This window comes from Gopherus flavomarginatus, chromosome 9 (assembly GCF_025201925.1).
Source record: "Gopherus flavomarginatus isolate rGopFla2 chromosome 9, rGopFla2.mat.asm, whole genome shotgun sequence".
Lineage (NCBI taxonomy): Eukaryota > Metazoa > Chordata > Testudines > Testudinidae > Gopherus > Gopherus flavomarginatus.
The window spans coordinates 40,434,348-40,720,517 of NC_066625.1; the positions used below are offsets into that span (position 1 = coordinate 40,434,348).

General features: G+C 48.4%; 6 protein-coding genes, 1 long non-coding RNA gene and 1 pseudogene across 10 annotated transcripts; 4 read left to right on the forward strand and 4 right to left on the reverse strand.

The window, feature by feature from the left end:
- Positions 1-13,285: 13,285 nt before the first annotated feature.
- On the reverse strand, positions 13,286-92,784 carry LOC127058307 (immunoglobulin superfamily containing leucine-rich repeat protein 2-like). Of its 2 annotated transcripts, none has more exons than XM_050968125.1 (10): positions 92,614-92,784; positions 90,292-90,776; positions 84,741-85,324; positions 83,525-83,586; positions 76,505-76,591; positions 75,044-75,299; positions 72,306-72,355; positions 48,095-48,162; positions 18,400-18,492; positions 13,286-16,548 (listed from the first exon to the last, which is right to left on the reverse strand). In XM_050968125.1, the coding sequence occupies exons 1-10, from the start codon at positions 92,617-92,619 to the stop codon at positions 14,493-14,495; spliced, it is 3,747 nt and encodes a 1,248-aa protein (XP_050824082.1). In that variant the 5' UTR covers positions 92,620-92,784; the 3' UTR covers positions 13,286-14,492. The 2 variants fall into 2 exon arrangements, with proteins under 2 accessions (XP_050824082.1, XP_050824081.1); XM_050968124.1 differs by having other exon boundaries at positions 72,306-72,358; positions 92,614-92,782.
- On the reverse strand, positions 53,718-66,828 carry LOC127058415 (protein PML-like). The gene is made up of 4 exons (XM_050968466.1): positions 66,768-66,828; positions 56,168-56,315; positions 54,038-54,645; positions 53,718-53,897 (listed from the first exon to the last, which is right to left on the reverse strand). Exons 2-3 carry the CDS (start codon positions 56,304-56,306, stop codon positions 54,071-54,073), a joined length of 714 nt encoding a protein of 237 aa, XP_050824423.1. The 5' UTR covers positions 56,307-56,315; positions 66,768-66,828; the 3' UTR covers positions 53,718-53,897; positions 54,038-54,070.
- A 3,098-nt stretch (positions 92,785-95,882) lies between the features above and the next one.
- On the reverse strand, positions 95,883-114,290 carry LOC127058463 (uncharacterized). The gene is made up of 4 exons (XR_007776379.1): positions 114,126-114,290; positions 110,561-110,938; positions 105,827-105,915; positions 95,883-96,494 (listed from the first exon to the last, which is right to left on the reverse strand). It is a non-coding gene; the product is annotated as an uncharacterized LOC127058463 (long non-coding RNA).
- STOML1 (stomatin like 1) lies at positions 101,581-107,540 on the forward strand. Its single transcript, XM_050968494.1, is given in 4 exon segments — positions 101,581-101,728; positions 102,433-102,543; positions 103,629-103,774; positions 107,039-107,540. Coding segments are annotated over 4 exon segments (627 nt in total). The 3' UTR covers positions 107,261-107,540.
- A 3,809-nt stretch (positions 114,291-118,099) lies between the features above and the next one.
- LOC127058324 (protein PML-like) lies at positions 118,100-137,745 on the forward strand. 3 transcript variants are annotated; one of them, XM_050968182.1, is made up of 8 exons: positions 118,100-118,298; positions 119,594-120,072; positions 121,044-121,624; positions 128,986-129,023; positions 132,282-132,528; positions 133,890-133,948; positions 134,815-134,953; positions 135,634-137,745. In XM_050968182.1, the coding sequence occupies exons 1-8, from the start codon at positions 118,254-118,256 to the stop codon at positions 136,401-136,403; spliced, it is 2,358 nt and encodes a 785-aa protein (XP_050824139.1). In that variant the 5' UTR covers positions 118,100-118,253; the 3' UTR covers positions 136,404-137,745. The 3 variants fall into 3 exon arrangements, with proteins under 3 accessions (XP_050824139.1, XP_050824140.1, XP_050824141.1); XM_050968183.1 differs by having other exon boundaries at positions 135,637-137,745; XM_050968184.1 differs by having other exon boundaries at positions 119,801-120,072.
- Positions 137,746-160,246: 22,501 nt separating this feature from the next.
- LOC127058552 (zona pellucida sperm-binding protein 3-like) lies at positions 160,247-165,995 on the forward strand (annotated as a pseudogene).
- A 26,888-nt stretch (positions 165,996-192,883) lies between these two features.
- Positions 192,884-198,046, forward strand: LOC127058414 (zona pellucida sperm-binding protein 3-like). The gene is made up of 9 exons (XM_050968465.1): positions 192,884-193,309; positions 194,746-194,864; positions 194,951-195,054; positions 195,498-195,675; positions 195,776-195,896; positions 195,987-196,078; positions 197,407-197,552; positions 197,691-197,798; positions 197,875-198,046. The coding sequence occupies exons 1-9, from the start codon at positions 192,902-192,904 to the stop codon at positions 197,961-197,963; spliced, it is 1,365 nt and encodes a 454-aa protein (XP_050824422.1). The 5' UTR covers positions 192,884-192,901; the 3' UTR covers positions 197,964-198,046.
- Positions 198,047-214,397: 16,351 nt separating this feature from the next.
- LOXL1 (lysyl oxidase like 1) lies at positions 214,398-254,307 on the reverse strand. The gene is made up of 7 exons (XM_050968223.1): positions 252,776-254,307; positions 225,218-225,326; positions 223,078-223,215; positions 222,179-222,335; positions 219,068-219,163; positions 218,097-218,212; positions 214,398-215,477 (listed from the first exon to the last, which is right to left on the reverse strand). The coding sequence occupies exons 1-7, from the start codon at positions 253,977-253,979 to the stop codon at positions 215,471-215,473; spliced, it is 1,827 nt and encodes a 608-aa protein (XP_050824180.1). The 5' UTR covers positions 253,980-254,307; the 3' UTR covers positions 214,398-215,470.
- Positions 254,308-286,170: the final 31,863 nt, after the last annotated feature.

Consider the following 286,170-nt stretch of genomic DNA (forward strand, 5'->3'; position numbering starts at 1 on the left):
CCCATGGTGCATACCGGGGGTGCTGCGTGCGCCTCTTCCCCTGCTGTTGCCCCTGACTGTAGCCTCACTGAGGGTGAGGGACGGGGCTGCCTCCTTGCCCAGCATGGGGCAGAAGCAGTGACTGGGGGTCTGTGCTGGTGGAGGGTCCCATGGGAAAAGGGAAGGGTCTGAGGGGGAAGGGCAGGCTCAGAGTCAATCTGCCCTGGCAGTCGATATGGGGGGCACTAGGACCCTGCAGTAACTGCTGCTGCAGGGAAAAGGCAGGGACGCTCTGCTCCCTCCTGGGCTGGGGAGGCGCACAGGGCCAGCAAGGGGGGGCTGGGGAACACTCAGGGGAGGACAGGTGAGACCCGGCCCCAAACATTGGTGGAGCTGGTCTCCTGGGCTCTGACTATGGCACCATGTGGGTATGGAACTTGCTGCCCATGTCTCTGTCCCTTTGTGACCTCTGACTCATTGTCCAGCATGACCCATGTTCCTCATCTACTCCTCTCTCTGCTGCATTCTCTTGGGTCTACTTTGTGTTTAACCAGCATCCTCTGTCCTTTTCTAGCACATCAGCCTCTGGTTGCTCTGTCTCTGCTTGACTCCTCTTTCTCTGCCATTACTGGGAAATTGAGGTCAGCCAATCACACCCTTTTTGCTTCCTGCTTCTCCAATTATCTGGCCTCTGGGGCAGTCAGGACTGCAACCAGCTGTTCTTGGAGAAGGCCAGTTATCTGTTCCTTGAGGGAGTGAAAATGAGTTGCTCTCTGGTAATGAACAAACAAATCCCCCTGGTTCTTAGAACTTTTGCTCAGCTCCTAACCCCTCCCCGCCTTCCAGGAGTGCGTGAGCTTGCTGAGGGAGTGGCTGATTGCACAGGCTATCCCTTCATTTCCCAAGGGGCTCTTACGCCAGCTGCTGGGAGCCTTAAATGAGGCATGCAGGGCACAATGCATAGTACAGGGCTGATACAACTCCACTGAAGTCAATATCACTTGGCACTCCTGGGATTCAGGCCTGTTCTGCTGTCTAGCACTACCAGGCAGCTGAGGGCTTGGCTACACTGGCACTTTACAGCGCTGCAACTTTCATGCTCAGGGGTGTGAAAAAACATCCCCCTGAGCGTTGCAAGATACAGCGCTGTAAAGCCTCAGTGTAATCAGTGCCGCAGTGCTGGGAGCGCGGCTCCCAGCGCTGCAAGCTACACCCGTAAGGGATGTGGTTTACGTGCAGCGCTGGGAGAGCTCTCCCAGCGCTGGCACTCTGACCACACTCACACTTCAAAGCGCTGCCGTGGCAGCTCTTTGAAATTTCAAGGGTAGCCAGAGAGCATCTTCCTCCAGAGTCAGCTGCAGCCACTGTACTTCAGGAAACAGAGTGAGATCAGTGCTATAACGTTTTTAAATCAGAACTCTCTTTACTGGATACATAACAAGATGTCTCCTGCATGCTCTGAGCAGGCATTGCAGATCCTGAGCATGCCTCCATCACATGAGAGACCTCCTTACACTGCAAGGCCCCCTGGTGACTAGGCATGACAAATTTTAAAGAGACAGTGTCGCAATACACTACAATGCCATGTATGCTGCACTCACAAGTCTAGCCAGAAGACTGACTGGGTCATGTTCTGACATTTTATCAGAACACCAACCCAGAGCCTGTGCAGCTGATGTGCAAAGGCTGCAGTTCCAGCGTCACACAAGCCTATCTTTACCACCTCTGCCCTGCACAGCATTTCTCTACATTGATATTCTGTGGTGCAGCCCTGTTTTACAGATTGGGAAACTGAGACACAGGTTAACTACAAGATTTAGCCAAGTGTCTTGACACAGTACGTTGGCCATACAGGAATTTTGGTTTATTTATATGATCTGAGTGGTGACTAGGCCTGTGATTTTTCACTCTGCTGATACTAGTATGCATGTTTGTTAGTCTCTAAGGTGCCGCACGTACTCCTGTTCTTTTTTTAGTATGGATGTGTAGTAAGGATGTGTAGAAGCAGATGAGGTGGGCTGAAAAGGCAAGGGAGAGATCCTCTAGAGAGGACAGAGGGTTTGAGCAGAATGGCATTGATGGGCTTACTGGGCCAGATCCTCAGCTGGTGTAAATCAGTGTAGCTCTGTTGAAGTTACAGGAGCTACAGCAATTAAATTTAGCTATTGCTGAGGAACTGGTCCACTAAGGACAGTTTATTGATGTGGCAAGTCCATGAGGTATGTTATATCTTTAATACACAGGTACATCACCTGCATTGGTCAACCTACTTCTTATGCACTCACTGGGGGAACTTCTACTCTGGCATTCATACCTTGGCAACCCAGCTGCCGTCAATGGGTTGGAGAGTACAGATCACTGAAAGCAGAAGATGGGGTATATGTGAGAGGCAGCATTATCAGCTGGTTGGAGCAGGAAACTGGGGTTCAGGACATAGACCCCCCCACTTCAGCAAAACACTTAAGCACATGTTTAAATCCCATAATCAATAGGACCTAACCATATGCTTAAAGTTAAGCACGTGTGTAGGTGCTTTGCTGAACAGGATTGACAGTTGAATCAGGGCTTCAGTTAATAGTTGTGTGCCACTTTCAGATCCTTGCATAGATGGTACTATATAAATGCAAGGTATAATTCTACGCTCTGAAGACAACTCACCAGGTCAAGTCTGTAATCACTTGGTACCCCAATTTCCCCACCTGTGAAGCAGGGCTAATAATACCTACCGCACATAGGCTTGTTCTGGAGTTGAATCAATGAATGATGTTAAAGCTTCTATACTAAAAAACACTATCTAAGACCAAAAGAGCATTGATTGTGTAGGTTTTGCGCTCTCTCTATGTATTCAGGCTTTGACAGTAAAGATTCCAGGACTCTGAGTGAGAACTATTTCTGAGATCTCTTTGACCAAGTGTCCAGGGGTGGCACTGAGCATGCTCTTCATTAACATACAAACCACAAGGTTATTTTTATGAAAGGACAGGGAAAGAATTAAAGCTGGCTGGTCCCTCTGATGTGTGGGATAGTCTATGCTCCAGGGTGCTTAGAAGCCCTATGCCTCCCAATCTCATGGGAATACAATATATGCCCTTCTTCATTGGTACAAGATTCAGGAGAAGTTGCATGCTCTGAATAAAAGTTAATCTACTATGCTACAGGGCTAAAAAGTACATTACAATTGATAGGATTACCCCGGGATGAATTTCACCCTTTCTTATTACTAGCTACAGTTCTGTGATAGGATATCAGGCACTAGGACTGGTAGGGATGGGGGCAGGGGATGGCAAACATTTTCACAATGAATTTGTTTGGCATTGCAATGTTCTGGTCATTTCCATGTAAGACCTTGCAGGGAAATGCAATGATATTTTACTGCCTCTGGGGGCCTTGTTCTGGAAGCCAGACCAAGTGGGGCTCATTACTTGTAATAACTGACAGACTAACTAACTTCCTCTGTGGAACCAGGGCTAGGGTGAGCAGGGTAGAAGCTTTGAGAAAAAGTCAAGCTCATCAGAAAACTTGAGTTAAGGTTTACGAAGGCAAACCTTAGGAAGGGGTTACCTCTTGGTTACTAATCCAGTGTGCATGTGTTCAGCCTCAAGGCCACTTGAATTTGCAGTGACTCAAACAACAAGACATGGAGGCCTCTCTTCCAGCAAGCTCCCTACCCAGGGGAGGAGAGGGGCAGGAGTGACTGCTCTAGAGCTGGATATACCAGCTAAATGCCATGTGCAAGGGATTTTTGTAAGTCACAGGGAGGGCATGGGGACCAGCTCTGCCCATTCTGTACATGGGGAAATGCCCACAAAAGACTCAAAGCAGTGGAGAATCAGGTCCAGCAAGTTACATTCCCTCAATTGCATGAGAGACCCACAAATCTCTCTCTTAGTGCATCTTGGCTGGAAAAGCGTGTTTATAATTTTCTTGGTCAACACCAGAGGGACCTGGGAGAAGGATTCCCTGCACTGTTACATACTCTACCTGTCTCAGTGATTTCCCTACACCCCCCCTGAATTTCCCCAACACCCTCCTACACCAGTTTTGTGAATTAGTTACATGCCAAACCTGGAGGCTGAACTTTGCGACTTTGTCCTCACCCACAACTATTTCACATTTGGGGACAATATATACCTTCAAGTCAGTGGCACTGCTATGGGTACCCACATGGTCCCACAGTATGCCAACATTTTTATGGCTGACTTAGAACAACGCTTCCTTAACTCCCCTAACATCCCTACTCTACTTGCGCTACATTGATGACATCTTCATCATCTGGACCCATGGAAAAGAAGCCCTTGAGGTATTCCTCCATGATTTCAACAATTTCCATCCCACCATCAACCTCAGCCTAGACTAATCCACACAAGTGGTCCATTTCCTTGATACTACAGTACTAATAAACAATGCTCATATAAACACCACCCTATACCGAAAACCCACTGACCACTATACTTACCTACATGCCTCCAGGTTCCATCCAGGACACACCACACAATCCATTGTCTACAGCCAAGCTCTAAGATACAATCGCATTTGCTCCAATCCCTCAGACAGAGACAAACACCTATAGGATCTCTATTAAGTATTCTTAAAACTACAATACCCACCTGCTGAAGTGAAAAAACAGATTGACAGAGCCAGAAGAGTACCCAGAAGTCACCTACTACAAGACAGGCCCAACACAGAAAATAACAGAACGCCACTAGCCATCATCTTCAGCCCCCAACTAAAACCTCTCCAGTGCATCATCAAAGATCTACAAGCTATCCTGAAAGATGATCCCTCACTCTCACAGATCTTGGAAGACAGGCCTGTCCTCACTTACAGGCAGCCCCTCAACCTGAAGCAAATACTCACCAGCAACCACATCCTTGCAACAAACCTATCCTTGCAACAAAGCCCGATGCCAACTCTGTCCACATATCTAGTCAAGTGACACCATAATAGGACCTAATCACATCAGCCACGCCATCAAGGGCTCATTCACTTGCACATCTACCAATGTGATCTATGCCATCATGTGCCAGCAATGCCCCTCTGCCATGTACATTGGCCATACCAGACAGTCTCTATGCAAAAGAATAAATGGACACAAATCTGACATCAGGAATAATAACATTCAAAAACCAGTAGGAGCACACTTCAACCTCTCTGGCTATTCAGTAACAGATTTAAAGGTGGCAATTTTGCACCAGAAAAGCTTCAAAAACAGACTCCAACTAGAAACTGCTGAACTTGAATTAATATGCAATCAATTTAGGCTTAAATAGAGACTGGGAATGGCTGAGCCATTATACACATTGAATCTATTTCCCTATGTTAAGTATCCTCACACCTTCTTGTCAAACTATCTTAAATGGGCTATCTTGATTATCACTACAAAAGTTTTTTTTTCTCCTGCTGACAATAGCGTATCTTAATTAATCAGCCTCTTAGAGCTGGTTGGGCAACTCCCACCTTTTCAACATGAAAGCTTATGCTCAAATACATTTGTTAGTCTCTAAGGTGCCACAAGTACTCCTGTTCTTTTTGAGAATACAGACTAACAGGGCTGCTACTCTGAAACATGCCAATTTAGTGACTGTTTGGGAATTTGAATTGAAATTGAAACAATACACACTTCAAAAGCATATACAGTGTATGATAAAATACATGTATCTGAAAAAGTATAATAGATTTGAAAAATATGAACATAGACTAGCTTCCTTACACAGCTGTTGTTTTTTATGACAATGTCAGTGCATTCACTTTGGTGATGTTGGCCAACCTAATAATTTCAAATGATGATTTGTAAGCAAAGTCAAAATGAGATCTCCCTGACAGCTAGTGATGAGCTGGGGGCTGGGGGGAAAGGCTTCAGGACCAGAGTGTATTTACATTCACATCTAATCTACCTAGGTATCCAGCAAACAGCACTGTGTTGCCCAAGTGATAGATTTTGGCTGGCGTTGGGTTACAAATCACTTGAATGGGGGGCGGGGAAGAGGGGAGAATGAAATGTTGTTGTTCCTATTGTATGAGTAAAGGGCAGTAGAACTGTACTTAGCCTGTGCTGACTGAGGGCCTCAAAAGAGTGGGTGGGAACCTGACCCTCTCCACTGTTTAAAGACAGAGCTGATTAGGCTCCATAGATAGTCTTTTGCTCTGTTAAGTGACCTCTTCAGCTGAAATCACTGATAATCAGGTCTAAGTGCTTCGTCCTACTGTGAGGACAGTGTTTCTGTGGAAGAGACCCCCCAGATTGCACTAGCAGTGAGGTTCCCCCTCTGAGAGCTCAGCTGAAATCACTGAGAGCTGGTGGAACCTCAAGAGACCAACTCACAGAGATCACAGTGGCAGGTGGCAGCAGAAGGTGACTGCACAGGGCCATTGGCAACAGAGTGGTAGAGTGAACGGTGGCCGGAGCAAACACTGAGCAGCTGGAGGAACGAGCAAGGTGCCTTCTTGCCCACCACCTGGAAGGTGTACTCACGTGAAAGCACCTCTGAACTCTGAGTCTTCACTGACCAAGGACAACCCCGGGGAGTGGGGTGCAGTGGAGGGAAAAGTGAGGGGCACGTTAAAGAAACATTTGTTTGTTGGACTATATTTTAGTTACTTTGCTCCAGAATGCTAGATTTGTGACTGAGAATGGAAACTTACATAAATATGTTTCCTAGTAGGCCAATATTTTTTAAAATCCATTATTTGCCAAGGTTGTTATCTCACATTGTTGCTATGTTGAGAGTTCATTATGTTAGGCAGTTTCTGTACTAAACATTTTTATTATTATAATTAATTTTTACATAAGAATGGTCATAGTGGGTCAGACCAATGGTGCATATAGCCCAGTATCCTGTCTTCTGACAGTGGTCAAGGCCAGGTGCTTCAGAGGGAATGAACAGAACAGGTAATCATCAAGTGATCCATCCCCTGTTGCCCATTCCCAGCTTCTGGCAAACAGGCTAGGGACACTCAGAGCATGGTGTTGCATCCCTCCCCATCCTGGCTAATAGCCACTGATGGACCTATTCTCCAGGAATTTATCTAGTTCTTTTTTTAATCCTGTTATAATTTTGGTCTTCACAGCATCCCCTGGCAAAGAATTCCACGGGTTGACTTTATGTTGTGTGAAGAAGTACTTCCTTTAAAAAAAAAAAAAACCTGCTGCCTATTAATTGCATTGGGTGACTGCTAGTTCTTGTGTTATGTGAACAATTAAATAACATTTCCTTATTCACTTTCTTCACACCAGTCAAGATTTTATAGACTTCCATCATATCGTCCCTTAGTCATCTCTTTTCTAAGCTGAAAATTCCCAGTCATTTTAATTTCTCCTCCTGTTTCATACCCCTAATCATTTTAGTTGCCCATCTCTGTACCTTTTCCATTTCCAAAATATCTTATTTGGGATGGGGTGACCAGATCTGCATACAGTATTCAAGGTGTACATGTACCATGGATTTATCTAGAGGCAATATGATATTTTCTGTCTTATTATCTATCCCTTTCTTAAAAAAGCAAAGGTTTCAGAGTAGCAGCCATGTTAGTCTGCATACGCAAAAGAACAGGAGTACTTGTAGCACCTTAGAGACTAACAAATTTATCTGAGCATAAGCTTTCGTGGGCTACATCCAATGAAGTGGGCTGGAGCCCACGAAACTTATGCTCAAATAAATGTGTTAGTCTCTAAGGTGCCACAAGTACTCTGTTCTTTTTAAACAAGCAAACAGAATGTTGCGAATGATTGACTGCTGCTGCTCATTGAGTGGATGTTTTCAGAGAACTATACACAATGACTCCAAGATCACTTCTTTAGTGTTAACAGCTAATTCAGACTCCTTCATTTTGTATGTATAGTTGAGATTGTTTTCCAATGTGCATTACTTTGCATTTATCAACATTGAATTTCATCTGCCATTTTTGTTGCCCAGTCACCCAGTTTTGTGAGATCCCTTTGTAATGCTTCACAGTCTGCCTGGGACTTAACTATCTTGAATAGTTTTGTATCATCTGCAAATTTTGCCACCTCACTGTTTACCCATTTTTCCAGATCATTTATGAGTATATTGAACAGTAATGGTCCCAGTACCGGGATACCACTATTTATCTCTCTCCTTTCTGAAAACTGATAATTTATTCCTACCCTTTGTTTCCCATCTTTTAATGAGTTACTGATCCATAAGAGGACTTCCCTCTTATCCCATGATGGCTTACTTTTCAAAAGTCAATTTAAATTAAATATATATTTTTTTAATTTATATTTTTTTAGAAATCTAGACCTGTTATGTGTTTTGATATAACTTACATTATCCGTATGTTAAATTTGCATTATCGTAACAAAACATTTACTTTATTCATATCGCTTTTATATATCTCATCGGTCCTGACACGCCCCCCATAAATTCAAACACCTCCCTTAATTTCAATTCCTGGGAAAACCACTGACCTGTCTGCCCTTGGCATTGTGAGGGGAGGATAAACTACCGGGCAAAAGTGCAGCGGACTATTGCTTCCTCTCATCAATGAAACTCAACAAGCCATTTTATGGCTACTAATGCTGATATTGATCAGATCAGCACAGCTCAGGACAAACAATTGCAGTGCAGCAGACTAAACATACCACAGCATGTCGATGCATCCAAATGATCATACTTTCCCAATGACTTGGCTCCATCGCTGAATGCTTGCGGGACTGATCCTTCTTCCACACTGGTGTAAATCAGGTCTGAGTCCATGGAGTCAGTATAGTTAAACCAGTGTAAATCCAAGCAGAATTAGGCCTTGGAAGGCTCAAAATAACACTGGAAATTCTTGTTGGTGTCCTTTAGCCAGTACAACGATGTGAGCTCATCTCTCTATGGGACTGTCTCAGAGACAGACCCTCAGCTCCTGTAAATTGGCTGTGCTCCATTGAAGTCAGTAGAGCTATGCTGATTTACATATGCTAGGGATCTAGCCCTGAAAGTTTAGGGGCCTGATCCAAAGCCCACTGGAGCCAATGGAAAGATGCCCATTGATTTCAATGGGTTTTGGATCAGACCCTCCAGTTGTAAGCTGCCCATGCTCATGAAGAAATTAAGGAATTGGATGGTGCAGCTGAACTATTACTCTAATAAATGGATGTCACCATCCCAAATTAGGATGGGATCTAATAATTTAGAGTCTAATTCTGCTGTCACTTACACCTGGTACAATTTGGGAATAACTGCACTGATCTCAGTGGAGAGCCCAGAGAAGAGTCACACCCCCAATGTAGCAGATGGCTCCAAGTAGCCCCTGCAGTTCACAGGTTATCCAGCACAGAAACAATCTCTTCCAATTGTTCTGCAATGGGGAAGATCCTCCCCTGATGTAGCTCAGCTATGAAGTCAGTGGAGCTACTGTGATTTGTTCCAGCTGAGGATTTGGCCCCCAACCTGTAACAATATCTTGTAGCATTCTTTCCCCACAGCAAATTCCTTGCTAAATTCCTTTCAGGAGATTTCCTTCCTCTTTTTCTTGCCTTCTCCTAGCCACTGCAGGTCAGATTCCAGACTACATTTGAAAACAGCCCCCTGTTATCCTTGGCATTGATTTTTGGCATCCTTCAGCAGCAGGTGAATTACCTTTTTGCAAACAGGACAGCTAGGTTCCTGTTTCCTGCATCCATTCAGCTTCTAGCCAAGGCCTTGGATTAGCAAAATGCTTTAGCCTGTGTTTAAATCTAAGCACAGGAAGGGCCCCTGACTTGTGTGGAGCCATTAATGAGCTCAGAGTTAAACCTGTCCTTTGTGGAGCAGGGGTCATGTCATCATTGCAGAGGCTGCATCATGATTTTTTAAAAAATCTTCAATCACACTTTATATTAAATTTCCATTGATGAGGAATTTATCACTGATTCAGAGATGTCATACGCATGTCACAGATAAGAGTATATATGTTGCAGAAGGTTATGAGCACATCAGTGGAAGGTGCTATAGATGGGTATAAGCAACAGGCAGGCCTTTATAACAATTTATAACCATTGACTATTAAAACATCTATTAATAATTTATTAACACTTTATAAACTATTTATAAACAGAGACAGTATAAGTGTGGCTAAATTACCTATGCAATCTGATGATTGCAATAATGATTTTGTAGGATCTAAAACTCCATCTTCTGTCATAGCCTTTCTGACCTCTCCCTACTTTTTCCCTCTCCAAATGCTAATTAATACCCTCCAGAAGGGAAAAGTCCCAGTGTAATCCAGCTCCAATGTTTTTCTCATCATAACTAGATTCCCTGTAGAAACATTAGGGGAAAAATCTATTGCTCCATAATTAATTGGATGCAGAAATGATTGTACTTCCTTATTCTTTGTATGTTTTAAGGCATAAAACTCAATTAAAATGTATTCACAAAAGGGGATTGATCTATACTGGGAATTCTGAATCCCTAATATCTTTTGAAGTAGCCACATCCTAATAGCTGAAAGCAGAGAAAATATTTGGGGCTAATTTCTGGTCTGTTACACTGGTGTAAATCAGGATTAACTCCAGTGATTTTAATGAATTTACAGTAGAGTCATTCTGAAGATCAGAGTCTGGACCATATTATTCTCCATTTTAAAGAGATTTAATCCATCCATTCTTTTGTCTTGACTATGTCTTTTATTTTTATAGTCCAGGTTTGATTTCTTTCAATACAGCAGTCTAGAAAAACTTAATGTTGACAAAGGCTGAAATTTAAAAAAAAAAATTGTACCTGTGCCTGAAGGCTGGCAAATACAAGTTCCTGAAAATGGTTTGTTAACATGCTTTATTCACAGATTTTGGACTTGCTTAGTTATACGAAATATAGACATTATTCTAACATATGAATATAGAATAGTCTCTCTGTCCTCTGTGTGTACAAATATATATACACACAAACACACATGCATTCCGAGATTCACAGGATTCACAGATTGTGAGTGTGTGTGATATTTCTCTCTCCTCCTCTGCTTTTTTTTAAATTCTGCGGTCTGTGGCATACAGGAGGTCAGACTACATGACCACAATTATCCTTTCTCGCTTTAAAATCTGTGGATCCTTTCAGTCTATGAATGCAAGTATGTTTATGGGCAGATATCTATGTGTGTATGTACATGCCTACCCATTAACACACACACAAGCATTAATATATATGTAAGCACACAATCTTTGATATATATACCTATGTGCAAAAGCAAACGCTGGCTAGCTCTAGTCTAGATGATAAAGGCAATTGAAAAAAACCAACAACACTGATCTTAGTGTAATTGTTGGATAAAACCATTCGGGTGGGGAAGGTGATTGCAAACACCTCGGTGGGGATGTTAGGCGTTGCTAGCTCTGAAATCGCCTCGTTTTACATGGAGACTAGTTGCTGTCCTTCGTTCTTACAGGTTGTGCTGCTTTCCTACCCGCCTTCTGGTGAAATCGACATGGGCAGAGGGCTCCTTTTGGTTGCCCCTGGGGTTGGTAGCGCTTCTAAACTGTGGGATTCCGGGATGTCCAACAGTGCCAATGGGGTTAGAGACTCGTGGTTTGGAACAGAGCCTGGCATTCAGGAATACACCCTGCGAGAGGTACGCACTGGGAGGGTGCGTCTGCCTCAGCGGAAACGCCGGGGGAAAGCTCCAGTGCTGTCCCAGGAAGGGCGGGGAGGGTCTAGTTCTGTGTTGGGGCGCGGGTGGCTGTTTTAGGAGTCGGAGTAAGCCCACTACTTCCTGAAGATCAGCGGGCCAGGGGCACAGGAAGCTGAAATCTTTACATCGGGGCTCAAATAAAACAGTCGGACCAACTCTCCCCACCCCTATCCCACACCGCACACAGGAGTGCACGGTTCCTTGGGCTTACATAGAATCTTACATACACACTCAGTATATGCATGTTTGCAAAGTATGTTACAGCGGACCTATGCTTCTATATACGATATATTGTGAACGTGCGTGTCTAAATAATCATAGCTGCACTCGAAGTATGTGCGTTGACCTACATACGTAAAATGTGAGTACACATAATGTGGGTGTGTAGGTCTACAAACACATTCAAATATAAACAGTTATCTTTATTTACAAAGTAATTGTGTGCATGTCTGCGCACGCCCACCTAGAGTACATACTTTTATTTACATACGCAAAATGTGTGTATAAATAATCTGTGTATGTGTTCAGACACCCAAAGTACATTTACCTGTATTCACTGTGTGTGTGTGTCTATATCTACACACACAGAGTATATACATTTATCTACACGAACAAAACACCTATATAAATAATTTGTGTATATATCCACACACAACGTACACACATTTACTTTTATTCACAAAGCTGATGTGTCAGGGTGTAGATGCATGTGTGTCTATATCTGCACACACACGGAGTATATGTATTATGTACACGAGCAAAACACACACACACACACACATATTATATATCTGCCTGTGTATATATCCACGCGGCGAAAGTACGGGCATTCACCTTATTTCATAAAATAGATGCATGGTTATAAATAATTGGGGTGTATATTTATCTACGCGCACACGCACAGAGTATACACATATACCTACATAAACAACGTTCATGTGTGTATTTGCACACACACAGTACATAGATCTTCATACGGATACTTTGGGGGCTGCACATCAGCAGTAAAGGGGCCATAGTTAAATATTACCCTGGCCTGTGTGTTGGAGTCAGTCAGTCTCTCCCCCCCGCCCGCAAGCACCTACCTTATTTGAACATACGCGAAGCTGGTGGTGGCCAGTCTAGTTTTATTTTTGTTCCATCCATGTGACAACTTTCTCAGTGCTTTCCCTGCATCTTAGCGAATTTATTGTTGGGATAGGGGTTAGGGTTATTTCATTCCGAGTTTTTTGTGTCTCAGGTTTTTTTAAAATTACTTCGCGAAACAAAGCAAAACGTTATTGGCGAGCAAAACAACTCTCCAAATGTCCCTGTGCTCGTAAAGGTAAACACAGACAAAAGGTACCTGTGAAATAAAGCAGGCTGTCGCTTTGTAATTCAGAAACCGGGGTAACTAATTCTAGAATTCGCTGAAACGGCCACCTCTAACGACGACCCCAAATTCTTTAAAGAGAAAGAAAATGGTACAAAAACAAACAAAACCACCAGGGGAAAAAAATCCCTTAGGAGAAATTAGAATGATCACAACCACAATTTTAAAAATAACTGCATCTGAAAAATAAAATTCCAGTTTAAGACAAAGGAGAATATTGTAGGGGAAATAATTATACTACAGCTTTTTAAGTTAAACTGAAATATGGATTTGATTTTCCATTAATCTACCCCTATCCCCCCATAAATAATGGGCAAAAAGTCCATTTTAAATCTGTTTTATTGACTCTTCACATACAGAAGCGCTTAGAAAAGGTTATGGTTCCGTTTGTTTTCAAGGTTGCTTTTGGAAGTATTTAACAATCAATTAACAATCTTCCTTCGCCTTGGGGATAGTTGTGCTGATTCATTTTGATTTTTGGTGCTTTTTTAATACAGAGGCAAAAAAACCCACAAATGCACCTGCTGCATATACATTTCAGATTTTTCTCAGTTCCACGACAAAAGTTACCTAGCATTTCCTGTTCCCTTTTAAACATCACAGACTCACATCAAGGGTACATACATTTCTCTATAAGCACGCTACTCTACTCAATAAACATCTAGGAAATCTCAGTGAGTCACATGCCTCCCAGAAGGTCTGGGAAAAAGGGACAACAAAGATCAGAGGTGGTGGTATTTCCACACTCCCTTCTCTACCTCTAAAGAAATGAGAAGCACCCACAAGTTAAGAGAGGACCAAGTCACACACACATCTTAAATTCTACAGCACGGTTCCATTAACACTGTCTAGGTACAGGTGAGCCGCTAGATCAGCTTGTGTATCTTTGATCGGATGGTCAGGACTGGTGTGGGTTTCTGTTACCCACTCACCCATCCTCCCCATACACGGATTTATACATCCCAGCGTGGGAAGGGCACAGCTGTTTGTATTGGCGTGGGAGGGCGATGGGAGCTGTCCAGCACAGAAACTGCCTGAAATTGACATCACTCACGCTTGAAATTGACAACTGGCCTTGATGAAATTAACTCAGGATATCTTCGAATTTTTTTATGTGAAAGAGGTGGAAATAGTCAATTCATTGTATTTTAATTGTAACAAACCAACATAGCTTTTAAAAAGACCACAGCCTCGGTTTAGGATTAATATGTTGGGAACAGATGGTTTTGTTTTGTTTTAAAACTTTGTATTTCAAATAGTGTGTTAAAAACTTTTTAAAGGTCAATTCATTCCACCTATTTTGTTTAAAAAATCGACCCCACCCTGAAGTACTTAGTGAGGCCAGAAAAACGGGTTGGGATTTGAATTCTGTTGGGTTTCCTCCACGCTGGGCTGTTGGCAGAAGTGTCTTTGGAAGGATGCAGCTGATCAACCAGTGAATGGCTCAGGTCCCACCTCGAGTTTGTATCTTACTGTATTATACGATATACTGGTTGGGGCGGTGGCTGGGGGGTGGCCAGGGGTCGGATCAGCGAGCTGGCTGCCTGTAGTTCCCATTGATCTCTTGGGAGATGTTCACAGCCTCGGCCCCCAGGGGCAGCCTGTCGCTGTATTCGGACCCCACCTCAAACTCCTCCGGGTTGGCTTTGGATTGGGACTCGGCGATGGACTCGGCCACCAGGCTCTCGTCTCGCTCCATCTCCATCTCCCTCTCCCCCTCCGCCTCCCGCTCCTCTTCACCATCCTCCGCCTCACTTGGGTTGTAATTCTTTTCCGACTCCAGGTAAGAGGCCCGCGGGTCGAAATCGGCCGCTATGTGCTTCTCCATCTGGTCCGGGTTCTGGGCTTTCATGATAAGTTTGTAGGTTTTGCCCTGATACTTGGCGAGCAGGTGGCAGCAGGTGGCCCCAAGCAGGGGGACGGTGGCCAGGGCCAGCAGGAAGATGCTGACCACCACGATGATGATGAGGGAGGGGATCTCCTTCTTGGTGGTGAAGACCACTTGCACCTGGCAGTCTTCCCCCAGGTAGGTCAGGCAGACTGAGTAGTTGGTGCCTGGGGTCAAGCCCTGGAACCAGTAGGAGTTCACTCCTTCCTCGATCCTGGACCACTGCACCATGGAGTGGCCCTGGCCGCTCTCTGCGCACAGGTAGAGCGCCCGCAGGTGGCCTTTTTCCGGCTGGCCGTAGAAGGGGGTGAGCTGCACCTTGGCCTCCTTCTCCGACACGTCCAGCGCGATGACGCCCAGGTCGAAGGTGTGCTGCTTCAGCTGGCCGCTCTGGTTGAAGGCATGGTTGGAGACGTACTGGGTGTCCGCGCTGGAGCCGCAATTCTTCTCGAAGGGGGGCCGCTTGGCGGGGACCTGCTCGAGGCCTGGCGAGTGGGAGCTGTGCCAGGTGGGGCTGAGGGGTTTGGGCCTCTCATCGGGGCTGAGGACGCTGTTCTTGGAGCCCTTGGGGCCCTGCTTCCTCTCGCCCGGCTGCGCTTTGCCGGCCAGGGGATCTTCCATGGGGTGGGCGGGGTATTTCTGGGCCCCAGCCACAGCCACGTTGACCGAGGTCTGGTTGCTGCCCAGCTCGTTGGTGGCCAGGCAGGTGTAGGTCCCTTCCTCACGCTTGCTCAGGTGGGGGATGACTAGGGTGCCGTTCCCGTAGACCAGGAAGCGCCCTGCGCCCTGCTTGGAGCTGTCAGACGGTAGCTCGTTCCCAGCCCTCTCCACGCTGGGCCCCTTTATCTCCAGGTCTTGGCTGGCGGTCTGCACCTTCCAGCTGACCTCCGGCTGGGGGCTGCCCCTGACGCTGCAGTGCAGCAGGAGCGTGAAGCCGTCATAGAGCTCGGTGTTGTCCAGGTTGGGGTGGTAGGTCAGTTGCACGGCGGGAGGCGCGCACTGCAGATCAGGGATCCTCCCCAGGGGAACGCCTCGGAGGCTGTCCGGGGCTGCACAGCTGATGGAGTCCCTCTCCGGGATGGAGATCTGGGTGTTCTCAGCCCAGCTCTTCAGCCACAGGAGCCTGCAGGTGCAGTTGAAGGGGTTGTTGTAGATCTGCAGGTGAGACAGGGAAGTCAGAGAATCGAAAGTGCCCTCGGCGATGGTGGTGAACTTGTTGTTGTTGATGCGCAGGGATCTCAGGTCTTTCAGGGTGTGGAAGGCCTCCCACGGCAGCTTCACCATGTGGTTGTTGTTCATCTTGAGTAGCTGCAGGGCACTGAGGTTGTACAGATCCCCCCAGGGGAAGTCTATGATCTGGTTGTAGCTGATGTCCAGGTTCTTCAGCTGCACCAGGATGGCGAAGGTGCCCTCCTCGATGGCGCTGATCTCGTTGTGAGCCAGCCATAGCGAGGTGACCTGGGTGACCTCCACGAAGGAGCTCTTCTGCAAGGAGATGATCTTGTTGGCAGACAGGCTGAGGGTGGTCACATTGGAGGGCAGACCCACTGGGACCGCCTGCAGATCTTTGTAAGCGCAGTCTGCCAACTGATGGGCGTATTTGTCCACACAGGAGCAGGGCTCCGGGCAGCCTTGGCTCACCCCCAGGAAAGCTGCGATCCACAGCCAGAGCAACGGGTCCATCTTCCTCCTGCAGCTAGAGAGAGAGACAGGCACGATTACCCCACCCGCTCCTAGCCTCGGAGACACAACTGCGCTCTCTGGCTTGGGAGCAGCCTGGTCCCTCCGCTTTCCCCTTAACCCAGGGAGAACAGGAAGCAGCGCTCTGCTCCCGACGGAAAACCCAAGGTAGCGATAGCTCCATGCTCAGGGGACAGCGCGCTGCACAAGCGGACCCCCGGACATGTGTGATGCGCAAGATAACATCAGCCTAAGCAGTAACACACCCAATCCAGAGCTAAGAGCCAACAAATCATTGTTTCAATTCGTTTTCTTTCTGCCTATTTCTCTGTTCTTTCATCGGACCGCATGCCGTTTGGAAGTTGCATGGAACCACGTTTCCGGCACACCCGAAACTCAGACAGCTCTGTGCAGTTTTTAAATTGCGTTAGAAATATACACGATCCAGCTTTTCCCTTTAAAAGCCCCGGCATCCCTTTCTTAGACTTTCCTGTTGAATTGGTCCTGAAGCTGCGTGGCACTGAACACCATGAGAAAGCTCCCAGGAGAAGAAATACATTCTCCAAAAAGCGCTGTCTTAGACTGATAACAGAACAATTGATAAAGCAACTATTATAAACTTTGACAATAAAAAGCATGCTGCCCACAAAGACATGAATAAGGAAAGATCCTTATCTATCTAAAACCTCCTGTGTAAAACCACGCTCAGATTTATCCTAATAACCTATAGTTTCCCCACTGTTAATTTCCCCTAGTTGGGAAAGGCTGCGGATCAGAAAGCTAGGGAATCATTAGCATTTCTGCCATGTACCCCTGCTGCTTCCCTGCTTCAGATGCGAAGACAAACACCCCAGCTAGAAACAGACAGATCTAACATTTGGGGCTAAACTCGGGCCCCACTGGAGCACATGGCACAACTCCCATTGACTGCAAGGGAAAAAGGATCCTATCTACCATAGCATCAGAAGAGATCATTTTCTTTTTCCTCCAGCAAAGCTGTTTGTACCTGCGGTCCCTTCTTTGAAATATATACTGCTAGTCCATCCTGCCCTGCCTTTACAACCATGCCACGCGTGGCACACAAAAGCTACCACAATCTGCAGAACTGCAGGCAGCTCCCAAAGCCAAAAAGGAAAGGGATCTCCTCCAGCTAACGTCCTACGCGCAGGTGAAGTTTGCCCAGCCTTACCTGCTCAGCTTGGGATCTGGAGTGCAGATCTATGGGGGCAGCTTCCAGGAAAGCACCCAGCTGCAGAAGCCAGACTGAACTCCAGGCATTTAGTTGGGAAGTACAGGGAGCCCCAGAGATGGGTGGACAGCTGTGGATCTGTTGCTCCTGGTGGTGGCTGGCTTTAATTTTGCAATCGCAGAGGCAACACACATTTTTTGAGCTTTGAGCTGCCCAGGCTGCGAGTCCCACTGTCCTGATGGCTGATCCCCTCCTCGGCCCCCTCCCTTTTTAAAATTGCTGCTGGGTTGGAGAGTCAGTGCGCGCTCCCGATGCGGCAGGGAGCGCGCCTAGCCTCTCCCACCTCCTGCATATTCTGAGTGTGTTAAAGCTGTAGGGATTCCCACCAAATCCAATGCAATATTTATCATGTCAATATGTTTCCCCGTCCATGTGCCATCTTTCAACTCTCCGCCCTCCTCCCCCACATTCCATGTTTAGTGAATCTATTTGTTGTGCACTAATTGAATGCAAATAGCTTCTAAGCACTTCAGTGTGGAGAGAAACAAAGGAGGAGGCTGGACTAGATTATCTGAGACGAATTTGCTGTTTTGAATGGCTTAAACTCTTTTAAAAGGAAAATAAACATGCAGATGATTTGATGCAGCCTCAATGAGAACCGATCGTGATCAACCTCACCTCCACGCATGTGTTTGCATAAAGTCTTTTAGCTCCATCTCTCTCGAGCTGCTTCTGCTAGTCCTTTCCGCCCAGAGCTCGTTAGGTTTTGAACTATATTAAACAAAATAAATAATTGATTTTATTTGCAGAATTCCCCCTCCTCCAAGTAATTCTGGAGACAGCTGCAGCACCTGAACGCAAGAAGGAAATGATGCTACCGCTGCTGAGCTGTTTTTTAATTCAATGAGGCAAGAGGGGAAACAATAAAACTATTGTTAAGTTTTAACCATTCAACATGTACACAAATGGATGTTTGAAAAAATTTAACCCCAAAATCATTTAAAATGGGTTGAATCACCATTGTATATATGTAATCAAAGAGTTATAAACTCTCAGATCTATTGTGTTAAGGGAGAAATGACCTGATGAAGGAAAACTCACATGCAGGAAGAAATATGCATTTTGGTGTACAGTACGTCCATATAATGTTACTATATAGTAATAGGTATAGATTCCTTTCACTTGTGGGTATATGTTCTTAACTACATTTGTGTACAAATACATCCATCCATCAAACATGGATGTGTACACGTAAACCCACTATAATATTATATACATTCACTTATGAACATATACAGTACATTCATTACATGTTTGTACATCTATATACATAAACATTATACACACACACACATATATATATTGATACATTTTGCAAACACACACACACACACACTTACGTGCAGGGAATATAAACACATTATATACCGAATATATGTGACATGTGTCTACATATTCAACCCCACACACGTTTGGGTGTGGCGGGACCCTCTGTGAATGAATAAGGGTTTATCCAATTTTGCCGGGTGTCTCTAATAAGATCAATACCTTCTATCATGCTCATACATATTTTAATGGCCAGCATTTAAATGAATGCCAAAAAGGGCGAGGGGGTATCTGAAAAGAACCTCTGAAAAGGGTCCTCTGCTTTGGAAGAAGCTTTTAAAATTAAATATTAACATCCACAGAGCACAGTGCTTTGTTAAACAAACAGCGTCCCCTGAAATTGTTCTAAAACTCATCTTTCTTTCTTTCTTTGCCTCATCTACACAGACATTTGCACTACTTTAGTTAAAGGGGTTTACTTAAACCAGTTTAATTAATCTGGCACAAATACCTGTGTAGACCCTCTTAAATTGGTTATCTTGGTTTAGTTTAAACCTGTTTCTAATTGCAGTAAACTAAACCGAAATGAGCCTAGTTTAAACTGCAATAAGACCCACCATTCCACCTGGTCTTTTGCACTGGTTTAATAAAACCGATTAAAATCAGACCTTTAGTTAAACTGGTGTCACCCTGTGTAGGCAAATCCAAAATTTTGTCTACCCGCTCTGATCCCACTTGGAGGGTCTGCTGTGCTCAGATGCTCAGAATAGTGTCCCAGCTCCTCAGGTTTATCTGCATGCAGCTCCTGGGGGAACAAATCAGCCTGTACAAAGGTGAACAGTATCTGGCGTGATGATGCAAATTGAACCGTATAAAGCCACTGCCTGGGACATCTGTCATTGGCTGGAGTTTGGGGAGAGCAGAGCAGAGAGAGCTGCAGTGACCAGGGTGGGACTGGTGTCAGCTCGACAACAGTAAAATCATCTTTGGCAACATACAGCAAGTATTGGTGCTGGCGCGCTGCTGCCTTTCCGTGCAGATCTCGAAAGTCTGGTGAATCAAAATCCGTTATTATCTCCTGAGCAAGCCTGTAACTTTTGGAAAGAAGGTGAGCTCTTGCCCCGAGGGTTGTGCATGGTCCTGTGCTTCTGGGAAGGTGCTGCATTAAGACGCAGAAGAGCTGGGCTCAATTCTTGGTTCTGCCACTGACTCCGTGTGTGACCTTGGGCAAGTCATTTAATTCCTGTTGATCTCAGTTTTCTCATCTGCACAATGAAGATACTAATTCTGTATTGCCTATTTAGACTATTTAGTCCACTCTGGAGGACTTCAGGGCGAGATGGAGATGATGGATTCAACAGATTGCCCTGCCTGTAACTGGATCTGCCTTTTGCGATCTAATCTGGGGTGAGGCGGTAGAGAAGATGCAATAGACTGGAAAAGCAGGTGAAGAAAATTACTTTGCAGCAAAAAGACCAGTCTAATTATTTAATTGCCTCTGGGCTCCAAAGTCCTATTCTCCCTTAATAACTCAGGGAAATCTACACCTGCTTATGATGGGAGTCTAGCACTAACGTGGCTCCAGCCCGGACATTGGTTCCTTAACAGTGCAGTGCTTTCTTGTAGGAGAACTGCAGGTCGATTGGGATTAGAAAGGCAAAACCAGGGCTGATTTGTAGCTAGTTAGACCTGGATTGTTTTCAGTTCCTCTGGTGCTGATGACATCACTTTTTCTTTAACACTAAACAGCGAAATGCCTCCGTCTCTCAGCTGTTCCGCGGTGCCAGACAGACAGTTCCTAGCCCCCCGAGCTCTGTCAGCATTAAGGGACCTGCTATTTATTTTTGAAAACAGCTTAATAAAGGAAGCTCTCCGGGCTGTGTTACAAGCTTTTACAAACTGTATCTCCTATTGCTGCTGCTTAAAGCAGCCTGTACCGAAGGAACCAGCAGACAGCTCCCTCCCGCCACAACACAAGCAATCGAGGAGTGAATTTCTTTCTCACCCTGACGGGCTGGTGGTTGAGCTGTCTCTCCGAGAGAGACTCCATAGCAGCTTGATGACCTGATTGCCTTTGTTTTGTCTTAGGTGGGATGGAGGGGATGAAAGATTCCGCGTTACGCTGCCTGGTTCTCGGCGATCACAGCCTTGTAACTGTTGTTACTCGTAACAGAGGCTGGGGGCGGTTTTCGGCTAACGAGTGACCTGTTTGAGCAGTAGTGCAACCCATCAATGGTTTGTGCCCAGCAGGGGCGGCTCTAGCTTTTTTGCCACCCCAAGCCCCTGGCAGCAGGGCCAGTTCCAGGCCCCAGCACGCCAAGCGCGTGCTTGGGGCAGCATGCCGTGGGGGGCGCTCCGCCAGTTGCCAGGAGGGCGGCAGGTGGCTCCAGTGGCATGTCTGCGGGAGGTCCACCAAAGCCGCAGGACCGGCGAGCGGCAGAGCTCCCCCCGTGGTGTGCCGCCGTGCTTGGGGCGGCGAAATTGCTAGAGCTGGCCCTGCCTGGCAGGGACTGGCAGGGCGCCTCCCACGGCTTGTGGCCCCAGGCACGCGCTGGTGCCCAGTGGTCAGGGCCCCATTTCACACCGGGAAACAGTGGCGTTCATTAGTGTTAATGATCACATCCCATGATGATAGAGACAGGACATTAAGGAAGCTGGCCCATGGCTCCAACCCACTCCAGCAATTCCACAAGTGTCTGCATTAAAACATGGCCCTGTCCTTCCAACTGCTGGTCTTGGTGCTGGGAGGGGCAAAGGTCCCAATCAAAAGCTCACTGAATCCAATGGTAGGTTTTTCACGAATGTCAGATGCTTGGGCTCCGTCCACAGTGGGTGAGGGAAGGAGGACAAAAGGCTGTGGAGAGGAAGAATGGCCTAGCAGATAAGGCTCTGTCCTGTTACTGAGGAGACCTAGCTTCCATTCCTGGCCCCCTCTCTCCTTCCTGTATCTCCTCCCAGATGTCCTCTACCTGTCATGGTCTTATCTATTTTGACTGCAAGCTCTTTGTGGGCAGGGGCCATCTACTACTGGGTGTTTGTAGAGCACCAAGCACAATGGGTTCCCACTCTTGGCTGGCCCTTAGGTACCACCATAATACCCATATTCTATACAAATAGGTACCTAGATGGATGAGGTGCATGGGGAGGTGGGATAGAAGATGACCAACACACAGATGTGTGGGCCGGTGGGGCAGTTGGGATTTAATATAGCCCCACTGTTAGACCTGCAATAGAGGCCAACCTACAGGGTGGGGAGCGAGCGGATACTGAACACAGTGTTGGTATATAATACTCTAAATGATCTTTATTGATTACAAAACAAACTTTTTTCGTACACATTCACACCCCAAACATACTATACCAGAGCCCAAAGTCTGCTAGAGAAGATTATTGCATTTGGAACATGCCCTTCAATGGAAGGTGCAATGGAACTGGATGCAACACTTGATACCATAGAAAACGTGTTTGAGAAATGTGTACAGCTGTACAAGCCTGATGCTAGTAAAAAGCAAAGGGCAGTAGTATGGCTGTTGTGGCAAGCTGTAAAAAGGAAATTGCATATAAGGGGGAAGTCTGTGCAGAGTTAAACATTACAAGAGCATTTTAAAACTTGCCAGAAAAATTTATAAAGGGAAGTGAGGCAGGCACAGATAATCCAAACTCAGAACAAATGGGAAACAAAATAGGGAATTGGAGAAAAGAATAATGGATTGGGAAAAGATTAAAGCAGGCAAAGATAAATTAGGCTATCAAGTCATAGGAATGAAACTGTTATTTCGAGATTTGACTAAGCATTTCTCACAGCTGGTGCCAGAAAACTATAACAGCAATCTACAAGTTGCGGCTGAGTGTCAAAAAGAGAGAGATTTGGATTTGGATTCTAATGATATCTGATATGGAGAGGACCTGTGAGGGAGTCAAGAGAAAGGGGTAGAAATATGGCTGTTGCCTTTTATGCTTTTTGAATCTTTGGAGAATATATTTTCGGGGATATGGTTGGGTTTTTATTGTTTATTAATCAGATACCAGTAAACAAGACTGCACAAAGAATCATGGCAGACGAGTCCCAATATAGAAGGGAAGAAATAACTGAAGCCCCAACTACTGTGGATCTAACAATCTGGTTGGAAGGAGTGCAAGTAAAGGTAAGTGCACAACATCCAGAGTGTATGCTGTATGCTTTGCCTCTATTACAAGCATGGCAACAACAATGGGGAGACAGGACTATACAAAATAAGAGAGGTATAGGTGAATATATTGTAGATAGTATTGGAGCTGGAGTTTTAAACTCATTTGATATTGAGACTTTACAAGGGAAAATATCAGCTTTGGGTAAGATTTTGGGGGCTATACAGACATGTGACACACAATTTTGGTGCATTATCAGAACAAGGAATAAGAAGTGTGGACCTCCAGTTCAAACAAGCCCAAACTTTGAAAACATCTCTAAATGTAAATCTGTTTGGTGTGTCTGAAATTGACAATAAAATTTTATTAGCAATACTGATATGTACAGATACAAACCTATGGAATACAATGCATACAGAGAATGGTTAATCTGTTACATAATTGACAATGGTCTTTTTAATGGTTCAGAGATCCTCATATATGGAATCAATGAATTACAGGATGGAAGAAATATATGGAATTTAATTGGGATCAAGCCAGTCTGAGGGGAGAATGGAAAGGCAGAATGCTGTTATACAACACAGGGAAGCAAAGAAAAGCAGCAATGGCCTGGGTGTTGCCAAAAATTATTAATGCAGAGTTATGGCAAATAGAAATAAGTGAGACACACTTGATTCAAGAAGAAGAGGATTATAAATTAGTACAATTTACAAAACATTGTGAAGAGTGGGGAAGAAGCAAATAGGCATCCCTACAACTAACTTGTCCCTAGCGGGATGTCATATGAACCATTCAAGTGGACAATGTACCATTCAATATTTAGGCTCTAATGGCACAAGAGTGTTTGATTTAGGCAATGGATGTATTTGTGTGGTAACCACTGAAAAAAATGTATTTTGGGGAAGTATGACAGAAAAAGGCCCAACTGAATCATGTAAATGAAATGTAACAGAGATCATTATTAATGGAATTATTTACTGAGGTCCTTTATTTTTAAAAAAGGAAATTGTTTGGGAACCAAAAGATGTGGATTGGTCCTTTGATTTGGGGATACATTGGGGAAAAATGGGAAAAACTGACTGAGGGAAGTGAAGAAAAATCAGGCAATATGCAAAAGATGTATCTAAGTCTGCTCAGCTGGGAAAAATAAACATTTTGATCCACAATGGTCAAATATTAAAATTGGGGAAAGAAGAATAATTGGTAATTTCTTATTGATATGATGTTTTAAAGGATGGTTTCCCAGTGTCACAGCTCTTCTAAATTTAATGCAACATCCTATTGTGATATTATTTGCATTAATGATTTTGTTAACTTTTATTATGCTATATTTATACTGCCGAATAAGAAAGCAAAAAGAAGTTTTGGAGTAAGTGATGCATAAAATTGAATTGTTTGCAAAATTATAACATGATAGCATAATTAACAGCATAATCATGTATTGAGAGGGGGTAATGTTGGAATATATATATCCCAACACCACCCCATAGCACAGCAATGAAGAACTGAATTCCACTCTAATTATCGATGCCTTCTCCTTTTGTGGCCCAATCCTGCAGTCCTTGCTCAGGCAAAACCCATTTTAGGAGTCCAAGGCAGTCTTGTCTATGCAGGAGTTGCCCAGGCAGATGAGGTTACCAGATCTCCTCTGTGGAACTTCTGACCAAGACCCCACCTGTATTGCTTTGAGATGAAATTCACCCCTGTGTGGAAAGCCAGCACTAGACCCAGGCATCTACTGCTAGCAGTACATATATTACTATGTACATCTTTTTATCAAGTACATTGGGCAAGGGCTTGGAAAGGTGACACCATGCTCTGCTGATTGGATCCTCAGCAATTTTGCATGGGACTTTCTAGAGGATGAGCTCTGACTCAGGTGAAAGTTACTGCAATTCATTGCCCCCTTTTCTATCTTCTACTAAGACTTCTCAGTCCATCTTGTGACCAGAGACAAGGTGCTGAAATACTGATCAGTGTCTTTCAAGACATGTTCCGGTGACTGCGTGCATGGGGAGCGGTATCCTGATGCTAGAAACAGGTAATGGAAAAGACTTCTTGGACTATCCAAGTGCAGATATCAGGGTGATTTTTTTCCTGTTTCTCTAACCGATACTCTTATTTCTTTACTTCAGTTCAATACTGACCTATGGCAAAAGCGCCTCCTGGTGGATGGACTGCGCGATTGCTTCCATGTTTTCCTAGCTACATCTTCAGCTGAGTCTGGTATTTTATGGGAGAGGAAAGAAAATCCTGGATGCAATGAAACTATAAATATGAAAATGTGTGTACAAGCTGTCAACCCATACAGAAGGTCAAAGGGTGAATGTTTGCTGGCAGTGTGGTGTAGTGAACAGAACATTAGCCTGGGAGTCAGGAGGTCTAGCTGCTATTCATGATTCTGCCATGGGGCTCACCTTGGGAATTCACATTACTACCCTCTGCCTCAGTTTCCCCATTTGTAAAATGAGACTCATGAGGCTCTGGTTTGGGCCATTTTATGAGCTCCTGGGATGGAAAGCTCTGGAGAGGTGCCACATGTGATAATTAAAGAGGCTCCACTGACAGCTTGTGGACCCTCCTACTGGAAACATGCCCTACAGTCACCTGCTGCCCCATCTCGGGGAGCACCCTAGAGTTCTCATCACGTGGAAGCTTTAGAAATGCGGTTAGACCAGTGGTTCTCAATGCAGGGCCCACAGGCTGCTTGTGGCCCAATCATCACACAGCTGCAGCCCATGTGACATCCTGAGGGCTATATAATTAATACATATATTGTGTGGATGTGGCCCACAATAGTAAATAGGTTGAAAAACATTGATTTTGATACAAACCAAGGGGAAGGTGGACTGTGGGCCAGATATCCAGCTGGTGTGAATGGTGCAGCTCTAATGAAATAAGCAGGCTAGATCCCCAGCTGATGTAAATCACTGTGTCCCTGCTAGAGTCAATGAGCCAGAGCTGTAGTGGGTATAAATCAGCATAACTGTGAGGTGTGGCAGGGCTACAACCTGAGTCTGCTGAGTCTCCAGATGGGGCCTGCTTCCACACAGCCAGCTAAGGCCTTTAGGAGTAGAAACACTTGACAGATCCATGAGCCACAGGCTGTGCCACCCACTTGGAGGAGAGGAAGGTGATCAGGAACAGTCTACATGGGTTCACCAAGGACAAGTCATGCCTGACCAACCTGATTGCCTTCTATGATGAAATAACTGGCTCTGTGGATGAGGGGAAAGTGGTGGACATGACATATCTTGACTTTAACAAAGCTTTTGATATGGTATCCCACAGTACTCTTGCCAGAAAGTTAAAGAAATATGGATTGTATGAATGAATTATAAGTTGGATAGAAAGTTGGCTAGATCATCGGGCTCAATGGGTAGTGAACAAGGGCTTGATGTCTAGTTGGCAGCTGGTGCCAAGCGGAGTGCTCCAGGGGTCTGTCCTGGGACTGGTTTTGTTCAGCATCTTCATTAATGATCTGGATGATGGGATGGATTGCACCCTCAGCAAGTCTGTGGATGACACTAAGCTGGGGGGAGAGGTAGATAGGGTCCAGAGTGACCTAGACAAATTGGATTGGGCCAAATAAAATCTGATGAGGTTCAACAAGGGTAAGTGCAGTGTCCTCCACTTAGGATGGAAGAATCCTATGCACTGCTACAGGCTGAGGACCAACTGGCTAAGTGGCAGTTCTGCAGAAAAGGACCTGAGGATTACAGTGGATGAGAAGCTAGATATGAGTCAACAGTGTGCCCTTGTTGCCAAGAAGGCTAACAGCTTATTGGGCTGCATTAGTAGGAGCGTTGCCAACAATAATTAGAGGGAAGTGATTATTCCTCTGTATTCTGCACTGGTGAGGCCACTGCTGGAGTATTGAATCCAGTTTTGGCACCCCCACTACAGAAAGGATATGGACAAATTGGAGAGAGTCCAGCAGAGGGCAATGAAAATGATTAGGGGGCTGGGACACATGACTTATGAGGAAAGGCTGAGGGAACTGGGCTTATTTAGTCTGCAGAAGAGAAGAGTGAGGGGGGATTTGATAGCAACCTTCAACTACCTGAAGGGGGGGTTCCAAAGAGGATGGAACTAGGTTGTTCTCAGTGGTGGTAGATGACATAACAAGGAATACTGGTCTCAAGTTGCAGTGGGGGAGATCTAGGTTGGATATTAGGAAACACTATTTCCCTAGGACGGTGATGAAGCACTGGAATGGGCTACCTAGGAAGGTGGTGGAATCTCCATCCTTAGAGGTTTTTAAGGCCTGGCTTGACAAAGCTCTGGCTGGGGTTAGTTGGGGTTGGTCCTGCTTTGAGCAGGGGGTTGGACTAGATGACTTCCTAAGGTCTCTTCCAACCCTAATCTTCTATGATTCTATGAAGCTGAAAACACACACAACTAGCCTTTCAGGTACAACAATGAAGAAGCTAGATAGTGCTAATGGCCCATCAACAAAGACAATGGACCATGGAAGTGCTTAGGGCTGCTTCAGTCGGCCTATGGGCAATGGCTGCCATGACTCATCGGGAGTATGCAAGAGCTTGTGACCAGATCACATGACACTGAACTCCATTTTGGTACCTGTACTTTTCCACAAACTGGGCTGGGAACAAAGGGGTTCCTACTTTATGGAAAAACCTATATAAGGTGGGAGTGACATCATGACTAGGACTCACTCCCCTCCAAGACAACACCTGGAAACATTGGAGGAACAAAGACTGAATTGGGGAAGAGGGTCCCAGGTGGGTTTGATGGCTAGCAAGTGGATGGGGAGTTTAGTGTTCCAAGGGGAATTCCAGTCAACAGCATTGCAGAGATTCCAATCGTGCTACTTACAGACAAGAATCACTAACCACACTAGAATTAGCATGTGAAGAAGTCACTGTCCTGTCCTGTGGCTTTAGTATCAAGGAGATTACAACCTGGCCAATTTGCTCATTGCACAAGTCTCGCTGGAGTCCAGCCCTGCCTCCTTCCCCACCCTAATGCCAATGGGGGCAGCCTACTCCAGATGGACATATGGGGCCCAACCCTGCCCCTACTGATGCAGTGGGTCAAGTCCTACTCCAGAACCAGCAGAATCAATAGTCACTGAAGAGTCTGGACAAAAACATTTCAGATCATGGATCATTCACCAACATTTCATATTGACTGGTCACTGTTGATGATTCCTGCTGTAGGATTTGTCACCTAAGCCACATGCTTTCATTTGCACTTGCTGAGTAGATAACTGAAACTAGGAAAATACCAAGTAAGGAACTGCCCTCTTTCCAGCACTGTTTTTCAAACAACAATTCATTAGAGTGGAAGTTCAGGGCCATCAGGATTCACAAGCACTTTCACAGACATCCAGCTGTTTTTTACATGCTCACAGTCAGCGAACCCAGCTTGGCTGTCAGGAGAGAAGGGGGAGCAGGAGCAGAGCTAGTTCCCTGGAGGGGAGGCAGTGGGAACCTGCTGGGGACCAGGAGCCTCACGGGTGAGGTGGGAGGTGGTGCTCACCTAAGAGTGAACAGAAGAATCCTGAAGCAGGCCCTGCAGCAGGAAGGACGGAATGGGGCTGGGAGCTGGAACTCAGGCTGAGCTGAGGAACTGTTTTGGTGTTTTGTCTATATATGAAGAAGAAAGCTGGGCCTGGAAAGAGACTCTGGGTGCAACTGCACGGAAAACAGATCAGGTTGTGAACATTACCTCAGCATCTGGTTTGCGTGGGTTGGATTGGCACAGGAAAAGTTACTGAGCTTCCTGGTGCCACCAAGAAACTCCTTGGTAGATACCACCTATAGATCCCTCACTGCCTTGGCCTCATGGCTCTCTCACTTTATATACCTCTGGTGGGTCTCAAACCTCTTGATGCAAAAGCAGCAAAGAGTCCTGTGGCACCTTATAAACTAACAGACGCATTGAAGCATGAGCTATCATGGGTGAATACATCTGTTAGTCTCCTGATGCAAAGGCACTCCTCACAGTCAGCCCCAGAATGCTCCCACTTACCCACAATTGTCACAGACCAGGTCATTGCCTTTGACAATTTTCTGGTAGGTGCTCAGCTTGGCCTGCAGATGGGCAAAGAGCAGGTTGTGCTGGTCTGGGATCCCGCTGGCTTCTGGGATGGGAGCGCGGCAGATGAGGCACTGGACAATGGATTTGTTCACTTCTAGACAGTTGGCGCACAAGGTGTGAAGGCAGGACAGGAGTTTGGGATTTCTGGTTTTTTTTTCTGGCATCCCTGGTAGAGCAGGAAATGGAATTCTTCCTCCATCACCTTTGGGAAGGGGAGAGAGAGCATGGAACTTCCCCTCACCTGCGTTTTCCAGCCAACTCTACTAATGAGTTCAGCTCTACATGTAGGGTTGGTGATGCCTGGGAGGGGCAAGAAGGGTCACATGCCCCTCCTCAGATGCCAGGGGGCACATTCAGTAGTGAAAGGGGCAGAACGTGGGGCAGCTGGCAGTTCCTCTGGCATGGCTGTACTGCCCCAGCCCTGCCTCCAGCCCTTCCACACAGCTGAGTCTCCTGGCTGGGGTCTGTACAGTCCTACCAGAGGACAGGGCTGGGGGTGGGGCTATGGGAGGTACTGGTACAGCTGCACCGGAGGAGCTGCTGGTGTGGGGAGCCAGGCAGCTGCTCCGGCATGGCTGTACCAGTACAGCCCTCAGCCCCATCCTCCGGTGGGGTGTACAGACCCCAGACAGGTGACACAAATTGGTATCCTGAAATCACTATCCAGTGCAACAAGAGAATAGACCCCCCCTTTCCCCAGGTAACATGGGATGAGGAGGGCATGGGGCAAGTGCGGGGGCCCTGGGCAGGGAGCAGAGTGGAGTCACGAGGGGCAGTCATGTGGGAAGGTCACGTGCCCCCTCTTTAGCTGGTGCCCCCCTTTAGTCCCTCCCATGAGTCGCCTATCCCACCAGAGTGCCCCCCAAAACAGAGAGAATAAATGGCAGTGACCTACAGTGAGATCTATGAAGTAGGTGCTCTGGGCACCACGCAGAAGTATGATGTTGAACTGGTAGGAAGCTCTGACTGCGCTAACCAAGGACTCAGACAGGAACAGCTCCACAGCTGACAGCAGCTCCTCAGGGCTAGGTTTCCTCCTGCTGCTGCTACTGGTGGTGGTGATGGTAGGAGCTGGTGGTTCTGCCTCATTCACTGTCACCATGCTGTCTACTGGGGACAAAGGTGTAGAGATGGGTTCAGGGGCGCCAAGCTGACTGGGATGAAGCCACTGTCCAGTAAAGCTCTGATGAGCGGTCAGAAAGGAGTCCCCTAGTCCTTCCTGTCCATCCACTCTCTATCGGCCACATGTATAGCATGCAAATTCCCATTGTATCGGGGTATTATATTAACCTGCTACAACATACAAACAGATGAGAGTGGTATTGTGAGTCCTGTTCTAAGAATTAGGATGATCCAGTGGTTAGGGTAATAGTCTGAGATTTAGGAGACCCAGCTTCAATCCCCTGCTATGCCACAAGTTTCCTGTCTGAGCTTGGACAAGTCTCTTAACCTGTCTGTGCCTCTGTATACTAGGGATAAAAGCACTGTCCAACCTCTGATGGGAGCTGTGCAGCTAAATACAATAGATTGTGAGGTGCCCATATACTAGGGCAAGGGTTTGAGAAGTACCTAAATAGACAGTCTTCATTTAATCTCTTCTTCCTGTCCTAGTGACCATTAAAGAGACATTTGGCAACACTCACTGCACAGCAACATCAGAGATACCAGTTAAATCCCTCCTCTCACAATGGAAGGTGCCCGTGCATCTCAGCTGCTGTTCTAAGTTCACTGCTGGCAACAGATGGGCTGCTGCTGGGAAAGGGCAGTCACTCCCTAGGCAGAGGGAGGAGTGTTTGGAGGCCGCAAAGATGCACAGCCTGCAGTCTCTCCCAGGGAGGAGGATTTGGATCTGGTCCACCCTGGGCAAGGAGGAGAACCAGGGTGGTAGATAGCGGTACAAGGAAAGAGCAGTGAGGGCTGGGAGAGGACAGCCCAGAACTGCTGGGTGTAGGGTCTCTGCACAGGAATCCAGAGCAGAGGGCAGGCTGGGTACCCCCACCCACCATTGAGAGAGTGGCCCCTGAGGCAGTGAATGGGAAAACTGCCTGGGGCTGCTGAAGGACAGACTTTGATATACCCCAGAAGTGGGGAATGCTGAGTGACACGGCTGGAGGGCTGACTCACAAAGAGGAAGCTGTAGTTCCTGGGATGGAAAGGAGCTACAGACTGAGAGAGAGATGGTGTGATGGCCTGCACCCACAGGAAGGGATGTCGGTCTCGAGCGCTAATCCCCAGAGTGACCAGGAAGAGGCACCAGACAAGCAGAGAATGGTGCGCCCCATGACACCCTCCCATGGCATGGGGCTAGGGATCCAGCATGGGGATGGAGCTATGGGGCCCCATGTGAGGTTTGCCTTAGTACAGGCATTACCGAGCACATGGGGTGGAGGTTCCAGTGATTGAGTGCAGCAGGACGCTGGGCAAACGCAGACTCCTGACATCCCCTGGGCTGATGGAGGGATTGTCTCAGCTGCTGTGTGAGCTCTCCTTGTGGAGGGGAGGCTTCTGGGCCTGGTGCCCTGGGGCAGATCCCCCTGCAGGACTGCCAACAATCTCATGTGATGTCCCTGCCATGCCTGCTCTCAGCCACGTCTCGCTGCCAGCCGAGCAGCAGGGATCACCCCACTGTGTCTCTGGTCAGTCAGCAGGGCAGCACTGCGGCAGAGGGGCCCGTGACCTCCACTCCTGCCGCTCCCTGTGCTGGATTGGCCCAATGGGGAACAGCCATGGGGAGGGGAGTGGTGGCTGTAGCCAGCTGCTTCAATGCCCCCTTATGCTGACTTTTCAGGGAGAGGGCCTGGGGTGCAGGGAGAGAGGGGGATGCAGAGACTGAGGTGGGGCAGAATGGGGGTCAGGGGTTGGAATGGACAGGGACAGAAGGGGGAGAATAATGGGAAGCAGGGGCTGCTCCAAGATTTCCTACCCCCTCCCCTAGCTGATTTCTCCTCCCCTCCCCCCAGCAAGCCTCTCACCCCCTTGGAGTGCCCCTTGCTGTTCCCAGCCCCATCCTTGCCCCCCACAGTTCTCCAGTCTCTCAATCCCATACTACCCCTACTTGGGGACAGGGGGAGTAGACCTTGATAGGGCACATAGATCCATTCTCATTGCCACACATGGGGCTGCCTGGCAAGGTGTGGAGAGGATAGGTAGGGGGGCACGTCCACGTCTTGCAGACCTCACTGCACCCAGTGGCTGGTACAATCCTTGCTCCATTAGGGACAAGCCTGCTGCACACTGAACATGTTGGCATCCTGGGCACCAGCCTGGCCCCCTACATGCTGCAGGCTGAGACAGGCAGCCTGGAAACGGGAAACTTGGCCTGTTGGAGCCCTGCAGCCAGCTGCTCCCTTCCCTCAATCCTGACTCAGCCTTCCTTGGCAGCAGTGGAAACTTCCAGCAGCTCATGATGGTGGCTGCTCTGACAATCTTTCTAAGCTCAAGCCCTGCTGGCCTGGGAACGTGCGTTGGGAACTCACCTTGGTGCGGTCTGGAAATGAACCGGCTGCAAGTCGTGCAGCTGGCTCACGGTGAAGGGGGTGGAGGGGCTGGTTGGGTCCACGAGGCAAGAAAGAACATGATAAATGAGACGTTTGCCATGCTCTTCCTCTCTCTTCCACCTCCATCTACAGACATCACCACCAAGCAACTGAAGCGCTGATCAAAGGGGAGAGCCTGGCTGAAGGGCCACCAGCCAGCCTGTGGTGAGAAGCATCTAAGTTTGTAAGGGCACTGAAAGTGTTAAGATCATCTTAGAATGCGTTTTGATTTTATTTCATTTGATCAAATCTGACTTGTTACATTTTGACTTATAATCACTTAAAATTTACCATTTATAGTTAGTAAAACTGTTTGTTTATTCTACCTGAAGCAATGTGTTTGGTTTGAAGTGTGTTAGAGACTCTCCTTGGGATAACAATCCTGGTACATATCAATTTCTTTGTTAAACTGATGAACTCATATAAGCTTGCAGTGTCCCACAGGCATAACTGGACACAGCAACATGGAGGTTCCTAGGGTTGTGTCTGGGGCTGGAGATATTGGCTAGTGTCAGTTGGTTGCACAATCCAAGAAGCAGCTTACATGCCAGAGGCTGTGCGTGAACAGCCCAGGAGTGGGGGTTCTCACAGCAGAGCAGGGTAAGGCTGGCTCCCAGAGTCAAGGATTGGAATCACTGGTCCAGATAATACCAGAGGGGAACACCACAAGCCTATTCACAGAAAGCAGAAGCTGTCCCAGTGGCTGGGGATCGCCCTGACCCTATCCCCTTTTCTGCAGGAGTGGGGAGGCACAGGAGTTACTGCAGTGGTTTCTGCACCAGTGGCAGATTCCCCTCTGCAGGGAGAACTGTCTCCTGGCTGAATCTACAGGCTTTGCAGCAGCTCAGTGCTGGGAGACCATCCTCAGAACTGCTCCAACACAGCATAAACATAACCCATAATTTTACAGTATCTTCCTGCCAAGCTGTCTGGTCTCCCACTATTCAGAGTTTGGGATAGGTCACGCGAAAGAGAAATCTGGGCTAAACACCTGCATAACTATGACATGGGAAACGAACACACATTTTCTAATTCTGTTCCAAGAGACATGGTGTTGACTGTTTAGTGCTAAAGGACTGTGCATAGATCCTTCTGGATGCAGAGGGGGAAACGTGATTAGGGGTGTGGTATATGAACAGTTACCTATTAGCGCTAAAGGATCATGATCATGTAACAGTTTCAAGAATGCCTAAGGGATTTAGGCACCCAAACCTCATTGAAAGTCAATGGGACCTTGGTGCTTCTTGAAAATGGCAACTATCAGAATGTACCATATGCAGTGCCTGACCGGGTTTCAAAGGGGCCCAAGGGAGTTAGGTACTCAACTGCCATTGACTTTCAGTAGGTCTCTTTGGAAATTCTGCCTTCTGTCATTAAAACCATGCTGTGCCTTTCTTATTCTCTGTATTGTAATAGCATGCAGGAGTTCCATTCAGAGCTCAGCTCTCCAGCATGCTGGGCACAGCACACACATGGAAAGTGTCTGTGTCTTGGCTCTGACACCTTGGAGACCTGAGCTAAGATTTGCACTATTATTTAAGTGCTTAAATCCCCTTGGGAGTTAGATGCCAAAGTACCTTTGTGGCTCTGGGTTCTATTTCCAGCCCCGCCTGCATGACCTTGTCCTGTTATAATAGTGAGCTAAGTGCAAGTGAACTAGGCTGAAACAAATATATCCTGCAGTGTTACCCATGAGCGTTTGTTACAGGCAGCTGTCCTGTAAGGGGCATCAGGCTCAGCCTTGCCTGTGACCCAGTGGCAATCCCCCAGCTGAGTCTAGACTGGACTCATTTGCTGTTAGTGACCCCAGCTGTGAGAGGGAGAACTCCCAAGTGCAGAGCTCAGTCAGGGAGGAGACCCGGGACAGAGGAGCTGGGATGTGCTGCTCTCTGTGAAGGGCCTGAGGCACAGGGCTGCTGAGAGTGGGTTTGGGCCTCGGTGAAAAAATTTTTCGGGCCCCCCAGCAAGGGCAGATCGGCTAAACAGGGCCGACGAAGCTGGGGAAGCCGGGCCTCGGGCCCCCTTCCAGACTGCTGGGCCCCGGTAATTTGTACCGGCTTCTCCCCCACCCCTTGTCATCCCTGGGAGCAGGCAGGCTAAAGAGAGCCATAAGACTGGAGTTAGTCCCCGTGGTGTCCAGCAAAAGGGGCAGGCCGGAGAGACACCCTGTGGGCTGGTGTTGCAGGGAAGGAAGGAGTTTGGAGGGCTTGGAACCAGAGGCAAGAGGCTGAGAGGTCGGAAGCGGCTCAGGGAAGCAGCAGCAGCGTATCTGAAGGAACAGGCTTAGCTGCTGAGCATTGGATCCCTGGTCTGGACCCCAGAGCAGAGGGTGTGTCTGAGTTTCCTTCCAGTCCAGAGTCAGGGACGTAAAAGCCCCAGCACAAGGACTCTTGAGCCCAGGGTGAGTCTGAGGACTGGGCCCGACGGGCGGGTTGAGGAGTAACCCCAGATGTATGGCAGGACCTCTTGGGATGTTTGAACATTTAATTGTACTTTGTTACCCCAGAAGGCGCCTGGACTAGAAGTCGCTGAGCCAGAGGGCTGGGTTGTGCACAGGAACAAGCCTTCACAGGGCCAATGAGGAGACCAACAGGGGGTGCTAGAGGTAAAGACCCTGGGAGGCACATGGTGGTGAGTGGTACTGCTGACAGTATCTAAGACTAGAGTTGAGAAGGAGGATGGCCTTATAGTCAGGGCACTAGCCTGGAACTTGAGACCGAGGTTCAATACTTCATTCCCTTGCAGATTTGCAGTGTGACCTTGGGCAAGTCACATAGCTTCTCTGTGCTTCAGTTCCCTTCCTGCCCAATGGGGATGACAGCCCTGCCCCACAGGGGTGTGCAGTGATAAATACAGTAAAGATTGTGAGTTGCTCAGATACTGTAGCTAGAGTACTTCTAAGAGCCCCATTACTAGATACAGTCAAAATGTTATACTAGCTGAGAAATTATCATGTGATCATGAAATTAAGTCTGGTAATGTACCAGGGCCATTTGCATGTTTGCTCTTTACTTCGAATGATATTGCCACAGTTCCCATAGCTGTTGCATGGGATGTGCCTGTTACATGGGACAGAGTGCTGCAGCAGGTGGGGTTAATGGGCACTCACTTGGGCGGACTTGCCTCACTCATGTTCAAGTTGACCAAACCTTTTACCTTAAAGCAAGACTCAGAATGCTTCAGGCTTCCTGAGTCCCTCTGATTTCTAACAAGAACACTGATTCCTCAGCCCGGGGCCCAAATCCTGCTTGTCTTCCTCATGGGCATAGTGCCATCGTCTCCAGTGGCCTCACAGAGGGGCAAGCTGGGCCAAATATCAGGTGCAGCAGGCTGGAGCTTGGTAACATTAGGGGGGCAGTGCTAGAAAAGTAGCCTCACTGGGGGACAAGGATCCAGTTGGCATCATCAGGGTCAGGGTTGAGCCCCGTAGCTCCATCTGGGGTAGGCTATCCCCTTTGGCATTCGGGAAGGGAAGGGGGCAGGGCTGGACTCCAGCAAGACTTATGCAGCGAGCAAGTTGGCCAGGTTGTGATCTCCTTGGACAGGTGTAGCCCTGAGGATTAATCTGTTGGTATATATAAAATATCTTTTTGAAAAATTTAAGTATGTAATAGGCATATAGATTTATAGATTTGCAATAGCTGAAATGCAAGATACCTACAGGTCAGACAGCCCGTATGACGCTAAGGCAACCTTTGGGACCCTTACTCAGAAAAGTAGTAATAAGATAAAATACCTACACAGATGTCTGGAGACCTTTAACTGAACCAATAACAGTAAAGGGTGGAAAAAGGGATTTTTGCCCACAAATCTAACAAGTACACCACAGATGTGTACATAACTGTCATTCATACGCACACATGTTAGCCTATGAGGCAGGTGTACCCTAACATTTCCGTGGGGGAAAGATGAAATTTGGGCATAGGAGGAAGGATTTCCGAATAATGCTCTATAAAAGGTGAAACAAATCACCATTAGATAGGCGATACACCCATCTATCTGTTCCTGTCTACTCTTCATCGCCGCCACCCCATCTACTTATCGATGCTACCCATCTACAAAGACTATTAACTATTAATAGGCCGTAGTATTATTTCTTTTCAAAACTGTAAGTAAAAAGGAATCTAATTTCCCTTCTGCTTCATTCTTACCCTCTAAAGCATCAAGCATATGTAGGGTTAAAACCAAAATGCATACAATAGCTTCCTCTATCAGAGGTGTGAAAAACACCCAAAGTGCTACACAGAGTGAGCTTATAACAGTGTATTATCATAAATATATCTCTTAAAGAACTGTGATATTTTGTAACTTTGTAATCTTGAACTGTTTTAACATTTACTTATTGTTTCATTAATTTTAATAAAAAGGTCTTTATGACTATATCTGTCTCAGTGTAAGCTCCTGTCATATACCCCGAAGTTCCTTTTATAAACTCTGTGAAGCCTGATTCAGGATGAACTTTATCTTCTGATCAAATATATTGGCGAGCCAAACCCATACTAATTAATATCCAATAATTATTAATATTACTAATTAAAATTAATTAATCTAATAAAATTAAATTAAGTGGATAAATTACACCAACTCTACTAACCCACCCCAAATCAGGCTACACAGGACAGTGTCGGAGAAAAACTCAGTTCTCGCTTTTTGTTTGGGTGCAGCAAAATCAAATACTTTATTCTAACTTCAGCAATAGAGGGAGGGAGTGCCCTAGGGCACTGGGTCGCCCCAGTCCCGGACAGGTCTCTCAACACGTAAACAATTATAGCAAGCATTTATATCTTTGTTACAAACAATAACAAGCAATAATACAGACAATAATGAGCAACAGCTGCATTTTGTTTATACATAGGCTATTCTGCTATCTTATTTTTTTTACTTCTGGGCGCCAGTCTATGTATTTGATTATCAGTGCAAGGTCGTGATAACTTTTTACATAGTTTTTTCCTACTCGCCTCACACTATCCTCGCTTCTACAAGTCTCACGTTATTAGAGTTACAGCTGGCCTAACTCTTGCTAACAGACTGACATGCATTAAGATTCCCTACAAATCCTTGTTAATTCTTTTCCTACTTCCACACTCCCCGCTTTTGTACTTTTAGTACAACAGATATTTTTAAATTTTTATTTGCATTAAGCCATGGATTTTTGATTTTACATTAGATGTTTTAACCTTGGGGATTTTTATTGGATGTAATGACAATGCATAATTAGCATGGACACGAAAGGTATTACTATTATTATGTTTTTTACAACAACAATAATATAATTTTAACTAACAACAATGCAAGCAATAGTATTTTCATAGCAATAATATGATGAGGTTGTTGTACAGTTTTGGTTACAAAGCATAATATATTATACTTAGTACACAAAATAGACACTTTATAAGCTGTATGAAAGGCATTATTTTTAGCTTGATATATATTTTGAAGCATGTGAATTTGCCCTTGCAATTTAGAGATTTTATGAACCTTTGGTAACAATGAAAGCAAAATTTGAAATTGATTAGGTACTAAGCTGGTTTAATTAAACTAAGGGCTACTTGCAAAATTTTATTTGCAGGTTGATAAACAATATGATTGCTTGCAGTGGTGATGAGATTAAAATGTATATTTTGCAATGTGGTGGTTTTAACATACATACAGCTATTATTAGCTTGAAAAGTAAGTGTTTTGTTAGGATAGTTTTTTGGTTTTTACCCTTTTAGCAAACGTTATTATAAACAGTGACAACTTTTTTTGGCTTTAGTTTATGGATACACTGAAGCTGCAGGAGTTTTAACAGCCAAATGTTTATTGACTTTTTATTTTTATACAAAATATTAGGTGTTATTTTAGGGGCACTGACTATAAATTAGTTAGGTATACCAGGTGGTTTAATTTTTTAGATGTTTTTGTGAATAATTTAGTTTTATAGGCATTTTTTTTATGGACCCGTTAGGATTTGATATGTGGGAGCCCACACCTTTTTAACCGGTTTAAATGCTTGGAAGGAGCACTGTGAATGTTCACACTTTCACTTAGAAAGTGTTTAGATATGTTTTTATGACCACAGATTAGATGGTACTTTTGATGTGTTTGTAAGGGCAGTGGGCCAAGTTTGGTGCTTAAGATTACTTTGAATGGCCATTAGCTGATTATTTAGGAAATTTTGAATTTCCGAACGTGCTAGATTTTATTGCAATGCCTTTTTAGCCTTAGTGATATTTAATACCATTTTTGTTAGTAACTTTTGGGTTATAGAACTAAAGGTGGAAATAACATGTAACTTATTAACTTTAGCCTGTACTTGGGTTAGCTGAGCTTTAGAAATAAGGCTAGTGGCCTTTTTTAGTTGGCCTGATTTTTTATTATGTTTTTGGCTTTTAAAAATATTTTAAATGGCTGCTGTGCTATTGGCCCCATTTCATAGGGATTCGGTTAAGTCTTTTTTTTTTAGAGGAAATAACCCAGGCCCTCTGTTATGCTAATTTAATGGCAGCCCATAGTGTTGTATTAATTACAGTTTATTGATATTTTAATACATTTTTTTTGGTGTAGTACTATATTATATTTGTTGGTTGTATACCTTTAACTAATTTTAGGTACTTTTAAGAGGCATTGACATTAATATCATAGGAGGGGGTGTATTGCAATAAGGTACAAGTTATATTATTTGTTACTGGAATGGTTTTAATACAAGTAAAATTTTTAGTGGCAGAACAAACTTTTTGGGTATTTATTTGATTATTTACTAATTGGGTAACCAAATAACAATAAGGGCTTTTTTTATGTAACACAGTACAAATTTCAGCTATAGCCATTATATTTACTTTACTATGGAACCCATTAATTTTAATTATAAATTTTTGGGGTTTATTTGCAGTAATATTATGGATTTTTATTTTTACTGATTTATTTATTTTTTACTTAATTGTTTACTTATATGGGATATTTTGAACTTTAAAAATATTTTTTTAAACAATTTTTAAATAAATTACTAAAGTGTGAAGGCCTTGGTTATTGGTTTTATTAAATATATGGCATTGTTTGCATTTGGATGTATTACAGGGGTAATAGTGTAATGGAGGAGGTGGCAGAGGCAATGACAACAAAGTGCCTTTGGTACTTGTTATTTAAAAATTTAATTAGAGGGAGCAATACATGCTGAAGTATTTATTTAAAACACAGGGCACAGCCTGTAGAATAAACCCCAAAATTCAATTAATACCAGGTTTTTAAGCAGGGTTTTACAAATTTTTTTTGCCAGTGTATAATTTTTTGTTTTTTTACCAGGATTAGTTTTTAATGTTTTTTTTAGTTAGGAATTTTTGGACTTTGGCAATTTTAGTGGAATGAGTGGTTGTCTTTTTTTTTGAAACAGTTGTGGTTTAGCATTTTACAGGGGAGAGGTTACTAGCACATTACCCTGTAATGGTTTTGATTTTTTAAGAAAAATTTAAAGGCACAGTAGATTTGTTAGTGGACAAGGGAGAGGTTACTAGCACTTTATCTTGTACTTTATTTTTACTGTTTAGAAGGCACCGTGGAGCTAGAAGGAGAAATGGCTAATTATTACTAGGAGAATTTTTTTGAGGTGGAGGGGTTTTTTTGCAGTGAGAATTATGGGTTTAGGCAGTTAGTTTTTGGTTTTTTACAGCGGTGTTGGTAGTTAGCAGGACTTAATAAGGTTTTTTTTAGCATGGAGCCAAAGCAGTTTTTTGTTGGTGGACCTTTACATAATTTAGTTTTTTGGTTTTAACGAGTGGCAGGGCTGCTAGGGTTTTTGGGTAGTGCTTTTTTACCTGTGAGAAAAGAAACCTAACACATTTTATTAGTGCCTGGCAGTGTTTTGCAGATTTTACAGCTGCTTGGGCACATTTAAGCCCCACTCCTTTTCTTGGTTGTTAGCTAAGTTTCAGCTGCGAGCAGTGTTCTTGAATGGAGTTAGTGTTTTATTTTTAGCTTGAGCATACTAGCTATTTTTTTTTAGTTAACTTATTTTGCCTTTTTATTTTTTTGGCTTTTTTTAACCTACAAAGGAAACTTTTACTTTTTACTTATACACCTTTTTTTTAACCATGAACACATAAACATTACCTTTATACAGTACATTAGTTTTATTATTTAACGTATGCCACATATACCCTTTTACTAAAATAACTTTATACAGAGCTTTGGAGCAACAAGCCAGGACAAGCATACCCACTTTGAGGAGTTTACTTAATACAACCTCTAGTCCAATAGCTTCCCACCCACCCCAACACTTTGGCAAGAAATTTGAGGTAGCCAGAAGGATTTTATGTACAATATGGGGAGTGGGTTAACTTTTTATGTTTTTTCTTTTAAAGACTGTTTGTAGGCAAATTTTAACAACAATTTTTTAAATTAACAATTTGGCCAATGAAGCTTTTTTTTTTTTTACTTAAGCAAATGTATTAGACTTCAGTATATTACATTTTTCTGATTTATTTAAACACCTTGTATTTTAAAGTTGAATAAAACAAGTATTTGTATTTAACCCTTTTATTTGATTTTAACTAGACTATTTTATGAAAATATTAAACACAACAATTTTGGCCACAAGACAAACACCACAAGACAGGACACAGAACACAAAACATAATTTTTGTTGTGCCAGTAAATGCATGATACGTTGAATGCTGTTTAGCTGGCATCAGGGTTTTTTTTGATTATTTGAAAGACAAAAAAACCAGAGATTTACCCCTTTTGGGCAGTTAATTATCACCTAAAATATACAAATACCCTGTTGATTTCAGGCAAAACAGAGAAATTACCCCATATTTTCTTGTATTTGTTTTATAGGCAGCCCAGGTTTTAGTGGCTTTTACCTTATTAGTTAGATAATTTGCATTAATACAGATGCTTTTTGGCTTGCTTCTGGATTCAAAGCTATTCACAGCTTAAAGATTTTTACCTTAAAAGGGACATAATTAACTTTACCAGAATTTTGATGGCTTTTTACTACTAACTCCTGCTTTCAAACACTGAAAGAAAAGCACTTTTTATAGTGCCCCTTAGATCCTAATAGGATTTTAATTACATAGCACTGTACACATTTTTTAGCTAATTTAACTAAATTGTTTATAGCCAAATTAAATGATTGCAATTCAATAATTTTTTTGCCTGAATTTATTTACAAACATTTTACAGACACCAAGAATTTTTTTTTTAGCATTTTACAAAGTTTAACTGCTGTTTTCTTTAGCAACTACAGAGTTAACTTTTTACTTTTTTTTAAATCACTTGCTTGTTTTTTAACAGCCACTTTTATTAACTTAACTTATCATTTTAAGTAAGTTCTGCGTATTTGAAATCCTCATGCTTATACTTACTGACTTTTTTTTTTTACTACACTCTTAAAGTTTTTTAATTTGTTTTTTAATTTTTTTGTCTGTTGCCTGCCCAGCTGGGCCCAATCCTGCTTTTCTTGCTGAACCGTTTCTTTCATGGGCACCAACTTGTTTTACTACCAGTTTAGCTAGGAGGGTGGGCTTTTTAAGTGGCTCTTACCCTTTCTGGTTTTTTTTTTTAAACATTTTTACTTATAAGACTTCCCTGAGTTTTTTCTTGTGAGGCTTGTCACCTGAGCAGAAACGCATGGCCCACTGGCGTTTAACTATTTAATTTTTTTTTGTGGCAAACACACTACTGTTATGGCATATGCTGAGAGCAAATGAAGGACCGGTACTTGCTTAGCCAGGGCTTTTTTTTTACCTGGAAGTTTTATTTTAAGGCCTGCAACTTGCCCTGGGTGTAGGTTTGAGTTGCTGCCTGGTTTATGATTTATGCTTTTAATTGCTCAATTTTAGTTATTAAGTACACATTTTTTTTTAACTTTTTCATTGCCCAGTTCTGCTACAACTGGGGTAGATTTACCTGCCACCCTTTCCGGTCAACCAGGGTGGAGAGAGGAATGCTAAACCCCTTTTTAATTTTTAGACTTACTGCGGCTGAGAGTGGGCACTTTTTTAATTATGCAATTTTTAACATATAACATTAACAATACCAAGCAAAGCAAACATAAAAATAACAAGGGTAAAACAAACAGATGGTGTAAACTTTGCAGGGCTCCCCCCTTCTTAATAGCTTATTAAATTGTGATAAATTTTTGTTATCAATTTATTTTTCGTGTCAGGTGATTAGGCTGACACTGCAGGACGTTGGGGGAAGATAAACAAAACACACCATATAACTGAATTTTAAAGCTTTATTAATAAAATAATAAAACAACAATGGAGAGTGTTGGGAACGCTTTCACATTACTTAAGAAAAACATTAGTGCCTCAAGCCCTATGCCATTTTTATACTTACACATGTCCAGACTGGCCACGTTTGTGTATAACGTTTAGAGAAGGGAGAGAGGTGGACGGGAAATTATTTTGTATACAGCTTGTCCAGAATTTTTAACATGCTTTTGCTTTTGGGAAGGCTGTTTTTTTACACTCTGGAATCTCCTGCAGCGTTTTTTTTAGAGATTCCAGTTCAGGTTTACTGCCTGTGGCTTTTTCGGTGTTACCAAGCCACACCGGCTCCGGAGTTACAAAGGCACTCTGTTGGATTTTACTGGACAGTTAAGCATTGCAAATGTAATTTTAGTTTTGTAACTTGTATTGCCTTTGGTTTGCCTTTGTTTATATTGTTTTTTTACAGCCAGCTGGGGCCGAAAGCAGGTTTTTTTTGTACTTAGCATAATTTGCGTTGATTTTTGACCTTGAATGCAGCGCAACTTTTTTTTTATTTCTGGGCCAAGCTGAATTTTAAATTAACCTTTTTTTTTTCTTAATAGACAAATTGCTTACACTGTTAGAGGCTTTTTGGTAATTAAAAGCTTTTTTTAGATGTATGATTTTATTTAGATTGAAGGTACCTTTTAGTGGGCATTGTTTAGATGGATTTTTACGCGTGTAAAGATTTTAATTTTTTAAATACCTGCAGGTTGTTGGTTCATAATGTACGTACATGAAATAAGATGGGGTACCCTTAGGGGGTGAGCTGGAATGCTTAGACTGTCCCCTACCCATTTTTCAATTACACACACATAGGGGGGATGCCCTGTCCGCGCTAGTGGCACATAAACTAACAATTTTTCCCTACAGGGTACTTACACAGGAAAGGCTAACGAGGATGGCCATGACCCTCCTACATTTTACTTCAGCAAAGAGCGTCGGCTAGTCTCAAGGAGAGGGCCCCACTTACTCTGATTGCATCCAGTGAAATGATTAGACTGTCAGTAGCCCACACGGAAAGGAAATGGGGAGGGAAGATGGGTTTACACGCTCCTAGACCCAGTAGCTTCCTCACCAGACGATGCCAGGCCGAGTCAGCCCACCATGGGTCGGATTTCCTAAAGATCCACTAGTTACCGGGCTTGCATTAGAGTAGTTCTGGTCACGAGCTTTTGCTTCACAGGGTACTCTGGGCGTTTTCTGGTAACAGTCACTTACACTAGTGTATACACACACACACCAAGGCCTTATTTTCAAATACCACGATGCATTTGTACCTTATGTCCGGACCCAATATCATGAGGCGGTATAACAACCCCTCTTGAGGCGGTAAAAACCCCTTAGCAGCGATGCATGCCTAATGTATTTACCTATGCATTACCTTGTTGGCCAACCCAGCAGTTTCCCAGTACTGCTATAAACTAACCTTATTGGGGCCTTTTCCCAATACCACTTTGTATCTGATCTTGCTGCACAGTCAATAAGTTCAGATGACGTGAGCCCAACAGAGAGAGAAGGCCCCACAGACAGTCCTCCGATGACACCCCAATAGAGATTTCAAAAGGTCTCATACCTCTCTTGTGGCCTACTTCCACAACAGTGACTTCTTCTTCACATGCTAATTCTGTTCTTAAAAAAAGTAAATTTTATTAAAAGAAAAAGAAAGAAAATACGTCTGGAACTTAGGCATTTGCTATATTTTAAAGGAGCAATTCCAAAAATTAAGCATCCAAACTCAGGGCCACCCGGGGGGGGGCAAGTGGGGCCATTTGCCCCAGGCCTCCATGAGAGTTTTTAGGGACCCCTGCAGCAGGGTCCTTCACTCGTTCCGGGGGCCCCAGAAAACTCTCACTGGGCCCAGGCCCCCGGAGCTTCTTCCACTCCGGGTCTTTGGCAGCAATTCGGTGGCAGGGGCTCCTGACGCTCCAGGACCCACCACCAAAGTGCTCCGAAGACCCGCGGCGGGGTCCTTCTGCTCCAGGACCTGCCGCCGGAGTGCCGGGTCTTTGGTGGTAATTTGACGGCGGGGGGACCCTGCCGCCGAAGACTCCAAGCCCCCTGAATCCTCTGGATGGCCCTGCCCAAACTAACTATCTTGGGGGTTTATCTTAAAGATTACAAGCAAAAAAAAAAAGCATCAGAGGTTAGCACAGAGAAGATCCCAAGCCAAAATAAGAAATAAACCTGATAGCATCTAACTAAACATGCCCTATCCAAATTATTCCTTCTAGTTACGGAAAATACTTTTTCATACCTGGTTCAAACCTTACACAGCATTTCTGCTTATAGCATTGCTGCTCCATTCCTGCAGCCCAGAGAACAACCAACAAAGGGAAAGTTTCTTTCCCCATTTTAAAAAGTTCTAGCCTTCCCATTGGCTCCTTTGGTCAGGTGCCCACTTTTTTTTCTTTACCTGGGGGCCTTTTTAAACCTTTATAGGTAAAGCAAGTAAAGAACAGCTATCAAGAGGGATTTTACAGCTAATTGGCTGGCTGAGTGTCCATCAAAGGGAGCTATGCCCCCTTTATTTATCACAGGCAGTCATGAACGAAGGGGTATTTATTTGTCTCTCACAGTGACATGGTTCTGGATGATTCCTTTCTGCAAGTCAATGACCTTGACATTAAGATGTCGGGGTTATCAAATAGCTATGATATGTGTTGTTAACTCTGTCTTTGTCTGTGCTGAGATTTCAACCCCTACAAAAGATGAGGGAAATAGAAGAGTGAAATTGATAGGGGGAGCAATAATTAATCTCCTACCGGCCTATCTGCGCCTCTTGACAGCTTTGATTTTGGTTCAATATTCATTTTAATCAGCCACAGGAAGGCTAGGCTGGGCCTGCTAATGATTCATCTTGGGCGTTAATGCATTGCAAATGAGACCTGCCATCTTCCCCCTATCATGCCCTTCCCATCCCTGATCTCGGGCCCGATCCTTGAACTCCTGAGAACCTTCAACTGCTCTTGATTCCAGCATGACATGGGGGCTGCTGGATGCATTTGGGCCGTCCCAGCTGTGAGCTGTGTTCTGTATTCCGCTTGGGGGTACTTCTCCAAAATATCCGTGATGGTTCAGATGGGGCTACCCCATCTCCTTCCCTGTTCCCGAGCCACTGGGAACTGAACAGGAGAACTAGGCTGGCTCTCTCGTGACCTCTGTTGCAGCCAACAACCAAGTGTGCCTGTCTCTGTGCAATGGAAGGAAGTAAGGCAGGGTCATTGGCTGTGGCTTGGAGCCAGGAAGGACATCTCACTGCAGCTGGGCAGTGGCTTTCTTGGTTTGCCTTAGTGTTTTATTTCTCTACACATGACTCTGTTTAAAGTTCTTGTTAATACTCATATTCCACCAGTGCTGATGTGCTGCACCTTTCCACCGCCCCTGCTCTCCGTGTACATATCAGTTCTAACCTTCAACACTGCTATTCTAGCCCACTCCACCCTCCCTACACACAGTTCTGCTGCTGCCACTCAATCCTGACCCGCATCTCCCTGCCATTACAGCCCCAGGTGCTCTCGCTGCTGTGCCATTCCACCTCAGTGCTAACCTGAAGACCTGGCTGCTATCCCAGTCCTGGACTCAACCCTGCCCCCAGCTCAGCCAGTGCATCTCATTCTAGAATTGGGTGGGAAATTGCTCTCTTTGAGATTTTAAAAAACAAACGTTCTCATCCCAAATTGGGATAAAAGCTGAAACCTCTCATTTTTCCATGACCCGATGTTCTGACAACAGCTTCAGGGCAGGTCAATCAAAACATTTCATTTTGACCATTTTTGAAATGTTTTGGTTTGATTTCAATCTTTTACATTTTTAGCCTTTTAAAAGAACATCACAATGGCCATACTGGGTCAGACCAATGGGCCCACTAGCCCAATATCCTGTCTTCCAATCATGGCCAATTGCTTGGGGCACAGAGGGAATGAACAGAACAGGTAATGATCAAGTGATCAATCCTCTGTTGCTCATTCCCAGCTTCTGTCAAACAGAGGCTAGGGACACCATCCCTGCCCATCCTGGCTTATAGCTATTGATGGACCTATCCTTTCAGTGTAAATTAACTAATGTTTGGAAAAACCATTTCAGACTGAAACTAGAGTTTTTATTCTGAAACTTTTGTCAAAACCATCCCTTTCCTGCCCACAATTTTATCCCCGAAGTAGTGGTGGAACCCCCCTGCAATTCCCAGCCTACATTTTCCCATCCCCACCCCCCAGCTCTACCAAATGCACCTCCAACCTAGCCTGCAGCCCCCCCACTACTCCTGCCCTATATTGACTCGATGTGATCTCTTTACAGTGCAATATTCTCCCAGGGAGGGGATCCCAGACTGCAATTCTGCAGACCATCCTGCCTAGCTTCATCTCCTTCTGTTAGAGAGCAGTATGGCTTGATAGTGTTCATTGTCATTCATTTTTGACAGGTTTCCACACCCCATTTAGGGCTTATGTTCCGCCTTCCCAACTCATTTCCGTTAGTGCCGAAGTTTGATGCCATTGGCCATTTTGAAATTTTTTTTGGTGTGTGTTTGAATAGGGGAAGTGTTGTGTGTGTTTGTGCTTGGGTACATCTAGAGAAAAAGGTTAAAAGAATAGAGTGAGAGAGTTTAAAGATGAAAAAAGTTTGGGTAAGGTTTAGGAAAGAAAGGTTATTTGGAGGTGATTGAGTAAGGACAGATGATCGTAAAGATTTAGTTTAAGAAAAAAAGTTAAATAATATTGAAAACTAGGTTTAAAGAGAGAAGTTACTAAGGCAAAGCCTGTTTAGTGAGCACATGGTAAAAAAGTAAATAAAAATGCATTTAAACTATTCAGTACCAATGTAGGTTAAGAAAAAAGGTTTTAAAAACATTGAAAACTAGGTTTAAAAAGGGAATTTACTAAGGCAGAGCCTGTTTGGTAAGCACATGGTAAAAAAGTAAATAAAAATGCATTTAAACTATTCAATACCAGTGTAGGTTAAGAAAAAAGAGAGGTTAAAAGAAAGAACAGGGCAAAAAAAGGGAAAAGAGAGCCCCCTTTGCAAAGGGCAAAGATAGAGAGCACACGGTTGAATCAGAAAGAGAGAGAGAGAGAGAATTCTTACCTTTCCAGTCTTTCTGTAGAATGAGGCAACTTCCCAGTTTCAGACCCTCTCAAACTTGTTATCACCACCTTTGGATCAGACCAGAGTTTGTTCTACAACAGCATCATAGAATTCATTTTCCTGAACCAATCCTAGAGGGTCCCAAGATTTTAAACAAGAGCCATCTCCCGCCTCTTTTCCCTTCCCTCCTCTCCCCCCCTTAACTGTGTTATTCTTATCTAGAGAAACAGACCTCCAGCATTTCCCCCACCATATAGCCCTTTTACATAGGGGTTTTTATAAAAGTTAAAAAAAATAAGCTTTTAGTAACACACAATTTTTAAAGTTTTCCCCTAGGTTTTAGACTAACGTGTTATTTTTTAGTAAGCACAATATGAAACAACAGGTTTTTGCAGCAAAGCTCCTGTTAGCAAAGCAGCCTCTGTGAGTCAGTGGATCGCAGAGAAGGAGTTTGCTTCTTTACCTGCTTTTTAACAAATACAAGTGAATGTTACATTAAGTTTTGCAAAGGTATAATTACTTGAAAAGAAAAACCTAAGACACATCCCTTTTGTATGTGTTGTAATAAAAAAAGAGCAGGCAGAAGCACCCCACGTTTAAAACCCCATGTTTTTAGTAACAGTTTATATAGCCCTTATTTTGTAAACCAGTGGATTAGAGAGAAGAAGGCTGCTTCTTTCCCCACTTTTTAACAAACACAGGTGAAAGTTTTGTAAAGGAATACACACCTGAAAAGACAAGTCTATCTAAAGATGCAGTCCTTTATTTATAGGAGTGTTTCAATAAAAAAGAGCAGGCAGGCTTAAAAACACAGAAAGCTTGTTTATAAAAATAATGTATAGTGATAAAAAATTTTTTCCCTAGGTTTTAGACTAGCACTGGTCATTTTTTTGTAAGCCCAATATGAAACAATAGGCTTTTTCAGTAAAGCCATTGTTAGCAAAAACAGCCTCTGTGTGTATGTCTACACTATGGGATTATTCCAATTTTTCAGAAACCGATTTTTGGAAACAGATTGTATAAAGTCGAGTGCACGTGGCCACACTAAGCACATTAATTTGGCGGTATGCGTCCATGTACCAAGGCTAGTGTCTATTTCCAGAGCATTGCACTGTGGGTAGCTATCCCATAGCTATCCCACAGTTCCCGCAGTCTCTCCCGCCCATTGGAATTCTGGGTTGAGATACCAATGCATGATGGGGCAAAAACAGTGTTGCGAGTGATTCTGGGTAAATGTTATCAGACAATCCTCCCTCCGTGAAAGCAACGGCAGACAATCATTTTGTGCCCTTTTCCCTGGATTGCCCAGGCAGACACCATAGCACAACAACCATGGAGCCCATTCAGCCTTTTTTCACTGTCACCGTATGTCTACTGGATGTTGCTAACAGATGCGGTACTGCAGCGTTACACTGCAGCATCCCCTTGCCTTTTGCAAGTTAGCAAAGACAGTTACCAGCTTTACTGTACTATCTGCTGTCTTGCAAGTTGACAATGACGGTTACCAGTCATACTGTACCGTTTGCTGCTGTCATGAGTGCTCCTGGCCAGCCTTGGTGAGATCAGCCGGGAGCGCATGGACAAAAATGGGAATGACTCCCCAAATCATTCTCTTCTTTTAAGTTTTGTCTAATGGAGTCAGTCCTGTGTAGAATATCAGGCAAGCCTACTAAAGAGCCAGAGAGGCAAATGGCCCCTCTGGGTCAGAGCCCCAGACATCCTGCAGAAATGATGAGTTGTATGCCATTCTAGGGGCTGTCCCTGCAACAATGCCACCTGTTGCTTCCCTCCTCCCCCACCCCTCCTGGGCTACCATGGCAGTTATCCCCCCAGTTGTGTGATGAAGTAATAAAGAATGCATGAATAAGAAACAACACTGACTTTATTGCCTCTGCAAGAAGAGATCAAAGTGGCAGGGGGGAAGGGGAGGGCAGCCTCCAGCTGCTATGATATTCCAGGCAGGAGTGAATCTCCAGGAGACAAAAAAGAAGAGAATGATCGGGAGTCATTCTCATTTTTACCCAGGCGCCCCAGGCCGACCTCACCAAGGCCAGCCAGGAGCATTCACGGGACAACAGACAGATATCAGTCACCCTGCACCATCTGCCGTCGGGAAGGGAAGGGAAGGGGATGTTGCTGTGTAGCACTGCAGCACCGTGTCTACCAGCAGCATCCAGTAGACATATGGTGACACTGAAAAAAGGCGAGAAACTATTTTTTTCCCTTTGGTTTCATGGGTGGGGGGAGGGAAGCTGATGGCATATACCCTGAACCACCCGCAACAATGTTTTTGACCCTTCAGGCTTTGGGTGTTCAGCCAAGAATTTAAATGGTTTTCAGAGAGTGTGGGAACTGTGGGATAGCTACAGTCATCAGTCGCCCCTCCCTCCGTAAGCGTCCATTTCATTCTTTGGCTTTCTGGCACGCTTGTCTCAGCCCCTTAAGTTTCACGCAGCACTGTGTCGAGTCCCTGTTGTGGCCTCTGTCCATCACAGCCTTGGAGATTTTTTCAAATGTTTTGGCATTTCGTCTATTGGAACAGAGTTCTGATAGAACAGATTCATCTCCCCATACAGAGATCAGATTCAGTATCTCCCGTATGGTCCATGCTGGAGCTCTTTTTTGATTCTGGGACTGCATGGTCATCTGTGCTGATCAGCGCTCCACGCTGGGCAAATAGGAAATGAAATTCAAAAGTTTGCGGGGCTTTTCCTGTCTACCTGGCCAGTGCATCCAAGTTCAGATTGCTGTCCAGAGCGGTCACAATGGTGCACTGTGGGCTAGCTCCCAGAGGCCAATACCATCAAATTGCGGCCACACTAACCCTAATCCGAAATGGCAATACTGATTTCAGTGCTACTCCCCTCGTCAGGGAGGAGTACAGATATCGCTATTAAGAGCCCTTTATATCAAAATAAAGGGCTTCGTTGTGTGGATGGGTGCAGCATTAATTCGGTTTAACACTGCTAAATTCGAAATAAACTCATAGTGTAGACCAGGCTGTGATAGAGATAAGAAGGCCAGAACATAACAAGAAAGCCCTAGCCTGCTTTTAAAACAAAATGATACCAAAGACTTGTTAAACTAAACATTTTCCTTTTGTTATGTAAAGAAGGCATTGCTTTGTAAGTAATCTTATTACATGGTAAAATAAAAAAGAAATTACCTTAGGGTTAAAGCCACAGCCAGCTAGTTTATAAAAGTAATTTGTTAACAAATAGAGGTTAAAGTTTTGTAAAGGCTTTGATGAACACTTGAAAAGACAAACCTATCTGAAGACACAGCCCTTTTGTATGTGTTGTAATAAAAAAAGCAGACAAAAGCACCCCAGGCCTAAACCCTGACTAAGAAATTTTTTTTTCCCCAAGGTTTTTAGTGAGAACAACTTGAAACAGCCTTTTGAAGGTAGTGAATTAGAAAAGAAGAAAGCCTTGTTTTTCAAAGGGGTTATCTGAAGACACAATTTTTTCATTTAGCCCCTTAGGCATAGGTGTTTTAGTAACATGAGTTTGCAGAAACAGCCCCTAGTTAAAAACACAGAAAGCCTGTTTATAAAAGTAATGTATAGTGATAAAAAAGTTTCCCCTAGGTTTTAGGCTAGCACTGGTCATTTTTTAGTAAGCCCAATATGAAACAACAAGGCCTTTACAAAACTTTAACCTCTATTTGTTAACAAATTACTTTTATAAACTAGCTGGCTGTGGCTTTAACCCTAAGGTAATTTCTTTTTTATTTTACCTTGTAAATAAAACTACTTACAAAGCAATGCTTTCTTTACATAACAAAAGGAAAATATTTAGTTTAATAAACAGAGGTGAAAGTTTTTTAAAGGCCTTGATGAACACTTGAAAAGACAAACCTACCTAAAGACACATCCCTTTAATTACAGGAGTGTTTCAATTAAAAAAGCATAAAGAAGCACCTCTGGCCTAAACCCTGACTAAGAAAAAGTTTTTAAAAGAGGCCTAGGGCTTTCTTGTTATGTTCTGGCCTTCTCCTCTGTGATCCACTGACTCACAGAGGTTGTTTTTGTTAACAATGGCTTTGCTGAAAAAGACTGTTGTTTCATATTGGGCTTACTAAAAAATGACCAGTGCTAGTCTAAAACCTAGCTCTGGGCAGGGCTTACCTCAAGCAGCTCCTGGAAGCAGCAGCATATTCCCTCTGTGGCTCCCAAGTGGAGACACGGCCAGGTGGCTCTGCGCGCTGCCCCGTCTGCAGGCACCGCCCCCACAGCTCCCATTGGCCGCAGTTCTAGTGCTGACTGGAGCCATCAGGATCCCTTTTCAACTGGGTGTTTCCATCAAAAATTGGACACCTGGTCACCCTAGATTCATTCAGGCATCAACAGTAAATGAGTGAGCCTGTCTGCTCTTCCTTAGCTGAACAGGAGAAGAGAGGTGGTGATATCCCTGTAGGACGGAAGGATTAGGGCCAGGTTTGAATTTGAACCAAGAGCAGATGAGATCAAATGTTCATCCTGGAGAAACCAGCGCAGTGCTGGTGCAGTGCCATGGGAGAGACTCTGTGTAGAGATATGGCCAATGTCAGCTATGACCTACCCATGCCTGTGGCACTGAACATAGAACGCAGCAGGTTTAGTCCTCAGAGGCTGAGCATTTGACCGGGTTTGAGCTGGCAGAGGCATGTGTCTGCCAGTGCTTTGCGACACTCCCCTCCAGCTAGGTCATGCTCCTCCTCAGTCGTCTGGAGTTCACATCCAGAGTTGGACATCAGTCTGCAGTGACTTCTCGACTCCAGACCTAGTGAAATGCACAGGGGGATTGTGGGCATAAAATCCCAGCTCTCTAGGGCTGCCACTGGAGCTCAAGGAGTGTTTCCATGTGTATGAAAGCTAGGAGCCTCCTGCTACCAGAATGCAATGTGATAGGCACCCAGACACCATGCTGATGGGCATTATAAGATGGATGGAGAAAAAGGTTTGAACCCGTGTTCATTTACCATTCCATCCAATGGGGGGTCGCAGCAGCAAATGCTCATTAGCCAGGACATTGCAGGACCTACTGGAGGGTCCCCCTCAGAAGGCTGGTGGCCACTGTGAGGCCTAAAGGGGAGGGAAAGAGACCTACAAGGCCACATCACCCATGTGGAGTAAATGTTCCCCAAGGTTCCCAGAAGAATTCTCACATCCTGTGGCTCCTGGCTGTGGGTGAGGCAGGTTCTGCAGGCTTACATTTTTGCAATCAGCTGCTTCCTCATTCCAGGTGCAGCAGATGATGCAAAACACAGGTCCTGAGAATCCTGTATGTAGGGAGGTAGGATAATGGCTGGGACTAATTGTACAAGAGAGACACCAATATGCCAAATTTGGGAATGGGCCTGAGAGCTTAATAAAGGTAATCACAGCTCTCTCTGGCTCATACTGTCCTCCCAGGTAATGCCTCCTCTGTCTATTTGGATGATAAAGGAAGATGCTATCACTCCCTTCGACTAAAGAGAAGAAAGGGGGAGTGGAGTTATATGAATATTTCAACTGAGTGGTAGTCTGTCTAGGGGGAAAATGGCTTTTGCTGATCCTGCCAGATTTCCAAAGGCGTGTGTAGCAAATAGGCCTAGAGTTGTGACATGGGTTAGATTACAACCAAGAACATCTTAAAGACTCTTTTAGTTTTAAAAGTAATTTAATCATACGTGACAGATAGAGCACTGGGACAGTCTGGTGGTGACTGACATGCTAAAAGCACCTAAGGATAGGTAGCTCAGTAACAGCCTCAAGCAGTTTGTTGCACTCTTGCTAGGAAAAGGGAGAGCTGTTTTTAGCTGTTTAGCAGCTTCCTCTCAGGTGCCCATCAGGAATGCAGCGCTCGATTCATAGCACAGATACACTGACAATTGATGGCACCAGTAGAAGCAGATCAACTGTCAGCAGCAGCACTGAAGAATAATATATCTTATCACTCAGAGGTTCAGGCTGATGACGAAGAGACCTGAAATCACTGGCAGCCCTCTCTCCTGCTACGACTCCTGCAGTTCACAGAGGACCATATTGCGCATTGCCAGAGTCTTTGTGGCAGACCTGGTTAGCAATTTCTCCTGCAGCAAAGGCTGGAGGGAAGTGTAAGATTCGAGGTTGCAATGAGAAAGTACAAGCCTCGGATCTGGATCTGTGTGGATCTCCAGAAGTTTACACAGATCCCTTAGGGCCTTCACCGATGCCAGAGCGCTGCTGTCGTTCAGAGGCTTGTGCAGGTACATTCTCACCAGGCTCTTCATTTTATAGAGACCAAACGTGGGAATCTTTTCCTTAATTAAAGGCAGGGTATCCAGATAACCACAGACATTTGTGCAGAAGTCCCATTTCTTGGCAAAAGAATCCAAGGCTTTAAAGAGAACAGTGAGCTCCGATGTCCAGAAGTTATATACAACTAAGATGGGCTTGGGAACAGAGCGGAGGTAGCAGAGAAAGTGCTCTAGCCCTGTCTCAAGGGAGACACCTTGTGAAATCAAACTGAGCACAGACTCTGGGGTTTGTATCACAACCTTAAAGCTGTTTTCTCCATTCGCTGCAGCCAGCTGAGTGATCATCTGTGCTAGAGTAGGAAAATGGCAGAATCAGGAACTTTAGAGACATCATTCAGCATCAGTAATGCAGAGAGAACTGGGATATGAGGAGCTGAGAGAAAGGGGTCAGAGGGCCCAAGTGATCTCTTAGTTCTTGTCAAACTCTGGTATTGTAGGGAGGCCCTGCCTACTAGCTGGAGATCTTTGCCTTCTGTAAGGGCTGGTCTACACTAGGGGGAAAAATCAATCTTAGATATGCAACTTCAGCTACGTGAATAACGTCGCTGAAGTCGAAGTATTTAAGATCGAATTACTCACCATCCTCACGGCGCGGGATCAATGTCCGCGGCTCCCTCTGTTGATTCCGCAACTCCGATCTGGTTGGTGGAGCTACGGAATCGATATAAGCGCGTTCGGGGATCGATATATCGTGTCTAGATGAGACTCAATATATCGATCCCCGAGCAATTGATTGCTACCCGCCGATACAGCGGGTAGTGAAGACGTACCCTAAGTGATGACTGGGTGTAAAGGCAGCGTTGGGGGAGGAGGTTCCCAGCTAGTCCATCCTGCTGTCTCTTTTCCAAGCAGATGAGAATGCTTGTGCTTGGAGCTAAGCGAGGTCCTGCTCAGAGAAGGCTTAGATTCCAATTATTTATTCACCTGATGTAACACACTAGCAAAGTGTGCTTCTTTGTTCCTCTAGTGGCAGGCAAATATAAGAGGATAGCAGCCCTGTTGCTGCCTCCTGCTAATGGAGTTAGTCCTTTAGTGCAAGTGGCAGGGGCCTGGCCTCTGGAGCTGGATGGCTCAGGTTCAGTGAAGACTCAGCTTTGGTCATTACAATAGTCACTGGGTTGCTGTGTAAAACACTTTGTCCCCTTAGTGATTGACACTATAGAAATATCACGGGTCGAAGGATAAACAAAGAGGGAGTGGACCTGGGCCTAGGATTTTCTTGATGCTGGGGGCTGATTTGTGTGAAGCCCTGTATGACTGCACATGTCTAACCTGAACAGGCCTTGGAGATTGCAGGGGCGGCTCTGGACATTTCACCGCCCCAAGCACGGCATCATGCCATGGGGGGGTGCCCTCGGCCACTCGCCGGTCCTGCGGCTCCAGTGGACCTCCTGCAGGCATGTCTGTGGAGGGTCCACCGGTCCCACGGCTCCGGTGGACGTCCCGCAGGCGTGCCTGTGGAGAGTCCGAAGCCGCGGGACCAGCAGACCCTCTGCAGGCACATCTGTGGGAGGTCCACCGGAGTCGTGGGACCAGCAGACCCTCCGCAGGCATGCCGCCAAAGGCACCATGCCTGCCGCCCTCCCAGCGACTGGCAGAGTGCCCCTCGCAGCATGCCGCCCCAAGGACGCTCTTGGTGTGCTGGGGCCAGGAGCCGCCCCTGGGAGTTTGTAGGAACTCCAGAAGGAAGATCTGCTCTGGATTGGTTAATAGCAGAGCAGAAGCAGGAGCTACTATAGAAGCTCCTATCCCCTGCCCATACCACACAGCTTATCTGCTAATAGGGATTCTCAATGAGCAAAGCAGACTCACTGTCTTTGTTGACCTTCATGTCGAAGAACACCAGCGTGCTTCCCCCAAAGCCAGCGCTGGCCACAACCCCAAAGCCTGGTGCGCTGCTTTCCCATTCGAACCGCAGGTATGAGGAGGAGTCCTTGCTGCCCTCTAGCATGCTGGACAGCTGCAACAGAAAACCAGAGAGAATGCCCCATGCTCCACTACTGCCAAGAATCATCTGGGTTCGCCTGCACTAGGAGGGAGCCCTGTGCATGTGCTGAGAGGTGGAAAAGGAGGCTAGGCAAAGGTGGCCGAGCCAGGGAGTAGAGGAGTGGCTGAGTTTAAAGTCTGCGCTCTAATGCCTGTCTAGGTAACCACCTTGACAGTGGTGTGAGCTTGGGACCGTTCCCCCTCCCCAAAGGGAAAGGAGAAGGAGGAGGCAGAAAAGTCTTGTTCCATGGTCTTGTCTGATCTCTTGATGCTCATCTCTAATGCTGTGGGAGCCAGATGAAAAACAAAAAAGCAGATGGGAATGGATGACGCTTCCTTTTCATATTCTTTTTCTCCAGGTTTTCTCTAGCACCACACAATTCTGAAATCTCACCTGACGTGAAATATGTTGACCTACTTTGCAGTTGGTTGAAAAATGGGGGCACAGATTTTGAAATGAAAAAATTCTCCATGATTTATTGTTTTTTCTTGGTTTTCAGCAAAATTAGAAATGTTTTGGGGAGAATTTTGAGACATTTCTGATAATTTCTCCTCTCTGTCTCTCTCACCCCCTTGGTATTTATGAAGCACTCAGACTAAGCACTGTGAGGCTCTGTACTCCTTGGACAAATGAACGGTTGCTTTCTAGGTGACATTCTGCAATTCTCTTTCCATTACAGATGTGCCTGCACTTCTGCCATTCTGCTTGGGAGACTAGTCTGGAGTTTAATAGATCTGCAGCTTAGGAAATTGTTGTGTCTTGTAAACACAATGTGCAAAAACACCGTGTCAAGTCAGGTCCCAAATAATTGTGGTTACTAAATATATCTTAACAGGCAGGGCTACGCTCCACACAGCTGGCTGGTTGGGCTCTGGTGGCTTCTAGAACATGGTGAACACCACTGGAGGGCTCATCAGCTTTTTAAAGGGACTCCCTCCTTTTCCAATAGACTACAGAAATATTGCCTGCTGTCCAGCTTACACTGGAAGGAAGTAAGTCCATAATCAATGGAGTTACTAAAGGTCAAAAGCACTGTTCTGACTTTTCCTTTCTATTCACAGCAGCTGAGAGGCTAGGTCTTGCTGCCACTCCCCTGGAATGAGAAATCAGTTGTTCTGCTTCCACTTTTCCACAGAAGGTATCCTGCATATGAAAGATCCCAGAGTTTGTGCCATGAACTGCCCACAGCAAACTAGCCCTTGCTGCGTCATATCTAGACAGAGGTGTGGGCCAGGGGTCAGACCCAGAGCTCTCGGGTCTGACACTGGTGCCTTGTGTGTGTTGGGATACAACTGCTGTCCCTTGCTGTGTCTCAGTTTTCCCACCTGCAAACGGACAGCGATGGCTTTAAGCACTTTACTGTGCTGCAGAAATTGTGGGTTCAATTCCTGGTTCTGCCATTGGACTGCAAGGTGACATTGGGCAAGCCACTTCCCTCCCATCTGTACAATGGAGACACTGATATTGACCGTTGAGATCTTCTGCTCTCTATATAGTATCATTGACACCACCTTTCTACAGAAGGGGAACTGAGGTCCCAAGGTCACACAGCTGGCCAATGGCAAAGCCACAAACAGAACCCATCTCTCACACGGGGAGAAGGGATAAATACTAGGGAAGGAAAGGCGTTATTTAAGTTTAGGGCCAATGTTGGCATAAAAACAAATGAATATGAAATGGTCATCAGCAATTTTAGGCTTGAAATTAGATCAAGATTTCTAACAATCAGAGGAGTGACGTTCTGGAGCAGCCTCCCAAGGGGCACAGTGGGGGCAAATAATCTAACTGGTTTCAAGCCTGAGCTTGATAAGTTTATGGAGGGTTGGAATAATGAGACTGCCTATAATAGCATGTGGCCCATCAGCAACTGCTAGTAGTAAATATCCCCAATGGCTGCTGATGGGACAGTAGATGGGGAGAGCTCTGAGTGAGTACAGCAAATTTGTTCTCAGGTGTCTGTCTGGTGCGTCTTGCACACATGCTTAGGGTCCAACAGTCTGTCATATTTTGGGTCAGGAAGGACTCCTGCCCCTCCCCCCCAGGTCACATTGGTTGAAGCCATGGAGTTTTTGGCTTTCCTCTGCAGCATGCAGTCACTTGCAAGTTAAACTAGTGCAAATGGCAGATTCTCTGTAACTTGACATCTTTAAATCATGATTTGAGGACTTCAGTAGCTCAGCCAGAGGTTCAGGGTCTATTACAGGAGTGGGTGGGTGAGGTTCTGTGGCCTGCAGTGTGCAGGACGTCAGACTAAATGATCGCAATGGTCCATTCTCGCCTTTGAGTCTATGAGTCTAAGTCCCAGTCCAGTGCTCTAGCCAAAGCTGTAACCAAGGCAGGGCGAATGGGAAGTCACCCAGGCCACAAAGCTGTGGAGGAGGAAAAATGGGGCAGAAACAGAGGTGACATGTAAAGCCCCAGGTGGCAAGGCTTGAGTGCCAGCCCCACACACCAGTGTTAGGGAGAGAGTGCCATCTCCAGCCCCTGACTCTCCTCAGTGGGTCATCCAGCCTGTCTGTGTTGTGGGAGTGGGGTAGCAAAAATCTCGGGGGCATGTGACTGATAGCAGAGAAATTCCATTTGGGGTTGGAGTTGCCAACTTTCTAATCCCACAGATCCAAATACCCTAGCCACGCCCCTGCCCTTCCCCTTCCCAGAGGCCAGCCCCACTCATTACATTTCCCCTCCCTTGGTAGCTCACTCTCTTCCATCCTCACTCACTTCACTGGGCTGGGGCAGGGGGTTGGGAGGCAGGGGGGATGAGGGTTTTGGCTGGTGGTGCGGCTTTGGGGTGGGGCTGGGGCACAAGGGTTCAGGGTGTAGGAGGGAGTTCTGGGCTGGTGCAGAGGGGGTAAGGACTCTGGGGTGGGGCCGTAGATGAGGGGTTTGGGATGCAGGAGGGGGATCCAAGCTGGGGGGGTGGGGTGGAGGGTTCAGGATGTGAGAGGGGTCTCTGGGCTCAGGCAGGGAGTTGGAGTGCGGGGGGGGGTGAGGGCTCCAACTGGGGGTGCAGGCCCTGGGGTAAGGTAGGGGAGGAGGGCTTTGAGGTACAGGAGGGGGCTCTGGGTTGGGGGGTCTCAGGGCTGGGGCACCCGGGGGGCTAAGGCAGGCTTCCTCCCTGTCCTGGCACCGCAGATCATGCTGTGCCCCAGAAGCAGCCAGTAGCAGGTCTGGCTCCTCTGTGCGCTGCTCTCGCCCACAGGCACCACCCCTGCAGCTCCCATTGGCTGCGGTTACTGGCCAATGGGAGTGCGGAGCCAGTGCTTGGGGCACGGATAGGGAGTGTGGAGCCAGAACAGGTAGGGACTAGCCTGCTTTAGCCCTGCAGCGCTGCCAACCAGACTTTTTACTGCTCGGTCAGCAGTGCTGACCAGAGCTGCCTGGGTCCATTTATGACCAGGTGTTCCGGTCAAAAACTGGACACCTGGTCACCTTATTTGGGGGGGCTCCCAGATTCCATTTTATATTCCTGGCTTCCATTTTGAATAAGCAAGAGTGACTGCACCATTAGAAGCTGAAGGTCACAGAACATGAAAAACAGAATTGGTGGGAAAACCAAATTGGTGGGGAAAAGGTGGTGAACAACAATGCTAAAAATAGAAGATGATCATACCACTGTCAGGTAAATAATGATCCCAGTTTAAAAACAGATCTGACAGTTTAGAATGTTGACAGTTGGCATGTGTTCAAGAAGGATCTGACAGGAAGGTATTAACAGAAGTGTATGGAAAGTTCTGACAGAATGGTATAAAGGTCAGTGTGTCAGTTGAGTTGGATTGAGAGCTGGTGGGAGTCGAGAGCTGACGGTTGAGAGAGCTGGCAGAGAGAGGAGGAGAGCAGCAGAGGGAGCCCTGCCCTGCCACTGGAGTGCAGAGACAGAGAGAGAGATAAGAAGCAGAGACCTGAGGAGAAGAGGCAGAGAGAGAGCATGCAGGACAGTGCAGCAAAGTCTGTCAAAGTTCTAGTTCTGGTATAGTAAAGTGTCAGTGTATGTGTGTGTGGATGGGTTTATAAAGATCTATTTGCATGTGGTAATTATAAAAGGAATTTATACATGTAGGACCTTAAAAATGTATTTAAAAACTGGTGTCAGTGACCTGTGAACAACTGATCTCCAAAATCAGGGTGCACCACTTAGTACTGTAAAGCAATATGGTTTGGGGTGCTCTTTAACTTGTGGAAGGGATTTGTGTCTTATAAGATCAATAAGGGATTTGTGCCAGGGATTGGGTTTATAACATCTATAAGAGGTGTTAACATTAAGAAAGGGTGATCTTTAGCTTGTTGTGAGGAATAACATCAATAAAGAGTGCCTTGTTTAAAACACAGCTTGTATCCATGCCCTCTAAGATTTTTCCTTAAGCACCCTGGAGACCCATATCTAATGAGAACAGATGAGTCATCTCAGGATACCCAAATTCTGTTTTTGGGGTAACAATCCTGTGTGCCCCTCACCCCAATCCCTGTCGCTTGTGAGTGGAAAAAAGATGAAAAAAATTGGCAGGGGGCACAAATATGCTTGCTCGCCTCAGGTGCTAAAATGCCCAGTTATATCTCCAGGTCTAGTCCCTAGGCCATAATTGTGCCTATATCCCAGGGCTGCTGGGAAGGTTACTTAGGTACTATATGTGCAGTGCTATGAAGTGGAAATGTGCTCCTCATTACTGCCATGGTGGCTGCTGCTGACTGAATTTGAATTGGAATCTGGGGGGCTTCTGTGAGATTGGAATTCTCCTGCCAAATCGGAGGACTCACAGGAAATTGTGGCTTCTGATGTGTCATTTTTTAACTAGTGGAACAGATTGTTTGCTCAGTGAGGGAGCATGAACTCAGCTCCCTGCCAGACAGGATATGGAGGAGGCCTTGCACAAAAACCCAGCAGCTGGCCCCTCTCCCCACCAGTCACATTTCCTGTCAGTGCCACAGTATCCCCAGTGTCTTCAGGAACAACAAAGCACTCATGGAAACTCTCTTACTGTTAACTGCTGCTACAGCTGAGCCAAGCACATCTGCACATTGTTACTGAGTAGTAACACATGGAGCGAAATTTTGGGGGAAAATTTCCTAAAGTGCCTATGTGACTTAGGAACATAAATTCCATCTACAAAAGTGACTTAAGAACCTAAACCCCACTGATTGTTAATGGGATATAGGCTCCTAAATCCAGGTCCCCCACGATATTTAGGTGCCTGCCATTGAAATCAATGAGAGTTAGATGCCAAAATATTTTTGAGGATTTGGGCCTGAGTGACAAAAAGTCACTTCTGAAAATGGGATTTAGGCAACTTTTGAAAATTCAACCCCTGATTGGGATTAAGATCTGAATCTGAACTTTCCTAAAGTTTGGGGGTGGGGTTTCAGAGATTCCATGGCCAGAAGGGACCATTGTAATCATCTAGTCTGACCTCCTGTATAGCACAGGCCAGAGAACTCCCCCAAAATAATTCCTAACACAGATCTTTTAGAAAAACATCTAATCTTGATTTTAAAATGATCAGTGATGGAGAATCCACCATGACCCTTGGTAAACTATTCCAATGGTTAATTTCTCTCACTGTTAAAAATGTATACCTTATTTCCAGTCTGAATTTGTCTAGCTTCAACTTCCAGCCATTGGATCGTGTTCTAGTTGGGACATTGACTTGGGGGTCCAGTTCCCCTGTTTCCAAACCAACCCGCTGTTGATAATTTTGGGCAGGGGAGTTAAGGGGGAGGGAATCACCAAATGACCAAGACAGAAATTAAGATCGAGTAATCTGTGAACTACACAGTCTGTATGTGAGGCCAGTTGTCTCTAGTTAGAGAATTCACAGCACACCAGGAATCTGTTGCTAGCCCAAACACTAAAGGCAACAATTCTAGGTCTTAGCTTCTCCTCTTACACTGTTACACTGATGTAACCCCACTGATAATGGTGGAATTACTCCTGATTTACACTGGTGTAAATGAGGAGGTTCAGGACAGTCATAAGAGGAAGTTACTTACCTGTAATTGGAGGTTCCTTGAGATGTATGGTCCCTATTTCTATTCCAGTCATGGGTGTGCATGCCTGCCATACACTGGAAGGTTTTCCTAGCAGTGTCCATTGACATGCACATGCATCGTGCGTTGTCTTGTACTCCCAGCTGAGGCTATATTAAGCCATGTGGATTGACGCCAGTCCAGTGACGTTCTTACCACTGAGTAGTGCAGTCCACAACTGAGGAGATGGATAGCACACTTCTTGAAGACCCTCCAGTTACAGGTAAGTAACCTCCTCTTCTTCTTTGAGTGATGGTCCCAATATTTATTCCAAACATGAGTAAGTACTGAGCAGTGATCAGTGTGGAGAGGGATGTGAGAATGCGAGAGGCAGTGCGGTGCGTAGAATGGTGCATCCCACTGACGCATCGTCAGCCCCCTCTTGGGCAATGGCGTAATGGGATGTGAATATGTGCGTGGAGCACCATGTCGCTGCTCAGCATGTGACTTGCCAGAAGATATCCATCAGGCAGGCAGATGTGGTTGCTTGCACTTGCGTAGAGTGCACCGTAACTCTGTCAGGCGGCGGCATGTTGGTTTGAGATGGAAGACAAGGAGGTGAACAGACTGATAGAGGTGGAACTGCAAAACCAACCATGGGAGGAACTTACCATGCAGCTGTCAGTAAATCTTATCCTTGTGAAATTCTGTGTGTGTGGGGGGATGTCAGCAATTATGGTTGCTAGTTCGCTGACCCATCTAGCCGAGGTAATAGCCACTAGGAATATTGCTTTCATGGAGAGATGGGAGAGGAAGCATGTCACCATTGGCTTGAAGCACAGCTTCGTGAGGGCAGACAGAAGAAGGGTAAGCTCCCCTGGGGGCGTGGGCTTAAGTGCTGTGAAGAAACTGTTGAGGAGACCTTTTATGAAATGAATGGTGGTAGGGTGTGTGAACACCGAGCTGCCAACCACAGCAGGGAAAGGCACTAACTGTGGCCAGGTGGGCTCATACAGAGCTGAGGGCAAGACCCAACATTTAGAGTTTGAGGAGATAATTGAGGATGATAGGTATGGGTATGGGTATTGGTCTCAGGTGATAGTGATGGTCATGAGGACGTGAGGTGAAGCATTTACATTTAGCTCAGTAGTAGGTCCTGGGGCATGGTGCTGGATGAAGGGGGTACAGACCAGGACCTTGGAAGGGTCAGTCCACCAGGTGAAGGAAGGCCAGAACCATCTTCGGGACAATGATTTTGGCATCCAGCTGGTCCCTTGTAGGGTCTGTAAATGGAAAGGAGCCACATTTGGAGTCAACACATGCGCAGACATGCATGTGGTGTCACATAGGTGCAGGCTGCCATGTGACAGCAGAGGGAGAGTAAATGGCAGACCGTGGTGCAAGGGTTACAGCGTAAGTCCACAACTATGGCTATCAACATGCCAAAGCATCTGCTGGAAGGAAGGCCCATGTCACAATGGATTTGAGCCGTGCCCCACTGAAATTGATTGTCTGAGTAGGTACAAGCATGGATTTCTCCTCCCAGGTAGGGGTACATTAAGCGGCCAAGGTGGAACATCGGTGCTGCCACTGCCATCACAATGCCAAATGGGAGCATTCCAAACTGTTATTGGTGTCGTCTCACCTGGAAACAGAGAAATTTTGAAGTAGATGGGTGACTGTCAATGTGGAAAGAGGCGTCCTTTGTGTCAAGAGCTGTGAACCAGGCCCTGTGGGAAAGGGAGGAGATAATAGATGCCAGTGTCATCAGGAGCTGAAAATTAGGTATGGGGAGGTGCACTCTGCCCTTCTATGAAAGGAGGAAGTACAGGGAGTAAAACTGCCTGCCTGCGAAGAGAGATCTCATGGGCTCTACTGTGCCCTTTGCAAGAACAGCATCTGCTTCTTGCTGTAGTAGGCATTGCTGGGAAGGATCCCCGGGAAGTAGGGGTAGTGGCAGTGGGGAGGAAACGAAAGAAATTCTATGGAGTATCCTTGGTGGATGATCTCCAATACCCAACGGTCCATCGTGATCTTGCCCCAGTTGTGGGCAAACAGGGCAAGCTGGCCCCCAAAGATGACCTGGGGGCCACAGGTGGCAACGGAGACGGTTCGCAGTTCTCAATTATGATGTCAAAACTGTGTCTTGATTTGTTGGTGGGCCAGGGTGGAGGAGGTGGCCATGACAGATGCTGTGGGTGGCTGTCACTGGGGTTGGTGGCGCCTACGTGTGTGTGTGTGTCGCTGATACTAGGCCAGGTAGGCTGGGGGTGGAGTGATTGGTGCTGCTGTTTGCATTGGAGGGGTAGGGGACAGATCCCCATGGAGTGCAAAGTTGCTCTAGAGTCTTTAAGAGAGTGAAGGGACTAGTCTATTTTGGCAGAGAACAACTTGTTCTCATCAAAGGAGAGGTTTGGACCTCCTGAGGAAAGCCGGAGGACTGCAGCCAGGAGTCTTGTCACATGACGACACCCATGGCAAGGGAGCACGAAGACCTGCCGGTGGCATCGACTGCCAGTTGGAAGCCCACTTTGGCCATCAGGCACCTCTCTTCCACCACGGTGTTAAGCTGTTGGTTCTTGCTAGAGCAGTGTTGTTGTTGAAATCATACTTAGCCAGCAGAATCTGGTAATTTGCAATTTGGCATTGCAATGCTGCCAAGTAGCCCTTTTTCCCAAAAAGGTCTAGGTGCATGGCCGCCCAGTCTGGTGGACTAGACTTGTGTGTGCTGGTGCACCCGTTCCATTCCTGCATGCATAACCAGAGAGCTGGGGGATGGGTGGGAGAAGAGAAAGTATGTCCCCTTAGTACTGGCACGTCATACATTTTGGTGTGGGGGTAAAGGAATCAGGAGTGTGCCACACTGTCCACGTGGGCTGAAGGATAGCATCATTAATGGGCAGTGCCAGCCATGACGGTCCCTGTGGTTGGAGGATGTCCTGCAGTTGATGGTGCTGGTCCTGGACTCCTCTAACGGTATGCCCAGATCCTCAGCTACCTGCTATAACTGGACCAGATATTGCTTTTGGTCATTGGGGGCCATAGAAAGGGAGGAATGAGAATCTCATCAGGCAGGCCACGGTGTGTCAGTAGGAACCTGTTCATTCACTGGCATGGGTAGCTCACAGGCAAGCAATGGAGAAGGCAGGTAGGGCAGCTGCAGTTGCTCCATCAGGAGAAGAGACTCCAAGTGGCTAGAAGTCTGAGGGATGTCTCTGGAAGCCCTGGAGAACCGAGGTGGTGTTCGTGGGGATGGTTAGACCGGTAGGCGCAAAGGCAGTGAGTGGATGGGCGGTACATGAGCTGGAGACCAGTCAGGGCAGGCAAATGCTGGGACAACCAGCAGTATCACCAGATCCTTCTTGTGCTTTAATTCACTCTAGGTATGGGGAAGCTTAGCACTGGTGCAGCAATGTTGGCACACGACTCTTCACCTGACCTGGTTTGGCTAGGAAGGGAACACTGTGCTTGGCAGTGGCCCTCAACGGCGGCCTTGCTCAGATGCTCATGAGAATGCTTTGTACCCTCATGTCTTGGCTTGTCCTTGACTGTCAGTACTGTCAGATGGGAGGCGTGCGAAGTGCTGGGAGGAACACTCACCACTGGTGATGGACCACAGCTGCAGTGACGGTTCTGAATGAGAGCATGCCTGCGGTCTCATGGCTCCTCCATAAGCAACTTTCGGAGGCGAAGTTCCCACACTTCCCAAGTCCATGGCAGAAAGGACTTACAGATCTTGCAATGAGTCATGATATGAGCCTCCCCACGGCAGTAAAGGTAATGCTGGTGCTTGTCATTCACCAAGAACAAGTGGGGGCACAAAGCACAGTTTTTAAACCCTGGAATGTGGGGCATAGTACCCAGGGAAGGGAAAATATACTGCGAGCAGGGTAAACAATCTCTAATTAACTACACTAACTACTATGTGTACTTACCATGCTATACAAGCAAACAACAAACAAGAACTCTATACAACAGTCGAAAGGGCTCTTTTTGTGAAAAACTGAGATGCCAGAGGAGCAGGGGTTTCGACTCCAGTCATGCGGCAGTAAAAGGGAACTGGCGCTGCGTTGACTCATCCAGCATAATATAGCCTCAGCTGGGAGCACAAGATGACATGTGGGTCAATGGACACTGCTAGGAAAACTTTCCAGCTCAGGCGCATGGTGTGCATGTACACCCACATTTGGAATACACATAGGAACCACCACTCGAAGAAGACTCTAAACTCGTAAGTACTTTTGCAGTGGTCTCTTGACCTAAGTCTCTGCCTATCAGTTACTATTCATGGGAGGCAGAACTATTCCTAGTCCTTAGGTTCAGTCTGGATGGGGCTGGGGACATGACTTTCCCTGTGGAGGGTCCTTGGTGGTAAAACTCACCTAGAGGGCATCTGTTGGAGTCCTTCACCAGCTGCTTACAGGGTGAGATGAGTGCCATTTATTTGAGCAGGCTTATCCTTACCTGTGGCTTGGGTTTGCTCTGCTATTCTCTTATATCTACTACCCTTTTCACTGCTGTTGATGGCATCAACTGACTCAGGGTAGTGGCCACATGTGCCTGGTCCTTCGGGCAGCTTGCTTCTTCCTTTCCATGCTAACATTGGCATCCCATGAAGATACCCACTGGGGGGCCCCCATCAATACAGCCAGACAGCAGCTCTTTAAAAGGCAAAAAGGGCAGCTAGATTAATAATTGTCCCAATTCACTCTACACCTGGTAGTTGGGATTTCCAAAGGAGTCTGAGGGAGTCAGATGTCTGAAAAGCATAACGTGCTCCTGGATGTTCTTAGCCACGAGTGCAGTGAGAGCAGGCTCTGAGCAATGGTGCTCAATGACTTCTACGGTCAGTCAAAACACTCTGACCTACTGAAGCTATGATGAAGGACAGATAAAAGGAGGATTCATGGACGCAGACGTGGGCCTGGGAGGTGTGTGCAAAGCACTGAACAGACACTACTCTAATTAATCCTCCCAGCACCCCTGTGAGGCAGGAAGGGTGAGTATCATCACCGCCATTTGACAGGTGGGGAAACATGAATGAAAGGTGAAGTGAGTCACTCAAGGCCGCACAGTGAATCAGTGGCAGAGCCAGGATTGGAAGCCAGTCCTCTGTGACTCCAAACTCCATGCTTGTTCCTCCAGACCATGCTGCCTGTGGGAGAAAATGCCAGAAGGCGTTAGGGTTTACCAGAGGGACAGGGGTGCAGGAGGCAGCATTGGAAGAAGGAATGGCATGAGAATAGGTCCCTTGGTTGGATTGGATCCAGTTCCCATTTAGGCTCAGTTTACCACTGGAAGAAGGAAAGAGAAATTGCAAAGAAAACAGGTAAGGAAGATGGCAGTGGGTTGCTTTTAGTTTGGAAATAGTTTTATTGAGAGTAACAAGAGTGACTTACATTCCTGCATTATTATCCCATACAAAAGCACCTCCATGTTACATTCCCCAAAACCATGGCCCCCATCCCAATCTTATATCCAACTCCTTCCACTGAAAACAGGTCCCTTCCCACCCCATCAATTCAACTGCTTCTTTATTTCTAAGGACATTGGCCACTGGAATTTGCCATGTGGTTAAATATATCATCAATCCTGTGGATTTTTAATATTGTTTTCAAAGCAAGGGGCAGGCAGTACCTTTTCAAAGTGTTACATGAAATTTTATCTACACAACTACTATTAAAGTTTCTACACATTGAACAGTTTATCCCCTATCCCATGCATCAAAGATGGTCCCATTTTTATAGCCCTAGATAATTGCTAATGCTGATACAACAGTAACAAACAAACTACAGAAAACCTCATTCGCTAATGTTTCCATGCATCAAAGCTTCAAGGGCTGATCCAAAGCCCAAGGAAGGCAATGCAAAGACTCAGGGCCGGTGCAACCATTTAGGTGACCTAGGCAGTTTCCCAGGGCACTGGGATTTGGGGGCGCCATTTTCTTCAGCAGTGACCACAGCAGCCGGATCTTCAGCTACCCCGGTTGCCGCAGGCATTTAGGTGGAGGGAGCTGGGGCAGGGGAGCATAGGGAGGGCCGCCTGCAGCAAGTAAGGAGGGGCGGCACGCAGGGGAACTCCCTGCCCCAGCTCACCCCTGCCCCAGCTCACTCCTGCCCCGCCTCCTCCACGAGCACACCGTGGTTGCTTCATTTCTCCCGCCTCCCAGGCTTGCGGCACCTAAGCTGACTAGTGCCGCAAGCCTGGGAGGCGGAAGAAGTGAAGCAATGGTGGCATGCGCGGGGAGGAGGTGGGGCAGGGGTGAGTTGCTTAACTTCTCCCGCCTCCCAGGCTTGCAGCGCCAATCAGCTTAGGCGCCACAAGCCTGGGAGGTGGGAGAAGTGAAGCAACCATGGCATGCTCGTGCTTGTAGCAGGGTGAGCCGGGGCAGGGGGTTGCCTCAGGGTGGAGGGTGGGGAGCTGCCGCAAGGGGGGCGCTTCAGGGTGGAGGAGTGTAGCTGCCGTGGGGGGGGGGGCGCCTCAGGGCGGAGGGGGGAGCTGCTGCGTGGGGGGGGCCTCAGGGCGTGTGGGGGGGCGCAAGGTGGAAGTTTTGCCTAGGGCGTGAAACATCCTTGCACCGGCCCTGCAAAGACTCCCACTGATGTCAACTGCTTTGCAGCGCACACTAACTTTGCCCCTGATCTGGGCCAATACATTTTGGAACAGACAATCTCTGCCATATTGCTTTATTTTTGGCCTATACTAAAAATTCTTTTCCCTGTAAGGTTTATAAATTCCACAAGCTTCAGCCCCTAGAGTCTTTAATTAAAATATCGTTAAATATAATATCCTTAATTCAGTCATCCTTAACTGATCTTGTAAGTTTCTTGATATGAAGCTATTTTGTCTGAAAATCTTAAAAGCTCTGCCTATTTCTTGAGCAGAATAGGTAAGTTCCTTCAATCAGAGATACTCATATTTTGACTCTGACAGTGCGGCGTGTCATGGACAATGGTGGCATCATTGACAAAGTCATCCTTAAAACGAGTAAAAAACCAGGAAAGTTCTAATGGGCGATACAAAAGACTGCTGACTTCCAACATTGCAAACTTCAAACCATCTGAACCGACAGCCTGCAGACATAGCCTGTGGTTTTAAATCTGAGTGAGATCTAAAAACAAGACAAGTTCGAAGTTCCTGGGCCCAATTCTCCTCTCACCTACTCTGGTGTAACTCAAGAGTGAGTGCACTGAAACTAATGTAAAAGTGACAGAAGAATTAGACCCTCTACATTTGAGTTATATTGAGTCATCTGAGAGCACTTTCTAATGGAGACTAACAGAAATTATTCTTCACCCACTCCCCCATTCTCCAATAACTCACAAATAGCTCAAATGAAGTGGCTCAAACAATTCTTCTTTGGGCTGAGACAAAAACATAAAATTGAAGCCTGCATTTGTCTGTGTAAATTATAATGGCTGCTTTCAACTACCTGAAACGGGGTTCCAAAGAAGATGGATCTAGACTGCTCTCAGTGGTACCTGATGACAGAACAAGGAGTAATGGTCTCAAGTTGCAGTGGGGGAAGTTTAGGTTGGATATTAGGAAAAACTTTTTCACTAGGAGGGTGGTGAAGCACCGGAATGGGTTACCTAGGGAGGTGGTGGAAGCTCCTTCCTTAGATGTTTTTAAAGTCAGGCTTGACAAAGCTCTGGCTGGGATGATTTAGTTGGGAATTGGTCCTGCTTTGAGCAGGGGGTTGGACTAGATGACCTCCTGAGGTCCCTTTCAACTCTGGTATTCTATGATTCTATGAGCCTCTGAAAGAGCAAGCTGGAAATCAGTCTTAACTAGATCACATGCTACCAGCACCAATTATAAAAAATGTTTTTCGTGCATTTCATTCTGTCATGTACCATAGCACCACTATCCAAGTTAAGCTTGAAGAAACTAGTTCAGAATCATACTGCCAAATTCTATAAAGGATACTTCCTCCTATTTAATTTTTATAGCAGTGTCATCAATCAATAAAGAATAATACCAGAACATCTTAATGAGAATGATGTAGGAAAGTGCTTGAGTTCCAGAAAAAATACCAATTGGGCAGAATTTGTGGGCTGGACACGACTGGAAATATTAAGTATAGAAATGTGCAAAAGGATTTTTATTAGGATATTTAGCAGTTCCCTTAGACTCCTTTGGAAATCCCAGGAAAGATGCAAAGTTTGGACCTGAATCCAGATCTTTACTTTTTTGGGGCCATCTCTAATTAAGCGCTGATCACTTATGTTTCTTACAGGCCAGGAAAAGAAAACACCCAGAAAGGAGGAAATGAACTCCCTGAGAGAGGGGAACATTCACACAGATTGACTTGAGAGGGTCATTTCAGCAGCGTCATCTGCAAAGCTGTATTTGCATGTGAGGTGAGACCATTTCAAAGTACTTGCTGGCACATCTCCTGCAAGAGAAAATGCCTGAGAGTTACAGCAGCATTCATGAAACATGTGGGTCCAGGTTCCCCACTGCCCTGCACCCCCGGATAGTCAATTACACCTAGGCAGCATGAGCACAGCAGATACGAATGCTATTGGTTCATGCCCTCTTTGCACAGGTGTGAGTGACATCACAAGACATGGTGGCAAATCCAGCCCCTGGTGGAGCCACTTAGCTCACCACATTGGAGTTGCAGCAATTGGGCTAAAGGATATGAGTCCAGATGGGGTTTGCCAACAGCTGGAGATCACCAAAGAACGGGTGAGAGCTACCAGTGCTGGTTGTACTGGGAAGGGAGAGGGGACTTGATTTGCTTGTTCCGTGCTCAGAGCCGTAGTCAATGAACAGGGCATGTTTGAGATGGGACAACACCTTGAACCAAATATTACTTGTGTGGCTCTCTGGGCTTCAAAGGGGTTACAGCAGGGATGAATTTGTCTCCTTTTGTTTTCTTTTGGTAGCATTAAGCAACGCATTTCTCCCTCAGTCTACGGCATTGTGGTTGGGTGAGTTGCACCCGTGCTTGCCTGTGACTTGATGTACAGTCAGCAGCCAACTACTTCTACTCAGGATAGTCTCTGATACCAGTCTCCTGAGAGAGGCATTGTAGAATAACCATACCCAGTTCTCAGCTAGCACAGTCATCTGTAGAGTGCTTTACAAAGGAGGGCAGTAGCATTATTCCCATTTTACAGGTGGGGAAACTGAGGCACAGAGCGCTGAAGTGACTTGCCCAGTGGTAGAGCCGGGAATAGAACCTATGTCTTCTGAGTCTTAGTCCTGTGCCCTACCACTAGGAAACACTGTCTAGGAGCAGTAAGTAGATATGTCAAACATATAATGCCATTGATGAAGGGGAGGCATGTGCCTATCTGGGAAAGAGAGAAGGGATGTCTAGACCACTGGGAATATCAGCTGGGGGGAAATCCACAATTGGCTTCATTTTGGAAGGGATGTTAAGCAATCAGAAAGCAGCTAAGGACCTATCCTTGCTCTTACAGAAGCAAGAGCGCAACCCATTGTGGTGCATTGAGAAATAACATAGAGTCACTGAAGGAGAAGAAAGTGAGCGAGCAGATGATGAGAACTCTTGCTGAAAAAACATCAGGGTGGTGGAAGAATGTTCTGAAACATCTCAGCAGATTCCTTCTGCTGGAATCTGACCAAGGTATGGGGAGAGGAGCCAACAGATAATGTGGTTACTCATTCAGAAAGAGTCCCGGAGGAGAAGGTTAAACTTATACCTGCCTGATGACTCTCATCCAACTAAGGAGAGGTTTTCTTGCCCACACCTAGGAATCTCAAAAGGTATGTGACTGGCAGATTAATGTGGATCCTTAGGACATGCCAAACCTTTAGTGCATGGTCTCAGAATCCTCACTGAACCAAGTGGGGAGAATTGTAATGCTAAGGCAGGTGGCTGAACGTCCCAACCATAGCGTGCTTGTGTTTCCATTCACTGCTGTTGATCTTACAAGAGGCAGCGTGAGCGGCAGCGACTCTTAGCATTTTGACACAATCGATATTGCATCCCAGTTACCGTGGATCCTGGGCTCTTATTGCACTCACCGTCATGTCTTCTTCGGTATCTTCAGAACTGCTTATCACGATGCTGGAGTCTTCTGAAAACAGAAGACAGGGAGTCAAGTGCCAGTTTGAACAGGTGTAGTGTGAAAGCTACCGAGGGCTTGTGCAGAAAGGAGCACAGGACAGAGGAAAAACTGGCAAAGCAACGTGGGTCCCTCCCCAGCCACACAGTGCTTGCCAAAGCCATGTAAGGGCCACATAGTAGGCTGGTTGATGAGTGTTGCATTAGAGTCCTCTCCACTGGCTGGGGCATAGCAGCGAGAGCTTCTACAGAGAGGCAGTTTCCTCTGTTGCTGCATGTGCTGATTTTCCTTTTCACCCCAGCTGAGATACATTTCACCTCTGTGCTGCCCTCCTGCCCTGTTCTGCTACAAGAAGTCCAGTGCTTCAGGGAATCATTTCCAGCATCATACCCTCCAATCTGCCTGGCATTTCTATTCCTTGCTGTCTTATTTTCCTCCCTTATTCCCATTTCGACTCCTGAGACCTTCTGCTGCCGTTCCTTTCTTCCTTCCCTTGGTGTTGAGGCTGTGTGGTTGTGTCTCTCTGCATCACTGTCTAGCCACATGGAACTTAGCCTTTTCCATCTCCTCCTCAGTCAACCTTTTCAACTCCCTCATTATTTTCAGTCACTCATTTCAGAACAGTTCCTTGTTTGTCTGTACGTGAAACCAGGAAAGCCCAGATTACTAAATGTTGCTATAAATCATGGATTCTCTACCTGTGGTCCAGATCCCTGGCAAGGGGCTCATTAACAATTTGGGGATGTGGTGGGTGGGACTTCTCTTTATGGCTATACGGGAGAGGTCCCAAAATTATTGGAAGTGGGGATGGTCTCTGAACTTTTGTGTTGTAACATGGGGTCATGTCATGAAAGAGGTTGAGTAGCCAGCTGCTCTGCAATGACTGTAAGGGCTCTATCAATGGCCGTTTGGTTTTACACGTTGAAGCTCCAACTCATTTGATTTTCATTGAGCTGCTGTGACAATTAGGGAACCCAACCCTTTACCCTAGGATAAGGAGTCTTGGCTAAGCACATGTCACTACAGTCCATTCAGACCCCTGCAGGCCTTCCAGGTGATTTTACCTGATGGCTGGGTACGTGTGGAGGTACTAAACTGTGATGGGGTGTGCAAGTCTCAGCCAATGCCAATGCTGAAACCTCTTACTGCTGCTAGGCTGTGTTTCCCCATCTGGCTCCACGGATGCCACTCCTCTCCCAGGCCCTGTTACCTGCCTGCTCATCCTTACCCTGGAAGTGTGGCCCCATCACTGCCTTCCCCAGCTCCTCCACCAGCTCCCCCGCATTCCAGGTTCCAGTGAGAAGTTGCCTCCCTCCATGGATATGGTCCATCCTCTCTGATGGATGTTGTGTTTTTTCTCCTTCCCTCACCATTCCCTCTTCTTGTGGGTCATTCATTGGCTCTCTGCCCAGGGCTGGTGCAAGAGCATTCTCCTCCACAGCTCCTTCTAGTAGAAAAAAGCCTTTTTGTATCTTTCAGCCTTGCCACTCTGTTCACCCAGAGGGGGTTGGTTCACCTCTCAAAGGAGGTCTCTGTGGCCTATGGCCCTGATCTAGCAAAGATCTTAAATTTAAACACTGTGACTCAAATGAGGAGCTTTCCTGGATCAGTAGCTATATCTCTCAGCTCTTCTTCTCAGGACTTCACTATGGAAAACATGGGAGGCTGCATTTTTAAAAGTATCCACCAGATGTCCTCCCTGCAGTCCCTGTCTGTCTGTCGGCTGGGACACCGATCTGGCTTGGAGGGCTGGGGAAGGGCCCAGCACTATCTGGGCAAGGCTGTGGCTGCATTTGAGACTGGTAGAGCTTGATTCCTGGCTGGATTATGCCTGTGCCTGCCTTGCCGAGCACTGTGGCCTCACAAGTCTGCTAAGTGGCCCCAGTGTGATACTTGCTGATGTTGTGTGATACTTGACCTCTCTCATACCCCTCCAGAGATTCTAGTTTTCCATGATAAAAACCTCCCACAAAATTCTCTGATAAAAAGACATAAAAATCTGTGTTTTTCCACAATAAAAGGAAACGCTGAACTGTAGTTTCCCCAGCCACAGTATAGACAGGTATCCACTGAACACAATGTTTGATTGATCTATTTACAATTTTTAAGCTAGCAGTCTGAGCCCTGCTGTCTGGGGCTGACAGCCGGAGCTCTGCCTGTTCTCCAGATTATCCGAATTTTTGATTATCCGATCTGTCCCCGGTCCCAATTAGATCAGAGAATCGGGGTTCCACTGCACATGTTCTTATTTTTTAACAAAATGTAAAAACGAGAGATTCTCTCTAAAAACACAAATTCCACGTTTTCCCCTGGCAAACAGATTTCTAGAATCCCCGCTTCTTCTTCTTCTTAACTGATAATAATAAATAATAGCAGTAGGAGAGGTGAGATGGGAGTGCTAAGAAAACAGTTCCAAATATTTGTTTTGAACAACAATGTTGGCAACCCTAGCTGAGTCCTAGTCCTGTGCTCTATCTACTAGGCTGTACTGCCTTTGCCCTGCTCCTTACATGAGCATGGAAGGTGAAAATTACAATGCCAGAAATCTGGAGGGTGAGGCTTTGACCTCTGTTTCATAACCATTACATTCCTTTCAGGACCCTTCTCATGGCTACGTCTAGCTGCTTTGGCCCAAGCTCCCCTTTCCAGATGCACCGTTGTGATCTCCCCACAAGGCTCCCACTTGGCCCTTCCTACCTTGATCTCCAGGCTCAGAGTGGGTGTTTCCCAGCTCCTGTGAGAGCACAGCGCCTCTCGCTGCAGGAGCCCCTCCGCAGTTTCTGCTGGGTGTTGAGGTGCTGGGCCCAGGCTGCAGGTCCCAGTCTAGCAAGCCCTGGTTGCACTTGCTGGGGGTTCCCTCGACCACTTTGGGCTGAGATTCAAGCTTCAGCACCTTGGGAGGTGTCTGGATGGCTTTTTCCGCTTGGCCTGGTTTCCTCTTCCCCAGGGGAGCCTGGGGAGGGAGAAGAGCCCCTAAGCAGTGTGGGGATGGGTACCCATCCAGGGAGTGTTGTGGGGCAGGCTGACAGTGTGCTGGGCCAGAGGTTTGCTCGGTCCTCTGAACACCCAGCCCAGTTGTGGGGGACTCTTTAAAATCCAATTACTGCTCAAAAGATCCAGGGTAAAATATAAAGGGCTGGACTGTTATTGGGAAGTGAGGTCTCTGCTCTGTCATCCATCTCCCTGGGTTTGGGCTCCGATGCCACATGCTGCCTGCAGGGGGTGGGTGGAGTGCGCAGGGGGTGGGCAGAGTTATGACCCTTCTTTGCCCCACTCCACATGCTCCAGTTGACGCTGGCTGGGCTCCCAGGGCAGTAGGGAAGGAAAACTGCACCTTACTCAGGGCTGTGGTAAAAGAGAGGGGGCTATGGGAGGGACCATGACGCCCCGGGGGTACTGCTGGGATAGTAACCTGCGCACATGACCACAAGCTCAGGGTGAGTGCAAAGGGCAGTCTAGCCCTACATGGTCAGAGTACTGAGTGTGAGCTCTTTGGGGCAGTGGCCATGTCTCTGTGCTGCATTTGTACAGTGCATGTGTAGCACAATGGGCTTCTGGGCTGTGCCTGGGACCTAGAAGCTGCCACGCCACAACCAGTGACACCCTCTTCTCTTCCCTATGCACTTTACGGAGCGCTGTAGTGAATCTGGGGCCTGAGTGCCAGCCTCTCTCAACCCACAGGACAGACTCTGGGCAGGAGGCAGTCGTGCGAGTTTCCTCCACCCCACTTGCACCCCACCTTGCCCTGCAGAGACCACCAGAAGTGTTGGGTTTGTCCAATTTTTGGAGGGGCCCTGGGGGATGCCTCCAGCAGGTGGCGTAAGGGGCAGAGACCCTGATACCCCTCAGGGAGGAGAAAAATACCTCCATCATACCAGGGACAGGCTCCCTTATGCTTGGTTCTGCACATAGACTTAGGGAGACACAATCCCTGCCCTAAAGAGATTACAGGCCAAGAAGGCAGAGACTTATAGGGAGGCAATCAAATAGATACAATGTGCTGGTGGGAATCAGCATAGCCCAACCATCTGCTGTACCTTTTGGTCCAATTGCTCTGCTGGTCGCTAGGCTCCTCCCCCATGAACTCAGGTCCGGATCGGAGAGGGAGGGTCATTGGCAAGCCAGAGCTCAATTTTCCATAATCAGCAGGAAACTTACCATGCCCAGGTGCGTCTCCTGGATGTTGCCAGTAAGCATGGGAACCAGGTGCTGCTCTCGAGTCCTGATCTGAGTGAACTCCCCTGGCTGGAGAAAGCACAAAGGAGCAATTAAAAGGAGCCTTTGGCATTCGGGCTAATAAGGGCCAGTGGGTATCTGAGGTCAGCTTTTCGGAGTTCTAATCTGGACATTACAGGGGCCAGATCCAAAGACCCTGTGGAGCTGCTTCCTCAGCTTGGGCTGACTGATGGCCTGCTACAGCTGGGGAGAGAGAAAAGGAGAAGCTGCTGCGAGAGAGGCTGAGGAACCACTGAGTGCAGGGGCCTGGGTGTGAGGCAGCCCAGGTAGTTGGACCTCCAGAGGAAGAGGATCACGGGACATGAGTCTGGGAAACAGCTGACTTGAGTGGCAAGGTAGGGAGTGGTCCAGGGAAGGAATAAGAACATAAGTATGGCCAGATTGGGGGAGACCAATGATCCATCTCACTTAGTATCCTATCTTCTGACAATGGCTGGTGCTAGATGCTTTAGAGGAAATTAATAGAACAGGACAATTATCAAGTGATCCACCCCTGTCATCCACTCCCAGCGTCGGCAGTCAGAGGCCAGGGATATCCTGAGCATGGGATTGCATCCCTGATCATCTTGGCTAACAGGTACAAACAAGGGCTACTAGGATGATCAGAGGAATGGAAAACCTGTCTTATGAAAGGAGACTCAAAAGAGCTTGGCTTGTTTAGCCTAACTAAAAGAAGGTTGAGGGGGCATATGATTGCTCTTTATAAATATATCAGAGGGATAAATATTAGGGAGGGAGAGGAATTATTTAAGCTTAGTACCAATGTGGACACAAGAACAAATGGATATAAACTGGACACTAGGAAGTTTGAACTTGAAATTAGATGAAGGTTTCTAACCATTAGAGGAGTGAAGTTCTGGAACAGCCTTCCAGGGGGAGTAGTGGGGGCAAAAGACATATCTGGCTTTAAGACTAAGCTTGATAAGTTTATGGAGGGGATGGTATGATGGGATAGCCTAATTTTGGCAATTAATTTGGCAATTGATCTTTGATTATCAGCAGGTAAGTATGCCCAGTGGTCTGTGATGGGATGTTAGATGGGGGGGATCTGAGTTACTAAAGAGAATTCTTTCCTGGGTGCTGGCTGGTGAGGCTTGCCCACATGCTCAGGGTTTAACTGATCGCCATATTTGGGGTCGGGAAGGAATTTTCCTCCAGGGCAGATTGGCAGAGGCCCTGGAGGTTTTTTGCCTTCCTCTGCAGCATGGGGCACGGGTCACTTGCTGGAGGATTCTCTGCAGTTTGAGGTCTTCAAACCACAATTTGAGGACTTCAATAACTCAGACATAGGTTAGGGGTTTGTTACAGGGGTGGATGGTGAGATTCTGTGGCCTGCATTGTGCAGGAGGTCAGACTAGATGATCATAATGGTCCCTTCTGACCTTAAAGTCTATGAGTCTCTGATGAACCTATCCCCCAAGAACTCATCTAATTCTTTTTTGAACACCATTATACTTGTGGCCTTCACAACATCCCCTGGCAACGTGTTATACAGGTTGATTGAGCATTGTGTGAAGTAGTACTTCCTTATGTTTGTTTTAAATCTGCTACCTGTTAATCTCATTGGGTGACCACAGGTTCTTGCGTTATGTGAAAGAGTAAATAACATTTCCTTATTCACTTTCTCCACACCATTCATGATTTTATAGCCCTCGATCATATCCCTCCTTAGTCACCTCTTTTCTAAGGCAACCACTCACTGTCTTTTTAATCTCTTCTCATACAGAAGCTGTTCCTAGCTCTTAATCTCCTTTTGAGATGGGTGACCAAGATGGATTTATGTAGTGGCATTATGATATTTTCTGTCTTATCATCTATCCCTTTCCTAATGGTTCCTAACATTCTGTTAGCTTTTTTGACAGCTGCTGCACCTTGAGCAAATGTTTTCAGAAAACTGTTCACAATGACCCCAAGATCTCTTTCTTGAGTGGTAACTGCTAATTTAGTTCCCCTCATTTTGTATGTACAGTTGGGACAATGTTTTATAATGTGCATTACTTTGCATTTATCAACATTGAATTTCATCTGCCATTTTGTTGTCCAGTCACCCAGCTTTGTGAGATTCCTTTGTAACTCTTCACAGTCAGCCTTGGATTTAACTGTCTTGAGTAATTTTGTATTGTGTGCAAACTTTGCCACTTCACTGCTTACCCCTTTTTCCAGATCATTTATAAATATGCTGAACAGCATTAGTCCTAGTACAGATCCTCAGGGGACCCCCACTATGTACCTCTCTCCTGAAACTGACCATTTAGTCCTACTCTTTATTGTTTGTCATTTAACCAGTTGCTGATCCATGAGAGGACTTTCCCTCTTATCCCATGACTGTTTACTTTGCTTAAGAGCTTTAGGCTTGGGACTTTGGCAAAGGCTTTCTGAAAGTCCAAGTATACTATATCAGCTGGATTACCTTTGTCCACATGCTTATTGATACATTTAAGGAATTCTAATGATTTCCCTTTGCAAAAGCCAGGTTGACTCTTCCCAACATATTGTGTTCATGTATAATTCTCTTCTTTACTATAGTTTCAGCCAGTTTGCTTGATACTGAAGTTAGGCTTACAAGCCTGTGGGTATTTCTACAATGGCAAGTTTCTGCGAAACAGGGTATACCACTTTTATTAAAGCATTGGAATTAAACTGCTGTTGTGTGTCCACACTGTGCTCCTTGTGACAGTGGAGAACATCCACATTAGCAACTCTTGCAATGGCAAAGAGAGCAGTGCACTATTGTAGCTATCCCACTGTGTAAACTAGCTGCAGAGTGCTTTGGGAAGGGTTCACAATGCTTCATGGGGCAGACACAGCATCACATGATGCAGGTTTCCCAATCCCATTGTTCCATGGGCATCCAACTACATTGCCAATTGCTTTTCAACTGAAGTGGGGGGTGGGGTGGGAGAGTGTGTGACAGGGAGTGTGTGTGTGTATGGAGGGGGGAGAGACAGTGTGTTTTGGGGGACAGTGAGTGTGTCAGCTTGCTGTCTTCTAAGTTCAGACAGCGGCAGAAAGGAACAGGTTCTGAGGCAGGGCGAGGGGGAACCCCCGCCATCAGCCCCTGCCTTCCTCCGCACAGCAATCGGTCTCTGTCTCTCTCTCTCTCACACACACACCCCAACCTGCCTCTGTGTTCAACATCACAAGTGTTCCACATCAATGATTTGCTTTGTGTCCCAGAGCAGATCAGCACAGCATGCAATGGCTGTCAGAAACAGAGCTTTGAAAGGGGAGGGGCACATGTCTCCAGGGCAGCCAAGTTCAAAACAATGAGCAGAGTGGTCATTTGAGAGATTATGGGACATTTCCAGAGGCCAACTGATTGCTTTCTGCACTCTAATGTGTTTACACTGCCAATACAACGCTGGGGCCTCTGTGCTTTAAGGCTTAGGACTCTCAGGATATGTCTACACTACCCACGTTGCCGAGGCAGCCCTGTGACATGGGATGTGTAGACATGCTTTATCATGCTTTATCACCAGGGGGAGAGCTCTCCTGGTAATAAAAAAACCCCACCCTGAACATGGCTCCTGGTGAGAAAGCACTGTCTATACTGGTGCTTTTCAGTACTAAAACTTTTGTCGCTCAGGGTTTTCTTTTTTTCACATCCCTGAACAACTAAAGTTTAAGCACTGAAAGTGGCAGTGTAGACACAGCCTCATCGAGGTGGGTTTTTTGAAACGCTGCAACTGAGGAGTTTCTGTGCACTAAGTGGCTTGGCGGTGTGTACACCTTGGGAGTTACACCGCAGAAAGCTGCTTTACTGTGCAGTAACTTGCCAGCGTAGAAAAGGCCTGTAATTGCTAGGATCACCTCTGGTACCTTTAAAAAAACATCAGTGTTACATTAGCAATTCTCCTGTGATCTGGTACAGAGGCTGATTTAAGCATTAGGTTACATACCACAGTTAGAAATTCTACAATTTCATATCTGAGTTCTTTCAGAACTCTTGAGTGAACACCATCTGATTTTGGTGATTTATTACATTAAATTTAAAAATTTGTTCCAAAGCCTCCTCTACTGATACCGAAATCCGGGACAGTTCCTCAGATTGGTAATCTAAAAAGAATGGCTCAGGTGTGGGAGGCCACATCCTTTGCAGTGCAGTCCGGTACAAATAATTCATTTAGCTTCTCCGCATGGGGCTTGACTTCCTGGAGTGCTCCTGTACCACCTTGATCATCCAGTGGCCCCACTGATTGTTTGGCAGTCTTCCTGTACTTAAGACTTTTTTGCTATTAGTTTTTGTGTCTTTTGCTAGTTACTCTTCAATTTCTTTTTTGGCCTGTCCAATTAAACTTTTACTACATTTTTTACTGTGTTGTTTAGCCGTGGTGGCACTTTTTTGATCCTCTTACTGTTTTGTTGTTGTTAATTTGTGGTCTACATTTAGTTTGAACCTCTCTTATGGTGTTTTTAAATAGCATCTATGCAGCTTGAAGGCATTTCACTCTTGTGACTGTTCCTTTTAATTTCTGGAAGCCAGCTGGGAGAAACCAGTTCTAACTGCTTCGTATAGGGTCCATGGACTGGAAACAAGAGGAGAGGGTGGGTCTGGGTTCCCCTACACACCCCAGCAGAGGGGTTAAATGCTGTGGTTTAAAGGCGTCTGAATCCCAAGGGGCTGGAGACGGCTGACTCTTTTCTATAGTTACCAGCGTCCTGCGTCACTAGACATTTCACCACCCCTAGAGGGGAGCGACCACTAAAGAGTTGGCTAGAGTCATAGTGAGAAACTACCAGGCACAGGACTAAATGGTGATTGGCTGAACAAAGGGGGCATATGTGCCATAGTACCTGTTCAGCTGTGGGGAGCATGTGCTGCGGCAAGCAGCCCTGGAGAGGTTGGAAATAACAGACTGGCACAGGCCCCAACAATGCTCTGGTCAGGGCTGTGCAGGAGGTCAGATGAGATGATCCAATGGTCTCTGCAGGCCTTAATCCTATGGGTGACATTCTAGACCCATTGAAGTCAATGGCATTAGAATACCTAGCTGCTATGCGATGCATTTCATCAATAGATCTCAAAGCTCTTTACAGAGGAGCATTATCTCCATTTTACAGATGGGCAAACGGAGGCACAGAAAGGAGAAAGTGACATATCCAAGGTCACCCAGCCGCAGAACCAAGAATACAATCCTAATCTCCTGAATCCCCATCCAGTGCTCTATCCACTAGGCCACACTACCTCTCCTTGACATTATGAAGGCACGATGTCACCTCATGGACCACCCATCCAAATGTGCTTCTCTGTCTCTTTAGTTGTTCATATAGGGCCAACATTGGGCTACAGCGCTTTGTGAAGCACAAAGCCAGGCCAGGCTCTGGTCCAAAGGAGGTTACAGCCTTTATGGGATGTCACCATGTGAACGTGTGGACTCACCCCCACGGCGCCTCCTGCTGGTTGCTTCAGGGAATTAGCTCTATTCCAGCCATGGAGCGCCCTCTGCAGGCCAGTGATCCACCTGTCTTCTGCTGGTCCCGGGTCCCTCCCTGGACCTCGGTGCCCCTTTAACTGGGTCTCCCCCCTCCCAGGGGAACCCCACCCCACTATCCCCACTTTGCCTCAGTATTGGCTACTGCCCAGTCATTGTCTAGCCCCTTGCCCTGGGGCAGACTGCAGTATCAGCCACTCATCACAGGCAAAGGGGGTTTGGCCTGGCTGCCTTTACCCACCTTTGCAAGCCCAGTACCTTGAAGGCCTAGAATTAGGCCCTGCAGTCTGAGGAGTTGCTGGCCTAGGGCTTCCCAGCTCCTAAGGCTTTTTCCCCTGCCCTGCCTTCCTTTAGGTCCCTGGGTGAGTCCCTGAGCAGCCAGGCCTGTCTCTCTCTCCCTGCCAGAGAGACTCTGTGTGTTTCTGGCTCCCTTGGCCTTCTTATACAGCCCAGGCTTCTGGCTCCAGCTACGGCCCCCTTGCCAGGGCTGTTTTAACCCCTTCAGGGCCGGAGCAGAGACCCACTCTGCTACACACCACCTCTTTGTGTGGCCTTTCTAGGGGTCCCAGCTTCTCCTAACAGACCCTCTTCAGTTTGTTTTCAATCAGATCAGTCCATGAACTCCCTCCTTAAACTGACTCTATCAGCCCTTCTACTCCAGGGTATGCACTCTCTTTCTGTCTCCTGGATGCTTTCTCAGAAGCTGCCTGGTGTGGGTCTGTAGCCCCTTGGCTATCTCAGGCCTTTCTACCTCTTTCTGCCTCTTTGTTCTCTCCCTGTTATACCAGGTCATTTTCTCTGTTGGTCACAGGTGTGGCTGCCTGTCTCCAGGGTTGGCAGTTCTGGCAGCTATGCAGGTATGTGATCAAGCTAATTGCCTGTAAGCAGGAAAGACTATCCTCTCCTTTCTGTCTAGGCTCAGTATAGGATGTGTGACCCCATTACAGAGACCAACCAGTGAGAGGTGGAGCAGGCAGAGCAGCACCTGGCCAGCGAGTGGCGGGTGGTGACAGAATGGGGTGGGAAGAAGGGATGTGGAAGAAAAGAGGGAGAGGTCTCTGAATGTGGGCAGAATGGGGGGCTCTTCCAGATGAAGGGAGCAGCATGAAACAGACCTGTCCCTAAGAGTGGGAGATGGGGACAAGGACAGAATGTCATAGAGTAGAAGTGCATGGTGGTGAAGATCCCCGGGGGATCTCTGTTATTAGGTGTCTGGACAGAATCTCACCCACAGGCTTCAGCACAATGAGAGCCATGCTCTCCTCCTTCGGCCTTTCTCCTGCTAGCACTTGGTGGGAGGGACGCAGCAGCCATGCTCCCATCACTGCAGAATCACGTCCCCCTCACACTCCTAGTCCTGCTCAGCACTCCTTACCACCCATCACGCATGTAAACTCAGCCAGTGTGGCAGGTGAAAGCAACTACAGAATCAGCGCCTGCCCCAGCCCTTGGCACGGGAGGAGCTCTCCCTACCCCTTTGATAAGGGCAAACGCAAATAGCTCCTCTCACCCAGTCCTTAGCTGAAGACATCTCAGTCACTGGAGCTGCTGGGGCAGCGCAGGAGGCAGCATCTACGAAGGAGAAAGATTGAGCTGGGTGGGGCTGTTCTCAGAGACAGTGAAAATACAGTGTCAGCAGAGTGCCCCCATGCCCTGCAAGCAGCTGAGCTGGAAGTGGCCTTCGCGAAGGGCTTGTAACAGTAAGAACTGGCTTGCTTCTCATTCTGATTCCCTATCTCTCATCAGAAGCCTGACTGCTAGGTTCTGGATGAGCCAGGGACGTAGGTGCCTGCTATCTTAGCCAGGAGTCCAGCAAGCAGAACCACAGCAGTAAAACCAGCACGTCATAAAATCCTCACTAACAGTCTTCATATCTGCATGGGGAGATGAGGCAGAAACCACTAGTGATGCTACCTGTAGACCAAACTCATTGCTGGTGGAACTGACTGCAGTGGAGTTACACCAGGGGTGAATCTGGCCGCCTGCTTTCGAACAGAGCAGAGAGTTACCACCTGGCTTGCAGTGATGTGGGAATGGCCTCAACTGGAGGAGGCGGTTCTGAGTCCTTCGAGACACTGAGGCCCTGCTTTTGGGAAACAGCTTCCTATTCTGAAGGGGCAACTCCCAGCTCTAAAGTCATCCAACTAGCTGACAGGCGGGGCCAGTTGCGTCGGAGTGCTATGGATTGCAATCCCAAAACTGGAGCGCACAGGCTGGATTCTCCATTGTCCTGCACCTCAGGCCATCCTTTACATCAGTAGGTGCAAAAGGCTAGGGAATCAGAAAGGGAGCTGTTGCCACCCACTTTGCACTGGTGGGAATGACGGACCCATGGCATCGGGAGATGGCGAATCCGGGGAATGGGACTGAGGCTGAACCCTGAAAGTTAGAGCACCATTAGCTGAATGAGGGCCAATCATGCAAAGAGGAAAGAACTTCTGGACACTTGAGAGACACTGATATTTTGTGGGTTTTAACGTAGCTGCCCCAAAGTGTAACATTTTCCTCTGATTTCACAGGGAGTCTTTTTTAAAAGGGAAAATAGTTTGCACCATTTTCAAGGTATAGTAATTAGTAGTTAGCAAGGCAGGGCAGGTGGTACATTGAGGACCATCTAGCATGTCAATCAGACAAGGCATCATGCAGCCATTCCTCCATCCCACCCAGCACCACCCCATCTCACTCCAGCAGGAGCCACATAGATCAGGTCTCTGAAAACGTCTTACCTTTCTCCCAAGTCACTCTTTCAAACAGAGCCTGGAGTTTGGCTTTACACTTGGCGAAGTCTCCAGCCTGGACACTGGCTCCCACTGCCAGAGGCTGCAGCTTCATGAGCTCCTCTAAGGACTCCTTGATAAAGGGGTGCATGTCCATCACCTCCTGGTCCGATGCGTAGAGATGCATCTTCTCCACTAGCTGCTCACCAGCCCCCATCCTTTTGAGCACGGCTTCCATCTGCTTCAGCTTCCCCTCCAGGTCCTCGTTCCCTAGGCGGTGCTGCCTGTCCACCATCTCCAGCAGCTCCTGCTCCTTCTCTCGGATCAGCTTCACCATGTGTTCAACTCTGTTCTGGATCAGCTCCTGGTTTTCAGTCCTCACTTGGTCCATGTGGTCAGCTTTGCCCTTCAGGCTTTTATAGACATCTTCAAAGTGGGCCTTCTTCCTCTTCAGCTCTTCGCTCAGGCTCCCCAGCTCCTCCTGCCTCCGCTCGATTTCCGTCTGGATGTTGCAGTAGAGTTTTGAGTGCTCACTATCCAGGAGCGCGCAGGAACAGCAGAGGGGCTTTAAACATCCTCTGCAGTAGATATTACTGATGCAAACACAATACAGTTTCATTTGAATGCATACTAAGAAATCCATCTTCTCCACAACCCACTGCTTGGGCTACAGTTGGGGCTGGGGCAAGGCCTTTGGTTGTAGCCACATCCTGAGCCTTGTGATTAGAGCTGGTTGGGATTTTTTCAAATAAAATTTTTTTTCATCAAAAAATGCCAATTAGTCCCAAGTGAAACCGTTCACAAACAGGATCGGTGTAAACGAATTTCATGACTCGACAAAATGTCAAGCAATATTTCAAAAGGGTTAGTTTCTACATTTTCAAAATGAAAAATTCTGGTTTTCTGTTCCAAAACAATCTAAAAAAAAATTAAGCTAATTGCAGTCAATAAAGAGAGAGCTTTATAAAAAGAAGAAAAGGTCAAAAATTAAACAAAATGTTTTGATTTACGCAAACATAAACCTTTTCTGATTTGGAAAAATCATTGAGATTTTGACTTTTTGTCCTGATTCAGATGTGGAAAAAAGTTTTGAACTCTCAAAGATTTTAGTGGGGTGGAAAACCATTTCCACCCAATACTATTGTGATGTGAGATGCAGAGGAAAAGGTGAAAAGTGGAGGAGAGGAGAAGGAGAAATAAGATCTCCAAAGTTTCCCACTGGCAGCCAGACTTATGAGGGTTGATTCAAATATTTGGCCACTGGCATATCCTTAACAAAGCATTCTCTACTGGCACATAGAGAAAAAGGGCAGAGAGATAATGGGATAATAACTGCATCCTGTGGAAATTCCCTTCCCATTCTGGGGAATTCCTTAGAGATTCTCTGGGACAGATCCTCCTCAGCTGGTATTAATGGGAATAGTTGTGCTGAAATCAATGGTGATTTACACCAGCTGAGGATGATGCCTTTTGTTTTTCAGGGAGTCCAGAAAAGGGACAGTCTGCAAAGAGAAGACGAATGGAGAAAATCTGCAGCCCAGCATAGCCACCCAGAGGCTATAAGGTGATTCATTAGGAGCTGTTTGTAGAAGCTGGCAGTTCGCTCTTGATGAGAAACAGTATGTCCCTGCCTCTTTGATTCCATTTCTCCTCCCACTCAACTGCTGGTAGATACCAACTAAATTAATAGCCGAGGCACAGAAAGGCTAAGAGACTTGCCCAAGGTCACACACAGTCTGTGGTAAAACAGGGATTTGACACCCACCGCCAATCTCCCAGGCCCTAGCCTAGTCCCCTAAGCACTGGACCAGCCCTCCTTGCAAGGATATACTGGTGCAGCTGCAGGAATGGTACTAATGGTGTCAGCTGCAGCATACCCAGGGCTCAGTCACTACTTTCACCATGCAGGTTATGCTGAGCAGATTTCCATGACTTGGTGGTGAAAATGCTTTAGTCCCATCTACCCTAATATCTTAGCACTGATTTCAGCTGCACTGTTTCTGGCAGTCATTAGCCAGGCTGCAGCCAGTGAGTAAGCGAGACAGAATATCCAGGATGTCTATGCAACACATGCTTCTCATTTGCAGTAATCTCATCGGGCCAGATTCTGATCTCCGTTAGAGTTGCATAAAGCCAAGCATAACCCATCAGTGACAATGAAGTCATTCTGCATTTATAATGGGGCAAATTGGATCCGAATCTGGCCCATTCTGAGGTTAAAACTGTGGGGTCTGGGATACAGACACCTAGAGCCTAAGCAAATCTGAGATGTGCAGAGAAATGTGACGTGAGATTCTCTCTCCTCTTGCTCTTGTTTCTTTTCATGTCGGTCACTTTTCAGTTTGACGGCATCCCAATTAATTCTACCCCGAAGTGTGATTTAAAATGCTACAGGCAACCAAAGAAACAGGGCTGGGTAGATTGGAGGACTAATCAAACCATTGTTCTCTAAGAGAACCGGGAATTTAATTAGTGATTGGTACAGGCAGCAATAGATTACTACACGTGTGTTATATGCATGATTGGCAGGTGAAGCTTCCCCTCGGTGAGGCTAGCTCCCTGTCCTGCCTCTTCTGCCTGTGGCCTCACCCACATTGCACCCCTACTCTGCCCCAGGCCCACCTCCTCCTCCTCCCCTGCTGCAGGTGTCCCTCCTCTCCATCCCCCCTCCTCCTCACCACTTGGGCCCCTGCCGCTGCTCACCAGTCCCTTTTCTCCCCACTTCCTGCTCAGTCCTCTTGCCGCTGCTCGCCAGTCCCTTCTCTCCCCTCTTGGCTCCCCTGCTCACCCTATGCAACCCTCTTCTCCTTCCCCCCTCCACCCCAGTCAGCCCCACTGGTTCTGTCCCCACTAGGCCCCCCACCTCTGTTCGCTGGTCCCTCCTCCCTTCCTCTTCCCTTGTCATCCCCCTCCCCATGTGCATCCCTCCTCTCCTCTCCCCACTTACCCCCTCACCACATCCTCCCTCTTCTTCCCACCCACCTCTGTGCCACATCCCTCCTCCTATTGGAGGCTGAGTGGAGGAAGAGGAGGGACTGGCGAGTGGCGGCGGGGGTGGGGGCTGAGCAGAGCAGAGAGGAGGAACCGATGAGTGGTGGCAGGGGGCGGGGTGGAGAGTGTTGGAGAGGAGCAGCTAGGTGGAGAATGCTGAGCTTTTATATGAGCTATGCAAGTTCCAGGGCAGCTGAGGAGGCAGTATCTGCTATTCAGCTTCCTGGGTTCATCAGTAATCTCCCTGGAGAGTCCCAGGGACCTGGGAAGCAGACAGCTGCCTGGGAACTTGCATGGTGCATAATAAATAAGCAAACTCTTCCTGCAGAAGCCCACTCCCAGCAGGGAGGGGAAGAGGTGGAGCCACCATGGCCCAGGCTTTTGGTGGCAGGATCAGCAGTGGCTGCGATGAGGAGCCTTAGTCCCTCCTGGCCTATTGTACCTGCCACCCATGGTTATATGCCTTTCCATGTGACACATGCATAAGAAATTTGTAAGACTCCATGGAATCTTTAGGAATAGAGGCTTTCTCATACTAACCCAGAGGGTGTTTCAAGCCAGTGCCTCCAGCAGTGGTCAATGCGCCCCGTGTCAGATGAAGTGTGTGTGGGAGGGAAATCCCAAAATGTACCTGGCTGATTGCTCAATGGGGTGTGTGACACATACTTTGTCACCCTTGTTACTGTACCACATGTAGAAGTTTGAGTCTCCTCTTGCCTCCAGACTAAAGACCCTGGTCTTTTAATTCAAGCAGTAAGGGCTCATGAATTTAAATAATAGAATATCAGCAGAAGGTCACCTAGTTCAAAGCAGGACTAATCCCCAGACAGATTTTTGCCCCAGATCCCTAGATAGTTCCCTCAAGGAATGAGCTCACAACCCTGGGTTTAGCAGGCCAATGCTCAAACCACTGAGTTATTCCTCCCCACTAAGGTCCCTGCTGAAGAGCAGCCCTGGGGCACTGTTAGAGGTGCAGGAGGATGCAAATTCTAGCCTGACCCCATCGCGATCTGCTGACACTCTGAAGCAAGGGTGGGAATGTGCGGAGGCCACTTGAAAAAGAGCTGGCCTCATTTTACAGATGGGGAAACTGAGGCACAGGAAGAGGCTGTTGTGACATTACACCCCATATTCTGCATAGAAAGATGCTTATGATATGAATATGGCATAACTACGATATATTTTATGCAAGATGGCTCATGTAAGATACCATTAACAAGGTTATGATTTACTGAGTGTGATTATCCAATTTGTATGCATGTATCATTTCTGTATCTAAAGTTAGGAATATTGACTATGTAACAATTACATCTATGTGTGTACATGGGAGGAACGTCCACCAGACAGTAGGCAATCCTCCTGAATGACCCATTTAAGAAGGACAATAGAACTCTGAAGATACTAATCTCCCACCTTCCTGAGGTGCTTCCTGGGACACTGCATTGACACTACAAGATCAGGTGATAATGTCACCTGATGAAAAATACCCCCTTGGACACTGCTGGTACTTTTCCACTGTAGTGGGATGGGGATCAAACAAAGGATTCCGACCTTAGGTAAATCCTTTTTAAGGGCTGGGGAGGGGGTTGAGCTTGACTCCCCTCCATTGCCTACCCAAGAAGAAAGACTGCTGAAAGTACCTGAAGGGACAAAGGAACTAACCTGAGGAGAAAGGCTAGGGTGAGTTCAGACTGAGACAGGGGTCCAGTCTGTAAGAAGAAATAACTGGAACTGTAAGCTACAAAAACTCTGCAACTTACCTAAAGTAACATTTAGAGTGAGAAATTACTTCTTGAAAGTACTTTCTTTTAAGATCTTAGCTTAGTATGTGTATTTTATTTGCTCAGTAATATGCTTTGCTGTGTTTGCCATCCCTTATAATGACTTAAAATCTGCCTTTTATAGTTAATACATTTGTTTTGTCTATTATTAAACCCAGTTTGCGCAATTTCTACCTGGGGTAGGGGGAGGGCAAGAAGTTGTGCATATTTTTCTTCACATTGAGGGAGAGGGCGAATTTTTATGAGCTTGCGCTGTGCAGATCTTTCTATACAGTGCAAGACAATATTATTTTGGGTTTATTCCCCAAATGGAGTGTGCACATGAGTGCTGAGTGAATCCTCTCACACAGAGCTGGCTTCAGTCTGTGTCTGCAGCTAGGTGTGGCCTTACCTCTGTGTGTGTGCTGCAAGAGACTGGAGAGCCTAATTCAACAAAACAGGGAGAGAGAATCCAGGCTGGTGGAGCAGGAGGGCTCAGTGAAACTCCAGTACATCAGGTGGCATCCCAGAAGAGGGGTCCAACTCATCACAGCTGTGACTTGCCCAAGGTCACATAGTGGGTCAGTGGAAGAGCTGAGAATAGAACCCAAGGGCCATATTCTTGCTACATGACTCAAGTAGCTCCTGCGGAAATCAATGGGCATTACCTTCATATCTTGGTGCAAGAAGAAAGGGTCCTAAATTCCCTACACTCCCAGACCTGGCTTCACCACAGACCCTCCCTTCCCATACCCTTTTCCAATGTGCTCACAACTTTGTGGGAATAAATCATAGCTTGATGTTCTTACCTTGTAATATAGTTCTGGTCATTGTGGGTGGGATTGGAACAGAAGAGGATTCTAGACTTCCTTGCTCCCTCCAGAAACTGTTTGGCAGATTCTGCCTTCAGATCTCCCACCTTCTTGGTTTCATGGCTTTTCTTCTTCAAGAACCATTGGTGGGCCTCAAAACATCTGATGCAAAAGAATTCCTCACACTCAGAGCACCAGAATTCAGCCAGATCCTTGCAGCGGTCACAGACCAAGTTGCTGCTGCTGACAATCTTCTGGTAGGTGCTCAGCTTGGCCTGCAGATTGGCGAAGAGCAGGTTGTCCTGGTCTGGGATCCCGCTGACTTGTGGGATGGGAGCCTGGCAGATGGGGCACTGGCCAACGGGCTTGTTCTCTTCCAGGCAGTCGGTGCACAAAGTGTGAAGGCAGGACAGGAGCTTGGGATTCCTGGGTTCTTTCCGGCACCCCTGGCAAAGCAGGAATTGAAATTCTTCCTCCATCACCTTTGGGAGAGAGAGAGACCCCGGGGGTCACCAATGCTGTGCTGCTCTGCTGAGAGCCCCAGTGAGTGATGGAGGGCGGAGCAGGGGGAGAGGAGAGATGTCTCTGTGTAATAGTAATAATATTACAAGCTAACCATGTAGTGTATTTTTTTTTAAATCCCTTCTATCCATTTTAAATTTGCCACCTTTCAATTTCCCCAGGTATCCCCTTGTTTCTGTGTTTTGAGGAAGGGTGAAGGGGAACAAAGGGAACTATGAAGTGTTGTGCTGTGTGGAATATGGCCTGTGTGATGGGGTGGACCAGGACTAGAGGCCTACTGGAGGCTGCTGGATCCTGCCCCCGAATATTGCACTCATATGTCTGTGCCTACATATTGCAAATTCATGGCCCTCAGCATCATGCAAACTGGCTTATTACAGAACACAGTTCACAGTGACATTGCATGCAGCAAAGCTGCACGCCTATCTCTCCTGGGTGTCTACATTGTCCCCACTCCTCAAGTATAAAACCTCACCATGGAAAGATTATTTTATCCAGTCCTGGAGCCAGGGCAATATTATTATCCCCATTTTGCAGATGGGGAACTGAGACACAGCACAGTTCAGTGACTTGCCCAAACCACCCAGGGGTTAATATGCAGAGATCTCACAACTTCCCAACTCCCACAAAACCATCTCACCCCTCTTCCCCACTCTTTCTGCCAACTAGTCACCAGCTATTAAAGCAGAGGCTGGACTCTGTGCCCTGGACAAAGTTTGGAGGAGGACTCCAATTATCCCTTAGTGGTAAGAGATGGAGAAGAGCCATCTCTCCCAGCAGAAAGGAATCTCAGTCCAGATAGGGCTGTGATGCTACCTTTCAGCACGAGCATACTGTCATGCCACGTGTGAGTCTCTCCACCTCTGTATTAAGATCTGCTGGAAGGGCAGCGTTAGCGTCAAACACTACATGACATATGTTAGTCACTTAATGCACTTCTGAAAGGTGCTCAGATACTATGGCAATGAGCGCAGCATAAGAATTAATATAGAACAGACACAACAACAACAAGGATTTTACACTGGTGTGCAGATGGGTGGGAGATGGGGGTGAAGCTCCAACCTTGGCAAAGCAGTAGTTACAAAAAATTAGTCTCCGTTCCTTGTCAGCAAGTTTGCAGAGCAAATTTCAGCCCCTCCCCTGCTGGGAATATTAGCCCTAGGGATGTGGGTCGCCAGGTGAGTGGAGTATGGCCTAGGGGGTGTTGTGTGGGCTTGTTTTCAGAGGTGTGTGCTGCTTTTAAGACCCATTTCAGCTTGTGGTTGTTGAAAAATCTAGCAGCCAGTTCCTGTTGAAGTGAATTACAATGCAACTTTGTCAGGTTGGGTCTTTGGGATATCAGCTGGAGAGGGAGGCAGACCGGTAATAGAGGAACAAGCACAAGTAGGATGCCAGCTCTGAGAGCTAACTCCATGGTCCTATCCTGGGCACTAGATCCAACCTTCTCAATATTTCTGGGATAGTCCCAAATTCATGGCCTGCCTGCCTCATGTGCAGGAAGTTAAGGGGACCCTCCAGAAATACAGAGGTGCATGAAACCACAGCATTTTGCCCTCTCGCATCATGGCACAACGGTATCACAGGACAGTGACGTGCTGAGGCTGTGCCACAATGCTGATGACTGTTGCGCCATCCTATCCAGAGCACAGCATGCACCCCAAAGTGGGTCTCTCCCAGAAATGGCCTCCAAACAGTGGGGAGCTGGGGTAGTCTCATGTAGGAATTCCCCCACCCCCTCTGTGTAGTTGGGAAACAAATGGCACTCTAACACCCAAAGATGAGTGAAAGATAAAATACCTGCATTGAGAGCGGATGCACAGCCAGCTCCTGCCACAGCTCTGGGGACGGTCTATCTGCTACCGTGGCCCAGGGAGAGTAACAAGGAGCTTCCTGCAAAGCAGAGGCGCCACAGATACTTTCATTTTCTCTGTGTGACCTGCAGGGAGGAGGAGCTGCAGGAAGTTTCCACTGCTGCCAAGGAAGGCGGCACAGGCTAATGTTGGGGGAAGGGAGCAGCAGGCTGCAAGGCCTGAACAGGCCGAGTTCCCCGTTTGCAGGCTGCCTGCCTCAGCCTGGAGTATGTAGGGGGCCAGGCTTGTGCCTGGGCCCTGCTTTACGTCTGGATTTTCCTGGACATGACTTCTTTTTTTTGATCTGCCCATCTGTGTCCGGGAGGATTTTCAAATAAGAGGCAATGTCTGAGACTTTTCCTTGCAGAGCAGACCTTGCAGCTCAGAAAGAGCTGTCTCCAAGCCCCGATTGTTCCCTCCCATACAGCCGCAGCTGCCAGCAACATAAATTGCTCCCTGTCAGAATTTGCTGCCTATGTGGTACTGAGCACCCTGCCCCAGCCTGGCCTGCCAAGGAAGCAGAGTTGCCATTGCCTCTAGCTTGGCTGCCTGTCCTGCCTTAGGGCCTCAGAGCCTGGCCAAGAGGGGTGAAAGGGCCAGGCCCTGGCTCCACACCCGGAGGAGAGGCCTACAGGGAGGCGCTGATGGACTGGCGCTGTGTCCTGGGCATGTCCTCCACCTTGAGAATGAGACTGCAGGTACCCCCTCAGGACCCCCAAATACCCCTCCCACTACACATGCACCTTCCAAATACCTCTCTTCAAGTACACACACATACACCTCCAGTTCCCCTTCCCTCTTCCCCCTGGTAGTGTCCTCTATTTTGGAACGTGAAACATGTAACTCTACCTGTGCCCATCCCTGCTGGGAAGCCCCATGTGTGGCAATGAGAACAGATTGCTGTGGCCCATCAGGGTCTCTCCATTCACCAGGGGGATGCTAGGAGTCTGTGTTTGTCCAGTGTCAAGCTGCGCTCAGTCACTTGAATCTCCATCCCATGTGCTGGGGATGCTGGGCACAGACATGCCAAGTCTCACTCATTGGGTATGAGCCTCACTCATTAGCATGCTATCTCTTTCTCCACACACATTCCTAAGCTTATCTTATTCATTTTGAGTAAATAGATAATGTTTGTATTCAGGCGCTGCAATAAACAACAATACATCCCCGTCAGGCACTGGGCCTAGAGCTTGCAAAACTGCTTTCCAAGCTTGCATACTGTGGTAACTATGGAGACTATAAGCCTGCCTTGAGAGGAGACTATGCAGGAGGGGTGTGTGTGTGTGTGTATGAATATTTGACAGTCAAGAAAACGAGTTTGCCCAAAAACCAAGCAGGGCTTTTGAAAGTTTGCGGGTTCTGAAAATACAGTTCAAAATTTAAGCCACACTGGACAAATTCATGTTCTCTGGGCTCTCCAAACCATCCAGGTTTTTATTCCAACCTGCAAATAATTGTTAAAACCCACTGATTTGCATCGGCTCTTAAGCAAAATAAGCAGTCACGGGATAAGAGGGAATGTTCTCTCATGGATTGGCAACTGGTTAAAAGATAGGAAACAAAGAGTAGGACTAAATGGTCAGTTTTCAGAATGGAGAGAGGTAAATAGTGGTGTCCCTCAGGGATCTGTACTAGGCCCAGTCCTTTTTAACATATTCATAAACAATCTGGAAAAAGGGGTAAACAGTGAGGTGGCATAATTTGCAGATGATACAAAACTACTCAAGATAGTTAAGTCCTAGGCAGACTGTGAAGAGTTGCAAAAGGATCTCACAAAACTGGGTGACTGGGCAATAAAATGGAAGATGAAATTTAATGTTGATAAATGCAAATTAATGCACATTAGAAAACATAATCCTAACTATACATATAGAATGATGGGGTCTAAATTAGCTGTTACCACTCAAGAAAGAGATCTTGGGGTCATTGTGAATAGTTCTCTGAAATCATCCACTCAATGTGCAGCGGCAGTCAAAAAAGCAAACAGATGTTGGGAATCATCATGAAAGGGATAGATAATAAGACAGAAAAATATCACATTGCCTCTATATAAATCCACGGTACGCTCACACCTTGAATACTGTGTGCAGATGTGGTCGCCCCCATCTCAAAAAAGATGTATTGGAATTGGAAAAGTTTCAAAAAGGGCAACAAAAATGATTAGGGGTATAGAACGGCTGTCATATGAGCAGAGATGAATAAGACTGAGACTTTTCAGCTAGGAAAAGAGGCGACTAAGGAGGGGATATGATAGAGGTCTATAAAATCATGAGTGGTATAGAGAAAGTAAAAAAGGAAGTGTTATTTACTCCTTCTCATAATACAAGAACAAGGGGCCACCAAATGAAATGAATAGGTAGCAGGTTTAAAACAAACACAATTAAGTATTTTTTCATGCAACGCACTGCCAACCTCTGGAACTCCTTGCCAGAGAGTGTTGTGAAGGCCAATGCTATAATGGGGTTCAAAAGCGAGCTAGATAGATTCATGGAAGATAGGTCCATCAGTGGCTATTAGCCAGGATGGGCAGAAATGGTGTCCTTAGCCTCTGTTTGCCAGAAGCTGGGAGTGAGTAATAGGGCATGGATCACTTGATGATAACCTGTCATTGTCCACTGTCAGAGGACTGGATACTGGGCTTGATGGACCTTTGGTCTGACCCAATATGGACGTTCTTATGTTCTTCTTATGTTCTTATTGCATGGAGAAGTCTCACCTGCCCTAGACTTTAGTATGAGCTAGGACATTGAAGTGTTTCGGATGCAATATTAAGCAGTGTACATTTTAAAAAGTTATTAAGCGCTGGTTGGATTAAAAGCCTGGGCTATTGGATGTCACTAAGGAGCAAAAAAGAGAGTCCCTGTACTAAGCAATGACCTGACACACCCCTGTAAATTCTCACTCTTTGAGGCTGTAAATCTCACTATTAAGGACAGCCAACACTTGGTATCTCAGTGGGCACCACTGCCTAGATTAAGGCAAACCCCAGATAGGGTTGCCAAATTTCTAATTCCAGAAAACCGTACACCCCTCCCTGCCCACTGCCCCACCTCTACCCTGAGGCCCCACCCTGCCCCTTCCTGAGGCCCCATCCCCCATTCACTCCACACTCCCTTCCTCCATCACTTGCTCTCCATCACCCTCTCTCACGTGCTCATTTTCACTGCAAGGCCGAATCAGGCATATTTATTGTTTTGATGGCTATATTATGTTAAGTTCAGGTTTTATTTGTTACAGGACGCGAGAGCTGGCAGCAAAATAGTCAAAAAGGGTAATTTTTAAAAAAAATGAAATTTCACAAAGGTTTTCATGATTCTTTCCCTCCCCTCTTCCCATTTTTCGTAACCATCTCCATGTTTTTTGTTCACTAAAGTTATTGTCATTTTACCTGTGAAATTAGGACCACACATTATCACAGCTGCAATGGGTCCATTAAAAGCCCACTCCTGAAGCCCAAATACAAATCCATAGAGGACAACCATAGAAATGCACATCTGTCCAGATACCTAGATAAATAAATTTGTAGAAACTGACGCCCACACCTACCTGCAGATACACACGTGTATTCATATGTACACATCTAGCATGCACTAACACATATACTTCCACATTATTTAATGTTACAATTGTTGTTTAGTGCCTAGTGTCACAGATTGTGGGGGGACACAAGGCCCTGCACCCCCAGCTTCCTGCAATTCACCATGACTCTCAGCCACCAGTAAAGCAGAAGGTTTATTTAGACGACAGGAACACAGTCCAAGACAGGTCTTGCAGGCACAGACAACAGGATCCTCCCCAATTAGATCCATCTTGGGGTCCCAGGGGCACCTGTCATAAACAGATAGCTAAGGGTTAATGTCTCTTTCACCTATAAAAGGGTTAACAAACAGTGACCTGAAACACCTGACCAGAGGACCAATCAGGAGACAAAATACTTTCAAAACTGGGTGGAAGGAAGTTTGGGTGTGAGTTCTTTGTTCTTTGTTCTTCTCTCGGAGGGTCTGAGAGAGACCAGACATTACTACAGGCTCTCTAAGTTTCTTTTCATAGAGTAAGTAAAACAGGCGGTTTAGGCTTTTTAATTGTTTTAACTCTATTTGCAATTGTGGATCTGGCTGGTTAACTTTTATATGTGTAGTTGCTGGGAATATTTTGATTTGTATTGGTACTGGTGGGAAAGTCTCTTTCTGGTGTCTGTAAGCTATAAGACCCTGTAATATTTACATCTGAAAGTTACAGAGATAATTCTTTACTTTTCCTTTCTTTTATTAAAAGATTTCTTTTTAGAGAACCTGATTGATTGGTTTTTGTCTGTTTCCCTTGTTTTATCCCAGGGGATTGGGTTAACTCACCAGGACGGTGGGGGAGATAGGGAGTGATAAAATCTCTCTGTTTTCCTTGAATCTGTTTGCCTCTTTGAGGAAGGGAAGGGAGATGCTTCTCTGTATGGTGATTTAAGAGATTACATCAGTATCTCAGAATAGCCCAGGGATGGAAATTCTGGGAGGGGGAGAGGTGGAGGAATGGTTTATTTCTCCTTGTTTTAAGAAACCAAGGGATCTGGGTTCTTGGGGTCCCCAGGGAAGGTGGGGAGGTCAGAGTGCCCCAAAACACTATATTTTTGAGTGGTGGCAGCCTATCAAATCTAAGCTGGTAATTAAGCTTAGGGAAATTCATGCTAGTATCTCATTTTCTGGACTCTAAGGTTCAGATTTGGGAAAGTTTGCTAGGACAGCACCACAGCCCCATTGGGAAATCAGAGCCCCATCTGCACTTCCCTCCATTCCCCAGCCACCTCCTGAAAAAACTCTTTCTCCTCAACATCTCCTCCTCCCAGCCTTTGTTTAATTTCCTGGGCAGAGGTGTCACCTGACCTCAAACCCCTTTCTAGGTTCTCACGTTACATGCTCAGGCATCTTTCCTCAAGGCCAGTCTCCCATCCCCCAATGCAGACCACCCTCCCAGGCCTACCCTCCCCACTCAGCATTCACAGACTATATTAAGAACAGTCCCAGTTCATCACACCTAGAGATCTCAACTAAAATCAGGGTTCCAGGGTGGTAGGTATGTACTGGACATACACATAAAAAGAGAGAGTGCAACAAAGAGTCTATAATGTAGCTAGACAAAGGTAGGGAGAAATGTATGATACACTGGCCCTTCTGCAATTCCTAGTCAACAACATTCACTTTTTAAGAAATAATACATTTCTTCTAGAGTTCCTGTCTCTTTTAAAAACTTACAAAATGAATACACACATATTTTATGTCATCAAATTTTTTGTGCGCAAGCCAGCAAAAAGAATAAAAGTCAAAGAGTTAGGCTGCAAATTTTATTCACACATATACCCACATGTGGCAATACACATACCTCCCCTACACAAAGACACACAGTCTCTTACACACATATAATGCATGCATGTACACACTTGCCTACACAGACACACTTTTTCATACACTTTTCCAGGGGTTGCCTAAATCACCCAGCTGGGAAGGGAGGAAGGTGGGCTGGAGGGGAAAAGATGGGGGTGTGGTTGAGGAGAGAGGATGGGGAGAGAAAGAAGCCAAGGATGAAAGCAGGATGGGAGTGACAGGGGGCAGTGAAGGAGAGAGGATGGGGAGTGGGTGGGTATGTGGGGTGGATGGAGATGCAGGGGGAGGCAGAAGGCAACAGGTGTATGAGGATGTGGGGAGACACAGTGGTATATGGGACATAATAGGAGTGCAGCAGTGTATGGAAGTGAATGGGGTGCAGGGCTGTGGGGGGTGAGGAACATGGGGGTGGCAGCTCTGGGAGGTGGAGAGGATGGGTGGGAAAGCACTGCAAGGGGTACAGGCCTGAGACAGGTAGGTTTTGGGGACAGGACAGGATGGGAAGGGGGAAGGATGCAGTGAGGGGGGTGGGGAGGGGACAGGGAAGGATGCAATGATGGGGGATGGGGGTGCAGGGGTGGGTGGGACAGGGAGGGATGCAGTGATGGGCGATGGGAGTACAGGGGGGTTGGGATGGAGAGGGATGCAGTGATGGGGGTGTGGGGACAGGACGGGGAGGGATGCAGTGAGCGGGATGGGGGTGCAGCCCCATTCCCAGCACTTGGAGATGGTGATATACATACCTCAAACTCCTGGATGTCGGTGATGGGATGACAAACAGACCGTGGTTTGCCGCAGGGCACACAGTGCAGCTCGAGCCTAGCCACATGAGGAGTGCGAGGAGAAGAGGGCCGGACAGCAGTGAGGCTGAGAGGCGTGCGCCATGGGACCCTTCAACAGCTGCCTGCTGAGCACTTGCGAGTTCCTCCCTTGCCCTGACCCAGTCAATGGGAGCTGTGCCTGCAGGCAGGGGGTGGGGGAGCATGTGGACCCCCTGTCCGCCCCTAAGACTAGGAGCCGGACATGCTGGCTGCTTCCTGACCCAGGAGCTGCACAGCACGGCAGCTAGCAGGGAGCATGTCAGCCCTGCTATGCGGCACAGTGGCGCTGCCAACTGAACAGCCAACGGCACGGTCAGTGGTGCTGACTGGAATTGCCAGGATCCCTTTTTGACTGGGTGTTCTGGTCCAAAATCGGACATCTGGTCACCCTCACCCCACATGAGGCCCATTACCCTTCCCCCATGCTGGACCTCTGGCCTCATGCCATAGGATGGGCACCCCCAAAAGAGCTGTTTGCTGGGCCCACTGCCAGCCCTCTGCCTGGAGCACTGCTCCTGCTGTGTGCTCAGGCTGGGGCCTTTCCCAGAAGAGGGATGACTTAATACGCACCCAGTGCTCTGCAGGTGTGGATACAGGGGGAGCCTTGGGGGCAGCATCCCAGCAGAACGAAGCCATGACAAGCAGCAGGTTGGGGATCCTATTGGGCAGGTGTTGGCCTTGCTTCCATAGGATTTTACCCCTTCTCTGCAATGGGGTTCAGGCTGGGGGTGAGTGGGTCTTTTGATTGATAGGTTTGTATCAATCCCATTATCAGAACCAGCCACCACCTGACTGTCCAATCAGGACCCTCTGCCAGTGCAATCCTGCATCTCCATGCTACAGAAACTCTTTGATTCTCTTCCCACGGCCCAGCTTCACCCCACCCCAGCCTCCTTACCCCATGGAAAAGCAGAGAGTGACAGATGAGGAGCAGCTGCTGCCTCACACCAGTGCTGAGAACCTGGGGCTGGAGTCTCTCCCCATAGGGCCGTTTCAGGAAACAGGGGATGGAGGGTGGGGCGGGTCAGCCATAGTCGGGGGGGGGGCATGGGTGACCCCAGGGGATGATTTGGCAACTGAGAAAAACCTTCCCCACCCACAGCCTAAATCCCCTGTGCTGGGCTCCTGGTGAATGCTACTCACCCTACACCCCAGGGGCTGCCCTTGGAGATCCCCTCGACAGTATTCTCATTAGATTTGTTGACAATGATCACCCCAAAGGGAAATCTCCCTCCCAAAGACTTTCCCCCCAATCCCCATCCTTGCTGGTCAGTGTCAGCTTTCAGAAGGGTCCCTGCAGCACAGCGAGAGGGGAGCTCCTGGAGAGATGCCATTCTGCTGCAGCCTCTGGGGAGGTTGAATGGAGGCCTCCCCATGGCAGATGGAGCTGTTCTGCAGCTGATGAAGCAAACCTTCTTAGGAAGAAAACATTCCTCCTTCCCTGCTCTGCAGCCAGTACTGTTCTCAGTGCCCACATGAAGTAGAAAAGCAGGAAGTGCTACTGCGCCAGCCTCCCTGCCTGGAAGGAGGCAGACCAGATCAGCTGGCAAGGGCTACAAAGGGATCTGCTGGCGTTACAGAGGAGACACAAAGCAGATGGAGACACCCACTGCTCCAGCCTAGGAAGGATTGTCTCCAGGGCCGTAGCAACAAAGAACGTGGCCCCCTCCGAACATATGTCCGGGGCCCCTTACAATGCAGAAACGATAAAAAACTAACAACTAAATTAATAACATTTATCCGCTGACCGCCATTATGAACGCAAATACACATTCTTTGAATGGGTCCAACTAAAATTCGAAACTGACCAACAGACAACTGATGTAGCCAATAGCATTATGATGTATCATAATGACTTCACGGTTTTGTCAGTAGAACCGACATGGATTGTGCAATAGCATCAATAAATGTCACTTACCTAGTTATACCTTACATTTTTTTTGGCACTTTTAGGGGCCCCCTTCCTTGCGGGGCCTCCTCGGGTCGGACGGTACGAAGGGCGCTCGCTACGCCTCTGATTGTCTCTTAGCAGCCGGGGAGGGGATTGGATCAGGGTGGTGGGGAGCGAACCCTTAATGTTGCTCTGTGATGGCTCACCTCAGATTAGCAATGATTTCTGATCTAAGGCTTAAGAATTGCCCTTGGCCTGGTATTGAAAAGCTATGGTGCTGCTGTTTGGCATTTGACTGTCAGGTGTTTTGCCTTTATTTATGGTGCTGATGGGACTTGGAAATCACCCAGAAGCCCTGCTGGCTAGCTGCAAAAACTGTGTTTGAGTGTAGAAAGCAAGCAAGCAAGGACTATATTCTGTTACCCCTCTGGCTTGCAAAGGCCACCTGAAGGAGCCGTCATGTGACTGGATTTCTCAGATTCAGAGTCACTTGTAAAGACTTGTTTCTTTTTTATGCAGCATCTTGAAGCATTTTTGGTATCTTTTTTTCCCTGCTCCTAAACAGCTTGGGTGTGCAGGGATTTTTACATTAACCTGCAGGTAAGAACGGCACCCACTTGCAAGATTCAAAGAATCAAGCAGAACTGTGTGGCTGTGCTTTGAGCTAATTGAATATTGATGTCCGTGGGGAGTGAGCTGATCGTTTGCTCAGTCTGAAGCACTAGGAACTGAATGCTGCCCTGGGGACTCCCACCAGCCAGTTTACCGGCAGGGTGTGCAGGGGTAAGGGGTGGAGAGATTATTGAAAGTCTTAGGAGGTAGACTGGACCATGTTCAGCCGGTCGGGATATCAAGCTCTTCCACTGGGGGACTATAACCGTTTCCCACAGTCCAGCATTGGAGTCTATGGATCTCAGAAGAGCTTATTTTCCTTTGGGCACGTGCAAGACCCATGGGACCAGGTCCCGCAAATGAAAGGCAAGTATAGGACAGAGGAGCAAGGTTTCCTTCTCTGCTGGCCCAAGCATCATCATTCACCTTGGTGGTTATAGCCCCTGCAAACACTGGCCTCTCCCTCACGCCAGCCTTATGCAGGGTGCAGCTCTATGATTGCACTGGCATTACTCCTGACTTGCACTGGGCTGAGCAGAATAAGGCTCTATGGGTGTTTCATTTGGGGATTCAGGGGTTGGAAGAGTCCAAGATGGAGGCAGGCTGGCGGAGTCCAGTCTGGGGATTGTCTCCTGTGGCCTTCAGTGAATGCTGTTAGGCATATGGATGTTCACTGACCAAGAGCAAGAGACACCAGGCCAGATGCTGCTCTGTGTTGGCATCAATCTGGAGTCGCTGCACTCACTTCAGTGGATTGACGCTGGTGTAACAGAGCAGACAGAAGCTGAGGCAGCCCCTTCTGTCTCTGGGGTGGTTTCCAGCTTATGGCATTCCCCTCAAGGACAGTGCTGCTGAAGGACACCAGGGCAGAGATCTGTGACCACTGTCATTGGGTGGATCCATGAGTTGCCTATGCGATCCCAGCATTGCCTTCTGTGGTTTGCTGCATGTGTGTCTTGAAACAAGGGAAAGGCCATGGGCCTGAGACCAAGCCGTGGGCAATGCTGAGGGACTAGGGAGGTGCTGCTCTCTCCAAATTCATTCCCTGCCCCTCTCTTTCTCTCCTACAGGTTCCTCCCAGGACTATCTGTCATGGATTTGCCATGGGATTGTCACCTCTTTGGCCTTCCTGCTGATGGTCATCACCTTCCCCATCTCCAGATGGTTTGTCTTGAAATTAAGTGGGAAATAATGCCTGGTCCTTCCCCCTAAATCCAGTTGGTGGTGGGAGGGGGAAAGTCTGAGGAAAGGCAACGATGCCCTTTTTGCTGCTTGGAGTGTCCTTAAGAAGTTGCATGCTCACTGCATTGTGTACTGCTGCAGCCTTTCCAGCGGGCACCTATGGCATAAAAGCCAACTGACAGGAGTGGCAGCATTCTCTCCACCTCAGGCCAACCCCTTTACGCTGTTGAGAAGACCCAGCTCTCCAGACTAGAGCCAACCCACCAGCTAGTCTATAGCGAGTCTAACATCAGGAGTTCCTGTAGAGCAAAGGCTGCCACTGGTGCACACAGTGCTCTCTCTGCATTTCTAGGGCACCTTTCCCCTGAGGATCAGAAAGGGCTTTGTAATCATCATGAATGAAGCCTGGCAATGCTCCAGGTGTGAGTGCAAGAGGCTCTCTTGGGGGACTGGAAGGGAGGAGTGTCTTTATTTTCTACTATTAAAATTTGTGTAAATGTATATTCAAGGCAAATGCAGCTGCAGGCTACTGGCAAGTTGTCAGTGCAGCCTGTGGCATCTAAAAGTTAGGGATCTCCTGGTCTTGAGAGGTGCCACGTACCCTTGACTCCTGTTGACTCCAGTGGGAGTTGGAGGAGCTCAGCTTGCCTGTAGTGTGCATCATCTGGACATGAGATTCTGCTCAGCTTACTGAGTTAACAAGCAAACATCTGGGGTCACCTGTCAGAGAAGGGTATACCTCGCAGGTGGGGCCAAATGACTTTTAGAAATCTTAGTATTTTTTCATTTTCTGCTCAGTTGATTTGAATTAATTAATCATGGTCAGATGCAGCAGAGACCATGGTTGTCCTTGGGGATTGAACCCATGAGCTCCACACCAGAAGCACAAACCCTTACTGTTGGTGCAGAAGGATGAGCTCCATTAGCTATGGGGGGGCTCTTATGTTTGCCAGAGCCAACCACTAGAGGGAGCACTGTGCATTAAGCCCAGGCATTGTAGGGACAGAGAAATGACTTTTCTTAAACTGCCCAATGTGTGTTTTTCCTCCTGCCTATTTGATTTAAATGTTCCCTTTCCAGATAGTCCCTGCCTACGAGCGAATGACTGTATTCCGCTTGGGCCGGATCCGAGCCCCCCAGGGGCCAGGCATGGTCCTGCTGTTGCCATTCATAGATCACTGGCAACTAGTAGACTTGAGGACAAGAGCCTTTAATGTGCCATCACGTAAGGTGAGCTACATCCATTTCTAAGGTGGAGGATTTGCTGTGTGATGGGGCAGCTTCTCCAATGAGCCTGGTTATCCATTGCAACTCTCTTGAAGAGATCAGGGTATAGACCTTTGCAAACCTTCCTAGTGAAAGCCACATGTTGAATCTTGCATGCTTTGGGCTTTCATTCCAGTTGTAAAATTGTAGTACAGATTCACAAACCTTTTAGATGAACTGAGGCCAAATATCATGAGATCGTAGGCCAGGTTTTCCTTCCACACAGCCTTCCAGGGGGCATGCTGAGCCAAGATTTTCAAAAGCAATCAGTGGTTCTGGGTGCCTGAATTTGTGGGTGTCCAAGGTAAGTGACATCTGCTTTTCCAAAAGTGCTGAGCATCCACCTGTGAAAACCGGGTCCTTTTCAGGTTTCTGCAGGTAGGCACTCCCAATTACTACTCTTGTAGAACTTGGCTGTGATTTAGACCAGCCCAACGTTGGTGGTTTGGGCCAGGTTGGTGTTTATTCCAACTTAAAATGAAATGGGGGGAGGGATTTGAGCCATGGACAAAAGACAAATGTCTCATCAACAAAAATTATTAGTTGCAAATCTATGTGATCTGAAATTGAGATGATGTTGTTAATGTAACCCTTCTGCCATGTGGAGCCAGCAGCAACCAGGGCTGGGTTCAATATCTAGGAGTTCCTTTCCATTGATGCAACCCAGAACCAGCTCAAGTCCCCACCCCATAACCTGTGAAAATTACACATCACCTCTAGGCGCACCTGAGAGGCAATAGTTTCCCACTCGCAAGCACAGAGTTTGAGTGTTAATGAAAGGAGGGAAGTCACCCAACATTAATTAGGGAAAATGCCACAAGCGGGATTCATAATCATAAAACTGTGAGCAGGACACCCATCCCAGCATGTGTGGGGCAGTGCTTTCCGCCTCATGTTCTTGAGTTCTACAACCAATAGTTCCTTTTCTGTGCCATTCTCTGCTCCCTCACCATACCCCACTCACAGTGATTGTCCTTGGTCAGAGAAGATCCAGGGTTCAGAGGTGCATCTGTGTGAGTTCACCTCCCACCTGGGGAAGAAGGCACCTTGCTTGCTTCACCATCTGAGCACTTGCTTTAGCTGGCCACCCTATCAGCCGTGGTTCCTCTGCACTGGCCATCCCGCCAGCCACTTGTTCTGCTCACTGCCTCACCAACCACTTGTTCACCAACCATCAGTCACCTTTTTCTGTCCTCTGCACACCAGTCTCTTAGTAATTTTCAACTCTGTGCAGAACACAGCCCCACCCCAACTGGTATCAGCTCTGATTGAGCCTTTAAAATAATAAAGAGGCTCCTAATGAAGCCTATTTAGCACTTTCTTTTAACAGTGTGGAGGAACAGGTTAAATCAGTCTGAGGAGGACCCCTGGGGAGGGCCCACATCTTCTAGCTGGAACAGCTGTCCCCAGCCCTCTTACTGTCACAGGGCTCTGGCTTTCGAGCCCCTGGCTTAACAAGGTCCTTTCAGCTGTGGGGGACCCTCTCATTTGGGACATGTTACGGAAATTTCTGTTCCCTTTTATTCATACAATACTGACAACATTGGTAACAGCATTTCACTGCTCCTGCATTCAGTACTAAAATGATTTGTAACCCAACACCAGCCAAAGTTGATTACTTTGAGCAACACACCTCTCTATCTGCTTGATATCTAAGCAGAGCAGGAGCAAACTGTATTTACATGAACACACTTAAAGTCTCCTTCCCTCCCAGCTAGGGAATTCAGGGAAGAATTCATTCAGACCATGCTTACATCGATGATAATAATCATGTTCTTTATGACAGTGTCTAAAGGCCAGCCAAGAATGAGGCCTCGTTGTGCAAGAAGTGGACAACCACAGAGTACCAGATGGCCCCTGCATCTATGATCTTACAATCTAGATAGACAAGACAGACACAGGGTGAGGGAGGGGGTAGAACTTGTGTCCCCCCTCCCCCCATTGGTGCTGGGTGACCCTGTGAGAGCGTAGCGTTTGGGTCTGGACAAGTACCTTAAAGTTGATTCAGATACTCACCCAAGGCAGCAAAATTCAGCCAGAAGGCTCACGCTGTCAGGTTGGCTGGTGAAATCTTGAGTACTTCTGATGTCTGCTTGGGGTGGAAACTACACAAGAGGAGGAGCCCTTAGCATAGTCTCTTGGTTGCATTGGCATCTGGTTCCAGAAGGACCGAGAAGTGCCATCAGTAAGGCCCTACCAAATTCACGGTCCATTCTGGTCAATTTCATGGCCATAGGATTTTAAAAAATCATAAATTTCATGATTTCAGCTATTTAAATCTGAAATTTCTCGGTGTTGTAATTGTAGGGGTCCTGACCCAAAAAGGAGTTCGGGGTGGTGGTGTCACAAGGTTATTGTAGGGGGGGTTGCAGTACTGCTACCCTTATTTCTATGCTACTTCTGGTGGTGGTGCTGCCTTCAGAGCTGGGCCGCTGTAGAGCAGTGGCTGCTGGCCAGAAGCGGTTGGCCAGGTACCCAGCTCTGAAGGCAGAGCCATTGCCAGCAGCAGCACAGAAGTAAGGACGGCATGGTATGGTATTGCCACCTTTACTTCTGTGCTGCTGCCTGCAGAGCTGGTCCCCAGTCAACAGTGGCCACTCTCCGGCCGCCCAGCTCTGAAGGCAGCAGCACAGAAGTAAGAGTGGCATGGTATGGTATTGCCATCCCTACTTCTGCGCTGCTGCTGGCAGGGCACTGCCCTTCAGAGCTGGGTACCTGGCCAACAGTTGCAGCTCTCCAGCCACTCAGTTCTGAAGGCAGCCAGAAGTTAGGGTGGTAATACCTGAAATAACCTTGTAAGCCCCTTGCAACTCCCTTTTGTGTCAGGACCCCTCAATTTGAGAAACACTGGTCTCCCCCATGAAATCTGTACAATATAGGATTAAAGCACACAAAAGACCAGATTTCATGGTCCATGACACATTTTTAATGGCCATGAATTTGGTAGGGCCCTAGCCATGATGCATAAAATGAAGGAGAGGGAGTTAACTCATTTGGGTTTTTGTAACTCTATAAATAAGGTTTGGTTTGAGATTTGTGGAGGTTGGTTTGTGGGGTTTTCCTACATTTTGTTTTGCCTGTTTAAATGAATCAGGGATGCCCCACTGGTTAGGAATCAGAATTTGGGGGATAGCAGTCCAGCTCTTCCAAGGTATGAGGGCACTTAACTTCTATTGAATCAATACCTTGGAGAATCTAGGCCCTCTTTGTTAATGCTGCTGTTCACAGCTGACCTCTAAGGATGGAGCCGTGATCTCCATGGGGGCTGATATCCAGTTCCGAGTGTGGGATGCAGTGCTGTCTGTCATGATGGTGAAAGATCTGAATGCAGCCATCTGAATGATGGCCCAAAACGCCATGACCAAGACCCTGCTGAAGAAGAACCTGAGGGAGATCCAGACAGAGAAGCTGCGGATTGGGGACCAGCTCCTGGTGAGGGTTTGCTTATGACTTTGGGCCCTGCTCCTGTGCTGTGACATGGAAAGTGAAGCAACCCATTTCAGTCTGTGCCTCACCAGCTGCAGGACCCGAATCCCTAATTCTCTAGCTATGTAATGTTACTGAAATATTGGGTCTGCTTAGCTGAGAGCTAATTAACAGCTTGACAGGGATAAGGAAAAATGCTTTATTTTGCAGAAAAAGGAGAGCCTGTACTTTGGTACAAAAGACTTTGTTTTTGGAATGATCCGATGGGCAGGGACATCAGCGGGTAGGGACTGAAATTGAGCTGCATACCTGTTGAGAGAGGTGAGAGTAGTTTGGAGGGAAACAATATATTTGGTTAGTTTTTTATTATTTTAGGTGGCTAAATTAGTTACAGGTTCTGGATTAGCAAATTTGGTGTATGCCCTGCCAAATAAAAGTTCAAAGGGTGAGAGATGGAGCCGGCCTCTGGGGGCAGTGCAAACTGCCAAAAGAGCCAGAGGCAAGGCTTGAAGCCATTTTAGCTCAGTCTGAGCACACAGTTTAGAGAGTTTAAGTTTTAAAGTTTGATTTAACAAAATAATACAATAGTTACTTGTTTCCCGTTTGCCCTTTATACATGCCAACCCCCACCCAGCAATTAAGTCCTTGCAGCAACTAGGTATATTAAAACACCTGTCTAATTGCTGGCTGTGCCACCAAACTCGTTCTAAAAAAAAAATAGAGTTGTGGGCTATTCCTGCAAATCTCTCTAAAGTACTCTCCTTGCAAGTAGTACAAAAAACTGAATGGGCCTAAACAAAAAAATACCAATATAATAAATACAAAAAAAATCTAAAATTTAGTACTATTGCTAAAAAGCTAAAAGAGTCCCTCTTTTTAATATCCTTAAAATTAAGTATAACTTGCCCCTTTATTTAAAAAATACTAAAAAAATTAAAAAAAAAAAAGCTGCCTTCCCCTTAAGGCCTGTAACCAAACCCTTCAATTTAATATTAAAACGAAAACATTTCCCCCTATAAATATTTCTAAAAACGCCCAAAAACTCCCTTGCCTCCTAAATGGAGCCTTTACTGTAAAGGCAACAAGCATTCTTTATAAAAAAAATGGATCCCCTCGTTTCTCCCGCTGGGCCCTGTAAATAGTACTCATAACTTTTATGTAACCCTTCTGCCCCTCTGAGTTGGCACAACAAGGGTCGGGTTCAGTATCCAGGGGTTCCATTTCAGTAACACAATGCATAACCGGCTCGAGCCCCCACCCAGTGACCTGGGACACTCACATACCACACCCCCCATGGGCGCCTCTAGGAGGCAATACTTCCTCTCTCGCAAGCATGGAGTCTGAGTGTAGCGAAATCTTTTTAATAAAGGAAGGAATCAATGTGGCATCCCATTGGAGAAACACCACAAACAGGGTTATAACACAAACCATAAACAAAAACCCACCTCCAAGTACGTTTGGCACTGTCCTTTTTCCCCTTAGGGTTTTAAGTCCAATCACCCCAAAGTCCAACAACCCAAAAGTCTCTGGTCAATGCCACCCCCGAGTTCGAGAGTTTATCTGTAGAGGTCCCTCCCCCCAGCCTGGGTAGAAAGGGGCATCTTACATGGTCCGGGGCCAACTGCCCTGCCTCTCCGTGGGTTCTGCTTCCGCCTTCTCCACGAACTGCTCCATTTTACCAGCCGCTCCACTCTGCTCCTCCAGCCATCCTCAGAAACTGCTCCGCTCCACCAGCTGCTCTGCTCCATGAGCTGCTCCAGTTCTCTCTGCAAACTGCTCAGCTCCGCTCGCTCTGTGGGCCGCTCCACCCGTCCCACAACTACTCCGCTCTGCCAGCTGCTCTGCTGCCACCAGCTGTCCCGTGATCCGCTCCAGCCGTCCCCACAACTGCTCCACTTCACCAGCTGCTCTGTTCCACAGTATAGCTTCAGGCTCCCGCACTAGTTAGCACAGTACTCAGTGCTCTCAGCTCAGTAATTTCAGCTCTTTAGTAATTTCAACTCTTAGTGATCTCAGCTCTTAGTAGGGGAGCCCCAGTGCTAGTGCACCATTAGCCCAAAGTTCAGCTCAATAACCTGCATTTAGATTCTTGAGGGAATAAAAAAAATCAACTCTGACATTCCACAGTGGAGAGAGGAGGGGGTGGAACTGGTGCTTCTGGCTCCACAAGGAGACTGCACCCCAGGCACAGATACCCATCCCCAGCCTCTCAATTCACTGGGTTTTGGAACCCATGTCCCTTGTCTAGCAAGTACCACCCAACTGAGGGTGAGTCATTTGTCACCAAGCAGTCCCACAGCTCGGCAGTCTGGGATAGGGTAGGCGTGCCTATGCAAATACGCTCTCTGAAATTCTTTCCACTAGATGTCAGGGTAGAGCTTATCCTAACTCTGCTTACATCTATATAAATGTTTATTCTGGCATTGTGTTGCCTCACCCATCCCTTCAAAAAATGTCAAAATGCCCACAGCCCACAGAATCACTTGCAAGTTTTACAGCTACTTTGTTTGCTGTTATGTATTGTAGGGGCATCCTAAATGGTACCCATGCCCTAAAACGCTTAAATATCTCCCATTAAAAGTGCAAAAACCGCATGGTAAATACTCCCCAGCAGTAAAATGTATTAGTAACCCAATGCCACCGAGTTGCGGGTAATACCCTTACCCTCTATTTAAAAACCCCTGGCTTGTATTTTATCTGTAGTCATAGCGCTTATAAAGCTCTCCCTCCCGGCTGGCGGGGTCGGTGTGGTGTGGCCTGTGTATTGCCTAATATTCAAATTAACACCATGTTAAATTCTAATCAAACCCTCAACCTAAAAAGCTATTCTCACAAGCTTTTTACCCCCTCCATAAAAACTAAAATCAAGCGCGCCAAAAATCCCTTAGTTGCTAAGCAAACAAAATTTCATTCCTTTGTCTGTGCATTCATTCCTAAATTAAAAATAGCTAAATTAAAAAAAGCAATTATAAATATTTCTACAAAACTTAAAAAAGCAGCCAGTTCCCAGCACTGTACTTCAAGAATATACCATCTTGCACTGCTCAAGACAGCAGTGCAAGTTTATTAATTGGTCTGCCACTTCGTCAATGGAAAGTGGATATACACCAGCCTTTGCAAACCTGAGCAGATTTACCAAACACTTCAAGCAAATTCACTGGTAAAGATAAACAGTAAAAGAAGTTTATTGACTACAAAAAATAGATTTTAAGTGATACGCAAAAAGTCAGCGTTAGTTACCAAAATAAAATAAATATAAGCATGCAGTCTAAACTCTCAGTTCTATTAGACTGGGTATTATCTAGATTAAGCAGTTTTTCTCACCCTCCCCGGATATTGCAGTACACAGGTTTCACCCTTGAAACCTTGGCCAGTCTCCTCTGTTGGAGTCTTCAGTTTTCTGAGCATCCTTGCTGCTTGCAGCATAGGTGGGGGAAGGAGAAAAGGCCAAGCATGTGGCCCTGTGTTCTGTTTTATACCCTTAGTCCATGTGCTTGGAGAACACAAGTCCAGGCATGTCTGGTGGGCATTGCTGAGTTACCACCTGACAAAGTTAAGCAATTCCACTGGCATGGCCTTATGCAGGTGACTCATTGCATTGTAGCTCCCTTGCTAGACAATGGCTGTTGATGGTTATTCAACACTCGCCCAGGCATTGGTTATCACCCTGGTTATTGTCTCTGGAGAGCTAGGATCTGGGAGCTTCCCAAACCCACAGCATATTTTAGTGACAATCATACAACACAATTCTCATAACTTCATATGCACCAATGAGATATAGATAGCTAGATGGAACAGTGGGTTAAAGCAGATCATAACCTTTCCCATGATACCTTACATGGCATGTTTTATATGCAATATCACAGTTATATACAAAATGATTAATATGTAGGTTATAAGACACTCCCCTGGGGTATAGTGTGTCACACCTGCTAAATAGGAGTGCCCTGGGGGAGCGCAGAATGATAATGCCAAGAGTTCACACCGAGAACCCAGCAAAATCCACTTGGCACAAGGCTCTGATGATGGAGGTTGTGTACCAATGGGTCAGGCCTAAGCAGACTTCCGAAGGGAAGTGGTGGATTCTGCAGCTCTCAGTGCCATCACAAGAAGCCTGGAAGTCTTTCTGGAAGATGTGGCTTAGCCAAGCACAAATTGTTGGGGTCAGCACAGGTGTACCTAGGTGAATTATCTGGCATATGCTATGCAGGAGGTCTAATGGTCCCTTCTGGGCTTACAATCTATGAATCAGCTCAAGAAGAGGAAAAACATCAGGTGAAAGGCTTCATGCACAGCTGGGTTTCAACCCAGGCTTTTGTTTTTGTGGATGCACATGTTAGTACAGAACCTCTCCCCGCACCCCACCACTGAAATTTGTGTTACTCCCTAATTGAAGTCTACAAGAGTTTCGTATCCCCTGAATGGGGACATTTGGGCAACTAAACCCTTAAAATACCATTCATCTTGCTGGGCATCTTGCCCTGTCAGGTGAATTCCATTGAGTGGCATTGGGTTCCTGTCAACAAAAGATAAACTACTCCCTTCCAGCAGGAGAGGTGGAATTGCAGTGCTCCAGGACTGCAGCTAGTCATCTAACTACTTGATTTGTTGGTGCAAAGGGATGTTTAGGTCTTTTCCACATGGAACATTACTGCAAGGCATGGCGAGGAGAGGTGTGACTCTACAGCACACTAGCTTGCCACAGTGCAGCATCCCTATGTGGACACTGCTACAGCATATTAAAAATCCCAGAATGTGCATGGATTCACACCCTGGGTACACCTTCACTACCCGCCGTATCGGGGGGTAGCAATTGATTGCTCGGGGATCGATATATCGCGTCTCATCTAGATGCGATATATCGATCCCCGAACGCGCTTATATCGATTCCGTAACTCCACCAACCCGAACGGAGTTGCGGAATCAACAGGGGGAGCCGCGGATATCGATCCCGTGCCGTGAGGATGGTGAGTAATTCGATCTTAGATACTTCGACTTCAGCTACGTTATTCACGTAACTGAAGTTGCGTATCTAAGATCGATTTTCCCCCGTAGTGTAGACCAGCCCCCTGACTTGCCATGCAGTAACTTCCACATAGACAAGTCCTATTCTCTAACAGCTGATTTTTGCACCCACGATTTGCAAGTGAAAAATTGTGCCTTGGAAAACAAAAGCATTTCTAAAACTTTGGGCCACAGAACCTATAGAGGAGGGGTCAGAGAAGGAGATTTTGGGAATGTCCTAGACTAAGGATCCCTAGAAGTTCTTGAATGTCCCTGCACAAGTTGTTAGAATTCAGTGGTTGGTCTAATTTGTGCTTTAAAGTGATTTGCATGCTTTTGATTAGCTATATATGTGGGTGTGTATATGTGTATATGTACATATATTTATTTTTAAGTTCCTCTAAAATAATTCTTGATCTACAATAAACATGTTACATATACCTAGCTATCTGAGTGTGGTGGTCTGATCATCTGTATACATTAAGAGAATAAAGCACTGGGCTGGGACTCAGGAGATCTGGGTTTTACTTCTGGCTCTGCCACTGATTTGCAAGTGTCCTTGGGTAAGTCACTTTGCCTCTCTGCCTCAGTTTTCCCATCTGTAAAATAGGGATAGTGATACTGCCCTCCTTTGTGAAGTGCATTGAGATCTATGGGTGAAAAGCCCTACATGAGAGCTTGGGATTACTAATGAACACTTTTTGTGGTATCTGTAGCTATGCAACTTTGGTGTACTGTGGCTTTAAATTTCTCTAGCTCTGCTGTCTGCCAGGATGCATTGCAGAACTCATGCAGCATGCTGGAAACGGGAGATCCCCACTCTCTCTCTGCACACTTTCTCAGGGGAACAATCGTTTGTCTAAAATAAATGTTCTGCCTGAAAATATGGAGACTACAAAGAGCTCTGGAGGCCAGGGGCGAGATCCTCAGGTGCTGTGAATCAGCATAACTTCAGGGAAGTAAACAGAGGGGACCTTCAAGCTCCATCTTGTGAGTTGCTGATCCCTGCCTCTGCATGTGCTTTGAGATCGTAGGGTCTAGGATGATGGGGCCCAGAATGGGTGACGACCTCTGGGCACTTATACAGTAGAAATGTTTATTAATAATGTGCTGTACACCAAGGATAGATGACTCCATTCATCTGGCACCAAATCCTTTTAAAAGATACAGGAAGATACAGACTTGTCCTACTATCCAAAGCTGAGACAGCCTCAAGAGCAAGCTAGGCCTGCAGCAGACCACTCAGCTGGCAGCTGACACAGTTATAAGCTTCCTGGTTCCATACCAGGGTCATGCCAGGGGTGAGGCAAAAGCGACAAAGGAAACGCCCACTGCTCCCCCTATAGAGCATGTCTTGCTCTAATCTATGGTGTGAGTATATCCTGGGCAGGGCTGGCAGGTTCCCTAGTCAGGAACCTGATTGTTGCCTTAAGCACCAATCTTTGAGCAGCACAAAAGCACCAGGGGCAAACTCTATAATCCTTAGTCAAGCAAAGAGCCCAGTGCCTTGATCAGGAGTTTTGCTATATAAGGAAGGTGCACTTTGGCCCATAACAATTCATTACTCAGCTGCAAAAACAAGGAGGTGCCTTTTTACTGATGCTTTCAGGCCTGATCTACAATCCCTTCTGCTGGCCCCGCTTTCTGTAAATAACCATCCTGTCCTGAAACAAGCTTTAGATTTATTTTAAATAGCAGGCTGAAGCCCTACTGTGGCTGAAAGCAAAACTTCAACAGAGTAAGAGATTTATTCCCCTCCCCACCCCTTCTCTTGGGCCAAGATAGGCTAGTGTTAATCAGGAGTACCCACAAATGTTGAGGGAACTGATCTGATAACACTGACTTAACAGATCAGGAATCTGGCCCAGTGAGATAAAAGACCTACCTCTGCTCCTGAGCCTTGTGCTAAAGGGAGGTGAGGATTTCATTGGCACCCATGGCAGCAGTAGGCACCCAGCACAGCTGTTATTGTGTGGTGAATCCCATGCATGTTACACTGCGATTGAATCCCAGTCACTCAGTGCCTGTCCCTTGTCACACATCTGCCGTGACCCCGGTAGCAGTCATAAAATGATGACGTATGTTTGCATGTTAGGTCATCTCTTTTTTGGTGCTTATGAGTCACAGAAGATGAAGCAGAGACAGAAGGGGTCTAAAGATGCCACACAAACAAACAGTGCCATGGAAACCATATCAGCCCGTTTGTATCATTCTAACCGCACACAAGGGCTTAGCTTGTTCGCTCCCACCCCCTTCAAGCCCCTCCTTCCCGCCGCGCCTGCAGAGAAGACATGTTGAGGTGTCACTCGAACACTACTGCCATCTGACCATCCCCATCTGCTATAGTGGCTCCTTGGGGGCTGCTGCGGTCACGTGTAGTGGAATTAGTAACGTTACCATATTTGAAGTTGAACATTGAAAAAAGAGGACACACCAGGAAGCCCCCTTCCCCGCCTCCATTCCAACCTCTTCCCCAAAGTCTCCGCCCCCTCCCTGCCCCATTGGACCCCTTCCTCAAATCCCCGCCCCGGCCCCGCCTCCTCCCTTGAGACCACCACATTCCCCTACCTCCCCCCTCCATCCACCCGAAATAGCTGCCTCCTCTCTCGGCTTCAACTTTCCCGGCTCCCGCCGCTTTGCAACCCAGTCGCGGGATCCCTCTCTGGCTGGGCTGGAGTAGAGAAGTGCTACGTGCGTGGCCCAAGCCTTGCCCTCGGGCTCAGGGGGCCTTCCACCCCGCTGCCAGCCGGACCTGGGGAGACTGCGGCAGTTCAGGCCGGGCGGCTGCGGGAGGCGCTGCAGCGCGGGCCCTTCCCAGCGGGAGGGAGCTCGGGCTCCCGGGAACCGCTGCCGCGCACCGAGAAACTTTCCCCTGCGCTCCTTGGGAGGGGAAGGGGAGGCAACTCCAGCTTCACAAACCGCTGCGGGGGGTGCTCCTTGCACGGCCCGGGCGGAGGGGGGAGACTGAGGCGCTGCCAGAACCGTGGAGGATGCTTGGAGGAGGGAGAAGCGACCGCGGGTCCCCACCCCCTCACCTGCAGCTGGCTGCAGGGACAGCACCGCTCTGTAACAGCACTGCGGGGAGGGGGGGGTTGCAATCTGCAGCAAGCTGACACCCCAAGAGGGGGGGAGAGGGAGGGGCACTGGGTAGGGTTATCATACATCCCTACTTTCCGGACGATTTATATATATGTAAAAAATCCTCCCGGACGGCGATTAACACAGGGCCGCCCAGAGGATTCCGGGGGCCTGGGGCCCTCGGCGGCAGGCGGGTCCGCTGGTCCGGCGGCTCCGGTGGAGCATCCCCAGGCGTGCCTGCGGGAGGTCTACCGGAGCCGCGGGACCGGCAAGGGCAGGGCGCCCCCTGTGCTGCGAAATGTCTAGAGCTGGCCCTGTTTGGCGGCGGGGGGCCCCCCGCCGCGGGTCTTCGGGGCACGTCGGCAGTGAGTCCCGGAACGGAAGGGCCCCCCGCCGCCGAATGACCCCCGAAGATCGGGTTGCACTTCTGCGGCAGGTCCCGCTTCGGCGGTAATTCACTGGTGGGGGGGGTCCTTCCGCTCCAGGGCGGAAGGACCCCCCCTCTCCCGCCGCAAAGACCGGGAGCGGAAGAAGCTCCAGGGCCCGGCCCCGTAAGAGTTTTCCGGGTCCCCTGGAGCGAATGAAAGACACCACTCCAGGGGCCCCGAAAAACTCGTGGGGGCCCCTGCAGAGCCCGGGGCCTGGGGCAAATGGCCCCTCTTGCGCCCCCCTCTGGGCGGCCCTGGATTAACAACTAAAAAGCCGGACGTGTCCAGGATAATACGGACATGTGGTAACTCTAGGAATCGGTCCACATTAGCAGCTGTCCCGCCCACTGGCAGCAATGTACGGAGTGAGTGCTGCAGGCAGCTTGCCCAGGGGCACCTCCCCGTCTGTCAAAGGGGGCCTGGAGCAAAAATGGGGTAGTGATTTAGGCCTCTTAATTGTAGGTTAAGTCTTTTCTGAGAGGCTCAACCCCCCAAATGCTGATCTGTGCACCCAGGGCCAGCTTTAGGAAGTGCGGGGCCCAATTTGAACACTGGGCAGGGTCCTGGCAGGGATGACTTAAAAAGAAAAAAGTGTAAAAAAAAGCCTTCCGTTTTTTCCATGTATTATTTACTTTCCATAACTATATAAATAATAAAATTGTATATTATGTACATTGCATCATATATTCTGTTGATTGGTTATTAATGACCGCCTTTTCACATGTGTGGATCCCTGCCGCTCCCTGGGGGTGTGCACATGTGTGGGTTCCCGCTTCCTGCCCCCCTCATTCAAGCAGGTGTGCAGGTTACTGGCCTGGGAACTGCAGGGCAGCAGTGGACATGGGGCTGGTTCGAGGCAGGGCAGGGGCTGACTGGAGGTAGGGTCTGGCTGCAGACAGGGCAAGGGGAGCAGGGCTGGCTGGAGACGGGAGTGTAGGGCGGGCTGGCTTCAGGCAGGGCCACAGGGGGGTGCAGCAGGGGTTGGCAGGGCTGGAGACAGGAGTATGGGACTGGCTGGCTTCACGCAGGGGGGTGCAGGAGGGGTTGGCTGGAGACAGGACAGGGCGGGCAGTGCTGGGCTGGTGCGGGCAGGGGTGTGTGGCAGGGGTTGGCTGGAGACAGGGCAGGGGGTTTGGTAGGGGCTGGCTGTGGGCAGGGGGTGCAGGGCTGGCTGCAGGCAGCGGGGGGGCAGGGCTGGTGAGAGCAGGGCAGGGGGTGCAGCAGAGGCAGCTGGAGCCCCGGCCCTTTAAAAAGCCCTCAAGCCCCCCGCTATCCCAGGGCTCTGGGGGCTATTTAAAGGGCTTGGGACTCCCCTGCTTCTACCCCGCCCCAGACCTTTTAAATAGCCGTGGGAGCCCTGGGGAATGCATGGGGGCGGCAGGGCTCCGGCGGCTATTTAAAGGACCGGGGTGGCAGAGGCAGCTGGAGCCCTGCCCCTTTCAATAGCCCCCAGAGTCCCCTGCTACCCCAGGGCTCCGGGGGCTATTTAAAGGAACTGGAGCTCCAGCCAGGGGCACGGGGCTTGCTGCGCTCCAGCCGGAGCTCCAGCCAGGAGAGCGGGGCCACAGGGCTTGCGGCACTCCGGCCGGAGCTCTAGCCGGGGCCACGGGACTTACCGCGCCCCGGCCAGAGCTCCAGCTGGGGCCGCGAGGCTTGTTGCGCTCCGACCAGAGCTCCAGCCGGGGCCGTGGGGCTTGTCGCGCGCCGGCCAGAGCTCCAGCCGGGGCCGCGGGGCTTGTCGTGCGCTGGCCAGAGCTCCAGCCGGGGCCGCAGGGCTTGTCGCGCTCCGGCCAGAGCTCCACCCGGGGCTGCGGGGCTTGTCGCGCTCCAGCCAGAGCTCCAGCCGGGGCCACGGAACTTGTCGTGCTCCGGCCGAAGCTCCAGCTGGGGCCATGGGGCTTGTCGGGCTCCAGCCAGAGCTCCAGCCAGGAGAGTGGGCCCGCGGGGCTTGTCGGGCTCCGGCTAGAGCTCCAGCCAGGAGAGCGGGGCCACAGGGCTTGCAGCGCTCTGGTCAGAGCTCCAGCTGAGAGAGCGGGGCTGTGGGGCAGCCGCGCTCCCGCTGGCGCTTTGGTCAGGGGAGCGGGGCCATGGAAGACCCCGGAGCAGACCGCAGCCAGGGTAAGTAAAAAAATTAAAAGGTGCCTAAAGCGCGGGGCCCGATTCCCAGGAATCCGGCAAATCGGCCTAAAGCCGGCCCTGTATGCACCCTGGAGCTTTGGAAAGCTCAGGCCTGGATCCAGACCCAACATGCATGGCCTCAGGGAGATAAGCCTGAAAAGCTCTTTCTCTGGGAGGGCCGGGTGTTCTCAGAATGAACACCAGAGGGCAGGGCAGGAGAAGGCTGCACAGGGAAAGAGACTCACTACAGGCCAGAAACAGGAAGAGGGGTTATTTTCCCTTCTCAGAAATCGAAACTTACCAGCCAGAACCTGCTGAAGCAATTACTCAGCAGAGGAGTGCCCAGATCCTGCAGGTACAGTTCTGATAGAAGCAGGGCTTTGTGGACTATGGCTCTCTTGTCCCAGGTGAGCCCAGGCAGTCTGCAGACACAGGTGAGCTTATTGTGATGGTCTTCTCCCTGAGGGACTGGCTGGGGTGTTTAGTGACTGAGACATTCTGTCACATTTTAAAGGAAAACAAAGAGCAGCAAGATGTGTAGGAGGCCAGGAGATGCCTGAAGACCCTGCCTCCCCATTGCAGGTGGTACTGTGTCCAAGCCACATGGGAGCTTAGCATGACAGTAGTGACCATGTGGCAGGGGAAGTGGCTGGGCAAAGGGGAAATAGGGCATCGATGGGGGCAGGGGAAGTGAGAGACAACCTGGAAGTTGGGAGGTCTCACAGCTCTGGGGAGTCTCCTGCTTGCAGCTAGGGATGCCTGCCAGTTACCCAGCTCCACCCAGGACTTTTGTGGGCTGCTTCTTCAGCATGCCCTCAAGAGGAAGGGTGGCCCAGTGGTTTGAGTGCTAGCCTGTGTATCAGGAGACTTGGGTTCTATTCCTGGTGCCCCACAGGTTCCCCATGGGACCTTGGCAAATTGCTTGACAAAGCCCTGGCTGGGATGATTTAGTTGGGGATTGGTCCTGCTTTGAGCAGGGGGTTGGACTAGATGACCTCCTGAGGTCCCTTCCAACCCTGATATTCTATGACTCAGGCCCAGATCCTCAAAGGTAGGGAGGTGCCTAACTCCCATCAACTCTAGGGGGATTTCAGAGCGTATTTGAGCATCTGTGCCACAGTTTCCCATCTGTAAAATGGGCATAACTGATCCCCACCTCACCATTGTAAGTGTGAGTGCCTCAATGGTGGTTGTGAGGAAATTGTGATAACGGGTGCAATAAGTACCTTAGAGAGATGGAACAAGGCTGGCGAGATGCATCTACAGTGGGGGAGGGAGCGTCAGCCCAGAGTCACTGCGCAGCACTCCCTCTTAGCCCTGCTAGAAGAGAGACAGCTTGGTGGGGAGGGGGTAATGTACACCCTGGGGGGTGAAAAGTGAGGTGTGAGAGAGAAGAGGGGGAAGAGACAGATGTCGGAGAGGGGGGGGTTTCTTGGGATGGTACCCAGCTGAGAAAGTAAAAGATACTTTTCCTCTGTCTTCTCCATGCCATGCCCCTTATGCTGAGGCTGGGATAGCTGGGATAGGGGGTGACATAGGGTCACCTCACACCCCCCAGGAGCATGTGACTTGCTCTGTGCTACCAAAGCAGCAGTGGGAAATCACCCTTAATGGGGTCCTGGCCGATCAAGTTGCCTGCATATGACATGTGTCGCCTCCCTCATTGGGCTGCAGAACAGAGCTGTGCAGCACTGGTAGACTCAGCCCTCAATCTCTCTCCTTCCCAAAGGCGATGGAGGAAGAATTCCAGTTCCTGCTCTGCCAGGGATGCCAGAAAGAACTCAGAAATCCCAAGCTCCTGTCTTGCCTTCACACTTTGTGTGCTGACTGCCTGGAAGAGAACAAGCCTGTTGGCCAGTGCCCCATCTGCCACACTCCCATCCCACAAGCCAGTGGGATCCCAGACCAGGACAACCTGCTCTTTGCCAATCTGCAGGCCAAGCTGAGCACCTACCAGAAGATCGTCCAAGGCAATGACCTGGTCTGTGACAACTGTGGGCAAGAGGGAGAGTTCTGGTGTTCTGACTGCAAGGAGTTCCTTTGTGTCAAGTGCTTTGAGACCCACCAGAGGTATCTAAAGCGAGAGAGCCATGAGGCCAAGGCGGTGAGAGATCTCAAGATGGGATCTGCCAAGGAGTTTCTTGATGGTTCCAGGAAGCTCAGTAACTTGTCCTGTCCCAATCCAACCCACGCAAACCAAATGCTGAGGTAATGTTCACAACCTGATCTGTTTTCCATGCAGTTGCACCCAAAGTCTCTTTCCAGGCCCAGCTATCTTTTTCACATATAGGCAAAACAGTTCCTCAGCCCATCCTGGACTCCAGCTCCCAGCCCTGTGCCTTTTTCAGTCCTTCCTGCTTCAGGGCCTGTTGCAGGATTCTTCTGTCCGCTCTTAGCTGAGCATCACCTCCCACCGCTCTTGTCCCAGAGGTTCCCATTCCCCAGTAGGTTCCCACTGCCTCCCCTCCAGGGGACTTGCTCTGCTCCTGCTCCCACTTCCCTCTTAACAGCCTGGCTCTTCACAGCCCCAGCTGCTGCCCTGCCCTCTTAACTGGCCAAGCTGAGAGCACCTGTTCTAGCACAGGGCACTGGATCTGCATCATTTAAAGGGGCACACCACCTTGTGGCAGACACTGTTGGGTGACAAATCATATTGGTCCAGCTGGTGTCAATGGGCCTCGCCTCTTTAACTGCAGTGATTTACCCCAGATGGGATCTGGCCCATTTTCTTTAGCAAGCAGATGCAGATTGGCAAAGAGGAAGTCGGAGGGAGGAACGAGAATGTCAGCGCAGTGCTGTTCAGTCAGTCGTAGGAGGGAGAGGTGGCTGGGAATCAGGCAGTCTCTGTCCTAGTCAACGAAGTTGCTGGGGAAGTGGGTTGCAGGAAGAGAAGGGATGTTCTGCCTGGGGAATGATCTGAACTCCTCATCAGGGAGCAGTATAAGGAGGGAAGAAATGAAGGCCTTTATCTGAACAGTCAATTGAAACCCAGCACAGCCAGACATCCCAAGTCACTCACTGCTGGGTGTAATGGCTCTACTGTTCGTTATCCTTGGCCACTTTCCCATACTTCCCTTAGAGGAAGGAGAACTGGCTCTGGGAAGGGTGTGATAAGGCCACCAGTAGAATGGGGTAAGAGTCGTTTAAATGACAGCTCTAAATTGTATTTTCATCAACAGCATCTACTGCAGAGAGTGCCAAAAACCGATCTGCTGCATCTGTGCCCTGCTGGACAGCCGGCACACAGGCAAGCACTGTGATATCAAGGTGGAAATCCAGCAGAGGCAGCAGGAGCTGGGGAGCGTGAGTGAAGAGCTGAAGAAGAAGGAGGAACTCTTCCAAGATGCCTATTGTAACCTGAAGAGAAAAGCTGACCATCTGGACCAGGTGAGGAATGAAACCCAGGAGCTGATCCAAAAGAGAGTTGAGCAGATGGTGCAACTGATCCGAGAGAAGGAGCAGGAACTGCTGGAGATGGTGGAGAGGCAGCACCACCTGGGGAATGAGGAGCTGGAGGGGAAGCTGCAGCAGACAGAAGCCGTGCTCAAGAGGATGGGCGCCAGCAAGCAGCTGGTGGAGAAGATGCATCTCTATGCGTCGGACCAGGAAGTAATGGACCTGCACTCCTTCATCAAGGGGTCACTGGAGGAGCTCAGGAAGCTGCAGCCCCTGGCCGTGGGAACCAGTATCCAGGCTGGAGGCTTCGCCAAATGTAAAGCCAGACTCCAGGCTCTGTTTGAAAGAGTGACTGGGGAGGGAGGTAAGACACTTTCACAAATCTGACACCTGTCTGTGAGGTGGTGGTTGTGGACATGGTACCATCGTTATCTCTGGCTGCTGGCAGCATGAGATGGAGTGGGGCTGGTGACCCTGTCATGTGTGACTGCATGTTGGAGCTTTTGATTGCTCTTTTAATGTTGTAAGTTGGGTCAGTCTGAAGAGTGAGGATGGAGCATATTGCCTCAGAGGGGGGTGGGTGGGTGTGTGTGTGTGAGAGAGAGAGAGAGAGAATAGAAGATGAGCATCAATTCTACAGCCTGTCTGGGAAATGCCCTGGCCTGTGTTATGCAGGGAACCAGACAAGATGATCATCACGGTCTCTTCTGGCCTATGAACTAGTGATCACTAAGGCTGGCAATTAATCGCAGTTAACTCATGCGATTAACTCAAAAAAAGTAATAGTGATTAAAAAAATTAATGGTGATTAATTGTACTGTTAAACAATAGAATACCAACAGAAATTTATTAAATATTTTTGGATGTTTTTCTACATTTTCAAATATATTGTATTCTGTTACAACACAGAATATAGTATACAGTGCTCACTTTATATTATTTTTATTACAAATATTTTCACTGTACGAATGATAAAAGAAATAATATTTTAACTCACCTCTTACAAGTACAGTAATGCAATATCTTTATTGTGAAAGTGTAACTTATAAATGTAGATTTTTCATTTGTTACATAACTGCACTCAAAAGCAAAACAATGTAAAACTTTAGAGTCTACAAGTCCACTCAATCCTACTTCTTGTTCAGTGAATCACTAAGACAAACAAGTTTGTATACATTTATGAGAGATACCGCTGCATGCTTTCTGATTTACAGTGTCACCTGAAAGTGAAAACAAGTATTTGCATCGCACTTTTGTAGCTGGCATTGCAAGGTATTTATGTTCCAAATATTCTAAACATTCATATGTCCCTTCATGCTTTGCAAAGAAGGTACCAATGTGAGATTTCTAGAAATAGCTACAGCACTCAACCCACGATTTAAGAATCTGAAGTGCCATCCAAAATTTGAGAGGGATGAGGTGTGGAGCATGCTTTCAGAAGTCTTAAAAGAGCAACACTCAGATGTGGAAACTACAGAACCTGAAACACCAAAAAAGAAAACTCAGCCTTCTGCTGGTGGCACCTGACTCAGGTGATGAAAATGAACATGCATTGGTCCACTCTGCTTTTGGATCGTTATTGAGCAGAACCCATTACCAGCATGGACGCATGTCCTCTGGAAGCATGGGGTTGAAGCATGAAGAGACATATGAATCTTTAGCACATCTGGCACATAAATATCTTGCGACACCAGCTACAACAGTGCCATACCAATACCTGTTCTCACTTTCAGGTGACGTTGTAAACAAGAAGCAGGCAGCCTTATCTCCTGCAGATTGTAACTGAACTTGTTTGTCTGAGTGATTGACTGAAGTAGGACTGAGTGGACTTGTAGGCTATAAAGCTTTGGTTTTGAATGCAGTTATTTTTGTATACATAATTCTACATTTGTAAGTTCAACTTTCGTGGTAAAGAGATTGCCACTACAGTATTTATAATGGGGGAATTGAAAAATACTATTTTGTTTTTTTACAGTGCAAATATTCGTAATAAAAATAAAGTGAGCACTATATACTTTGTATTGTGTTGTAATTGAAATCGATATATTTGAAAATGTAGAAAACATCCAAAAATATTTAAATGGTATTCTATTATTTATCAGTGTGATTAATGGAGATTAAATTTTTTAATCGCTTGACAGCCCTAGTGATCACCCAGTTTCCCCACACCATCAACGTTATCTGCTTACCATGGTCATTCACTAGAGTAGGCTGAATGGTAAAAGAAAGGATTTGCCAATATTTCCTCTAATCCAAACATCAAGCTGCATTCACTGGCTGGTGAGGGCGCATTATCTGTGAGCATCTGAAAAATAGCTGGCTGTTTGACAGCCCTGAACTTTCACTCTGATGAACTGTTGTCTGAAAAACAGTGCTGGAAAGAAGGAATTTCCTTACTTGTTATACTCAGTTATCCAATCAGGGAGTGAAAAAGGTTAGGTGACAAATCATACAGCAAGAATCATGAACAGTGACTAGTCAAAGTGAAACATTGGTGAACAATCCTTGATCTGAAATGTGTTTTGTCCAGACTCTTCAGTGAGTACTGATAATAGCAAAGACACAGCTGGTTCTGGAATGACTTGCTATGCAAAAATAAGGGTTAAGGCCAGAGTTTCCAGGCATGAGTGCTCTCCTTTGGCTGCACTGAATGTGATGCTAGTTTTCAAGATGTCAGTTTGGCTGTATAAAGGCTTCAGAAAATACACACTGAACACTGCCCATTAGGGATAGGGATGGGTCTTGGCCTGTCTCCAGGGGAGTGTGTGCAACCCACTGGTAGGTGTGTGTGACAAAGCCTCTATCTATGTCCAGTGCACAGGAGATGTCTGTTACAGCTCCAGTTAGTGAACTCATGCGTTTAGCTCTGGCCAGAGTCGCCCAGAGGATTCAGGGGGCCTGGGGTCTTCGGCGGCGGGGGTCCCCTGCTTCGGTGGCAATTTGGCGGCAGGGGGTCCTTCTGCTCCGGGACCCCCAGCCGAAGTGCCCCAAAGACTCATGGCAGGGGGCCCCCGCCACCGAATTGCCGCCAAAGACCCGGAGCGGAAGAAGCTCCGAGGGCCCAGGCCCCTCGAGAGTTTTCCAGGGCCCCTGGAGTGAGTGAAGGACCCCGCTCTAGGGGCCCCGAAAAACTCTCATGGGGGCCCCTGTGGGGCCTGGGGCAAATAGCCTCACTTGCGTCCACCCCTGCCCCCCGGTCTGGGTGGCCCTGGCAGTTCCTGCTTCAATCCCAATGTGTTGGTCAAGATAACAGCAGCCACAAGTGCTCAAAAAGAGGCAGTCTGGCCAGGAAGTAGTAGCCACCTGGGGTATGGGCAGCAGCAGGGATGCTACTAGACATAGCCACTTCACCATATGATGAAAGAAGAGTGTACTAGGGGGAGAGACCTACCCGCTTGGGTGGGCAGGAAGGGAGGCACATAGCGATGAAACATATGTAGGCAGACAGCACAGTGGGGGACCCTGGTGCAAAGGAACAACTGGGCTTGATTACATGCACTGTCATGTCTCACGCTCCGCATGGGAGCTGTGCACTGCTGCCTTGACCTCCATGAGCAGTGGCACTGATGATTAGACGCTAGCCTCGGAGTCTGAATGAAGCAGCGTAGCCATGCAGCAGATGGCACTAGCTCTGAGGCAGACATGCAGCATCACTGAAATAAATGTGGCGTGTGTGGTGGTCTGTCGTGGGCTAGCTGGTCAGGGGCACAGGGGCTCAATGTCTCCGCCCAGGATGCGGCTTTGCTGGAGGGCATGCTTTGAGACACCATAGTGGGCATTGGGAAATTGGGCATCATTGGCATAGCCTGCAACTCTGTTCATCCTTCCTCCTGGGGTCCATGGCACAGAGCTGGGGGCAGACCTTTCAAGGAGGTCCTCAGAAGACCCCGGCTGTAGCCAACTGGAAAGAGACTGCCCTAGATGGCTGGGGTTTCCAGTAAGGAATCTCCATCCCATCTACTGTCCTCCCCCGTCCACAGTGCTACCACCTGTGCGAGCAGGCGCCCGGGAACCCTACGATCTGCTCTGCTGACTTGGTCACTGGTCCCATGGAGCAGGCAGCCCTTCAGCTCCTGATTCTCCCTCCTATGTCCCCCTCCCACAGGTACCTCTGCTCCCCAATACGCCCCCCCGTCGGAGGACAAGAGCACTGTGACACTCAGCCTTGAGCCTCTGCATCCTCCAGAGGCTTCCCACCAGCAGAGACACCTCCCTGCCAATGACAGTGAAGGGCTGTTCTCCCATGAGGACCTCATGTGTCCCTCCAGCTCCCAGACTGAGCCCTGCCCACCCGAGGATGGAGGAGGAGATGTCTGTCCAGCTAACAGGGGTGATGGCTCTCCAGTGCTACGAATCACTCCACCAGCCCAGGCACGAAGGAATGGGGAGGAGGAGAACGCCTTCAGGCAGCTCACAAGTGCTGAGGTGGAAATCCCGAGTGTCCCTGGGAGGATATGGGGCCTCTGGCCTCCGAGCATGGGGATTTAGCGGCCTGGCCCAGGGCCAGTGTGAGCCAGGCAGACAGCCTCCTGGTGTTAGGAAGCAGCATCCTGAAAGGACAGCAAAGCACAAACAGGCACCTGCTGTCTATGTTGCGTGGGGTCACGTCCATCTCCCGCTCCCTCCACACCCTCACCTCGGCCTTGATCCCCTTTCTGCAGGAGACCACTAGCTAGTGGCAAGCCATGCAGCAGCCTCCTCCAGTCCCTCCGGGCCCAGGGAGCCCGCTCCTCCCTGAGACCATGGGCTTGTCAGTGCCATTATTGCCCTCTGTCCTGCTGGACCTGTTCCTTCCTGACACCCTTGAGGGCAATGTCCCCCTGCTCCCAGCAGCACCCATTGCTCATCGCTCCAGCAGCCACTCCATTTCCCCTCCTCCCCAGGCATCTACCTCCTCCACCATACCACCTGTCCAACCCCAGCCTTTTCACTCCCGCAAACAGGCAGGAGAGAAAGCCGGGACAGGAACCGGTGCATCGATGGATCATGGCAGAGGCAAGTGATGCAAGCGCAGAAGCCAGGGCCTGACTACAGCTGCTTCCAAAAAGAAGCATTAATGTTCCCCTTGCTGGTCCTCTTGATTTCCTGGTGCTTTGATAATTGCCAGAGTTGGATGCTGCATGTTTCCTTTCCCCTTATGTCCCTGAAAAGCGAATGTCACTAAGGAGAAAGGATGGCCTTGTGTATAAGGAAGACTAAGGTGACCTGGGCTCAGTTCTCTGGGTGAGCCCGGGCATTGCATCCCATCTCTCTGTGCCTCAGTTCCTCAGTACAGAGGGGATAACAGCACTGCCTGTGTCAGTCTTTTGGGGCAGAGATAGTCATACACCATGTGTTTGTACAGCACCTAGCATTGGAGGGGCCTCTGGATAACACTAGTACTACAATGACATCATCTCAGTGTTGTGCTGAAATCAGCTTCCATGCCAGTATCCGAGTTACAATGGAGTGTGAGCAAAACCTCTCCTTAGATTACTGCAGGAATCAGAATAGTCATCTCATCAAAAAGCTGTAAGGGAAATAACTGTTCCTGACCCTAGAAGAGAGGTGGCAGCCAAGGCCTAGCACATGCAGCCACCAGCCCCTGGGGCAGGAGTGACAGATGGACACAGCAGGTCAACCCCCAAACCCATTGGGCTGCCTCATCCTGGTGGATTGTCTAGTCAGGCTGGAAGCTGTTCAGAACAGCACTGTTTCTCATTATGTGTCTGCATAGCATGCAGCAAATACCCCTGACAGGTTCCTGAGGCTCTGTCTGTCTGTCACCCTTGTATAGCCTGGCAGGCCAGTGAAGTCCTGCTGGAATGAATTGTGGGTGTGTCTCTGCATCCACGGATAGGTTTTAAAGCCGAGGGACCATTATGGTCATCTAGTCCAACCTGCCTGTATAACACAGGTCAGAGAACCCACCTGGGGTCCTGCAGCGAGCCCAAAGCTTATGGTTGATCGGGAGTGTATGTTTTAGACAGACATCCATCCAGTCTCAGTGTAAAGACTTCATGGCATGAGAATCCACTGTCTCCTTTGGTAAGTTCTTCCAGTGGTCAGTTACCCTCCCTGTTAAAATCTGCCCCTTATCTCTAGGCTGGGTTAGTGCACCATTAGCTTCTGGCCATTGGACTTTTGGATTCCCCTTCACCCTCCGCACCTCCTCCTCTCCTCCTTTGGGTGCCTCCAGGGCCGCCCAGAGGATTCCGGGGGCCTGGGGCTATCGGCGGCAGGCGGCTCCGGTGGACCTCCCGCAGGCGTGCCTGCGGAGGGTCCGCTGGTCCCGTGGCTCTGGTGGAGCATCCGCAGCCATGCCTGCGGGAGGTCCACTGGAGCCGCGGGACTGGCAAGCGGCAGGGCGCCCCCCGTGCGGCGAAATTCTAGACCCGGCCCTGTTCGGCAGCGGGGGGCCCTTCCGTTCCGGGACCCGCCGCCGAAGTGCCACAAAGACCTATGGCGGGGGCCCTCCGCTGGCGAATTACCGCTGAAGCGGGACCCGCCGCTGAAGTGCAGCCTGCTCTTCGGCGGTAATTCTGTGGCGGGGGACCCCTGCTGTGGGTCTTCGGGGCACTTCGGCGGCGGGTCCCGGAACGGAAGGGTCCCCCACCGCTGAATTACCGCCCAAGACCGGGTTGCACTTCAGCAGCAGGTCCCGCTTCGGCGGTAATTCGCTGGCGGGGGGTCCTTCCCCCTGGAGCAGAAGGACCGCCCTGCCGGCAAAGACTGGGAGCGGAAGAAGCTCCGGGGCCCGGCCCCACAAGAGTTTTCCGAGCCCCCTGGAGCAAGTGAAGGACCCCACTCCAGGGGCCCCAAAAAACTCTCGTGGGGGCCCCTGCAGAGCCCGGGGCCTGGGGCAAATTGCCCCTCTTGCCCCCCCGCCCCCGGGCGGTCCTGGGTACCTCAGCAGCCTCTTGTGGCCTTGAGAGAAGGGCCATATGGCTCCTTCCCCTCAGGGCCTCACTGCCTGATGAGGAAGTTCCCCCTTCCCTTACACGTAGCCTCATCTATTTCTCTCTCATGAGTTCCCTAGTACATGTCTGCATGTGTGAGTGCATGAGGATGTGTGTTCTCTCTGCCTGCCCCTCCCAGATCCCGTGTGCAGCCCCGATCCTGCAGTGTGTTAACTGGGCCTTGTGAGCAGTGAGTAGGCTGCTCTGCCGGTGTGCAATGGCTGCTTAGTCCAGGGAGCAGCTGTGTGAACCGAGTGGATTAAGTGGTGCCAGCTGACTCAGTCAGAGCAGCAGCACACGTTCAGGCATGTAAAACAGTTGCTAGGGCTTTTGAATAATGGCAGTTGATATGCCATGGCCATTCATCCCATGCAGCTCCAGTGTACTGCGAATTTGAGTCCTGTCCTTGGCAGCTTTCTGAGAATGGGTTGTGCATATTAGTTGCTCTCTGGCTGCATTCTTCAGGGGCTCCTACCAGCAATTTTGGAAGGCAGCTTTGCCTAGTAAATAGAGCACTGGACTAGGATTCAAGAGACCTGGGCTCTGTTACTGGCCCTTCCCCGAGCCTGCTGGGTGATCTTGAACAAATCACGTCACCACTCTGTGCCTCAGTTTCCCCATCTTTAAAACAGGGAGAATGACACTTCTTTTGCAAAGCTCTTTGAGATGTACTACTGAAAAATGTTATATTAGAGCTAGGTTTTGTTATTAGCCAGAACTGCTGTTCCCATGCATGCCAATGGTGGTTTGGCCTGTTACTTAACTCATTCTTTTTTGTTCTTTCTAGAAGCTGCCCCAGCTAGATGCACAGATAATTTCAGCAAGGTAAGACAGTTTTGTGCTTGTTCTGACAGAGGTGGGGATCAGCACATGCAGCATTCCCTGCACCTGTGGCAGGAATCCAAGCTCAGTTCCCAGGCTCATTGGCTGGAATGGAGAGCTGGTTGATATACATGCTCCTCTTGCCCCGTCTTGTTTTTAAAACAGCAATTTTAATCTAAGGTCCTATTGTTCCCTCAGTTCCATCCTTTTGCTCTGCCTCAAGGTTTGATTGCACATACATACTGGTGGACACGTGAGCCAATAAAAATATTAATTTCTAGCTCTTATTCTCAGGAGGTTGGTTAGGTGAACCAGGCTGACAGCATCATCCAATGATGTTCCAGGATATAGCACCCAATAGTTGGGGTTCTAGGTGCTGCTTCGTCTCATGGGGTTATTGCCCCATGGTGAGATCCCAAGGGGCCGCTTCGCCTTGTGGAGATATTGCCTTGGTGGGAATCCAAGGGACTGCTTTGCCTCGTGGCGTTATTACCCTGTGGTGAGAGTCCAAGGCACCACTTCAGCTCACAGCATTATCGTCCCATGGCTGGGAATACATGGGCACTCTTCGCCTTGTGGTGTAATGGCCCTGTGGTGAGAATCCAAGGGACCGCTTTGCCTCATGGCATTATCGCCCTGTGGTAAGAGTCCAAGAGACCGCTTCGCCTCATAGTGTTATCACCCTGTGGTGAGAGTCCAAGGGGATGCTTCGCCTTTTGTCGTTATCGCTTTGTGGTGATAGTAGAAGGGGCTGCTTTGCCTTGCACAGTTGTCACTCTGTGGCTGAGAGTCCAAGGGGCCGGTTTGCCTTGCGGTGGTATCAACCTGTGGCTGGGAGTCCAAGGAGATGCTTTGCCTCATGGTATTATCGCTCTGTGGTTAGAGTCCTAGGGACTGCTTCGCTTCGCAGAGTTATCACGCCATGGCTGGAAGTCCAAGAGGACGCTTCGCCTTGCGGCGTTATTGCCCTGTGGTGGGAGTCCAAGGGTCCGCTTCATCTCGTGGCGTTATTGCCCCATGGTGAGAGCCAAGAGGACGCTTCACCTCACAGAGTAATGGCATCATAGTGAAAGTATGAGGGGCTGCTTCACAGTGTAGCATTTTTGCCCTGTGGCTCGGAGTTCAAGGAGCCACTTCACAGCATTATCGCCCCATGGTGAGAGCCAAGAGGATGCTTCGTCTCACAGAGTCATCACCCCTGGGTGAGAGTCCAAGGGGCCACTTCAGCTCATGTGATTATAACCCCATGGCTTGAAGTCCAAGGGGCCGCTTCACCTCACAGCATTACCACACTGTGGTGGGAGACCAAGGATCCACTTCCCTTCACAGCGTTATCACCCTGTGGTGAGAGTCCTAGGGGCTGCGTCACCTTGTGGCGTTATCACCCTGTGGTGAGAGTCCTAGAGGCTGGTTCGCCTCACAGAGTCATCGCCCTTTGGTGAGAGTCCAAGGGGCTGCTTCGCCTTACGGAGTTATCTCGCCGTGGCTGGAGTCCAAGAGGCCGCTTCGCCTCACAGCATTGTTGCCCTGTGGTGAAAGTCCAAGGGCCCACTTCACCTTGCGGCGTTACTGCCGTGTTGTGAGAGTCCAAGGAGCCTCTTTTCCTCATGACATTATCGCCCTGTGGTGAGAGTCTGGAGGGTAAGGGAACTAGGGCCCACCCTACTCCATCATGTTCTGACCCGGGGCCCTTTAAAACCAGGTTGCCTAGCACAGAGCTCAGGCCCAATATCTCTAAGATCATACCCTGGGTCACTTCCTGCCCTCATCTCATTTCCTCCGGCATCATCTCCAGGGTCGAGTGTGGGGTATCAATATCTCTAAGATCATACCCTGGGTCACTTCCTGCCCTCATCTCATTTCCTCCAGCATCATCTCCAGGGTCGAGTGTGGGGTATCTCTTGTGATCGCACTGGTCCATCTGGGGCAGCTCCTCCGCCGGTAATAGCAAGTCATCCCCTTTGGTTCCCATGGCCGACTGACTAGGAGGCTCGGCCCCAGCAGCTGGGAGTCCTGGCAGCTTCCTGGGAAGAAACTGCAGCACACAGCTGCTCTCCTCAGTGAGCCCAGACTGTGTTGTGCTGCTCCCTTTTGAACACTTTCTCTACTGGGAGCATGCCCAGAAAAGGTGAGTAGGTGTGGCATCTTGGGCCCAAAGCAGATTGTTAACCCTCACCTCGCCAGTGTGGGGTTGATACACCCTGTCAGACTTATCTAGCACTTGTCATCAGTAGATCTCAAAGAACTTTACAGAGGAGATCAGTAGCATTATCACCAATGGGACTGCTGATGTGAGTAAGAACTCACCAACATGAGGAAAGGCTGCAAAGCCTAGCCTTCACTGTCGTTCTTGCCCTTCCTATGCCAGTCCTAACCCTGCCACCTTACATGATAGGGTGTAGGAAAGACATTGAGCCTTGAGGCATCAAAACACAGGCCATGTAAATATTCCAGATTCTAATGTTAGCAAATGCTCGGGATGTACATGTGCATATGAACGGTTCTCTAATTGATACTTGGCAAGGGGATTTTGTTGTGTCTTTGGCTCTTTACTCAACATATGTAATATAAAGGAAGCACATGGGTATGGTGGCTCCAAATGAGCGTGTTTACTAGACATCTCTTACATGCACGGCCTCCCTATGTATATAGGCCGCTGTTCTGACAGGGTCCTGGTGGCTTCAGAAGCACAGAAGAAAGTGAGGGTCACTAATGGGCTCACAAACTATTTAAGGGGATGGGAGAATGGGAAATGTATTTAGGGTGCTGGGAGGATGAAGTGACTTGCTGAGAACAGAGACAGAGCGAGTAAGCAGATGTAAGTTCTCCTTATGTCAGAATTTCCTGATGAGGGTTTAAATTGCCAACTTCAATTTCAATTAACAAAGTTATTTGTACTGAATTACCTTAGGTTTTTTTTCCCCAAAGAGAAAAAGATAATGATACTATCACTGACTATGACTTGGGTGCTGCTCCCTTCTCCATCCACTGATGGGTGGAGGCAGAAGGAGCCACCCATTTTCCACATTTCTGGGGTCATCTCCAAGAACTGAGAACATCCACTGCTGTCTGTCCATCCATCCATCATCTATTGTTATGGTATGTCAAGGCCTTTCCTATTATGTGTGCCAAATTGTGTAAAATGTGTATGTCTAGCCTCCACATTAAGTAATCTAGAGTGACGCCATCTCCAAAGACCCTTTCAAATATATTCCCAAGCAGAAAACGATGAGCTGTCAAGGATCTGTTTCCATTGTTTAGGCCCCGTCGTTATCTTTACCAGTGAAGAGGAAAGGAGTCCAAACCGAGGCCCCTGCGAAGGTGATCAAGACTGAAGATGATGCAGGCAAATGGGAGCATTTAGCAAGGAAACACCAGCAGAATTTGCTGGAACAACCGGGGACCAGCTCCTCAACATCAAGCAGCTCTTCATGTGTGACTGACAGCTTCAGTGCAGCCAAAGCAGCTGACTTGCTGGAAAATAACATCTACAAACTATGTGAGCCAGGTAGGCAGAGATGATCACTTTGACCATCTACATCAGTGAATTCACAAAGAGATTCCTGAAATAAATGTGAGCCCTGTGAGACCTCATTTGGAGTACTGTGTGCAGTTCTGGTCTCCCAGGTTTAAGAAAGATGAATTCAGACTGGAACAAGTGCAGAGAAGGGCTACTAGGATGATCCTAGGAATGGAAAACCCACCTTATGAGAGGAGACTCAAAGAGCTGGTCTTGTTTAACTTAACCAAAAGGGGAGGAGGGGGGAGATATGATTGCTCTTGATAAATACATCAATAGGAATAAATACCAGGGAGGGAGAGGAGTTATTTAAGTTGAAGGCCAATGTGGGCACAAGAACAAATAAATATAAACTGACCAACAATAAATTCAGGCTTGAAATTAGATGAAGGTTTCTGACCAACAGAGGAATGAAGTTTTGGAACAACCTTCCTAGGGAACAAGTAGGAGCAAAAAACATAACTGGCTTCGAGACTGAGCTTGATAAGTTTATGAAGGGGATGGTATGGTGGGACTGCCTACAATGGCATGTAACTGATATGCGACTGCTAGCAGCAAATATCTCCAATGGCTGGTGATGGGACACTAGATGGGGCGGGCTCTGAGTTACTACCGAGAATTCTTTCCCAGGTATCTGCCTCATGGGTCTTGCTGACATGGTCCAGGTCTAACTGATTGCCATATTTGGGGTCAGGAAGGAATTTTCCCCAGATCAGATTGGCCAAGACCCTGTTGATTTTTCGTCTTCCTCTGCAGCATGGGGAACCGTCACTTGCAGGTTTAAACTTGTGTAAATGGTGGATTCTCTGTAACTTGAAGTCTTTAAATCATGATTTGAGGGCTTCAGTAACTCAGCAAAAGGTTAGGGGTCTATTACAGGAGTGGGCGGGTGAGATTCTGTGCCTTGCAATGTGCAGGAGGTCAGACTTCATGACCATGATGGTCCCTTCTGACCTTAAAGTCTGAGTCTATTAGAGCAAGGAAAAACTTCCATAGAAAGAGAGATTGAAAAGATCTGGACTCTTCACCTTAGAGAGGAGATGAATGAGAGGGGATGTGACACAGACATACATAATCATGAATGGGATGGAGAAAGTAGATGGGGGCTGCTATTCACCCATTCTCATAATACAAGAACAAGGGGACAGTCAGGGGAGTTAGAAGCAGCAAAATTGAAATCCATGTAAATATTCAGTCTTTCTTTTGAATCCTGCTAAGATCTTGGTTTCAATCATCTCCTCTGGCAGTGAGTTCTACAGGCTAATTGTACGCCACGTGAAAAAGGAAGGTCACCTATCACACACACCAATCCCCTTCAGGGGTCTGATGTGCCTTTTCATCTCTTGCAGATGGTCCCACAGGTTGTTTGGACAGCTCTGAAGGGGATGACAGTGATGAAGAGTCAACAGTGAGTGCAGTATAATGCTCAACAGCACCTATGGCATCACAGCATCCAGGGTAGATGCTGGGAGATTGAGAGCAACCTCCAGTATGACCTGTCTCAGCTGGAACATACTGTCTGAATATGTGATGTAGGGCGCTCAGCATTTAGACTGATTTTTCAAAGGAGATTTGATGTCCCTGGCCAGGTTGTTAGAGGTATTTAAGCACCTAACGATGCAGAGAGGCACCTAATGGGATTTACCAAAGCACTTAAGGGTTTGTCTTCCCTGCAGAGTTAACCTGGGCTCTTCCCTTGGTGTTGCCCCAACCCCCATCCTGTCCACACGCAACAACCCCTTACTGAGTTTAGCAGTGCTTTACACCCAGGCTAGCTTGCCCAGCTGGGGGGAGGGGGGTAGAGCCCAGGTGTTGCTTTTACTGAAGTGGGTAACCTATCTGTTTTGCAGTAAGGATGCAGCTAAACCACTCTGGTGCTGATAGTCATCCACTGCCTTCCCACAATCCCCTTGTGCCCAGAAGGATAAAGGAGGTCTCCCCTAATTCTCTGGGAAGAATCATAGATCAGATTAGCTCACTGCTGTGTTAAGAACCATTGGTCCCACAGCCCTAGGGACACACATGGGAAAGCACAGCACCCATGAGGACTCAGTAACCCAGACAGGACTTTGCTGCTCACATCCAGGCTAGGCTAACCCAGGAGCTCAGCCCCGGGTGCCGATCATCCGAATGAACTCTGCAGCGAAGACAGAGTCTTAGTAAATTAGCAGTGCCTCAGCCCATCCTGGGAGAACTAGAGGGCATGAGTTTCCAGAGCTGTTGCTCTGGCATCTTTAGGAGCTTTTGACAACAAGTCAGCATTTCCTTCTCCAGGACTCTAGTCTGCCAGACAACATCAACAGCGTCAGTTGTGAGAGCAGCGAGGGAGACCTCCTGGCCTTTCCTGCCGGCAGCCCAAGGGAACTCGACATAAGACAAGCATCACTGCTCTTCTTCGACCTCAAGTTCTTGAGTAAGATCCTGAGATTGTGAATCCTTCCTGCAAATCATTGGGGCGAGATCACTGCACTTAGCAACAGCCCTACTGGGGGAGAGAGGGGCAGGCCAGATGTCATGGGGCTTCCTGGTCATGCTGGGGAAAGTATAATCTGCCATGTCCCCATGAGGGTGCAATATGCTCCCCAGCATGGCAAGGCAGCTCTGCCATTGGGAGGAGCACCAAGTCCATGAGGACATGAATATTTTTATGTAAGAATGGTCAGGTGCAAGTGGCCAGTGCACCTTCTACATGGTCATGCAGGGCTCTAGGTTAATGGCCACAGGACTTCCTGAAGCAGCCATTCCCTTTCAGAAGTGACACATTTGAGGGAGGAATCACCTGCTTTTCAAGCACCTCAGATGCCCCATCATAGCAGCGTCAGAGAGACACCTTTCCCGTCTCCCAGGAACACGATGCTACAGAGATAGCAGTTGATACTGTAAATGGGAAAAGTTAGTTGAAGCATCCCTGATGCAGCAAGCTATACTTGGATGTCAGATATTGATGACCTGCTTGGGGAAGGCTATGAGGAGAATTGGAATGGGCCAGATCCCCAGTAGCTGTTAATTGCTATTGAAGTCCATAGTTATACCAGGTGAGGCGCTCACTCAATGTTCTAGTTTCCCTCGACTAATTCTGTCTTTCACTCCCAGCAGTGAATAAGGTCCTTCAGCTGGCTGTGGTGGATGGAGAAAAGAGCTTTAACATCTTGATTCAGCCGCTGAAATCTTTGCCTGGCTTGATCTCAAAAGGCGGCGTCTGTGAGATTGGTGTGAAGACATTATTCCACTACCTCTGCTCTGTCTACAAACCCATTTTAGCAGGGTATGACCTCTGGTCACCAGCCCTTCCTGTCCTGTTTCAATCCCTAGATCTCCTTAGCAAGAAAGAGGAGTTTAGTGCAACTGTCTTTGGTTTCCTGGACATCTTGCCCCTGATTAAAGAGAAGATCCCCAAGGCTGGGAGTTACAAACTGAAGAACCTGGCCAACACTTACATTTGGCGGCAGCTCAGTGATAACAGCCCCCTGGATAATGCAAAGGCCCTAAGGGATCTGTGCACAGTTCTGGAGGTTGATCTAGTGGAGGATCCAAGGCCTGTGCTCACCTGCTCTAATCTGGAATGTTATGCTTCCCTTCAGCCATTGCTGAATGAGAAACTTCTCAGTAAGCCTTCGGTGCAGATGCTGTCCATGCACAACGTGAGCCTTTCCAAGCTCCACACCTTATACCTGATGGACCCTGAGAAAGGGCTGCAGAAGTTCTGCAGATTCTTCAATTCTCAGCTGCAGAGCTCTGAGAAGAAAATCCGAAAGCTAAGTAAGATCAAAGCCCATTTCCAGAGCCCACAGCCATCAGCTGGGCACCAAGCAGCAGCAGCAAATGAACTGCCACTAGCAATAAAGAGTGAGCCAGACTACTGACGTACATCTACAGTTCAGACAAATATATCTGTGTATGGCACCTCAGGTATGAGGCTGAGCAGCAACATTCAGCTCTCAGGTCCAGACTCCACCAGAATTCAAGAAGTTTAGATTCACCATTTTCAGTTTGGCCCATTATTTAGAGCAGGGCCTGTTAAAAGCTCACATCTAGATCTGAACTACGAATTTCAGGGATGCTTGGATCAGGTGTTTGGAAAGGGAGGTGGAGCTCTCCCCGCCCCCCCCCCCATTTGTATTTATTTCATGTACAAAACTTTGTTAAGGTGAAGTGCTTAGGACACTAGCCTAGGGAGACATGGGTTCAAGTCCCTGCTCCACCACAGACCTCCTGTGTGACCTGGGGCAAGTCATGTAGCCACTCTCTGCCTTAGTTTCCCATCTGCACAATAGGGAAAATAGCCCTGCCCTGCCTCGCTGGAATGTTAGGAGGCAGTGGTTATATCCTATGGGACCAAATAAGTACACAAGATAGACCGCAATCAGGATTGCAGAGCCATATCAGTGGCTTGAGGACATACTGCCTGTCAGCAATATTAAAGTCCCTCAAGCATTAAACCCCCCAACGGTGCAGTGTTAAGGGTGCTACTCTGAGCAGGACTCCTGGTAGTAATAACTCTGCAATCTGACCATACATGGTTTCCATCAGTGCTGCCATCAATGGAGCTGCACCAGTAGTTATGGGACCTAATTTTCCTAGTGCAGACAAGGCCTGTGTTACCTGATATATCCATTTCCTCCCTTCTGCTTGGTGTACAGCTCAGATCCTCAAAAGTGTGTAGGCACATAACTCCATTGAGAGTCAGGCACCTAAATACTTTTGAGGATCTGGACCTACATGACTAGAGGGAGGACTCTATCCAGCCAGTACTTCCTTGTATTTATTATCACCATCAGCCTGGAGATTAAGCAACTTTTATACAATTATATGCACAAGAATTGCCTATGTGATTGATTCAGGGGGCTGGACTCGATGACTTTTCACAGTTCCTTTTAGTCTTACATGTCTATGATTGTGTCAGCAGCACGCAGGGCAAGGGGAATTTTAATTATAATAAAATGAAATGTCTTTGCTCCCTTCTAGAAGTGTGGCGTAGATCCTCAAAAATATGACACCTAACTCACATTGATTTCATGCAAGTTAGGAGCTTAAATATCCGTGAGGATCTGGACCACTGTCCTCTTTGTATTTTCCTACTTACCCTGCACCTTTCCTGCTACTTTCCAATGTAGATTGCAAATTCCTTGGAGCAGAGAATCCATTGTCATTGGTGTTTGTAAAGGGCTAAGTAAGTAAGAAATAAAATTCATAATTTGATATGAATCCAAAGTTGTTCTCTCTTGACCCATGCTGACCACACTTCCTTAATATCCTCTTCCGAAGGACCCTACCTTGGGTTTTGGGGTAAATCATGCACACCTACCCTCTGCTTGCCACATGCACACAAAACCATCAGGATACTGGTGCACGTGGACAGGGGCTATGAGAGCAGGACATATAGTGAAAAACTGTATGTAAAATTCACTCATAAAAGTGGAGGAAAACCAAGCTGATTTGAAAGCAGATCTCAGCTTTGTGTCTCCACCTTGCCCTTAATGAGTGAATACAATGAACAGGCACTATCCCATATGTTGCTGGAAATATCTTCAAGCAGGGGACAAGCCAAATCCCAGATCCGGATGTAGGAGAAAGTTGTTTCCAGATGCAGATCTAAATGCAGCTCTTGGGCCCATTCCTAGTGACACCAGTAGTTATTTGGCAGCACCACCATGGCAACCCCAGCTCGTGATGTTTTGAATCTGCAGACAATCTGAGATTGTTTGCAAAAGGTACAGTGAGTCTCACACACCGAGACACTGTCCAGGAAGCAACTGAACCTTTTGTTTGTTCATGGTGTGGAGGGGAACTCTTGACTTTCAGCTGTGCACAGTAACATTATACCCTCCCTAATGATCATCCTAGTGACAGTTACCTTCCACACAACACCCACAACAGAGTGATTACCAATAGCTGAGTATCACCAACCAAGCTGCTTCAAACCAGCTTTGCCAGGAACACCCTGGGCTATCACTCTAAATAATGTTCAGGGCAAAGGCGGAAACCAAATGCAAAACAACTGTAGTGGGTTCACCAAATGAAGTCTCATCCAGTCCTCACAGGCAAGGATAGTGGCTAAGTCTGCAGAGCAGCTGGACGGGCACTTCCCAGCAAGGACAGACAGACACATGCTGATGCTTGAGTTAGCATGCTAAAAATAGCAGCTTGCCACCAGGTAGAATCCTGATCTTCCCCCCTCCCCCCCCCCCCCCCCCCCCGCATGCATACACAGACATCTAGCCTGAGCCATGGCCACACTGCAATTCAGTGGCTGTATAGCAGAGCATGGCATGTTTGGGGAAAGGGCAGGGAGATGGGAGACGGCAGGGCTTAAAACTGAGAAAAATAGGGGACTGCTCAAAGAAGTGAAAACCCCAGAGAGGGGGGAATTCAGTGCATGAATGCAGTTATGGGTTCAGCAGGCAGGTAAAGGGAGCTCTGCTTACAGGCTCTGGTAGTCATAGAAATGTGAGGCTGGAAGGTACCTGAGACGGCATCTAGTCCAGCCCCTGTGCTGAGGCAGGACCAAATAAACCTAGAGCGTCTCTGACGGGTTTATCCAACTTGTACTTAAAAGCCTCCAATGATGGGGATTCCACAACGACCCTTGGGAGCCTGTTCCAGAGTTTAACTAACCGTTATCAGTAGAAAGGTTTTCCTAATATCTAATCTAGATTTTCCTTGCTGCAGATTAAGCCCATTACTTCTTGATTAAGCCGATTACTTCTAAACCACCTTTCATCATCTCTATCTGCTACTCATGCCCAAACAGAGGATTGGGTGGGCAGGAAAGTATAATACAGTTGTGACTTAGGTCATGATCCACCAGACTCTTGAGGTTAGAGGAACTATGCATGGGAATAAAGTTAAGCACATGCATAATTGTTTACAGGAATTGGGGAGGAGTAAAGAACGAGCTCCTATGTCAGCATTTCTCAAATGCAGCCACCGGCACGTGGCCACCAGGGACTTTTCTTGTGGCCACAGCCTCCTGGGTGTGACTGGGGGTGTGTGTGTGCAAGTACTGGCCCCTCCCTGGTGCGCCTGGATGTACCACCTTGGGGTTGGTTGCTGGGGCCACCAGCAGGGGTTGACTCTGTCCCCCCCGAAGACACCTGGGGCACAATGCTTGAAGAGCAGGCAACCAATCAGTTTCCCCCCTTCCCAGGGGCAGTGGGACTCAGGCTTCAGGCTCCAACTGTGAAGCAGCAGGCTCCAATCTCTGATCGTGGGGCTTCGGGCCTCGCCTGGCCCCCCATCCAGGGCTTAATTTGTCCCCAGGCTTGCCCAGACTGAGTAAATCCTCTATGAAAAGTAATACTTATATGTTTGTTAATATCACTCTTCACAACAGACTTACTAGCTAGAATATATGAATTACAATGATTTGGTCATGTATATGTGCATATTTATTTTTCCTAAGATATCAAGTATTTTAGGAAAAATTGTCAGCATGGCCACCAGCAAGAGTTGGTGACCATACCCTGAGGCCACCAAAAAGTTTGGTCTGAGAACCCCTGTGTAATGTCCCTGATATCCAGCATGAGTGTAGTTTAATGCCATAATAATCCATGTGTAAGGAACTGTTTTGTCGGCTGTGTGCTGGACTTTGTGTAGATGGCCATGGATTACCAGAGCACTCAGATATAACACCCGGAAATCCATATTTACCGAGTCCTGCAGCTAGCCCCCAATCACAGCCCTTTGGTGCAAAGGGTTACCCTTGTGTACCATTGTTTCTTCATCAGCCCATCAGAACCTAGCATTCTGGCACATTTGTCTTCTGCTAAGGAAGTGCTGTCGCTTGTAGTTTAGGAGGGCTTTCCTCGGGGAGAAATCCTAATGAAACCAATTCCAGTTCAGGTGATCTCTCTTAAAAATACCTCATACATCTCTAGCTCTAGTTCCTTCTCATTAACTGTAGCCACTATAAGAAGGATGTGGAAAAATTGGAGAGTCCAGCGGAGGGCAACAAAAATGATTAGGGGGCTGGAACACATGACTTATGAGGAGAGGCTGAGGGAACTGGGATTGTTTAGTCTGCAGAAGAGAAGAATGAGGGGGGATTTGATAGCTGCTTTCAACTACCTGAAAGGGGGTTCCAAAGAGCATGGATCTAGACTATTCTCAGTGGTAGCAGAGGACAGAACAAGGAGTAATGGTCTCAAGTTGCAGTGGGGGAGGTTTAGGTTGGATATTAGGAAAAACTTTTTCACTAGGAGGGTGATGAAGCACTGGAATGGGTTACCTACGGAAGTGGTGGAATCTCCTTCCTTAGAGGTTTTTAAGGTCAGGCTTGACAAAGCCCTGGTTGGGATGATTTAGATGGGAATTTGTCCTGCTTTGAGCAGGGGTTGGACTAGATGACCTCCTGAGGGCCCTTCCAACCCAGATATTCTATGATTCTATGATCCCATAAATGTCCAGATAGGTGTTTAGATTGCTATCTAAATGAATCTTCGGGCCTCTAGATCTTGCTCTAGATTACTGTCCAGCCAGACAGCTGTAGACAATACTAGGGACTCTCACTCTAAAAACATTTTATTGAATTTTAGTTGGCAGCCAGTATCAAGTGGCGTGCCCCAAAGGTCAATCCTGGGCCAGATTTGTTCAATATCTTCATTAATGATCTGGAGGATGGCGTGGATTGCACCCTCAGCAAGTTTGCAGAAGACACTAAACTGGGAAGAGTGGTAGATATGCTGGAGGGTAGAGATAGGATACAGAGGGACCTAGACAAATTAGAGGATTCAGCCAAAAGAAATCTGATGAGGTTCAACAAGGACAAGTGCAGAGTCCTGCACTTAGGATGGAAGAATCCCATGCACTGCTACAGACTAGGGACCGAGTGGCTAGGCAGCAGTTGTGCAGAAAAGGACCTAGGGGTTACAGTGGATGAGAAGCTGGATATGAGTTAACAGTGTGCTCTTGTTGCCAAGAAGGCTAATGGCATTTTGGGCTGTATAAGTAGGAGCATTGCCAGCAGATCTAGGGACATGATCATTCCCCTCTATTCAGCATTAGTGAGGCCTCATCTGGAGTATTGTGTCCAGTTTTGGGCCCCACTCTACAAGAAGGATGTGGAAAAAGTGGAAAGAGTCCAGCAGAGGGCAACAAAAATGATTAGGGCGCTGGAGCACATGACTTATGAGGAGAGGCTGAGGGAACTGGGATTATTTAGTCTGCAGAAGAGAAGAATGAGGGGGGATTTGATAGCTGCTTTCAACTACCTGAAAGGGGGTTCCAAAGAGGATGGATCTAGACTGTTCTTAGTGTTAGCAGATGACAGAACAAGGAGTAATGGTCTCAGGCTGCAATGTGGGAGGTTTAGGTTGGATATTAGGAAAAACTTTTTCACTCAGAGAGTGGTGCAGCACTAGAATGGGTTACCTAGGGAGGTGGTGGAATCTCCTTCCTTAGAGGTTTTTAAGGTCAGGCTTGACAAAGCCCTGGCTGGGATGATTTAGTTGGAGATTGGTCCTGCATTGAGCAGGGGGTTGGACAAGATGACCTCTTGAGGTCCCTTCCAACCCTGAGATTCTATGATTCTATGACTGTCATCAGCTCATTTGGACAATATACTGTGGTATTTGCCCTGTGGATGTCAGCTCAGTTCACCTTGGCTTTGCAGTTTGTTTTTGTTTTTTACTAATTTCTCCTACTGTACAAGAGAATGCTCATGCGCTGAGAAGATTCTGTGGCTATGTAACCCACTGGTGAAAGTGTGTTACAGGCTCCCACTGTGCCTGATCTGCACATATGATAATGTCTGTCAAATGCCAGCTGAAGACTGGCTGACAATGTCACTGCATGGCAAAGCTCAAGGAACGCCCTGCTCAGCAATAACTCTGCCCATGTTATTATTGTTTTTTGCTATTTGTATTATAGTAGCACCTCGAAGCACCACTTGAGATCCAAGTGTAGCCAAGTCACTTCACCTCTTTGTGCTTCTATTTCAGACTCTAGCCATTGGCAGTTAGGAGGAAACTTTCCCTGGGGAGCACATTATCCCATAGGTCACTGTTGGTGATGGGCTATTGGACTGGGTAGACCAGTGGCCTGATCAGAGTTGGCAAATGCCATGTCCCTAAATTGTAGAAGTCAAACAAAGCCTCTTCTCTCATTCATACCAACATTCCCAAGCATGCAAAATATGCTGACACTCATATTTAATTTACTGTGTTTTGTTCTTCACTACTAAAACAATGAAGCCAATGACCTCTGTGACGGGTTCGGTCACAGAGATCCCCTTGGGACTGTCGACTGATGTGCTGAAATTACCTCTGAGCCCATTTTCCCTGCCAGCTTGGGACTCCAGAACCCTGCCTTGTTGAGCTAGACACACTAGTCTGCTGCAACACAGACCCAGGGTCTGGGCCATGCCCCCAAAGCTGCAGACTTTAACTAAAAACAGCTCAGCAGGTTACCTGTCCCCAGCACCCAGACACCCAGCTCTCAATGGGATCCAAACCCCAAATAAATCTGTTTTACTCTGTATAAAGCTTATACAGGGTAAATTCGTAAATTGTTCACTCTCTTTATCACTGATAGAAAGATATGCACAGCTGTTTGCTCCCCCAGGTATTAATCACTTACTCTGGGTTTATTAATAAACAAAAGTGATTTTATTAAGTGTAAAAATATGATTTAAGTGGTTTCATGTAATAACACAGTACAAAGTAAGTTACCAAGCTAAATAAAACAAAACAGGCAAGTCTAAGCCTAATACAATCAGTTAAGAAAATGATTACAGGTAATATCTCACCCTCAAAGATGTTCCAATTAGCTTCTTTCACAGACTAGACTCCTTCCTAGTCTGGGCCCAATCCTTTCCCCTGGTACAGTCATTGTTAGTTCCAGCAGACATCTCAGGTGGTAAGCAGGGGTTTTCTCATGACTGGCAGCCCCGTTTGTCCTGCTCCACCCCCTTTTATAGCTTTGGCACAAGGCGGGAATCTTTTGTCTGTGCTTCTCTCCACCCCTGCCTCATCAATGGAAAAGTACAAGAATTAAGATGGATTCCAGTATCATGTGACATGCTCACATGTCACTGTAAGATCCCAGTCTCCATTCTTCTTGGGTTGGCCCGCATATATACAGGAAGGTTTTCACGTAAATAAACCATTTACAACCAACTGTCCTAGTCAATGGGAGCCATCAAGATTTTAAACCACGATTAATGGCCCACACTTTGCATAATTACAATAGGACCTCAGAGTTATACTCCATATTTCTAGCTTCAGATGCAAGAATGATACATGCATACAAATAGGAGGAATATATTCAGTAGGTTAAAACCTTTGTTATGATACCTTACAAGAGACCTTTTGCAGAAAGCATATTCCAGTTACGTCATATTCACATTCATAAGCACATTTCCATAAAATATATGGAGTGCAGCATCATAATCTTCATATATAATGCTCCTATTCAAATAACTTCTAGGATAAAGGGGAAACTCAGAGTAACTCAGCCTGTAGAAAAATACAAATGCTAAAGTATCAGTGGAATATGAAGTGTTATTAATTCATGATATGGTTCCGTTTCCTTTTTGGAAGAGGTTGGGATTCCTTCTTGGGATGCTTTAATCCCTATGAAATCCCATGGAAACTCATTAGACTGCTAGAAATATCTGTCTAAATATTCTGAACTCTTCATCTCCCCGGCAGTTGTGCCAGTGGATGAAATCCTGCATCCACTGATGGCACAACTCTCATTGACTTTGGTGGGGCCAGGATTTTACCCTAGATGGCGGTATGAGGCCTAAGACTCATTGTGTTAGTTAGTGTGTTTAATTTACCTACATGTCCACTCAGTGTAAATTACCTAGTGGCTGGAACACTGCACTGGGACTCAGGAGGCCATGCTTTGATGCTGGCTTGCTGGGTGACGGGCAAGTCATGTCTTTCTGTGCCTCAGTTTCCCTGTCTGTAGAATGGTGATAATGACACTGAGCTCTGTAAAGTGCTTTGAGATCTATGGATGACAATTGCTAGACTTGAGCTACATTTGAACCTTTGTGACTCATCACTTACTTCATTTAGGCCAAAGATGTGGGAGCAAAATCATGTGAGCTCAGGACAAAGTCTGTGGTTTGAGTTGAGCTAATAAGAAAGCTGCACTGCTGTCATAGCATTTCTTCTCATTCCTTCTCACCTTAGAGTTCAGAAAATGAGATATTAGCACCTGAATCCTCTAAGCTTAATTACCAGCTTAGATCTGATAGCACTGCCACCACCCAAAAATATAGTGTTTTGGGGCACTCTGACCTCCCCAACCTTCCCTGGGGACCCCAAGAACCCAGATCCCTTGGATTCTTAAAACAAGGAGAAATAAACCATTCCCCCACCTTTCCCCCTCCCAGAATTTCCCTCCCTGGCTATCCTGAGAGATACTGATCCAACCTCTTAAATCACTGTACAGAGAAAGCATCTCCCTTCCCTTCCACAAAGAGGTAAACAGATTCAAGGAAAACAGAGAGAGATTCTCTCTCTCCCCCCTCCCGTCTCCCCCACCCGTCCTGGTGAGTTATCCCAATCCCCTGGAATAAAACAAGGGAGACAAGAAAAAAAATCAATCAGGTTCTCTAAAAAGAAACCTTTTAATAAAAGAAAGGAAAAAGTAAAGAATTATCTCTGTAACTTCAAGATGTAAATATTACAGGGTCCTATAGCTTACAGACACCAGAAAGAGACTTTCCCCCCAGTACCAATACAAATCAAAATATTCCCAGCAACTACACATATAAAAGTTAACCAACCAGATCCACAATTGCAAATAGTGTAAAACAATCAAAAACCCTAAACCGCCTGTTTTTACTTACTATTAGAAAAGAAACTTAGAGAGCCTGTAGTAATGTCTGGTCTCTCTCAGACCCTCCGAGAGAAGAACACACAACGGACAAAGAACACACACAAAAGCTTCCCTCCGCCCAAATTTAGAAGTATCTTGTTTTCTGATTGGTCTTCTGGTCAAGTGTCCCGTTCCCTGCTTGTAACCCTTTACAGGTACAACCCTTAACAATCTGTTTATGACAACTGCTTTGTCTCTTGTGGTGAGTGCTCTGGCGTTATGGAGGACAGGGAAATATGTTACATGGGAGTGCAAAATGGGAAAGAGAAGGTAAAGCTACTGTGTAGGGCCAGGACCTCAGACGGTGTAAATTTGGGGCAGCCACATTTAATTTGATGGGCTTGATTTTCTGCTGATATAAATCAGCACAGCTCAGCTGACATCAGTGGGCCCCTGGTATAAATCACCCTGGCTCCACTGATGTTAATGGGCTAGCTCTTCCACTGGTGCCAATCACTATAGCTCATGTGACACACATGGGGTCAGATCCTCATCTGATGTCAATCAGTGTAGCTCTGGGATGCCTGTTACAGTAGCTAAAGATTGGGCCAGAGGCTGGGAGGATTCAGGCTGGGCTCTGGCTTTGGCAAGTTGTCTGTAGGGGTGTCACACCATACTTCTTGCCCAGGAGTGACCATAGGTCTCTGCTTTTCTTTTGTCTAGTCTCCTTGGAATGTGTGGCCAAAATCCCTGCATGCCCTGACCAACCCTCCCCCACCCCACGCCAGGTGAGGAACAGCGAAATTCTAGTCACAGAAGCTCTTCAAATATGTGAAAATGACATGTTCTATGCCGTGCTGGGTTTACAAAGGCACCAGTGGCACCATGGAGCCAGGCCCATGCTCAGAAGGGGCCCCGACCTGCTCCGCTTGCTGGCTTCCTCCTGCCCACCACTTGCTTGTCTCATCCTGCAGGGTTCTCTGCCTTTGTGGGGGAATTCTAGGGAGGCTCTGGCCATAGGGAGTCAGGGGGATGGTGTTGCAGAGGTGCTGAATTTCTGATTTCCCCACAGGTGCTTGACCTCAGCTCTGTCCCAAGCCCCATCCCCACTCCACCCTTTCCCCCAAGGCCCTGCCACCCACCACTTCCTGCCCCCACTCCACCTCTGCCTCTTCCTGCCCCATTCCACACCCTGCCCAGAGTGCCCCCACCTCTTCCTGCCCTTCTCCTCCCCTCCCCCACAGCGCCTCCTGCCTGCTGCTGAACAGCTGATCAGCAGCAGGCAGGAGGCGCTGGGGACAAGGGGGAGGATCTGATCGGCAGAGCTGCCAGTGGGTGCTGAGCACCCATTATTTATTTTCTATGGGTGCTCCAGCCCTGGAGCACCCATGGAATTGGAACCTATAGGGTTTTGGGTGGAGGGGGGGTTGTGTGGCACAGCATAGGCCAACCCCCCAAGGGAAAGAGGCATGCTGGCAGCGCATGGCTGGGCAGGCCACTGTGTGTCTGGCAACTGCCAGTTTGTAAATAGTGCCCTCACGCTGGGCTGGGCAGAGTGGGGCCACTCCTGCCATGCCCCATTGCCCCGGCTGGCCCCTTGCTCTGGGGACTGACCTCCCCACACCATGCTCCATTGTCCCTGTGGGGGCCCACAAATATGCTTGGTGCCAGGCCCACATATTTTTACTCCAGCCCTGGTTCTGTGGGGACAATTCAGGCTCTAGGACATGGGGAGTCAGTCTGGGTTTTCAAAGAGCCTTCCCAAAAGGAGTTTGGGTTTCCTTGAACTCGCTGATAATCATCATTACCTCTGGTGCAGGGATAATCCGGACATAGGGCTCCTTCCTCTTCCGTCTCAGCCACGGTCACACATCCTCTCCACAGCTCTGCATGCGCATTCACTATTTGACAAGCTGTCCTTTGGATTGAGGGGGAAAAGAAGGTCCCTTTTCCTGGACAGGATTAGAGGCTCACTCTGTGCTGGAGGGATTAAATGTTTGCTGTAGAATCTGATCCAAATTTCTGCTGAACTGAAATGTTTTTGTGCCAAATGCATCTTTTGTGTAATGTCTTTTAAATCAGAGGCTAGGTCAGACTCAGCCTCCTGCATGGCAACATCTCTGTCCCTAGGATTTATCTTGAGGTCTTTTCCCATTCTAATTGAGCCTCAGATATGCTCCTTTGAATCCTATCTTTCCCAGCCAGGGGGGTTCACTATTATGATAGAAGGTGCTTTCCTGTGCTGAAGCCTGAGCACGCTCACTCTAAGCTCTGTACTCCAAGAACAAGGGAAATAAATTCTACCTCTTTTGTCACTTTCCCCACTGGAGGATGTGCAGTCTCCAGCCCTCATGTCACTGGCTGTTCTCTTCCCCTCCTGTGCAGTGTATGCGCTGGGCCTTGGGCATGATAACATTGACAGATTTGGGGAAAAGCTGAGGAAAGGCATTAGAGACTGTGCTGTGGGCTTCTCAGCACCTGCTTCTCCCTGCTGGCTGGTCCTTGGCTCAAGGAAGGGGAAGATGTCACCCACTGGGCCTCCATCTTGAGGAGAAGCTTTAAAACTGGGAGATAGGAGTCTGTTCATGGGAACCAGAGAGAAACCCAGTACAGTCTCCACTCCAGCATGACTGGGCCCTGTCACCCTGGCCATCCACTGATACTCCTACCATGGTGCTACTTATGAATCAGCCCTGCCACTAATCTACCATCCTAGAATGGTGACTGGACTGCAGAACCTCCAGCAGCAACTAGCAGCCCCAGAGCACTGGGCATTTGAGGGCAGTGTCTCCTGTGAGGTCTGCTCACAGGGCAAGTTGTGCCCATTGATAGGAAGGCCACAGAGGCCACTGTGAACTCACCTGCATTGTGGTTTGGGCATAGTGACTCAGCAGCTCCCAAACCTTCTCTGAGCTGCAAAGCCTGGGGAAAGGCACCAAGTCGCTGTGGTTTGTGTTAAGGTCTGTTTTATCCCCCTTTCATTTGCTGCACTCATTGTTTAACATCTAGGTCAGGGGCAGGCAACCTATGGCATGCATGCTGCGGGCGGCACACAAGCTGATTTTCAGTGGCACTCACACTGCCTGCATCCTGGCCATCGATCTGGGGGGCTCTGCATTTTAATTTAATTTTAAATGAAGCTTCTTAAACATTTAAAAAACCTTATTTACTTTACATACAACAATAGTTTAGTTATATATTATAGACCTATAGAAAGAGACCTTCTAAAAACAGTAAAATGTATTACTGGCAAGCGAAACCTCAAATTAGAGCGAATAAATGAAGACTCGGCACACCACTTCTAAAAGGCTGCTGACCCCTGGTCTAACTTAAACAGAGTTGCTGACATTTCTTTTCACTGTATCTCCCACTCAGTTTTCTCACTAACGAATATTTGAGCAGAGGGTCCAGGGCTAATTTATTACTGTTAGTCAGTGTATGCAATGCTTACACTGAAATGATTGGCTTCTTTCCATGTGCTGCATTATAGAGCAGTCTGTTATCAGCATGGACCACTCAAAGCATCCAAGTAGAAGAGGAGGAAACAGGAGAAACTAGCTGTATAATCTGCTTCTCTTTCCTTGAGCCTAACACATCAGACAATGGCTTTCAGGCCCACAGGCACTGTGTGCAAGTGCATCTCACTTAGGTACATATAGGTCAGGGGCAGGCACTTTTTGGCCTGAGGGCCGCATCAGGTTTCGGAAATTGTACGGAGGGCCGGTTAGGGGAGGGGGTCATGGCCCGGCCCCCACCTCCTATCTGCGCCCCCCCAGGACTCCAGTCCCATCCAACCCTCCCCCATTCCCTGACTGGCCCCCCGGGACCCCTGCCCCATCCGCACACACTCTGCTCCCTGTCCCCTGACCACCCCAGATTCCTACCCTTGACTGCCCCCCACCACCCCATCCAGCCCCTCTTCTCATTCCTGACAGCCCCCCAGGACCCCTGCCCCATCCAGCCACCTCTTCTCCCTGTCCCCTGACTGCCCCCTGCTGCCCCATCCAACCCCACCTCCTTCCTGACTGCCTCTGGGGACCTCTGCCCCCATTCAACCCCCTATTCCCACCCCCCGACTGGCTCCAACCTCTATCCACACCCCCAACCACCACCCTGAACTCCCCTGCCCTCTATCCAACCCCCCCAGCTCCATGCCCTCTTACCACGCTGCCTGGAGCACTGGTGGCTGGCGGCTCTACAGCCGCACTGCCCGGCTGGAGCCGGGCCATGCCACCGCCGCTGCCACAACGCAGCTCAGAGCACCAGGTCAGGCTGGGCTCTGCAGCTGTGCTTCCCCAGGAGCTCACAGCCCCGCTTCCCATAGCATTGTGCCAGTGGTGGAGTGAGCAAGCTGAAGCTGCGGGGGAGGTGGGACAGCAGGGAAAGGGCTGGGGGTGAGCCTCCCAGGCCAGGAATTCAGGGGCCAGGCAGGACGGTCTCATGGGCTGGATGTGGCCCACAGGCAGTAGTCTGCCCACCATCAGATTGGCTTTGGGGACATCTCCTGCTGCTGCACTAGCAGGCAGCTCCATTGATGATAGCTGTGGTGAAAGTGTAGGATACTTAGGGCCCTGGCAATATTAAGAGCCATGTTGTCTAGCCCTGCTTTGAGCTGGTCTTGATGCCTTGCTACACTAGAGCTGGTTGAGTTTTTTCTGTCAAAATAGGGAAAACTGGGATTTTGACACCCCCCCCACAATGTGAAAAGGGTCTGCTTTTCAGGAAAAAAAAAACAACTTTTTGTTGAAAAACCAAACACTTGAAAAACTTCTATTTGGGTGAGACCGCAACAGTATCTCACAGCAGCTGTACTTTGGGGGCCTCATACCCCCCGCTCTCCTCTATAGGCCAGGTTCTCAGTGAACTGCAGCTCCCGCAATGCACTGTGGCTGTGGGACTCCCAGGATGCACCACAGTGGTTTGAAAAGAAGGGAGACCATGATGCATCATGGAACATATAGTCTTGTGAGGGATCCCAGACCACAAAGGAGAATGAGTGTATGAGGCACCCCGACTATAGCTGCCACAAGCACCATAGTAGTATTTCTGACTATACACTTTTGTTTTTTAGTGGAAAGTTTTTGGTTTTCAGCTCAAAATTCTTCCATTTTTGATTTTTCACCAAAAAAATCAAATATGTTTCCTCTAGGAAAAATTACCCTATTTGCCAACCATCTTGAGGAGAAGCTTTAAAACTGGGAGATAGGAGTCTGTTCATCTCATTTCTTGATACCAACACTGGGGCTGTATTGGGTGTGGTATAGTGGTGGCAAATTTCCCAGAAGAGTCTAATATAAATAAGTCCATAGAGGTAGCCTCTTTTAATAGTTAGGGCACTGGATCTAGAGTCAGGAAGCCTAGATTCTTTCTGGCTCTACCAATGACTTTCTATGTGACCTTGGTCAACTTGCCTAAATGCTCTTTTCCTAAGTTTTCCTATCCGTAAAAGCAGAGCAATGCTATTTATCTTCTTGTGTACTGGGCTTTGAGATCTACAGATGAGACACTATACAACATCCATCAAAGCGGAGATTGAAGAGGTGCAGAGGCTTGTGCTTGTTCTCCACATCAAGGTGAATTTCACCTTGTATAACATTTTTTCCCAGTTATAGCGGTCAATTATTTAATTAACTTCATGGCTAGGAAGGGATAACAGGGTAATTTGCCCCACAGGTTGGAGAACCTGGGGCTAAATCAACCCTGATGACTGAGTGAGCCCCACCTAAAAGGGATCAGGTGATTCCAAGTCAGAAAGCCCAGGAAACCTCAGCGATGTCTGCAGATAGTAAATGGGCTCCTGCAGTTCCGTGAATCATCAGAGGGAAATCACCAGCTGAGAAAGCCTGTGAACAAGGGCAGACACTTCAGGCAGATGCTGGGAAGCAGTGAGAGAGTTCCCTATGGAGAAGGGGCTGTGTCCAGCTGAAATTGGGATGAAGACAGTGTGCATTTCTGGGTTTTGGATGACCAGGAGAGAGACACTGAACTAGGGGGTGGGAGTCTAGAGGGCTAGTGTGTGCCTCATGGCTGGGGTCTAAACTCTCTAGAGGGCCAATATGTACCTCAGGGCTCAATCAATTGGATCCCCAGGGAGAATTGTTTGAACTACCTTTGAACTGAGTGAATTCTTAAGGGGTCTATAAGAGGGGGCTAACAGGGGCAGGGTGTGGGAATAAGGATTGCAGGACTAGGGTCCATATTAAATGACACAACCCTGAGATACAATGTCAGATAACATACATGAGGCACTGATTCAAAAGGAACTTAAGCACATGTTAACTTTAAGCATGAGTGCTTGACTTCAGTGGGACTTCACATGCTTTTAGGGTGACCAGATGTCCCAATTTTATAGGGACAGTCATGATTTTGGGGTCTCTTTCTCACATAGGCACCTATTACCCCTTACCTCCTCTCCTGATTTTTGACACTTGCTATCTGGTCAGCCTACATGCTCTTAAAGTTAGGCATGTGCTTAAGTGATTTGCTGGATCTGCCTTTAAATCAGGGGGCAAAGCTTTGCTAGCTAATCCCAAGGCTATTTCTGTTTCAAAACAGTCAACCAGGGAAACTTAAAGAGAGTTTTCCAAATGGTTTGAGTCAATCTGTGCTGTTAGAGCTGAGATTTCCTTTCCCAGGATTCCTTCCCCTATTGTTCCTTTCCCTGGTCGAAAGAGGGTCATGTGGCCAGCACATATGGTATCAACACACATTACTGGTAGTGTTCATTAGCCAGTCAGATTGGTTATTTACCCCTCTTAAGAATCTTGCATCCTTTTCTCAGATTTTTAACTGTTAAAATAACTTTTTGGCCTGCTCCTGAAACACCGAATGTGCAATCATTGTGCTCCTGTGCACAGCACTCCCCCCCACTCCAACTTCACTACCTTTGCTCATGCTTGTAAAATTACTCCCAGAGGAGTTTCTACACGATTATGGCTTTACAGAACCGTGATAGTTCCTGCCATTCCACATTGATCATATGATTGTCCCCTTGGCTGAGTCAACTCAGAACCCCTGGGCTTTATGGTTTGATTAGTCATGAAACCAGATCAATCACTAATGAATATTATCAGTCTCCAACCTTCAGTCTCAAAATAAAGAATCTGTCTACACAGCAAAATCTGGGCCCAGGCTAGCCAGCTCAAGTAGCATGACCAGCATTGAAGACACCATAGCACAGGGTTCAACACAAGTAGGAGAAGCCCAGCACAGACCCTGGGTACATACTCTGCTTGCTAGAACATGCTGCACTGTTTCCACTGCTGTTGTTACCTGGGCTAGTTGGGTTCAAGCTAGCTCAGGTAGGCTAGTCCTTGAATAGCTTTTGCTTTGTCTGCCAAATAATAAGTTTGGGGTTCTCTTTATAGTGGTGTTGGATGATTAGGATTTAAGTTTTCATGCTCTTCTCTACAGCCGTGAAGGCTAGAAACATTTATTTTAAGTAAAAGCTGCAATTCTGATGTCTTCACATGACTCCAGGAGCTGGGGCTTGAAGAAAAATTCCAAACAATAATAAAATCACTAGAACTGGCATCACTCTTACCTTTGTTTTCTCCTTATCTTCATGGGCAACAGTTCTGAGGTGTTAATTGCATGATATGTGAGAGAGACTATAGGGGGTTGTGGCCATCCCTCCCTGTCAGTCTTGAAGGGAAGCCATGCCCCCTCACTCTTGTGCCCCTATCAAGGTAATGGTTGCTGGGGAATTAGCAATCTCTGAGGCCCTGGCTCTCTAGACAGAGCCGAATAGCCTATTGTCCAGAGCTCTGGTCCCAGGCAGGGCAAGGCACAAACAGTTTAGGGCTCAGGCCCTCAGGCAAGGTGGCGCACTAAGCAGCCTAGGAGCTTGGGCCCTCAGGCAAGGCGGAGCACCATACAGTCTATTGCCTGACATCCTAACTCAGGCAGACAGCAGAAAAGGATTTGGGGATTACAGTGGACGAGAAGCTGGATATGACTCAGCAGGGTGCCCTTGTTGCCAAGAAGACCAATGGCATATTGTGCTGTATTAGTAGGAACATTGCCAGCAGATCGAGGGATGTGATTATTCCCCTCTATTTGGCACTGAAGAGGCCACATTTGCAGTATTGTGTCCAGTTTTGGTCCCTACACTACAGAAGGGATGTGGACAAATTGGGGAGAGTCCAACGGAGGGCAACGGAAATGATTAGGAGGCTGGGGCACATGACTTATGAGGAGAGGCTGAGGGAACTTGGGTTATTCAGTCTGCAGAAGAGAAGAGGAGGGATTTGATAGCAGCCTTCAACTACCTGAAGGTGGGTTCCAAGGAGGATGGATCTAGCCTGTTCTCAGTGGTGGCAGATGACAGAACAAGAAGCAATGGGGGACGTCTACATTGGATATTAGGAAACACTATTTCACTAAGAGGGTGGTGGAGCACTGGAATGGGTTACCTAGGGAGGTGGTGGAATCTCTATCCCTAGAGATTTATAAAGTCCGGCTTGACAAAGCCCTGGCTGGGATGATTTAGTTGGTGTTGGTCCTGCTTTGAGGCGGGGATTGGACTAGATGACCTCCTGAGGTTTTTTCCAACCCTAATATTCTATGATTCTATGAAACACAGGCCTTTTGGCCTAAGAGGGGGGAGGCTGCCACCACAGGGGTGGGGTTGGCAGCAGGAGGTAGGGGGACCCACCTTACTCCATCAGGTCTGAGCCCATGGCCCTAACAGTGGTGGAAGGTTCTGCCACTGGGTCAGAAGGGATCCAGTCAAAACACACTGACCAGTATTCTGGCTACACAACTAGGTGTCCCTGGGCTACTTCCTACTATCCCTTTGCAGTGCATCTCAATCTCATGGAATTCCTCTGTGTCCCTGGGGTACACAGCCAGCAGGAGACCCAGTAGCTCTGTGGTGCCCTCGTCGACTGGCAGTCCTGGCAGTCCCCTCGAGTGCTCAGTGCTGCAGATGTCCTCTTCAGGTTCCCGCTCTAGCAGCAGGTAGGCGGTATCTGTTTCCTTTGCCAGCTCTGGCACAACGGAGCATAGGGGCAGACTTCCCCTCTTCCTGGTGTGTGCTCGTCCCCCCGCCCCTCACCCCATCCCTGCACTGCCTTCATCTCACCCGCATTCCACCCCTTCCCCAAAGTCCCCACCCCCACATGAAAGACTACACCAGTAATAGGGGACCAGCTAGGTACCACAGATACAATAACAAGCTGGTATTGAAACTTTACATGTAGCTACATTTCCTTGCAGGCTCGTGTGTTGGCTGTAGCTGAAGATAAATGCTGCTTATAATTAATGAATTAAGCAATGTTCTAAATGATTTTGTTCCGCACGGTTTTGGGGCCAGATCCTGATTTCAGTGGGATTTATCAGCCCAAACTTGCTCTTCATTATGAAAATGGGAAGATTCTTCTTTGCCATAGATTTCAGAGGCAGCAGGATCAGGCCCCTTACTGGATAATTACATCTGATAAAGAACATGAGACTGTTTCTATTGCTGACATAAAGTTATTCCATGGCTGTGTTTCAGAACTGAAGGACCAGGGTTTCCATTACTACTCTGTTGCTGGATGTTAGGGCCTGATCCATAGCCCATTGATGATAATGGGAGTCTTTTAGGCCCAGTCTCTCAAAGGTATTTTAGGAGCCTAACACCCATTGAAATCAGTGGGAGACATCTGCCTAAAGAGCTTTTAGGGCCATTCTTGCTTTTGGTTAGTATTGTGGAGAGGTAAAAGCTTCTCCCAAGCTATTGGTGTTGGGCTCAGCATTAAGGTAGATTTCTTTTTCTTTAGCTCTGCTTGTTACTGCAAAAAGAAGGGGGAGAGAGAACCTCATGCATTCACATTTTTACAGATAAGCTCCAGGGACAACTAGTACTTTTAAAAAAAATATTAATGAATTTGGACAAGGGCTTTGTGAGATTAAACAACATGGAAACAAGGTAGAATACTGAATTCTAAGATATGGTCTCTTTTTTCCTTAAATTTGGTATGGTTCTTCACTTCTGCTTTCACTTGACTATTCCTTTCTCTAATGGCTCAAGGAGGAAATATCATTTCTGATACCTAAGCTACTTGTGTCATTTGGTAATTCCAGCTTCTGGCTCAACGTTATGCCTCTCCCTGGAGTATGAAAAGGTCCTTCTTTAGATTTCTTTCCCTTCTGTAGATTTTTACTTGCTTTTAGGCCCTGATCTAGCAACATACTTAAGCATGTACTTAACTTTAAGCATATGTGTAGTCTCAATTCAAAGGGACTACTCATGTGTTTAAAATTAAGCTTGTGCATAAATACTTGGCCCAATTAGGGCCTAAATACCTTCTATATCATAATTAGAGCAGATTTATTTTCCTTTATTCTATTTGGTCTTGCAATTGATGTGCTTCTTCTCTGAACTGGGTTTCCTGGTTACACACCACCATGGTGGCACTCTCCTGTTTCTAAGAATGTAGACACAAAGATGGGGCTTGCTCTGAAACTGCTGACTCTGCTTCTTCACAGATAATCAATATAGTGGGGGATGAAAAGCAGTTGCCAAGCTCTCTCCAAATCTTTAGTGTTCCTCAGCCCTTAAGCAGATTGGAGCTAGAGTGCTATGGTCACTTGCTTCTCTGGCAAGTGGCAGACTATTGTCTAGCAAGCACTAGCCTGAAATGTCTCTGAATTCTAGTGGAATAAGTTACATTGCACAGATGGTGCTTTATGTGTAAGAGATAGGTGATGCTCCTCACCATAGGTGCTGACTTCCACTGTTCCGGGTGGGTGCTCAACCCCACCCCCACCCCAGGCCCCTGCCCCGCCCTTGCCCTGCCCCCATTCCACCCCTTCCCCAAAGTCCCTACCCCCTTCCTGCCCCCATTCCACCTCCTTCCCCCAAGTCCCTGCCCCTGCCCTGCCACTTCTCTGCCTCTTCCCCTGAGTGTGCTGCATCCCCACTCCTCCCCCCTCCCTCCTGGGAAGTGCTGGGAGGTAGGCAGAGGAGCAGATACACGGTGCGCTCAAGGGGTGGGGCAGAGGGTGAGGGGAGGTTGGCTGCCAGTGGGTGCACAGCATCCACTAATTTTTCCCCCTGGGTGCTCTGGGGCCTATGTTCCTCGTGCCCAAGTTAATTAGTTACACAGAAAACTGATGGGATTCTCCAATCTGCTCTGTGATAGTTATTACTTTTTACAGTATTTATATTTCAGTATCACCTCGGCACCCCATGCATGGATCCGGGAACTGCTGTGCCAGGTGCTGTGCCAGGTGCTGTATGAACACAGCTTCTTCTCATTTCAGCTGTGAGCAATCAGACAGATGCAGAAGCTGAAAAGCCTGAAGGCATGCACTGAAGAGGGCCTTGCTACCAGAATAAACCAGGGAACCCAGCAGTAACCAGCCAAGCCAGTGCTGTGTCTAGGAGTGAGATAAGGAGACTGAAAGCTGAGGAAGCTCCCGAAACATCCACAGAACTAGCTGTGCCTGCCTTCTCATTTCAGCAGCAGCAATCCAAGTGTGAACTGAAAAGGGCTTTGTTGCCAGAGGAAGATGGGGGATGCAGCACCCATTGTGAGAAGGGGAACAGAAGCTGCTGTGTTGCAGTCATGAGGGGAAGAAAGCTTCTCAAAGAGTGGAGAGCAATGTGAATTTCCACCCCAGGAATCTGTACACCATACGTAAAACACAGCTGTCTCTCTACAAAGGCTAACAACCCAGCATTACAGCAACGGCACTTGTTACAAAGTAAGACTGGTATTTTTACAAAATTTCCTGCAAAGCATTTTCTTTAAGAAAGATCATAAATAACTGACTCAAAACCGTGCTTGTCAGATCAAGAGAGCATGTCTTGGGCTGCATTATCCTTGCTTCTTTGCTTGCTTACTTAGCTTGAGGGTAGCAAAGGACTAGCCAAGCCAGCTCTGTGCCATCTTGGGATTTCACCAGGCCCAGGGCACTCCCAGCCGTTGGTAGCTTTGTGGTTAGGCTGGCAGCATGAGGGAGCCAGAGGATCTGGTCTGTATTGTCTGGGCTTGGCTTAGGCTGAATAATGGCAACCCTGTGTCTCCCTGCCTTGCCCCCACCTCCAGCTTCCTCCAAACTATGCTGAATCGTCTCTGCACATGCATGCGCAAGTCCAGACTAACCCGCGGCATCGGCGGGTTAAAATCGATTGCTCGGGGATCGATATATCGCGTCTAGTCTGGATGCGATGTATCGATCCCCGAGCGCGCTTACATCGATTCCGGAACTCCATCAACCCGAACGGAGTTCCGGAATCGACACGGAGAGCCGCGGACATCGATGCCGCGCCGTCCAGACGGGTGAGTACCTCGATTTTAGAAATTCGACTTCAGCTACGTTATTCCCGTAGCTGAAGTTGCGTATCTAAAATCGATTTTAATACCTAGTCTGGACGTGGCCCATGAGAGAGTCACCATGGAGCCCAGGCCCCAGGCAGGTGGACTAGTCCAATCCATGGGGAGTGGGGGGAACTCAGATGGGAAAGCAGAGACACATCCCTGTTTTGTTTTACCTCCGGCTGTTGTGTTTCGTTTCACTACAAAATAGGAGACTTTGATCAGGATTTCTGGAAGGAAGCGACACTGTTTGCTGGGATAATGGAACATCCCATTAGCCTCCCTCAGGGGATCCCCAGTCAGCATTTAGCTCCTTCCCTGTCTAGTCAGAGCAGATTGGGATATGAGCCAAAGCCCACTGAAGTCAATGGAAAGACTCCCCATTCCTTTCAATGGGCTTGGGAGCAGGGCTTCTGAACGTTTAATTAGGTTAATTAGCCTCTCTAGGGCTCTGCCAGGAACGTCCTGTGGCATTTGCACTAAATTGCCTCAGTGGCAGGTATCACGGGGTCAGCAAAACGCAGTACAGCAGTGCTACGGCTGAACACGGGGGGAGGTATGGGCCCTGTCTCAAGGAATCTGGCTCAGAATGACAGGGTACACCAGGGCTGCATCACTGTCCATCAGCAAAACCCTGGCTCCCAGTAACCACAGGCAGGGCTGGCTTTAGGCCAATTCCACCAATTCCCCCGAATTGGGCCCCGCGCCTAAGAGGGCTCTGCACCCAGTGGCAGGGCCGCCAGGCGGTGGGGGGGCAAGTGATCGAGAATCCCTTCCCTGGTGAGAGGCTCCTTTTTAATTTTTACTCATCCAGCACTGCTCCAGGTCTTCGGCAGCACTTTGGCGGCGGGTCCTTCAGTGCCGCTGAAGACCTGGAGTGAGTGAAGGACCCGCCACGGAAAACTAGGAGCGCCGCCCGGTGACTACAAGCCCCACATGTTTTTTTACGTGTTTTTTTTTTTTTTTTTAGTCATCCCTGCCGAGGCCCCATCAGAACTGTTCGAATTGGACCCCACACTTGCTAAAGCCGGCCCTGACCATAGGCTCCCAGCAGCTAAAAAATCTGCTTGGGATTGGGAGGGCAGGAGGGTGTAGTAGTAGGGTAAATTGTCTGCAGCCCTAAGGAGGCCTGAAGCAAGAAAGTGGCCAGGGTCTGCTGGGAAGGCGTTGGGATCAGGCCAGTCAAGTGGGACACTGGTTCACAGTGTCTCCCATGGAGCCTCTGGATGGATTTCAAAGATAGCTTTCCCTGCACATTCTCCAGAGGCAGTTGCTGACAGTACTCTACTGCCCTTCCTAGGCTGGAGTGTCTGCTGGGCATACAGGGCTATGTAAATTGTACCTTCTGCCCCATAAAGGTGAGTCTGTCTCTATGCATGTCTTTGTCTTATATAGCTTCTTGGGCATATGCTGTGCCCAAACACCTACAGCGGGTCTACAGCCTGTGTACTACGGAGGTCAGACTAGATGATCACAGTGGTCCTTGCTGTGCCAGGCTCTCAAGCCTTCTCTAGCACACACACAGGTAAGGCCACACCCAACTAGGGTGACCAGATGTCCTGATAAAATCAGGACCGTCCTGATATTTAGATGTTTATCCCATGTCCCAACCGATCTTTGTCCCAATATTTCGCTCTGCTGGCAGGACTGGGTTCTTTTTGTTTTTTTACTTCGCCGGCAGCACTTCTTTTTTTTTCCTCCGCCAGTGGACCCCGCCCCCCCATGTGTCCCGATATTTTCTTCCTCTCATTATTAACTACAAAAGGTAAATGTTAAGTGATTAAAAGGGATAGCAAACAGAAGAAAGCAGATTATTTGAAAACTAAAACAAAACATGCCAACTAGGCTTAATACATTAAAGAAATTGGCTACAAATAGTAATTTCTTACCCTAAATGTTGTTTTAAGCATGTTGCAGAGTTTCTTGAAGGTAAACTGCACTGACTGCAGCTTAAATCTCCAAGTATAACCTTCACAGGCTGACCTTTCTCGGCCTGGATCCTAGTCCTTCTCCCAGTTCAATCTTAGGTATTTCCGTCCTGGGCGGAGATTCTGTGAAGAACTGGCGACCATGATTAACTCACTTTCCACCCTTAAATAGAATTTACATATGGTGGGAATTTTTTGTTTGTTTTGTTTTTGTCTGACCAGCCACCCGCTCTTAATGGAAAAACACTGAAAGCCCAAGATGGGGGTCTAGTAGCAGGTGACACAATCACCTGACCCTGCAGTGTCAAAGCAGCAACCCAGGAAGCTTCTCAGGAAAGTGAGAGATTAGTATCTTCAAAGTCTTATTGTTCTTCCTAATGGCCCATTCTGGCTGATTGCCTACTGTCTGGTGAGTGATTCCCAGATGCAAACACTTTTGCAATTGATACAAATCTTATATTCCTAACTTCAGATACAGCAGTGATACATGCACACAAATAGGATAATCATATCTGGTAAATCATAATCCTTCCAATGATATCTCACAAGACCCATCTTACATCAAATACAACTTAGTTATGCCATATTCATATCATAAGCATATTTCTGTAAGGAATATGGGTGTGATGTGACAATCATAAATGGAAGTAATGTTTTTGTTAAATATAAACAACTGAGTGAATTTCAGCTCTATTCAAAATGCAGAGGTAAAAAACAAATCCATGTTGCCTCACAGGCTGGTCACCAGAACAGCTGGGAGAGATGGTGAGATTCAAACTGGTATTTGAAATATTTTTAGGATCGACAAATGAAGAATGAAAAACAAACATGAGACATTTCAAAAGTCAATGATTAGTTAGTTGAGAAAGCACCTTGATGTGTGAAGTGCTGAGAATGGTTACTGTTACCGTGAAGAGACAAGGGATAAGAACAGGAGCCCAGATCCCCAAAGGCATTTCAGTGTCTAACTCCCATTGAAATCAATGAAAGTTAGGTGCCTAAATGCCTTTGATAATCTGGGCCAGGGTCCCCATTGTAAACTCTATTCTATGACCAAACCATAACTCATTGGACTGTGATCTCATTAGATCTTATAAATTAGATAGGACATTTATTTGACCTGTACTGTAAAAGAGTGAAGTGAAATAGCCATGTCTAATAATTATCAGTATTATATAGATAGGACAGTTTGTAAATGTCTTATTGCATGTCTCACAGAGCCAGTTATCAGAAATGGAGTGAAAATCCTGGCCTGCTGCATCCCATACCAATGCCTCACCCCTTGGAGCCCAGTGATTCACGGCCAGCTCTTTAACTCTCCTACATCTCACTTGATCGGTAATATTGGGAAGATACAGATTATACCATTTTGAATGCATACAGATCCTCCTGAGCCATGGTGCTCCGAACACTTCCTGAAGCTGGTGGGTATCTGTGTCTCCATTTCACAGATAGCTAAAGCACAGAGAGCTCAAGGCCTGGGGCTCTCGATGTTTGGGTGCCCAAGCTGACAACCCTGAAGGTCCTGGAGTTCTCTCTGGCCCATTGACTAACAAGCTGTGCTGCCTGGTATCCCAGTAGTGTGCAGTGATTCCCTACATCCACACCTGGCCTGGGCTTTAGATTCTCCATCACTGGCCATTTTAAAATCAAAATGGGATGGTTTTCTAAACCATGTACTCTAGTTCAAACATGAATTCATTCAGGACTGTCCTACAGAGGTCTGATGGGATGACCACAGGGGTCTGTTCTGGCCTGGGGACCTATGGATCTATTAAACGACTGCTGAAAAACACACACAAATGACATTTATAATCCACATTAGAGACCTGAATCTAATAACAGTGGCTCCGCAGCCCCATAATAGATAAGGTTGCGTCACAATTTCTGTTTAAAAGTTGACCTTATAAAATCGACACACTTGGTCAGATTACTTTGAAATTTGTTGTGACCAGGGGGAATCCAGGGTAGTGTTGGTGACCCAAATTTGGGGTTAGTTGAGCTATGGATTGTGCAGATATTAGTCCTTCCCTCTTCCCCTTCCCCAAGAAAAAATCCAAAAGGTTTTTAGGGTTTTTGTTGTTGTGCAGAGCTAGTGATCAAACTATTGATGTGATGTGGGTTCAAAATGGCCTCAGTCAGTCCAGTTTTACCCAAGGTAGTGCATGTCACCCCTTAAATCATTGGGGAGCCAAATTGAGAGTGGTATAAGGACATGTTCACAGCCTGTGGCTTCTGCCAGGGGCTGCGACTGGGGCCATGTGCCCGCCTCGTGGCTTTCCAGGGCCATGCACTCCCCCTCACCAGCTGGGGCTGGGGCTACGTGCCTGTAGCTTTGGCTGGAGCAGGCTTTGTTTGCCTCTGCGCCGCAGTTGCAACCAGCTCTGGAGCCAGGGCTACGCATCCCATTGTGGCTGCGGCTGCTGGAGCTGGGAGCTCAGCCTGTCAGATCTCACCCCACCTAACCCTGCCCCCTGGTTATTTTTAATAAAGTCACAGACAGGTCAGGGACTCCCATGAATTTTTGTTTGTTGCTCGTGACCTGTCCGTGACTTTTACTAAAAATAATCATGACAAAATCTTAGCCTTATGTACCAATAAAGAAAAAAACCCATGAGAGAGTTTCTTTGCAGCCATTTTATGCTTGCCTGGGTAGTTTAAGGGAATGTGCCAATATCACTGCCTTTGGTGAACACCCTGCTGTTAATGTTCCTAGTCCAAACGCTTGTACATCTGTGCAATAAAGATTTAATACCTCATGTTGCTTGATGAAAGTTGTCTGTGATTGAGAGTGAATGAGTTGTAAAAGGAGGTGAAGAGCTTGCACATTTCAGCAACTGTGGGGTTCGCAGAGTAAAGACATATTGGGGCATTGTGGAAAGAGAGGAGAGCTGTGCATTTCCTGGGTTTCAGAAATTTGAGTTTTGCTTAAATCCGCACTCTGCCTGGGATGACTGACCCCCAAACAAAATAACTCTACTGTAACATAGTTTTTTTGCCATTGAATTGCCTAGAACTCCCTCCTGCATGCCAGGAGCTTCCCCTGGTAAAAGTGGGAACTGACCCAGGTGGCACAAATTCCCATTCTTTATTTCCCTGCTCCCGGGTCTGGGCAGTGGAGACCCACCCCCAGGGCTGATCCTCCTCACAGATAATGGGGCCCCTTTATTCTGGTTTCTGAAGGATGTGGACAGAGCTCTCCCTCATTCCAAAGAACTGGCCTAACCACCAGGCTGGAGAATCAGTCTTCCATTTACCCTCTGGCCCAATGATTAGTCAAGTATTTATGAACAATGGAACAGCTTCAACAGGAGAGATTAATAGGGGAAGAGCAATTTCTTTCAGTGTAGGAGACCCAAGTTCAAATCCCCTTTCCATATCTGGAATTAACCTTCCACATACCAGGTGAATGCTCTAACTAGTGCAATAGAGGGTATAAAGGACACAGCATCTCCTCCTTCTCTGGACATTTGGGAATAGCACAGAAGGTCCCCCAATATTTTGTTAAAAACTAGTCAGGAAATTGATGTCAAATTCACACATAGGTGTGAATCAATGGAATTTGCATGTTCTGGCACACAAATTATTCATACAAAAACGTGGCCTACTCTGTTAAGAACATGCCTTATTCCACAATGTAGCCATGCCCTAAATGTTGGCCTGGATTAGAGCCAGGGAAGGGACTATTAACTCTATGCACACATCATATTTATTGTCCAAATTGGAGACGTTCACCACTAATTGTCTAGATCTCCACAGGAACTTCCCAAAGGCTGTAGGGCACTGACTGCCAGGAGGCAGAAATCCCTGCACAAATCACAGTGGGTCAGATGAGGGGCCCTGTCCTATCTGACCTGAATACTGTCCCCACAATGGGTTTGACTAACACTTGCCCATCCCGCATTGGCCTTATGGTGCCACCATTAACCATTTGGAGTCCCTGTATCTGTGGCATTGACTTTGTAGCCTTGGCTATCTGCATTTTTCTTGTGGAAGAGAAAAGCTCTACTTACAAACAGTCCCCTTCTGAGGGGGTGTACCTGGAGTAGCTCTGCTTATATTGCAAGGAAGAGGGTTTATAGAGGAGGGTGGCTGCAGAGACTAATGGCTTACCTCTATTTTGGATGTTGGGGTCTGGACTGAAGGGAGGTCCAATTCTGTGCTATGTATCTTGATTCAAGTCTTGTCCCAAGCTCTTTCTGCCTTGAGAATGGCACCAACGCTTGGGTGGAGTATGTCTTGTCTTTCCCCCTTGGAGGCCTAGCTGCAGCTCCTGGGTGTTGGTTTCCTGTCTGAGTTTAGTGGGCCATATGCTGCAGCACAAAACAAGCAGGAAGTCAGTTGTGTTGGGCTGTGTCTCCATAAGAATTGAGCTAGAATGAGAACTCTTCCCTCACCTGCATGCAAGAAATCTCTCAGCTAGTGTTGGATGGAGAGTGACAACTCCTGAGGTTTTGAAATGTCACCATCTTTCCATATTGGCATTAACAAAACACAATCTTTGTCTGTTGCTGTGAGATTGAATTGTCAGATGGAAAAGGCCAGGCTTTGATTAATTTGCCAAGACCCTCTTAGACCTCTGGTATCTTTCCTGTCAAAATCACTGTGTCTCTGCAAAATCCATAGGCTTTGAAACTGTATGTTTTGTTGACAATACTTGCTAGACATTTTCTGACCAGCTCCCAAAATGTGACAGCTCTGCCCCCCCACCCCACCCCCCGGACTACTTCTATAGTTACCTCTCAATCCCACCCGGCCTGTAGCAACAGCACTGATGGCTTGCACAGAAGAACTAGTGCTCAGGAGCAATAATGAAAACAAGCTTGTTAGTAGAGTTTCTCTTTTACTCCCCACTCTCTCTCTCCTTCTGCAGGCTGTTCTCACTGAGTGTCAGGCTATCTGTGTATTGGTAACTCTTCTGTCCTAAACAGTCACCCTGTGATACCAGCTCTTCCTCCTATGTCCCCCTTGGCTCTCACTAAAGAATCGTTGGAGTCTTAGCACTGTTCAAAGCCTTGAACTTCTAATTTCATATGAATCAGCCCATCGAACCTTGGCAGTCTTGTTTTCATGTAATAACGCCAGTGTCTGCCTTTCTCCAGACCCCACACTCCCTGGTCTACAACACAAACCTGTTCTACAACCCCTGCCAGCAACCCAGTGATCCTGAGACCCAGTCCAGCTGTGATCCCTATTGAGTGTCACTATCCCAGGTGAGTGCTTGAGATGCTCTGTCCCTATCACTCACATCTAGTCCCTGTCCATGGGAGCAGGTTGAGCATCTGAGGTTTCCTCCTCTCCCAGGAAGAACCATGTGAGCAGCAAAGCCATCAAGCTAACTTGTGTCTCCTTCAGCTCTACCCTGTCTGTGGAGGAGAGGCTGAGTTTTTCCCCTGAGGAACGGTAGGTGGTGGTTCCTTTGCACAGGGGCCTCCTGGAGTCGTGATTTGGATGCACCAATGATTGCCAAGTGAGCCCTAAGCCTGTGGGGGAGTGTTTGTCACACAGCCCTCTCCTTTCCCCTAGGGGCTGACAGTGGAGAGTGGTGAAGGGACACAGCCCAAGCTCCCACATTTGGGTAGTCTGACTTCAGTGCCGCTCCTCAGGCAAGCTGAGGCGCTCAGCAAGGTCACGATTATGTGTCAGGGTGGTAATTCCCACTTGTGTCGACCAGCTCCTCTCCACAGATCCATGTGAGTGCTGGACCCTACGCTTCAACAGGAGCTAAGCTTCCACCCACCCAACACCTAATCCTGATGATTAAATGAGAGCATGGAGAAGGGGGCATAAAGATTCCAGAGGGGCTCCATATGCTGCCTGTGGTGCTCATGGAGAGCTTGCCTTGCAGAGGACTGGAACACTGAGAGACCATCCAATGGATTCCAGCTTTGGGTGGTCATGCATATCCAAGCTGATGTCAGCTCTGGGAACCATGTGGCTTTGAGGCGCTGTGTGGCCACCCTGAGCCCAGACGGGGACTCCTCTCCCTGCTATGCTGTCATTGACTTCAATGGGTAAGAGCTGAGTTGTTCCTTCCTGAGGATATTTACTGCTGTCACTGTTAAGGAACTATGCTTACTGGGCATCTTATTGACCCTTGACTCTTGTGTCTAGCTGCCTGGTGGATGGCAGATGAGGTGACATCCCCTCTGCCTTCATATCCCCCAGGTCCAGACAGGACACACTGCAGTTCATGGTGGATGTGTTCAGGTTTGCAGGAGATGCAAGAAATTTGATGATATGCCTTCCCCCACCCTCTCTAAACACCTAATAGGGTTGTTAAGACTCTGTCCCTGAAATGACTGTATTCCCACTTCCCCTCCAGATCTATATCACCTGCCATCTGCAAGTCACTGCAGCTGAGTAAGCCCCAGATCCCTGGAACAAGACTTGTTCCTTCAACAAAGCAGGCAACATGTGAGTGGCTGGACTAGAACCTTTGGCTAGTCTGAATCTGTTCCCCTTCCAGATGTTGCAAAATTCAATATTCTTGTACACTTTCTATCTTAGGAATTGGCCAAGAATTACTTGGATCTGAGAAGGTTTATAATTGACCAGAAAAATGGGCAATGCTCGAGACAATGTAGTTTCTGATAGTGACAACTTAAAACATGTATTCATGTGGAGAAGACTAGTAGGGAAAAGCTAATAAAGCACTGAAGAGCTGCACAGTAACTTGCTACAGTAAATAACTATCTTCTCTTTGTTACAGCTGACTTCCAGTGGAAGGCACCAGAGACATCTGCAGCTGCTGTGAGGCTGTGAGACTGGGAACTGTGTGGGCTGGTTGGAGGACAGTCTGGTAGAGTACCCTCTGGACAGATGGCTGGGGAGGCACTTCCAGAGAGATGTGTGTCCATCCCCCTCACCACCGGCATGGCAGGTTCTCTGTACAATGCCTGCATTGCATTGTTTAGTGCATGGGATGGATACCCCTATTCCAGCAGAGTTGGGTCAGTTCTGTTTCTTGGATCATCATCCCTTTTGGAACTGGTGCATCTAAACTGCTATTAATGGGTTGCGGTGTGGAGGGGAGGGGTTCAGCCCCTTTCAATACAGGGAAGCAGAGGCTGATGTTGCTGTTGAACCCTTGTTCATTCTTAATGCAGCTGAAGGCTCAAGGTTTCAAACAGAGGCAGCAAAGATGGTACTACAGGGTATGGAGGCTGCTGAGTGGGAAGCTGATGGTTCTAGTTCTAACCTTCCATCCATGGCTTCCTCCCCAAGGTACATGAGAGGAGCCTGCAATTACACTGTGATGGGCTGTTGTGGCTCCGGCTGTAGTTCTGTCCCTTGCTGCCCTGCTAACTTTGACCATATGCAGGAAGTAGAAGAACTCCACTGCCTGGTCTGTGTATGATGTGCAAATCTGTACAATAAAGAGTAAAACCATCTTGACTGGGGTCTGTGGCTGGATTGTCTGGGGCAAAATTGTTGGGAGAAAAATATTTCTGTGACTAATAGGAGCTGGAGAAGGGTGAAAAGGGTCCTGAATGCTAACTTATCACTCAGTGCAACGTTTCTTGCTCTGGGGGGCAGATCCAGTGCCTGTCATTAGGAGGAGTGAGGGAGAGACCTTCAACAGCCTCCTTGGAATGTTGACACTCATCCGTGCTCATGGCCCAGCAGCCATGTGCTACTGTGTTTCATTCTCCGGGATGTCAGACTGGCCCAGCTCCAGTCACTGCCTACTAACCATGCACGGGCTACACAGGAGTTAGACACAAATTAGATGACTGAGGCTGAGGAGGGCTTTGCCTGCCTGGGGAAGAACAATGGTCAAGCATCTGGCTGTCACTGGTAAACAGTCTGTGAAACCCTCATGAGGAGGGGGTGGAGATAGGCAGGCAATGTGCCTGAGCCTGCCTCTTTCTGCCAAAATGGAGGCCTAGATGCTCTTCCTTCTGGGCCCTTCATAAAGGGATCCTGAACAGTGGGGACAGTAGCTTGCCAGGTCTCACCCCAACGGACTGGGAGGGTAGAGATAACAGCTGGTTTTGTATCAGGATACTTTGGATGCAGTGCTTGCTGAATGCCCCTTGAAGACATCTCTCCCCTGGACTTCAGGCAGTATAGGTGCAACCCTACTCCAGGTCTCTACCCTAAGCCAACAAGGAATACAATAACACCTACAACTCTCTCTAGCACTTATTCCACAGTTGCTTTAGCAGTGGTGGCAGCTACTGTAAAGGACTAATGCAGAGTGGGCATAGGCATGTAACATTCCTCTTATGTTGTGGTAATAGCTGCAAATAACTGAAGCAACATACGCAAAGCTAGAAAGCAAGCCCCTGTTACTGGCCTATGGCATGTATAGAGTGCTCAGCATTCTGCAGAATCTGCTCTGTCAGTTCAGGTTTATGGTAAGGACTGATCTACCCTAAAAAATTAAGTCAAGCTAGCTACGTCACTCACTGATGTGAAAAGTCTGTACCCCTGAGCAACCCAGTTAAGCCACTCTAACTTGAAATGTAGACGACCGTAGGTGAAGGGAAGAATTCTCCAATGCAAGATGAGGAGTTTGCTTACAAAGACTAATCTAGCTCCCAAATGATAGGTATCATTCACATACCCCAGAGGTCTTTTGCCACTCACTTCTGTGACAGACTCAGGCCAGTGGGGTGCAGGAGTCTGGTCCTATTGGTATCCGGGGGGTGGGCGGGCTTCGCCCGCCCACTTCTAAAGGACCTCCCCCCAGCCTAAAGGGAGGACCCACAGGTCTGGGACACCAAGTAATTACGTGGGACAACTAATGAAAAAACAGTATCAGGAGTGAGGTCATGGGGCTAAACTAAGGGAACCTGATGGGGACACTGAGCAGAGAACCCCAGACAACGCCCACTGCTCCTCGAAGGCGTCAAGGGAGCCAGAGGATGCCGTCCAGAGGAACTCTACCCGGATGCGTGAACAGATGGAGGAACGGAAATAGGCCCTACAGTCGCAGAAAATCCTTTCGGCCAAACTCCTCTCCCTGGTGTTGTAGACAGCTAGTTTGGCCAGGGCTAAGAGGAGGCTGATAAGGAGATCCCGCGACTTCGTGGGGCCACGGATGGGGACTGTGTACATAAAAAGGTGAGCGGAAAAGTGCAACCAAAAACGCAATAAGGTATTCAAGAAGAGCCGGAACAGGGGCTGCAACCTGTCGCACTCCAAATAAATGTGCGCCAAGGTCTCCTCCTCGCCACAGAAAGGGCAGGTGTTAGGGACAGGGGTGAACCGCGCCAAGTACACGCCCGTGCTCACGGCCCCATGAAAGAGTCGCCAACTGACATCCCCGGTGGGCCTCAGACCAGGGCAGAGTACAAGCTGGCCCACCAGGGCTTCTCACCCTCGAGAGGTGGCAGGAAGTCCCACCATTTGGTATCGGGGCAGGACGCGAGGGTGAGGTAGTGAAGGGTGTGGAGCATGAGCGTGTACAGGGAGGCCGTGGTGAGGTCGCCCAGATCGAGGCCCGCCGGCAGAGGGTCGTCCTCCCCCTGAGTGACCAGGGTCAAACCCAGGGCCTCGATCTCCGTGTAGATGGGAGGGAGATCACCGTCCACCACCCCAGGGCCCTCCCCACCAGCACCTGAGGCGATACCCACTGCAACGCTCGCAGAGGCGTCGAGTGGGAAGGTGGCGAGAGAGCCTCCCTCGGGGGCTTCCACGGGAAGACACCCTGGAGGAGGAGCGGTGTCACCGTCCAGTGCTGCCACGGCATCCTCAGCCAGCACCACAAACTGGGAGTCATCAGGGGGCAAGGCGGAAGACTCAACATCGGCGTCCCCCTTCCTGCTCTTCCGGGGGGCCTCCGAATCCGAAGGATGTAAGGAAACTCGAGCCTTCCGCTTGCCCCGCTTCCCCTGCACTAAGGACCAGACCTCCATGGCATCATCCGGGGGCTGGCTAACGGGTCGGCTCGAGGGGCAAGGGCGATGGCTCAGGGACTCGGGGAGGCAGTGGTGGGACAGCAGAAACCAGGGAGGATTCCCCCTGGGACGAGCCCTCTCCCACGTCCGGTGGTAGCTCCGCCACACCCTCCTCCACAGAGGTGGATCGAGAAGGAGGAGGAGGGGCAGCTTCGGGTGCCGGGCAGCCAGGGGGACCGGCGATGACAGGACCGGCATCTTGCCGGGGCTCGGGGGTCCCGGACGCTCCTCCATGCTGGGCCAAGGGACAGTTCCTCCGGATGTGCCCCATCGCCCGGCAGAGGTAGCACCGGGCCTCCCCCGTTGAGTAATGCACCCAGTAGTGGGCTCCCTGGTAAGGGACAGAAAGGACCCCTCGAGCGCCTCTCCGCCACGCGCCGCCGGCAGCAGTTGAAGCTGCACTTGCCGGCGGAACGAGAGGACATGATGGAGGGCGGGGTCCTTGGAGCCCAAGGGGAGAGGGCTGATGACGGAGATGGGGCATCCCAGGGCAGAAAGGGCGGGCAACAGGGCGGCATTGGGCAGGAAGGGAGGGACGGAGGTCAAGATTAGGCGGACCCCCAGGTCTTCCAATGGCTCCAGGGGGACGAACACGCCCCCCACCGCCAGGCCTGTCTCTACCGCTTCCGGGGCGGCGGCCTCCGATGCTAGGAAGAAGACCACCTTCCCGTACATTTTGGAGGCCGCCACGATGGCTGTGGGCCCCACCACCCTCGCCAATGCCCGCACGTAGGTCTCCACGTGGGGCGAGGCGGGCACCAGGAGGCAACGGATGCCGTGCTTCCTGGTCAAAGTGGGAAAGGGGCCCCGGCTGCTGTAGATGTTGGTGGAAGCGGTGGTCGGAGGAGCGGTGGCAGGCAGCGTGGCCGCCACCACCTGGGCGTACGCCCTGGGGGCCGGGGGAGGGACACCTGCAGAGCTAGTGGAGGCAACAGCGGGGAGGGATGCCACAGCCGGTAGCGGGGCTGAGGCAGCGGGGGAAGTCTCCGCCATGGAGGGCCTGGCCTTTTTAGCGGGGCCCTTACCCTTCTTCCCACCCAGACCGTTCCCACTGGCTGTGGGGGCTTCCCCCGAATCGGAAGAGGACAGGGACATGGCAGTAGTGGAGGTCTCCCCGGTACTCGCCGCCGCCGGTGCCCCAGCAGGGGCAGTGGTAGGTGGATCGGCAGCGGCGGATGAGGTAGAGGCTTGGGCAGTGCACACGGGGGCAGGTGGAGGAGGGGCAGTGGGAGCATCGCGAGAGGTCTCCCCCGCCGCATCCCCCGCCATAACGAGAGCGGGGAGGGGGACAAACAGCGAGGGGAGGGGAAGGGAAGGAGGCGGCCACCCCTCCCCGCTAGGCTGCAGGCAGGGGAGGAGGGCGCCAGAAGGGGAAGGCTAAAGGGGCGTGAGGAGCAACCAAGGACCTTGGGGTGGGAGGGTTTCAGGGCACCAATGCAGAGGGGGGTTCCGGCTCCTCCAGTTGCACTAGGGGATCAGGGGGGGCAATGGCAGTGGGAGGAGTGCAGTGAACAAGGGGAAACCAAATGGGAGGGGGCGTGGGTGCACGGGGGGGGACCGATCAGGGCTGGGGGAGCACAGGGTGGGCGGAAAAGGGCGAGCTGGGATTGGGGTAGAGGGACCACGGGGACAGCTGCAGGGGTGGGGCAGAGCTATCAGGCGGCAGAGGGAAATAGGTGGGGTGGACAAATGTGGCAAAGGGCAGGGGATCAGTCCAGGAGGAGGGGGGACGTGGTGCACCCACAGGCACTTGTGCCAGAAAGTCAATGGTTGGCTGCTGCTGCTGCAGGCCCAAATGATGGAAGTGGGTGTGGTGAGCCAGGCAAGCAGCTCAGTCCCAGAGGCAGGAATCCAAAGGAGAAGGAAAACAGCCAGCGGGGGTGCTGTAGGGGGCAACGATGCTGGTAGGGGCGAAAGGGGACATGGATGGACCGGGGGCAGGCTCCACACCACACCTCTGGTGCCCCAGCAGACACAGTCCAAACCCCCACCACAAGAGCACAGTTCGAAAAAGACTCAGTCCAGAAAAGCCCCCTCCACAGTGGTCTTCACGTGGTCTCCTAGCAGCAGGCGGTCCTCCTCTCCTTCCTCTCCTCCTCCGGGCACCAACAGCTCCCCAGCAACAGCCACAGCAGCCCCAGCAGCTCCAAGTGGTGGTGGTCTGGTGTCCAGGCAGGAGGGACCCCGCTCAGAGGGTGGTGCCCTCAGCAACAAGAGCTGGGGTCCCTCACTCCCCTCCTCTCTGGGAAGCAGGCCAGCAGCCCCCCCCAAGGGGCTGTGGTGGAATAACAGCAGTAACAGAGGAGAGGGGGAACCACCAGCCAGCCAGCAAACAGACAGCAGAGAAAGGGGTGGGTGGTGGTGTCTAGCCCAGCCAGGGGAGCAGCAGGAGCAGGAACAGCAGCAAAAACAGCAGCAGCAGCAGCGAGGGCCCAGTGCCCAGCAGGAACAGCAGCAGCAGCAGCCCTCTCCCTCCTTCTTCTACAGCAGAGCGGTCCTATTGGCATCCAGCAGGGGTGGGCGGGCGAAGCCCGCCTACTTCTAAAGGGCCTCCCCCCAGCCTAAGGGGAGGACTCACAGGTCTGGGACACCAAGTAATTACGGGGGACAACTAATGAAAAAAACAGGATCGGGAGTGAGGTCATAGGGCTAAACGAAGGGAACCTGATGGGGACACCGAGCAGAGAACCCCAGACAACGCCCACTGCTCCTCGAAGATGTCAAGGGAGCCAGTGGACGCCGCCCAGAGGAACTCTGCCCGGATGCGTAAATGGACGGAGGAACGGAAATAGGCCCTACAGTCGCAGGAAATCCCGTCGGCCAACCTCCTCTCCCTGGTGTTGTAGATGGCCAGTTTGGCCAGGGCCAAGAGGAGGCTGAGAAGGAGATCCCGCGACTTCGTGGGGCCACGGATTGGGAGCGTGTAGATAAAAAGGTGAGGGGAAAAGTGCAACCAAAAATGCAAGAAAATATTCAGGAGGAGCCGGAACAGGGGCTGCAACCTGGCGCACTCCAAATAAACGTGCACCAAGGTCTCCTTCTCACCACAGAAAGGGCAGGTGCTAGGGACAGACGTGAACCGTGCCAAGTACACGCTTGTGCTCATGGCTCCGTGAAGGAGCCGCCAACTGATATCCCCGGCGGGCCTCGGGGCCAGGGCAGAGTACAAGCTGGCCCACCGGGGCTCCTCACCCTCGAGAGGCGGCAGGAGGTCCTTCCATTTGGTATCGGGGCGGGATGCGAGGGTGAGGTAGTAAAAGGTATGGAACACGAGCATGTAGAGATGCTTCCGTGGCGCGGTCTGGAACAAAACCGGCTGCAGATCATGCAGCCGGCTGGCAGTGAAAGGGTGAGGGGGCCGATTGGGTCCACGGGGCAGGGGCCCGATAAAAATGTCCACGGGGCCTGGGGTGGAGGGTGGGCGGGGTGTGCCCTCTCGCAGGACCCGGTCGAGGTAAGCCCGAGCAGCAGGCAGTAAAGCGGCCTTCACCCCCTGAAGTACACGCTGGGGAGTACGAGGTCTGGAGAGCCCCATGCGCTGAGCGAGCGTCAGGGGATCCAGCCAGTCTCCCCGGTCGTAGTCCAGGAGGTCTCCGACCCTGGTGACTCCCGCCGAGACCAGCCTCTGGCGCACCGTGGGGGACTCCGCCACCTGTACACGAAGCTGGGGATTGTGTAGCAGGGGCTCCGCGAGGAGGCCAACCCCCACGGTGGCCGCCACAGACCTGGTCGTTGAAAAGAGCTTCCAGGTCCAGAGGAGGTCTTGGTAGAAGACCGGCAGCCTGGAGTGGTCTCGCGGAAGACCTCTCAGATGGAGGTAAAAGAGCTGCCGGTCGTATCGGAGCCCTCGGAAGCGGCGGAGGAAGGCGTGCGCCAATACGCTCCACGCCGGACTACCCGCACCAAACAGGAGCCTCTGCAGGGCCTGGAGGCGGAAGACATGGACCTGAGCGCGTAAGCACTTCAGGCCCTGCCCCCCCTCCTCCAGGGGCAGGTGGAGGACCCCTGCAGAGACCCAGTGCGTCCCTGGCCAAAAGAACTCCAGAATCGCCGTCCGGAGGTCGGCAGGAAAAACGGGGCTGGGACCAGGGTGTTGAGCCGGTACCAGAGCATGGACAGGACCAGTTGATTGAGCACCAGTGCCCTCCCCCGAAGGGAGAGGCACCGGAGTAGTCCTGTCCATTTCCGGAGCCGATCCGTCACCCTGCCCTGCAAATCCTGCCAGTTCTCTGGCGGAGACGGATGCGTGGCAGAAAGGTAAACGCCGAGATAGAGCAGCGGACCCGCGCTCCACTGGATGGCCTGAAGCATGGGTGGGAGGGAGCTCGCCTGCCACCCATCCCCGACCACCAGGCCAGAGCTCTTGACCCAGTTGACCCGGGCGGAGGAGGCCGCCGAGTACACAGCCTAGCAAGCCTCCACCCGCGCCAAGTCGCCCGGGTCCTGGACCACGAGGAGCACATCGTCAGCGTACTCCGACAGAACCAGACGCAGCCCCAGCTCCCGAAGCACCAACCCCGTCAACCTCTTGCGGAGGAGACAGAGGAAGGGCTCAATCGCCCGAGCGTACAGCTGGCCCGAGAGGGGGCATCCCTGCTGCACTCCCCGCCCGAAGCTGACCGGCTCGATCAGGGTCCAGTTGAGCCTGACCAGACACTCCGCAGAAGCGTACAGCACCTGGAGAAAACCCACAAACAGGGGTCCGAAGCCGAACGCTCGCAGAGTTCCCAGGAGATACCCGTGATCCATCCAGTTGAACGCCTTCTCCTGATCCAGGGACAAGAGGGCGAACGACAGACCATCCCTACACCCCAATTCCAGAAGGTCCCGGACCAGATTCAAGTTATCAAAGATGGTGCGGCCCGGGACGGTGTAGGTCTGGTCTGGATGGACCACGTCCGCCAGCACGGACCCTAGCCGCATCGAGATGGCCTTCGCAACAATTTTGTAGTCCGTGCTGAGGAGCGAGACGGGATGCCAATTCCGTAAGTCGCGGAGGTCCCCCCTCTTCGGCAATAAGGCCAGCACAGCTCGCCTGCACGAGAGAGGGAGGACCCCGCTCTGCAAAGCCTCGGCCCAGACGGTGTCCAAGTCTGGGCCGAGGACGTCCCAGAACACGCGGTAGAACTCCACGGTCAGCCCGTCCAAGCCCGGAGATTTATTGGTGGGCATGTGACGGAGGGCCTCCGAGAACTCGGCCAGAGTGAGAGGCAGCTCCAGCCGGTCCCGGTCGCCCGTGCTGACCGTCGGGAGCCCGTCCCAGAGCACTCTGCAAGCGTTAGGATCGGTCGGATCCGGGGAGAAAAGAGTGGCGTAGAAGGCCCTGGCCCTCTGGCACATCTCCGCCGGATCCGTGAGGGGGGTGCCGTCCTCTGCCAGGAGGCAGGTGACGTGCTTCTTGGCCCCCCTCCTTTTCTCCAGGGCGTAGAAGAAGCGGGAGCCGCGATCCATCTCCCGAAGGAGGTGGATGCGGGATCGAACAAAAGCACCCCGGGCCCGATGGTCATCGAGGGCCCGGAGCTCCTCCCGCTTCTCCCGGCACGCTCCGCAGAGGGATGGATCCTCGGGGTTGACGGCCAGACGCCTCTCCAGCTCCAAAACCTCCCGCTCCAACTGCCCTATCGCCGCATCCCTCCGTCGGCTGGCACCCCGAGTGTAGTCACGGCAGAAGAGCCGGGCGCGCACCTTCCCCAGATCCCACCACCGCCGCGCCGAGGAAAAGGCGCGCCTCTGCCCTCGCCAGGCCAGCCAGAACTCCCGGAAGGACGCCACGAAGCCCGCATCCTCCAGCAAACTATTATTAAAGTGCCAATAGGCCGGCCCCGGCCTCTCCGCGCAGAGAGAGGCCGTCACGGTGGCAAGGTGGTGATCCGAAAAGGGGGCCGGCCGAACGCTGGAGGAGTGGGCCCGTGAAAGGTGGAAACGTGACAGGTAAATACGGTCCAGCCGGGAGTGGCACGACCGATGGGCCTCCACCCGGACGAAGGTGAACGTCGAGACGTCGTCTGGGTGGTGGTCGCGCCAGACGTCCACCAGGGAGTGGCGGTCGACAATCTCCCGGAGGACGTCCACAGCTGCCGGGCACTGCTCGGTCCCCGAGCGGTCCCGTTCCTCGAGAGTGGTGTTAAAATCCCCTCCCAGGACCAGGCACTCACGAGGATCCAGGGAGCCAAGGAAGGCGGACGCCTGCTGATAAAAATGTAGCCTCTCCGGGGCCGATGTCGGGGCGTAAACGTTGACGAGATTAACCACAAGCCCCTCCACACGGACCCGGAGGTGCAGCAGGCGACCCGGCACAGCCTCGGCGACCCCTAGCACCTCGGGCCGTAGGTCGGGGGAGAACAGGGTCGCCACTCCAGCCGCGCAGACAGAGAAGTGGCTAAAGTAGGCCCCGTCCCCCCACTCCAGCCGCCAGCTAGCTTCAGCGGCAGGATCCGTATGGGTCTCCTGCAGGAAAACCACAGAGTACCCCCCCTCCCGGAGGAAGGAGAGCACCTGGCTCCCACCTCTGGGTAGGGGAAGGGAACCCAGGGACAGGGGGGATGTAGGGAGGTCACCCAGATCGAGGCCTGCCGGCAGAGGGTCGTCCTCCCCCTGCGTGACCGGGGTCAAGCCCAGGGCCTCGATCTCCGCGTAGATGGGAGGGAGATCACCGTTCACCACCCCAGGGCCCTCCCCGCCAGCACCCGAGGCGATACCCACCGCGGCACTCTCAGAGGCGTCAAGTGGGAAGGGGGCGAGAGAGGCTCCCTCGGGGGCTTCCACGGGAAGGGACCCCGGAGGAAGGGCGGTGTTACCTTCCGGTGCTGCCACAGCATCCTCAGCCGGCTCCACACAACGGGAGTCATCAGGGGGCAAGGCAGAAGACTTGTCATCGGTGCCCCCCTTCCTGCTCTTCCGGAGGGCCTCCGAATCCGAAGGATGTAAGCAAACTCGAGCCTTCCGCTTGCCCCGCTTCCCCTGCACTAAGGACCAGACCTCCATGGCAGCATCCGGGGGCCGGCTAACAGGGGTCGGCTCGGGGGGCAAGGGCAATGGCTCAGAGACTCGGGGAGGCAGTGGTGGGACAGCAGAAACCGGGGAGGATTCCCCCTGGGATGAGCCCTCTCCCACGTCCGGCGGTAGCCCCGCCACACCCTCCTCCACAGAGGTGGATCGAGAAGGAGGAGGAGGGGCAGCTGCGGGTGCTGGGCAGCCAGGGGCACCAGCAATGACAGGGCCGGCGCCTTGCCGGGGCTCGGGGGTCCCGGACGCTCCTCCGTGCTGGGCCAAGGGACAGTCCCTCCGGACATGCCCCATCGCCCTGCAGAGGTAGCACCGGGCCTCCCTCGTTGAGTAATGCACCCGGTAGTAGGCTCCCTGGTAGGGGACCAGAAAGGACCCCTCGAGCGCCTCTCCGCCACGCGCCGCCGGCGGCAGTTGAAGCTGCACTTGCCGGCGGAACGAGAGAACATGATGGAGGGTGGGGTCCTTGCAGCCCAAGGGGAGAGGGCTGATGACGGAGATGGGGCGTCCCAGGGCAGAAAGGGCGGGCAGCAGGGCGGCATTGGGCAGGAAGGGAGGGACGGAGGTCAAGATAAAGCGGACCCCCAGGTCTTCCAACGGCTCCAGGGGGACGAACACGCCCCCCACCGCCAGGCCTGTCTCTACCACCTCCTGGGCGGTGGCCTCCGATGCCAGGAAGAAGACCACCTTCCCGTATATTTTGGAGGCAGCCACGATGGCCGTGGGCCCCACCACCCTCGCCAACGCCCGCACGTAGGTCTCCACGTGGGGCGAGGCGGGCACCAGGAGGCAACGGACGTCGTGCTTCCTGGTCAAAGTGGGAAAGGGGCCCCGGCCGCTGTAGATGTTGGCGGAAGCGGCGGTTGGAGGAGAAGCAGCAGGCGGGGGGGCCGCCGCCACCTGGGCGTATGCCCTGGGGGCCGGGGGAGGGACACCTGCAGAGCTGGTGGAGGGAATAGCGGGGAGGTATGCCGCAGCCGGTAGCGGGGCTGAGGCAGTGGGGGCAGTTTCCGCCATGGAGGGCCTGGCCTTTTTAGCGGGGCCTTTACCCTTCTTCCCACTCCGACCCTTCCCACCGGCTGAGGGGGCTCCCCTCAAATCAGAAGGGGCGAGATACGTGGCAGCAACGGAGGTCTCCCCAGTACTCGCCGCCGCCGGTGCCCCAGCAGGGGCGGTGGTAGGTGGATCGGCAGCGGCGGTCGAGGTAGAGGCTTGGGCAGTGGACACAGGGGCAGGTGGAGGAGGGGCAGTGGGAGCATCGCGAGGGGTCTCCCCCGCCGCGTCCCCCACCATAACGAGAGCGGGGAGGGGGACAAACAGCGAGGGGAGGGGAAGGAGAGGAGGCGGCCACCCCTCCCCGCTAGGCTGCAGGCAGGGGAGGAGGGCACCAGAAGGGGAAGGCTAAAGGGGCGTAGGGAGCAACCAAGGACCTAAGGGTGGGAGGGTGTCAGGGCACCAACGCAGGGGGGGGTTCCGGCTCCTCCAGTTGCACTAGGGGAGCGGAGGGGGGCAACGGCAGAGGGGGGAGTGCAGTGAACAAGGAGAAACCAAATGGGGAAGGGCACAAGCGCCTGGGAGGGGGCGTGGGCGCATGGGGGGGGGACCGATCAGGGCTGGAGGAGCACAGGGTGGGAGGAAAGGGCGAGCTGGGATTGGGGTAGAGGGTCCACAGGGACAGCTGCAGGGCTGGGGCAGAGCTATCAGGCGGCAGAGGGAAATAGGTGGGGTGGACAAATGTGGCAAAGGGCAGGGGATCAGTCCAGGAGGAGGGGGGAGGTGGTGGACCCACAGACACTTGTGCTAAAAAGTCAATGGTTGGCTGCTGCTGCTGCAGGCCCAAATGGTGGAAGTGGGCGTGGTGAGCCAGGCGAGCAGCTCAGACCCAGAGGCAGGAGTCCAAAGCAGAAGGAAAACAGCCAGCGGGGGTGGTGGAGGGGGCAACGATGGTGGTGGGGGCAAAGGGGGACACGGATAGATCGGGGGCAGGCTCCACGCCACACCCCCGGTGCCTGAGCAGACACAGTCCAAACCCCCACCACAAGAGCACAGTTTGAAAAAGACTCAGTCCAGAAAAGCCCCCTCCACAGTGGTCTTCGCACAGTCTCCAGCAGCAGGCGGTCCTCTTCTCCTTCCTCTCCTCCTCCGGGCACCAACAGCTCCCCAGCAACAGCCCCATCAGCTCCAGGTGGTGGTGGTCTGGTGTCCAGGCAGGAGGGACCCCGCTCAGAGGGTGGTGTCCTCAGCAACAAGAGCTGGGGTCCCTCAATCCCCTCCTCTCTGGGAAGCAGGCCAGCAGCCCCCCCCCAGGGGCTGTAGGTGGAGGAACAGCAGTAACTGAGGTGGGGGGGAACCACCAGCCAGCCAGCAAACAGACAGGAGAGAGTGGGGTGGGTGGTGGTGTCTAGCCCAGCCAGGGGAGTAGCAGGAGCAGGAGCAGGAACAGCAGCAGCAGCAGCAGCAGCAGCGAGGGCCCAGCGCCCAGCAGGATCAGCAGCAGCAGCAGTCCTCTCCCTCCTTCCTCTGCAGCAGAGTGGTCAAAGGGAGAGCCGTTACTGGCCCCAGGAGAAGCAGGCTTCTGCTCCTTGAGAGACCAGAGCAGGGGCTGCAGTAGAATAATCAGGAACTTGCTAGAACCAATTAAGGCAGACTGGCTGATTAGAACACCTGCAGTCAATCAAGGCAGGCTAATCAGGGCACCTGGGTTTTAAAAGGAGCTCTCTCCAGTCAGATGAGGAGGAGCCAGAGGAGAGGAAGTGCGTGTGAGGAGCTGGGAGCAAGATACACAAGGAGCTGAGACTGAGAGGGTGTGTTGCTGGAGGACTAAGGAATACAAGCGTTATCAGACACCAGGAGGAAGGTCCTGTGGTGAGGATAAAGAAGGTGTTTGGAGGAGACCTTGGGGAAGTAGCCCAGGGAGGTGTAGCTGTCACACAGCTGTTACAAGAGGCACTATAGACAGCTGCAAATCCATAGGGCCCTGGGCTGGAACCCGGAGTAGAGGGCGGGCCCGGGTTCCCCCGAGACCTCCCAACTCCTGATCAGACACAGGAGGAGTTGATCCAGACTGTGGGGGGAGATCACTGAGGTGAGCAAATCTGACAATAAGCGCAGGACTCACCAAGGTAGAGGAGGAACTTTGTCACAACTGGTGTTAGCAGTGGGATCTTGGTGTGCACAGCGCGGCAGAAAAAGGAGGGTGATTAAAAAAAAAAAAAGTAGAGGGTTTATTTTTTTTCACCACAATGGAAGACTTAGTGCGGGCATTGATACAAGCTACGGCGGCCCAGCAGGAGGCTACCCGTGTCCAGGCAGCTGCCCAACAGGAGACAGTGCGGCTGCAGCAAGAGACTAATCCCCTGCTGATGGACCAGGCTTCTCAAGACTGAGCTATGTTGCGAGAACTGGTAAACCAGGTTAAGACCCTTACAGAGCTGAACCATGGCCGTGATAGGACGCAGTTGATATGGGCCAGCCATTGGCTGCAGAAAATGACACGGGAGGATGATGTAGAGGCATACCTTCTGGCCTTTGAGAGAACAGCCCTATGGGAGGCCTGGCCTCGAGATCAGTGGTCTGGCATCCTTGCCTCATTCCTGTGTGGAGAGGCCCAGAAGGCTTACTATGATCTGCCTGAAGAGGCTGCAGCAGACTACCCCCAGCTGAAAGCAGAGATCCTGGCCAGATCCGAGGTAACGACTACAGTGCGGGCCCAGCGGTATCACGAGTGGAGGTACCAGGAAAATAAAACCTCGCAGTCCCAATTGTACGACCTCATCCATCTCGCATGAATGTGGTTGCGAACGGAGTCATGGAGTCCGGAAGAGATACTAGAGGTTCTGGTCGTCGACCAATACATGAGAGGACTACCACCAGACCTTCGTACCTGGGTAAGCCAGAACGAACCCTCCACCTATGGTGACGTTATTGCACTGGTAGAGAGGCGAAGGATGGCGAGGGAGCTGACCCGACCAGTTAAGGAAGAAGCACCCCGGGTTAAACTAGCAGCACTAAGCGCTAGAGCTCGAGTGATGGGGCCACCAGGGGAGCCCAGGTGGAAAAAGAGAGGGGCTGAAGGCTCACCAGAAGCCACAAAGAGTCAGAGAACTGAGAGAGAAGAGGATCATGAGGTTGGACTGCCCAAACCAAGAGACCGGGGAATGCCTAGGGCCCCATACAGATGTTATGCCTGCAGGGAGTGGTGACATATAGCTGCACAGTGTCCCAATGCTGAGGAGCCTATGCAGTGTAACCTGGGGAACTGGGCAGACCCATGCTCCCTAATCCACCTTGTGGGGGTCTCACTAACCCCACATATGTATACCAGACCAGTAAAGCTAAATGGGGTAGAGATCACAGCACTGGTTGATTCGGGGAGTGCTATCACGCTTGTCTCGGGGAAGCTTGTGAAGTGTAGTCAGTTGCTGCGGGCTAAGCATACGGGGATAACATGTGTCCATGGGACAGTTGGTTATTACCCCACCATCCCAGTAAAACTCGAAATTCAGGGGAACACTACTGAGGTAGTAGCAGGTGTAGTCCCTAAACTCCCATACCTGGTGCTCATAGAGAGGGACTTCCCAGGGTTTGGAAACTTACTCCCAGTAGGAGGATTGGAGGACAAGGGGAACCCTGAAGTTAGTGAGGCCTCCATAGTAGACTGTCAACCCCCGGTTTTCTCTGAAATATCGCCAGATTTCTTTTCCATTCCCAGACATGGTAGAAAGTCGAAAAGGGAAAGGAGGGCAGCTAAGGCCTTGGGAACCTGAATACTGACTCAAAGCCAGAGGGTTGCTCTCGTAGGCAGGCGGACCCGAGCAGCTGAAAAGGAGGCCACCCCAGAGGGAGAAGCACCCAAGTCTTACCCCCACCCTAGCGTTTCTGAACCAGTAGAGGCAACAGAGACTGGGCCCCTAGATCTTGGGCAGATTAGTCCCGGAAGAGGAAATTTTGGATGAGACCAGGCCGAAGACCCAAGGTACGACAACATTAGGAAGGAGGTGACTGAAATAGATGGTGTCCCCGTGGAAGGGAAAACCCAGGGACAAGGACCCTACTTCATAATGAAGAAGAATCTCTTATACCGGCTTGCACCAGTACAGGGTCAGAAGATACAGCAGATCCTAGTACCTCACAAACACCAGAATGCTGTATTAAGTCTTGCTCATAGTCACCTTTTTGGGGGGCATTTGGGCGTAGAGAAGACTCTGGCACAAGTCCTATGACGGTTCTTCTGGCCCGGAGTACACGAAGAAGTACGGAGGTACTGTGCGTCCTGCCCAGAGTGTCAGCTGAACAGTCCCCATCTCCACCTGAGGGCACCTTTAGTACCCCTTCCCATCATAGAGGTCCCCTTTGAGCGAATAGCCATGGACCTAGTGGGACCCCAGAGAAGACGGCTCGGGGCCACCAATATATACTTGTTGTTTTGGACTATGCTACTCACTACCCAGAAGCCATCCCTCTGTGGAACACAGCCTCTAAAATGATAGCCAAAGAGCTGGTGGGGATCATTGCCCGAGTGGGGCTACCAAAGGAGATATTAACAGACAAAGGAACCTCATTTATGTCAAAACTAATGAAGGACCTCTGTATGCTGCTCCATATACATACCCTGAGAACTTCAGTCCACCATCCGCAGACTGATGGATTAGTAGAAAGGTTTAACTGAACCCTCAAGGCTATAATAAGGAAGGTGGTAAGTTGGGACGGGAAGGATTGGGATGCCCTACTACCCTACCTTATGTTTGCTATCCGAGAGGTACCTCAGGCCTCAGCTGGGTTTTCCCCCTTAGAGTTATTATATGGGCGTTACCCCCATGGCATACTAGACATCACCAAAGAGATCTGGGAAGAGGAACCCAATGAGAGGAGAAATATAATAGAACACATAATACAGATGCGAGACCGGATAGCCCGTGTCACCCCTATTGTACGGGAACATTTGGAAAAGGCCCAGGAGGTCCAGAGAACCTATTACAATTGCCAGGCAAATGTCCGACAGTTCCAACCAGGGGATCGGGTGATGGTGTTGGTACCCATGGCAGAAAGCAAGCTTCTGGCCCAATGGCAGGGGCCCTATGAGGTGGTTGAACCCGTGGGGGAAATAACCTACAAGGTGCGGCAGCCAGGACTCCGAAAACAAGAACAGATTTATCACATCAACCTTCTGAAACCCAGGCATGCACAAGAGGCGTGCATAAGTGTCCAAAAAGACCTAACCCAGGAAAATAAGCCTTCCAAACAGGTGAGAGTGTCTCCTGATTTAACACCAGACCAGAAGAATGAGGTGTCTGAGATGATCTTCTGGAACCAAGATGTGTTATCGACAAAACCGGGTTGAACAACCAAGACGTATCACCACATCGTCATGAACCCTGGGGCCAGAATAACAATGAGGCCCTATCGGATGCCAGCGGCCAAAAGGGTGGAAATAAAAGCAGAAGTAAAAAAAATGCTGGAGCTGGGGATCATCGAAGAACCCCACAGCCAGTGGTCCAGCCCAGTCATGCTGGTGCCCAAAGCTGATGGCACCACAAGGTTTTGCAACGACTTCCGGCGACTAAATGAAGTATCTCAGTTTGACGCGTACCCCATACCTCGCATAGATGAGCTAGTGGACCGTCTGGGTAATGCCCGGTACTTGACTACTCTAGACTTGACAAAGGGGTACTGGCAGATTCCCCTTGAGGAAGACGCAAAGGAAAAGACTGCGTTCTCTACACCAGAGGGTCTTTTTCAATATACTGTCCTCCCTTTTGGACTACATGGAGCCCCAGCTACTTTCCAGTGCCTCATGGATAAGCTATTACACCCGCATAACAGTTATGCTGCTGCCTACTTGGACGATGTGGTCATTCATACCCCAGACTGGGAAAGTCACTTAGAGAAGGTGGAGGCAGTCCTTGATACCTTCAGGCAAGCTGGCCTTACAGCAAACCCTGCCAAGTGCGCTGTAGGGTTTATGGAGGCCAAATATCTTGGCTACATTGTGGGAAAAAGTCTGGTAAAACCCCAAGTGAACAAGTTGGAGGCCATCCAAAATTGGCCGCAACCGCATCGCAAGAAACAAGTCTGGGCATTCGTAGGTGTAGTGGGTTATTACTGACGATTTATCCCCTACTTTGCCATAAGGGCAAGCCCCCTGACTGACCTAGTAAAATCCCGTGGATTTGATCTGGTGAGGTGGTCTGACGCATCAGAGGAAGCATTCACAGACCTAAGGACTGCCCTCTGCAGTAACCCTGTCCTAATAGCCCCTGATTTCACCAAGGAATTTATCCTGCAGACGGATGCATCAGAAGTAGGGTTGGGGGCCGTTCCATCACAGATGGTCGGGGAGGAGGAATGCCCAATTCTCTACCTCGGTAGGAAACTCCTTCCGAGGGAACAAAAATATGCAGTGGTGGAGAGGGAGTGCCTTGCCGTAAAATGGGCCATGGAAGCATTGCGCTACTACTTGCTCGGGTGCAGATTTGTCCTCGTGACCGACCATGCCCCTCTCCGATGGATGCAGCAGAACAAAGAGAAGAACACAAGGGTGATCAGGTGGTTCTTATCCCTCCAACCTTTCCAGTTCTGTGTGCAACACAGAGCAGGGAGCCGTCACGGCAATGCCGATGGCTTGTCACGTGTGCACTGTCTGGCTTCCCAAGCTGCCCAACCCCTTGGTGTTGAGCAGAGGGGAGGGATATGTGACAGACTCAGGCCAGTGGGGTGCAGGAGTCTGGTAGAGGGCAAATATACTGGTCACTGGGTGAGTAGTTTTCTGTTCCCTGAGTGACCAGAGCAGGGTCTGCACTAGAGTAGTCAGGAACTTGCTAGTACCAATTAAGGCAGACAGGCTTTATTAGAACACCTGCAGCCAGTCAAGGCAGGCTAATCAGGGCACCTGGGTTTTAAAAGGCGCTCTCTCCAGTCAGGGAGGGAGGAGCTAGAGGAGAGGAAGTGCATGTGAGGAGCTGGGAGCAAGAGACACAAGGAGCTGAGACTGAGAAGGTGTGTTGCTGGAGGACTAAGGAATAGAAGCGTTATCAGACACCAGGAGGAAGGTCCTGTGGTGAGGATAAAGAAGGTGTTTGGAGGAGGCCTTGGGGAAGTAGCCCAGGGAGGTGTAGCTAGTGTTACAAAAGGCACTTTAGACAGCTGCAAATCCATAGGGCCCTGGGTTGGAACCTGGAGTAGAGGGTGGGCCCGGGTTCCCCCGAAACCTCCCAACTCCTGATCAGACACAGGAGGAGTTGATCCAGACCATGCGGGAGATCACTGAGGTGAGCAAATCTGCCAATAAGCGCAGGACCCACCAAGGTAGAGGAGGAACTTTGTCACACTTCCTAAAACTCCCCAGCAACTTCCCAAAACATGGAGGAGGAGTTGTGTTGAAAAGGGTACTGTCTTGGGCCCAACATGGGATGATGTTAATAAACCGTTGGTTATTATAATATTAAACAGGTCAGCATCTGGAGTTTAAGTAAAGTTCTTCTTCGAGTGATTGCTCATATCCATTCCAGTTAGGTGTGCGCGCCGCGCGTGCACGTTCGTCAGAAACTTTTTACCCTAGCAACTCCAGTGGGCCGGCAGGTTGCCCCCTAGAGTGGCGCCGCCATGGCGCTCAATATATACCCCTGCCGGCCCACCCGCTCCTCAGTTCCTTCTTACCGCCGTGTCGGTCGTTGGAACTGTGGAGCGTGGCATTGCTGTCCTCCACGTCCCTAGCTCTCCTTCATTTTACGGTTCGTAGTTGTAGTTAGTAGTAAATAGTTATAAAAGTATAGTTAGTTAATTGTTGCTTGTAAATAGTTGTAAATACTTATTAGCGGGTTTGGGCCGTAGCCCTTCCTGGCACCCGGCACCGGGCCCATGCCTGGTTCGCCGGCCTTCAAACAATGCTCGGCCTGTAAGAAGCCAATGCCGACCAGCGATCCCCACAACGCTTGCCTAAAGTGCCTGGGGGAATCGCACATTTCGGACAAGTGCCGCATTTGCAAGGCTTTTAAGCCTAGGACAAAAAGGGAGAGGGACCAGAGATTAAGGACTCTCCTTATGGAAGCGGCACTGAACCCGGTAACTTCGACGCAGACCGTTGCCTCTACACCGGCACCAGACCGCGCTGGCACCGGAAAGACACCCCGGCACCGTCCTTCCCCGGTACCGGGACCCGAAGCAAGGCCCTCGAAGTCTGCGACTCCATCCAGGCAGACTCGAGTGGACCTGATCGCTCTTACAGAGCCAACCCAGCCTCAACCCCCGGTACCCCCGGTGCGGGTTGTATCCAGAGGCAAGCCGACGATGATGAGAGCACCGTCTCAGGACTCACCCAGCCGGCGCTGATCGCTGTCGAGGTCCCGACGCCGTGGACGCTCTCGCTCCCGGCGCTGCTCGCAGTCCCAGCACCACTCCCCTCGGCGGTACCAGTTGCACTCGCGGCGCCAGACTCGCAGTCCTGGGGGATGGTGATAACTGTGTCCAGCGAATGTCTGGTCGGCCGGTACTGTGCGATAAGCCAAGATTGGAGGGGCCTCATGTGGAACCGTGCATAACCTGTCACAAATGTGCAGGCCGCCATGTGGCCTAAGAGGGTTAGGCATGTCCTTATAGAGGTCGGGGGGCCGCCTGCAAGCGTTGAATGATGGTCGACAGTGACTGGAACCTGGGCAACGGCAGAAGGACCCTGGTCAAGGTGGAGTCCAGAACGGCCCCAATGAACTCTATCCTCTGCGTGGGGAGCAGAGTGGACTTGTCCACGTTGATAATGAGGCCCAAGGTAGCAAAGAGTCCGCTGATCCTGCGGACGTGGTTGCGGACCTGCAGCTCTGATGTGCCTCGAATCAGCCAGTCGTCGAGGTAAGGGAACACGTGAATGCGACTGCGCCGAAGATATGCGATGACGACTGCCATGCATTTCATGAATACCCTCGGGGCCTTGGAGAGGCCAGACGGGAGGACCGCAAATTGGTAATGATGGCGGTCGACCACGAACCGAAGGAAACATCTGTGTTGTGGCAATATGGCGATATGAAAGTAAGCGTCCTGCATGTCGAGGGCGGCATACCAGTCTCCAGGATCCAGAGATGGGATAATGGTCCCCAGGGATACCATGCGGAACTTCAACTTCACCATATGTTTGTTGAGTTCCCGCAGGTCGAGGATAGGTTTGAGGCCTCCCTTGGCCTTGGGGATCAGAAAGTAGCAGGAATAAAACCCCTTGCCCTTCTCGTTCTCCAGAACCGCCTCTATGGCTCCTTTGTCGAGGAGCGTCTGCACCTCCTGGTGGAGGAATTGCTCGTGAGAGGGGTCCCTGAAGAGGGACGAGGGTGGGGGGCGGGAGGGAGGGTAAGACGTAAACTGCAGACGGTATCCCGTCTGCACAGTGCGTAAGACCCAGCGGTCGGATGTTATTTGGGTCCACGCCTGGAGGAAAAACGAAAGGCTGTTGGAAAATGGGGGGGAAGGATCCGTGGGGGAAACGAAGGTTTGGGCCTAGGTGGGGCTTTGGAGGAGCCCTGGTTCTGCCCTTCTTGGTTGCCCGACTGTCTGCGCCTGCCATTTCTGCCACGGCGCCTATTGAGGTCCTGCCGCTGGCGGAACTGGCCGGCGCTGCTGCTGTTGTTGCGGCCGGAAGGGTCTGCGCTGTGTCCTGGGCGTGTGCATCCCTAGGGAGTGCATGATGACCCAATTGTCCTTCAGGCTTTTTAGCCTGGGGTTTGTCTTCTCCGAGAACAGGCCCTGACCTTCGAACGGGAGGTCCTGGATAGTATATTGGAGCTCCAGTGGAAGGCCAGAAACCTGAAGCCAGGAGATGCGGCGCATTGTAACCCCTGAGGTGAGGGTTCGAGCGGCCAAGTCTGCTGCGTCCAAGGAGGCCTTCAACGAGGTCCTTGCGACCTTCTTGCCGTCGTCAAGAATTGCCGCAAATTCTTGAAGCGCATCCTGTGGCAACAGCTCCTTAAACTTATCCGCTGCCACCCAGGAGTTATAGGCATAGCGGCTAAGGAGAGCTTGTTGGTTGGAGACCCTGAGCTGGAGGGCACCCGCCGAATAGACCTTGCGGCCTAGGAGGTCCATATGCCTCGCCTCCTTGGACTTGGGTTCTGGGGCCTCTTGTCCGTGACGCTCCCTCTCGTTCACTGACTGCACTACGAAGAGCACGGTGTCGGGTGAACATGGAGGTACTCATAACCCCTGGAGGGAGCCATGTATTTACGCTCCACGCCTCGTGCAGCAGGAGGGATGGAGGCCGGCGACTGCCAGATGGTATTGGCGTTGGCCTGGATAGTCCTAATAAAGGGCAGGGCGACCCTGGTGGGAGCATCTGCCGAGAGGATGCTCACCACGGGATCTTCGATCTCGGAGGCCTCCTCAGCTTGCAGGTTTAAGTTCTGCGCTACACGCCTGAGGAGGTCCTGGTGCGCCCTGAGGTCGAGTGGGGGAGGGCTGGTGGAAGATGTGCCTGCCACTGCCTCATCGGGAGAGGACGATGAGGAGACCCCTGGCAAAAGAGCGTCCACGGGGGGCTCTTTCTGAACCCGCGCCTCTGACTCCGGAGGGAGCTCAGGGTCCTGCTGGTTGGACCTGTCCTCCCCTTCCGGAGAGGGAGGGGGGCGAGACAGTGATGCCTCCAGCGCCCTGCACTCAGCCGTCGCAGGCTGAGGAGGAAGTTGTTGAGAGCCCTGGGCCTGGTGGTACGCCTAGGGTGTTCAGAACCCCCACTGCTACGGTCCCTGGTCCTGCGGAGGAGGGTCCTGAAAGAGGGCCGCATGTCTGTCTGTGTCCAGCACATATACACTGTCTGTCTGTAACAAGACAGACGGCTGTCTGGAAGGCCATGGAGGGGCCGAACGCGGCTGGTAGGGATCCCTTAGTCCTGACGCCGAAGATGTTCTCGGTGCCGGGGACCGGTACCGGGAATCATACCGGTGCCGGGATCGGGACCGGGGCCTGCCTCCGACTCGGTGGGGGACCTGCCTCCGACGCGGCGCCGGGAGGCCAACCGGGACCGGCACCTGCCACCAACGCGGTGCCGGGAGGTCGACCGGGACCGGGACCTGCCACCGACGCGGTGCCGGGAGGTCGACCAGGGAGTTGATCGCCGACAGGAACGGCTCCTAGAGTCCCGGTGCTGGTAGCGGTGACTTGATCCAGACCGGGACTGCGAGTCTGGCGCCGCGAGTGCAACTGGTACCGCCGAGGGGAGTGGTGCTGGGACTGCGAGCAGCGCCGGGAGCGAGAGCGTCCACGGCGTCGGGACCTCGACAGCGATCAGCGCCGGCTGGGTGAGTCCTGAGACGGTGCTCTCATCATCGTCGGCTTGCCTCTGGATACAACCCGCACCGGGGGTACCGGGGGTTGAGGCTGGGTTGGCTCTGTAAGAGCGATCAAGTCCCGTGCCGAAGCGAAAGTCTCCGGCGTCGATGGGACCAATAGCTCAACCCCAGATCTTATGGGGTGGCTAGGAGGGACCGGACTCGACGGACCCTCAGGGCCCGGAGTCGACGGGATCCCTGCTGGTGGTGCCACGGCCGAGGTAGGTGCCGGGCACTCCAGCAGTCCAGAGATGACGCGGCCTTCGGCTCTGCAGTGCTCCATGCCGCGACTTCTCACTCTGACCCCACCGCCTAGGTAAGGCAATCACTCGAAGAAGAAAAGACGGTTACTCACCTTTGTAACTGTTGTTCTTCGAGATGTGTGGATTCCCTCCGGTGGTGGCTAGGCCAGTCCATCGTGTGTGCGGGGCTCCCGTTTCATCCGCCCCAACCCTCAGTATCCCTAACAACGGATGCCTCAGACCTGGGCTGGGGGGCCCACCTCGGAACCCTGAGGACACAGGGCCTGTGGTCCCCTCAGGAAGCGGACCTCCACATCAACATACGGGAGTTGAGAGCGGTCCATCTTGCTTGTCAAGCATTCTCCCATCAGCTTCGAGGTCGCTGTGTCGCGGTATTCACCGACAACACGACGACCATGTACTATGTCAACAAGCAGGGCGGCTTGAGATCCTCTCCCCTATGTCAGGAGGCGATGCGGCTCTGGGACTTTTGTATAGCCCACTCCATTCACCTCACGGCTTCCTTCCTCCCCGGAGTACGGAACATGCTGGCAGACAGCCTGAGCAGATCCTTCCTCTCACTCGAGTGGTCCCTTCGCCCGGACGTCGCCCTCTCACTCTTCCAGAGGTGGGGTTGTCCCCGGGTGGACCTCTTCGCGTCCAGGGGGAACAGGAAATGCCAGGCGTTCTGCTCTTTTCAGGGCCGGGAGCCCGAGTCGGTAGCGGACGCCTTCCTTATCCTGTGGACGGCCCACCTGTTCTACGCGTTCCCTCCATTCCCGCTGGTCCACAAGGTCCTTCTGAAGGTGCGCAAGGACAGGACCCGTGTGATTATGATAGCTCCAGCGTGGCCCAGGCAACATTGGTACCCCATGTTGCTGGACCTGGCCATAGCCGACCCAGTCCCCCTGCCCCTTCACCTGGACCTGATCACCCAGGACCACGGCAGGCTCTGTCACCTGGACCTCCAGTCGCTGCACCTCACGGCGTGGCTCCTGCGTGGCTGACCAGGTCCGAATTACGCTGCTCTACCCCGGTACGTGAAGTACTTCTGGGCAGCAGGAAGCCTTCCATCAGAGCGACGTACTCGGCCAAGTGGAAGCGTTTCTCCTGTTGGTGCATGGAGAGGGGTTTCCTCCCTATGGAGGTTTCTGTCACCAATATTTTAGACTACATCTGGTCCCTCAAGCAGCAGGGCCTGGCGATATCGTCCCTTCGGGTTCACCTGGCGGCTATCTCCACCTTTCATCCGGGTGAGGATGGCCGCTCAGTTTTCTCTCACCCGACGGTGACTAGATTCCTGAAGGGACTAGAACGTCTCTACCCCCAGGTCCGACCCCCTGCCCCTACCTGGGATCTCAACCTGGTTCTGGCTCGGCTCATGGGCCCTCCTTTTGAGCCATTAGCGACTTACTCCCTGCTCTATCTCTCCTGGAAGACTGCCTTTCTAGTGGCCATCACCTCAGCTAGACGGGTGTCGGAACTCCGGGCCCTCACGGTAGATCCCCCGTATACGGTCTTCCATAAAGACAAGGTGCAGCTGAGACCGCACCCTGCCTTTCTCCCCAAGGTGGTCTCAGCCTTTCACGTCAACCAGGAGATCTTCCTCCCCGTCTTTTTCCCGAAGCCTCATTCGTCACGCAGGGAGCAACAACTCCACTCGCTTGATGTCCGTCAGGCTCTCGCGTTTTATGTGGAGAGGACCAAACCATTCCGCAAATCCACCCAGCTTTTCGTGGCAGTAGCGGACCGAATAAAGGGGCTTCCCATTTCCTCACAGAGGATATCCTCATGGGTAACGTCCTGTATCAGGATCTGCTATGACTTGGCTCAAGTCCCTACGGGCTGTGTGACTGCGCACTCTACCAGGGCGCAGGCATCATTGCTGGCTTTCCTCACCCGCGTGCCCATCCAAGAGATCTGTCGGGCAGCGACCTGGTCATCGGTCCACACCTTCGCTTCCCACTACGCCCTGGTCCAGCAGTCCAGAGATGACGCGGCCTTCGGCTCTGCAGTGCTCCATGCCGCGACTTCTCACTCTGACCCCACCGCCTAGGTAAGGCAATCACTCGAAGAAGAAAAGACGGTTACTCACCTTTGTAACTGTTGTTCTTCGAGATGTGTTGCTCATATCCATTCCACACCCGCCCTCCTTCCCCACTGTTGGAGTAGCCGGCAAGAAGGAACTGAGGAGCGGGTGGGCCGGCAGGGGTATATATCGAGCGCCATGGTGGCGCCACTCTAGGGGGCAACCTGCAGGCCCACTGGAGTTGCTAGGGTAAAAAGTTTCCGACGAACGTGCACGCGTGGCGCGCACACCTAACTGGAATGGATATGAGCAACACATCTCGAAGGACAACAGTTACAAAGGTGAGTAACCATCTTTTATTCCTGCCAGCTCCCCCTCTAACAACCACCACTGAGAATCATTTTAACACATCATTAGTGATAAAGGGAAAAGCAGTTAAAGCATTTGGAATGTCAAGTATTAAGTGACTTTCGTTTTAACAGTCTTCCCCATTCCCTTTAGCTGCAGAGAGATTTCATAAGGAAGCCCTCACTACCAGTCTGCAGGTGGGATTAAAGCTGGAGGTAACTCTCTGTGGGAAAGACAAGCAGTCACTTGAAGTAGGGTGCTTGCTGCTGTTACAAGTCAAACCCTGCTTCTCTGAAGCCAACCCCCCAAGAGGGGCAGAGATAGGACAGCAAAGAGAGAAATTGCAGTGTCTGGCTCTCACTGGCAGCCTCCCTGCTGGAGAAACACAGGCCCAGCACACAGTCTGATCAGCCATTCTGAGACCTGGCAAACTCATACCAGCAACAGGCTCTTTAGGGCAGTGCTTTCCTGGTTTACAGCAGTGTGTTGCAAAGGTGGAGTTGCCTAAGCCACATACTCCAGATTCTGATTAAATAGAGGAAAGAGAAGCAATAAGGTAGGGAAGGAAAAGGGCATGAGGGATGGGGTAACATCAGGAACTCAAGTCTCATAGTCCAGGTGTTTCTGGTGATTGCCAGGAGATCCCTCTCGGGGCCTGTCTAGTCAGTGACAGGCTGGGCCACTACAAAAATGATTTTCCCTCTGTTGATACTTACACCTTCTTGTCAACTGTTGAGAATGGGCCACATCTACCATAACTGAATTGGCCTCATTAGCACTGACCCCCACACTTGGTAAGGCAACTCCCATATTTTCATGTGCTGTGTATTTATATCTGCCTACTGTATTTTCCACTTTATGCATCTGATGAAGTGGGTTATAACCCACGAAATCTTACGCCCAAATACACTTGTTAGTCTCTAAGGTGCCACAAGGACTCCTCGTTGTTTTTGCTGAACAGACTAACACGGCTACCCCTCTGAAATCTAGTCAGGATGTCTCTCAGGGTCAGGAAGGCCCAGGCATGTGGTGGTGGATCCCCAGGATATGGGGGTGGGGGCAGCCACGATGGTGAAGTTCACTCCTTCCATTTCATCCTGCTCCCAGGATGCACCCAACTCCCATTGCTGGAACCCTTCAGCTTGTCATATCAAGCCATGACTTCAACAGGAGCCTTGAACACTCCTTATCACCATTCTTTTCACCCAAACAATTCAGTGTGCATCTGCCTATTTGTCTCCAACTTCCGATGCCATCTATAAACAATTGTGTGTAACTGGCAGTGTGGGATGTTTGTTACCTTGGACAGTTTAGAGAGCAGGCCATGATGGTCAGCTGGGTCTGATTCTCACTGTTTTCCCTGCCCCAGGGTCAGGGCAGTGGCTGTGATTGGGCCCCGGCTGCCTGCAGTCTAGGGGAGGGTGTTAATTATCTGGGCAGCTGTGAGCTGGCTTTAGGTCAAAGTATAAAGGGCCCGAGAGTAGCTGTTTCCTTCCAGGCTGGGTTTGCTGCAGGCAGGTAGAATGGGGTACAGCCTGGGCTTTGCCCTCCTGTGTTGGGCAGTCAGTGGGGTGACCTGTTTCAATCCCTGGGATTTCTCTAGGAGTGACTCAGCCATCTGGAGACCCACCCCGAGGGCTGAGCCCCCTCGCAGACAAGCCTATGTGCCCTCTCTTGCCCAGCCCTACCCCTGGGCTCAGGTTGATGCGTCCCAGTTCAGGGCTGTGTCCCCGCTGCAGCCTGTCACAGTGCAGTGTGAGGAGGCTCAGATGGTGATCACTGTGCACAGGGATCTGTTTGGGACAGGGCAACTGATCAAAGCTGCTGACCTGAGTCTTGGCTCAGCTGCCTGCCAGTACATGTCCCTTAATGCTGCAGAGAACACAGTGACCTTTGCAGCTGGGCTCCATGAATGTGGCAGCACCTTGCAGGTAAGCATACCTCGGAAGCCCCTTCTTGCCATGTTGGGATGGGAAGTGTCAAGAGTGCCCACTCCTCTGCTTTGTATGTATAATTCTGCATCTGGTCTTCTAGACATATGTGAAGTGTTCTGTGCAGTCCCTGAAAGAACTGTTAGCTCTGTGCTTGTGACCTGATGACTGTGGGTGGTGTGCAGCTGTGTGTGTCTCAGGACCTGGCTATAAGTCCTGTCCGAGCCAATGGGAATGTAGATTGTACAGAAGCATGGTAAGCTGTGTTGTGTGCTCCAAAATCTGGGAGGAAGGCTGCAGGGAGAGAATCCTTCTAGAGAAGATGTTTTGTAGTGACTGGCTGGTACCAAATCTCTCATTGGTCTACTTCCTGGTCTCCTTGTGTGAGGCCCATGCTGACAAGGATGGCATGCAAATTCATTAACCATTCCCAATCTGAAAGGCAGAGTGGTGCTGGAGTGGGACTCTCACCTACTGGGTGATGAAGGGCAAGTCACTTTCCCTGCTCTGTGCCTCAGTTTCCCTATCTGTACACTGGGGCTAAGGAATGATAGCTACTTCCTTTATAAAGTGCTTTGAGATCTGCTGATGAGAAGATAAGAGGTTATGATTGTTCCAGTTAGGAACAAAACCCCTCTTCAAAAATACAAAATCTCTGGTGGGATGCAAATTCTAGTTCTTGTATAGCTCTGCTGGGACCACTTGCAGTTTGAGCCATTGGTTAGTTACATCATCTGCAGTTTTGTTTCTGCTCTCTCATTGTGAGCCTTAATATACTGCATCTGACAAAGTGGGTATTCACACACAAAAGCTTGTGCTCCAATATGTCTGTTAGTTTATAAGGTGCCACAGGACTCTTTGCTTCTTTTACAGATCCAGACTAACACGGCTACCCCTCTGATACTTGATATACTATAGTTACTAACAACTTACTGCTGGGGCAAAATTCATGACTAAAGCCCTCAAAATAGGGTGTATCTAGTGCACGAGCCTTGCATTGACTCAATTCACCTCTAACAAATAACAAAGCTTAATTTACTGTCCTCTCAAGTCTTAGCAGCACAAAGACTCAAATTTCTGGGTCTGTGATCACTAAGGCTTGTATGGGGGCACAGAACTTGCTTTAGGATTCAAACGTGCCCTTTACCCTACCTTCCTTTCTGTCTGTGCCAATGTGTGACTGAGTCTAAGCTGGCATCAATGTATGTCCAAAAGGCCCCCACAGTGTGAATTCTTCCAGCTTAGATGCCTTCTAAATTCCCCTTCAGTTGCCTCTCGAGTTGACCCTTCGCTTCCTGATACCTGCCTTGTGTGCAATATGTAACTGAGCAGGTTGGAAACATGGGGCTATTATGAACTCTCTTCATTAAACCCCTCTAAAGCAGAGGGGAAATACCAATCTTAATGTGAGTCTTTCAACATCTGCCTCTTCCCAGATGACCCCAAACTCCCTAGTCTACAGTACAAGCCTGTTCTACAACCCAACCCCTGCCAGCAACCCAGTGATCCAGAGAACCAGTGCGGCTGTGATTCCTGTTGAGTGTCACTATCCCAGGTGAGGTGAGGTGAGACTCTAATCCTGTCCTTGTACTTCATGGCCATTCTGGGGTCTGTCTTAACCACTGGGCCTACCTCTCCCAGGAAGGACAATGTGAGCAGCAGAGCCATCAAGCCAACGTGGGTTCCCTTCAGCTCTACCCTGTCTGCAGAGGAGAGGCTGGATTTCTCTCTGCGCCTGATGAATGGTAGGTGAGAGGTCCTGTTACCCTCTAGTCAGACATGCCAATATCTGTTACATTAGACCACTCTCTAGCTTCAAAGGGGTTGGGAGCTTTCCTGGAGCACTAGGACTCAGTACAAAGCTGAGTAGCTCTCGGCACTGGCCACTGACCCCATACTGCAGGAAGGAGACTTGGACGGCAGAGCTCGAATAATACACAGACCATGCAGTATTTCCCAGCCAGCTTCGCTTGTCCCCAGTATGATTACATTCAAGCCTTCTCTCCTGTGGGGATATCACACTAGCTTGCATTCCCACCTGCAGTTCTTACCTGCCTGTCTTCCATCCAGACCCTTTGCATCTCCTCCTCCAAAGGCAGCAACTCCTCTCCATGCTGGCCCAGGAGCTAGGGGTCTATAGGGAACCATACCATCTGCCTGTGGTGCTCATGGTGAACTTGCCTTGCAGATGACTGGAGCGCTGAGAGACCCTCCAACGGATTCCAGCTGGGAGAGGTCATGCATATCCAAGCTGATGTCCGCACTGGGAACCATGTGGCTCTGAGGCTTTTTGTGGACAGCTGTGTGGCAACCCTGGACCCAGACAGGGACTCCTCTCCCCACTATGCTGTCATTGACTTCAATGGGTAAGAGCTGGGGCCTTCTTTTAGAGGATATTTACTGCTGTAGCTGGTGAGGATCTATATACATGGTTAGCACCTTATTGACTATGACTCTTGTGTCTAGCTGCCTGGTGGATGGGAGATCAGATGACACCACCTCAGCCTTTGTATCCCCCAGGCCCAGGCAGGACACACTGCAGTTCATGGTGGATGTGTTCAGGTTTGCAGGAGATGCCAGTGACTTGGTGAGATTGTTCCTTCCTCTAAATCCAGACTAAACAGATGTTGCTGTCCCCTTGTGTGTGCCTAACTCCTCTATTCCTCTTTCCCTTCAGATCTATATCACCTGCCATCTGAAAGTCACCGCAGCTGAACAAGCCCCAGATGCCTTGAACAAGGCTTGTTCCTTCAACAAAGCAGGCAACATGTGAGTAGCTGGAGCACAAAACATGAGCATTTAATGAGACAGTGGAGATCTGACCTACTGTATGGCTTTTAAGCATGAGCCCAGCCTCTGGATCCTTTCTGAATATAGGACCTAGTTTGGTCCAGGGACTGTTTGGGCTGGGGCCCCTGTTTTGAAGGATGCTGCCTGTGCACCAAGGATATGACTGATATAGGTCAGCTGTGACATCAGTCACTGGAATTACACATCTGACACGTGATGTGCTCTGAGGAGTTGGGTAACTGCTCCCAGTGTCATAGGCAGCGAGTTCCATACTCACATGGTGTTCGGGCACCAGCAATATTCAGAGCCTAGGGGCTGAGCTCCTGCAATATGTGGGATCGGATGTCCACCTGCGGCCCCTCCCCACACCTCCCCTGAGTGTCCCGCAGCCCTGACTCGCTGCCCCTGCCCCCTGCTTCTCTTTCCCAGGCAGAGTCACTGACTATCTCTTCCCTGTGCAGCTCCATGTTGCCTCCTGCAGGGTCCTAGTGCCCCCCTTCTCCACTGCCAGGGCAGACTCTGAGCCTGCCCTCCCTCCACAAACCCTTCCTTTTTCTGGCAGGACCCTCGAGCAGCACGAGGGGGGGAAAGGCTCTGCCTGCAGTCACTGCTCCTGCCCCATGCAAGGAGGCAGCCCTATCCCTCACCCCCAGTGAGGCTATGGTGACAGTGTGCTGCTGGGGAGGAAGGAGAGGGGGCTCCTTACCCAGAGCTTGCTGCTGCCAGGAGGGAAAGGGCTGGGGGGAGTCCTCCTCTCTGGCTCCTGTCCCAGAGCAGCCTGCCTGCACCCCAACTCATTCCCAGCCCTGCCCCACCTCAGAGCCCACACCCCCCAGACAGAGCCCTCATCCTCCCCACACACTGACCCTCTGCCTGAGCCACTCCAGCACCCCAAACACCTTTTTATCTCCAGTCCCAGACAGAGCTCTTGCCTTGAGCCCCCTCCCACACTCCAAACCCCTCATCTGCAGCCACAGCCCTCATCCCTGCACCCCAATCCCCAGTCTAGGGCCTGCACCTCAAACTCCATCCCAGAGCCTTGGGCAGGTGGTGGATGGAGTTTGGAGGAGGGCGGGTTCTGGGCACCACCAAAATTTCTACAAACATGCCACCCCTGCTGAGGGTCAAGATCATTTTTGTGGGGTGCTGGAGAAGGGGGGGGGGGTCCCTTTTGCAGGATTTGCATTTCTGATATAGAAAATCTTCACCCTAGGCTCCCTTCAGTGCCAGTCTTTCTGTATTCACTTAATTCAGGAAGGTAGGGGTGTGTGTGATATAAATGGGTAATTGTCTTCCTTCTATTCCAGCTGGTCTCCAGTGGAAGGCACCCGACAGATCTGCAGCTGCTGTGAGACAGGGAACTGTGGGCTGGTTGGAGGACAGTCCAGGAGTATGAACCCTCTGGACAGATGGTCAGGGAGGCGCTTCCAGAGAGATGTGCCCCCCAGGCATGGTAAGGTCTGTTGGGGTGTGTTTGTGCATACAAATACTTCAAACTGTCAGGTTCAGCTCTGGCTATTCCTATGGGGCTCCATTCCAAATTCAGTATCTAAGGTGTTACTGGTGAGTTTCTCTTCCATCCTCCATCCAGGTGACTCCTGGGGGAGAGAAGATCAGGCTGATGTTGTGGTTGGACCACTGTTCATCCTCAATCAAGGCTCAAAGGGTCTCTTAGAACATCATCTGGAAGTACCACAGGGTAAGGGATCTGCAAGATGTGACAAGGCTGAAATGCCCAAGGTTTCAGTTCTAATGGCCTTATTGTTTCTCCACAGGTGCTGCAGAGGAGCAGGGCATAAAGGTGGGCCTGATTTCCATGGCAGCAGCCATAGCTCTGGCCTGGTTTCCATGGCTATGGCTGTAGCTCTAACCTTTCTTGTCTTAATTGTTCTCTTAGGCAACAAAAGTGACTGTTTGCTTGCTTCCTTGGCTTTACTGTTATGACTTCTCTAATAAAGCGTGACAATGGGATTCTGTGCTAATGCTGAATTCCTCCTCCCTAGCGGGGACGAGAATGCACTCTGTGGATTGGGCTGTGTGGGGCGGGGGGAGGCATACCCCTCTTAGGATGAAACTACCGGGCGTGGGAGGGGGAGGAGTGGTGTGAACGGGTAATGGAGATGCATAATGCCTGGCTAGCAGGACAAGGAGAGCTGCAGCTGACCCTAACTCTATAATGGAGACAGGGTGTGGGGTGGGTGTAGTGTGTGTGTGTTGTTTTTAAAATCTAATAGTGATCTGGTTGCTCAGCTTTTACTGAATGAGATGGGAACTGGCTATATATTCTCTGCACTGGCTCTAAAACTTGGCCTACCATAAATACATGTAATTTATCCCAAGCATTGCCAACAGGCGCTATCCTCATACTAATGAGAGCTAACTACATAAACTACCCCAAGTCCGTCCCTTCTGTACATACCTGCAGCAACAAACAATGTAGCGCTGGAAGGGACCTCTAAGAAGTCATCTAGTCTCGTTCTCGCACACCCCCGGCTGAGGCAGAGGTAAACCTAGATCATCTCTGATAGGGGTTTGTCCAATCTGTTCCTAAAAAAAACTCCGGCAATAGGAATGCCACAGCCTCTTGCAGTCTGTTCCAGAGCTTAACTCCCCTTTCTGCTAGAAAGTCTTAGATTATTTATTAGGAAAATCTCCCTTGTTGCCCATTACTTTTCTACATCCATAGAAGGTAGGGCAAGAACAATTGATCCTTGTCTTCAGATTGGCTACAGCCTGTTAAAAAGGGGTTATCAAGTGCCCTCTCAGTCTTTTTCTCAAAACGGAACATGTGCAACTTTCTAATCCTTCCACCAGGGCCAGGTTTTCTAACCCTTTCATAGCTCTGAACTCTTGTACACACCTTTTCAAAGCTGAGCCAAGTGAGATGTTTCTTGGATCTTACTCTGGTTGTCCTGCCCCCGCCCCACCCCCCTTTTTTTTTCTTCAGCTGCATCACCTTGTTGTTTCAAGGTGTGCTCCACTGTAACTGGGGGAAGGAAGTGGTCTGAAACAGCCAGATTGCTTCATCCTCCCCTACCCTAGCAAGCTCTCTAAAGTGCCAGTGTGTAACCACTAGAATTGTTTGATTAGCCTATGGCTGGGGCAGTTGCAAACTGGAAGGTGCTAAAACTGTTCTTCCTAAGCTGCAGAAAGCCACAGTGAGGAAGGAAATCCTGTCCTCCACTGCCACCTTGTGGGGAGAGAGGGCTAGAGGTCATGGAACACAAACACTTCATAGCTGAAACAGTCCCTGTGAGCTAAAGTCCACCCTAGCATGACCTTGATTTGATAACAGGCCAAACTAAACTCGCTCTCCCCATCACTCTATACTGAGACACGAGGCTGGTCTCTATCTCTTTCAGACTGTGGGTCCACTTGTGAGGTCTGATCACTCAGACTTTGATGCACTCTCCTGCTGTATAAGGATATGCACTAGTGACACTAATGCTGAGGAGATGCAAGAAGTTGGAAAGACAAAATAGAGGTGGAGCTAACTTTAACAGACCACCTGTTGCATAGCCTTTAGCTCCTCTCATCTGGCCCTTCCCCATGGGACTTACATCTATTTAGAGTCCCTCTGAGCCTGACCTAGCAGCAAATGGAGTGATGTAAAAAGGGAGGGGTAAATAACTGAGACTAAATTGGCCTGCTATAAGCTGGGATGGGACAGAAAGAAACCAGAGGTTACACCAGCTGGGTTCCTCTGGAGTCTCTCTTTTGGATTCTGCTGGCACTGAAATTTTGTAGTCTATACCAATTCCCCTGAGCCTTATCCCATGTTAAAAATATTTCCAAATTAAAAGAGATGTAAAGCCCTCCTACTCACACTGCTGTAGACTGTGGTTAGCAAAATCCTGCTGCTGCCACTTATATTTGTTGCACATGTCTTTTTAAATAAAATCCTCCCCACCTACAATTTCAGACAGCTGCTGGTAGACTGTGGGTTTTTTGAAGGATTTATTTTGCTAATCTGAGATACATGAATCCTACTCTTTCCCCCCTGCTTTGATGCTCATTTGTCTACAGTTTAGAGGCTTTATTTTTAAAAAAAAGTTCCAATAACTATATTTAAATCCCTGTTTCTGAAATTCACAAGTAGCAACTTGCTTTTAGCTATAGCTCCTTAGCTGGTGCATATCTGTGTAGTTCTATTGACTTCAGTTAATCAATATTGACACTAGTTCAGTGGTTAGGCCTGTCTCGCAATCAGGTTCTACCAGTAAGCTGCTAATGACAGGCTAGGAATTGCCTTCTGTTCTGGCTCCTACTAGCCAGAGGATATTCAGCCTAGTGCCACTATCCCTCAGTGCTGTTCCCTTTTGTACAGGTGGGGCACAGAGCAGCTCAGTGACTTGCTGAAGGTCACTCTGGCAGCAGGGAACTCTGCTGTAAGAGAGAATGCAATATGTAGTGGGTGTGGTGTTCCCCTCTGTGTTATCTGGACTGGTGATCTGCTAGGTCACCCCAATTCTTGACTCTGGGAACCAGCCTTACCCTGCTCTGCTGTGAGAACATCCACTCCCAAGCTGTTCGTGCACAGGCTATGGCATGTAAGTGGCTCCTTGGATTGTGCAACCGAATGATACTAGCCAATACCTCCAGTCCCAGACACAACTCTAGGAAACTCTGTCCTGCAGTGTCCAGTTATACTCGCTGAATGCTGCAAGCTTACATGAGTTTGTCAATTTAACAAAGCAATTGATATGTACCAAGCTTGTTATCTCCACAGGAGTCTCTGACATGCTTCAAACCAACCACACTGCTTCAGGTAGAATAAATGAACAGATTTATTAACTATAAAAGATATATTTAAGTGATAGACAAAAAGTCAGAGTTAGTTACCACAAGAAAATAAAATATCAGCACGCAATCTAAACTTTCAACCCTATTAGACTGGGCAACATCTAGAGAAAGCAGTTTTTCTCACCCCACTGGATATTGCAGTCCTTAATATACAGGTTTGTTCCTTAAACCCGGGCCAATCTCCTCTGTTGGAGTCTTGTCTTCTCAGTGTCTTAGGCCATGTCTACACTTACAGTTTTGCAGCGCTGGTAGTTACAGCTGCGTTCGTACAGCTGTGTAGGGCCAGCGCTGCAGTGTGGCCACACTTGCAGCGCTGTTGGGAGTGGTGCATTGTGGGCAGCTATCCCAGCATTCAAGTGGCTGCAACGTGCTTTTCAAAAGAGGGGGGTGGGGTGAAATGTGACAGGGAGCGTGGAGGAGACAGACAGAATGGATTTTTGGAGTTGACACTGTTCTCAGCTCCCTGCCTTGCAAGTTCTAAGGACTGTGCCTACCTTCAATCATTTTAAAAGTTCTAACTCCCTTCCCCTACTCCTCTCTCATTCACTAAATGCAAATTATGTACTTCTAAATACCCGTCAGACCAGATCAGCAACTGCTCAACACGGACTTCCCCCTCCCCCCCTGCCGTGTGAGAGTGCTGTTTCTCTCTTCAAGCAAACAGCTGTGAACATTCCAAAGTAATTCCCCTGCCTGCCTCCACTCGCTCAGCAAACAGGAGCTGTGTTTGTTTTTTAAATAAGCAGTTTGGCTGAACTCTGAGCTCTCCCTTTCTTCCAGTTTGTTGTGGACAGGAATTCTGGGATACCTCCTTATACCCCGGAGGTCAATAAAAGCACTGGTGGGCGTTCACACTTGCTGACCAGCGCTGGATCACCAGCGCTGGAATCCCTACACCCGAGGCTCGACCGGGTGTACAGCCAGCGCTGCAACCAGGGAGTTGCAGCGCTGGCCGTGCTTTGCAAGTGTGGCCACATCCTAAGTTGCAGCGTTGTAACCCCCTCACCAGCGCTGCAACTCTCTAGTGTAGCCATGGCCTTAGTTGCTTGCAGCAAAGGTGGGGGCAGGAGAAGGGCTCAGTATGTGTCCACTCTGTCTGTTTTATACCCTCAGTCCATGTGCTTTTGGAGCACAAGTTCAGGTATGTCTGGGGGGCATTGCTGAGTCTCTCCCAGCAAGGTTGAGCAATTTCTCTGGTGTGGCCTCATGCAGGTGAGTCACTGCATTGTAGCTCCCTTGCTGGACAATGGCGGCTGTTGGGTTGTTTCACATCCTGTCTGGGTGTTGGTTACTTTTCTTGCTGTTGCCTCTGGGGAGCTAATATCTGGCTGATTCCCCAACTTACAGCATGTTTTAGTGATGACCATATGACACAATTCTCATAACTTCATATGTATTAATGATACACACATGGACGGAGAAATGTCTTTCAGCAGATCATAACCTTACAAGGCATGCTTTATATGTAAGATCATGATTCTATGAAAATGAGGAATTTGAGGGTTACGGTACACTCCCCTGAGCTATAGAATATCACAGTGAGTTTAATGCAGTCGAAGAATGAGAACAGAGAGTGGGGAATGGGAACTCCCTTTGTTCACCCTTGGTGATTCCTGGGTGTCTTTGGACCAGCTTAATTACATCAGTTTCCCTCTGTCTAAAGTAGATGCACTAACATTTCATTTATCAGAGGGGTAGCTGTGTTAATCTGGATCTGTAAAAGCAGCAAAGAGTTCTGTGGCACCTTATAGACTAACAGACATATTGGAGCATGAAGGTATTCACCCATGAAAGCTCATGCTCCAATATGTTTGTTAGTCTATAAGGTGCCATAGAACTCTTTGCCACTTGAACATTTCATTGTCTTTTGGAAGGTCAGGAGGATTAATGGCAGGAAAGTGCTGTGGGCTCTTCAGCCAGAAGTAGGAGGGGATGGCTGAGGTCAGCAGGAGCGCTGCTCAGCACTGGCTATAGATCAGATGAGTCTAGCGGAGCAGCACTAGGGACTCTGACATGTTCTCACATAGCTCATTTACTATCCCCATTTAATGGCATGGGAAACTTTCAGCCCAGCAAGGTGAAGTACTGCACCCTAGAATGTGGCTGGGAGCCTGGTGCAGAGCTGGCAATGGAAAGCAGGTCTCTTGAGTGCCAGTCCTTAGCATTATCCCCAACCCCACCTTCCTCCTTGCACAGTGAGCGGTTGCAGAGAGGACCCATGGTTCCCACCTGTATGGGTTCCAAATACCATGCTAACTTTGGTGTTATGTTATGGGTAGCTTGTTCTTCAGGAGCAGCACTAATTCATGCTGCCACAGTTAACAGTCAGGTGCAGTCTCCTTCCACAGCCCTACCCTCACTGAGGTTTATCACTTGCCCATAAAAGTTCCTCAGTAGGTTGACACATGGAGCGAGGGATCTCTGCTCACAAATGCCTTTTCTTTCCAACTGCCCCATTGTTGGAGGGGAAGGGGATAAATCAAACAATCCCTGGAAATGTGACCCTTTATCAACAATTCCTCAGCCCTTGCCCCTTCCAATCCCAAGCCAACCACCAAGTTCTCCTTACTCTAGTGCTGGGCCCAGCCCTGACTGTCCCTGTACCCACACACCTCCACATGTCCTGTCCCAGTAGCTGGGGTCTCGCAGCTGGCTTGCCTCCCTCTTGATGGGGCCAGGAAAACTGGCTGTCTGGGTCTGTGGCAGCAGGAAGAGGTGCTGCCGGGGCCTTTCCCCAAACCATAGGAGTGGTTAACCCTCACTAGCACCATTATGTGGCCTGCCTACAAAACCTGAAATGAGGCAGTGTATTCTAGGGTCTAGGGCCTTGCCCTGGAACTCAGCAGCACTGACATCTATTCGCAGCTGTGCTGCCTCGCTCATGACATTGCTTGGGGAATCGCTTCATTTCCCTGGTTCCCCTGCTCTTTAGCCACCCTGCTTTTGGCTGGGCCCTCTAGGCACTCAGGGATTGGCTGTGGTGAGAAAATACTCTCAGGCTGCAGTGTCAGCCTGCTGGCAGAGTGCCAGCTTTTCAAGGGTTAAACCAGTAACCTCCAGGCTTGAAGCGCTCCTGTTGCATGTGCAGCTCTCACCATCCAGCTTGGCTTGCGTTCCACCCTGCCAGAGCTTGGCAAGACCGCCTTTCCCTTTGCAGAGGGATTGGTGCGCCGGCCAAACCTTTCCCCTTTCTTCCTCTCTTTTTTTCCATTTGATCCTGAAGTCTTCACTTGGCATTTTCAACTGAAAGCTAGAGCTGGGGGCTGTGTCAGCATCTGCTGGCTGAGATCACAAGGGAGATGGTCTCTCAGACCGTCGCAAGGAGAGCAAAGCTGGCTGGCCAGCCTGGAGATTCTGGGATGCTGAGAGCTACCCTGCATTATGGAAATGACACATCACTGTTTGTTCTGCTTTCCCTTTAGACCAACTCCCACTGGTCTTGCTTTCTCTGTTTCACAGAGGCCAGTACTGCATGTCCCAGCAGCCCACCTGAGTTCCAAAAACAGGTGTCACAATGATTGCTTTGCTGTCACTACCTTGCTGGCGGTCAGGATTGGCTGGCCTGCCCTCAGCTAGCACTGGCAGGGGCTGCAGAGGACTGTGAAATTTATATTAGAGGCTGCAACTACCATCAGCATCTCATTGTGCTAGGTGCAGTCCCTGTCTCCAGGTGCTTACAATCTGCATAGCCAGGCTGGACAAAGGGGAGGGGAAGTGACTTGCCCATGGTCTCTCAGCAGCCACCAGTATGCACATCCTCCTGCTGTAGCATTGGCTGAATATTCAGCCCTGTTGAGGGGAGAAGGGGTTTTATGTCCCTATGCACAGACCTCTCTGGCCCATTAAAGAGTAGCAATGACCATTGCTGAAGCCTTTTCAAGAGTAGCCCCAATGCTGCTGGCTGCTACACCTGAACCTGCAGGTGACACAGCCATCTCCTCCCCAGCCACACCACCAAGGTCTATAAATTGGGGCGGGGGGGGAGGGAAAGGCAACAGCACCATAGGGCATTGGGAAAGGGGTAAGAGGGCCATTAACAAAAGGGTCTGGGAGAAAAAGCTGGGTGTTGGGGCATTGATTGTTTCACAGAATCTCATCTAGTCCAGAACTGCTGCTCAAAGCAAGGCTAATCTCTAGACAGATTTTTGCCCTAAATAGCCCCCTCAAGGATTGAGCTCACAACCCTGGGTTTAGCAGGCCCATGCTTAAGCCACTGAGCTATCCCTCCCTCCTGTGGGAAGGAAGCAGGCAGCCAGCTCAAGCAGCTGTTCTGGGCTGGTTGCAGGAGTCACTGGGTGAGGTTCTCTGGTTTGCGCTGCAGGAGGGTGGATGAGATGATCGCAGTGGGTCCTGCTGGTCTTAAAATCCATGACTCAGGCAGGGAGGAGAGGTGCATTGTCTGAGAGCCCAGCCAAATGCTGCTAAGCCCCTGCCAGCACCTCCCAGGCAGGGTGCTTATGTGATGTGAAGGCTGGGCTGTCGAAGAACCAGGGTGTTTCCATGAATAACTCCACTGGGTGGGGCAAGAGGCAGGAGGGCTCAGTCCTCTGTGAGGAGCGCAACAGCTAGTTATGGTCTCGTCATCACCTCTCCTCCTCGACTGGGGCTGTGGACTCCCACAGAAGCCTGGGAGCTGGTCGCAGCCCTTGGGAGATGGGCACACAAGCACGTCAGAGGATTAATATGCCCCACCCCAGGTGGAGACACAACTTCTGGGGAGTCCCATTGCAGCTGGCACAGCACAAACACCATAGCAATGCAGCCAGACTGGTGATCCCAGTGAGGGGCTGTGGGGGCCATGGGGAGGCCAGAAAACAAGATCCAGGGGGGCTGAAGAACAGGGGTTGGGGTCGGTTAGGACTGAGCTAAGTAGGTTTGCTTGGCTCTATGGAGTACCAGGCTCCCTGAACTGGAATAGCAAGGGGAGATAGCAGCTGGTTGAGGGGCAGGGCTGGCTTTAAGCTGATTCATCCGATTCCCTGGAATCAGGTCCCGCGCCGAAGTAGGGCCCCATGCCTAAGGGGGCCCTGTTCTAGGGGTCTTCAGCGGCATTTCAGCAGCAGGGGGTCTGCGGTGGCATTTTGGTGGCAGGGGGTCCTTCAGTGCCACGAAAGACCCGGAGCAGACTCCCTGCTGCCAAAGTGCTGCCGAAGCCCTGGACCGCCGCCAAGTATTCCAGTCGGGCCCTGCTGGTCATAAAGCCGGCCCTGCTGAGGGGCACTGGCAGAGCTGTGTATGATTGGCCAGGACTGGAGGTCAGGCTTCAGGTTGGGACTGAGGGGCATCACAGGGTTAGGGAAGGCAGTCAGGAATCACTGAAGGGTGGGAGGAGGACATTGCCAGGGCTGTCTGAGGGGCCCAGGCCTGGAATTGCAGGACCTGTTTAGAGCTGCATGGATGACGTTTACTGCTGTTCCTGGCTGCAGTCTACCTGCTGGTAGATGGCAGCTCCCTCTACCAAGCCAGTTACTATTACCTGTCCAGCGAGTGCTATCAGTGCTGAGCAAGGCAGTTGCCTTCCCTGGCCTCCAACTGACACAGCAGCAGCAGAGTAGGCCTGTGGCTTTGCAGCAGCAGCCTCCCCTGGCTAGCACTCCTGTGCCTCCTGCCAGCGAAGAGTTAAAAGTTGGAGGAATGTGTTGAAGGGCTGCCACATACTGGTCATTCCTGTCTGACTCAGCCTTGACCTGCTTTCCTAGACTCCCTTTGAGGACTTTGTTTTTCAAGGATTCCATTTCCTTGGCTCCCCTCTGGGAGGTTGCTTGGGTCTCCAGTTGTGGGGAGGCAGAAGAAAGACATGTAGGAACATGGTTCGCTTGTGGCCTTTACAGGAGGGACAAGTTGGTTCTTGAAACAAGTGACCACAGGCAGCAAGGTAGGTTGGGAAGGGGCAGCCTCCCAGGTGCACAGCATATCTGGGCTTCTTGTTAGTCCTAAACTTCACCATTACTACTGTACCTTACATTCCGAAGAGACCTGCTATGGCTCCTACTGGCAGGGCTGCTGAGAGTGGGTTCGGACCCGGGTAAAAATTTTTTTTTACCTCCTCCCCCCCAGCCAGGGTGGACCGGCAAAACAGGGCTGGGGAAGCCGGGCCCGGTAATTTGTACCAGCTTCCCCCAACTCTCGTCGGCCCTGGCTGTTGCTGCTGCTGCTAGTTTTGACCTTCATAACATCACTTGGCAGAGTTCCACAGGTTGACTGTGAGTTGTATGAAGAAATACTTCCTTTTGTTTGTTTTAAATCTGCTGCTTATTGATTTCATTGAGTGACCCCTGGCTCTTGTGTTATGTGAAGGGGTAAATAACACTTCCCTATTCACTTTCTCCACTCCACTCATGATTTCATAGACTTCTATCATATCCCCCTTCAGTTGTTTGTTTTCCAAGATGAACAATCCCAATACTTTTAATATCTCCTCATATGGAAGCTGTTCCACCCCCTAATCATTTTTGTTGCCCTTCTCTGTACTTTTTCCAAATCCAATATATCTTTTTTTGAGATGAGGTGACCAGAACTGCACACAGTATTCAAGGTGTGGGTATACCATGGATTTATATAGTAGCAGCATTGTGATACTCATTGTCATATTATCTATCCCTTTCCTAATGGTTTCTGACATTTTGTTAGCTTGTTTGACTGCCACTGCACATTCAGCAGATGTTTTCAGAGAAGTATCTATGATGCTAAGATCTTTGTTGAGTTGTAACAGTTAATTAAGACCCCATCATTTGCTGGAGGATTCTCTGCAGCTTGAGGTCTTCAAACCACAATTTGAGGACTTCAGTAACTCAGACACAGGTTAGGGGTTTGTTACAGGAGTGGATGGGTGAGATTCTGTGGCCTGCATTGTGCAGAAGGTCAGACTAGATGATCATAATGGTCCCTTCTGACCTTAAAGTCTATGAGTCTATGAGAGGTCTCAGAGAAGCAGGGTTTCTGGTTTTCCCACTTCTTGCCTGCCAAGGGCTCCAGTGACGTGACTTTACCTTCCCTAGAGACTGAGAGATAAGATGGTTTCTTTGGTATCCTCAGTGTAAGGTCAGAGCTTACATCTGGAGGGGGATGTGACCTTAAAGTGCAGTGCTACTCTGAAAAGCCAGAGGGCAAAACGGTGCCTTGGAACTAAAGCCGGGTGGGCATTTTCCAACAAAATGTTTGGCATTGAAAAATGGCAAGGTAATGAAACCAAAACTGTTTCAAAGCAATGGTTGGTGTTGATGAATCTCCAGCTTTGGAGAAAAAGAGTTGGGTTTTTTTTCGCATTTTTCTGGTGGCAGCATCTACCCATCCAAGGTCAGAGAGAAGCTGTAACCTTGGGAGTTTAATACAAGCCTGGAGTGGCCAGTATTAATTTTTAGAATCCTTGCAGGCCCCACTTGAAGTGCCAGAGAGAGGAATCAGCCTTGACATGGGGGCAGAGTATGGGATCATTTTGGACCAGAAGCACAGATCTCAGCGTTTTAAAAGGACACATTTTTCCTTTTGGTAGCCTGCAAAGCCAGGGAGTTCTTTCTTTCTTTCTTTCTTTCTTTTCTGCCTGAGGGAGAACAGGCATGCAAAGAGTTCAGCCTGCCAAGCCAGGGAGTCCAACAAGCAGTTTATTTTAATTTTTTTCCAACGAAATAGCTGGGCTAGATTAAGGCAGCCCTGTGCATGAGGTTGAGGTTGGGCACCGAAACCCTAGAGAATCCAGTCTTCCCAAAGCGGCACACCACAGAGAAGACAGACCCAGATCAAGCCCAGACATCCAGCTCCATGATGGAAATGCAGGGAGGGAATGGGGTAATGGAGATTTCCCAGAAGGGAAGGATCAGCCCTCCTCCAACCGGGATTCTGGGGCCAGGATGGAGGGATGCCCTTAACTGAGGCCGAGTTCTAGCTGAGGATGAAAGGAGTTTCTTCCTAGAGATGAAGCACTTGGAAGCGGAGGACAAGTGCTTGGAGGAGGAAGTGGAAATGAAGTGCTTGGAGGTGGAAGAGGAGGAGAAGAGAGAGGCGAAGCATTTGGAAGTGGAGCTGAAGCACTCAGAGCTAGAAAAGGCTAAGCTGGATCAAACAGGTAGCCCTAACAATCCTTTCTCCGGTACCACTGCCCATTCTAAAGAATTCACCACATACAAGGTAGGCGATGATACAGAGGCCTTCTTAGAAAATTTTGAAAGGGCCTGCCTTGGGTACAACATCCTTACAGACCAGTATGTGGTGGAGCTAAGGTCACAACTCAGTGGACCCTTAGCAGTGGTGGCAGCTGAAATGCCTAAAGAACACATGAACAAGTACGAACTTTTTAAACTCAAGGCCAGAATTAGAATGGGACTAACACCCGAGCATGCCCGTCAGCGGTTCAGAGCTCTAAGGTGGAAACCAGAGGTGGCATTTTCCCGACACGCCTACCACATTGTAAAAAATTGAGATGCCTGGATGTCAGGAGTAAATGTTAAGTCTCTGGAAGATCTGTCTCTCCAGTTCTTAGAGGGTGTTCCTGAGGAAATAGAAAGGTACATCCTAGATGGGAAGCCCAAAACTTTAATAGAAGCAGGGGAGATTGGAGCCAAATTGGTGGAGGTGGCAGAGAAGAAGCAGCTAGTAGCAGTTGGTGTGGATAACAGAAGGGGAAACCTGAGATGACACCCCACCATCGGAGTCAGCCCAAGTCCCCCACCTCACAAGGAACAGCCCTCCACACAGCCAGGGAAACCCCAGATGCCTTCTTGTTCCATCACCCTACTCTCCAATCACCCAGCTCGCCCCAGCCCACAGTCAGCTGGGCGATGCTTCCAAATCTAATGAGCTGTGGCATGTGAAGGCCAGCTGCCCCAAGAACACCAGCTGACTGCAGCTCATCACCCCGGGGTCCTACGAGAGCCTTCAGGCCCAGATATCTCACAAATACCCTCAAAGTGAAGGGAAACTGTGAGTGTGGGTGGAAGGAAGATTACTGCATGGAGAGACACTGGAGCACAGGTTTCAGCTACCCACCAATCCATGGTGGACCCCAAATTCATCGACTCTGCTGCCCTGCCCAAACTGCGCTAGTCTGCTTTGAGATGGACTGTGATGATGGGGCTCTGCTCTGCTGTGGTTTCTAGGTAGGGTTTTTTGTGTGTTTGTTGATTGGGCAGCCTCGAGGCTGTGTTCCCATTGCCATGGAAATGCACACTGGGCAGGAAGACAGTGGATGTGCTGCAAGCTCTAGCACCACAGGTCTAGGCCAGGAGTAGAATTCCAACATGACCCACACCAGCCGTGTTCATGAGACAAATCATGTGACTTGGCTGTCCAGGGTGGGCCCTGAAGGTTTCTTAGATGGCAGCTAAAGTAACAATAGGCCCCAAGCCTCACCCAGCACTTAACCCAACCTTTTTGAACTTGAGGTTTAACATTTTTCTTTTTACATTTCCTCCTGGGCCCCGCACATCCTGCTTTCTGGTGGGAATTAAAAGCAAAATGAGGGCTCTGCTCACCAGATTTACGGCCTAGTGGAAACCACATCTTGGGAGAGATTCTCAGCATATTTCCAGACTGCAGTGGTTCTGCTGCACTTGTGGCTGTTTACTTGTATCAGCCCTCTCAAGCTTTGCCTATCGCTTTTCTGCAGGCACGCTGAAATCAGGGGGATTGGTACCAGCAGCAAACTGCCCATGTACACAGTGTGTCTACCACTGCCATCTAGTGGATGGCATCAGAACTGCTTTGAGTGAGTATTATCATGGCTCTGCCTAGTGGCTGTTGGCCCAGATCTGATAAAAGCCCTACTGTACTATAGCAAGTGGAAAGTCTCCTTTAGTTCAGGGAGTAGAGGCCTGTGTCTATGGCACAGGAGAAGCTGAGTTCTCTCCCTGCTTATGGCTGTGAAGTCCAGGCATCCATGAAGTACATGTCAGAGGTGACAGCCCTTTAGCTGAAGGGAAGACCACAGGAAGAGAAGAAACCAAGATTTTTCCCTCCCATGGTTTGCCTAGGAGGGGAGATGGAGGTAGTGGAAAGCTCTGAGGCATGGGTGGAAACAGGAAGAGCAGCAGGATTGAATTATGGGGCAGTCTCTTTTTTCCAGTGCGGGATTCATTTAGGCCAGGGGGAGGGTGCAGAGGGAGGGATAGGCATGGCCAGATTGGAGCCTGTTGAGATTGCACTGGGTCTGTGCAACATCTCTGGAGTGGTCCTAGAACCATGCAAGATGCATGGTGGCATATCCATCAGATGACTCTGCTCTAGAGGCAACAAGGAGATTAAGCTCACATGACGCCAACAATCAATTCCTTCTAACTACGGTGCTTACAGCAACATGCAGCTCCCAGGTGTCTCTGTTCCAATTCTCACTACTTTTCTCAAGACTAGCTGGAGACAACCCAGAGCCAAATTCCCCTTAACTTTGGGAAGGTTGAGACCTAGACCCACACACTGCTACTTGAGCCCATCTCCAACCATAACACAGAGGAGCCTCTCCACTTATCAGTGACTCTGGATTCCTCATTTTCATTCCTGATCCAGCACAAGGGAGGAGGGGAAAGAGAAGTGTGTGGAAGTGGGGGCCATCCATGTCTCGTCAAGTAGATGGTGAAGAAATCAGCCCAGGGTAGCTCTAGTCCTTTAACAGCTTTGCTACTCATTGCCATATATTATAGCATCAGATACAATGGCAAAAAGCACTTGGTACCTCAATAATAATGTTCATTTCCTGCATCATAGTGATTGAAAAAGGATTTTATTTCATTGGTTGGCTCAAAAATATAGTTGCACTGTATCACCTGTAATAGCTTTAAACTTTTCACTGATCACATATGGGTTCACTGGGCTGTTGTGGTGCAAAACCAGAAGCCTTGGTCCTGATCCACAAAGGCTGGGTTCAGGTCCAAAATTCAGGGGGGACAGGGTAGTGTTTGGTTCTGGGGCTTTGTTCTGAGGCCCACCCTGTCCTCCATTATGAAGCCTGGGGAAATATAACCCCATGTGCAACTGCAGCTGTCCCCGCAATAGTATTACTTAAGGTATATTTACCCTGCAAAAGCTGTGCACAGCCTAGCATACCTGACCTAGCTTGAATCCACTAGTGCAGGTAACAACAACCAAAAAGACAGGGCAGTGTGGGTTAGTAAGCTAAGTACATACCCAGGGCTCATGCTGGGTTGTACTACCTGCCCTGTGCTGTTTTCATTGCTATTGTCAGCCATTCTAGCTGGATTCATGCTAACCCCAGTAGACTAGCCCTGCACAGCTTTTGTGGTATAGCCATACCCAGAGGGTACTTAACACAGTACCCCTTAGTGTAGTCACACTGAATTTACTTTGCACCAGCTTCATGGAGAGTAAAATTCACTCCATGTCAGAGAGCCAGCACAAGGGTCTATTCACCACTTAGGTCCTACTTAAGCTCTCCCTGCTGGTTTTCCTCACAAGGGAGAATGTTTCCATTTTTGCCCCTCACTTGTCTAGTCAGTTTGACCCTCTGTTGTTAGTCAATTTCATTTCCAGTTTTCATTCCCTTAATCTCTGTGACACTGCACTCGATATTCTTCACAGTGATATTATGATATGATTATGGCATGAACATCGTGCATTTTGTACAAGAGTGGTCAGGTGAGGGCTCATTGGAAAAGTTATGATTTGCTGAATACGATTATCCTATTTGTATGCATGTATCTGAAGTTTTGAAATACAGATCCCTAGTCAATATTCATATGAGCTTACTCTGGAAAACACCCACAGCCAGCCTTTCAGGTACAACAATGAGGAAGTCAGATGGGGCTGATGACCAATCAGCAAAGAAAATGGACTAATGGCATTTGGGGCTGTATACGTAGGAGCATTGCCAGCAGATTGAGGGATGTGATCATTCCTCTCTATTCAGCACTGATGAGGCCTCATCTGGAATGCTGTGTCTAGTTTTGGGCCCCACACTACAAGGAGGATGTGGACAAATTGGAAAGGGTCCAGCAGAGGGCAACAAAAATGATTAGGGGGTTGGAGCACATGACTTGTGAGGAGAGGCTGAGGGAACTGGGATTATTTAGTCTGCAGAAGAGAAGAATAAGGAGGGATTTGATAGCTGCTTTCAACTATCTGAAAGGGGATTCCAAAGAGGATGGAGCTAGACTGTTCTCAGCGGTAGCAGAGGACAGAACAAGGAGTAGTGTTCTCAAGTTGCAGTGGGGAGGTTTAGGTTGGATATTAGGAAAAACTTTTTTACTAGGACAGTGGTGAAGTACTGGAATGGGTTACCCACGGAGGCGGTGGAATCTCCTTCCCTAGAGGTTTTTAAGGTCAGGCTTGACAAAGCCCTGGCTGGGTTGCTTTATTTGGGGACTGGTCCTTCTTTGAGCAGGGGGTTGGACTAGCTGACCTCCTGAGGTCCCTTCCAACTCTGATATTCTATGATTCTGTGACTGCAGAATAGTTTAACCTTCCTGTGGGCGTTTTGACCAGCCTGTAAGCAGTGGCTGCTATAACACTGCAAGATCATGTGAACAGACCACATCTCTGGACTCCAGATGTCAGTATTTTCCCCACAGATTGGGCTGGGAACGAAGTTTTAAAACAAAGGTTTCCTGCCCCATGCTAAAGGTATATAAGGGAGAGGAGTGACATCATATGTTGTTCTTCACTCCCTCCATGAGAAGACTCCTGGAAACACCTGAGGAACAAAGATTGAACTGGGGGGAAGTGCTAGGCCCAGGCTAAAGGGATTTCTAGCCTATGTATGAAGACCTGAGAAACTCAAGCTGTAAAGCTAATGCCGCGTATGCCTTAAAAATCTACAAGTCTGCCTGTACCATCAGTTAGGATGAGAATCTGCTATTCTTGTCCAATCTGTGTAGTATAATAAGCTTAGGTTTTTGTTTATTTGCTAGGTAATCCACTTTGATCTGTTTGCTATCGCTTATAATCATTTAAAATCTCATAGTTAATAAATGTATTTTATATTTTAATCTAAACCAGTGAGTTTGGAATGAAGTGTGTGGGAATCTTAGCTCAGATAGGCTGCTGCATGTTCCTCTCCACATTGAGTGGGGAAGTGGTGAAATCTACGAGCTTACGCTGTAGTTCCCTGTACAGCGCAAGACAGTATAATTTTGGGTTTATGCTCCGGAGGGGCATGCATGCCTGGGGAGCTGAGAGTTACTTTGGCTTTAGTCAGAGACCCTGCATGTAACTGCAGCTGGGTGTGTTCCTACCTCTGTATATGCTGGTGGAAATGTAAGACCAGGAGCGTGTCTGCAGCTTGTCACAGCAGTGCAGTTTCAGAGGGAGCCCAGGCTCCCCATGGGGTGCCACCTGGAAGTGGGGTACAACTGAGCCCTCTGACCCATGAGCCTGGGCTCCCTCTGAATCCCCCCTGCCCCCCTTGAATCCCCCTGTCACAATCCCCCTGCCCTGTTGGTGTTTGGATTTACAATACTGCAGGGGAAAATTTAACAGCAATTTAAAAAAAATTATAGAACAACCAGATGTGATTATTATTTTTCTTTTAAACCATAAACTAAAACATTTCCAGTCATATTAGGTATTTTTTAATCCCTTCTGGCTTTTTAAACAAAATAGAAATACTCAGTTGACAACATCCCTTTAAACTGAATAAAAATTAAAACTCCCCACCAGATTCTGATTTCAGGTTTACCAATGTAAATCAGGAGTAACCCCTCTGACTGTGATGTCAGTACTAAGTGGCATTACATTGTTTTACTTAATTTGTCAGTTCTTTGGATGGGGACTGGCTTGTTGTTCTGTATCTGAACAGCACCTAACACAATGGGGCCTTGGTCCATGGCTCAGACTGCTAGGCACTACGGCAATACAAATAATAAAATAACTTTGTATTAACATTACAGTTACTGAAAGCAGATTTTAGCCCTAGAGATTTGGCTAAATGTTGGGTGTCCTAAAGCAAAACAATTTGAGCTTGATTTCAGAAGCCCTGAATACCCACTATTCCAGCTGAAGGCAATGGGAACTGCAGGTGCTCAGTACCTCTGACAATCAGACCCAAGAAGTCTTAGACTGGGCACTCAGGAACATAGACAAAACCAGAGGTTGCATTTGAAACTTTTCACCTTAGTTCTTATTTGGGGTGCATTGGTGTCAGATTATAAATAATAAAATATACCCAGACCACAGCTGTAATCTTACTGTGAGGCTGGGGACTAGGATTTGTAATGTCACTAGAAAGCCTGCACAAAAATACAGCCCCATATTGTACAGCTGGGCACAGTTTAGACTATAGAGCTACCTACTGATATAGCATGTAATCTACAGATACTGGTAGTGCCTGGTACAGTAATAACCCTTGTTTTATTTAACCTAAATCAGCAAACTCCACTTGGAAACAGAAAAAAGCCCCAAAGATTGAAGAAAAGTTAAGTTTAAAAATATTTAAAGTAATCACTCCTTTCCCTCATGTTCTTAAAATTGAGAAATACTTTTTTTGTCTCCAGGGGCTGCTGGAATGGAGAAATGTCTTATGCCCCACTAGATCATGCACCCCAGAAGCGGACATTTCAAGTTCCAACTTGAAAGTGTTGAATTTGGGTTGGGAGGTGGGGTCAGGTGTCATGCGTCCCTCCCAGTGGATCATGACCTGCAAGGGGAGAATAAGAGCACTCAGCAAGTGGTTGGAAAATGCGCCCCCCTCAAAACAAAAAAACAAACAAACAAACAAAAAAGCCTCAAAGAAACAAAGTCCTGTGTGGCCCTTCTCCTGCCCCTTTTTTTGGTAAACATGCGTTTAGTAAAAATTTTTAATTTTTGAAAACCAAAAACTAAACTGAAAAACTAAAATGTTTACTAGAAATGTGCACAGAAAATCTGCAGTAAGTTTTTGTCAAAAAGCTAATTTCCACTGAAAAAAATTTCAATGGAAAAATTGGACTAACTTTATTGTGGCTTGTTACGTGAAGGTAGGGGTAGCCCAGCTAAGGTTCAGCTGTCAACTAACACAGGCATCATGGCCCAGATCCCAAAAGGGAGTTAGGTACCAGAGGGCTACAAAACAATCTGGAAATCCCAGACCCCATAAAATGCAGCCTGGTGTTCCCTGGGATCTGGAGAACCTATGGATGAAACCCAGGCCCCACTGAAATCAATGGCAATGCTCCCACTGATGTTAATGGGGCCAGGATTTCAGCCTGTGAGTTTAATTGAAATCCACAACTCATAGAATGCTGGCAAGGCATCCTGTCCCACTGCAGCATGGAGCAGTGTGTGTGTGTGTCGGGGGCGGGGGGGGGGGGCAGCTCCCAGGACCCCTAGCAGTGCTTGGCAGGAATCCCTCCACCTTCTAAGGTGGTGTGATGTCTGTAGCCTGCAGTCCTCCCTGCCAGTGCCTTGGCTGGCCATGGGAGTTGTTTTTTTCCATTCAGGACCAAGCGTGAGCCAGTTGCAAAGTGTTTTTTAAGAGAAAAATGTAAAGAAAAATAATTTAATTTTTTCCCCCTCTTGGTTACTGTGTCCAAACCAACTGTGGTCACTTGGCAGTCCTGGGAGAGCTTCACCGCGGCAGTCCTGTTTGTGCTGGTTTCCCTAGCTGTGCGTTAATGGTGTTCATAGAGACACCACAGTGCTTCCCAAACACCCACTGAGAGGGCTGATGGGACCTGTGTAGGGGCAACCCTGGGCTAAGGAGGGGCAAGGTGGGGGATGGTGGGGCTGGGGACAGCACACAACGTTTCTGTGCTCCTGGCTCGTGAAGCAGGCTGTTTGGGAGCTGCCAGCATTAGTGGAAGTTAGAGCAGCCCTGAGGTTGCTCTAACTTGTCCCGGGGTCAAACTGACCTTCCCTAGTGGCCTCTGGGATAGGGAAAGTGGAAAGGTAGCATAATTCGCTTATGTGCACCAAGTGCTGCTGTGACTCACTTGGGTAACTAGCCCCTTTGGCTGAGGCTTTCCATGTGCTTCACAGACAATCTCTTAATCATCATGCCCCCTGTGCAAAGATTCACCACACCTTATAGGTGGAGACCTAAGCAGGTTAAAGGCCTGATTGCTAGAGGTGGTGAAGTCAATGAGAGTGGCTGGTGCTCAGCACCTCTGAAAACCAAGCCGTAAGTGACTTGCCCATGGTCACCGAGTGGATCAGTGGCAGAGCTGGGACAAGAACCCAGAGCTCTGGGTCCCTAGTCATGTACTTGAATTACTCTAGGTTGTGCGAAGCAGCAGAGTGTGGGGAACAAGCCTGCACAGGCCTGGCATAGGGGAACAAGTGGTAGGAGTAGAGGAAATGGCTTAAGAGGCACATGGTGTTTCATGCTTAAGAATTAACAGTGGAAACATCTCACGGGAATGGTGTTGATGAGACCACAGCCTAACATTGAGAAAGGGAGCAAAGCAAGGTGTTTTTAGTTCTGTGGAAGAGGGTTGCTTGGGGAACAGATCATTCTGAAAGTGGCAGCTGGATACAGAACTACTCCATTTCAGGTGTTAGTGTTGCTCCACTAGACCAGGGGTTCTCAAACTGTGGGCTGGGACCCCATTTTAATGGGGCCACCCAGACAGGTGTTAGCCCTGGGTGGTGGGGATTGGGCTTGGACTTCAGACGTAGTGGGGCCCAGGGCCAAGATTACATGCCCCCCTACCCAGGGTAGAAGCTGTTGGGTTTCAGCTTTGCCCCTACCCCGCATCCAGGGCAACAGGGCTCAGTCTTTTGTCCCCTCTCCTGGAGCTGTGTAGTAATTTTTGTTATCAGAAGCAAGACCGTCCAGAAGTGGGGGCAAGTGGGGCAATTTGCCCCAAGCCCTGGGCCCCGCAGGAGCCCCCACGAGAGTTTTTTGGGGTGCCTGCAGTGGGGTCCTTCACCCGCTGTGGGGGCCCCAGAAAACTCTGGTGGGGCCTGGTCCCCCGGAGCTTCTTCTGCTCCAGGTTTTGGCAGCAATTTGGCGGCGGGGGCCCCCTGGCGGCCCTGGTTAGAAGGGGGGATGATGCAATGAAGTTTGAGAATTGCTGCACTAGACCCTCAGGTCTAGTTCTGGAAAGACTTGTCCCTACATTCAAGTACCATTTCTGCATTTCCCATGTCCCTCCCCATTAGCAACTCCTTGGCAGCTCCATCCTCACATTTCCCTTTTCATCTTGAAGTCCACACCACCAAGAAGTGATGGAGGCAGAAGAAAAAGATGAGATGCCTGTATACCGCAGCAATGGGAACCATGGAAGAACCCAGGGAGACAGACAAGGAGTGGGAAGAGTTTCACAAGTGCTCTTACTGGGCAATTTTGCAGTTTGTAGTAGCAACATAGCGTCCAGTATAGTGAATATTGCACCTCACAACATTGTTAGTGAAGTCTGACTCCAGCACCATGTACTTGGGGTTCACTTGAACCTGAGAAAACAAGACAAAGACCAGATAAGGAAATAGTTCCTCTGTCAGTCACTGGAGAAAGAAAGAATTGTGTTACCCCCCTTTCCCATCCCTTGTGTCTAGCTACTACTCTGTGGCTGTACAGCACCTAGTGCAATGGGGCCCAGTTCTTGGTGGGTCCCTGGGCTGTACTGTAATGTATATTATCACATACAACTAGAAATTTTTGCAATGAAAAATGCACATTTATGGGGGGTGTATTCCTTTTAAGGAAATAAACTGTTATACAGTTTTGCTTTTATACTGTCACATTTTTTTAGTTTTATGGTTTCTTCTACAGGTAAAATGCCTCCACTTTCTTCCAAGAAAACAGCTTGTCATCCTGACGCAACCATCTTGCTTCTCCGTAGCAAATGGTCAAATTATATAAATAAAAGATGTAAACAAAGTCAAATTCAGCCCTGGTTTTAATTGGGCTTAGCTTCCCTTGAACTGAATGGCATTGTGCCTGCTTGTAGTGGTCCTAAAAAGTATTTGAGTATGAGTACACAATGGCTCTCTTTCCATTTGTTCTCAGGGGTGACCAGCTATTGTTTCATTTTCATACCCCTCCTCCACCCCCACTGTTACTGCTAATTGCCAATGCGTAGCTTGTGACTGGCCCTTCATGCAGCTGCTTCTGTTCTCAGAAGAATGTCTGATCAGCCATGTTATTCACATGCTGTGTGGATGGATGTTCACAATCAAGGGGACCGGCAACGGGGCCGTGGACACACACAAACCAAAATCCAGTACCATGGATTTCACAAGTAACTGCCTAGATCTATTCATGGCAATGGCCCATACAGAGAAGTCCAACATTACAGGGAAACCAACCTTTAGGATGTAATTTCCAGGCTGAACGTCTGTTATGTCAATCCATTGGCAATCGATGTCAGCATTGTAGGTGTCATAGCAACCGGGACTCAAACCCTGACAGAAGGAAAGAGCAGTGCTCATGTTTCATAAAGCCCAGACAGAACCATCAGTTCATCTAGTCTGACCTCCTGCATAACACAGGGTTTGGACTTTGCTTTTTATCTTTAGCATTTCTCAGTTTTCCTTTTCTGTTGTTCTCGCTCTTTCTTAATATAGAAATATATTCAGGAATTACCTGCACTGCTCAATTCTGTGCAAGTGGCTTGTCAAGTCTGCAACTTCTGCTAATGCCAAAACACGTTTTCCTCCCAGGAGCAGTGTTGCAGAGTTCATTCCATGTGGGCAAAGGAATCCAGTTCAGGCTCTTCTCCTTCCCAAGGGCTGCATGCAAAGTCCATTCCAGGTGGACATAATAGTCCAGTTCAGGTGCTTTGAATGCAAAGGGAACGAGCAGTCTGAGGACTCTGTCCATTAAATGTGATGCCTGTGATGACTATATGAAAATACTGGAGTGGATTCCTGTGCCCAGCTGGAATAGCTATTTTACCTCATTTCAGGAAAAATTGGTGCATCTGTGTGTTGCTCACCCCTGCTTCAGCAGAGCTGAGACTCACTGGTGCAGCACCTCCTGCTAGTAGTTTGGGAATTAGCTCATCCAGCACTCAGAGCATCCTCCGCTGGCCAGTGGCTCACCTGCCTCATGCCCCTCCTGGACCCCAGTGCCCTTTACCTCAGGATTCTGCCCCATCAGTACCCCCACACTCTAGGTGTCCCCTCCCAGGGGAACCCCCAACCCTTTAAACCCACCTTGTCTCAGTGGCTACTGCCAGTCATCACCTAGCCCCCACTCACAAGGGCAAACTGCAGTCTGTCATGACCACTCATCACTGGCAAGGGGTTCGGACCAGCTGCCTCTGTCTAACCCCAGGCTGCACTTTCCAGCCCCCGTACCTGCATAGACCCTTAACAAGGCCTCAGCCTGGGGAGTTGCCAGGCTGGAGCTCCCCAGCTCCTCTTGCCCTTCCCCAGCACTGCTCTGTTTCAGGTACCCTATTCTCAGGCAGCCAGGTGTTTCTCTCTCCAAGACTGAAAAGAAAATGAGCCAGCTCCTCCCTGAGCCCTTATAACAGGGCCAGGTGTGGCCTGATTGGGCTGTGGCCTCACTGTGGCTGCTTCTCCAATCAGCCCAGCCTATTTCAGCCAGAGCAGGGTAACTGCCCAGCTACACTTCTATATGGCCCTCCGGACCTTTTCATCGGGCCCCTTCCCCGTGGACCCGACCAGCCCCCCTGCCCCTTCTCTGCAAGCCGGCTGCATGACCTGCAGCCGGTCCGCTTCCAAACGGCGCCAAGGAAGTATCTCTACATGCTCATGCTCCACACCCTTCACTTCCTCACCCTCGTGTCCCGGCCCGATACAAAGTGGCGGAACCTCCTGCCACCTCTGGAGGGTGAGGAGCCCCGGTGGGCCAGCCTCTACTCTACCCTCGTCCCGAGGCCCAGCAGGGATATCAGTTGGAGGCTCCTCCATGGCGCCGTGAGCATGGGCATGTACTTGGTACAGTTTACCCCTGTCCCAGACGCCTGCCCCTTCTGCAGCGTGAGGGAGACCCTGGCGCACGTTTACTTAGAGTGCGCCAGGTTGCAGCCCCTACACCGGCTCCTCACCAATATCCTCTTACGTTTCTGGCTGCACTTTTCCCCTCTCCTCCTTCTGTACTCACTCCCTATCTGTGGCCCCACAAGGTCGCAGAACCTCCTGGTCAACCTCCTCCTCGCCCTGGCTAAAATGGCCATCTACGCAACCAGGGAGAGGAGGTTGGCCGATGGAGACCCCTGTGACTGTGGGGCTTGTTTCCGATCCTTAATCCATTCACGTATCTAGGCAGAGTTCCTCTGGGTGGCATCCACTGGCTTCCTTGACGCCTTCGAGGAGCAGTGGGCACTTTCCAGGGTTCTCTGCTTGGTGTCCCCGTCAGGCTCCCTTCTTATGACCCTTAGACGGCACTCCTGTCCCTGTTCTTTTATTAGTTGTCTCCCGGAATCAGTTGGGTTTTTGAGGTCCTGTAGATCCTCCTCTTAGGCTGGGGGAGGATCCGTTAGCAGTGGGTGGGCTTCTGCCCACCCAGTTCCCAGAAACCCAATAGGTACACTTATATATGTGAGCATCAGAAAGATTAAAGTGTGGAGTGCCCACTAGTCCTATATACCTATAAAAGCACTACTGAGTGCTCAGCCAAAGATACTGCTGCCTTGGGTGCCTCTCCTTCCCTAGCACTGGGCAAGCCCAGGAAACAGAGGCACCAGAACTGGGGGGGAGGGAGTGGGCCTTGCAGGTCCACTTTTCACCAGGGTGGACTCTGCCCCCTTCCCCTCTTCTCCGGCCCCACCAACCCTCCAGCCAGGCCAGCATGGAGGAAGCCCACCTGGGGAGCCCAGGCAGCAGCTGTAGGGGAGATTGGGTCCCTCCACCTGCCAGGGGTGTGGGGCAGCTGAGGGTACCCCTGGCCCATGTCCCCCACCCAGGGCAGGTGGAGGGACCCAGGTTCCCCACAACTGCCCACCTGGCTCATAGCAGAGCTGGGCTATAGCTCTGAGCCCCCTTCCCCCGTTGGGCTGGAGCCAGGTCTGGAAGAGCTGTGCGGCAGCTGTGGGGAACCTGGGTCCCTCTATGTGTCCTGGTCGGGGAGCCCAGGACACAAGCAGGGGGCTGCTTTTGCTCCCCAGCCCCCCTCTGGCTCGGCGGGGGGTGGGGTTGCCCCTCCCCCTTTAGGGAGGGCTCTGACACCCATGCCAGGAAATCAATAGGACATGCCCACCTGAGGCTGCTTGATATTCCAGAGGGAGGTGTAACACCTGCACTGGTATGATGCCATGAGGGAGATTCCTGACCAGGTTTGGGCACTCACTAATCCCTTCCCCAGCTCCCAGAGGTGACTGTCCCTGCCCACTCACACAGCTGGGTGTCTTAGGAGACTGGGGCCAATAGGGGAAGAAAGCCCTGCACTAAATCGCAGTCAGCGGGTGGAGTGGTCCTGGATCTATTGGATACATCTCCCCCTCCTCTCACCTGGGTGTGTGAAGTGCAGGCATAGCGCTTCAGGTTCCCAAAGTCGCAGGTGGTATCCTCCAGACAGAAGCTAGCCTTGTGTCCCTCAGCCACCTTCCTCCCTGTGGGTGCATCCAGCAGGTCATAGTGGCTGAACTCGTCCATGCTGTGGTAGTGCCTGGGGGAAATCCAGGGCAGAGGCGTGTACCACAGAGATATTTATAGATGCATGCTGGGTGGGTGCAGGGGTATTAGAGCTGCTCAGGAGTGGGTGGGGGCAAGGAAAGTGGCAGGATCCCAGATCCTCCTCACCTCACTTTGGGAAAATGCTGGGGCTCTGAGCGATGGAGTGTGCGGCTTCTTGAAAGCCACCTGCTCCCATAACGCATCAGTCACAGCATTAGAAGCCCGACCTTCTCTTTGCCCATGATGCTCAGTTCAGGGGTCTGTGATGATGTGGCCTGACCCTTGTGGACCAGCACAGGACACTCGCCCTGAGCAGCACGGGGCTTATGGAGACTGGAGGGGGAGCTGGCAGGGAAATGGTTTTGGGATTGGGGGGTGCGATAAATAAATTTTGCAGAGAAAGGAAGAAAGAAAAGAGGAGCAGAGGAAAAAAGAAAGAAGAAAAGGGTTGGAGTTAGGGAACAAGAAAATGGAGAGAGAAAGGCAAGATGGGAGAAGGAATGGAGGAGGCCAGTCCATTGATCTATAGCCAGGGGTGGCTCTCACCCTCAGTATATTGACATAGGCCCCAATTCAGCAAAATGCTGAAGCATGTGCTCAAGCTACTTTACTGAACCAGAGCCATGGCTGGATACCAGCCTCTGCCCACCAAAGGAAAGTCCCAGTGGCAAGGGCCTGTCACCCAGAGATGGACTTGTAAGGTGCTGAAGAGTGCCAAGTTCTCCTCAACTTACTGGTGGCAACTGTGCCACTCCCAGTTGTGGCGGGGGCGGTTGGGCAGGAAGTCTGCTGTGCCCTGGTTCTTCACCCGCTGCGGGAACCTCAGCAGCACCCGGATGTCGTAGTCGGTGGCCTCGGGAGTGTAGGCAGTGCTGAAGGGGTTAAAAGGAAGGAAATGGAGGAGATGGGTGAAACTCACTTACCCTGAAAGCAGCTGGGGACATCTGAGCACTGGAGGGGCTGAGGGATGGGGCTGGGTGAGCTTCTACTTGGACGGAGGGAATTTTTTTCAGTGAATAGATTTTTTTGCTGAAAAGTGCATTTTTTTTGGCTCAGAAACTGTTCCTGAATTTGGGTTAAAGCTGATGTGTCCCTTTTGGGTTTGATCTTAAGTCAAAACTTTTCGTTTCAGCTTTTCAGTTTGAAGCAGCATTTTCTCTTCCAATGTGGCTAGTAGCAAGTGGCTCTTTGAAGTTTTGCTCAGCAGTATGGGAGCTAGAGCAGATTTGAAAAATAACAGCAAATAAATCTGTATTAAGATTCTCCTTAGTGGAAAAAAGATTTTTTTTTTTTAAAAAAGACAGAGCTTCCCCGCCTTGCAACTTGTAAAGTTCCCCCCCACCCGCCAAACAACTCTTAGCACTCACATTTTCCCGTTTTATTATCACCATGGCATACCCTGTTAAAGATCAGAAGCTGCTCCACATTGGCCAGGAGATCTCACTTCTTGTACCAGGAAAAGGCTCTGCTATCCCATTGGAGGAGAAGGGTTATACAGAATGTGACGAGGCCAAGGCATCAGTTGCTAAATGTTGGGTTTAAGTGGTGCTAAATTTGCTATCCCCTCATTGTAGAGTCCAGCTGAGAACAGCTGCCCAGCTCTGAGTGGGCTCTTCACACAAAGTTCATTTTGAGCACAGGAACTGATTGCAATTCTATGTGTGTTTTCAACTTTACAGTGCGGAGAAACTGAGATGAGTCATTGCAAGGGGAACAAAAATACATCAAGTAAAATAACCCAGCCCCTCATGAAGATCACTACGAGCCACATCTGCTAATCCTGTGCATTCCAAGACACATCCGCTTAATTAAGGCCAGATTTTGATACCCTTACTCCTGTCAAACAACACCTTAATACACTGATGTTAATGGCAATAAGTGCAGAGTAAGATACTACCCAATGTGTGCAGCAATATCAGAATCTGGTCCTTACCAGACAAAGGCAATGTTTCATTATATTCAGCACAGCACTGCCTTAAGCAGCTACAGAAATGCCAAGTAAATTCCGGAGACTATTATTGCTGTTGGCATCTATCTATCTATCTATCTATCTATCTATCTATCTATCTATCTATCTATCTATCTATCTATCTATCTATCTATCATAATAGAACATAATCACCAATATATTCAGTGTATGAACTAGAAAGAACAGTTACACTAATCTTCAAATTCCATTGTATTCACACAATGGACAAATTATTTTTTTTCTAATAAAAAAAAGTTTTTGTTGAAATTTTTTGACCCTTCTCAGAAATCTGGATATGTGCAGAAAAGGGCTGTAAAACAGTATAACAACAATCCTCAGATTCACTCTCTCCTCAACTTCCTGTTTAGTGCCTTTGCTGGCTACATGTTTGCACACCTCTGAATTCACAGCTGGCACCGGAAGCAGAAACGTTATTGCAATATCTCCATCCGGTTTAACCAGAACCAAGCAGTTCTTGGGACTACCCACATGACCTATGGGCCCCAAGAGCTTTCCAAATTAGACCAGATTTTTGGTTGGCCCATCATTAATACCAAGGTAGCAACAAAAGTATCATGAACTCCAAACATTCAAAAATCATGAGTTGGTAATTAAAAAATCACGAGATCATTCAAAATCATTCAAAAATCATTGTCTTAAAAATCATGAGGTTGAAAAAATTGGATTCTTTTTCTTTGCCTTCAGGTTTCTGGGCCTTTAAGTTTCATGTTTTCAACCTTTTCTCTGCAACCACGAGGGTTAGAAACTTCTTTTATAAAGGAAAGTTCAGATTCTCCCCTAATCTCCTGACTCCAGGAGCTGGGAATTCAGGGAGAACCCCAAATATTACAAAACTCATGATATAATCAGAAGAGTTAGCAACATGGAGTCACCCATCTCCTTACCTGGCAAGGCACTTTTCCTCAGCAGCACAGCGGAGAGAATAGAGGTGAGCTCTCTGGATATAGGTGGAGGCCTGGACATAGTTTGGATCAGGTACTAAGTCAGGGAGGCCTGTAAAAGATGGAGATGCAGCCTGAGAAAAACTTGAAAATATACCAGCCACTTAAAGACTAACGGGAGCTGCTCGCTGTGTGCATCTGACACAGCAGTATTCTCAGACTTGGAGGCAGCTGCTCCTAACCTTTTTGGGAAGGCTTGCCTTGCTGACTGCCATGTTTTTTTAATTTCAGCTAAAGATGGAAAATCCTCCTTGCTTCCCCCCCTCCAACCCCTGTTTCACTGGCAAATCGAACTCTTACATTTTCAAAGGCTGGCTGCTCCATCCGGCCTCCTGGAACTGATTAAACGGAAGATTCCATTGGCTGGGTTACCCATCAGATTTGCAATGGATTGTGGCTTCTTTTTCCTTCCAAACCAGCAGAGATAGCAATTACCTTAGTACCAACCTGGCTGGGGAGACAGCACCTGAAATGAGTTCTTCCTATTTAATGATTTATTTTTAAGTGAATTTAGTGGGCATGAAAAGTATCAGATTAACAGCCTTGGTAACACGCCAGGGAATCCACAGACAAGTGATAGCACAGAAATCAGTAATGGAAGCTTTTGATCTCTTCACTCCTTTTGGCTCGACCATACCACCTCTCCGGGTGGTTTACTAGGAATCTGAAAAGGAAAAGAGGCTGCCAAGATGCTGTGCATTCTAGTTCTGGGTGCTGTGATGGTTACAAATGGTACTGACAGGGCTTTTCCAGGGAACTAATGCCCTCTGCATTAGACAATCTGATTGCTTAAATTCTCTCTCGATGTTCCACTGAACTCAGAAAGTGTCATACTCAGAAAAAGGAGGGCATAATCTTGGCCGCAGTGAAGTCAATGGGAGTTTTGTGTTCGGCCTCAATGGGGTCAAGATTTCACCCCGAGTGTTCACCTTTTCCTCTGAATGCATTGACTGGTGCTTGATCCTGTTTTAATGTTGTTCCACTTCAGCATTGCTTGCATGTTAAATACATGTGGTATTTTCATTTAAAAAAAAATCCAAGTTAATTCCAGATATCTGCATTTCTGTGCTACTGCAGCATTTCCAGTGTGCGATGGTGCAGGGAAGGAAGGAGATCTACTGCTTTTTCATGTTTATTGTGTGTGTCAAAATAAAAAGCACAGCATTTTGAGGGAGGACAGGAATATGCAATGGTTAGAGCTGGGGAACTGAGTGTCTAGGCTATTACCTTCTATTCCCAGCTCTACTACTGTGTGCTGTTAGCCAGATCTCTTAGCCTGTCTGTGCCAAGTTTCCCCACCTCTAAATGGGAGAAACAGAATGGCTTTGTCTCTTTGGAATGTTGTGAGGCTTAAATACCTAGTGGTTGTAAAGTACTTTGAGATCCTTTGATGAAATGTGCTACTGAAGGCAAACATTTTTATTATTCACTTATGTGGAAATGTTAGAGAGAGAGAGAGTTCACTAAGGGCCCAATCCAACTCATATTAAAGTCATTGGGAAAAAAATCTATCATTGGGGATTGGATTGAATTATTATTCAGTGGGTTAGATTGAGCCCTAAACTCCCAAAGTCCTGTCCCAGAAAGCACAGGGATCCACAGAAAGATGTGTGTGTGGAGTGGGGGTGGGGGGCAGGATTCTCTGGGGACAGACAGTCTCTCCTTTGGTTATTCTCAAGTCTTGGTCAGGAATGTGGCAGGGATGTCACCAGGACATTACAAACACAAGTTTCAGGAATTCTGACCAGGCAAAGGATCTGGGGATGGGCTTGTGGTGAAACACACTTGGACTATATACAAAAGTTGGTGGCAGAATGCTAACGTAACTTACATTGATCAAACCTTATAGTGTAGAATGGTCTGTGAAACCAACATCTCACAAGCTGGATAATGGGATTTAGTGAGAGGAGAATGATCATTACAACACTACAAAAGGGCTAGTTCAGGCTGTTGCTGCCTTGCTAGAGTATGGGGCACCGTAACTCTGGTGGAGATATAACAGGAGAGAGATTAATATTTGGCAAAAGTATAGCAGGTGGCAAATAGGGAGCTAATCTAGTTATGAGAAGAGGTGAAGGGCCAAGATCTACCTTCCTTCGCACTGAAAGGGGTGTATCATGTAGATGTTTCCACAGCTAAACAGGAAAGAGAAGGTGGTGTGGTGCCATATGCGCTGATTCTGTGGGTGCTGCAGGGCTGGAGCACCCATGAAAAAAAAATTAGTGGATGCTTAGTACCCCCTGGCAGCTAGCTCCTCCTCCTTCCCCTCCCACCCAGTGCCTCTCAGCTGCCTGCAGCCCTGCTGATCAACTCCTTTCCCTCCCTCCCAGTGCCTCCTGCCCGCTGAAGATCAGCTGTTCCATGACATGCAGGAGGCACTGGGCAGAGGGGGAGGATCAGGGTCGGGGGAAGGGGTGGAGTGGAGGTGGGACTTGAGGTGGAGTGGAGGTTGAGCACCTTCAGGGAAAGGAAGAAGTCGGAGCCTGTAGGTGAGTCATCGAAAGGTCAATTGCAGAACTCAGAGCTGCAAAGTCTGCAGGTGGCCAGCCGATGCAGGCTTCTCCTGCATTTTTAAGTACATCAGAAGCAGGAAGCCAGCTAAACAACCAGTGAGGCCACCGGGCGATTGAGATGCTAATGGAGCATTCAAGGACGATAAGGTCATTGTGGAGAAACTAAATGAATTCTTTGCATTGGCCTTCACGGCTGAGAATGTGAGAGAGATTCCCAAACCTGAGCCATTATTTTTAGGTGACAGATCTGAGGAACTGTTCCATATTGAGGTGTCATTAGAGGAGATTTTGGAACCAATTAATAAATTAAACAGTAATAAGTCACCAGGACCAGATGGCATTCACACAAGAGTTCTGAAGGAACTCATGTGAAATTGCAGAACTTCTAACTGTGGTATGCAACCTTTAAATCATTTAAATCACCTTCTGTACCAAATGACTAGAGGATAGATAATGTGACACCAATTTTTTTAAAGTGCTCCAGAGGTGATCCCGGCAATTACAGCCTGACATCGGTACTGGGCAAACTGTGTGAAACTATAGTAAAGAACAGACTTGTCAGCCACATAGATGAACATAATTTGTCGTGGAAGAGTCAACATGGTTTTTGTAAAGGGAAATCATGCCTCACCAATCTACTAGTATTCTTGGAGGGACTCCGCACGAGGAAATAAGGAAACAGATCAACAGAGCCAGATGTGTACTCAGAAGCCTCCTACTGCAAGACAAACCGAAGAAAGAAACCAACAGGGCTCCACTGGCCATCACATACAGCCCCCAGCTAAAACCCCTCCAACGCATCATCAGAGATCTACAACCCATCCTGGGCAATGATCCCACACTTTCACAGGCCTTGGGTGGCAGGTCAGTCCTCGCCCACAGACAACCTGCCAACCTGAAACATATTCTCACCAGTAACTGCACACCGCACCATAGTAACTCTAGCTCAGGAACCAATCCATGCAACAAACCTCGATGCCAACTCTGCCCACATATCTACACCAGCGACACAATCACAGGACCTAACCAGATCAGCCACACCATCACTCGTTCATTCACCTGCACGTCCACCAATGTAATATATGCCATCATATGCCAGCAATGCCCCTCTGCTATGTACATCGGCCAAACTGGACAGTCTCTACGGAAAAGGATAAATGGACACAAATCAGATATTAGGAATGGCAATATACAAAAACCTGTAGGAGAACACTTCAACCTCCCTGGCCACACTATAGCAGACCTTAAGGTGGACATCCTGCTGCAAAAAAACTTCAGGACCAGACTTCAAAGAGAAACCGCTGAGCTTCAGTTCATCTTTACATTTGACACCATCAGCTCAGGATTAAACAAAGATTGTGAATGGCTTGCCAACTACAAAACCAGTTTCTCCTTCCTCGGTTTTCACACCTCAACTGCTAGAACAGGGCCTCATCCTCCCTGATTGAACTAACCTCGTTATCTCTAGGTTGCTTGCATATATATATACCTGCCCCTGGAAATTTCCACTACATGCATCTGACGAAGTGGGTATTCACCCACAAAAGTTCATGCTGCAAAGCATCTGTTAGTCTATAAGGTGCCACAGGATTCTTTGCTGCTTTTACACATCCAGACTAACATGGCTACCCCTCTGATACCAGTTCACCTTGTCAAGTTTTCTTTGCGTCCATGAGGGCCAAACACAATGTTTGTGTTAGCTGAGGCTCTGGTCTCCGGTTGTGACTCCAGGAGCCAGGACGCTAGGCATGGGCGACAGTGCCCTGAGCTAGGCATCAAAACATGTTGTACATTGCACACACCTGGCAGCTAGTGAGGCAAGTGTACAGAGTAGGAATGGGATGCCTGAGCTGCTTTCCATTCTGGATTGTTGTTATTTTGTCTCCTGGCCCTTCATGCTCCTCCAGCACATTCCCATCAGACTCTCTTGTTTTCAGGCTCCAAAGTGAGGCAAAGTAAGTGCTTAGCGCCAGCCTCTCCAACATTGCCAAGGAATGTCTTCCCATCTCGCTTTAGAAGAGTAGATTAGCTTGCAGTGGCTTAGCATCAGCTTATCCTTGTTCTTGTGCCGTATCCCCAGACCAGCCTCACGCCTCAGGAAGGAGGCCCGTGCTGGAAGATGAAAACTTATAGCAGAAGCAGAGGGAGGCAAGATATTGGCAATGGCCAGGAGAGGGCTGAGTTAGGAAATAGGGCTAGGTGGAGGCCGAGTTACAGAGCTCAGCTGGAAGTACAGCCTCAGTCTTCAGAGTCCCTGAAGGGCAGTGTCAAGAAAATGATGTGATCCCATTACTATGAATGGGAGAGTGAGTTTGGCCTGATGGTTGGACCTGGGAGGAGCTGGGACTTTTCCATTGGCACCTCTGCCCTCAGTGCCAGTGTGACAATGACTGGGGAAATTTCTTCACCTTGCTGTGCTGCAGTTTTGCTAACCTCCCACATGGAGATTCATGAGGCTGGAAAAAGTTTGCACTTGTAAAAGGCTTTTAGATCCTGCCACAGGTGACTATGGTCTAGAGGGCAGGGCTTCAGGGGATCTGGGTGCTATTCCTCAGCTCTGCCATTGACTCCCTGTGGGATCTTGGGCAAGTCTCTTCTATGTGCTGTGCCTCAGTTTCCCTCTTTGTTGAATGAGGATGATGCTGTACACCCCTGTTTGTGAACCACCATCACCGCTATGGGTGACAAGCTCCAGCTGTTATTTAAATACCTGGATACATTGTGCTGTACAAGTGGAAGGATTACCACTTATCCCCAGCATCAGCGCTGATGCCCCAGCAGACCGATCCCCAAATTCTACAGCCCCAATCTCCCCCTTTCTTCTGTATTTCAGAGTGCATTCAGACCTCACTGTTATGGCATAGTCCTCCTTCTTCAACTGCAATTTCTAATGGATCTGAAGCCCAATTTCCCACAGCAGAGCAGCTCAGGTGAGAGTCAGACAATCTGGGACGCTTGTGCAGAGTGAGCTTTACATGGTTCACCCTTTGCCTGTGTTGCAACAAGCCTTCCTCTGTGCTGCAATGGGTTTGCTGAATTCCACAGACTTCAGCTCTGCTCCAGCTCCTGCTGGAGTCAGTGGGAACCTTTCCATCGGTTTCAATGGGAACTGGATCAGGTCCTGAGTGTTTTTGTTTTTTTTCAGAGAACAATGCCTTCTTGTTTCTTGGACTGCTTTCCCTGGAGAAATCACGTCACTAGATTGGATCTTGTTTCCTGCCTCTATGCTTGGTCATTTCTGGTGATGTAATGCACAGGGGGATTTGAACACAAAGACAAGGAGAAGGCATCAGGGGAAGCAACTGTTCTTTTGAAAGAAACTGTTCCCTAAAAGGAAAAGAAAAAAAGAACACCCCAGGCTGATCATCCATGCTTTGGGAAACGAATTCAGAACTGGGCCCCATCCTTCTTGCTTGATGATTTGTGCCTACATTATAGACAGGAATGTTGCCAGGGGATTGGTCATTATTTATAAAAATGTTTCCTTTTCACTGATGTTTATAATAAATCTTGGGAACTTGAAACAGCAATCAGATTCCTTTACCAGCATGGATCCTCCCTCCCCACAAGTTTCTGCACTGCCTTGTTATTGTAGGGCTGCTCAAAAGCACTGGGCAGAGCACAGGGGTTTGTTATTGTAGGGTTGCCTATGAGTGCAGGGCTGCACTCCCTGATTTGTTATTCTAATCACTCAATAGTGCTGGACCGTGCCTGCTGGTTGGCAATCGAAGGGGGCCCACTAATCCTGGGTTGCACATACTGTTTTGTTATTCTAGGGTTGCTTTCAAGCGCTGGGCTGCATGACCTGCTCAATCAATAGGAATTCTATCTGAGGAAACACTGAGAAAGAATTGCAAGATTTGGTCTTTATGTCAAGAATCCTCAACATATTTGAATAATAACTGAATATAAAACTTTCTTGATTGTGGCTTAAGAAACTGGCAAGTGTACCTGTTAAAGAACCACAAGTGTGCTTGAGGACAGCATTAATGGATGTACAAGTCTTACAAGGATCATTTAACTAAGTTCTTCTGTTCCTTTCCAATCAAGATGCTATAGTCTTTCTTTCTTTCTTTCTTTCTTTCTTTCTTTCTTTCTTTCTTTCTTTCTTTTTCTTTCTTTCTTTCTTTCTTTCTTTCTTTCTTTCTTTCTTTCTTAATTCAGTGCTGGTAAAAGGAGGCAGATTGGCAGCCTCACTACACGTGGTAGCTCAAAGAAAGGGGAAACATTTCATGAAAATTTTATCAACATTACCCCACACTTTTTTGAAAATTGAAATTTTGAAAATTCCTCAAACAAACAAACAAAAACAATCAAAGAAACAGGCCACCCCTGCCAACCAAACCCAATCTGACCAGCCCCATAGTTAGTTGAAAAATTGTTCATCAACATTATCCAGATTTTTTTTGTTTTGAAATTTCACATCAATATCCAAAAATGTTGATTAAAAAAACTTGTTCTTTGCCCTTTTCCTATGGCTTCACTACAACAAGAGGTGGGGGTTTACATCAAGATAGTGATGGGAGTGCTGTTTGGGGCACAGAACAGAGGGCTGGGAATCAGAACTCCTGGGTTATGTTTCTGGCTCTTGCCACTGACTTGCTATATGAAATGTTTCTTTCTTTAAGTTTATCCTTCCATAAAATGGGTACGGTGGTTGCCTGCACAAATGTTAGGAAAGGAGCTGTACAAGTGTAGAGTGTTATTGCAAGACACCTCCAACAAGTGATATGTTTGAAATGAAACCTGGCAGAGGCGAGAGGGAGGAGACAGCAGGATATGAACCCATTTGCTTTAGATCACCAGTTCAAGCCCATTTGTTAGAGGGCAAGTGACTTCATCATCAAACCACCCCTGCAATGTGTGCAGGTTATCGCCTTTGTCTCAGAGGAAGGCCAAGAACTGATTGGGCCACGCATGTTGAACTGTATTCTCCCACCTCAAGCCTCCAGTCAGGCCTGAGGCACACAAGGCTGAATGCAAAGTGAGCTGAGCTTTGAATTTCTGCTACTGGGGCTGTGGCCAAGGAGAGCCTTCTGTCCCCAGAGGGATTCAAGTGAACTTGAGTAAAACTGATATCTTGTTGGCAATGCAGCCCCTTCCCTCTTTTAGCTCTGTAAGTTGAACCAGCTGGACTCAGGGTTAGAGGGAGCAGAGCTCATTAAGCCTTCAGCTTTATTTTTCTGTACATGTAAGTGGTTCAGTGCCCAGATATTACGGTGATGGGCACCCTTTAGGGATCTGATCCATTGCCTACTGAAGACAGTGGAAAGACTCCAGTTGGCTTTAATAAGAGTTGTCCCGATATTCCTGATATAAACCGACTGTAGAAAGCCAAGGAATCAATGAACCACAAAAGATGGAAAGAAAGAGAGCAATGGAAAGTGATCTTGCTCCATAAGATAGGAATGAAGTGGAGATACAAGATGCTAGTTGGTTAAAAAATCCCAGTGATTTTTGTAGGAATATTTGGAAAAAAACAACACCCTTTTTTTCCCCTCCTGAAATTTCCTATGAACATTGCCTGGGGTTTTTCAACAAAAGAAACCTTAAGCCCCAAAATATTTGTTTTTTGAAAAATTGTTTTGGGGTTAAAAATCAGTTTCTGGTAACAATTTTTCATTGCAAAATGGAATAATTTGATCAGAATTAAGATTTTCTGCAAAAATGTTTATTTTTGGCTAAAAAGCCTTTTTTAGTTGAAAAAAAATGCCCTACAGCATCTAGGGTCAGCCTCAGCTTCCCAGCAAACTGATCTGCCATGGAATGTTGTCGTTACCAGTAGGCAGGATGGCCCAAGGAACGGGGATACTCTCCCTCTCATTCCCTTCCCCTCCAGGTGCCATAACGTGCCATAAGTGCCATCATTAAAAGCCATCTCAGCTGACAAAGGCAAACTGCCAGTTCTCCAGTGACTCTGGCTGCAAAGCCCTGACTATCCACATGTTCTTTTCTTCATCTGGGTTTACGACTATATCCACAAGCCAGGTACCAGTGATGTTTAGATAAGTCCTTAACAGCTAACCTGAATCTTTGGGAACTGGAGCCAATGCCATGCCAAGGGCTAAATGGCTCCAGTCATAATGATCAAAGGTATTCCATGGCTGTAGTGTCTGAGCACATCCCAGTCTTTCATACATTTATCCTCACAGCAGCCTGGGGAGGTGGGTTTTGACTTAAAAATAAATCTATTGTTTATTTCTGGCAGAACTGCTCACCAAATTCAACCCAAATCTGCATCTCGTTTCAGGTGATCCACAATTGCATTTTTGATGAATAAACTGTTAATCCAAAAACCTTCACCCAGCTCTACCAGGCAGTTTAAAACAGCAAAAAGTCTGGTTCCACTGGATCAAAGATTGCCCCAAAATGGCATGTCCTGATCTTTGCCTAGGGATAAGGCAATAGTGTCTTGTGTAAGCTCATGGCTACTGGACACTGTTTCCAAACCATCAAGCCAAGAATCTTTAATTAAAAAACAAAGTCTTAGATAATCAAATTAAAACAACAAAACAAAAACCCACCAAAAAACCATAAGAGGACCCAAAAATGCCACCATGTCTAAGCAGCAGAGTAAAAGAGGTGTTCAGAGGCAAAACAGCAAAATTGGAAGTCAAATCCTACCGAGGAAAATTAAAAGGAGCATAAACTCTGGCCAGTCAAGTGTCAAAGTACAATAAGGCAGGCGAAGGAAGAATTTGAAGAGCAACAACAACAACAAAACTAACAGATATTTTTTAAGTACATCAGAAGCAGGAAGCTCCTAAACAATCAGTGGGGCCACTGGACGATCAAGGAGCTACAGGAGCATACAAGGAAGACAAGGCCATTGCAGAGAAACAAAATGAGTTCTTTGCATTGGTCTTCACTGCTGAGGATGTGGGGAACACCCCCACATGCAAACCATTCTTGTAGATAACAAATCCAAGGAACTGTCCCAGATTGAGGTGTCAATAGAGAAGCTTTTGGAACAAACTGATAAATTAAACAATAAGTCACCAGGACCAGACTGTATTCACTCAAGAGTTTTTATATTTATCTATAGATAGACAGATATACAGGCAGTCCTCGTACTTACAACATAATTGATTCCTGAAAATTGCGTTGTAAGTTGTAACTCAGAACCGCAAGCCACTCTATTGCGGGACCGAGTGTCATAAAGTCGAAACCAATTGTCATAAGTCAAATCAGAGTGTCAATTTAGAAGTATCGGAAGTGCCATGCATTGTAAGTCAAACGTTGTAAAGTCAAGGACTGCCTGTGTGTGTGTATAGATAGGTGTGTGTGTGTGTGTGTGTGTGTGTTAAGGCTATCGATTAATTGCAGTTACCTCATGCAATTAACGCAAAAAAATTAATCGTGATTAAAAAATTTAATCACAGTTAACTGCAGTTTTAATCACACTGTTAAACAACAGAATACCAATTGAAATTTATTAAATATTTTGGATGTTTTTCTACATTTTTATATCTATTGTATTCTGTATTATAATTGAAATCAAAGTGTATGTGATTTTTTATTACAAATATTTGCACTGTAAAAATGATAAACAAAAGAAATAGTATTTTTCAATTCACCTCAGACAAGTACTGTAGTGCAATCTTTCTCATGAAAGTGCAACTTACAAATGTAGATTTTTTTTGTTACATAACTGCCCTCAAAGACAAAACTATGTAAAACTTTAGAGCCTACACGCCCACTCAGCCCTACTTCTTGTTCAGCCAATTACTAAGACAAACAAGTCTGGTTACATTTATAGAAGATAATGCTGCCCTCTTCTTATTTACAGTGTCACCAAAAAGCATGTCACTTTTGTAGCTGGCATTGAAAGGTATTTACGTGCCAGATATGCTAAATATTCATATGCCCCTTCATGCTTCATCCACCATTCCAGAGGACATGCCTACATGCTGATGACGCTCATAAAAAAAATGTTAATTACATTTGTGACTGAACACCTTGGGGGAGAACTGTATGTCCCCTGCTCTGTTTTACCTGCATTCTGCCATATATTTCATGTTATAGCAGTATTGGATGAAGACCCAGCACATGTTGTTCATTTTAAGAACACTTTCACTGCACATTTGACAAAACGCAAAGAAGATACTGTGACAGGGTCAGGCCAGATGGCCACAAGAGAGTGGTCGAAGGTAGATGCATTAGTTTCAGGTTAAGCAGGCCCCCTTTCCCTGGGTAAAATAACTGGGATTATTCCAGAACACTCAGGAACTTTCTAGAACTAATTAAGGCAAGCAGGCTAATTTGGACACCTGTAGCCAATTGGGAAGCTGCTAGAATGAATTAAGGCTAATCAAGACACCTGATTTAAAAAGACTCTCACTCCAGTTAGTGAGGTGTGCATAAGGAGCTGGGAGTGAGAGGACGTGCTGCTGGAGGACTGTGGAGTACACATGTTAACAGATATCAGTAAGAAGGTCCTGTGGTGAGGACAAAGAAGGTGTTGGGAGGAAGCCATGGGGAAGTAGCCCAGGGAATTGTAGCTGTCATGCAGCTGTTCCAGAAGGCACGCTAAACAGCTGCAGCCCACAGGGCCCTGGGCTGGAACCAGGGGTAGAGGGCGGGCGCAGGTTCCCCCCAAACCTCTCAACTCCTGATCCAACACAGGAGGTTCCACCAGAGGGGAAAGTCTCTGGGCTGTTTTCCCCATACTGGCCACTGATGAGGTTCTCTGAATGAACAGCAGATTTGAGCCATAAAAGTGGCCAAACTGAGGGCTACTGTGAATCTCTGAGGCAAGCAAAATCCGCTAATAAGCACAGGACCCACCAAGGTAGAGGAGGAACTTTATCACAACTGGTGTCAGTGGTGGCATCTGGTGTGCATAGTGCGGCGGAAGAAGGAGGGTGTTATTTAAAAAAAAACAGGAGCAGGTTTTTTTTTTCCACCACAATGGAAGACGTAGTGCGGGCACTGATACAAGCCACAGATACCCAGCAGGAGGCTACCCATGTCCAGGCAGCTGCCCAACAGGAGGCAGTGCGGCTGCAGCAAGAGACCAATTGCTTGTTGATGGACCAGGCCGCTCAAGACCGTACTATGTTGTGAGAACTGGTAAATCAAGTCAGGGCTTTGGAGCTGTGCTCCGGCTCTGCTTAGCTCCAAACAAAAATCTGCAGCTCCACTGCTCTGGAGCTGCTCGATGCTCCAGCTCCAGGCTCCGTTCCAAAGCCTTGAATCAAGTGAAGACCCTTACAGAGATGAACCGTGGCCATGATGGAATGCGGATCATATGGGCCAGCAATTGCCTGCAGAAAATGATGGGAGAGGATGACATAGAGGCATACCTGCTGGCCTATGAGAGGACAGCCCTACAGGAAGCTTGGCCTTGAGATCAGTGGTCTGGTATCCTCGCTCCATTCCTGTGTGGGGAGGCCCAGAAGGCCTACTATCTATCTGAAGAGGCTGCAGCAGACTACCTGCAGCTGAAAGCACAAATCCTGGCCAGATCTGGAGTAATGACAGCAGTGCAGGCCCAGCAGTATCACAAGTGGAGGTACCAAGGAAACAAAACCCCATGGTCCCAATTGTATGACCTCATCCATCTCACATGCAAGTGGTTGCAAACTGAGTCTTGGAGTCCGGAAGAGATACTAGAGGTTCTGGTCATCGACTGATTCACGAGGGGGCTACTGCCAGACCTGCGTGCCTGGGTAAGCCAGAATGAACCCTCCACCTGCAATGAGGTTGTCACCCTGGTAGAGAGGCGAAGGACGGTGAGGAAGCTGACCTGACCAGTTAAGGAAGAGGCATCCTGGGTTAAACTAGCAGCTCCAAGCCCTAGATCTTGGGTGACTGGGCCACCAGGAGGAAAAAGAGGAGGGCTGAAGGCCCACCAGAAGCCACAGAGTTGGAGCACTGAGGGAGAAGAGGATCATGATGTTAGACTGCCCAAACCAAGAGACCGGGGAATGCCTAGGGCTCCATACAGATGTTATGCCTGCAGGGAGTGCGGACACATAGCTGCACAGTGTCCCAGTGCTGAGGAGCCTATGCAGTGTAACCTGGGGAACTGGGCAGACCCATGCTCTCTAATTCACCTTGTGGGGGTCTCACTAACCCCACATATGTACACCAGACCAGTGAAACTAAATGGGGTAGAGACCACGGCACTGGTGATTTGGGGAGTGCTATCATGCTTATCTCAGGGAAGCTTGTGAAGCATAGTCAGCTGCTACAGGCTAAACGTACAGGGATAACATGCGTCCATGGGACAGTTAGTTACTTCCCCATCATCCCAGTAAAAATTGAAATCCAAGGGAACACTACTGAGGTAGCAGCAGGTGTAGTCCCTAAACTCCCATGCCCGGTGCTCATAGGGAGGGACTTCCCCAGGTTTGGAGACTTACTCCCAGTAGGAGGATTGGAGAAAGAGGGGAACCCTGGAGTTAGTGAGGCATCCACAGTAGACTGTCAACCCCCAGTCTTCTCTGAAATATCCCCAGATTTGTTTTCTATTCCCAGGTCGAGTAGAAAGACAAAAAGAGAAAGAAGGGCAGCTAAGGCCTTCGGGACTCGGATCCTGACCCAGGGACAGAGGGTCACTCTTGTAGGCAGGCGGACCAGGGTATTTGGAAATAAAGCTACCCTAGAGGAGGAAACGCCCGAGCCTGACCCCCACCCTAATATCTCTGAACCAGGAGAGGCAACAGAGACTGGCCCCCTAGAACTTGGATGGACCAGCCCCGGGAGAGAAAATTTTGGGTGGGACCAGGCTGAAGATCCAAGGTATGACAACATTAGAAAGGAGGTGACTGAAATAGATGGTGTCCCCGTGGAAGGAAAAACCCAGGGACCAGGACCCTACTTCATAATGAAGAAGGATCTCTTGTACTGGGTTGCACCAGTACAGGGGCAGAAGGTATAGCAGCTCCTAATACCTTGAAAACACCAGAACATCATATTAAGCCTTGCCCATAGTCATCTTTTGGGGGGGCATTTAGGGGTAGAGAAAACCCTGGTTTGAGTCCTGTGACGGTTCTTCTGGCCCGGGGTACATGAAGAAGTGCGGAGGTATTGTGCCTCTTGCCCAGAGTGTCAACTGCACTGGGGGACACTTGAGGACACCTTTTGTACCCCTTCCCATCATAGAGGTCCCCTTTGAGTAAATAGTGATGGACCTAGTGGGACCTCTGGAGAAGACAGCTCTGGGCCACCAATATATACTTGTTGTTTCGGCCTATGCCACTCACTACCCAGAAGCCATCCCCCTGCGGAACACAGCCTCTAAAACGATAGCCAAAGAGTTGGTAAGGATCTTTGCCTGAGTGGGGCTACCAAAAGAGATATTAACTGACCAAGGAATGCCATTTATGTTAAAGCTACTGAAGGACTTCTGTACGCTGCTCCATATATCTACCCTGAGAATTTCAGTCTATCATACGCAGACCGATGGGCTGGTAGAAAGGTTTAACCGAACCCTCAAGGCTATGATAAGGAAGGTGGTAAGTCGGGACGAGAAGGACTGGGAAACCCTATTACCTTACCTTATGTTCGCCATCCAGGAGGGACCTCAGGCCTCAACTGGATTTTCACCCTTTGAATTATTATATGGGTGTCATCCCCATGGCATATTAGATATCACCAAAGAGAGGTGCACAGACAATCCAGGAAGTTTTTGGAAAGTGTAAGGGACAATTTCCTGGTGCAAGTGCTGGAGGAACCAACTAGGGGCAGAGCTCTTCTTGACCTGCTGCTCACAAAGTAGGAAGAATTAGTAGGGGAAGCAAAAGTGGATGGAAACCTGGCAGGCAGTGATCATGAGATGGTCGAATTCAGGATCCTGACACAAGGAATAAAGGAGAGCAGCAGAATACGGATTCTGGACCTCAGAAAAGCAGGGACTGATGGGTGGCATTCCCTGCGAAAATAACATGAGGGGCAAAGGAGTCCAGGAGAGCTGGCTGTATTTTAAAGAATCCTTATTGAGCTTGCAGGAACAAACCATCCCGATGTGTAGAAAGAATAGTAAATATGGCAGGCAAGCAGCTTGGTTTAACAGTGAAATCCTTGCTGATCTTAAACACAAAAAAGAAGCTTACAAGAAGTGGAAGATTGGACAAATGACCAAGGAAAAGTATAAAAATATTGCTCAGGCATGCAAGAGTGAAATCAGGAAGGCCAAATCACACTTGGAGTTGCAGCTAGCAAGAGATGTTAAGAGTAACAAGAAGGCTTTCTTCAGGTATGTTAGCAACAAAGAAGAAAGTCAAGGAATGTATGGGCCTTTTACTGAATGAGGGAGGCAACCTAGTGATAGAGGATGTGGAAAAAGCTAATGTTCTCAATGATTTTTTTGCCTCTGTCTTCACAAACAAGGTCAGCTCCCAGACTACTGCACTGGGCAGCACAGCATGGGGAGGAGGTGATCAGCCCTCTGTGGAGAAAGAAGTGGTTCGGGACTATTTAGAAAAGCTAGATGATCACAAATCCATGGGGCCGGATGTGCTGCATCTGAGGGTGCTAAAGGAGTTGGTGGATGTGATTGCAGTGCCATTGGCCATTATTTTTGAAAACTCATGGCAATTGGGGGAGGTCCCGAATGACTGGAAAAAGGCTACTGTAGTGCTCATCTTTAAAAAAGGGAAGAAGGAGGATCCGGGGAACTACAGGCCAGTCAGCCTCACCTCAGACCCTGGAAAAATCATGGAGCAGGTACTCAAGGAATCAATTCTGAAGCACTTAGAGGAGAGGAAAGTGATCAGGAACAGTCAGCATGGATTCACCAAGGGCAAGTCATGCCTGACTAACCTAATTGCCTTCTATGAGGAGATAACTGGGTCTGTGGATGAGGGGTAAGCAGTGGATGTGTTATTCCTTGACTTTAGCAAAGTTTTTGATATGGTCTCCCACAGTATTCTTGCCGGTAAGTTAAAGAAGCATGGGCTGGATGAATGGACTATAAGGTGGATAGAAAGCTTGCTAGATCGTCGGGCTCAATGGGTAGTGATCAATGGCTCCATGTCTAGTTGGCAGCCAGTATCAAGCCGAGTGCCCCAATGGTCGGTCCTGGGGTCGGTTTTGTTCAATATCTTCATTAATGATCTAGAGGATGGCGTGGACTGCATCCTCAACAAGTTTGCAGATGATACTAAACTGGGAGGAGTGGTAGATACACTGGAGGGTAGGGATACACTGGAGGGTAGGAACCTAAACAAATTAGAGGACTGGGCCAAAAGAAACCTGATGAGGTTCAACAAGGACGAGTGAAAAATCCCATGCACTGCTACAGACTAGGGACTGAATGGCTAGGCAGCAGTTCTGCAGAAAAGGATCTAGAGGTTACAGTGGACAAGAAGCTGGATATGAGTCAACAGTGTGCCCTTGTTGCCAAGAAGGCTAACGGCATTTTGGGCTGTATAAGTAGGGGCACTGCCAGCAGATCTAGGGACGTGATCATTCCCCTCTATTCGACATTGGTGAGGCCTCATCTGGAATATTGTGTCCAGTTTTGGTCCCCGCACTACAAGAAGAATGTGGAAAAATTGGAAAGAGTCCAGCGGAGGGCAACAAAAATGATTAGGGGCTGGAGCACATGACTTATGAGGAGAGGCTGAGGGAAGTGGGATTGTTTAGTCTGCAGAAGAGAAGAATGAGGGGGGATTTGATAGCTGCTTTCAACTACCTGAAAGGGGGTTCCAAAGAGAAAGGATCTAGACTATTCTCAGTGGTAGCAGATGACAGAACAAGGATTAATGGTCTCAAGTTGCAGTGGGGGAAGTTTAGGTTGGCTATTAGGAAAAACTTCTTCAGTAGGAGGGTGCTGAAGCACTGGAATGGGTTACCTAGGGAGGTGGTGGAATCTCCTTCCTTAGAGGGTTTTAAGGTCAGGCTTCACAAAGTCCTTGCTGAGATGATTTAATTGGGGACTGGTCCTGCTTGGAGGAGGAGGTTGGACTAGATTACCTCCTGAGGTCCCTTCCAACCCTGAGATTCTATGAACAGTGGGGGACCGATAGGCCAGACCAATCCACTTTTTGCCCAGGTCTGACGCCTGCCCGTCCTCTTCCTCTCAAGATCCAACCCCCTGGCCAGGCCAGAAGCTGGAGCCTGGCTCAGGTCAGAGCACGCCATCTGAGTCCCCCGCCCAGGGCAGATAGAGGGTCTGTGGCTCCCCAGAGCTGCCTGGGTGGCTCTTACCATGGCCTGGCTGCAGCTCTTCAGCCCCCAAGGCCCCACTTCCAGGGTGTAAGCCAGAGCTGGGTTAGAGTAAGTGCTGTGCAGGCAGCTGTAGGGAGCCGTGGACCCTCCATCAGCCCTGGGCAGTATACCCCGGGGTCTGAGACATGGGCCAGGGGCTGCTGTCAGGTCCTCCCACCCCAGGCAGGTGAAGGGGTCTGGGCTCCCCGTCCTGGTTGGCCAGGGGGTAGGGCCTCAGCGGAAAAGGAGGGGCAGGGTGGGGCCATGAAGGGGGAGGGGCCTTGTGGCCCCTACTTTTAGAAAGAATCCATCACCTCTGCTCCCAAGTATCTGTACTGCAACCAGTGCTGTTCAACATATTCATAAATGATCTGAAAACGGGGATAAACAGCGAGGTGGCAAAATTTGCAGATGATACAAAAATGATTGAAAATAGTGAAGTTCAAAGCTGGCTGTGAGGAGTTACAAAGGTATCTCACCTAACCACAGAACTGTGCAATAAAATGGCAGATGAAATTCAATATTGATAAGTGTAAAGTCATGCAGAGTGGAGCAAATAATTCCAACTATACATAGAAAATGATGGAGTCTAAATTAGCTGTTACCAGTCAAGAAAGATCGTGGAGTCACTGTAGACAGTTCTCTGAAAATATTTGCTCAATGTTCACCTGCAGTCAAAAAAGCTAAGAGAATGTTAGGAACCACTAGGAAAGGGATAGATCATAGGACAGAAAATATCATGCCACTATATTAATCCATGCTGTGCCCACACAGAGAATAATGTGTGCAGTTCTGATTGCACCATCTTAAAAAAGATCGAATTGGAAAGATACAGAGAAGGGCAACAAAAATGATTGGGGTATGGAAGAGCTTCTGTACAAGGAGAGAACAGGACTACTCCACTTACAAAAGAGACAACTAAGATTGGATATTACAAATGACTATAAAATCGTGAATGCAGTGGAGAATGCCCAGTTAATCTGTGGAAGTCATTCCCAGAGGATGTTGTGAGGGCAAAAGGTGTAACCCGATTCCAAAAAGACTTAGACAATTTCATAGTCAGAACCTTGCACAAAAATGTTAGCTCCCTCTGGACAGTGAAGGTCCATGCAAGACCCACGCACAGCAAGTGCAACTATAACACTGCAGACACCAGTCATGAGGGAGGCCTGCTGTGAAACCTGCCCACCAGCTGGCAGACACAGCATGGGGGGGAAATCAATCTTATCTATTGTGCCCATAGCACACATGCACCAGTGTATTGGTGGGCAGAGTGAGAGTATGACGTGTGACTGGGGAGCAGCGTGCATGGAGGCAGCCAGCCATGGGAGGGGTCTCACAGGGCAGCTTGCTGAGCCACATGGACTGTGCTCGCTATGGACCAATAACAGCAGTCCCTTCAGACAGGCACAGTTGCCAGAGGCTTCAACTGAAGTTGTGCCTGAATGAAGGCTGCAGGATTGAGCTGCCCTACTGATAACTACACATGTCTAGAGCTAGAGACCAAGAAGATGTGGGTTCAATTCCCAGTTCTGCCAGTGACCCATGTGGGATGTTGGGTAACTCCCTTCACTGTCTTGTGCCTCAGTTTCCCCACCTTAAAAGGGGGATAGTAGCAGGGTTGGCCTTAGCGGTGGACCACCCAAGCAACTGCCCAGGAGTGTGATGCACAGACATTGCTCAAACCCCTCCCACACAATGTTCCTCCATGCTCCCCTAGGGGCCTGTGAGTGGGGAAGCAAGGAGCAACACCAAGTACTTACAGAGCCTAGGTGGGAAAAGTGACCTGGATGCAGGGGGCCCTGATGTTGGTCCTCATTTTTCCCCCTCACCCAGCTCCCTAGGGGTATGTGGAGGATCACTGTTGCGGGGTGGGGAGAGTGATCAGCAATGCCTGCTGCTTCATGCATCTAAGTCAGTTTCCTCACATGGGTGCAGGGCTTAAGGGGCAAAGGGGGCACAATGCAGGGGTTGGGGGCACAAGAAAGAGGCAGGGGTTGGGGATGCAGGTGGGGAGTCATGCGGTTCAGGGCAATGGGAGGCACTGCACTCACAGGGGTCAGGAGAGCCAAAATGCTAGTTCACACAGGGTGCCATTTTCCCTGAAGCTGGCCCTCGTTAGCAGTAATGAGCTCCTTTGTAACTTGATTTGAGATTACTGATGAAAAGAGCTAGCTATTATTATTACTGACTGTTTCCAAAGAGGGAGGGGTTTTGAGGGTTTGGAGTGAGGGACCCCAGGATTCTAATTCCAGCACTGCTGCCATTTTACTGGGTGACCTTGGGCATGTCACATACTCGGTCAGGGCCTCAGTTTCCCCACCTATAAAATGGGAATAGTAACGTGAACCTACCTCTCTCTCTCACACACACACACACACACACACACACACACACACACACACACACACACACACACACACACACACACACACACACACAGAGTTGAACACACAGGTACCTTTGGACTGGAACATGGCTATTCTTCTCTACTAGCAACACTACCCAACAGTTTATAGGAGGAGACTAACTTCTCTAATTGAAGCTGTTCAGGGACTTGCAGCTCAGCCAGAATGTAATTACTCAGCCTGGAAGCTGGCCAAGACACTGGGGCTAACACCTCCTGTGAAAAGTGTCACAGGAACTTTGATGCCCACAAGCGGTCAGGCCCTGGAGTTTATAGCTCAACAGAAGGACACAGGAGTCCCACCTGTGAGTGCTGAGAGAACAGAGGAGGGAGGGGATCTGTTATTCCACTGGTATCCTGAACTCATATGTGCTAGTAAATGTGAAGAAAAATCCCAGCCCTCCAAACCAAGCCGCCTACAGAGTGAACACAAATCCCTGTGGGAAACCAAGACAGCTATGCTGGGTTGAGTGGTTGCTAGGTGACCTGAGTACATATATGGAAAGAAACATGAAAATAAATCTAATCAGAGACATGTGGAGGCAAGGGGAGGAAAGTGGTTCTGATGCAGAAACTGCTCAGAGCAGAATGTCCAGGCCTCTTGGAGACAGCCCTTTCCTTGATGGGAGCTGAGGAGGCCAGGCAGAAAAGCACATCTTCTTTAGATGTTTTATAAGGGGTGGTTGCCCCTTGCCCTATTCTGTTCCCTAACTCGGATGGAGAGATTGGCCAGAGACACAAAGTTCAGACCCAAACATTTCAAGCTAACTTTACTCTAGTTACCATGGTACTGGAGCAGTGAAGCGGCATCAGTGCACAGTTCATGAGGGTTTGAGGTAGCACCTAAGTGCTGCCATAGCTTCACTAGCTGTGCCTGACCTAGCCAGCTCAAAACTAGCTCTGGTACATCTACATGAGCTGCAATCACACCCCAGAATCACACTGCTGATGTACCCTTAGAAGTTGAAATGTAATGGCCCTGGAGCGTTCTGGTCCCAGGTCCCATTTGGGAGCAGCTGCCAGGCACCCTGCAAGAACCACAGGTTTTGTCTATCTGGTTTTAGGGGAAGGAGAAGGGAACCGAGGGAAGATTGGGATGGTGTTTGGCTCATGGAGCAATCCTGTCACCAATACAGTCCCCTTGGTTTTCCTGGCCAACCAGTCCACTGACGGAGGGAGCTTTCCTAGGATGACTGGTTACTTATGAAAAATATTCTTGAGAGAGGGAGTAGCATTGCCAATTCTCACAATTTAATCCCAAGTCTCATGATAATTGGTGTTTGTTTTAAATCTCCAGCTTCTGGAATCGTGATGATGATGCTTTAATTTTTTTAAAGTAAGTTTCTAGTCCTTGTAGTTGGAGAGAGAGACTAAGGACAACCAGAAAGCAAAGCAAAAGAACCTCAAATTTATCAAGGATTTTTTTAATCTCACGAGTTTTAGGGCCTGACTTGCAGTTTTTGAATATTCTGGATTGACCAGTGAGGATTCTCGTTATTGTTTCAATTCCCCAAGTCACACATTCCCTGTGGATCTTTGTCTGGATTGCTTAAGGACAGAAAAACAAAACATGTAAGTGGGTTTTGAATGAAAAGGTGTTAAACTAGATCAAGAGGAGAGAAGGACAGAAGGAGGAAAGAGACAGAGACAAATGGCAGCAGATAGAGCAAAAGAGAGAGAAAGAGAAATAGAAGACTTAAATATAACAAAAGTGCTGGAGAAATATGGAGAAAGTGAAACAAGTGCTGGAAATAAATATTAAGGTAAAAGGAAGGAGAAAGAAAATGGATGGGGAAGAGGAAAGAATTGACACCAGAAAGCATGTTAACAGCAGAGAGAGAGAGAAAAATGAATGGTAGTGTAAATGGAACGAGGAGAATGGGGGTTGTGTTTATTTTAGAAAGTTCACATGTTTAGTAGTGCAAGTTGACAAGAATATATACACTCTCAGCTCCCCTTTGCCTCTGCAGCCCCTTGAGCCATGCCAGAAGGAAATGAGGTCAAGCTCATAAAATTAGCCCTTTGTTCAGTGCTGCTTGCATGAAACCTGGACTTGGAGGGATCTGATCACAAGCACATGCTCAAGGTCAGCCATGCCTGTGAACGCTGGAATTTTCCAGGCACAGAATTTCAGCAGAGGCTGGGTTTCTTTCTGAGCTGAAGACACCCACTCAAGGTGGAGTTCCACCCAGACAACCCCACTCCTGCCATCCAGTGAGTTCACGGCATTTTGGGAGGAAGGGAGGGAAAGGTTCAGTGGAAAGACTTGCTAGGTCTCCATCACTGATATCCAAGTTCGAGTGGCTGGACACCACTGAGGTGCCTAGAAGATTTCTCAAACATCCATCCAACTGTTTGCTGGTTGCATCGGGGTCCTTGAATTAAATGTGCTTTGGATCAGGTCCACAGCATTGGAGTATCATCACCTGACATGTGGGCCACATGGCTCCTACTGTTGCGTCATGCTGCTGAGCCCCATAGCTCTGCCCACAGGCAGAAGGAGATCCGGCTAAAGTTTAGATTCTATAACTTTAATGAACTTTGTAGCCAACAGCAGAAGCTAGGCCTGTGCTTCTCAAGTTCAACTCCACCTGGAGCCTCTCATCTCTATCCCAATCCTGCCTTTTCCCTCTTCCCAGAACTGACCACCCAGCTGTGGAGATTTTTGGACAACATGATCAGTTCAGGCCTCCTGTGACCAGGGCTGGCTTTAGGAAGTGCGGGGCCCAATTCGAACAGTTTCGATGAGGCCTCGGCAGGGATAACTTGAAAAAACCACAAAAAAACACATGGGGCTTGTACCCACCGGGAGGTGCCCCGAGTCTTTGGCAGCACTTCAACAGCAAGTCCTTCGCTCACTCCAGGTCTTCAGCGGCACTGAAGGACACGCTGTCAAAGTGCCGCCGAAGACCAGGAGCGAGTGCAGTACCGCCATCGGAATGCCGCTGAAGACCCTGAGTGCCGCTGGGTGAGTAAAAATTAAAAAGGCGCCTCTAGCCAGGGAAGAGATTCTCACTGGGCCCGGGGCCCTCTTAGGCGTGGGGCCCGATTCGGGGGAATTAGTGGAATAGGCCTAAAGCCGGCCCTGCCTGTGACCTTTTCCCTCAGCAGTAGATCACAGGTATGTTTACTCCTCATTGACTTTTGCCTTGAGTGTCATGTCCTGATCACTTGAGCTGGATACAATTTATCAGCTGAAACTTGGCTGAAAAAAAACTATGTTTGTGTTGACCAAAACATTTTGCAAATTCCAGTTGAATTTGCCAAGCTGGTTGTTGGGGGAGGGAAGGGGGGGACAGAAAAAATTCTGAAAAATCCTAAATGTTTTGTTTTGATATTTTTCCACTTGAAATTCTGTTTTGTTTAGGATTTCACTGCATTTTTATTAATAGATTAAAAAACCACAAACCAAAACAAAATATTTCAGCTCAAATTAAATCTTTTCTTTGATCTAAATTAAGTTTTTATTTTTTTATTTCACTGAAAATAATTATTTTGTGTTGACCCACAATGATTTTTCCCCAATTTTTTGGTTTGGCCACTGAACCAAAAATTCAGTTATTCACACAACTCTACCATGAAGGGTCAGAGTCAATCTCAGTGACTCAGAGAGATTCACTTGCTTTATAGCTGAACCATATGCTGGCCTGGGCTCACTTGAAATCCAGATTGCATTGACTCCAAAGTTTTTTAAACTTTCAGTGAATCTGAATGCAGTCATTGCTGTGGGAATGAAACCACAGATTTGCCCCCGTTTCACCTGGTTTCAGAATTCCTTGTGAACATTTTGGACATCTCTGGCAATCATGAGTGGGAACCTTTCCTGAAACTCTGAAGTTTCACCTCTTCTCTTTGAGAGACCCTTGTATTGACTAATATATGCCAGCCAGCGTATGAATATATATCATATTAATAACATCTATTATCCACACCATATATATTAGTATCCATTAAGCACTAGTAACATTAAGCACAGTGATATAACATAAACTGGCCTATACCATAAGCTTGTTCACTTATAAGTATACTAAGTATCCCACATCTCCTTGTATTTGCTGAAGTAAACATATGGCATAAGCAGACAGGAAACTTGTCGAAGTCAAGAGACATTTGTTCTGTATCTTAGTACATGCTAGGAAGTTCCTTCATGGACCAGTACCTGGAATGCTAGTATCCACAACAAAGATAAGGATGGAGCAGAAAAACGAATTAGGGTACTGGGACAAACAAATGGGTTAGATTTTAGTGATGTATAAAGAGATGGTCTGAAGTAAATAGGATGAAATTCAATAGGGACAAATGCAAAATACCCCATTTAGGAAGGAACAATCATTTGCACACATACAAAATGGGAAATGATTGCCTAGGAAGGAGTACTGCGGAAAGGGATCTAGGGTCATAAGCTAAATATGAGTCAGCTGTGTAAGAATGTTGCAAAAAAAGTGAACATCATTCTGGGAAGGATTAGTAGGAATGTTGTAAGCAGGACACGAGAAGTAAATCTTCTGCTTTACTCCATGCTGATTATGCCTCAACTGGAGTATTGTTCTGGGCACCACATTTCAGGAAAGATGTGGACTAATTGAAGAAAGTCCAGCAACAAAAATGATTAAAGGTCTAGAAAACATGACCTATGAGGGAAGATTGAAAAAAATGGATTTGTTTAGTCTGGAAAAGAGAAGACTGAGAAAGGACATGATAACAGTTTTCAAGTACATAAAAGGTTGTTCCAAGGAAGAGGGAGAAGAATTGTTTTTCTTAACCTCTGAGGATAGGACAAGAAGCAATGGGCTTAAATTGCAGCAAGGGAGGTTTAGATTGGCCATTAGGAAAAACTTCCTAGCAGTCAGGGTGGTTAAGCACTGGAATAAATTGTCTAGAAAGGTTGTGGAACCTCCATCATGGGAGATTTTTAAGAGCAGGTTAGACAAACACCTGTCAGGAATGGTCTAGATAATACTTAGTCCTGCCATGAGTGCAGGGGACTAGACTAGATGACCTCTATTTGTAACTTGTATAATCATATAAATAATACCAGCTAAAACATGTAACTTGGGGAGCACACCTTCTGTGTTAGGTGACTGTAATGCATGGGGCAGCTTGGAGACTGGTATTATATAGAAAGAACCTTTTTCTCATACCATATTAATAAACCTTACTGACATTGGTTATTTGGTCTTTGTATATACTTCATAATGAACCAAATCATGGTCAAGCCATTGACTACACAACTGATCAGCACTTGTCACCATACCTTTTTCACTTCTCAGATACAACGATTTAGATAAGCTCCTACTTACTTTGTGACTCTAGGCCAATCACTTTGCCTCCCTATGTTTCAATTTCCATGTCTGTAGGATGGGGCTAATAAAATGTAAACACCTTGGTTAAGGTGAGCTGCTGTGAGATCTCTGGATGACAAACACCATTCTATAAGTACCAAAGAGTATTAATTATGAGTTATATTTGAGCATTGTTAGCTAGAGTGCAATGCTAACATGGATGCTATTGTGGTGTTGCCAGCATGAGATTGCAATTTCCTGATGATGGAGTGATTCATTAAGGGGTTGATTGCAAAGAGGAAAGGTTCAGTTTACACTTAAATATCTTAGCAATCAAAATGGACTGAAAATAACAGCTGAAAGTAGAAGGGTGTTGTGGATTGGTCCTGCTTTGAGCAGGGGGGACTAGATAACCTCCTGAGATCTCTTCCAACCTTGATATTCAATTATTCTATGAAAATGTGGCAGGGACGGGATCTCCGAGTCTTGTCAGTTGCCTTTTAAGATAATTTGTTGTGTGGATGGCAAGAGGAAGATAGGATGTCCATACAGTACACAAAACTCAGGTCACACAATCCAGTGATCTGGCTGCTTGACTAAAAGGCGATGTAATCAGCTCAATTATTGGGTTGGAATTTTGTAAATTTCTTCCAGGCCATGAGCTGTGACCTGGGTGGATTGACTGAATGTTTGAAGAGATTAGAAACAGTAATTAACATTTTAAAGGTGATTTTACCAATTAAGAAACCTGCCTGAAACCGCCACTAAGGGAGGCCATCAGGAAGCCAGAGCGGATCACGGAGTACAGGAGTGAAAAATGAAGCCCTGAGGGCTTCCAGTGGGAGTTCAGTCACCCAAATCCCCCTTGGGGAGTGCTCACGTGGAAAGAACAGACACCAAGACCAGCCCCCTCCTCTCCTGCTAGAGCTTCCAAATGAATCAGCAACATCTCGTGATCAACAGCACTGATGGCAGCTGAGTTGACAGATCTATTGGTCTTAGTGTGGACACTGATTCCCATACAGTCTTTGGCTTCTCTGCTGAAAATGTCAATGAGAGGGCCAATAAATGCCAATTGTGAGACCAGTTTTCATGATGTGAGACCCATATTGATTAGGAACTGGACTGAAACCCACCAATTAATCATATATAGTCCCCCAAACCACTACTGATGGCTACAGTTCTTGGTCTCTACCATCCATGGCTGGCTCCAAACAGGTGTCCTAGATTTCTATAGCTCATTACCAAACTCCTAGATTGTCTGCACTGAGAAATCCCAGCCACACCTTGCTGCACTGCTAGCATGGAACCTGTAGCCTTGTGCTGAGCAGCAGCAGCACACACAGGGCCATCATACTCATCCAGTCTACACCGTCATGTAGGGCTTCTCCAGGGGAACTGAGCATGGAGCTTGGAGAAGTGTCCTGGTTCTTGCGTATCAGCCAGACCATTCTGGATGTGCTTATCTCAATAACCACTAGGGAGCTGGCCAGGCTAAAGGAATCACAGGGATCAGTGAGGTCTGGTGAGCTGGGGTTTCCATAGGTTCATCCAAATTATCTGTGAGGGAAGGGGGAGTTAAATTCCATGGGTTTCCTGTCACACACGCTAACCTTTGTTTTAAGTTCCAACTTAAAACAAAATATGCAAAGCAAACCTCAGCCAAAGGCTACAACATTGGCCTATTTTGGGGTCAAAATCATGTGAAACCACTGGGTGTCCCTGTTCTGACCTTGACGATGCTCATCACACCAGACCCTTCTGCACAAAACAGTGCTAAACAGTGCAACAGAGCCTGTATCCTATCCCCTGTACAACTGCAGAGCACTCCATGGTACAGAATACATGCAAGAAACAAGGCATAACTACAAATCAGTTTGTAGCTGGAGTGCATTGCAAATGAGATCTCATGATGCAGTGCTACCGAGCCAAGGAGCACAGTGCACATCACCCCAGAATTCAGTGATTCTGGGCCCCAGGAGTACAGCACAGCTCGGGCCCCAGAATGCAGTGCTGCTGGGACCCAGAGTACAGTGCAGTTTAGTCCCTGTGATGCAGTGCTGCTGGGCCCCAGGAGTACAGCGCAGCTCAGCCCCACAGTGCAGTGATGCTGGGTCCAGGAGTACAGCGCAGCTCAGGCCCTGCGATGCTGTGATGCTAGGCCCCAGGAGTACAGCGCAGCTCAGCCCCACAGTGCAGTGATGCTGGGCCCAGGAGTACAGCGCAGCTCAGGCCCTGGGTTGCTGTGATGCTAGGCCCCAGGAGTACAGCGCAGCTCAGCTCCACAGTGCAGAGCTGCTGGGCCCAGGAGCACAGCGCAGCTCAGGCCCTGTGATGCAGTGCTGCTGGGCCCAGGAGTACAGCGCAGCTCAGGGCCCTGTGATGCAGCGCTGCTAGGCCCCATTCTCAGACCATGGCTACACTCACACTTTACAGTGCTGCAACTTTCGTGCTCAGGGGTGTGAAAAAACACCCCCCTGAGCGCTGCAAGATACAGCGCTGTAAAGCGTCAGTGTAATCAGGGCGGCAGCGCTGGGAGCACGGCTCCCAGCGCTGCACGCTACACCTGTAGAGGATGTGGTTTACATGCAGCACTGGGAGAGCTCTCTCCCAGTGCTGCCGCTCCGACTACACTCACACTTCAAAGCGCTGCCCCGGCAGCGCTCCCGCAGCGCTGCCGGGGCAGCGCTTTGAAATTCCAAATGTAGCCATACCCTCAGGTTCACCACCCAGTTCACTCTGATCTATATAAGGTGTTAACAGGATGTCAATCAAACTAGTGTATAATGGCATCTTCCCCATATATGCCCCCACCCACTACCTGAATATGCAGGAATGCCTCCCTCTGTCCATCACTGGCTCTGCTCAGACCCTGGGGTCCCATCCTCATTACTTAGGCAGCAGAACTGCAGTAGATGCCTTGGGCTGCTGTGAGCAGCTGGGCTGATCGTGATTCAGGTAGACCTCCCCGGGGAGCGGAAGGGAGTTGACGCAGGTGTAGGGGAGTCTCCGCTCCCACAGTGTCCCTGAAAAGGCTGTGAGTGAACAGGCCTTAGTGTGTGTCTAGCTCAGGTACCATGCAGCATTCCTGTCCTTGCTCCCCAGCCTGCCACACACATAGCCCTCAGGGCCAAAGACTCACCCCGTCCATTCTGAGGGGGTCTGTAAACGCTGCCCACGCTGACCCTGGCTTGGTTGTCAGATATCACTTGTGGGGCTTCCGGGCTCCTCAGAGGAAGGTAGGGTTCAGGTCGCGGAGACCCATAGGGATCCAGGTTCCGGAAAGGTGGCTGGGGTTCCACGTTGTGTGGCGGGACATAGGGCTCCAGTGGCACGTTACCGTAAGGGGGGTATCGCCCCAATCGTTGGTCAGTTCCATACCTGGGGCTGGCCCCCAAAGGGGACCCTGGGCTGAGCTGTAAGTTGTCCATAGAGGGGATCCCTTGTCCCATTGGCTGCTGGTTCTGAGCTGCCGAATAAGAATCTTGGAAGCCTTGCTCTGCGGTGGCACTAGTGTCATGATACAAGCTGTGGGAGTACCTCCTATCCAGTCCATCAGCAGGCTGGGACTGGGGGGGCACTGCAACATAGGGTCTTTCTGGAGCAGGATAGTAGCCTTGGGCTCGGTAGGGATTCTGATCCTCCCCATACTCCTCATACTGTGCCCTGGGCTGCAAGGGGTATAGGACACCGACACCAGCAGCAGCTGATGCAACAGCACCCCCTCCGTTTCCTGTGCTGCGGTAGTATAGGTAGCCTTCGTCATAGCCCCGAGACACCTGGGCTTCATAGGGCTCATGCTGATTCCCAAAAGGCAGCTGGGGGAAGGGGAACTGTGGGTAGGAGGGCTGCCCAAAGGAGGAGTGTGAGAATGAAGAAGAGGCGGCGACGGCGGCAGCGGAGGAGCTGGTCTGTCGTTGCCGGCTGGTGGATGGCCTGATCCGCTGGGAGCTGGTGCTGTCTCCAATGGGCCCTTCACGCCAGTTCTCTGGGACTTGGCCAAAGCCAAATGGGTGCCGCGTCTGGCCCCGGATGGTGTCGGAGCCCGCCCTGACTGGCAAAGTGGGCGCTTGCCTCCTGAGGTTCCCGTGTCCCCTTCTGCTTTGGCTCCTGGGGGTGTCAGCTAGCAGGACCCTTGTGCTGCCATCCGCCGACTCCTGGCCAGCAGGGACATACTCAGACCCTGTGTTCAAGAGGCTGTACACCCTGCCATTGTTCTCCCACTGGATCATCTGCCTCCACCGGTTGCCATCTGTGTTGCTGCTCTGTGGCTGCTGCCCGTGGACCAGCAGAAAGACCCCGCAGACCATCACAGCCCACCAGTCCCATAAGCCACAGGCTGTCATTGTGGCCAAAGAGGAGCGGATGCTTTAATGGCTAGTATTTGCAAAACCAAACCAAAGAGGCAGCCTGGATGGCCTCTGCCAGCTGTTCCTCTCTCCAGAGCCTCTATCGCTGCTTCTTGATGTGAACAGCTCTAACTCTGTCCATTCCTGGCCTGTTCTAAACTGCACAGCTCTCCCGCAGGCTGCATGGCCAGGCCAACATATGTGGAATTGACTTGGGAGATGAAAGGAGGAAAAGAGCCGCTTTTGGTCTCAAGGCTTCAGTAAAGTTTGCAGGGCTTCTCCGTGAGTGGTTTTCACATTGCTGCTATGTCCGGAGCAGGGATGTTCCTCTCTCTCTCTCACTCTGGGCTGGATGGATTTACTCCTCCTGATCTCAATGAATAAGCCTCCACTGGGTCCTAGAGCCCATCAGTTTTCAGTAATTCAGCAGCACTACACAATTTCCCCAATGCTATTTTATATATGGTGTTTGAGTAAAACAGCCTCAAGATGGAACACTATTTATGAGCAACAAGTGTCCATGCAGTTTAGTGCAACCGTTGTTTCTTCCTGAAACAGCCAGCTTGAATAAAGCTGACTGTTTTAACAGCAATGGGTGCTTTTTGCCCAGAGATCTCAAAGCTCTTTATATCAGAATCCTCCTGTTACTGATGGAGTCAGTGAAATGCTCTGTCAGGTAAAGTGACCTGAAGGTCACAAGAATGAGTTAATGACAGATCTGGAGGCAGACCCCCATGTTTCTTATCTCACAGGACCCCATTTCAGACTGCAAAATTCAGACCTGGCTACTGATACCCCGCAAGTCTGGGGCTGTATAGATCCAGAGCCCACCTCAAAATGAAATGCATTCCTGGATTTCAGAGGTCTTAAGGCAGAAAGGAACATTTCTGATCTAGTCCAACCTCTTCTATAGCCCAGGCCAGAAAACCTCACTCAGTGATTCCCATGTTGAGCCTAGTTGACCTTGAGAGTATATTTTAAGAAGACATCCAATCTTGATTTAATATACACTATACGTCGCTAATATAGATGGAGAATTTACCACAGCCCTTGGTAGTCTGTTCCAATGGTTAGATTCACTGGGATTTTTTTACTCCAATCCTTTTCATAGCTTTGACCCTTCAGTTTGATGTCTTCTTGAATATAAAGAGTTCAGGTTTCTCTCTGAGATCCCCTGAATTGTTTAACTACTACCTTAGCCACAGAGTGTGGGTCATGTTTTCAAACTGGCCTGTATCTCTCAGATTGTGCCTGCAGGTTTTTGCATTAGAGCTGGTTGAACAAACAAAATGTCTGTCCCATAGGAAATTCTATGATATTGAAATTTGGTTCTGTCCTTGTGATGGGGTGGACTAGCTTGAGGCCCCCTGCTGGAGGCCTTTTGGCCCTGCCACACCAGGCCCCAGAAAAGGGCAGTAGAGAGGTCCTCTGAGCGGCATACAATGGCTGTGTGGGATGCAGCCAATCAGGGCCCAGCGGGCTAGTATAAGATGAGCTGCAGGGCCCAAATGAGTTCAGTGCCTTGCTAGAGCTGGAGGAATGTGGATGGTGTGTGGCTGCCTGAGGGACCTGCAGGACCTTGGCTGAGGTAATGTTGCCAGAAGCCAGAGAGAGTGAGAAGCAGCCCTGAGCTGGCTGCTGGGATTCCATTAGGACAAGGCCCTGAGGTAAGGGTGAAGACGGCACAGGACTGCGGGGAAGAGGTCCTGGGAATTGTAGCATCAGTGCAGTATATTTAAAGGAATGTTGTGGATGGCTGCTATCTATAGGGTCTCTTGGCTGGGACCTGGAGTGGAGGGTGGGCCCAGGTCCTCCCTACCATCCACTTCTAACCCCTTTGGGTTTAGAGAGCATGGCCCCTTTAAATCTTTTTTCCAAGGGGGAGAGTAAGAAAAAAGGAGGGAAACTCCAGGGGGCCGGTCTGGAGCTCCAGAGAGAGAGAGGCCAGCTGGCAGGCCTTGGAGAAGGAAGCAGAGAGAACCTGCCTGAGGCCTGAGGAGAACAGACCTGGTCGGGGACAGCCCAGGACAGGAGCCAGGAGGAGCCCTGTGCCAGGGAGGAATCGTCCGAGAAGGACAGGCTGGAGCTGGACCCAGGATCACGGCTGCCCAGAGCTGTGTAGAGCTGTGAGTACTGGGGCTTGTGACTCTGCACTGGGAACAAGGAGGGAGGTTGTAGCTAGTTAAGTGGGGAGGTGGTTGCTCTGTGGCTTTGCAGAGAGTGGCAGAAGAGGGCACTGGAAGGGTTTGTTCGGGGAAAGGTCACTGGCGCCAAAGACGACCAGGAGCACCCAAGACTCACCACTGGACTGGAACTTTGCTCAGGCCTCCTAAACTCTGTGTGCAGACACATTGCTTGGTGTCTGCCCTTCCAGACTATGCTACCATTGGGCCTATGGGGCCTTGGTTTGGTGCAGGCCTGTTTTACTGCTCCCCTTATATTTTCCCTTTTTGTTTTTCTCCTCTCACCCCTCTGTAAATAAATACTTCCCTTTGTTATATCCATTGTACTTTTCCTGTGGGTGTGTGTGTTCACTCTGGGGGGTTTGGAAAAGGTGTCCCTGGGGTGGACGGGATTTCTCCTGCTGCATTCCTGTGTGTGCTGTCTCTTGGCCAAAGCTGCCTGCAGAGCAGACTCCATCTTGGCCATGAGGGCGCTAAAGTTACACACTGGGAAAATGGCATGGCCTTTGAGGCACCCCAGAAGGGGAACTGAACTGTAGTGTAGTGGGGTAGCTGATGAGGTGGGGCCAGAAAGGCCCTGAGAGGGTGAAGACACTGCCCCCAGGGAAGGAGCCCTGGGGCACCACTGAAGTTCAGAGCAGGGACAAACTGAGAGACATATCAGAGGGCACTGAGAGAGGCCCCTGTTGGATTTGTACCCCAAAAGAGATTTGATTTGCTTTGCTTTTATCTCGCAGACAGACTGTGTATGACTTGACTGGAGAGCTGAGTCAGTGAAGACCCACCACAAACAGGTAGAGAGAGTGCAGACACAGGCACTTGGCCCAGGAGCGCTTGCGAGAGGTGAGTGTGACCCCATTACAGTCCTAAATCAGGATAAAAAGTTGAAATCTCAGACTTTTGCTGTGACATTAAATATTCCCAAAATATTTCATTTCAATTTTATTTACTTTTGACTTTCTCATTTCCACTCTTGTATTATTTGTAACAAGGTGTTTGAAGCTAATTTTCTCTAATTTGCCATGAAACATTCAGTGAAATTAATTTGTTTTGATTGCATTGAATCAGCATTTTCCATTGGAAAACTAGAGCTCATTTGGAGCTTTTCCAATGAAACTTTTTTTGGTCAGAAAATACCAATTAATTGAAATTAAAACCATTTTGTGGAAAATTGTTGACTTAGTCAAATTTTGGAAACATTAGTTTTGACATTGTCCTGTTTCAGCATTTTCTAAGTTTTTGTTTAGAAATGTAAGATTATTTATAGTAAAAAATGTAAATACAATTTTAAAAGATCAAAACTGAAACATAACATTTTTAAATTATTGAAACAAAATCTTTCAGTGGATCCAATGCCATTTCTTCCCAGATCTTCGATTTGCAAAAACTCAAGATTTTGATGATGATTTTGTCCCAATTCAGGACAAGAAAAAAATGCCGAAATATCAAATTCTCACAGTAGAGGAAAACAGTTTCCCACCTAGCTCTCAGTAAAACTGTTCCATCAAAACATACTTATCCCACCCCACCCTCCCGCTCCACTGTAGGGGTTTTTGTTTTTTCAAAAAGGAAACTTCACCAAAAATTGTTGGCATAATCTAAAATTTTCAGTGAAAAATAGAGTTTCAAGAAATGGAAGAAGTAGAAAACAATTTAGCAATGGATATGGATAAAATGTAGCAAAAATATTGATTAAAATCATGCAAAATGGATGTTTGGAACACTGAGAAATGGGAACAACTTTGAAATTTAAAAATTTGTATCAAGATCATTTTCTCATTTTTCAACCAGCTCTGTTCACTAAATACTCCACCTCTGTGGGTTGGTTATGGGGAGGCAGTGGACACCAACACACAGGAACCCTCCATGATTTTTTCATGGCCACCTTCCCTAGTCTGAAACCACTATTCTATTCCAATGTTCTCATACATTTGCCTTTCTCTGTCATGCCTCTCAACTGCCAACTCTTTTGGGACCCTCTGAAAGGTCTGGCAGCTTCAAGGCTTGTTTAATTGTTGAGGAAATAACCTGAGGCCTTTAGAAATGAAATTTGCAGGCATCTGTCATAGAATCACATGCCCTTCCAAATGGGCTTGTTTATTGGAAGCTCGTGTGTAGTAATGGGCATCAGCAGGCCAGTCTCTTGTTGGCAGACTAATCACAATGCAGGAAACCATCTGAGTATGCTTGCTAGGTCTCTAAGAACTTCTCCCTGTTATGTGTGTTTCTAGTTGCTCCTTGAGTGCCTTCAACCAGGTGTACAATGGATGCCATTAATATCTCAGAGTGTATTGGTCTTCGTGCAACCACAAAGTCTCCTAGATTTCCACTGGACTCAAGGGAATTTAAACACTTCTGTGATGAGCTTTGTGGGGGGAAAAACAGAAAAGCAAATTTGAAGAATGCCCTGCTACTGTACAGCCAAAGACTAACATAGTAGGCTTTCCTCAGCCAGTGCCCCAGTCAAAGGGATAAGATAGGGCCTGCAGCAGTCATAGTCCAAAGCAAAGGTCTGAGTTGGCACTAGCTTTGCCTGAGTTCCAAAAATGAGAGGGAAGTCCCTTGATCCCTGCTTAGCTCCAGCCTTCTACCTAGAAACCCTGATTTCTTACTGCTGGATTCAGCCCCCCCCCCTTGTTCTTACTGTGGTGGTGGGGGGTTAACTACCAACCTAACTCCCTGCTAAATCCTTGCACCCAAGATAGGCACCTGTGCTCCCTTCAGCCAGCCCAAGAGAGTTAATCCCTTCCCTGCCAAACTGTGGAGAGGGTCTGTGCTCCCTGACACAAGAAAGAATGTGGCTTAGTTTTCAGAGACCCAATCAGAGCTGGCAAGACCATCAGTTAAGGGAATCTTGCTTTGTCATTGACATGAGCAAATCTGATCTAGCAGTCACTGGTGGAGAATGAATGCAAGACAGACTGAAGTCATTTTTCTCACTACCTCCGAGAGCGTGGCAAGGATTCAAAATTACTCCATTAATTAGCTCTTTAGGTCTTTTTGTTCAGCACCTAGCACAATGGGGTGTAAGGCCATGCCCGGGGCTGCTGGGCACCCAGACTCCCAGTGGGTTCTTACTTAATGTGTTCTTCTGAGCAACTAAGATGAGATCCTAATTAAACAGTTTTCAAGAGACACTGTAAATGCAGAAGGTGTACCCTGCTTGGAAACATTGGACCCTTATTAATAACAATACCTTTGATGATTAAAACAAGGGTGGGTTAACCTAGTGGCTACAGAAGTGCTCTGGGAGCCAGGACTCCTAAATTCTTAGCCCAGAAGCTCTCCCACTGATTTAATGACTATCTGTAAATTTGGGCAAGCCACTTTTAGAGCCCAAATTCTCAACAGATATCCGTTTTCATTTAGTCACCAGAATAAAGGGTGGGTTTTTCAAAAAAACTTGGTATGTTGGGTGCTGAATGTTGTGGGAAATCTAGCCCCTGTTGTGGGCACTGAGCTGTTGAAAATCCAAACCTGAACAATTTTGAAACTGGCCTGCAGTATCTGTGCCTCCATTTACCCATCTGTAAAATGGGAATAATAATGCCTTTCTCAAATGGATGTTGTAATATTGACAGTGATTGGTGCTTGTGAGACACCTTGGGATCATACGGAAGAAAGATGATATAAATGGGCAAAGTGTTTCCATTAGTACTGGTCAAAAACAGCTAAAATGCATTGTGAAAATGTTAATGTTGTATGACAAAATTTAGTTGAAATTCAAAAAGAGATTGCCTAGTTCTGGTTCCTCTAATCAGAAATCCTGTTAAAAACCTTGATTTCATATTTGGAATGCAATAAAGTATATTGCTAATCTTAAATTCATCTGAGAAGAAGATGGAAATATCTGGGTCATGTGTTTAAAAAGGAAGCCAGAGCATCTGCCATGGCAGGCATGCAATTGGGCAGCTCGAGGAACATGCAAAAGAAGGTGAGTGAAAGAATCTCACCATTGAACCGTACTCTGAGAGGGACAACTTGTGGAGCCTAACAACATAGGACATGAAAAAAGCATCCCACAATAGAAAGGGATGCAGGGTCATGCTTTATATCACAGTGATGAGTGTGGTATATAAGCTTATATAGAACAGAGATGAATTTATGCTCTAAGCAACCTCTGAGACCGTGGCAAGGATTCAAAATTCCTCCATTAATTAGCTCTTAGGTCTTTTTGTTCTGTGTTTGTACAGCACCTAGCACAATGGGGTGCTAGGCCATGCCTGGGGCTGCTAGGCACCACCATACTTCAAATAGTAAATATAATACCACCATTTGTTCTTTCACTTGGCATGGCCATTACCGGCCAGCAGTTCCCAGTGTAACCTTAAACTCTGTGAAACTATGCCCAAGGGCAAAAGGCCAGGAAGGGACCATTAGATCATTTAGTCTGACCTCCAGCATAGCACGGATCATTGAATTTCACACAACTACCCATATTTAGCCCAAAGACTAAAGCAGCTCAGTCTTCAAGAGACTAAACTGTTCTAGAGGCAGAGAACAGGACTGAGGTACCACCAAGGCCCCTGCCATGGCAGAGAATTGCTTAGGAGGAACATGCCAAGACGATGCCAGCAGGCAATCTGCCCTCCATGCTGCAGAGGAAGGGGAAACCTGCCCCAATATCCCTGTCAATTCCTTCCCAACCCAAAATCGAGTGTTCAATGTCACCCTGAGTATGTGAGCACTGGCCAGGCACCTAGAGAGAGGATTCTCTGTAATGCCTCAAAGCACCATTCCACCCTCTCTGGTACTTAGGCCTGGCCTGCACTTAAAAGTTAGCTCAGCATAGCTGTGCACTCAGGTGTAGGGTTGCCAATTTTGGAACAAATGTTTTGTCACGTGACATAATCTTTATTTAAAGATTAATTTTTAATTCCTGGAGACTCCATTCCAATCTTGGAGGGTTGGCACCCTAGGGATGTTAAAGTGCTGTAGTTATGCCAACCTAACCCCTGGTGTAGACACGGCTAGACTGAAGGAAGAATGCTTCTGTTAACCTAGCTACTGCTGCTTGGGGAGGTGGATTACCTATCAGTAGGGTTCTGTGTCTGTCATGGAGGTTGTGGAAGTCACAGATTCCATGACTTCCTGTGACTTCTGCAGTGGCCAGTGTGGCTGACCACAGAGACCCTCAAGCTACTCAGCCAGCCCCAGGGGCCGCCGCACTGGCCACTGCTTTAGGGCCTTGGGCAGCTGATCTCAGGGACCGCCTGGGCAGTGGCCGATGCAGCTGGTCCAGGGACTCAGCGGTCATGAGGTGGCCAGAATGGCCGCTGGTCCCCTGGGGTTCCCTCCCCTTGCAGCAGCTGGCACGCCAGCAGGTTCCCCAGGACTTTCCTCTCCTGGCGGCAGCCGGAGAGGCAGCAGGCCCCGTGGGGCTCCTCTCTCCTGGCGGTGGCAGGCCCCCTGAGACTCCTTCCCCCTCTCCACTCTTGCATAGCTACAGTGCAGAGCTGGAGATGTGCCGCCATTGTGCCCACAGTGTCGTAGACAGGGCCTGATGCACAGAAGTATCTTTACACAGGTAACCAGTTCCACAGCGCGCCCTAAGTACAGATCCTGCATGGAGAACACCGCGGGCAGGACCCTGAGATTGCATGGAGCCCTGTAGACTGTTGTATCGTAAACCAGACACAGCAGCTTCATTAAGTATTAACCATCTTTCGTCAGGCAACGCACATAGACAGGGCCTCCTAGAGGATTCAGGGGGCCCAGTGCAAAGCGGGGGAGCAGACATAAAAAAAGGCACCACCCACTGCGGCGCTTATACTTACTGGGCGGCACTTCGAGTCTTCGGTGGTGGCGGGTGCTTCACTCGCTTCACATCTTCGGCAGCACTGAAGGACCCACCACCGAAGTGCTGCTGAAGACCCAGAGTCAGTGAAGGGCCCGCTGCTGAAGTACCGCCAAAGACCTCTATCACTGCCAGGTGAGTAAAAATTAAAAAGGTGCCTCTAGCTGGGGATGGCATTCCTGGCCAGGGTTGCAAATTGCCCCACTTGCCCTCCCCACCCCTGGGGTGGCCCTGCACATAGATCTGCAGTGGTTCTGTGGTCCTGCATAGTGTGTAGCTGCCAACACACAACAAGCCAATACTAGACAGCCACACATTTCCTTGTTTAACAATCTGCCCACTCCACCTAGTGGATGGTTTATTGAACACATAATATCTCCCCCCTTTTAGGTATTCACTATACAATGTACAAAACCCAGCAACAGTAATTAGCAATGCATTTCAAATTGCAAATAAAAAAAAATAAAACAGGCACTTGGCCCCTATTACACTGTATAATGGTTCAAATATCTAGATGGACATTTCTCCTGTATGGAATGCTGCAATTCAACCTTTGCAAAAGGAAATTCCATAAGAATGGCCATATTGGGTCAGACCAAAGATCCATCTTGCGCACAGCAGTCTCCAGCAATGATTCAGCCCTTCATGTCAAACTCTTTAAACTTGCCTACAGCCAAGTTGCCTGTCCAGTACAAGGGCTGGTCAGGAAGGTGGATTTTTGCAGTTTATGATGATTATCCCATTCCCATGCAGCTGGGGGAAGACTTGGCCAACCATGTGAAGCTAGCCAAGAGGGTGGGAATGGTCACCCGCCGCCAGGCTAAGCAAGCCTCCATACCTGTCCCTGTTCCTGAGCCTTCTACCAGGGCCCCGTCTGTGTTACCAGAGCCCCTGCCAATGACTGCAACAGCCATAGTGAATCCAGTCCTGGAGACCCAACCAGAACCAGTCCCAGAACTGGAATGGGCATAGCAACCAAAACTGTTGCCAGCACTGAATCCAGTGCTTGCAACCCTATCTACAACTTCAATGCTAGAGGGCACCACCAAGCCTGCACTGTCAGCAGCGGATAAACCTACACAAGAGGCTCAGCCGGAGCCTGAAATATAACATTGTGCACCAGCAGAAAGAGGTTCACAGTCAACAGAAACAACCCCATCACCTGCATTGCTTCCAGAGGGACCAAGCCCAAGTCCACAATCCATTGAGGAAATGATGTCTCCAGCATCAAGGGAACAGTTCCAGGCTGAGCAGGAAGCAGATGAAAGCCTCAAGGGATCTTGGACGGCAGCACAGAGCAACCCACTACCACTCAGCTTTTCTAATCGATCTCAGTTTGTTGTAGAAAGAGGAATTTTATACAAGGAAACTTTCTGGTGGACACCAGGAAGACTGGCATCCTCAAAGACAGTTGGTAGTTCCAACTAAGTATCGGGTAAAGCTCTTGAGCTTAGCCCACGATCATCCTAGTGGCCGTGCTTGGGTGAACAGGACCAAAGATCTTTTGGGGAAGTCCTTCCACTGGGAGGGAATGGGCAAGGACATTTCTACTTACCAGTCTTGTAAGGTGTGCCAAAGAGTGGGAAAACCCCAAGACCTGGTCAAAGTCCTTCTCCAGCCACTCCCCATAATTGAGGTTCCATTTCAGCGAGTAGCTGTGGATATTCTGGGTCCTTTCCTGAAAAAGACACCCAGAGGAAAGCAGTACATACTGACTTTCATGGATTTTGCCACTCCATGGCCGGAAGCAGTAGCTCTAAGCAATACCAGGGCTAAAAGTGTGTGCCAGGCATTAGCAGACATTTTTGCCAGGGTAGGTTGGCCCTTCGACATCCTTATGGATTTGAGAACTAATTTCCTGGCAGGGACCATAAAAAGCCTGTGGGAAGCTCATGGGGTGAACCACTTGGTTGCCACACCTTACCACCATCAAACAAATGGCCTGCTGGAGAAGTTTAATGGAACTTTGGGGGCCATGATACGTAAATTCATAAATGAGCTCTACACTGATTGGGACCTAGTGTTGCAGCAGTTGCTGTGTGCCTACAGGGCTGTACCACATCCCAGTTTGGGGTTTTCACTATTTGAACTTGTGTATGGCCATGAGGTTAAGGGGCCATTACAGTTGGTGAAGCAGCAATTAGAAGGGTTTACGTCTTCTCCAGGAACTAACATTCTGGACTTTGTAAACAAACTACAAAACATCCTCCGAAACTCTTTAGCCCTTGCTAGAGAAAACCTAAAAGATGCTCAGGAAGAGCAACAGACCTGGTATGATAAACATGATAGAGAGCGTTCCTTCAGGTCATGGTCTTGAACGTGTTCCTGCCCATAAGATGGAAGTGTTGTGGGATGGGCCATTTAACTATCTCATAGCATCCCCCACCTCAAACCTAAAGCCTAAAGTGTACCATGTTAATTCTTTAAAGCCCTTTTATTCCAGAGAATTAAAGATTTGTCAGTTTACAGCCCAGGGAGGTGATGACACTGAGGGGCCTAAAGGAAAACGTGATAGTGGTGTGGAAGAGGTGAACCTCTCAATGACCCTTGGACGTATGCAGTGACAACAGATCAAGGAGCTGTGCACTAGCTTCACGCCGATGTTCTCAGCCACTTCAGGATGAACCGAATGGGCATACCACTCCATTGATACAGTATTGCATGCCCAATTAGAGCCCAACCTTACCAAGTGGCTCCTCAAGTCAAAACTTCTATAGAATGGGAGATACAGGACATGCTACAGATGCGGGTAATCTGCCCCTCTAAAAGTGCATGGGCATCTCCAGTGTTCTGGTTCCCAAACTAGATAGGGAAATATGCTTTTGCGTGGACTACTGTAAGCTAAATGATGTGGCTCACCCAGACAACTATCTAATGCCACGCACAGATGAGCTATTGGAGAAACTGGGATGTGCCTAGTTCATCTGTACCTTAGACTTAACCAAGGGGTACTGGCAAGTACCGCTAGATGAATCTGCAAAGGAAAGATCAGCTTTCATCATCCATGTCAGACTGTATGAATTTAATGTGCTCCCTTTTGGGTTGCAAAATGCACCTGCCACCTTCCAGAAACTTGTAGATAGTTTCCTAGCAGGAGTGGGAGACTCTGCAGTCACTTACCTTGACAATGTGGCCAATTTTTCTGATTCATGGGCAGAACACCTGGAGCATCTACAAAAAGTCTTCGAGTGCATAAAGGAGGCAGGACTAACTGTTAAGCTTAAAAAGTAATAGACCTAAACAGAGTGACCTACCTTGGACACCAGGGGGGTCAAGGAACTATCAACCCCTCTACAGGCCAAAGTGGATGCTATCCAAAAGTGGCCTGTCCCAAAGTCAAAGAAACAGGTCCAATCCTTCTTAGGCTTGGCTGGATATTACAGGCTATTTGTACTGCACTACAGCCAAATCGCCACCCCACTGACAGACCTGACCAAAAAGAAACAGCTAAATACAGTTCAGTGGACTGAAGAGTGTCAGAAGGCCTTTAACCAGCTTAAAGCGACACTCAAGTTTGACCCTGTGCTAAGGGCTCCAGACTTTGACAAACCTTTCCTAGTAACCACGAATGCATCCGAGCGTGGTGTGGGAGCAGTTTTAATGCAGGAAGGACCAGATCAAGAATTCCATCCTGTCGTGTTTCTCCACAGAAAACTGTCTGTGAGGGAAAGCCGCTGGTCAATCACCAAAAAGGAATGTTACACCATTGTGTACATTCTGGAAAAGCTACACCCATATGTTTGGGGGCAATGTTTCCACCTGCAGACCGACCATGCTGCGCTGAAGTGGGCTTCATATCGTCAAGGAAAATAACAGAAAACTTCTTTGGTAGAGTTTAGCTCGCCAAGATTTTAATTTTGAAATACAACACGTTTCAGGAGCTTCTAACAAAGTGGCTAATGCACTCTCCCATGAAAATTTCCCAGAATCAACTGGTTAAAGTTGTCCTTGAAATATGAGAAATATTGTTAGTTTTTATATAATCAGTAGTATATCTAAAGGTGCATGTGTCTTATTAAATCTTTTTCTCCTAGAGCTCCAGGAGGAAATCACAGGCAGTGTGGAACAGGCTGTCCAGCACTGTCTGTGATTTGGGGGGGGGTGTCATAAATATAAAGGGAAGGGTAATAACCTTTATGTATGCAGTAACATAAAATCCTTCCTGGTTAGAGGTACAGAATCTCTTTTCCTGTCAGGGGTTAAGAAGCTCAAATAACCTGGTTGGCACCTGACCAAAATGACCAATAAGGAAAGAAGATGCTTTCAAATCTGAGGGGAAGGGGAGGGAGATTTTGTTTGTGCTCTGTTTGTTCCCTCACTGGACAGAGAAGGGGACCAGGCAGGAAAAAAAATCTCCTAAAAACATACCTGAAATGAGCATCTAAGATTACAGAAATTGTAAGTAAGGCAAGAAAATGCGTTAGATTATCTTTTGTTTTAGCTTGTGAATTTTCCCTATGCTAAGAGGGAGTTTTATTCCAGCTTTTTATAACTTTAAAGCTAAGCCTAGAGGGGAATCCTGTGTTTTAAATCTTTTTATTTACCCTGTAAAGTTTCCTTCCATCCTGATTTTACAAGTGTGATTCTTTTACCATTTTTTATTTAAAATAAAAATTCTCTTTTAAGAATCTAATTGATTTTCAGTGTCCTAAAAACCCAGGGGTTTGGTCTGTGCTTACTTTGTTACCAATTGGTTAGTATATTCTTCTCAAGCCTCCCCAGAAAAGGGGGTGAAGGGGCTTGGGGGAATATTTTGGGGAAACAGGGACTCCAAGTGGCCCTTTTTCCTGGATTTTTTGTCTAAATCACTTAGTGGTGGCAGCAATACTGTCCAAGGACAAGGAAAGGATTTGTGCCTTGGGAAAGTTTTAGCCTAAGCTGGTAGAAATAATATTAGGGGGGTTTTCATGCGGGTCCCCACATCTGTACCCCAGAGTTCAGAGTGGGGAGGGAACTCTGACAAGGACGACCGCAGCTGCATGCAATATTCAAGATGTGGGCATACCATGAACATAAGAACATAAGAATGGCCCTACTGGGTCAGACCAAAGGTCCATCTAGCCCAGTATCCTGTCTTCCGACAGTGACCAGCACCAGGTGACCCAGAGGGAATGAGCAGAACAGGTAAATCATCAAGTGATCCATCTCCTGTCACTCATTCCCAGCTTCTGACAAACAGAGGCTAGGGACACGATTCGTGCCCATCCTGGCTAATAGCCATTGATGGACCTACCATCCATGAATTTATCTAGTTCTCTTTTAAACTCAGTTATGGTTTTGGCCTTCACAACATCCTATGGCAAGTAGTTCCACGGGTTGACTGTGTATTGTGCGACATGGATTTATATAGAGGCAATATGATATTTTCTGTCTTATTTTCTATCCCTTTCTTAAAGACTCCCAATATGATGTTAGCTTTTTTGACTGTCACTGCGAGAGTGGATGTTTTCAGAGAACTATCCACAGTGACTCTTGAGTGGTAACAGCTAATTTAGACCCCATCATTTTATATGTATAGTTGGGATTGTGTTTTCCAGTGTGAATTACTTTGCATTTATTAACATTTGAATTTCATCTGCTATTTTGTTGCCCAGTCACTTAGTTTTGAGAGCTCCTTTTGTAGCTCTTTGTAGTCTTCCTGAGACTTAACTATCTTGAGTAGTTTTGTATCATATGCAAATTTTGCCACCTCACTGTTTAACCCTTTTTCCAGATCATTTATGAATATGTTAAATAGTACTGGTTCCAGTACTATTTCCTGGGGGACACCACTATTTACCTCTCTCCATTTTGAAAACTGACAATATATTCCTACCCTTTGTTTCCTATCTTTTAACCAGTTAAGGATGCATGAAAGGACCTTCCCTCTTATCCCATGGCTGCTTACTTTGCTTAAGAGCCTTTGGTGAGGGATCTTGTCAGACTTTAAAAATCTAAATACACTGTATTCACTGGATCCTCCTCCTCCACATGCTTGCTGACCTCCTTAAAGAATTCTAGTAGATTAGTGAGGCATGATTTCCTTTACAAAAACCATGTTGATTATTCCCCAACAAATTATGTTCATCTGTGTGTCTGACAATTTTGTTCATTACTATAGTTTCAACCAGTTTGCCCAGTACTGAAGTCAGGCTTACTGGCCTGTAATTGCCAGGGTCACCTCTGGAGACCTTTTTAAAAATTGGCCTCACATTAGCTATCCCCGTCATTTGCTACAGAAGTTGATTTAAATGATAGGCTAGAGACTACAGTTAGTAGTCCTACAATTTTACATTTGAGTTCCTTCAGAACTCTTGGGTGAATTCCATATGGTCCTGGTGATTTATTACTGTTTAGTTTATCAATTTGTTCCAAAATCGCATCTAATGACACCTTAATTTGGGACAGTTCCTTAAATTTCTCACCTAAAAAGAATGGCTCAGGTTTGCAAATCTCCCTCACATCCTCAGCCAGGAACACCGATGCAAAGAATTCATTTAGATTCTCTGCAATGGCCTCATCATTTTTGAGTGCTTCTTTAGCATCTCGATCTTCCTATTGCCCCACTGGTTGTTTTAGCAGGCTTCCTGATTCTGATGTACTTAAAAAAATTTGCTATTACTTTTTGAGTCTTCAAATTCTGTTCTTCAAATTCTTTTTTGGCCTTCCTAATTATATTTTTACACTTCATTTGCCAGAGTTTATGCTCCTTTTTATTTCCTCACTAGGATTTAACTTCCACTTTTTGCCTTTCACTGCTTCTTTTACTTTGTTATTTAGTTATGGTGACTCTTTTTTCTCTTACTATTCCACTGCTGCTGTTGCATTTTCAGGAACAGCTTTTGGTTCAAACCTGTCATTCTGCAATGTGGTAACTTGAGCGTCGGTCCACAACGTTTTTCCATAGTAGCTAATCTTGTGTCAGGCTGTTGCCTCCAGACTTCCAGAAACTAGCACTGAATCTAATTGGGCATTCTCCAGTGGCAATTCCATTCTTGCTGTATTAACATCTCCATTGTTCATCACAATCATTTTTCTCGATTGATTCACATGTTGACACATGACCCTGTCATCCCCAAGAATTACCGTGTTGGAGAATAGCATCCAGTTGGGACTAGGCCCAAAGTTTTTAGTATAGACAGCTTCTCCAGCAGGAAAACTATTTTCTTTAGCATGTTTGTCATGTTGCTGCTATTGCTTCTGTTGTTTGTTTCAGAATTTTTCCCATGAAGTATTGATGCATAAGGTCTCGTTTTGATCTTGGTTTCCTTCCCATTAACATCTCTACTGGGGACAGGATTGTACTCGACTGCAGGTAACGAGACACTTTTGTATCTATAGTACTTCCAGATATTCTTTTAATAACCTCTTTAAATGACTCAATTGCCCATTCAGAAAACCCATTTGATGATGGATAGTAAGGTGCTAATGTAACATGTTGAATGCTCCTTCATGTCATAAATCTTTTGAATTACATTCCAGGGAAAGGCAGCAAAGAGCCCTGTGGCACCTTATAGACTAACAGATGTATTGGAGCATGAGCTTTCGTGGGTGAATACCCACTTCGTCAGATGCATGCGATGAAGAGGGTATTCACCCACGAAAGCTCATGCTCCAATACAGCTGTTAGTCTATAAGGTGCCACAGGACTCTTTGCTGCTTTTACAGATCCAGACTAACACGGTTACCCCTCTGATGCTAGGGAAAGAACTTCCATTATCTGATGCAAACATTTCAGATAAACCATGGATACTAAAACTGGTCCTTAGTTTTTCTATTGTGGCTTCACTAGTGGATGAATTCATGGGATAGATATCTACTTCGGAATGTGCATACATTAGTACTGAATACATTGTTCCTGTTGGTGGTCCAGCATAATCACTATGTACACTTGTCCAGGGCCTATCTGGCCACTCCCAAGATGGAGCAGAGCCACAGTGAGAGGTTTTTGACTCTCTTGACAGATAGAACAGGATTGTACCTTACTCTCAATATCAGTATCCCTCTTTGGCCACCGCAAGTAACTCTGGGCTAACGCTTGCATTTTAGTAGCACTTGGGTGTGTCTGATGCAGTTCATCCATTATTACTTTGTGTCCTTGCTTTGGGATGGTGACCCATGCTCCCCGTAATACACACCCACCGTGCACTCTAAGTTTATTGCATCACTTATAATAAGGGCTGCTTTGGTCAGGGACCATGCCCTTAGCACACATTTGTGAGTACTGCATTAGCTGCATTTCCTGCCCTTTGAGGGACTGATTTGTCACCTATAATGTTTCATTAATGCTAGTTTTTTGGCATAGACTTTTCTTGGGTTTTTTTTTGTTTGTTTTGATAAGATTTTTAAAAAATCACTAAGGCATACAAAGGCAGCGTGGTCTAGTCCAATGTTTCTCACCCTTCTTTATACTAGGGACCGGCTTGCTGTCTTCCTAAACTGTGTCAGTGAGATCTCAGGGACCAGTGCCAGGCATTAGATCAGTCACTGAGAAACATTGCTCTAGTGGATAGGGCATTGGAATGGGACTCTGGACACCTGGCCTCTATTCCTATCTGTCCCACTGAATGATCTCAGTTTGGATCTCTAGGCTATCCTGCATTCTCTCTCTCTCAGGTGCTTGGCAGGCTGGTTCTTGCCCACATGATTAAGGCTAACTGATCACCATATGTGGGATCAGGAAGGAATTTTCCCCCAGTTCAGATTAGCAGTGACCCTGGGGGGTGGGTTTCACCTTTGCCTGCAGCATGTGGGTGAGAATCACTCACCTGGGTTATCTGGGTATTTTTCACTTAATAATTTCCATGCACTGGGGGTGTCTCTTGCCTGAGTGCACCTTGTCCCTCCTGTTGTTTTCCTGTGGCACATAACAGTCTAGTCTCCTGTGGGCTGAGACACTTCGGTCTCAGCTTGGGTGTGGGATTTAATGTGTGGGTGTTGGCTGCTGTTGGTGGTCTCTGAGATACAGGAGGTCAGTCTAGATGATCTGGTGGTCCCATCTATGCTTAAACTTTACAACTCTATAACAACCAATAAGAACAAGGAAAAGAGTGCCAGTGTGGCTTATAATGAGGAGTCATTGTGGCACCTTAGAGACTAACAAATTTATTTGGGCATACGCTTTCATGGGCTAGAACCCACTTCATCAGATGCATGAAGTGAAAAATACAGAAGCAGGTAATTCCTTCCTCTGAAGGTATTGGGCTTGACTCTTTCTGCGATCTCTCATCCTGAACCCAGCTCTCCATGCCCTTTGCAAACATCAGTCCTGTCAGAGACAAGGGTCAGGAGCCCTTTTGGTCCTTGGGCTCTGAACCACCTGTGAGAGCAGAGGGCTCTGGGGAGTGATGAGTCACGCTGTTACGAAAGGACACTGGAGCTGGTCAAAAAAGGAAACTGAGGGTAAGAAGAAAGTTATCATACTCAGCAGTGTAGGGGCTAAGACTTACAGTTTAATGAGAAACCTACTAACCCCTGAAAAGCCGGGAGATTAAACTTTTGATGAGCTAGTAAAAAACCATTTCAACCCATCATCCAATGAAATAATAGAACAGTTTAAGTTTAACTCTTAGTCGAGGAAATCTGGAAAGACAAACCCAGATCAGTACCTTTTGCCATGAAACAAAGAGAATGAAATTGAGTTAAAAAGACTATAGACAATTGGTATTTTTGAATCTGTAAAATTTTCTCATTGGGCTGCACCAATAGCACCAGTGTTGAAGGCAGATGGCTCCGTATACATATGTGGTGACTATAAGTTGCCTGTAAATAGACTATCACAATTAGAACAGTACCCAATTCCAAAAATTGAAGCTCTGTTTGCAGTTTTAGCAGGATGGCAATTGTTCACAAGGTTAGACATGAGCCATGCCTACCAACAGATCATCCTGGAAGAAACAGTATGTCCCTGTAATACTTACAAAGGACTGTTTAAATATAAATCAATTACCTTTTGTGTGTCCTCAGCCCCTGGTATTTTCCAAAGAACCACTAAGAGACTGATTCAAGGAATTCCACTTGTCGCAGTATATCTGGATGATATACTAATCACAGCTACTACAGACACAGACCCTCTTACAAAACAGGCTAAAGGAACCAGGTCTACACCTAAAAAGGGGTCAGCATTCCTTTGTGCCAAATGAAGTGACATCAAGTGGGGATGCCCAGTGACTACACTCAGTGAGAGATAAAGTAAAAGCAATGAGAGATGCCCTAGAACCTAGGAATATTTCAGAGCTGAAGGCTTACTGAAGTACGATGATCCATTTTTGCCAGCTGGTCAACACTCCTAATGCCTCTGTATATTTTATTTAAAAGGGAGTAAATGGTATTGGAAATCAGCAAAGGAACAAGAGTTTCAGGATTCTAAACTATTTCTGCAGTCCTCAGAAGTCCTGGTCTATTAAGCTGACAAAGAACTGATATTGGCTTGCGATGCCTCTCCTTATGAAATTGGAGCCATTTTAGCTAATCAGATGGAGCATGAGTCAGAGAAACCAACTGGATTTGTATCCCAGGCTGTCTCCTGTGTAACATAATTATTCGCAGCTAGATCAAGAAGGATTAGCTGTTATCTCTGAGGTGCAGAGGTTTCACAAATATATGGTTTAATATGTTAATCAATCAGAAGCCCTGATGTCATTGTTTAGTAGATGAAAGCTGTGCCACAGATAGCATCACCCAGGATTCAGAGCTGGGCAGTGACATTAACACCCTATGAAGATACCATTGTATACAAAACTGGTAAGACGATGGAAAATGGAGATGCTTTAAGCCAGTTGTCTTTACCAGAGATGCACAAAAACGAAGAGTGTGTGTTAATAATGAACTCTCTCGATGCACCTCCAGTGACAGCATTATAGGTAAAATCATGGATTTATAATGATCCAGTACTCACAAACGTGTGCTAAGGGGATGGTCCCTGACCCAACAACCCACTATTAACATTAATAAAGCCCACTATTAACATTAACAAAGCCTCCAACACAAACTGGATTTTCTTACGCAGCCTCCCATGCAGTATGTTACCACATGGGGGTATGCAGGCTTCAGACTGCTTGATTGTTAAATATGAACCACCTCTGCAAATCATTTGTTTGGTAGCAACATTTTTTCATGGGAATGGGATCCTGGCAAGATGGGGGGTGAATCCCGGTATGGTAAAAGTTGAGAGCCAGTGGGGGAAAGGGTCAGAAAGATCTGTAATCTCTAGACCACACTCCTGTTGCTTGCCTGGAGTGGAACCTGTGATTCCAGAGTCTCACCATCCTTCTGTTGTCAGCAAATATCTGTGAAACCCACTGGCAAACCATCTCTCAACCTCATCTAGTGGTAGCTCCCCATAGAGATAATCGCCTACTACTGCTGCTGGTTATTCCATTAGAGCAAGTGGTCTAGGACTGTGTGAAGGATCATAAAAATTCCAGACCTGCTGATGATACTTGTGAGGGGATCATTATGGTTTCATATAGTGAAATTTTTGTCTTTTAAATTTGTGAAAAACTTAGGAAATTATATCTATCGAAACAACATTAAAAGAACATGGAGCCTGCAAAATCAAGCGCCCAGAAGGTTACCTGTGTTACCTGGTGTACATGCATTATGATAGTCTTTAATTACATGATCACATACTAGTTTTTCCTCAGAATTCAATGTATGCCCCCTGCCTTATTCATGGTACACTATTCAAAACCTGCTATGACTACAGAGTTGCTAATCTTTTCACAGGATTTTCTAAGGTGCTCTCATTGTAGTATCATTAATCCTGTACAGATATTAATGAATGTATCTTTAGAACACTCCTTTGAGGTTCAGGGATGATTTTATCCCCATTTTACACACAGAGATAAATAGATAAGTTCATAGAGGATAGGTCCATCAGTGGCTATTAGCCAGGATGGGCAGGGATGGTGTCCCTAGCCTCTGTTTGCTAGAAGCTGGGAATGGACAACAGGGAATGGATCGCTTGATGATTATCTATTCTGTTCATTTCCTCTGGGGCACCTAGCATTGGCCACTGTTGGAAGACAGGATACGGGGCTAGATGGACCATCAGTCTGATCCAGTCTGGTTGTTCTGATGTTCTTATGGGAATTGAGGCACAGAAATTAAAACCACAATTGCCAAAAGCATCAGCTAATTTTGGGTGCCCTCCATTCAGAGCAGAGCCGCCACTGATGTCAGCTGCAGTGGTGAGTTCTCTACACATCAGCAAATCAGATCTCAGGTATATCCAGTTGGGCACCCAGAAAACAAGGACCAAACAGTGGCCACCAGTGAAAAGCCTGGTTAAAGTGACTTGCCCAGCATCACACAGGAACTCTGTGGCAGAGGCAGGAATAGAATCCAGTTCTCCAGGGCACCATTCAACTGTTGTAACCATGCCACCAACCTTTCTCTTCCTACAGCCCCCTGCCTCAGTCACTCCACACATAGGTATCTATCTGACATGCACACAAACACCCATATCTATATACGTATCACCCTTCATATCCTTCTCTCTCTCTCCGTGCCTCTGTTTCTCTCAGAAATCTGTCTGTGCTCTTTCCAAGAGCAAAGGCAACAGCTGTCTCAGCTCTCACCCATTCTCCCTGAGACTTGCTATTTCCCTGACATGCAATTTAAGAGATTATGGGCAGCTCAGAGAACACCAATCAATCTGTCTCCATTGCCATTTATTCCAGACTTAGTTTTTAACCACTCAGAGTTGTTTTTATTTTTAACACCATTTGAGGTTACCTGGGATGGGAACCACCTTATCAAATGCAAGGGGACACTCAGAGGCAGGTTTCTGGTGCTTTATGCCCTTGGGAGGACTCCCTGATCATATCAGATGCAAGAAAAGTTTACCTTTGCAGAGCATTTGACTGTAACCTGAGCCCTAGTCAAGGATCTGACAACCTTTGCTTGTTACTCAGTGCTTTTCAAATGTTTGCACTGAAAGAGAAAGCAGATGGCCCTCCCCAAATGTCTCTTATTTTGCAAGGCCATCTCTTCAGTTGCACCCAGCTGACCTGTATCTTTCCCACCTGGGTGCTAGCACATCTTTATGCTGGCAAAGTAGGGATCTAATACTATGCTTGCATTGGGGTGTCCTAGCAAAGAGGTGGCATGTTACTCATGGTGACCTGAGCAAGACAGGAGTTGATTCCAGGCCAGCTGGGCTGCTGCAGAGGAACATGCTTACACCTCAGGAAAGAGTGTGTTGCTCCATAGAGACCCACTCTGGCTGTTTTAGGAATGGCAAACAGGCTCTATCCTTTTCCCCCAAACTTTGAGGTTCTGATCCAAATTGAATCTCCCATTCTTTTGAGGTTAACCCACCATTGCTTGGGAGACTTCCTCCCAATTCCAAGGGGCTCTGGTACTGAAGATTCATATCCCTGGGAAGGAAGGTGAATCCTTTATTTATCTAAATGGCAGTTGAAGTCTGGGTCAAGGCAATGCAAGCTCCTTCTATGATGCCCCCTGCCAAGCAGGACTCATCTCTATGCAGGAGGGTTGTATTCTCCATTTCCCCTCCCAGTCTTTCCAGTGCCCAGTGGCTTAGCTCTTTGAATCCCCCTGGATCACAGCTTGAGAGCTGCTGGGGTAAAGCTAGGCACTATGAGATAAACACTGGCCCCTGTGAAGTCAAGGGAAAAAAACTCCACTTCTGTGGGGTGGGGATTTCACCTGTGGAAGCTATGAGTTCAGGTTCCAGTCATGGACACCAAAGTGAGATGCCACAGCTGAGCATTTAGCTCTCATGCTCTCTTGAGATCTTGCTTCCTATCCCTGAGCAACCAGCTTCCATCTCCTACTTGTTACATTGTCAACCAAACACGTTCATGTTTTCTCCCACGCTGCCCTTCACACCTGGGTGGTGCTGCCCAGAAACTTCACCAAGCAACGTCCTTTTCCTCCTCAACTCCCTCCTTTGCTTTGATGCCTACAAAACACCTCACCCTGGTTAGGCGACTGGGTTGCTGAGATCACTGCATATCTCCACTGTGTACCATGTTGGCCTGTATGGTCTCCTTGTTTCCTTATACACCCATGTCTGTCTGTAGCCGTCTGATGACTCTTGCCTCTTATTTAGATTGTAAACTCTTTGTTCTGCGTTTGTGCAGCACTTCGCACAATGGGGTCCTGTGCCATGACAAGAGCCCAAAGGCACTACAGTAATAATGAAATAAAGATCACTTAACTTGCCATGCCAGGGCCCAGACACCTGCATTTTTACAGCATTGCCTGGGAGGATCTGAAAGGCCTTTATACACATTCACCCCCTTAGCCTCACAGTCCCCTCTGGGTAGGAAGGCTTGGCTTCCTTCTGTCTCTATTTCACTGAGACTGAGCCTCTCCCCCAGGATTGCAGAGCCTGCCATTGCAGAGCAGGCAATAGACCCCACCCCTAGTCCTATGCCTAGCTGAGCTCTAGCCTTTAAGTACCAAACAGGGCACTCTCGTGAGCTGGTTTTTTTCAGGGGTTTCAGAAAAAACTGGAGCTTGAAATGCTGACCATGTTTTCCCCATCCCACAGTTCTCCCTTCCCAGCTCCGAAGCTGGGGACAGGGCATTCTGAAGCCAACCCAAGCCTATTGGAAAGGGCTGGCCAGTGGTGTCCCAGCATCCAGGGGCAGGGGCTGGACAGGGCCATGATATTGAACAGGGCTAATTCTAGGACCCTGAAGAATTCCTTGGCCTGCTGTTTCCCTGTTTATATTTTCTCCTTCATCTCTTCTCCGCCCCACTTCCCTCAACCCCTTCCCCTGGGGGTTGGAAATACCAGAGTTGATGTAACAGGCAAGGCAGCACTTGCCAGCAATGCAATCTTGGATAATCTTACAGGCTACAGTTCCCCTCCCCCATCTTCCTGCCACAACCAACATCCAGTTCCCACTCCCCTCGGTTTTGGGAAAACACAGGCTGTTTCTCAGAGACTCCTCTTGTCTTCATTGGCCCTGGGAGCCACCCTTTACTGATTCACCTGCAGCACTCCTGTCTGGCATCACCAGCAGGGAACAACAGCTGCAGGGCTCAACAGCTGCAGGGAACAACAGCCCCTGATCCAGCCCATTGAAAAGGAGACTGGTATGTTGCAGGCATGTGTGTCCCCCAGAATTTGCTTCCCTGAGGCGGGGTTGCAGGAGCCATGGGGGACTGAAGGACAGGATGGAGCTGCCGGGCCAGGGTTCTATTACAAAGCCTGGGAGTCAGAACTACGGGCCTGCCCTTCTGAGATGACTGTTAGTATGGATGTGCCCAAGAGAGGCATATGCCAGGGTGTGAAGCAAGGGGATCCACAGGCCAGGGAAGGGTTAGGGGTGGGGATCAGATACAGTAATGTACAACTGTCTGGCTACCACTCATCAGCTTAGCATCAGGACAGGCAGGTCAGATCAGGACACAGGTCGTGGTTAGGAGCGGGGGCGGGAGTGTTCTTGAGAGGAACAGGGAAAAATCCTTCCCAGCCTGGGCTAGCTTTGGTACAAGAAGAGGAGGAGGAGTCTGTTCTGAAATAGGATCCTCCACTCCCAGCCCAACCTCCCCCCTCACTGTGAGCAGGACACCCAAACACTGAGGATTTGATCCTGTGATAATGAAGGGGGGTGGGGGAGCTCCCTTTGAGAGACAACCCGCCAGCCAGTTAGCTGTACAATCCCTCTTGGTAGCTGTTCTCTACTTGCTTTACCTGTAAAGGGTTTTAAAAGTCCCCCAGGTAAAGGGGAAAAAAGTGGGGACCTGACCAAAAGAGCTAATGAGAAGGCTAGAACTTTTTAAAATTAAAAACTCTGATGCTTTTGTTACTTGTAACCTTTAAGTTGAACCCCCAAGAAGGCTAGTTTGGGTACTTAATTTTTGGAATTGCCCTTTTAAAATCTAGCAAAAGCCTAAGTTCCAGATGTATTTTTAATAAAATTTACCTTTTTTAAGACCAGGATTGGATTTATGGTGGCGGAAGAGTGGTGGGATCATTTTAAAACAGAAGCACAGACCTTTTGGCTGCTTGAAAGCCTGGGAGGTTTTCTTTTCTTTTCTTTTCTTTTCTTTTCTGCCTGAGGGGGAACAGGCAAGCCAGAGGATTAGCCTGTAAAGCCAGGGAGTCCAACAAGCAATTTTTTTTTCTAGCTTCGTGGCAATGAAATAATTAGGCTAGAGCAGGGCAGCCTGTGCATGAGACTGAGGTCAGGCACCGAAACCCTAGAGCAACCAGTCTTCTCAAAGTGGCATGCCACGGAGAGGACAGACCCAGATCAAGCCCAGACATCCAGATCCATGACAGAAATACAGGGAAAGGATGGGGGACTGGGAACAAAAGGCCAAAATTAGGATTGTGCTAACACCCGAGCATGCCTGTTGGCACTTCAGAGACCTGAGGTGGAAACCAGAAGTGGCATTTTCCTGACATGCCTACCACATTTTAAAAAATTGAGGTGTCTGGATATCAGGAACAAGTGTTAAATCTCTGGAAGATCTGTCTCTCCTAATGCAAATGGAGCAGTTCTTAAAGGGTGTTCCTGAGAAAATAGAAAGGTACATCCTAGCTGGGAAGCCTAAAACTGTAATAGAGGTAGAGGAGATCGGAGCCAAATGGGTGGAGCTGGCGGAGAAGAAGAAAGCTAGTAGCAGTTGGTGCAGATAACAGAAGGGGACACCTGAGACCACCATTGGAGTCAGCCCAAGGCCCCACCTTGCAAGGAGAAGCCTTCCATACAGCCAAGGAGACCCCAGATGCTCTCTCATCCCCCCACCCCACTCTCCAACCACCCACCTTGCCCTAGTCCCCAGTCATCTGGGTGATGCTTTAAATGTAATGAGCTGGGACATGTGAAGGCCAACTGCCCCAAGAACACCAACTGACTGCAGCTGAGGCCCAGATGCCTCGCACATACCCCCAGAGCAAAGGGAAACTGTCAGTGTTGCAGAAGGAAGATTACTGCATGGAGAGACACTGGAGCACCGGTGTCAGCTATCCACCTATCCCTGGTGGACCCCAAATTCATTGACCTAGAGGCCCAAGTGATGGTGCGACCCTTTAAGGGCAACTCTTTTAATTTGCTTACAGCCAAGTTGCCTGTCCAGTACAAAGACTGGTCAGGAATATGGACTTTTGAAATCTGTTACGTTTATCCCATTCCCGTGCTGCTGGGAGAAGACTTAGCCAACCATGTAAGTTGTGGCAAACCCAGGACAAATGGCTACAAAGGGAGGGGTAGTAATTAGTCCCAGGGGGCTTAAAAGGCCTCTCCCTATCCACTGAGGAGAGAGAGCCATGGGGAAATAAGGTTCAGCTGGAAAAGGAGTTACTGGGGAACTAATTAGGTTCAGCTGGCCCCAACTGCTGGAGACCTTTTTAAACCCTCCCTGGCATGGAAGCAGTGGGAGAGAGTGAGAAAAGCAGAGAAGCTGCTGGCAAATTAGGTGCAGCAAGGCTCTGAACCCTTCCAGCAAGGAAGAGTGCACTCTGTCCCCAGAAGGGGAGAAACCCAGCACAAGGGACTGACCGAGGGAGGGATCAGCCAGCCCCTGTGTGACCTGGAAGGATTTTGCTTTGGCCAAGCCTGTGTCTCCAAGTCTAAAAAGGACTGAGCCTGCTGAGGAGAAGCACGTACTTTGCCACAAAGTCTAACAAAAAGGGTGGGGATGGACACCCTCAACTAGGCTAAACACCTAACTCCATTCCTCAGCCTCCTACAGAAACCCAGCCAGAGGTGTTGAAACCAAACCCCAGACTAGAGAACCAGCCCAAGGATCAGAACTGGCGAAGCAATCAGCACCAGAGCCAATGCTTGCAATCACACCAGAGTCAGGGGAGCCAGCACCAAAGGCGCCACAGATCCTGCACCTGCAGCAGCAGCTAAACCGGCACAAGAGGCTCAACCGGAGCCTGAAATACCACCTAGTACACCAGTGGAGAGCAGTTCACAGTCAACAGAAACAGCCCCATCACCTGCATCTCTTCCAGTGGGACAAGCCCAAGTCCACAACCCAGCGAGGAACTAATGTCTCCAGCATCAAGGGAGCAGTTCCAGGCAAAGTAGGAAGTGGATGAAAGACTCAAGGGAGCTTGGACAGCAGCATAGAGCAACCCACTGCCTCTCAGCTCTTCTAATAGGTCCAGGTTTGTTATAGAAGGAGGACTCTTATACAAGGAGACCCTTTCTGGTGGGCAGAAGGAGGACTGGCATCCTCAGAGACAGTTGGTAGTTCCATCTAAGTATAGCTTAGGCCACGATCACCCTAGTGACTATGCTGAGGTGAACAGGACCAAAGACCGTTTAGGGAAGTCATTTCACTGGGAGGGAATGGTCAAGGACGTTTCTACCTATGTCTGGTCTTGTGAGGTGTGTCAGAGGGTGGGAAAGACCCAAGACCAGGTCAGGATCCCTCTCCAGCCACTGTGAAGTTCCGTTTCAGTGCCCAGTTCATCTCTGCCTTAGACTTAACTAAGGGTACTGGCAAGTGCTGCTAGATGACCCAGCCAAAGAAAGATCAGCCTTCATCACCCATTTAGGGCTGTATGAATGTAATGTGCTCCCTTTTGGACTGTGAAATGCACCTGCCACCTTCCAGAGACTGGTAGATAACCTTCTAGCTGGATCTGGGGAATTTGCAGTTGCCTACCTCAGTGATGTGGCTACATTCTCAGATTCCTGGGCAGAACACCTGGAACATCTCCAAGCTGTCTTCCGGTGCATAAGGGAGGCAGTACTAACTGTTAAGGCCAAACAGTGTCAAATAGGCCTAAACAGGGTTACATACCTTGGACACCAGATGGGCCAAGGTACTATCAACCCCCTACAGGCTAAGGTAACTGCTATCCAAAATTGGCCTGGCTGTAAGTCAAAGAAGCAGGTCCAATCCTTCTTGGGATTGGCCGAGTATTATCGATGATTACAGCCAAATTACCACCCCACTGACAGACCTGACCAGGAAAAAATAGCCAAATGTAGTTCAGTGGACTGAAAAGTGTCAAAAAGCCTTTAACCAGTTTAACGTGGCCCTTACATCTGACCCTTTACTGAGGGCCCTGGACATTGACCAACCATTCATCGTAACCACAGATACATCTGAGCGTGGTGTAGGAGCAGTTTTAGTGCAGGAAGGACCAGATCAACAATTCCATCCTGTTGTGTTTCTCAGCAAAAAACTTTCTAAGAGAGAAAGCCACTGGTCAGTCTCAGAAAAGAATGTTACACAATTGTGTATGCTCTGGAGAAGCTACATCCATACATTTGGGGGTGGCTGTTCCACCTGCAGACTGACTGTGCTGCATAGAAGTGGCTTCACACAGTCAAAGAGACTAACAAAAATCTTCTTTGGTGGAGTTTAGCTCTTCAAGACTTTGATTTTGAAATACAACACATTTCAGGAGTCTCTAACAAAGTGACTGATGCACTGTCCCAGGAAGGTTTCCCCAAATCAGCTGGGTAAAAATGTCCCTGCATTCTAAGTCATTGTAGTCCTTGAAATGTAAAAAGTACTGTTTAGTTCTTCATGTAATTATTAGTAAAATTAGAGGTACATCTTCCTTATTAACTCTGTTTCCACATCTCATGTCCCAACCGATGTGGACCCAACCTGAACCAGGCTGGCCAACACCATCTGTGATTTGGGGGGCCATGTGATAATGATGGCTGGGTGTCCCTTTGATGGACAGCCAGCCAGCCAGTTAGCTGTAAAATCCCTTTTGGTAGCTGTTCTCTACTTGCTTTAGCCTATAAAGGGTTTAAAAGTCCCACAGGTAAAGAAAATAAAGATGGGCACCTGACCAAAAGAGCCAGTGGGAAGGCTAGAACTTCAAATTTGGCTAACCAAAAGAGCCAATGGGAAGGCTAGAACTTTTTAAATTTAGGAAAGAAACTTTCCCTTTGTCTGTTGTTCTCTGGGCTGGAGGGACATGGAGCAGCAATGCTGTTAGCAGGAATGCTATGTAAAGTTTGAACCAGGTATGAAAAAGTATCTTCCATACCTAGAAAAAATAATTTGGATAGGGAATGTTTAGTTAGATGTTATCAGATTTATTTCGGCTAGTGGCTCCCCTCTGTGCTAACCCCTGATGCTTTTGTTTGCTTGTAACCTTTAAGCTGAACCCCCAAGAAAGCTGGTTTGGGTGCTTAATTTTTGGAATTTCTCTTTTAAAATCTAGCAGAAACCTAAATTCCAGATTTTCTTCCATATTTGTTTTTAATAAAATTTATCTTTTTTAAGAACAGGATTGGATTTTTGGTGTCCTAAGAGGTTTGTGTGCTGTTTGATTAGCTGATGGCTAAAGTTAATTTCCTTTGTTTTTTATCCTCAGCTTTTCCCCAGAGTGTGTGTGTGTGAAAGGGCTTGAGGGTACCCCATAGGAAAGAATTTCCAATTGTTCCTTCATGGGTCCAACATTTTGTTTTGTTTTTGCATTTGGGTGGTGGCAGTGTTTACCAAGCCAAGGTCAGAGAAAAGCTGTAACCTTAGGAGTTTAATACAAGCCTGGCATGGCAAGCATTAATTTTTAGAATCCTTGCAGGCCCCTACCTTCTGCACTCAAAGTGCCAGAATGGGGATTTTGCCTTGACAGATCCAGACTGGGATAGCGCAGTAATGGGCAGAACGGAGCCCCTTCTCCACCTCATCTGGTCATAGTTGACTTGTGGCAGTGAAGATCAAGATCCCAGCTCTCTGTCCCTTGCCCATCTCTCCTCTTCTTCCTTCCCCTTCCTGCAAACAGCCCCTTACATTGGTGCTGAATTTGGTGTGCAGGGGGTACTCACTGCCACACTCCTGGCTTGAAGTGGTTTATAGTTCGGTTCAATGGCTTTCAGCACTAGCTCTATAAAAAAATTGTCAGCACCCCAAACTCAAAATATTTCATTTAATTTTGACAATTTTTAAACATTTCATGTAAAAATAAAATTAAAAGGAAATGTTGAAGCAATAGTCATTTCAAATAAAAAATTAAATCTTTCAATTTTTACAGATTCCCCCTCCTGCCCTAACCAGAACAATTTGACAAAACTGACATGAATTTTCCAAGTGTTTTCATGTTGCTGAATCTGGGTTTCTTGCCAAAAAAAGTTTTGTCTGAAAATTTTTACCCAGATCTATTGACAAGACCTCCACACATTGCCTGTGGCTGCTGAAAGAAACTCCACTAGGTGGTGCCCTAAGCCAATAGTTCTAATGCACAAGAAGACTGGAGATTGGGGATTTGGAAAAGTAAAATTGGAGAGGTAGTTGGGAATAAAATGGAAAAAGGAAATGAGAAGATCCCCTTCATCCCCTGCTGCACCCATAGGAACGGGTGGATGAATAGAAAAGGAGGCCCCAAATATCTCAGTGGCTAGCACAATAAAGTCCTGGTCTGTGACTAGGACTCTTAGCCCTGGTCTACACTGCAGGGTTAGGTCGAATTTCGTTGCATTAGGTCGATTTTATAATGAATGCGTCTACGCAAGTAACCCCATTCTGTAGACCTAAAAGGCTCTTAAAATCAACTTTTGTACTCCTCCCCGACGAGGAGAATAGCGCTAAAATCGACTTTGCTGGGTCAAATTTGGGGTAGCGCGGACGTAAATCAAAATTATTGGCCTCCTGGCACTATCTCAGAATGCTCCAGTGTGACCGCTCTGGACAGAACTTTCAACTACAATGCACTAGCCAGGTACACAGGAAAAGCCCTGGGAAATGTTGAATTTCATTTCCTGTTTGGTCAGCATGGCGAGCTCAGCAGCACCATGCAGTCCCCCCAGAATCGCAAACAAGCTCCATCATGGAGTGAACGGGAGACACTGGATCTGATTGCTGTATGGGGAGAAGAATCTGTGCAGGCAGAACACCGATCAAAAAGAAGAAATGCTAATATCTATGCCAAGATCGCACAGGGCATGATGGACAGAGGCTACAACAGGAACACACAGCAGTGCTGTGTGAAAGTCAAGGAGCTCAAGCAAGCCTATCAAAAGACAAAGGAGGCAAACAGTCACTCTGGGTCAGAGCCCCATACGTGCCGCTTCTATGATCAGCTGCCTGGCATTCTAGGGAGGGAACCCTACCACTACCCTACTGTCCGTGGACATCTGCAATGGGGGAGTGTCATGCAACACAGAAGAGGATTTTGTGGCTGAGGAAGAGGAGGAGGAGGAGAAGAATGTGAGCAGGCAAGCAGTAAATCCGTTCTCCCCGGCAGCTAGGATCTTTTCATCACCCTGGAGCCAATACTCTCCCAAGGTCGGTTCCTGGACCCTGAAGGCAGAGAAGGCCCTTCTGATGAGTGCACATTTGTAAGTACAGTACAGAGTTTAAAAGCAATAATGTTTAATATTTGATTTGCCCTGAAGACTTGGGATGCATTTGTGGCCAGTACAGCTACTGGAAAAATCTGTTGATGTGTCTGGGGATGGAGCGGGACTCCTTCAGGGACATCTCCATGAAGTTCTCCTGGAGATACTCAGAAAGCCTTTGCAGAAGGTTACTGGGGAGGCTGCCTTATCTCATCCTCCATGGTAGGCCACTTTACCACACCAAACCAGTAGCAAGTAGTCTGGAATCATTGCAGCACAAAGCATGGCAGCAAATTGTCCTGGGGTTTGGTAGCATTCAAGCAACATTCGGTCTATATCTTTCTGTGTTAGCCTCAATAGAGTGATATCATTCATGGTCACCTGGTTGAAATAGGGGAATTTTTGTAATGGAACAGTAAAAGGACCCCATTCCTGCTGGACTGTTTGTGCTTGGCTAAAAGGGATCATCCCTGAGAATAGCCATTTGACAGGGAGAGGGGTGAAGGGATCATCCTAAATAGCCACGCGGAGGGGTGGGGGAAAGTGTGTGCTGCACATCCACCTGAAAACCGCAGCCACTCCTTTTAAATGGTAAACCCAACTGGCATTGCTTCCTATGGGAAAGGAGGGCACTGCAGTTTGAAAACATTCCTACATGTTATCAAGGCATTAGAAGCCAAACCCACATACCCTTTGGCTTACCATGGCTGCCTGGAAACCGAATTCTGTTACCCAGCCATGTGTGATGTGTCACCATACCGACAGGCGCTCAATATAAAAGGCAAAAGGCAACCTTGTACTTAAAGCACATGTGCTGTCTGCTGTTAATTTCTTGATTCACTGTGAAAGAGTCTTCCTTTTGTTCTCAGAAATGTGTCATCTTAAATTTTACTCTCCCTTTTTATTCCCCTGCAGGTGCAAATGTTTCAATGCTCCCCATATCATCTCCATCCCTGAGGTTATTGCAGATCAGAAGGTGAAAAAAACGCACTTGTGATGACATGTTTTCCGAGCTCATACAGTTCTCCCGCATTGATAGGGCACAGCTGAATGCATGGAGGCGTTCAGAGGCAGAGTCCAGGAAAGCATCAAGTGAGTGTGATGAGAAGAAGCAGGATGCAATGCTGAGGCTAATGGGGGAGCAAACGGACATGGTCAGGCATCTGGTGGAGCTGCAGGAAAGCCAACAAGAGCACAGACCGCCTCTGCACCACAAATGCCTGCCCTCCTCCCCAAGTTCCATATCCTCCTCACCCAGATGCCCAAGAACATGGGGAAGGTTCCAGGCACCCAGCCACTGCACTCCAGAGGATGACCAAAGCAACAGAAGGCTGTCATTCAAACAGTTTTGATTCGTAGTGTGGCTACAATAACCAATGTGGCCTTGTCCTTCTCTCCTCCCCTCCTTCCCCACCCCACACTACCCCACCTGGGATACCTCATCAGTTATCTCCCTTTTATTTTAATTAATAAAGAAAGAATGCATGGTTTCAAAGCAATAGTGACTTTATTTCCTTTGCTAGCTGTGATCGAAGAGGGGAGGGTGGTTGGCTTACAAGGAATTAAAATCAACAAAGAGGCGGGTTTGCATCAAGGAGAAACACACACAACTGTCACACTTTAGCCTGGCCAGTCATGAAACCAGTTTTTAAAGCCTCTCTGATGCACAGCACGCCTACCTGTGCTTTTCTAATCGCCCTGGTGTCTGGCTGTTCAAAATGGGCAGCCAGGCTGTCAAGGTATTTTTCCCCCAGTTTGAACTTTAGCATCCAAAAGTGGGGACCTGCATGGACCCTTCTAAGCTTAATTCCTAGCTTAGAACTGATAGCGCTGCCACCAGCCAAAATATAATGTTTGGCACACTTTCTGTTCCCCCAAAACCTTCCCTGGGGTCTTAAAACCAGGCAAAATAAACCATCCCCCCTCTTTTCCCCCTCCCAGACTTTCCACTCCCTGGGTTACCCTGAGAGGCTACACTG

What these genes read in the sequence shown, in the direction of transcription:
- LOC127058415 (XM_050968466.1), bottom strand. Translation starts at nt 56,306, where the DNA reads ATGCTAGAGGGCAGCAAGGACTCCTCCTCATACCTGCGGTTCGAATGG. An exon ending in CATGAAGGTCAACAAAGACA is followed by an intron (nt 54,646 to 56,167) that starts GTGAGTCTGCTT and finishes TTCCTACTCTAG; the next exon opens with CACAGATGATCACTCAGCTG.
- LOC127058307 (XM_050968124.1), bottom strand. An exon ending in ATACCGAAGAAGACATGACG is followed by an intron (nt 48,163 to 72,305) that starts GTGAGTGCAATA and finishes TCTGATCCAAAG; the next exon opens with GTGGTGATAACAAGTTTGAG. An exon ending in ATGCAAACACATGCGTGGAG is followed by an intron (nt 16,549 to 18,399) that starts GTGAGGTTGATC and finishes CTCTCTCTCTAG; the next exon opens with CTGCAGGAGGAAGATGGACC.
- LOC127058324 (XM_050968182.1), top strand. Translation starts at nt 118,254, where the DNA reads ATGGCTCTCTTGTCCCAGGTGAGCCCAGGCAGTCTGCAGACACAG. An exon ending in CACGCAAACCAAATGCTGAG is followed by an intron (nt 120,073 to 121,043) that starts GTAATGTTCACA and finishes TTTCATCAACAG; the next exon opens with CATCTACTGCAGAGAGTGCC. An exon ending in CTTCGACCTCAAGTTCTTGA is followed by an intron (nt 134,954 to 135,633) that starts GTAAGATCCTGA and finishes TTTCACTCCCAG; the next exon opens with CAGTGAATAAGGTCCTTCAG.
- LOC127058414 (XM_050968465.1), top strand. Translation starts at nt 192,902, where the DNA reads ATGGGGTACAGCCTGGGCTTTGCCCTCCTGTGTTGGGCAGTCAGTGGG. An exon ending in AGATGTGCCCCCCAGGCATG is followed by an intron (nt 197,553 to 197,690) that starts GTAAGGTCTGTT and finishes TCCTCCATCCAG; the next exon opens with GTGACTCCTGGGGGAGAGAA. An exon ending in TCATCTGGAAGTACCACAGG is followed by an intron (nt 197,799 to 197,874) that starts GTAAGGGATCTG and finishes GTTTCTCCACAG; the next exon opens with GTGCTGCAGAGGAGCAGGGC.
- LOXL1 (XM_050968223.1), bottom strand. Translation starts at nt 253,979, where the DNA reads ATGACAGCCTGTGGCTTATGGGACTGGTGGGCTGTGATGGTCTGCGGG. An exon ending in ACCCCCTCAGAATGGACGGG is followed by an intron (nt 225,327 to 252,775) that starts GTGAGTCTTTGG and finishes CATCTTTTACAG; the next exon opens with GCCTCCCTGACTTAGTACCT. An exon ending in CCTGCACTTCACACACCCAG is followed by an intron (nt 219,164 to 222,178) that starts GTGAGAGGAGGG and finishes TCCTTCTGTCAG; the next exon opens with GGTTTGAGTCCCGGTTGCTA.